The following is a 288,358-nucleotide window of genomic DNA, read 5'->3' as shown; positions in this document are numbered from 1 at the left end:
AGAGTTTATTGCATCTGAAATAGTCTAGCCAGGGCAATTAAATATACATTAATTATGTCTTAATTTTACAGCTTCCATGGCAGCTTACAACATTTATGTAATGATGTTGTTAATACAAATTAAGCCACTTGCATAATGATGCCATTATGCAAATGATGTAAATTATAAGATTTGTGTCCATTTCTATGCAATTTTATACAAATGACATAAATTGACACAAGTGATGTATTCTCAGATTTAACGGACATTCGGGAATAACAATACTTCCTATCTGTAATTAGTCCATTAAATTGATGTTTAACTGTATTGTAATATACTTATCAAGTAAATAAGTGGATGGGGAGCTACTCATTTGCATAGTATACTTTTATATATTTAAGGTAGTAATTCTTGTATTTGATATGCTGCAGAGTTTGACTAGGTTCACAAAATGTGCTAAATCATAGTTGTTTATCCATAATTTCTAGAATAAATCACAGCTAGCTTTGTTTGCACTACATACTATACAATAAACCTGATTTACAAACCACAAATTTCTGGGTTCACACAATATTGAATGGTATAATCAAACCAATGTTTTCACTGTAGTATGTAAACCACCTTAAATAAAGTGTTAAAAAGGAGTCTGTCAATTTCATGATATGAAGTCACTTAATATAACATGTTTTATTAAGAAACTAGACAACATTTCAATAAATTTCATGAAAATAATGCAGTTCCTAGAAACTGCATCAACCGAACAAATTCTCTTTTCATGAAGAAGGATGGTCTTCTTTTCAAAAAATAGCCTGGAACCTCTAGGTATTTGCTGCAACAATTTTCCAGCAAAGTAGTTCCAACAAATTAGGTTCGGAAAGACTGAGTTATGTTCTTATTAGCATTTATTATTTTATATCAAATGATCAGATGTTCTGAATTTGATGGCCAATAAATAAAGTTGTATTAACTATCTGTGTTCTGATTCTAACCTTAGCATCTCTCTCCCCACATGCTTATTTGGAGAATTCTGCTCTTCTCAGTAATTCAACGGGATTATTATGCAGAATATTCATAACATCTGGATGCAGTGAACAGACAGAACACCTTATTCAGTGACCTCAGGAATCTGTGAAATCCTACAAATGGAGACATTAAGAAAATCTTTCTTATGTTTCGATGTACACCCATTTCCCGGCAAAATGATTCAGCTTTCTGTCAGAAAAAGGAATGTGTGAAATTGCTGTAAAATTGGGCAAGGGACCACAAAGAGATTTGGAGAGGATTGCTAAGGCAGAAGTGGAAATGTTATAAATATTAAAAAGTCATCAACTGATGTAAATAGATGTTGAAGGAACTCTATTTTAGGTTGCTAGCAGTTTGGGGTACTTCGAGAAAGGATGCAATCAGGGAGCTTTTACAAGGTAAAGTCTTCTTTGAGTATTCCTCATCTTCTGGTGACTATGTGGGCATGTCCATACATGGTTTGCCATTTTTCCAGGATGTTTTCAACACAATTAACAATACTATCATGTGTCTTGTTGGTACATTTGTATATGAGAGGTTTCATGGTAAATTCTAGTGCTATCATAAATGCATGTCAGAACCAAATGTAGAAGCTAATCCAGGGCTTTTCCTCACTTGCTGAATTAAAGTGCTATCCACTCTTTCTTTGGTCAGTGGAAAACTATCCTAGGCATGAAATAATCTTGCCTCTGCTGCCTCTGTTCAGATTCACTGTCAAATAGTGCTGTTGTGATCATGCTTGTGTAGTATATGATAGGCAAAGTGATTGGTTCCTCTGGTTTTGCTGTCCTCCTCATTCTGCACATCACCAACCAGCAGAATAAATACAACTATTCATTCACTCATTAATTCATTCATTCTGTCAATTTTTTATGTCTGCCCACTCAAAAATGACTCAATATGCCAATCTCAGCACTGCAGCAGGAATGGCTGCAAGACTGCCTGCCGTTTCAAGGCTCCTTCCAATGCTCCTTCTTCTATATCTCATTCTGTCATAACCCGAGATGAATAAAATAAAACAAAATTGGAGTCACAAAGGGAGCTCAGTCACAAGCAACACTTTTCCTTAGGATTTCTGTCCCCCTCCTTTCTTTTCCTTACATAAGCAACAAATGCCAACCTCCAGATTCCTCCATACTGATGGGGGAGTTAGTGGAGAGAAGATAATTAGGTCCTCTCATTCCATTGTTACACTATTTCAGCTGGTTAGGCTATTTTATACCGTTTCATGCCCAGGTTAGTTGTTTGCTTAACGTGTCGCTGTATCCAGCCCTTAACAGTGATAATAACAATGTGGGGACACAACACTGACCAGGGACTGACTGGGAGAGGTGTGCCCACATCAGCCTGAAATGGTCAGTAAGCACATTTGTGATCCCACTTGCTGCTGGGCACCCGACTTCCTCTGATGTAACAAATGGTGAAGCATAACACATTTAACACAACTTGCAGCTGTTTATAGATGTTGTTAGCTTAAGTGGTACAATATCTACACTGGTGCAACTAAAGGATGACTTTAGCCTACCTCTCACATGTAATGAAGATAACATTACAGGACACAGGAGGAAAGAGATGCAACCAGGGAATACTTCTACCATTATTAGGTGCAAATGGGAGAAAGCCCCCAGAAAGGGGGATATAAAAATAACTGCTTGCCAATGGAATAAAATATTGACATTAATTAGAAATATAGTAAGAATATACACAAGGCTGTTACTGAGAAGTATGTCAGCCTTCTCCAATCTGATGTCTTCTGGTTGTTTGGGACCAAAATGTCTAAGCAGCATGACCAATAGCTAGTCTGGAACATAGTCCCAACATAATTGAAGGACTCCGCACTGGGAAAAGTGGTATACCTATACAGGGCCATGGCCGTTATTATTAGCATTATATCAAAGGAGTGGATGTGTGTCCATGTTGTGATAGTACAGTGCTATATTAACTACCTGGCATGGAGGAATCTGTAAGTTTTGGCATGCCCCATAGGGAGAGTGGAATATTATTGTAAGAAAAGCACAGAGATAATGTGTGCAGTGATGTTTTTAAAAAGAAAGAAAGAAAGAATTTGGCCACAACAGAGTCGTGAAGTCTTGTCCAGTAGTGTTTCAAGTAATTGCATCATTGCTTGCCCTGGGAGTGCGGTCATCTCATACAGACTCTGCTTTACATGAAAATATGACTATTCAGGAGCATGGTGCTATTGATGCAGCCTGTGGAATTGCATTAACAGCCTGCCACTGGGAGTGTGGGGTTGCTTTTTTGGATAGGAGCCATCATTGCAGGTCCTCCAACATTTTTTCATCAGCGTTCCAGCCTACCCTGTGCTTTTAACTTTAGCAAGACCTCAGGAACCAAATTATTTGTAGTGCAAATAACCTCACTCCAACAGGTATGAGAAGATAAAACTGGACCACCGGCTGACCGATCAATAATGAGTGTTTAATACCTGTGCTGAGATTTTTCTACAGAATGACAGCAGCTGTGGAGAACAAAGACCTCTTTTCTCTCACTCGCATTTTCTCTCCTTTTGTAGGAGTGATGCCAAACTTTGGAGCGATCAAAGTACAAGTGGTGTCCAGAGATGATCCCATACAATAAAAGGAGAAAAGAGAAAAAACAAAAATGGAAAGGTTATGTTACTCTTGTTAACTTACGGTTAGGCTGCCACATGCTATGCAAGCTGTAATATGCCCCCTAGTGGTAATAGCAGTAACCCATCCAGCTAGTAATTTTAAGAGAAGCAGAGATAGAGAAATTGGAATATATATGAATATATTTGGACTTCAAGAAGCTGGCAGTAATTCTACAGAGGGGAGATGACACACGGTCTCATCCTAATTACCTGAGTTTACTAATGGGCATTTTGCAGGGAACAGATGGATATATAACGATTCCTTCTTTCCAATGATCTGGTGTGAGTGCCAGTACTGACACAGCCAAAACAAGTGATTTTGTGAGCAAGTCAAAAGTACCCATATACAAGAAATAAGTATCTGCAGAATTGGGAAAAGCCCTATCTTTTCAAAAGTACAATTTTACTTAGAAACAAAAGCCTCAGCTGGGGAATATCCCCCAAACTAAGCAGTATGTGTGTAGGGGACACCAAATACGTTCAACCTCTTAGTTGAGGGTACCAAAAACTGGGTTGAAGGGGAAGTGGAATGGAATATTGTGGAAGAGAGCAATACTACCTGGTTGTAAGAAAGAACAGGAGTGCTACACACTATAGTGTTTTGTTGCAGATCTTGTTTCTCCTTCCTGTGTTTCATTTGTACAAAATTTAAGATGCAGGTATAATACCAGATTGAAAGAATAAAGCAAATTCCAATATTTTCATAAAGTTTCATTGAGTCCAAAAAGACTGTCCTGGAAAACATGGAAATGACACAGTCTTCTTGCAATGAACTAGAATATTTTTTCAGAAAAATGAGTAAATCTATGGGGTTCTGAGAAACACAATATTTCTAAGGATATCCATGCAAATCTGCAAGCATTTCCACATGACTAGCACTGGTCAAACCTCTCTTCAATGTGACCCTTTCGATCAATGAACTACTGGCAGATAAAGTCTTGTTGCAACAGGCTGGCATTGCTCTTCTTATCTATTCTTTTAAAAAAGTCACCCAAATTATTGCTCCTGTCCCAAAAAAGAAGTTATGCATGGCCTCCTAAGAAACGTCTGAAAGAAAACTTTGCTAATCTCAAACTGAAGATTAGCTCCAACCGATGCATGGAAACCATCCAGATGGAGAGTCTCCGTTATTTATTAGTTTGGTTACCAAACAGATCAGAAGTTTCAAACTATGGCACGCCCATGTAGTAAACTTTAGCCACTGATAAGTATTTGAGTTTCTGTCCTGTCTGACCCAATCCTTCTTTCTGCTACCCGATGGTATCCTGTGTTTTGTATAAGAATCTGCTTAACTTCTCAGTTGCTGCTTAGTAGAGATAGAAAGCAACGCAGTGCATTCTGCATTTCCAGAGTTGACTCTATCATCAGGCAGAATGAAACAACCAGATTTCAGTGAGCAATACAACAACCTTCCTGAGCTGACTGGCTGTTCCTCTGTGTCCAGTGGCAGAGCTGGAGATGCTGTACACCATGGTTTATAGTTCTGAACCCAGGGCACTACTTCAACAGGAGTCAGAGGACTATACTATTGCCAGTGCTGGAGTAAGATTTGGGTGCCAGGCCAATCAACTTCTCTATGTGACCTTTGCAAAGGATGCCACTTCAATTTTGCTTGAGGTAGCAAAATATCCTGAGTTGGCCATAACGTACCTCCATAATTTATGGATTGCCTTGAAAGACCCTACAATTCTCTTATTTGATTGATTGTCAAATTTATACCCTCACTCCTGATACACCAGCCCCTGGCAGTTTACAAACAGCACTGAAACAGCATTAGTAACAGCTACATCAGCCATAAAACATCAATATAACATAGAACATCGATAAAACATCAATCAATCAATAAAACATAAAACATCAGTCAAAATGTGAACATCATGTAAAATATATATAAAATATAAAATATGGTTATATAAAATATAACCATACAAAAACTTTGCAAACAACTACCATCAATAAAACATACAAATAAAGTACAGAATTTAAGAAAGGAAAGATTGCTTATAAAAGTAGGTTTTCAAGGTTATCCCAAAATCAGCAACTGAGGATGAAAACTCCTTGGGAGGAGAGAATTCTACAATGTTGGTGCCACCACAGAACAGGCACTGATCCTAGAAGCTTCAAGACAGACCTCTTTTCTTAGCAACACTTGCAATAAACCCTTGGAGGATGAATGGAGTTCTCAGTTGGTGGCATAAAGGGAAAGTCATTGTATTAGGTGCACAGAACCCAAACCATAAAGTGATCTATGTGTTAAAACAAGCCATCTAAATCTGGCTTGGAAAACAACAGGAAGCCAGTGCAACTGAGAGAGGATAGGTGTCACACATTCCTGAACAGAAGCTCAGCCACCCCATTCTGGAGCTACTGCAGTCTGTAGGTTTCCTTTAAAGGCATCTTCACATAAAGCACATTATAATATCTATTCAGAAGGTAACCAGGACATGGACCATAGAAGCCAGAAAGGGGCAAAGTTGGTAAACCACACACAGCTGAAGGAGAGCAGCCCTTGCCACTGGGCTCACCTGGGCACTTAGGGATAGCGCAGGGTCAGGAACAACCTCCAGGCTGTAAACCTGCTCTTTCAGAGGAATACAACCCCATCCAGAACAGGTAAATCCTCTCCAATCATACTTCTCAAGGTTTACATGTAAGATTTCTAGAAACAGAAAGTATACTTGTTGACTCCAGAAATCAACCTTTTGCTTTAGGCTGTGACCCAAAAACTGTTACACATTAGGAAGAAAGATCATCTAAAACTTCATTGGCAGACTCCTTCTTCCAATAAAAGATAGGTTGCCACCAGTCAGACTGAACCTTTTATTACTCCCTAGTTCGCTTAGCTGAGTTGGCCATTCTATCCAGGGCTTTTCTCTTAACTTAAGTTCTAGGGAATAGAAAATGCTTTGCATCTTTTTTGCTCAAAATCCAGAATTACAGAACTTAACAAACTTTGTGCCAGCTTAACACATTTTGTGCCGTAAGATATAACTCTAGAACTATGCAGTCTTGCATGTGTGAAAGGTTTTAATGAGAAATTCCATATTAAACCAATGCAGCCAAACAGAATATACTGGGAAAAAGGAAATAGAGGGGGAAAAAACAAGAGAAGGCAACAACTGTACAGATTTCTGAATAATATCCATATAATTAGCCTATATAAACTAATTCACTTTATTCACTTTATTGAATACAATCTCAGATTTCAGCACATGTTCACTATTCATTAGAGAGTATAAATGAAAAGGCATCATCTTGGTCCTCTTACTTGGATGTTGATAGATGCTCCTCCTCCTTTTATCTTCATTTATATAACAAGCTGGGGATAAACAAGAGCCAGGTTCTTTGGGAAGACTGACTGTCATTTTACAAGGAGAATGTTCCATCTATTATGTCCTTACACTAGCCAGCAAGTCAGAAGTTATGTAGTAGGCCTACACACTTCAAAAGCGATCCAGAAGATGTGCTTTTGATCTTCTGCACCAGCTGAAAAAATTGTGACTGCACAACAATGGAAAGATTTGGCACTACCCACAATGGAGGAATGGTTGGTAAAGATGATGGAAGTTGCTGAGATGGCTAAATGAACTTATCTGATCAGAGAAAAGACAATATCTACATTTATTGCTGACTAGAAACCCATTATAGACTTTTTGCGTAAAACAGAAAAAAATGAACTTATGGTTTATGGTTTTGATGATTAGACAGCATATAGAAAGAGAGTTATGTTGTAACCATAAAGTAAGAGGTAAATTTATAATTGTACTTATAACTGCTGTAAAGATTGAAAGCTACTTCTTTGTATCTTTTTTCTTTCTTTTCTATTTTTCTTTTACTTTTTTTCCTTTCTTGTACCTTTAGGTTTCTATCTGATTTCTTTCTTTTTCTTTTCTTTTCCTTACTTTATATTAGTTTGTATTCGTTTTTTATCTTCATTTTAAAAAAAAAAACCTTTAGTAAAAATTATATAAAAAATAAAGTTAATGTGACTCTTAAAGTAGCAGCTATTCTTCCAAATCCTTTTTTCTATAGTATGCACAGCCCTGTTTTCTTGTGACTAAACCTTCCTTCCTCATGACCCTTGGTGGAATTAGAAAGGCGCATTCTAGTTTTCACCAGTTATGCCATTGTATAAATGGGGTTGTATGGGAGAGGCGTTTGGAGGAAACAAAAGCTGAATTCCATCTATTTAGGCCTCCCAGCTTGGGGTCAATTTATCAGAAGCTTTAGGGGCATTGCTGTGCATTACCAAAAACTAAGGGTTTGCCACTATAAACAAGGGACTTTGTTCCTACTTTTATATATTCCCACTTTTTCATATTTTGGTATATACTTTTGTATATTCAAACATACCTTCATATATTCCTGACATTTCATATTGTCCTACTTTTGTATATTTCCACAGCAAGATGAAAAGCAAAACTTTCAGGAAAGGGAACAAAATGAAACACTTAAAAAAAAAGATGCTCAAATACCATGTTTATTTTTTCAGATCTTACCCAGAGTTGAAAATCCATTTCTGGATTTCGTCAATTAGGGTTTCCCCCCCCCCCCCCCAATCAAAACTTCAGTGACAGCAGGGGGCTTTCTAAGTTTGCTTGATTAGTAATCAAAAGGCAGGAAAAAAACACTTTGCTTCCCAGCCTTCATGTGTAGGTTTTAATGTGCTAAGAGTCTCCAGAAAGCATGTACATACCCAGTAGACTGATAATACAACCAGCTACCACCACCAGCCCAAATCCAGCCATCATGAAATAGTGAGAACGGATGCCATTTTCCAGTCTCTAAGCTCCATCTCTATGGGTATAACTGCAGGCTTAAATCAGGGCAAACAGGCAAGCCTTTTGTTTGCAGAACAATTTTCTGGCTGCCTTTGAAGACTTAGCCTTGTCTTGTTAAACTGCTGAAATGATAGCTAGTCATAGAGAGAAATCCTAGGTTGTGCTGTGCTTTAGCACTTTCATTTATCTTCTTGTCATCTCTGGATGATCTTTCTTCTCCCTTGTTCCCTAGAAAGAAAGGAAATTATTGTACAAGTTCCAGAGCTGCTGCTACACAGTTCTACCCCCAACTTGTCTGAAGTATGTTAGGGTAGCGGGAGGGCTTTGAATCCAGGAGATCTAAGTTCATAAATCCCAGTCCCCTTACAGTTATTGGAGCCCTGATGATGAAGGACAAATGGCACTATAGCTTTCCGCTGTCCATCAAGAAAGCTTTCTGTGGTGGGGTTCCTTTCACTTGAAGGAAAGAGTCCACAATATTCGTTGTCTCAGGAGGTTATAGGTCCCCTAAAATTATTCATTCCATCAAATGTTTGTTCCACTTCACATAAAAAAAGAAATTGCACAGGCCTTCCTTCCCAGTACAGTTTCCTGACAGGCTTGAGGAGAAAACTATCTTCTCCTTAACCCAGAAAGCCTCTTTGTGCCAAGAAAGAATTCACAAAGCCCTCAGAGCTGTTGATTAGGCTTGTAATACATCTGAAGAGAGACCAGAAAGAAAGGTGTATTATCCCTGTGTTCTGCTCCATATTTTGTTTGTAGAGGAAAAAGGGAAGAAGCTTCTTTTCAAGGCCTTGAATTATTCAAGCTTAGATTAGAAAATGGAGCAACAGAAATATCATTTCAGATGCTCCCCAAAATGAGACCACGTGTGGTAGAAACATTTTTTCTTCTAAGAACATGCACACACACACAGGCACACATATGTACAGTATACAAATATGAAGATAAACTCATGCCAAGTTCTTACCTCTCCTTAACTCATAGCTCACTTTACCTCATGCATCTTTGGCACATGTAATTTCTAATACAAGGCAGGAGTTATGGAAAAACAATAAAAAGGATCAGGTTTTGTTGCATCGCTCCCTTCTAGCACACTTTCTTTCAGTTTCCCTGTTTTAAATGCCCAGAATGGTGTGAATTTCTCTCTTCCTGGGCGTGCTGAGCATATTTCTGTAAGAAGAAAGGCTGCCAGAAAAACTGAAACAGCCAGCAGGATTTATTTGGGAATGAACTGTGAAATGCAACAGGCCATCTTTCAACCCCAAATCCATCTAAGCACTGGTCATCTGCAAAGGACTGATAGGCTGTGAATGTGTGTGTGTGTGTGTGTATGCATATGTATGCACACACACACACACACACACACAGAACTTTTGCTTCAAGAGCTCACAAACTATCCCCAATATGCTATTATTTAATAGCTTATTATGTAAACATCCAGAGGCAATCCACTCAACTTTCATGAGGCATCTCCTATCTGACCAGTGCTGCTCCATTTCTTTTTTTTAAGTCTCCTTCTTACCATTGAGACCCATTAGCACTTGCCTCCTTGTGCCAGCACATTTTTTGCTAAAGGAATGAGGTGGGTCAAAAATTCATAGGCTTAGTTTGGGTGGAGGGGGAACCAAGGTTAGGTTTAAAAGGTTCCCATGATCCCTCAATTCCTTGAATTGGATGGGAAGTTTAGTTCCCATGCCTACTTTTTGACTAACATCTGAAGCAATATTCCCAAGGCTGATTTAGAAGTCACAGTACTTCTATGAAGGCTATTGAAAAGTGATTCACTCTGGCAAGGTCATACTTGAACACACATCCGTGTCTAGGCCACCCAATTATGTGTTAAGTATGATAGGTATATCCTTGCATATGACTAGACCACTGAAAGCAATGAAAATCATTTGGTATTGTCATCATTTGTATGGGAAGCTCCTATGTGCTTTGGAGTAGCCAGAAGTAATGCCCTCCTTTTTCTTACTGCAACTTATATACAGAGAAGTATATATGGGAAGAGAGATAACTTTATACACAAGTTATTGCCTTTGTATGTAAGATATCTAAAAAGCCAAGAAAGTTACCTAGAGAGTTACTCTAGAAATATAAGAAGTTACTTTATACCTTGTCAGTCTAGTTCAACACTGTTTCCATTTATAACAGCACATCTCCAGGGCTTAGATGGCCTTTTCTTACCTGGAATTTCTAAAGATAGAAAACATTTGTATTTAATACCTATGCTCCAGCACTAAACCAAATAATATTACAAAAACGTAACAGAGCGGCCAGTTAGTGATTCCATATAGATGACAGCAGCAATCAAATGACATTATAAAATTATTACCTTTTTCTCTGCTTAACAGATTTCCTTTGGTAAGGAAAAAAAAATGTCAGGAAAATCCAGAAAGGTCACAGATGAAAGAGGATGGATAATGGTTAAAATTTTATAAAATTCATGAAATAAGGTAGGATAGTTTCATGCTAATATTCTCAGGCTACCCTAGGAATTTGTCTTACTGTCTTTACCAAAATGCATGACCTGTGCTTATTCTTTCCTCTTAATTTTGCTCACCTCTTTCCATGGCTGGCTACAACTGTCAATATCCAACAGTGGCCATACATCCTCTGTGGTGGATAGCAATGAAATGCTCGTTGATGCTGCTACATATTCCCCAAAGTTTTATTCCAACGCTGTCTCCAGGATAAGATGTGCACCAAGTCTTTGATCCAGAAACATAGTGAAATCTGCCGACGGGCTGGTAGACACTAATAATTAGGTACTATTTAAGGATGATCGGAAATGAAGAGGTGGAGGTGTTGGACAGATGTGGCACTACTAGATGGATTGTGATTAGATTAGCACAGTTCACTTTGATGATATGTGAGCAGCACTTTAATCATTCATTGAAAAAGCCCAATTCTCCTTTTACAGGCATGGACTGCGCATAAACACAAGCTGCTAGCTCATGCCGGAACAAAACTGCAGATTTTCATTTTCATGATCTCCTTGTCTTAAATAAAAAAGAGCTGTGTGTAATGTATTGTCTATCCATTCTTTGCTTGTATACTTTACAGTGTCTGGTTCATACCCATCTGTTTTATACTCGTTCATGAAGATGAACCAAATCTGCCAGAGCACACTTGCAAACCGTCACTAGCTGGACCACCTCTAGCTGATAATAATCACCTCTCAGTGACAGTCTGGGAGCATCCTGTAAACTGAAATATGTTGTTTCAGCTTTCTGTGGGCATATCTCACTGCCGTCTAAACTGTTCCTGTCCTGCACTGATGCTAACTTGACTCAAGCTATCAAGCCACCTTTCTCCTTGGAAAACCTGTTTATACAGCTACAACTCAGGAATCAGTCTAAAGCAAGAGTTTTCACAAACAAGAAAATGTCTCACAAGCTCCACAGAACTGCAGAATATCAAAACAAACTTGTTTCTGGGTGGTTTAATAAATTGGCTCAGTTGCTGAGCAGGGATAACACTGAGGAATCAATATGAAGCTGATCATGAAGCAGCACAAACACCATATGTGGAGGTTTCCATAGTCTGCTTTCAGACAAGTTTTTATTCTGCAAATATTATGGGGCACCCAGATGTCAACATCTTTGATTTGTAACACACACCATTTTTACCAGAAAACCACATTAAGAAAGGAAAGAAAGATAGCTGTACAATGTCCTGTGACTGGTAACACAGGGAGTTCTTTGTTTGAAAGTACAAGGCTGAATCAGAAGAGTTCCACAAGAGAGTGGAGGAAGCTTGTGAAGGAGCTTCTCACAGACATCTGACTGACCACTGTGAGAACTGGATATTGGACTAGTCTGTCCTGATCCATCAGGACTATTCTTACATTCTAATGAGATTTAAACATCAAGCCTCCATCTTCTGGAACTCTTCTGAAGCAGCAATGATTCAGGTAAAGTCCTTTGCAGAGCTTCTGGGAATCTACCCCATCCCCCAAGAGAATATATGGTTCTCCATGTGTTCTCTAAATTCATAATATTATATACAACATAATTTATTTTAACATTTATAAAGTGGATTTCTACTACTTGTACTCCACAGATTATACAATGCATTCTACACTTCAATAATATACAACAAAGGGACATTGAGCTGATTAGTTAAAATAAACAGAACAGCAAATAAAACTTCTGAAAGCTTCTGTAAATAAAAATCTATTCTACTGATGCCTAAAACTATACAAAACAGGGTGCGAGGCAACTGTCTCAGGAGTCTGATCCATTGTTCTGGCACTATAATTCAGACTGAATAACAGCTTCAGATAGTTATTGACAGCACAACTTTAGACTGAATAACAACTTCAGACAGCATAACACTTCAGTCTCAGAAAAAGAAGCTAGCTGTAGCAAGACCTACCTATAGAAATTAAAACACTTTGGTTTTGCTCAAGTCAGTTCTGCAAAACTGCACTGCAGCTTAAAATTCACTATAAAGATGGACTTCCTTCTCTCTGCTCCTACAATATAGTAAGCAACAAAGCAAGTATACTTTTCTGCAGATAACAAGTGAATGATCAAGGAATGTCCAGGTGAGAAATGCTGCTGCTATTTCAACTTGTAGTGTATTGAGAGATTTAAAGATAGGACCAAATTCTCCAGGCTACAACACAGTAATCATAAAGAAATTCAGAGGAAGGTTCCCACAAACAAATATACTATTGTTTGACAAGACCAACAGTGGTCATCATTTTTCTGAAATGATTCATGTTTCTAAACATTTTTATAATCTCCATTTTTGGCAATTTCTTTCGTCTTTCATATCTTTTCCTTGTATGGAAGATGCTGTAGCAGGGATGGGAACCCCCTGGCTGATAAGCTGAATATGGCCTGTAGAGTCTTCCCATCTGGCCCATGGCCTCTTCTTTGCATTTCATTTCTCTCCCACATCACAATTTAGTATTTTAAAAGCCTCAATTTGTACCTGCTAAGGTTTTTAAAAATCCCAATAACTATGCAGAGGGTAATTTTCATGAGTTGTTATTGTTGGGAAGGAAAGAGCTAATAATCCTTGCTTGCTATGACCTCCCCTGAAAAAAATGGCCCACGGGTGACAATTATACTTTTATAAAACCTATAATCTTCCCTTGACACATATATGCAACTCATTCAACAGACCCGACTAATTCATCTCTCTTCACATAGAGACACTAGTCATCCTACACAAGTAGGTTGACTACTATCTTCCAGATACTGAAAGAATAAAATTTGAAATTCAATTCTTCTTGTCAAAATTACATGGAACTTTTAGTTTGAACCATCTGTTAATATATCATAAGACTCTAAATCTAGCATCTACCCAAGACTCCTGAGTTTAGGGTTAAATGTAGATTTGCTTTTGAATGGCAGAACAGCAATCTAACATTTTCAGGAGGAAGCCATAGTGACATCAGATTTTTTGGAGGGCAACTATTATTTTCCAATGTGCTTCACTTTTCTGCTCTGTTATTTTAATGCCATTTCACTTCCCAGTACCTCATTTGGGAGATTTTCCTTTTAACCCTTCATATAATAGTTTGAGGTGGCTTCAGGAGGCATACTGAGAATCCAGCTCCCCAGAGAGCAAACTCGCTGAGTGAGCGAATAGGAAGAACAAACAGGAGATTGGCAAAGGAGGCCAAGATGGAGGCATGTTTATTTTTTTGCTGATCATTGTTCATCAGAAAAACATGGAGACAGAGATTTATCTTACGACCTGCAGGGCATTGCCATGTTAGTTTACCTTTCTGGAGAGAACAAGAACTACAGTATATGTGTTCAAGTACAATCTGGTTGCCCTCCTGGAAGAGAAAGTGATGTGGCTTAAGGCAGCTATACATCCTTCAGCTTATCAGGGAATATGAGGATGCATTTCCAAAATAAGTGACTCATAGCAAGAAATAAGCTGTTCATCACAAGAACCAGGAAGAAACCTTGAAAACCTGATCAGGACAGCTTTAAACTGAATCTGCTCAGAATATTGGGAATGAACAGGAAGAACTTGGAATCTTAATGAAGAAAGGTGAATATGATTAAGCAAGCATTACTGAAACCTAGTGAGAAAAAACTCAAGAGGAGTAGTAGAATGAAAGTATTAGAGGGCATAACTTATTCAAAAGGAATAGGCCAGACAAAAAGGGAGAAGGAATGGCACTGTACATGAAGGAAGTCCACATTTGTCAGAGTTCCAGAAATCTGAGCATGAGGGTCCAGTCTGAGAGAGCTTGGGTAAAAAGTATAAGGAAGGAAAGCAACAACCATATTTTTGTGCCAAACCACATTACAGAATGGGAGACAAGGGTTCCAAAAATTTCTCAGTGATCTTGCTACTTCATCTTCCAGAAGGTTAAAGCAGAGAAAAGGGGATTGGCTGTCCTAGACCTGCAAAATAAAGCAAGAAAGTGTAGACACAGTGTTTGTTTTAACCTCTTTTCTTTACCCTCATCTCACTCTCTCCTCCTTTCTGGTGTAAAGTCCATTCCATATCTTGACTGATCTTCCAGGATTCAAGTGCTGGCAGAGATCCATCCCCAATAGTTCTAAAGAGTCTAATTCTCCAGATACACTATTTTTGTGTTATTGTGTGGCAGTGTAAAAACCGGACAAGCCCCAACCCAGAAGTAGCTGCTGCTTGGTGTAAGCATAGAGATCTGTGCACATATATGAAGCCTGAAGCTTGTAAATCACATTGAGATGAAAGGGAGCCTTAAAGTAGCTATGATCATATAGTATAATATATTTTAAATTCGTGTGCTCCATACGTTTTACATAATGTGTCACAATCAAAACCATATTAGTTCACCATATGTGGAGCTTTCCCTTGACTTGTTTCTGATACAGATGGGTCCTTTGAGTAAGACTTTCTGATCCTTTCCTCCAATTAAGAAGTTAAGATGTCTGCTAATGTGTGTAAAAACCACACATCATGTAGGATTTGTCACACCAGTAGCAGAGACTATCAGAGGAAGTTTCAAAAGTCCTCATAAATGATTGATAGTAGAAGCTCTTTTGGATGTCTCCTGTTGTTCTCAGGTAAGCCTAAGCCCAGCATCAACACATAGCATCCTACTACCATTATCAGGGACCTCACCACTATAATATCTTTCTTGTTTTCCCTTTGATGAAATTGTTCAAATCTAATACAGGGCTACCATCTCTGCATTGTAAAAGCCCAGATGACCATTAGATGATGGCAAAGAGTTGTAATGGGAAGTTTAGATAGGTACTCCTAACCCAATTTTCAGTGTTACTGCCATGAAGCAGGAGGAGGTTCAGAAATGTAGGGGAAAGCCAACCACAAGACATTTTCCCATAGGCCATAAAGCTTGGATGCCTCCAAATAAATGAATAAACCAAGATCCTGAAGATACCAGCCCTCCCCTAACTTTTGTCCTTCAGATGGGCCAAATTATAATTGCCATAATTCCCAGCTAGCATGCCATAAATTGTGAACAAACACATTTGGAAGGGCTGATTTAAAACCATAAAATGAGTGTATGTTCTATCTTTCCAACCCTGTGGAGATCTATTTTCATATAAACTGTCTCTTCTATACTTTGTCTTAAGTGGGGGTTAAATGATTGCTGTTCTACTATCTTTTGTCCTTAATTCCACCTTCATTTGCTATCCTACATTCCACTGCACTGGGAATATGAACTGAAAGAGCAATTCCTAACCTAACTATATCTGCCAAAGCTGAGACAACAAGCCTACCTTATTTTTCTCTTTTAATGCTGATTCATCTGGATTTTTATACAAATTTTATACAAACACTTTGTATAGGCTGATCATACCATTATGTACAAGAAATGTAGACAAGATGGAATTTCAGTGAATGAATTTTCTAACACAATTACACCTTTTCAAGCGCTGTCTTCTATGCAATAATTAGACTTACAGAAATCCTCTTTTATTAGTATGGTAAAGTCATGATTAGAATGTTAGCCTTGGACTGGGAAAACCCATGTTAAAATCCAGCCATGATGTTTTTATTGGGTAATCTTGTCTGATTGGATTCACACCATGCTATGTGGAGTTGACCATTGTGATATGCTTAGCATTATGTGTATATCTAGCCATTATTGTTTATCTAACAAACCAGCATTAAAAGAAACTCAGTTTTGTGTGACATGTAAACTCAGTCTTTCAGCTTAACCTATTAATTAGGATTGGTTTGCTGATAAAATAAGGGGCAGATAGAATACTCATCACACTGATTTCATGGAAGAAAGAGTGACATGTATATTAATACATATGTTAACATACATAAATACATATGTTAATATCAATGTATCACTAAAGCTCTTCCAGAAAACTTCCTAGGCTTCTAGGAACTCATGACCAGAGCTCATAAATAGGGAGCAAATGGGAGTTGGACATGTGAATTTGACAAGGGGAGGATGCAGAGAAAATTCCAAGCAAGCAATATGGGTAGTTTGGTATTGATCTGCAAAATATGTACAATATCTGTCCTCTTTCCTGAAGAAAACCCAAATTACACCTGCTGGAAGTGTAAGCTTACATCCTTACTGGAGGAAAAGATAAAAGAACTGGAGGAGACAGATTCTGTTCTGCAAACACACGCTCATCAATGGGAGCACAGGAGTAGCTTTGCGGCACCACACAGCTACAAAGAATTCACTGGCACAGCACAGTTACAGATAAGTGCTGCCAACCCACTCAGCACACTAACACATGCACCCATACACCAGAAATAAAACTAAACGAAACCAAAAAAAGACTACAAAAAACTTCAAAGAACCAAAGAAACAAAATATGACAAGCCCCTCCACGCCTTCAAGAAAGGTTTGAATTCCTTAATCATGGACTGAACTACCTACATGAAGGACTCCTGGAAACAGGTCAGCTACATCTCATGAAGACTGGGAAGGATGTGTTCAGTGGGCACCTTGTCAATCTCATCAAGAAAACGCTAACCCAGAACAAAAGGGGAGGGGGCAAAAGCCCAGAACAGAATATGCTGTCATAGACTGGAGCCAAGAGTACAAGAGGTGAAGACAAGGTGGAGGGGTAACTTAGAGATTGGCAGAAAACTAAAACAGCAAAACCAATAGGGAGTACCACTCACAATCTCAGATATTTCTACATGAATGCACAGAGTATTGAAAACAAGAGAGAGATGTTAAAGTCCTAACACAGGAGAACAAGTATGATGTCATAGAAGTTACTGAAATGTGGTGGGATGACCCATATGATTGGAACATGCCCCTGGAAGGCAACAACTTATTCAAAAGAACAAAGTCAATAGAAAGGGGTGGAGGGGTGTTGCACTGTACAGAAAGAAAGAATATGGCTCCACAGAAATTCACAAATCAGCATGGAAATCCTGTTGGAAATGTTTGAGTAAGAATAAAAGGAGAGAGAAACACAAGCAATATCATTGTGGGAGAGTATTGTAGGCAACCAGAACAGGCAGAAGATATGGACAAGGCTTTTCTGTGTCAAATGACTAAAATTTCAAAGAGGCACAGGACAGTGACAATGGAAGATTTCCATTACCCTGGCATCTACTGGAAATCTAACTCCACCAAGAGTCAGAGATGCAACCAATTCCTGTCCTCTCTTACTGACAGCTTCATTTGTCAAAAGGTGGAAGAAGGAATAAGGGGTCTGTTATCCTACATCTAATCTGTATCAAGAGGGACGAACTGGATGAAAAAATGAAAGCGATAGGAAACTTGGGAGAAATGGCAGGATTTTCCATTCTTCCCAGACAGTTTCCTTCTTCAGGATTTCAAGCCATTGAATCTGACCTACATTCTATCTGAGTTCATTAAAATCTGGTCTTCTGAATCCACAATTCTGACTCTTCTCTATTGCTCCTCCACTTCAGCTATCTAAAGGGTTATAAGATAGAGGAGGAAGAGGATATTCTCTATTGCCCCAAATGATAGGACCAGAAGCAATGGATTGAAAATGTAGGCAAGTAGATTTGAGTGAGATATTAGGTGAATTTCCTGATGAAGCTCTCAATCTAAGGGAATAGGTTGCCTCATGAAGTGATATGTTCTCCTCCACTGGAGATTGTCAAACAGAGACTGGACAGCCATCTGTCTGAAATGTGTTAACAGAACTTGCACTGGGGAAGAAGTTGGGGTCAAACTCTATGATTTTATGCCCTCCTCGGTCTTAATACTGAACTGACAGTACCAATCCTACAGAAACAGGCTGGATCCTTGAGACACATTGTGGTTTGCATGGGGTTTGCCTTAACATGATGTGAATATCGAGCCCCTATAGCTTCATATGATGTGGCTCATTGAACAAGCCAAGCTGTTTTAACCATGACTTAGCAAGATGTGTAAACCTACTTGTAGAGATAAGATATCTGAATTTGTAGCAATTCAGAATAAGCTTTTAGCTAATTACTGTTATATGTAAAGATTTGCTACTATACGTGGGAAAGCACCTTCAAGTGAATTTTTGTTGAAAAGAATGATCTTTTAATCTTTGGTATTGCACTGTTAAATTTCACTGAGTAATTTTTTTATCAGAAAAAAATTATAAATCAAACAAAAACTATAACTGTTGCTATATGGCAATTTGTTCTCTTTCTAGCCATATCTTGTACAATAAAACACTGTGATGCTTTGCCACCTATAGAGAAGTTCAGGTGACAGATCTTGGCTCTTCTAACTCTCCTTTCCACTCCAGGAGCATCATTCTGTAATGTGCCCATTCACACCACTCTTATAAATGATCAGGTCAACTCTTTGCTGTGCACTGGGTGTGGGCCTGGCAGTGGGTGTTCTGGCTGCAAAAACCAGTGGGGCTGCCATTCACTCCTGTTTACAAAAATGAGAATTTGCATGATGAAAGTAATCTGGGATGGATTTTGATTTTACTGCTGTTGGCAGAAGGCTTGGAAAAAATCTGTGCATAGTCAATTACTGGAATTTTTAAACACAAATAATATTTTATGCGATCAGCAGGTTGGCTCAGGGCCTGGGCATCGCGCTCCAACAGCACTTTTGAAAGAAACAAGCCTTTTATTGTGCTGCTGCACCCAGAAGTCTGTGGGCAGGTGCTGCTTTTGTTGACCTTAGAGTGCAGTTTCCTTGGCTGATGGCTTAATCCATGAGGTCTGTGTATAGAGAAGGCTCAGACATGGTTTTCTGTGCACTCTGATGGTTGGGTCCCTCCCTCCCTTCATAACATAACTCCTTCCTGGGGAGCACTGCATTTCCCTTTTGTGAGTTACTGAGAGATGTTCATAGTTTGCCTTCCACACAGTCATTTTTAATCAGTATTGGCAGTGAAAGGGTTAGCTTCCTGGAGCAATGACTGATGAACAAGTCTCTACTGTCTGCTATCATGTGACCACATTTCCAGCAATGCTGAATCTGGAAAGCAGTTTTCCTGGAAAGTCATTCTAGTGGTAAAGAACCAGCAACTCAGCCCAGCTGACCTGTCTAGAGGTGTAGTATTAGGTAGAAAAGTGCATTTATTAGGTGCTGTGAAGAATCCCACAGAAATGGGTACATTATAGAAGTCAAGCAAGTAGTGACATCAATCTTTTCCCTAAAGCAGTGTTGTCCAAACTTGGCCACTTTAAGATGAGTGGACTTCAACTCCCAGAATTGCCCAGCCAGCCATGCTGGCTGGGGAATTCTGGGAGTTGAAGTCCACTCATCTTAAAGTGGCCAAGTTTGGACAACACTGCCCTAAAGGATCACACTAGTGAAAACATCACCAACTCTCTCAGTGGTGAGTGAAAGCTACACTGCACCCTTATTCTTTAGAGGTCCCTTGGGAAGGCCTGCAGATCTGGCCACGTTTAGGATTAGGGAAGGCTGTGAATCCTCATAATGGGCCACAGGCAAACAGGCAGAGAAACACCACTCATTATTCTTTATTATGCTGCTATGTGATCAGACAGGTTCCAGTTTGCAAAAATATAAAATAAAAATATAACAATATTGTTATCCCAATTCCAAGAAGTGATAGAATTGGGTACCTATGTGTATACCCAGAACAGTTTAATTTCAGAGTTGAAATACTTTGCATTCTGAAGAAATGCCTGTTTTTTCAAGGCAACTTTTACATTAGGATGTTTGTATTTTATCTGGGAGATCGTGAGTTCTAGTCCTGTCTAGGCATGAAGCCAGCTGGGTGACCTTGGGCCAGTCACTCTCTCTCAGCTCTAGGAAGGAGGCAACAGCAAACCACTTCCAAAAAGCTTGCCAAGAAAACTAAAGGAACTAGTCCAAGCCATTGCCAGGAGTCAAAAACTGACTCAGAAGTAGACACACACAGAAACTTTTTATACAGTCTTGCTGCATTTTACAAAATGCACCAAGGCTGTATAAAACAAAAATCCAAAAAACAAAAACAAAAATCCACTAGCTTGGTACAGAAAAGGTTAAAATAAAAACATTGCTGTTTTTCTGTGACCCAAGGAAAACAACAATGTTTCCCTTTTAAACAAACATTTAACACCCAGATAGCATTCTGCTTACTTCAGCTCCATATACTGTAGTCATGTTATTTCATTCATAAAAAAAAACACAATAGTGTTTAATCTAAAGTTTCAGTTACTTTAGAAGCACTATTCTGATCTTTGATATTACAAAGATTTGACTCATCTTCTTTGCTAGTAGTAATATATGAAAATTGTTGTCAATTGTTGAACAGCAACTTCACCATGAGCAGTTTTTACATAAAACACAGTGCTTAGTGTGGAGTTGCCATGTTGTCTTCATTGCACATGTCAGAAATTACCTAATATCTCTCATTCAATATTTCTCATGCATTTCATCTATCATTTTTCAAACCCCTAAAACATCTTGAGTTTTTTTCATAAGAATGGAAGGCTTACAAATGTGTTAAGCCTTACTTTCATTTTTAATAAAAATGATATATTTCCCATTATAATCTTTGCGGAGGGCCCAGTTATGCCATTCTGTTTAATTCATTTATTTCCAAAGGACTTAATGTGGCACTCATGATTCCCCCACCTTTATCTGTCTTTGTAGCAATTCTGAGAGATTGGTTAGGCTGAGAGTGACAGTGATCTAGCTCTCCCAACATACTAAGGCATTATATAGTGTCTGAACCCAAACTGTGGGTTAAATTGCAGCTAAGGCAGAGTCCCTGAATTATCATTTGTACCCATGGTCTGTTCTAGAGGAACATACCTGGACCATGGCTCAGTTACCCAACAGAAAGCCAGAGGAGCTGCAAAAGGCCACTCCATCTACAGAGCCCCCACATTTCTCTCATTTTTCATCTCTTGCAGGCTGATACAGAGTGAAATAAAGTAAGCTCATGAGGGATTTGGCCATTACAGATTTAACTTTTCTATCCTTTTTTTTTTCCCCTTTTTGGTAAAAACTTAAAAAAAAACACAAGTGTTTGCTGTTCCACAACTGCAGAAGGAACCAAACTGGAGGGCAGCTGGTGAACCATGGCTGTTAGTAGTCTGTCTTGTCATTTTGTGTAGCATCCTTGGGTAAGGTGTTTACCCATGTTAGTGACTGACTTGCTTTAATATGCTACGTGAATGTGTTTAATGATTGATCCAAGACTACTCAACCTGAGATTCCACATTACCTTAAGCTATACTTTGCTTAACTGTGGTTTGCCAAATAAGCTATAATTGGCAAGGTTCATACAACTTCGTATGTCATAAAATTTCAATGGCTGAGTTCACATATTGCATTACAATAAAATATATACCTTAGTATAAAGTATGATTCTGCTAGTGAGCTTCTATGTTGCACAGTCATTTGAAACCAAGTCTCCACTGACCAAGTCCAAAATATTATCCACAATATCACAATGGCTCTCATTTCACATTGTTTATATACAATTGTATATCTAGAATGGTGAAATATGAACTAAAACTGAATTAGAAGCCACCAGGCAGCACTACCTTCTGATCCCCATCCCCTTTTTATCCTTGTCCAGTTGTTGAAAAAGTCTTGACCAGCATCTGCTAAGCTAACTCTGTGCTGTCTAGTTGTTGGACATCTCTGTTTACAGCTGGCTGTTTGTTTCTGGCTCTTGAGAAAAAGGATTTTTCTAGTCCATCAGACAGGGTGGAGAATGTTCTGATGGCTTCTGTCCCGTAAGTCTCAATTGTTTGTTTTTGGCTTTTGCAGGTGAAACCTATTTGAAGTCAAGCACAGCATGCTATTGCTGTGATTTTGCAGGGGAGGATGGGGGGGAATACTCTCTGATGTGATTCAGCACTGACTCCACCCCAAAAGGGAGGCTTTCCAAAGCCAGTTTGCTACCCAAGATTTGTGCTCCAAGTGTGAAGGGATTCCAAATGCCAGAAGTGTCAACCAGAATGGCTAATGGCCCACAAGTTGCGTGTTGTTCTGAGCTTAATTTCAAGGGGGAGCACCCAAATAGTTGAGTCCTGTATGCCCACCACACTCGGGGTGCAAGCTGTCCTCAGTGAAGGGTAAATCACACTGTTGATCCAACATGGAATGCCCACCTCTTGCTGTGGGTTTACTGGGAATTTGGAAGGGTGCATGAGAGTAGCCAGCCTTCCAATGTGGTTTTCTTTCCAGTCAGAATATGAAGAGTGGGAGACAAGCATGTGAACGTGTGTTCCTTCTGCAGCAAGGAAGACAAACTTTTTTGCAGTTGTAGAATACCCTGGGTTGTTAAGCTCCCTGCAATGGGCTGTCACCTGGCTTCCTGCAGGGGCACAAGATCTCTTGGAGCACCTCACAGTTTTCCCTGCATGTGATAGCACTTTATAGCCGTGAAAGTCCTCTCCTAAATAAGCTTCCCAGGGATGAAGATCGACTAATGCAGCTCTGTTGAACGTCTTTCTGTGATGGCCAGAGAGTTGTGAAATACTCTCTGTGTATATGTGTGTATTTTTCCCTTCCATCAAATGGTAATCAATAAATATTAATAATAAATAGCAAAAAAAATGTAACCCAGCTTTCGGTATGTATGATCTGCAAAACTGCATAGTTAAATGCAGTTTGAAAATACACAAAAAAGCACATTTTCTTTCAGTTTCTTTTTACCAAGAAGAAAAACCAAGCCAAAAGAACTTTCATAAAACTTTCAAATGACTATATTTTTTAAATTAAGACAATTCAATTAGAGGTGAGTAAAAAGAACATGGGAGGCATACATTGACAGTATATAAGTATTTTTCATCCTAAAACCATTAGTTGTTCACAAATATTAAACCTATTGGCATAAGTACTGTGATTACTGCATGCTTGGGTATGTACTTGTGTGCCGTGCACATGGTCAGTTTCTCACATGGCTGCTGACAGGGTCCACAATCTACCTTGTGCAATGTCCTAGGGCCCACACAGAAGGCATCTGTGAATGAAATATCTCTTTCTGTGTGTGCGAATATGTATCTGCACACACATGAGAGACAGTAACAAATGTAGGCCTGCATATGTAAACACAGCATCAGTAAGAGCACTTGCAGTTCCAGTACTTGGCATTCTCAGTGCAGTTCACTTGCAAGGTTAAATAAATAGCTGACTGCAGCTCAAGGAAATGAGTGAAAGCGTTGAGAAAGAAGAAACCCAGATCTCTGGAGAGATGAACTCCATGCGCAGCCTCTTTTGGGGCTGCAGCCTTTCTCACAGGCCCTACTGCCGATCCTCTTCAACCTGATGCTTTTCAGACTGCTCTTGATTTCTTTGTGGCTAAGTTAATAATTCCTCTCAAGCCTCCCTCAGGTTTCCTGCACTCCCTCCAGCTTACTGGCAGCTTCAGGGTCCATCTTAAACCATGTCTTTCAGCCCCTTTCTATTGGAATTCATTAAAGCAGAGGGAACTTCTTACCTAAGAAATATTAGTGTCGGGGAAAGGAAACAGAGAAGTCATGACAAATATCTCACATTTTCTAACCGTCCAACAAAACGTGGATGAGCCACAAACTGAATGGCATCCAGGGAATGAGGTAGCGCATCCGTTTGAGAACTCAAGAGAGACAAGCAGAGTCAAAACCTAGCAAACGCTACCAGCCTAAAGGGAGGGGATTCATGGGTTGGTAACACACCAAACCTGCCATACCCTGTTTGAAAGAAGAGCTAAATGGGAAGTCCCACCACCATTAAACAAGCAGCTTTGCAATGTGGAGTTAATCTGACACTTTACTAGAGATTGGCTACAGCCAAAGATCTGGCTGCTTCATTTGAAATCTAGCCACTCCCAAACTGGCCTCCATGCTCAATTGATTTTCTGGCCCAGAGTTTGCCAACCTCTCCAGAGCACTTTTGCTTGTCAATTTCCTTCGTGCCAAACAGCATACGCACACACCCAAACTCTTTGCAAAGGTTTTTCCACTGCTCTCTTTTTCATCAACTTCTTCCGTTCCTGGTTTTAATCTGCCATTACCTCTCTTTAACTTAAGACTCTGACTCCTCTACTCCATCTTTTTGCTCCCCACTTCTCAGACTTTTTCCTGCTTTTTGGTAGGGTGGAGTCCTTTTGTCTCATTCGATATTTGGGCCTTCTTCTCATTCTGTTTCCCAAACTGATCGTCCCTGCTTGCCTTTCTCCAGCCTTCTCCTCTAGCCAAGAATAATATAATTGTTCCCATTCTTAGGCCTTTTCCTATATAAAGCATTTTTCCAACCAGCCAAACTGAAAACATTGCCACTAAATTGCAGGGGAAAGAACCCCTCAGAATTATGCAGAAGAGCTAGGATATAGTAGGATAAATCAATCCTATCTGAAACATTTTGAGATACCTGTAACCTGACACTGCTCCTTTAATACACTGTGTGTGGCTTCCCTTGAAAAGCATTTGAAAAATGAGGTGACTAAACTGTTAAGTGGGCTTGGTTGTTGTGAAGTCTTTAGCCTCCTTCATGCCATAATGTGATTTGCTTGGTTCGTCTTGGCATGCTGTGTTAATCCAGCTACTGTGCTATATAAACCATAGTTTATGGATCAGCACTACAGTACTGTACAAATCATACCAATTATGGTTTACATAATAAACAATGATTATACAAACCACAATTTAATACAGCGTGCTAAGCACAATATGTTCAGCTTTTGCACACAATGCTGTAATACTGTAAGCAGTAGTTTAGCATCTGCTCTTTAGAAAACAAATGGATGTGCTATTTCCCTAAAACATAAAGGGTAAGCTACTAGCTACAGTTACAATAAACCCATAAATCAGAGGTGAACAACCTGAGGTCCCAGGGCCAAAAAATTGGGTGTAGCACCCAGATCTGAGCTACAAACTGGAGGGCAGCAAAGATACACTGGAAATTCCAATTTTTTGCTGTCCTCTAGTGGTCATCCATGTTTTTGCAGTCCAGATCCTATCTCAGAGACCTACAAAAATTGTAATGTGATAAAAGAAAAAAAACATTAGGGAAAGTTCATAATAGTTTTTAATTTAATTATAAGTATGTTTGTGTAAGCTACCCAGAGCTTACAAAATTTAATTTATTTTTTTGCCAATACCACCTTTTTTATTATGATCCTCCCTACATTTTGGAATGTACCCTTTTGTACTCTATTCAACCCCTAAAAGTAGATCTTAAGCTGAGAAAAAGTTATGCATGAAGCTTATGAAGTCAGGTTTTTCCAATCCAAATTACACAATATCCACAGAATGCCTATTAAAAGAAAATGAGACCCCCCCTCCAGTTTTTTTATTCCCTTGAGATTTGAAATTGGCTTCTACACAGATCCATTTTTTATCCTTCTTTGTATCTTCTAATATTTGAATATGTATATTCAAAAATTAGCAAGAAGCATAACTAAAATCTATGTGTCACACTTTTCTATACAACAGGAAATCTTCTCTTAATTTCCAGAAATCTTCTCTTAATTTCATGCACACATACAAATGAGAAAAGGGAAGAAACACTTTTGACATAGTTGTACTAATAAAAGGTTAAATTCACATATCTACTAGGATAGTTTTTCTTAATTTATTCCTCTTTCATTCTTGCTGGCTAAAAGAATTATTTGCAAAGAATTAACTTTCTGGGAAGATGCTTTGCCTGTGATCTCACTGGTAAACAGTTCCTTCCAGGGTCCTAGCTTTCCAAACAAGAAGGAAGGAAGGAAGGAAGGAAGGAAGGAAGGAAGGAAGGAAGGAAGGAAGGAAGGAAGGAAGGAAGGAAGGAAGGAAGGAAGGAAGGAAGGAAGGAAGGAAGGATTCCTCTGAGCTGGCAAAGGTCTTTTTTTTTGTAAAAGCAAAGATTTGGTCTGACTGTAAACTTATTTATGTGAAAATAAAACTTTATTTTAGAGCAGCCATGCCTAATCTAGCACCATCCAGAAGTGTTGGACTGAAGCTCACGCCCTATTCAAGTGATGATGACAGCTGCAGTCCCAAACACTGAAAGGCATCAAGTTAAGGAGTCTGGTCTTAGAGCTCTTCCTTATGGCCAAGTGAAAATGTATCCGTCAATCTTCAGCAGAAGAGTATGTTGGCATAAATTGTACCACCCCCATTGCCAGTCCCTATTCTGCAACAGTAACAAGGCTGGCAAACAGTACTGACCTCACATACCAATTGCAGGCCACGTTAGGGATTGGTGGATTCCCCTGTCTTCATTCCTCCTCCCACCAAGCATGACCAGCCGCTGAAAAATCAACTGCCAATCACTCCCCCTAGCATGAGGCAAGGTAAGGTGGGATGGAATGACTGTAGACAGGTCCTTGGAATGTCAGGTTTAGTCACCTGTCAAACTCCACCAAGGAATATGTGGAGTAAACCCCAATACTTCTTGTAAGCTGTCCTCCTTGCCTGTGACCTATCAGTCAGGCTGCTATATGTCCAGGATTAATTTCACAGAATATATCCATGCCATCCCCATGGACACCTTATCATTTATGGTATAATGGGATAGACAGAGTTATGGACAGACTGTTGTAGATTAGTAGGCAGGATTACTGGAATGGGGTTCAGACCAATGTCCATCTGCAATGGGCCTACATTCTCTAGGTGGGTAGAATGGAAGCATACAGGTACACTGAATTGAAGCATATACCCTAGGTGCAATGCAGTAATGCTGATGTTGTGCTATATATTCAAACTTCCAATACTACATTCTTTGGTCCCCCTGAATCCAGCAACATCACAATTCACACTTAGCAACTTAGTTTTATCCCTAAGCAAGTTACCTTGGGTATGCTTTGGGTCTTGCCTATAGAACAGTCCTAGCCCTTTTTAGTGGCAACTGGTTCATGTTGCACCAGTTGTTCCAAGAATGTGCATACTCTTTTTCCTCGCCTAATGCTGACCTTGTAGAATCTCCCAGGCATAAATGCAATCCTATGGACCTAGCCAGTGCTCATGGCTGTGGGAGACTGTCATTGGTATAGCATGCTGTACCTAAGCACCAGTCCATCTCTAAGTTTGTGATTAAGATCAGATTCCTGGGATTTGTGATTTTGCCTGCGTTGTATGCTAGGTTGCATGCTTGATATGATTAAACTCATGAATGAAACACTTATTCTGGGTATTGCTCACTGGTCTGCTCTCCAAGCATAAAATTGGTTGTCCCACCCAACCCACACTATTGGCAGGTGGTAGTTACCACCTGAGTTGTTGTTCTACAACCAGAGAAGGCATAGCACACAACTCTGCCAGGTCCTTCAGCATTTGATCAAGAACATGCATTGAGTTCTTGGCAACCTAGCATATCTTGGAGATCTCCCAGCACACTTATAGGTGGTCCCAGAAATCATCTCTCAAACTCACATAAAACCTATCTGAATCCCTTGTAATACTCTTAACTATGTAGTCTATGAGGAGTACTCTTCCTTTCCTCATATATAGTAATGCCATCCATTCTGCATGCAAGAGACTAAGTGGTAAGCTCTGGAATAGCATGTGCACCTGCAAAGAAACAGTGGAAAATACAAGTCTAAGTGCATCCTGAACTGAAGTTGCCATAAAGGGGAGGTCAGGGTGGAATACTGGTTTTGAGGGAGATGCATTGCAGGCCAAGTACTCTGTGATGCACTCACAGGTGCATCCCTCTCCACAGTGGTAAAGTGGAGGTGGACTAGTGGGTTTACTGTATCAGTTCTATACTTTCTGATGCACTTGCCATATGCAGGATTGCAGAGATGGAGGACTGCCCTTCTACTATGGAAGCCAGAAGCAATCTTCTTCATGGTTGTGTGCATCTCCCTTTGTCATGCTATTACGTGTTTGCCAGTATATTTAGGGTTACATTTAGAGTGAGGCTATTTGTATATTCCCATACTTGGATATGTGTACGTATTACAGAACATATACTGGGGTTGGGCAGGGAGTACAGTATCCAGTAAGTACTAGGGAGATCCCAACTGATATAGATTTGTATCCTGGCTTCATCAGCAACCAAAATAAAGCCAGGATATAAATCTGATAAACAAACAATTAGATGATCAGCTAAGCATGCCAGATTGTATCCATGGCAAAAAAAAATTGTGTTAGGTCAGGAGAAGAGTGCTTTAAAACTAAAACAGCTTAGGATGACTTTAAACTGCCTCAGCTATGGATTGGGCAACATCAGGAGGGAATGTCCTGAGGACATGGTGGAAAAAATATTTATCAGGTCAGGTTTATTCCATGGGTAGAGGCAAGTTAGGAAAAGACTTCTAAGTACTTCCCCACTGAATGTTCCTCAAAATCACTACTTTCTTGAGTTTTCCCTGTTGTCCTGTAGTAGTTGGTTGTTGTTGTTCTAGTTACATCACTTGAAGTACTGCAAAGTTTTCAGGTGTGACTTGATAAAGCACTATTGGCTATATCAAATATCAAAGTATAGTTTAGTTCTCTGTGAGCAAGATTTGATTTTTGAGCTTTAATTCTGTTCCGGCATGGTCACAAAGAGATTGGAGGCTTGGGCACTTTGCCCTTCAGCTTATTTCTTAACGTGTCCTATTGTCAATTTAGATGTTTCAGAGTTCAGATTCTCTTCCTTATTTTGTTCAGGTCACTTTCTTGGTTTCCATAATCTCCTTTCCTACTATTTAAGTAGAGACGAATCTTTCTAACTAAACTGTGCCTTTTCTAACATGTGGTAGGCATTTTATCTAAGCCTTTATTCTAGTTAAATAACTTGAAAGGTTTTTTGTTTTTTCCAGACATAATTCTCACCTTCCTTTTAACATATTCCACTTGGCTGGAAAAAAGCTTCTGTGATGGCAATTTCTGGCAATGCCCTTTTGGCTATTGCCACCACATGTAGTCTGTATACATCTTATTTGTGACTATTGCTGCCATTCTTGTTATTCATTGATGGATAGCTCATCTTTCTATACACTGTTCAGTTGTAGTGCTTTGGAATATCATACTATAATCTTGGTGTCATCCACAATAAATTGCACCGTGGTTCAAGGTGTGAGTGTGATTAAAAAAATGTAGGCATTCAGTTCCAATTATGTTCTTCAGCAAATAATTTGTGAATAGTGGACTACTTGTGGCATCCCATGCAATGGTTTTTAAAAAACCTGAACTTTCTTTGCATGAATATATCCTGACAATTATATCATGTGATGCATTGAACTTTAAAAGAGCTATCCTCTTGAAAGAGGTGGAATGAGTGCATGAAGGGGAATTGCCAGGGTAGTGATGAGCTATGAGAAGTTAATGGAGTGAACTCATAGTTAGAGACAAGTAATAGGGTTATTATTACCTGTCAGGAAAGGTTCATACAACTATATCAATGGGCAGTCTCTATTTCAATGGGAAGAGACATTGTAGAACCATCACAAAAGTTTTAGCAGTGTTGGCCTAGACATGGAGGTGTCTGGGTTTTCTAGAAGATCATGAAAGAAGGAATTATTTTAATGATGATTCCAATACCATCAAATATTTGCTTACAATAAGTGATCTGGTAAGTAGCAATTCTGTAACGGTCACGGAGAATTATCATAGAAATTAACCAATAACCAATAAAAAGAGTTAGCAATGTCCTTTCAAAATTGCCATAAACCCACTGTGGAAAAAACTACCAGAGATTTGTATTTATACTTTAATATTCAAGGGACCTTAAAGAAGTGCATTTCCCTTGGCTGAAGATACTGAGGGAAATTCTATTTTATTACATACATTTCCACTGTGACAGTTCAAAAATCTGAAAAACAGCATGACATAGTATTGAACTGTTAGTCTGGGGAGATCCAACTTTAAGCCTTGACTCAACTCCAGAACTCATTAGGTAATTCTGGGCTGGTCACATTCTCTCAACCTTACAACATCAGATTTTAATAGTAGTAGCAGTAGTTATAGTAAATCTTAAGAAACATTGTTTCTCTGATCTTGTGTAACAAAGGACCGAATTTACACTGATGATTTGGTAAGAGATACCTGTGATTTGATTATATTTTTACAAAGGATGGTGGCCATGATAACAAATACATGGATTTATGCTCACAGAGTTGTCCAACAGTGTGTGATACCTGCCCAAATGTTGTTGTTGTTTCTTCTCTTGGGAACTGGTATTCTGCTAAAGCACCGGTCTCCAGCAACTTCTTTATGTACGAGAATTTGTCTGAGCTCCACGTGGGTTTCGAGGTATGTTTAGAAAATCTTTATTTTAGGCTTTGTGATTTTAGGCTACTTCTTTGTTTTAAATTGTGCCAGCTTCCCAGGACAAACAGTGCATATAGGCATTGGAGCCTCTGGGAGTGACAGGAAACACCCTTGAAGCTGGACAGGATAGTGTAGAGGAGGAAGCACTGTGCTGTGTGCATGAATGTGTGAGAAAAAAAGAATCTTTGCTTTCCAGTATGATATATATGCACGTTAGCTGGTTTATTTTGGTATGGGATGTGTTTTCCTTGGATATAGGTATTTTGCCAATTTTCTTGTTCTCTTGTTTGTTTTTGTTGTGGGTGTGGTTTGACAAATATTTGCCTACGTAGTGTGCTTTTCTCAGCAATACCAGTTTGGCTTCTGTGAAATGGGTATATCATTGTGCTTTGGATTCAGGGAAGATGTAATCTGGCTTTTGAAGCTCGCCGCCTGCCCGCCCTGCCTTCTCCATAGTTTCTTAGCCAAGTACCTTGTATTTGAACCTAACCAGTTTGCCTTCAGTAATGTGGTCTCCATTCAACCACATAGTTTACTTTGGGTCAGCCCCTATTTCTCTGGCCAACCAGAAGTAGAATTTGCATTAATCCAAGATCAGTGCCTCACTGCTATACTTCCTCAATGTTATTGGGTTTCTAGTTTTAATTTTAATTTAATTGTAATTGTAATCATAATGCTGCAAGAATGGAGCTGCACCATGAATGATTTTCCATTCGTGGGAATTCTGCACTCATCCTGTACTTTAGCTTTCTCCAAGCATTATAGTACATAACCACTATTTAGTTGTCTTTTTATTTTCAAAAGAATGAGCTATTTTTCCTTGCTGCAAAAGCAAATGGCACATGGCAGAGAAGGTACAATACAGGGGTGGGGACACTGGCTAGAAGCCATTTGTTTTATTCAGAGAATGTGCTAATTGGTATATGAGGAAATACCGAGCATTGTGAGAATGGCAACCATGAGGACACTAGAAGAGAATATGTGTAGCTCAGGGTTGAACTGTGGAGTCCTTTGGGTTCTCTGAGCTTGGTTGCTTTCTTGCAGACGTTTCATTACCCGGCTAGGTAACATCTTCGGTGCTAGAAGGGAGTGGGGTTTGCACTCTGTTTATATATAGTAGCTTGCCCTGTCAGTGTTGGTGGGGGAGTTGTTTTTTCTTGGTAGTTCCTAGAGTAGGCTGTTATTTACTGCTTGATTGTCTGTCTGGTGTTAATCCTGGTGTTAATCTCTGCTTATCTGGGTGTTGATTGCTGAAGTGTTCTGATCTTTTTGTTTCCTTTTTATTGTCTCTTTTGAATAGTGTGTAGATGTTGTTTATCTCTATGTCCCTGTTGATGGCTGACTTGTCTGAATACCAGGCTTCCAGGAATTCCTTTGCATTTTTGGATTTAGCTTGGTCTAAGATGCTGACAGTTTCCCAGTTGAAACTATGATTATGTCTGTCCATGTGTTGTGAGATTAAGGAGTTTTCATTGTGTCTTCTGGCTGCTAGTTGGTGTTCATGGATGGGCTCTGCAAGCCTTCTGCCTCTCTGTCCTACATAGTGAGGACACTCATAGGGTAGTGTGAAAATGCTTCTTAGGTTTTGGGGGGAGATGAAGCTGGTAGCTGTGCTGAAGCATTATTAGTCTACCTTATATACAAGATGAAAGGTGTGGTGTAAACCTAATAAATAATTTTTAACCACTGAAAAATTGGTGTTTTGTAATTGGCCACCTGGCAACCATTTGTGAAACTGCCCACAACATACATGCAATTAAAAATGATAAGACCTGTTTTAGCTGAACCATAAGAAGAGTGATAGTTTGAATTGTGTCTTTTAATAATGGATTTGGGGAGAAATACAGCTTATTTGAAAGAAAGAGAAAAGGCAATAAGAGTTACTGGAAGTCTATTGGGCTTCTAGATTTTTTTCCCTACAATGGCCCTTTTAATGCTTATGACAGAAACACAGATGATGCTTTTAGTGGTAAGTAACAATAATCACTACTATTCCTACTAGCATTACCACAATGTTAGGGAACTTGTTCACTTTTAAATATCAAAACAACCTTAAGCTCACCTCTGACTATAACCACGTAGCTTTTAATAGGAGCACTCCTGAAGCAGTGCGCTATTGCCATGATGTTTCTTTACTTTCCAGCCTATGGTATCATAAATCCATATCAAGGAAGAAGTCATTTCATCCTGTCTAATAACAGAGCTGCTTGTGTTTCTAGTGAACTCTAAATCTTTAAGACTGAACCCATTCTTTTTATTACCAGTGATACCTGTCTTTTTAGTACTATCCTATTCCTATTACAGTATGACTATTCAGTGATAAAGTGATCAGCTTTAAGCTATGAGATTCAGAATCTGTATAAATAAAAGTCAACATTACATTGACAGTAACAATCTTTATGCACAGTTTTACAGAACTACTAAGGTAGAAGGTTATTTATTTATCAAATTTCCAGGGCCTCCCAATTCCATAACACCTTTGCCTTTATTATACCATCAATATAATGCCTAATTTAATCAGGAATAAAGGTCTGATTGGTTTGACTAATTTTACTTGCATTACCATTCCAGCCACAACAGTCCAGCAGCTAAGGAGTTAAGGGCACCAGCCAGAAGCTCTCCCCCACACACTTCCCCAACAGACACACTCTTTGTTTTACAAAAAACACATAATCAGAAAACCTGCTCAGAATCCTCTCAGCCAGTGACACAGAAAATTCACACTGGAGGGAGCTGCCAGGGCAACAACAAATAGCAACAGTAAATACAGCTGCCTAAATTTCACTGGATGGTGTGCTGGCCTGCAGTCTGGGGATCAGAGAGGGCGTCATGCTTCAACAAAACTTGCAAATCACCTAGATTTCAAGAGGACCCTCTCCTTGCTCTTACACAGACATTCATACATGTCTCCCAACCCTGAGTCTGTTTTCTCCTTTAAGCAATGGTGAAGGCTTGGTACTTTTTCCCCTTTACTTTTCTGTTTTGGTTCTCTTTGAACTAGTTCTCACAAAGCAGATCCACATCTCTCACTGCTCTTCAACCTACCCCCATCCCGCCGCCTCTCTTTTCTTTCATTTTTATTTCAAAGATCAATAACATATAAACTCCCTTGTTTAGGCATTAGGATCCAGGAGCCCTCTGTTGACTCAATTATTCATGGCTATATTCTTCTAAACTCTTAAGCAGGTCAAGTAAAGGACTAAGAGATGGATTTGTATCACATGCTAAGCTCAGAATGTGTCAATGTCGGTTAATTTTATATCATAAAAACCCAGTTCAATTAGTTTATGGCTCAACATACAGTGTAAATTCAGAAAATGGTTTGGTGTGTTGTGTGAACACAGGCTATGTTTCATTGAGGTGCAACTGATTCACTTTAACCAACTATCAGCATGAGAAAGGAAGAAGTTTCCATTCTTTGCATTTGCCAGAGCTCCAATTGCTATTCACGATGTGAAGAAGACTCTCACTTACTGTCCTGTTCTGTCCTCTTGTCACAGAAATGGCTGAGCCTATTTTCAACCTCACCCAAGATGGTAGCAATAAGTTAAAGAAATCCCTAGTGACAATGCCATAGTTATGAGTTGGCTCTGGTTCTCCACTGCATTGGGTATTGAACAATTAGGCAAACTGGCACCTTCCAAATATCTTGGATTAAATTACCCAGAATCTCTGATCATAGACCGTGTCCTCTGGGATTTATAGGAGTTGCAGTTTAAAATATCAGATGGACAGCAGGTGGCCTTTTCTTGGATTTTGTTTTAAGAAAAGTCATCTGTGCATCAGCAAATTATGCAATAATTCACATCTGGTCTGGCCTTCATCCTATGGGAACTGAAATGCTTAATGAATGATGGAACATACAAGGTATTCACCAGCCAGGCAACTAGGCTGCCCATCAGAGGTGCCTGCAGGGAGGAAGTAAATGATGAAAGCAGCCTCGTGCCACAAGCTGCACCCTTTTACATGCTTCATGACATCACACATATGTGTAAAAGAAACAGAGTTTGTTTCACAATAGCACAACACTGCTTTCATCATTTTGATGAAAGCCTTCAATCTTATGAATGCCTATAGTACCAATCCTAAACTAATCACTACTTATCCAAATGAACCAACACAAGGAAATGGCAATCATCATAACAATCCAGCAATGGTACGCCCCCACCCCTCTGTATAATAGGCATTTCTATTATATTTCCTGTAGCAAAGAGATAAAGGAATACAAGGCTGGTTAAAATACATTATATCCCATTAAGTTCCATATATAGTTCTGACAACCAGTTTCTCACAAAGCTGTAGAATGCAATCCAATGCATTTTAATCAAAGACTTGATCTGCTACTGTGAAAACTGCAAACGTTTCTTTCTAACAACCAAGCATTTGCAAAGCAAAACATCAAAAAACAAGTTTCTACTCTTTAACCAGGAACTATTCAAATATTATCAGACTACCAGACTCCTGCCTTTTATCAATTATAATAATTTAATTCAGTTATTTAAACTATCACGCTAATATAATAGCTAATCCTATGCATTATATCCTATCCTGTTATTCATGAACAGAACCCATCTCCTTTCTCTAGCTGATTTTGTATTTTGACCTACGATAATACTGACTCATGTCTAAAATACCTGTTTACTCTCATTCTTATGTTCCTTTTTACATCTTTCTTTTATCAACCATCCCCTTACCATTCACTCCCAAATTAAAGGAACTTATATTATAGGGTAAGCAGTGAATTGATAGCATGCAGCTACTGTATATAGTTACTGCTCCTATATGTGCAGAACTTCAGTATTATCCCCAGCTTGTATAGGAAAAAGACTGGAGCTGAAAAGTCAGGACTTCATATGAGAAAGCATACAGTTATGCTCACCACAGCCCATAGCATAGATTTGCAACGTTCCTCAACCTTTGATACGTGGGGCTCAGACATGCAACCACGAACATACTTCTTAACATATTAATGTGTAATAGTAGTACAGTTAAGTGTAACCCATCATAAACTAGATTGGTCCTAACCAACTAGTTGAAAACCAATACTGTAGTAAAACTGAAGGTAGGAAATTTTAGGTTCAACTGCATTTCCTTCTCTCTTATTTTGGTGGGAAGGAGGAGCAGATTTAAAAGGAAGTTATGCTAGAGAGTTTTTTTAATTCAAAAATATAAATTTAGTACACTCACCCACCTCAATTATCTCTTCGCTAAAATGTAGAAAAGGGACCCAGCATGTCAAGTATATGGCTAAACCATTATGAATTCTCACAGTAACTTTCATCCAATGAGATATAGTGCATGAAATGTTCAAAAGTCATGAAATCCAGTGATCAACAGGTTATTCATTATTACTAAGCTCATATTAGGTACAATGATAATCATTCAACTATCAATCTATTTGGTTTTCTGCATAATTAGTGCTTTGAGGCTTACATGATGGTATTCATGGTTCTTTCTAAACATTTCAAATGTGCCCACCAGCCCAAAACATTTGGAGACTTCTGCAGCAACTATGAAATAATCCTGGTTCCCCCATAATTGCTATTCACTGAATAAAATAGCAAACAACTTGAATGATATCATAATGGTTAGACTAGTCATTAGATTCATATTTATTATGAGACTATAGGCACAGAATAGGGGTGAACAAGTCCCCAAGACCAAATACACTCAATTGATTTTTTTTTTTTTAAACCTCTCCACCCCATTATAGAAAAACTATCTGGAGTAAGAGTGGACCTATAACAAAGCACAACATAAATAGCAATATTTATTAAACATATAATTGTAACATCAAGCACACTTATCACAAAATAATACAGCATTTTTTAAAAACAAACCTTAGCAATAAAGATAATGAGGAGTTAATTCTAAATGCCAAGACCTCAAATTTTCTTTGTTAATTTAATCCAATCTTGTCCAAACTCTGGCCTTCCTGATATGTCGACCTACAACTTCTATCATCCTCAACCAATGGCGTAGACTGTGGAGAATGAGAAATACAATCCAGCATAACTGGGGGGCAACAAAATTGGGGGAAACTAAACTAGCTGCTAAGTCCCCAGCCAGTGTCTAAAAATGTTAATTCTTGTGTTTTGTATTGCTCTCTAAATGTATGACAAAGGCCTCTTTAATTTGTTTCATCAGATGAAATGGCTAGGCACCTAAAATATCCAGTAGCTAATTGGCACAAGGCCTATGGGATAAACACCTGGTCCCCAACTTACTCTTGCATGGCTACTATTGCTTGATTATGATGCATAAGTGCCAAGATCTCTAAGCACAATTTGACATTCATATAAAAATCTGAGTGACACCCCTGTGAATTCTGAAAAGTCAAGGACATATAAAATAAAAGTAGACCAAAACCCACAGCAAAGCAGGTATATGCTGTTAATCAAGATGCTGTCTCCCCCTTAAGGTAGATAAGGTGCAAATGCAGTGGGGAGAGAACAAGACAGAGAAAACTCTTTCTCCATCATATTTACTGAATGGTGCTGAGTTATGACTGGAGGCCAAGATCTGGCTTCAGGCAATTGCCTAAATCATTTAAGAGCTGACAAGATAGGGAGGGGGAAGAATGTTCTTGCAATTCTTCAGTCTGAGGTACATTAAGGAGCCATAAGCCATGTCGAGAGCTTGAATTACATTAGAGAGATTATCCTGTTACAGTTCATAATCCTGGATAATATACCACCCTCGAGCACACCTGCCAATGATAAATCTTGCCCCATAATGGGCAGTCATGACCCTGGCAGTCCTGAGGACCCTCCTGGCACAGTAACATTGGGCCAACAGAATTGGGAAGGAGAGCATGTAGGAATAACAGCCCAGCAACTCCTCTTTATACAGAAGCAAAATTCATGTCTATCTATCTCTTAAATATCTTCAACTTTAATCTTTGCTCTTGGGAACATCTTTAGTTCAAGGTAGTTGCAATGAAAGTTGTGTTGTCTACCCAATTGGGATGACAATTATCATCAACCCAAATTTAGGGAAATGCATAGGATATGATTTTCAGGGATTGCAGAGGGGGAACTAAGGTTGGAAATCATAGCTTTTCAGAAAGTTGAAAATAGTATGACTAGCTATATTTGAATGTGTGCCTGTAAGTCTCACCACTATTTCTAATTTTGCACATTCTGTACTATTTAGGAAACTGCAAAACACATTTGATCAGATGAAGTGATGGAATTAAAGCTCAGTCATACCATCCTCAATACTTTTACACATGATTGCCTATTGTTTTTAATAGAAAGCTTTGTTGGAGCTTTATAATAAGATTAACAAGCCTGCTTGTTTTTAAGAAAAAAAAATGGTCAGAAAGCTGATTCCTAAGCTAGCCATAAAAGAAGGGGCTTTCTACAGCAAGTAGCCTGCTCAGTTTCATAGGAAAGATAAGAGTGCTTTGTGCTTCTATTGCCCCCTCACTTATTTGCCATCTCTCATCGGCATGCAGTTGGCTAACCTGCTGAGCACTTTCCTATGTGAGGATGGAGGAGAAGGCTTTCAAATACTATCAGTTTGCTTCCACTGCCAGCTCACTTTTCACCTGCATGGAATTCCAGCTCTCACCTGTCTGCAGATCCTGGTCATCCCTGTTGATTGAATTAATGCTTGAATTATGCAAGTTTTGTTTTGATGACCAAACAAGCACTATCCAACAAGCTCTCCGTAACCATATGAACAGTTCACACTGAGTCAGCCCAACACCCTGAACACTGTATGTACTGAAAAGCCCCCCTCCTGATATTCATGCATACAGAACAAACATCTTCAAGGAGAGAGCTTTCTCAAGTATGTGTGTGAGAGAGAAAACATCAGCTATGATCTGAAAACCCAAAAGTGTAATGTATGGAAACCTGTATGCATAAGTCGCATATGCAAATCCTACCTTCTGTAAGAGTTTGGAAGGGTCAACGGGGGCAAATGATGAAATGAGCATCACAATACAGGTAGTCCTCATTTAGGGACTGATTCATTAGTGACCGTTCGCAGTTATGATGGTGGTAAAAAAGTAACTTTGCAACCAGTCCTCACATTTACAACCTTCGCAGGTCTATGAAGCAAGATCATAAGCACAGTCACAGTTTCACTTAGTGACCACTTCACTTAACCAAGTTGCTGGTCCCAATTGTGGTCACTAAACGAGGACTACCTGTACAAGCTGTGCTCATTTTATATATGTGTCACGATATCACTGGTATGTACATAAGGGTGGGGTTTGCATCACAATGCTTCAATGCTGATTTTATCATTCTGACAAAGCTGATGGACTCGGTAGATATCTCTGCTGATTCATGAACATATGTCAAGGGATGCTAGAAGGCACACATAACATTGGAAATACAATATAGCCTAGCATGCTGAATAAAGACAAGCTACCAAATCAGGAGCTAAAGCCAGTTTGAGACTGGTCTGCAAAACACAGAATGGGGAAACTGTGATTTGGTACTAGCACTTGGAGTATTACTCTATCTTTGGAGGCCATGTTCGAGTTAGTATGAGGCCCAAACTACATATTAGGTGAGGCCAACCTTTAAATATATAATTATTACATATTTAAATTATTGCATTTCTAAATTATGTGGTTTTTTTAACAATTTGCAGCCACATTTTTGGGAGGGAGGGATTTAGGTGGAATGATGTAGCATACAAGGTATTCACCAGCTACAAATCTGTCATTCCTCTTTGTTAAGAAACTCAACTATCCTATCCTCAACTAGATTATGATTATTACACAGGAGAAGATATGTAATCCTTTCTCTTTGTGCTCATTTCCCAATCAGAAATTGCTCTTCTCATCCATAATGGTATTATTTGTTTACTGCAGATAGCTTAATTCACAACACATTTTAAGGGGAGGCAGACAACTAGCAATAAATAACAGCCTTGGGAAAATTTCTGATTAAAAAATGCATGGGGAAAAAAGCAAAATCTTCTTCTCAAAATCACACTGGCTGGTGCAGACCATAGTCTGGCATTATATCAATTCAGAAATTTCCATAGCTAAGGGACCATGTCTTTGAAATGAAGGCTTTATAATAGTGCCTTCTCACAGAGTTAGTGAACAGAAATTTCAAACGTTCAAAGTGCTGAGTTTCATATGGTCCAAAATACACACTTCCTCCAAAAATAATATATTAAGAACTTCTACATATTTATTATTTCAAAAGCGGAGGCTATAAATTAATGTAGATCATGTAGAGGGGTGGGCAGGAAGGACAGTAATTTACAGGTGATCAAGGTAAAGAGATCATTCCTAGAAACAAGATTTTACTTTCTTCATTTCTAACAAGCTAGGTACTCTGAATTGTTCAGCATTCTGTACCCTGAATTGTTCAGCATTCTGTACCAGGAGATTATCTCTTCATTGGCCCCAGGCACAGAACAAAAATAGTTGTTGCACAGAAGAGCTTGCTGTTAAGATAAAAGACAAAATATGACCACAATTGGGTACAGATAGTGAACAAGGAGCTCAGGAAACAAAGAAGTAATAACCGTCTGGCATCACCCCTTACTATTCTGCTGCACATCTGCAGCTTACTAACAATGCCCATTGACTCTTGCCCTCCAGACTGTGCTATTGCTAAGTGGCTTATTGAATTAGAAGCTCACAGCCAAGATAAGAAAGCCAGGGATGGCTTGCCAGGGCCTGTCTGACCCTACAGTGGACTGTTCTGTTTCCACCAATTGCTCAATATAAAGGAAGTGTCTTATATTGTGTCAAGGATTTGTGGTTTCCCCTATGGCCATGGCTGGTACTTGACAGAGACTCCTCTCTGGGCTCTTGTGGGTTTTGTTTAAGTGCTTCTAGATAAAGCCCTTTTATCACTTTTAAGAGTCCTGTTGCCCTGGTTTCTTACCCTGGCCTGAAGGCTATTCTTTCCTTCTTTCTCATTTTCGACCTCAGGTTCAAGAGTGCCAGACCTCCCTGGTTTAAAGGAGGCTCTGGCAGCAGGAGTTCCTGTGAGTGTGGGAGAGGCCAAGGAGGATGAGATGTCCACAGTTTTTCAGAAGAGAATAGTAAATCATAAGGAGTAAAAGAGTAAAAGAGAATTGCTCATTAGTAATACATTTTTCTTCTTTTAATCTTATAACCATTCTGATAATCTATGATAGTGTATGTATGTGTATTTGTGTGTATTTATTGGAAAGTTAGATAGACAGATGTTATTCCAGTAAATCAAGAACATCAAAATACAGAAGTTCATTTTACATAGTATTAGGTGTTCCAATTGTAAAAAGGGAGGGAGGGAGGGAGGGAGGGAGGGAGGGAGGGAGGGAGGGAGGAAGGAAGGAAGGTAGGTCTTGTTCTCCTTCCAGATATGATTAATTTGGGAAGTATGAAATAATGATAAAAGAAAGGCAAAAAATGATAAACTGATGCTAAGCCATAAATTATTCCCATTTTAAAGAAAACATTGTCATTTGGATATTATTGGCAGGGGAGCAGGAAGATCCTCAAATTCACAGGATTCTATCACATTTTTAAGTAATATTAGAGGCAAGTATCAGCCACAAAATGTTCAAACTCTAATACGGAAAACAGAACAAATTGATTCAAGCTGATTTGAGAACTACGCTACCTAATCAGACTCAAAAGCAAATACAAGTGTGATTTGAAAACCTGAAATGTGATTATCAGAATAACCTCATGAATAGCTGTTGCAGTACTTTTTTACTTTTCCAGAGAACTGGATAAAATTGGTGATGGGATAAAGCCAACCACATTTCAAATAAATGGATGTAGAGATTTTAGTATACCTTTAAATGGTGATTTCATTTATATACTTTTTTTAAAAAAATTGATAATAGCGTAGGCAAAGTTGCCCCTTCTGTGGCATGAAAACCTGCTAAGAGACAGATAGATAAATGTATAGAATATTGTGCAACAGAAATGTTTAGAATTCTAGAGTAGTTGACAGTAATTCACCTTATTGTTTCTTGAGCTATCTGTATACAACAGCGGGCAATTTAGAGTTCTCCCTGGGTATGAAACCATTCAAATTAGAGAAGGATAGGTTTGGAAGTCCATATCACACTACGTTTGCATGACACAATAAGCTATAAACAGATATTGTTTCTAAATAGTTTCATTTAGGATTAGGAACAACTGCAAGCATATGATGCAGATGTGTTCACAAGTCCCTAGCAAGCCTGGTTTGGCATGTTATAGGAATGTAGGCTATGTGTACATGTAAAATAAAATGAAAACACAACACTCATAACAAAATAAGTGATCTACAAATCGTGAAGAAAATACAGTAAGACAGAACACTGAAGTATATTAAAATTAAAACAATGCATGCATAAAGGTACCAATGAATGAACACAAAATCCAATTAAAAATGCAAACTAATTTTCTAATTAAGGCAAAAATATAAGGATGGTAAGAAGGAAGGAAGGTGACACTGCAAATGCAACTGAGTTCTAATAAGACACAGGACAAACTAATGAACAATGTGAATAAATAAAACTTTACATATGGAGGAAAGATCAGAGTATGGATTAAAAAAATAACATTAAGAAACAAACTGGGAACCTGCGAGATCAGGAAGATGCACAATCTAATTTATTTCATGCCGACTCTGTCAAGGCTTTTTAAACATTGCTACTCAAATGAAAAGAGTGCCCTCTGGGTACTCTTAAGTGTCTTTTGAATAGAAAGATAGGATATAATGTTAATAATAATTGAACACAAAGAAGTATATAACAAAAAATTATATATAATTCAACATTCCTCTTCTAAAGAACTGTATGGGAAGCCATTGTATAAACCAGTCATTCAAATCTTTTCCCTCTTCTTTACCTTGGCATTGTTTTTAAATGGAAAAATAAAGGTGAAGCAATGTTTAAAACTGAATTTAGCTAGCAAGTAAGTAGGTAAACTAGAAAGGGCTGAAATTCTGTGGAAGTGCTGAATCCAGGTTTGGTACTGATCACTTCAAAAGAAGTGTTCCCCACTGTGGGATTTGCTTTTTAACAATGAGATGCAGGTAGCTGTTTTAAAACATAGACAAATAAAATGCAGTTCATGATCCCTGGGATTGGAGCAGCATATAAAGCAGAGCAAGTATGTATGTAATTATTTAATTAAATGGAAAAAAAATAAAAATTATATCCCACCCTGCCTTGGAGAACTAAGGTCACTGTGAAATAACCTGATTTGACTCAGCATTTGGAATTCCTCTAAATCCAATTCACATCCCAATATCATCTGAAAGCCATCCTCTGCCTTAAGCCTCATTTTATCAAGAGTCTAAAATTACCCAACAGCACCAGTGAGCAGAAGGGGAATCTGCATGATGTTTTGGCTCCCTCATTCCAGTCCCGAAATTCTACCTCTTCTTGTTGTTCCTCCAGACCTGATCTCTCTCTGACCATTTACCTTTCCCGCTCATTCATTCTTTCTCATCCTAGTTTTACCTTCCCTCTCCTCCTTTCTCTCTCTCTCTTTTCCCCCCCTTGTGGCTTGCCAACTGCCAGCGGATGACATCTCCTTTCATGTTTGGGGCTGAGGAGAGGCTCTGAATGTTCGTTTGATTCCGTTAAGATAATAGCTGGTTCACTGTCAGATGCAGACTGATCAGTTAAAACCTTAATCACTGCCTGTCTACTACATGGCACTTATTTTTTAAGAGATTAATCCCCTAAGCACCACACCAGCATACATTCAGGATAGAGAAGAAAAAGGCTGAGTTTTATATTATTATTTGATGTTGTTTCTTTCCCTCTTTTCTTTCATATTTTTAAATGATTCTTTGTCTCTCTTAAAATTCTTTTCTATTTAATCTGTTTGTTGAGAGATATTTGACCTTTCCACCTTAGAACGTCTCTTCCATATGATAGAAAAGTCCACGTACATAGTGAAAGGATGGGACGAGATACCACATGTTTCTCTTGTAATTGGCTACTATGGAAAACACCAGTGAAAGATTTTAGGAGAGAAGTTGAAGAATATCACAATAGCTTTTTCCTCATGGTCTTACCATATATCAAGCCTGTTTCCCCCTCATCTGCTATCGCCATCTCTCAGTTTTGGAACTCTCAGCTCACTTTGAGATCTGAAGGGCTACACAGGAGGGGTTTAAGGATTTCAAGGCTAAATTGCACATTATCTAATGGAGGCGTAACGGTCTCTCAACAGTTTTACCAGTGCAAAAAGATCTGCAGGAGGCTGTCAGTCTGGGCAGAGAAATGGTGAGGGGATGGGCTGCTTCTCTCTTGGCAGTTTTCCCTCTCAAAATCAAATCTTTTCTCCCACAGATGGAAATGCTGTTTTTAGAGGGAGGTCGCTGGGATGAGGGAATTTTGAAGAGGAATATGATAGGAAGAGAAAATGCTAAGGAGCCTTCCCCTCTCCGTTGGTCCTCTATTCAACTAGCAAATGTCCACATCACTGCATTTCATTTTTTAAAAATCAGTTGAGACTCAGGCAGTTACACATGTCTGTCAGGTACAGTTTTCTATGCTCCCCAATGGCCCTGTTCACATGAAACAGGTGAGTAGTGATGTCCTTCCCCATTATCACCATTACATGCTGGTAGCATATTTTCTAAGCAGAGTTTGTTATGTGATTGCCATGTTTCCTCACTTCCTCTTCTTCTTCTTTTAATCTCTGGAGGAAAAAAATAAATAAAAGTCCATGGTGATGCAGGATTGGGACTGACTATTCATGGAGTACTTACGCCCTCACTCATGGCTGAGCTGAGCTTTTTTTCATACTACATGGAACCACAGGGGTGAAAACCAAAATGGCCACAGAGATGTAGTTCAGGGGCCTCCCTAAGATTTCATCTCAATCGTAGATTTCAGAAGGGGCAGTTAATCCTCTGCCAGTTTGGGAGAAGTTATCTGACCAGGGAAAATTAGTTTAGCCCTAAAAAGACTGGGTCTGTTTGAACTAAAACTAATTCCTTCAGTACTAATTGGCCGTGTCAATCAATTCTGTTTTGGAGCTTGCCTGACATACTTACTTCCCCTGCCCAATGACCGGGTGAAGTACAGTCATGTGAAAAAGAAAGTACACTCCCTTTGAGTTCTATGGTTTTACATATCAGGACATAATAAAAATCATCTGGACCTTGGCAGTTCTCAAAAGTAGGTAAATACAACCTCAGATGAACAACAACACATGACATATTACACCATGTCAGCATTTATTTTACAAAAAGAAAGCCAAAATGGAGAAGCCATGTGTGAAAAACTAAGTACACCTTATGATTCAATAGCTTGTAGAACCACTTTTAGCAGCAATAACTTGAAGTAATCATTTTCTGTATGACTTTATCAGTCTCTCACATCGTTGTGGAGGAATTTTGGCCCACTCTTCTTTACAACATTGCTTCAGTTCATTGAGGTTTGCGGGCATTTGTTTAGGCACAGCTCTCTTGAGGTCCTGTCACAACATATCAATCGGGTTGAGGTCTGGACTTTGACTGGGCCATTGCAACATTTTGATTCTTTTCTTTTTCAGCCATTCTGTTGTAGATCTGCTGGTGTGCTTGGGATCATGGTTCTGTTGCATGACCCAATGTTGGCCAAGCTTTAGCTGTCAGACTGATGGCCTCACATTTGACTCTAGAATACTTTGGTGTACAGAGGAGTTCATGGTCAACTCAGTGACTGCAAGGTGCCCAGGTCCTGCGGCTGCAAAACAAGCCCAAATCATCACCCCTCCACCACCGTGCTTAATGGTTGGTATGAGATGTTTGTACTGATATGCTGTGTTTGGTTTTCGCCAAACATGGCGCTGTGCATTATGGCCAAACATCTCCACTTTGGTCTCATCTGTCCAAAGGACAATGTTCCAGAAGTCTTGTGAATTGTTCAGATGCAACTTTGCAAACCTAAGCTGTGCTGCCATGTTCTTTTTAGAGAGAAGAGACTTTCTCCTGGCAACCCTTCCAAACAAACCAAACTTGTTCAGTCTTTTTCTAATTGTACTGTCATGAACTTTAACATTTAACATGCTAACTGAGGCCTGTAGAGTCTGAGATGAAACTCTTGGATTTCTTGCAATTTCTCTGAGCATTGCACGGTCTGACCTTGGGGTGAATTTGCTGGGACGTCCACTTCTGGGAAGATTGGCAACTGTCTTGAATGTTTTCCACTTGTGAATAACCTTCCTCACTGTAGAATGATGGAATTGTTTAGAAATGGCCTTATAACCCTTCCCAGATTGATGGGCAGCAACAATTGCTTCTCTAAGATCATTGCTGATGTCTTTACTCTTTGGCATTGTGTTAACACAATCCTCAACACTCAAGACCAGCAAACTCCTAAAACTTCAGCTTTTATAGAGGTAGTCACACTTGCTGATGATCAATTGATCAAGGGCATTGGATTAGCAGCACCTGGCTGCTACTTAGCCTCTTCATACCTATGGAAGCAGTAAGGGTGTACTTAGTTTTTCACACATGGCTTCTCCATTTTGGCTTTCTTTTTGTAAAGTAAATGATGACATGGTGTAATATGTCATGTGTTGTTGTTCATCTGAGGTTGTATTTACAGTTCTTTTGAGAACTGCTAAGGACCAGATGATTTTTATTATGTCCTAATACGTAAAACCATAGAACTCAAAGAGGCTGTACTTTCTTTTTCACACGACTGTATGTCATGAAACAGGCTCAATAAATGAACAAAAAGTAAAACTGGCAAGCAATATCACTACTGGATGATATGCTGTAATGCCTGTCTGAATCCACCCAGTGAGTGAAAACCTGAACTTCAAACTAGCTATCTTTTAATTAAAAAATAGTAATTAAAATTCTAGTGGTAGAGAAGTCAAAACTAATGGCATCATGAATGGGTGGAAGATTACTAGGATCTCTGCATTTGGGAAGGCTCTCTCTGCAGCAAAATCTTGCTGTGCTCACACATAGAAACACAAGCTTGGAATTAATTGTACTACAGAAAATCTCTAATGTTGTAATCCAGACATAACATAAGCATACATCTTCAGTTGGCTGAAGTTTGCCTCCCTTCTTCCTGAGGCTTTAAGAAATGGTTGGGAATTATACCACAAATCTTCTGAGCCAAATTCAACCTATGTTATATTTTATACTGGGATGGGGTATACTCCTATGGCTTCTGTACAGCCTCCAGTTCCCTCCTTTGGTGCCCACCAATTTTTCATCAATATAATTAACAGTTATAAGATCATACATCATGAGAGAGTGTGGATGTGGCAGGTATAAAATTAACAGTTTGAATGTGGATAATTTTTTTAAGTGTAGCTTTTATACTAGGCATGACCATTTACTGCACCCCTTTGTCCCTTCATCCCAACTACATGCAGCCCAACACATTCCACACTACCTACATATAACATATATGTAATCCCAAAATGACTGTGCACCTATGGCTTTGAAGTCAATACAGAATGGAGAAAATAGCCACTGAGAATGCATACTATCTAACATTTGTTCTCTGAACCAATTTCCCACCCAGATAATCCATGAATAAGGAGGAACAACGTAAAGGAGAAAAACTAGTTTGAGAGAATACATTTCTTTCAATTAAAATTTGTTTGTTTGTTTGTTTATTGGATTTAGAGACCACCTAAATCCAGATGATTCTGAGTGGCTTACATGATAAGATAAAAGTCAATAAGAACAAAAGAAAATCATGAAAATTCCCAAACATCCAGAAGGAATAAACAAAACACCTAAAAAAAAAAAAAACAACCTCAAAGACAAACCATCAGGAGCTCAACAGCCACCCTACCCCCAGATCTGGGAGTAAAGCCAATTTTTCAATGACTTTCAGAATACCATCAGAGTGGGAGCAGTATGGAGCTCTGAGGGAATGCTGCTACAGAGGGTAGGCACTGCAGCAGGAAAGTCAATGACGAAGATATCAAACATATCACAAAACAGTCTGATAAAAACAAGGGCTGTGTATGAGAAGTTAATAAAATTAGAATCCACATGGGCAAAAATAAAACAGCCAGAGGTATTTCCAATGTTAAACCCAGCGCCTTCTCATAGCAATTGTATCATAGAACGAAATGTGATGACCCTCATGGATATTTCTATAGACTTGACTGGTAACAAAATAGAGTGTTCTCCTCATCAGACCAGCCCAAGAGGGAGGTTAATAGAGACATAAATAATTCAGTGTGCCATGGTTGATAAAAAGGACAGTGAAGAAGTACATGCAAAACTGTCTTGATCATCCCATCTAGTCAAGGGCACAAGCAGTCTAATGGCAGTGCATTATTAAACTGTCCTCTAAGACCATGGCAACATGTTGAATCTGGCTAATGAAAACCCTCTTCATTTTTCATTATAAAAATGAAGAATATTATAAAAATAATTAGGGAAAGAGAAAGGTTCTACCACAGAGGCCACTACTGAAGCAATAAAGGGCTTTGCTCCTAACTCTGCAGGTCCAGATCCAGAAGTCATTTTTTTAGCCTCTAGAAAGACCCTCTTGGGCATTGTTTTTATCAAAGAATGGGACAAAAGGCAAAAATAACTTGAGTCCAACCCTATGCTTTTCTTTCAAGAGGAAATAAACATATCAGCTAGTATTAACTGAGTTAAAGAACAATCCAAAGAGGTTAATTTTAGCCAATACTTTAATCATCAGGATCTCATATAATCCCCTATGGACACCAAACCTACTTCCAATTGAAGAAGATCATTACAAACACATTGAGGAACACACAGCATACTGTATGTCATAAGAACTTAGATTATGTTGCTTCCAGTGCTCTCTTGTCTTACATTCAGAACTGAGCTCAATAAAGCAGAAGATTCAGCACCTTAGTTCTGATTAACTGTGCCAAGCCAAAGTTGCTGCCATTGCAGCTAAAAAATCAAATTATGTCATTGAAAGCCATAAGGGTGTGTTTCTCCCTTCAAGTGTATGCTTGGATGAAACTCCTAGATATTTAAAGTCCTTGACTAGTGTGGACAATATGTATTTTCCAGTTGTGAAGGCAATGAGTATGTTTCTTGGTAAATAGGACCATTTTTGTTTTAGAATAATTTTAAAATAATTTAGAATAATAATTTAGACATCACTTGCAAATGGTGCTAGGACTTGGCAGCTTAGCTGAAAGGTGACTTGTGTCATGGATAGAATGACTACATAATCAGTATAAAAGAGAAAAAAATAAAAGTAAAAGTAAAACTCAGTTTTAGATAGAACATTAACAATGGAGCTGAAATTAAAAAATAAAGGGAGCAATTATGTACTCTCATTTAATGCCTTTTGACATGGGAATAGAAGCAGAAATACTTCTAAAGATAACACATCTGACTTGGATATAGTTGTTTTTATTCAGTATCTCAGTCAGTGAAAGTGAATGCCAAAATATAGTTGTAGTTGTCTATTTACCCCATAGTCTTTTTCTAGATACTGAATCAAAAGCCATCTTCAAACCAAGGAAGGTAGGAAAGAGCAGTGCGTGGATAGTTAGAATATTTTCCCACCAAATAATACAGAACTATATATTGATTGAAGGTTGTCCATTCATACCTAAAGCCAGCTTGTTTCTCAGCCAGCAACTTGTCTTGAATTTCCAATCAGCAAATTTCCCATATAGGTGACTGACATATAATTGCAGATAATATACACAAGGCCAAAAATTGGATAGATTGATTTTATAACCCTTCTTAAATATTGGAATTGTTAAGGAGAGCCACCATTTCTTAGGCATCTGAAAAGAATAGTCAGTGTGTGTACTGTATATAGGGAAGCCAGCATTGGTGCCAACCAATCAGAAGATTTTGAGGACGATTGGACCACAGGCCACCAAATATGGTAGAAATTTTCTCATTAAGCTGGTTCCACATTAAGCTTTTTCCCAGTTGGCCATCCGCACCTCCTCTTTTGTTTCTCTTCAATGACCCTGTAAGGTTTTTTTCAGTTCAACTTTCTGCAAGAGGGTCTCAGCATTATTTTTAAAAGTTCTATATGTGTCAACATAACTTTCATCCCCACTTTAGGCCTTACTCCATTCAATGTCGCAAAACTACATAGACATGTTAAGATTAAGAAATGATTGAGATGCGTTTAAAGTTGGCCCAAGACATTTCACCACCTGAGGTGAAGGGAAAGGCTCCTCTCACTTCACAAAATATAGAATTGAGACCAGACTACTGCAGCCTACATATAAACATGAGCCAATAGAGAACATTAATTTCATTGTTGGCAAGGAAGAGAGCAGTTCTCAACTACAGCAGAAGATAGCAGACTCACTTATGAAGTATAATGGGAATAGCATGAAAGTAATTGCTGGTGGTTCCATACCCTTTTTGAGTCTTTGCTGAATGCTACAAACACAAGCCTGAGAGACTAACTAGGGAAGAGGCTGACAGCTAATACCTTGACATGGATTAATTGTAAATAAGGAGGAAGGCAGGAGAGGTTGGCTGGGCAGATATAGTTGATGGGACAATTCCCCTCTTGTCCTAATAAATCAGCCTCCACTGGTCTCAAAGTTGCTTTCTAAGATGGCTATGTATTCTCACATGCTTTTGACAAATTTGAGCACAAAGAGGCAAAAGAGAGAAATTCTTTGGTTTCCAAAGCTGTTCCAGGGGCTGGACAGGCTGATCTAGAGCCCTTTGGGCCAATATCAGATATAAAACATTAACACTGTGTTACCCATTATTGAGCAGAGAAGATAATAGTGTCAACTCTCTCTGCTGCCAAGGCCAAAAGTTCATGGCTAGGGAACCTGCTTGAGACTGCAATACATCATGGCTAAAGCCAACATGCAAGGGGGATTGTTGAGGTGGAAGGTAAAAGGAAGAAATCTTTTTGCCTTCTTCTTAGTGAAAGGTTGGGAGGGTTGGCATTGCTTCTGTTTGTTGGTTGAGGCTGCCTTTTAATATTACCCTACATAATGTAAGTTTAACAAAATAAAAGGCCCTATTAATGGAATACTAGTTTATCAATACAGATCAAGCCTCTAGTTGGCTCACATATATCTCACTATAGTCTGCGTCTTCAATTTAGTACTCTGGACTGACAGTGGGCCTGACAGGATGTTCCTTGGTGCACTCCAAACTCCCTGACCTATCTAATGCTATTTTTTAGATTCTTCTAATTAAATAATTGGAAAACCGCTTGCTGCAGAACAAATGCCTAGCCTCAAGATAACCTGTATTTCCATAAGAGTGTCTGAATACCACATAGATCCCAAAGGCATTCTTAGAAAATCTATTTAGTTATTTGATATATACCAGCAGAGTACTTGTTCTACTCTGGCAAGTAGTCAAGGTGGCTAATAAAATTTAAAAGCTATACAGAGAGAGAGAGGGAGGGAGAGAAAGAGAAGCTAAAATTAAAGTGGATACTAAAATTATTTAACAATTAAAAACCTGATGGAACTGACACCAAGAGAATGGGAGCCAAACGCAACTCCAAAGAAAGTAAGTTTCATAACCTGGGAACAATGCAGGAAGAGGTCCTTTCCCGTGTGCCCCAGACAGAGGGGCATTTTCCAAAAAATCTCTCCTGCAGTTCTTAACAGCTGGAGAGATTCATTACTGTATAGGAGAGGCAGTCCATTAGATACCAAGGAGTAAGCCATATAGGGCTTTAAAGATCAACACCAAAACATTAAATCGTGCCAAATAAGCAACCAGCTAATCTTTCAGTATAGGCATCATAAGATCTTCTTGCAGCAGTTAGCAATCTATATGCCATGCATTGCACAACATGCAACTTGTGGACTCTTTTGTGAGGACATGTAGGATGTACTGTAGTAGTTAAGTGAGTGAGAGGTAGCAATACAGTGTTTTCTATTACATGGCAAACATTTGATGAAAATACTCTTAACATCTCTCAAATTCCACATGTGCCCAGTGGTCCAAAAAAGTCAAGTAACCCCTACTCAACAAAGTGAGTAAGGCAGGCTTCTTGAAGGAAGAAGAGGAAAATGGATACTAGCAAGCAAAGCATTAAACTGATCACCTTATCCTGTCTTTTATTAAAAATTTACTTTTTAAAAACAAATTTGCATTCACAAACTATTGTTGAGACATTCCTATAGATATCAGCATACAATGTATAATTTTCTTTACATCCTAAGATTAGAACCATTTATCAGTATTTTTCAAAATCTACCATCCTTCTGGAAATAAGTGATATCATAAAGACTAAGTTCTTCTATTCATTTAAAATGTTCTTACTAAATGAACAGCATGCTTATCATGTTGGAACATCTCAAGGGAATCTAACGTACATTTTTAAATGTTTTTTTAATCATCCCAGTTACAAGGATTTATAATCAAAACAAAAACAGCTGAAACAAATGGCTAACATGCTGCTTCACACCACTTTTCCAAAAGAACCTTGCTCACCTGGAAACAGATGCAAAATCATCTTCTATGCTGCCACAAAAAACAGGGAAATTTGTATTCAGATAGGCTAAATTGGTATGTGTCTGAAGAAGGAAATGTTACTAATTTATTTGCAGAAAGATGTATGCCCTATCCTTAAACATAAAAATCATTAGAGGGGTTGGTAATTTTTAGAAGTCCACAGAATGAAAAATTATTACATACTGAAGATCTAAATGCAGTGCAACAATAAAAGCAATTTCAGAAGGAAAAAAAACCTGAGCAAATAAAATGCTGTAGCCTGGTGTTGAAAAGACAAGGTGTGTCCACCTTAGTGCAATCACCCTGTCTTATTCACATAATTTTAGGCGGAGGGAAGAGGGTGCTGACAACATCACCTTCTACTTGTAACTTTACTATGTTTTCTCACTCCTTCTATTAAAGAGAAGAAGAAAAAAGCATCCACATGGTATTTTTTGACTGGGTACCCAGCAAGTCTTCTCATGAAATGGAGTTCCGCACATGAAAAGGCTACCTTCCTGGTTGCCATTCAATTAACACTGAATGGCAGCAGCACCACCCCAAAAAGCATAATGAGAATCAAAGCACAGGTCAGGTACATACCAGAAAAGGTAGTCTTGAAGTTTGCAGGACCCAAGTACTGAAGGGCCTCCAAACTGCTCAGCTCTGGCAACCAATGAAGATGTTTCAAGATTTGCAAGATGTGTCCTGTAAAATTAGTTCAGCAGATTCTCTGCCAGGAAGTCTTTCTAATCTGGATCATACTGGAAACAGACATTTAGTTAGACCTTTTGTTTTGTTTCTGTTTTGAGTCAGTGTTGACTCCTGGCGACTGCCTGGACAAGCCCCTGCAGTTTTCTTGGCAGGATTTCAGAAGTGGTTTGCCCTTGCCTTCTTCTTCCTAGGGCTGAGACAGAAGGACTGGCCTAAGGTCACCCAGTTGGTTTTGTGCCTAAGGCGGGACTAGAACTCACGGTCTCCTGCTTTCTAGCTTGATGCCTTAACCACTACACCAAACTGGCTGTCTTCTACATCTTCCATAATATCAGAGCTGGACATAGGTTTTTAAATTTTAAAAATTTATGGATGCAATTATTACAGCCATACATAACTTCAGAACACTTGCAGTGATAACCAGGCAGCTTAAAATAAAAATGGTGTGCTTGCCTTGAAATCTAAACTGCATATTAGCAGTGGTTAATTTTAGGTGGTGGCAAGAATTTAAACAAGATATGCAAAAAAAAGAGGGGGGGATAAAGTAAAGAAAACTGTTAATGTTATTTAGTTATGTTGCTTTTAAATAAAAACAAATAAGATTCTGAAACTTTCTTTTGAGATTTAGAATTAATAAATTAGTCAAAATAACCCTTTCTAGAATTATTTGGAAATTTTATAACCAGGTAATGTATAGCAGATTTCCTCTCAAACTTTAATGTCAAGCAATGTAATCCCATTATCAGGATTAGACAGTCAGATTGGTCGGCATCACCATAGGAGTAGCACGGTCTGTTCCTATCTCATGATCTGTCACTATTTAACATCTCATAACATGCTAACAAGTGATGTTAATATTTCTTCTCAAAACACCTTAAGAAGCAGAGAAGACTAATAATCACAATGCACTGAAAAGGAACATTAAGCAATTAATGCAACTGAAAAGCAAGCCAGCCTAATGTATCCTATTCTATTCTAGCTGAAGTATGTGTTAATTCAAAATTTAAGACATACATTTTATTTTGGTATTCAAATTTGAATCCGACCTTCTACTTACATAATCTCAATAAAACTGATTATAAAACACAATAAAATCAGTACCATTAAAATTAAAATCAGTATCATTATAATCATTCAACAATCAAAGACTTAACAAAAGAGATGCATTTTTGCCATTTTCCTAAATACTGCAAAAGTGGGAGCCTTGGAGAGTATGCTATAACATGGGAGCTACAGTACTCAGGAGAAAAACTTTATCCTACATATCAGAAAGCTGGGCTTCTTGTAGCAGGGACATTTTCTAAAAGGCTCCTCCTCTGTTCTAAGTAACTGGTAAGATTCATATAGGAAAAGTGGTCCTCAAATAGTCACAGGAACCATGTGATGGCTGTACTTTGCACCAATTTGTAGCCTGGCCACTGCATTTTGCACCAATAGCAAGTTCTAGACACTTTTCAAGAGAAGCCCCACATACAGCACGTTGCAATAGTCAAAACACTTTGTAAACAAGACATGGATAACTGTTGCCAAGTCTGAGCAGCTCAAGAATTATTGCATTTATACACGAGCCATAATTGTGCAAACATACTGGCTACAGCCACTATTTATTAATCCATTAATAGCTAGGAGTTAAGGTACTCCTAAACCATGAGTCTGTTCTTTCAGGGGAATTGCAAGCATCCTCAAATAAGCTATACCTCAGTCCCTGAGTCTAATTTTCTACTTTCCAACAGCACCACCATGTTGTCTGGATTTAATTTCAGCTTTTCCCTGATCTAACTCATGATCAAGATTAGGCAATGTTCAAGGGTATGGGTTGCTTCCTTGAAGTTAGATGATAGAAAACAGTAGACCTGGACGGCATCAGCACAGTAATGACATCCTATTCCAAATAATTTTGAATAATAAGCTCTGAATAACTTTCCCCCATGGTTTCATGTAAATGTTACAGCATAGGGGACACCATAGGTCAAAAGTCCAGGAATTAAACAGTTGACCCAACATGCGTTTCTGGAAATGTCCCAATAGAAAGAACCAGAACTACTACAAAACTACTCCTAAGGCCCAACCCCACAAGAGAGCTCAGAAGGATACCATGGTCAATGATACTGAAAGTTTCCATGAGATCTAGTTAAAATTAATCTAATCAAATCACATTTAGTTTTTGTTCTGGCTTCATCCACTTGTTAGGGTGTAATCCCTAATGTGTTATTCAAATGTGACCTTCAGTGCAAAACTGATTACCCCAGTTGCAGGAAATTGTACGAACAACAACTCCCTTGAAGGATGCACATCAATGCATACATTAAAAGATGCCTGTAGCTAGTTCAATGGGGCCTCAACAGGAACACAGGAAGTTGCTTTATATCTGATCAGACTATTTGTCCATCTATTTCAGTACAGTCTACTTGTAGACCCTCCAAGTTCTCAGGCAGAGGTTTTCCAATTACCTATTTCCTCTTTCTTTTGAACTTCATTCCTTTTAAATGCTAAGCATGTCCTCTTTATAGGCCCTCCCTTGAAGGAATATTGGATAACCTAGTTACTGAGGAAGGTAGAGTTTAAGCAGTGACAGAGCTGTGTATAAAAAAAAAAAAAACCCTAATGCAACACTTGACAAAGTTCACATAAAAAAGGATTTAACATGTATTAAGCAATTGATTTTATTCAATCACCATTATCAAACACATTATGGAAACTGTAGAACACACTTCAGTTATATGAAGCTGGTTATTATCACAAATGTCCTCAATATTCAGTTAAAGCAGACTGCCTTATAAGATGACAGTTTACAATTACAACCTGCTTAGTAAATTATTATTCTGCAGAGGTCATATAGTTCCATGTTTCATGATAATAGTAGAAGTCTTGAAACAAATAAATGAAATGTGCAAACTTTGTTAAATTGGATTTAAGTTTGTTGCATCCCTTAAAATTCAATGAGTGGCCTGCAAGCAGCTAAATAATTCATGATCCTGACAGCTTGTGCATTGTAGAGGTGCAACTGCATCTTGAACAGAAAGAACTGTTGTCTTTTCTTTTCCTCCTCTAAAGCAGGACAAATATGAGTAGGATGTTTGTGGGGAAGGAAGAAACTTGTAATTCTACTTGCCTCTGCCTCAATTTTAAGGGTACATCTTTTTCTATCATTTAGGACAGATGGTCAAAGAAGCAAGATTCAGACTATTACAGAGAAGATTATTGGAAATAGACAATTCCATTTACACCATCAATTGTTACAGATGCAATTATCTAGTTCTCCATTCTTTCTCCTAGTTGCAGTTTCTGAAATTGTTGATGAGTCTTAAGCATCATATGAGCAATTTCAACAGCATTTTCCAGAATTCAGATTATATAAAATGATAACTAATTTCTTTTCAAAACAATCTTACAAAGTAGATTAAACTGAGGAGACATTTCCAAACAAATTAAATGAATGGCCACTGACGTGTATCTATTCCTTCCAAATAGCCACAAAAATACTTTGCATTTACATGATGACAAGTAGCAATGAAATACAAAATAAAATACCACACTACAATAGCAATAATAAAATCTTGTGTGGAAAATACACTATTTCTATTTTTCCTTGTAGGGAGAACTCAACTGGGGATATAATTTTCAATAGAAAAATAGACACATGGAATAAGAGATATTTTTCTCTGCCATTCTTCCACTTGAACCTGGATTCACCTGTTCCAGCTAGGAATTAAGGGAGCTGAGTTGAAGTCCAACACATCTGGATGTAGCTGTTGTAAGATATACTGGCCTCAAAAGTCAGTATGTACAATTACTGTAATCAAAACAGCCTAAAGCCACCCAGAGTCACTGTGTGTGAGTTCGGCAGCCACATAAATTTGCTTAATAAATAAAATAAATAAATAAATGAACTGCACAAAGAAATACTGAATATCATTGACAACATTTGGACCGTAACCCTATATTTCTTCTATCCCAATGTTACCCGGAGGTTCTTCACTCAACTGGACTCATAAAAAGGAAGATTTTTTTCCCACCAAGTCTTGTCAGTGCTTTACTAAAAAATACAATGAAAACAGTTGGTTTCCCAAAGGGAAATATATGGCATCTTGCTCTGTGCTTGTAGCAAAGGGATAAATTCTAAGACCCTTTCCCTCTAAGGGGATAAATCCTTCAGGACAAATCACCCAAGAACACCAGGGAACAACCACAAACCTATTGACCCCTTCCCCAGCCCACTGAAATCCTGTAGTGAACAAGTGGTCAGCCTAAGGTCAAAGGCCAGTATGGGGCCAAGGAGTGCCACTTCCCTCCAGACCCATCTGCTTGTGCATAGACAGCAGTCGCCCTAAAAATGCACTATTGATCAAGCTACAGGCTTTGAATGTGTCTTCCCCAGACAGTAGCAATTATCATAATCAAGCAGTTGACTCCAATTATGCCTTCCTCTCATTAAAGCTGAGGAGATGGCCATAGCCACAGCAGCAAAGCAAAAGTTCACAGCCATGTCGCTTTTGCATATCTTAATCTAAAATGACAGAGTGTGACGCAGGGGGCAGGTGACCCTGCCAGCCTTCAGCTGTTCGTGTGGCAACAATTTCAAACACCAAATTGCTCCCAGGCAGCCCTTGATTGGAGGTTCAAGACAGCTAGAGGGAAGGTGGGGGGAAGAGAAGCTATTTAGGAGACTCAAACATTCTTCACAACCTTATTTACATATAGTAAATTTGCATTCACGACCCCTATTCCTTGTACTTCTTAAATGCATTGTACCTTAGTGTATGTTCCATTTCAGATGTTTCTTTTAGGGAGAGATGCACCTACTTTTTTTTCCAGCAAAATGAAAATAACAGAGTAAGAACATTGACTCTCTTAATATCTACAGGAATATTCTTGTATTCACCATTCCACCCAGACTTCTTCAACATTAATATAAATACTAGGTATTTATTGGCTTCTGCACCTTTCCAAATTCAGATTTAAAAATAAACCTTGTCCTGCCTATCTAGGACCTAGTGGTGGAAGCCACAATGAAGTCACATGCATTGTAACATAAAATTATAACTTATTTCATCTGTGCAATGACATCATATGTCATTTGTAACACACACACAAACTTGCCCCATTGCCTCTCTCTGGATTACCATGTCCAGGATTCAGTACATACAAGACTGCAGAAAACTTCAAAATCTCATATCCAAATTAACTGGGAAAACAATTTATCCCATCCTATACAAGGAATCTGGCAATTTCTACAAACCACATCATAGGCTAGCTTTTCCCTGTCTGATACCTTCCAGGTATGTTGGAATTGCATCTACCAGAATTGCCACAATGGGACTGATGAAAATTGCAATAGGGTCTGTCCACAGAAGTCTCTCAACATTTTTTTTTTTAATTTATACAATAAAGACTAATCATTCAACTTTTGAAAATGGAGCAATGGGGGTGGGGTGAGGGATTTATCCTATAATTGCTAAATTTGGCTCTTCTCTCTGCCATTTCAGGTCTTTCAGGAATAGCCACAGATTTATGGAATTCCTTGCTCATTCCCACCCTGTCTGCTTTTTAAGCAAGTTTTAAAGAGCTCTTTATTTGACTTCACTTTTTACTGAACTGATAATGAACTAAATTTTAATGTCTTTTTTCTGTTTATGGTTTGTATGGATCTAGTTTAAATTGCTTGAGCAGCTACTTGGTCTTAACATTTAGAGGTTGTTTTGAAATGTTTTATCATTTTATCTATAGGCCACCTTGAAAGACATTTTGTTCTGAAAGGCAAATATGGCATGTGCACTCTATTTGTTTGACTGATTAATAATAATAATTCAGAATGGATGGTGGAGTACTTCCCTGTACTCAGTAGCAGGGAAGAATGCTAGAGTTTATTGTAGCAAATGGGAATGCTTCTCCATTTAAAAAAAGTTATATTTCTTAAGAAATCTGGCCTGGGGGAAGCAGGAGACATATAGAATCAGGATGGCTATTGGGAGAGAGGCTGACCAGTTAGGTAGATCATTTCTTCAGATTCCCAAAAGAGATCTGGGGAAAGCTATAGGGCAAGCTGAACCCCCCACGTTCTTCAGCTATAATTCAGAACAGATTTTTGCCATATCATCTATGGCCCATCTTGTCTCAGTTCAAGGTAAAGGCACTATAGGTGCTGAGACTGAATTGTGTGTAGATGGTTTGTTTAAACTGATACAAAAAGTGCCTACCATTCACTCTACTCTAGAGGCATGAATCAGTGGGAGTTTTTTAGGTTGGTTTTTTTTTCTGGTTAATAATGAAACTGGGTTTACTAGTAGACATTAATGACACTCCCAGGTAATTCAGAGGATCTGAAGGTAAACAATGTATTGCCCTCAGAAAATGTGTTAGTGTTCTACTTTATTCCCTCCAGTCACAGAGATTCCCAAATTCTGGTTTTGCTCAAAACAGAACATCATCGTCAACGACAGAACAGTACTGAAGAATGTGGAGGAGCTGAGAGCAGGTACAGCCATCTGTACAAGGGCTCTACCTTTGAGCAGTAGGGGGAGGGGGGCATGAAGGATCAGTTTACATAAGTGCTTTACCATATGAACAAATAATTTAGAGGTATTAATAGAGGTTAAAGTTTCCCAAGAATCCAAAATAGGCCCCTCAGTCACAGGTGGGTTCTTTCACTCACAGAGAGGGAACAGTAATCTGACACCAGCGAAAGAAGATGACAGGAGGCAGAAACCCAGCCAGAATTTACACTATGCAAAGAGGGTGTGGTGGGTCTGCTTGCATCCCAGCTGATTTATTAGGAGGCTTTCAAACAAAGGCTTTAATAGGGAATATATATGTGCTTTCTCCTCTGCTTCCATCATCACTTGAATAAGAGACACAGAGTGGCTGTGGAGGCAAGATTCTGGTTGGGTTTTGAGAAAACGGAGTGAAACCAGAAAGGAACAAAAAGATAAATTAAGTGTGGGCCAATGCTTGCAAAACATAACATATGCATATTTATTTTGCATTCACTGTGCAGATTTTCACATTTTAAATATGCCTCCAAAAGTTAGCTACTAGACATGTTAGTTATGCAAACTAATACATAGTGACTGGGTTCACTCCACTCAATATGCTTAACGTGGTTTCTTAATTAACTGATTTGGGGGGGGGGGTAACATAATACATTGAACCAAAGTGGCTGGGTCTGCAACATATACTTATCCACAAAAAATAAACCAATATTAAAACTAATCAAGCATTGTATGCTGTGCAAATGCAGCTGTTAGCCTTTCACTGACCTGGTTAAACATGTTGCATGAACCCAGCCACAGAATATGTCAGGGAAGCCAGCTGCTGCCTCTGAGCACCAATAGCCTTGATGTTTGCTCGGACCCTTGCTTTTTTAAAAAACATTTTATTGTTGTTATTGTTATTGTTGTTGTTATTATTTAAATGAATGCTGCAATATGCCAGCTTCCAGGATCCTCTTTATCTGCAAGAATTTACAAGGCCTCATCATTCCCTCATTTTAGGAAATAAAAATTATGTCTGGCTGCACCTACTGCTTTGTCGGGAAATATGACCACCTGTCCAGCTTACTTTCAGTTTGCCGACTTTAGCAGCCTTTTGTGAGAGCACTCATCACATTTTTTCAAAAATCCAGTTGTCTACCAGCCCATAAAGTATGCCTAAAATTTTATAAACAGACCATGACAGAGTATAGTTATGTACTTTAAATAAGCCTGAAAAGAGAAAGTATGCAGAAAACACTACATCACATATTTAAAAGTAGGGTTGGACCTGCCATTAAACAGAGTGAGACAGCCATTTAGCATATTTTTTGGTATCATGAAATTGCAATAAATTGTTTGCCTATTTATTGTCTCTTTGTTGGATTCTTACCCACCTTGCTTTCAAATAATGGAGCTTATTATTATTTAATTGGATCCAGATGTGGCCATTCTTGAATAGACTCTTGATTACAGTGGATCTGCTCTAAGCATAGGTGACTAGCTTAAGTCCTGCTGATCCTATCCATTATATTTTTACAGAGAAGAGCTTGTAAAATGTTCTGCTTTAGATGCCAGAATAACTTGCTGTTCCCTTAGCAGCAAAATATCTTAGACTGCACTAATAAACAGAAAATATCACATGTAAGATAAAGATATAAGTAAGATTGTGTGCACTTGAAGGATTCATATTCAGATCTCTTCCTGCTGAATCAATGCCACTCAAAACATCTACTGTACTTAGCAACAATTGGCATATTATACATGTGGTTCTGGAACTGCCATGTTTTATCCATTTTCATGGGGCATCTACATGATGTGGTCATCTCACTGTTGTGCTGTATTTTCCCTGAAGTACTAAAGAGTAATGCAATCTCAACAGGTGTAGATGTTTTTAGCACTATCCTGCCATATTTTTTTAAAACAATAGTATCTTGATATAAGCATTTGTATATACATTTACCACTTTTTAAAGTATTATACAGGCATTTCCTAAAGTGGCTTAACTGCAGAATTATTATTTATTTTAATTGCAAATAAAAGACCTCTTAGAAGACCTCCATTGCTTCAAACAGCCTAACATCAAGGCAGCACATAAATAGCAATAGTGCTTAATACCTTATTGATACTAAAGCAATGTAAAATAGTATTGAAGCTGTGCCTTTACTAATGTGCCATCCTTCACTGTAACAGACCAACTATAGAAATAAAATATGTTGAGAATAAAACAAGAGAAAAATATTATCTGTCTTTAAAACCAGGGCAAATCCCTGTCCAAAGTAATGCTGGATTGGAATTCTGAGAGCTGCAGCTTCAACACATCCAGAAAACCCCAGGCAGGAGATAATGGTTCTATTACCACCACTCACTTCACCTCAAATGATGGAAACTGAGGTGGGTTTCTAATAAAGATCTGCTTTACTATAATGGTCGAATACATTTCTTTCAGTAACTATCCCTTAGTAAGTCACATTACTGGGTCAGACAGGTCATCTGTCCTATGCCAGCAGTTGCATGTGCAAGAGGTCAGATTTAGATCAGAGATCTTCATAGCAGCTATAAATCTCACAAAGCAGGAATGCAAGAGCTCAGGAAAAACAAACAAGTTTACTTCAGAAACCAAGGTCCAGTGCAGACAAATCCAATATCAGGAGTCAAGGCTGAGTGTAGTATTTTACCCATCCAAAGTTCAGTCAGAGAATCAGAAGCAACACATGTTCAGGAAGTCAGGTCTGTGGTTAGAATATTGTTTGCCAACAGAAATCTGACATGCCTATTTTTCTGAGTCATGTCTCTTTCTTTTCTTCAATGAGCCTCATTGAACCTCTTTGTTCTACTCACTTGATCTCTGTGTGGACGGTAAGGATCTTTTCCAGGTCAGGTGACTCAGTTTGTTGTTCTTCTGCAACAGGTAGCTGATTACCTGACTGATCCAGACCTATAGGCTCTTCCTTGAACAGATCCTGCTCTTCGTAAGCCTCATCTGGAGATATCTGAGCACCCACTGGCTCCTGAGATGGACAAACCTGTCCAGCCCTGCTCCTCCAATCCAGAGTCTGATTCATTAGAGAGGCTCATAACATGATCCATCCAGTTCATACTGACTGACAGTTGCTCTCTAGATTTCATACAAGGAAATTTGCCTCAGGGATTGAATCTGGGACTTTTGCAAGCAAATTTTAAGCTATGATCCTACCCTTAGGAAATTAGGGTCCTATAAAAACATACCAGTACAGGTAATCCTCACTTACCAACTATTTATTCACCGACCATTTGAAGTTACAACAGCGCTGAAAAAGATGACTTACAAGCAGTCCTCAAAGTTGTGGCCGTCACAGTACCCCTGCAGTCATGTAATCATGATTCAGGCACTTTGCAACTGGCATGCATTTACAATGGCTGCAGCATCCATAGTCACGTGATCGCCATTTGCAAATTTCATTGCTGGCTTCTAACAATCAAAGTCAATGGGGAAGCCGGCAGGAAGTCATGGTCATGTGACATCTTCCTTAACAACCAGAACTCCCATCATAAGTTGGTGTGGTCACATAACATTTCTGTTTACAACTGCATTGCATAATGGTGGAATTGCCAGTCCCAATTGCGGTTGGTAAGTGAGGACTACCAGTATGTTACTTGTGCTGTTGAATCCTGCTTCCAACTGTCTCCTTCTAAAGTACTGTGACTGGCTACAAAAAAATATTGTATTTAATGAGACGGCTTTCTGATATCTACCTATTTATCAGTGCATAACACACACAGGCATATAACACGCACCTTAATTTTAAGAAGGAAGTTTGAGTAAAAAAACCTAAATTTAAAATAAATGACTTGGAAACAAAATAAAGTAGATTAGGGGGGTACAGTAATTTATTATTAGGGTATGCCTCCTCTGTTCACAGTCTTTAGTAACATCACCCGCGCAGTCCGGCACTCAATGTGTCAGAGCAAAGTTTTGTCCAGACAGACAGACTTTGCGCTAAAGATTTCACAGGCACAGCTCTGACATCAGAACCCTGAATGAGGACCCAGCGAGATCGGAGCGCTCGGTCCTCCTCAGACACTCCATGGCAGGCCTCAAAGGGGCAACCTGGGCTGCTTGAGCTCTGCCCCTGGAAGAGTGGCTGCTCAGAAGGCTTCAGGCCCCCTCGGGAGGTCTCATCGAGTAGAAGACCTTTAAGCCCACTCCTGCAGCTGGTCTGCAGAGCCGCCACCTCCCACGGCCGGCAGGGGTCTGGGTGGTCGGGCTCATGGGCCAACTGCATCCATCCACCAACCTGCCTTCCCTCCATCCCAAATCCAGCCGCTTGCCGGCCGGTCACCCAGAAAGACCAGCTCCAGGCGAGAGCCAAGGCCCATGGATCACAGCTATGTGGCAGGGGGGCTGCCGGGCTCCTCCTGGCTCTGCCCAGGGGCCGCGGGGCACCCTTCCTGCCGGGCCCCAGGTCCAGGGGCTGCACGACAGCTTCCGCAGCCACGTCCATGGCCATGAGGCCCCCCTTGCCAAGCAGGGACACGTCTGGTTCTACAGGCCCACCCCAGTGCAGCAGCAGCTTGCAAAGGGCTCACTCGCTTCCAAGGGACACGCCGCCCAGGACAGGCTGGGGCCTGCTCTGCTGAGGCCCTTCGGGGAGGCGCTTTACTCTGACACACTGAGTGCCAGACTGTGCAGGTGATGTTACTAAAGACTGCAAGCAGAGGTGGCATGGTTGAAGTGTCATCAATTGGAGGAGGAGGTGGGAAGCGCACAGTTGTAGCCCCAGTTACAGCCCTGGCCCAAATGAAGGCTCTCCCAGCCCTGCCACTTGAGGTGAGAAGCCACAGGGCTTATACAGGGGCTTATACATCGGTGTATAGCATGCATATCGGCGTATAACACACAGCTAGGATTTCAGCCCCAAATTTTAGGGGGAATTTGGTAATATTCCGATAAATATGGTATTCCCTGAAATATTAATTAGACTACCTATATTATATTTTCAGTAATTCTAATGTCTCTTCAGGTATTTCCAGAAGTAATACATGAAGAACAGATAAAAACAGATGCTCTAGCCTCCATCCCCCAACTCCCTTGTATAGGAGATTATCTGCTGTATTGCTGTAGCCAAGTTTGACTGGATGTAGTTATAGGCCATTTTCCCACTAGTGATTTATAACATCTTCTGCAATAATGAAGACAGGCTTTATATCACTTCAGTAATGGTTAGATGACATTAGAAGACACTGTAAGGGACCAGTGGGGAAATGGAAATAACCTCCATGAGACTAGGAATTCTATGCTAGGAATGAGGGCTCCTAATGACATAGCATTGCTGTGGTCACCTTGATGAAAATAAAAAATAAGCTGAAATTTCATAGATTTCAGCAGTCTTGCAAGCTCTTGTACAAAAATACTGAAAACTTACAATTTTAAAAACATGTTTTAAATCTGATTTTGTCCAATTTTTTTTTTTAAGTAATTATTATTTAAGTTTGGAATTTATTTTCATAATGTAGAGAATGTATATGGCTGCCCATCTTAAATGAATAACCTTGGGTGACTAACAACAATTCAAAACATATACACACACACATCTCAAAACACAAATACAAACTAAATTAAGAGTCTATGGATGCCAGCTAAGGTTTTCACAGATCATCCAGCATCCCCAAGTTCTGTATTGCCAATCCTGGTGTACATTCAGATGAACACATAGAGAGGTTGAAAATGTAAGGGATGGGGAACTATATACATTTTAATCTCCTCTCCACAGCTTACCTTTTTTTAAAAAAACCCAACTGTTAGTTGTTGATTAGTACAACTTATACCTCATAAATGGCATTTTATTTTGAGGTGCTTTAATTTTAATGGACAGTTTTATTATAAGCTGCCTTAAAAGGCCAGTATTTGTGCAAATGTGAGGTATAAATGTTTCAAATAAATCAAAGTTAGTGCTGCCTCCCAAATTATCACCTTTCATCAATCCAAATATCATGGCAAACAAATTTCCCAAGCAGCGACAATCTGCTTTTATTTATTGTAAAGAGTGATGAAGCTTGTACTGCAAAATCAAGAGTGAGTCCAAGATCTAGCTGTTGACTGATTAATAGTATCCAAAACAAAAGACTAAATTCTTTTTCCTAAAATAAGCAACACCCATTATATTCTAGGGAAGGAATATATGTTCACATCTAATCAGGCTGTGATGTTCTAGATATGAAGCACTGCTTGTTGAAATAAGTATTATCTGATCATCCTTTCTGTAACTGAAGCTTCACTGGTGCAGAAATAAAGCCCAAAAAATGCAGCTCAAAGCAAAGATTCACCATGGAAAGAATGCGGCAATCTTATTTTTCTTTACGCAAATTATTCTCTGTTGTAGGATTGTACCTCCTTGATAGAATTAAAGATATTTCTCATTCTCTCTCTGGTACATTTGAACATCAGTTTGTCTGGGCGATGAATTCCACACACTAGAGTTTCTCCAAAATACATCACACTTTCTTTACCTTTTCCCCTCAGTTTTCCTCATGTGCTTTTTTTTTCTTCCTCTGCCACTGCCTGGACTTCCTCACACTCACCACCCACCCCCTTCCCAAACAAAATCCTCTCAGAAGCACTGGTGTGTTTCCGAGCCCAGGTACAAAACCACGGCTTGTGATGTTACAGATAACATACGGAGAATGTAATTCCTCTCAGCAAGTGCAGCAGCCATAAAAGGCTAAAATGGATTCCTGTGGATTAGAAATAAAACACAAAAAGGGCCCTGTTCTCTCACTTTCCCCACCCTATTACTTCCCCCCACTTAAAAAAAAAAAAACAACTTGGAAATGCAAAGAGCTTTACAAAAAAAATCACAGACTTAAAAGAAAAATAAAATACGTTCCAGGAAAAGGACTGCTGCTAAGAAAACCAAAACCAGAAAATGTTTAAAGATGTTTTAATGACTTAAACACAGAGCCCGAATTGTATCTAAAAGTTTCCACGTTTGGGGGGAAAAAAGCAAATTCAATATTAAATATCCCCTTGCCACCAGTATTACTGCTGTATTTTCCCCTTCTAACCATCTTATTTAAGCTTTGTATTATGAACTTACATGGTCTTAGTGAAGTTTGACGTTTATATTCCCATTCTAAAAAGATACCCAACTGCAGATCTTTCTGCAACTGACCAAAGGGTGCAAAGAACTGTTAACATGCAGCGGACAGGTTTTTACACTCAGAATTAGCCCACATTTAGGAAGGGATAGCTGGAATCTCCCCTCTAACTGCAGGACAAACCTGACTCACACAATCAGCTTTGCTTCCTTTGGATAACTGCACAGAAAAGCAACCATCACCGTCTTGCTGAAGGAGCCTGGTTTTTGCCCAGGTTTTAGGCCTTTGGGTGAGTTAAACTGCATCAATCCTCGGCTCTCCAGACTTCCCATGTAATATTCTGTTGACACCTTATACTGTGGCGTCATTCTGTTACTAAACATGGCTCAAAGCCCAAACTGTACCTTTTCATGGTGGCTTAATGAAAGAACAGAGTGAGAAAAGAGATGGCAACGGTTTGCACTAGATACTGCCTTCTGTGCATTGTTAGAGGGGAGAGATAGTTTAGTAAAACAGTTTTGTTCCATGCCTGAAAGACTGCTACTTCAGACTCAGAAAGTTTACATACAAACGTGTATGAGAAAAAAATAAAATGCAGACCTGTATGGTTAAATCTGCAGTGTCTAAGAGTGACCTCAAAATTATAAACCATTATTTTGAACAGATGCTAGATCAGAAAACAAATCAGAGTCTGATTTCATGTTATCTCTTCTCTCCCACCCTAATTTATCCCATATGGCAATCCTCTACCACAAAGGGACATAGGATGAGGCCCTAGAACCAAACATAGCTTCTAAAAATCGTGAGTATGGCTCCCAAAGACTTGCCAAACAGTGTATTTTTTAATCTGACAGATGTGAAAAATTTAATCCGACAGATGGGGAAAATTATTCCATAACTGGGGAAGATTCATATTAAATGAATCTTAATTTAATACTGAATGAAATGAAATCAAATTTAGATTTTGTTTTGGCTCTTCCCATGGCTTTTTGGAGTACAGCCTTCTTATGCCGCTCTGGCCAAGTAGAACCTCAACTTGGAAAAAAGTTGTACCTCCCTATCATACAACCTTACCTTGGAGTAAGTGTCACTGAAATTTATGATATGAAGAGGATGATACTGTCTAACAGAAGACAGTTCAGCAATGGCTTCCAGACAGGTAATTCCTAAATAAAAGGAGAAAACCTAATGAACATCAGCAGAAAGATACCATTTGATGTTTGTCTTTCACACATCATGATAATATTCATCCATACTTATCAACAGCTTACCAATGGATAGGCTTCTGGATAACTGAACTAGCACTTCAAGGAACATAAGTATGCATTTCAAAAAAGTGTAACAACGCTTGTTTAAGGAGTTTTCCCCTATATAGAACTAACAGATCACATAAATAAATTTGCAATATGATTGATTTTTAAAAAACAGTTTCAAATTTGGAATATAGTATTCTTCATTTTTCCAGTATGAAATGCTAAAAGTGTGAAGCCATTGTTCCTACTTCTCTTCAGCAGGAATTGTTTTGTTTTCTTGGGCTTAGTTTTGTCAGTGAGCCTAAGAATTCAGTTTGACAGTAAAAATGCAACAGGAACCGCAAAACCATAATTATCCTTACTTTTATCTGCTTTTTCTAATGGGGAGAAAAACACCATTGTTCCAAAGATCAGCCTTATTCCTTTTGTTCTCCTCGCCCCCTTCACCTGAAATGAAATAATTGTTCCAAAAAATGGAGCTCCTCCAACCCCTCTATATTGGTCTGACTCTGCATGCCTTTTTTCCCTCTTACTTTTGAGTAGCCCTAAACCGAATTCAGTATTTCTGAATAGACATGTATAGGATTGTGCTATCAAAAATGACTATCTATTCATCCCTCCTTATTCATCATTTCGTCCTTATATCAGTGGCTTAACTCCTCTTAATCAGTATTTCCTAAAACACAATTGTATTTTAAGGTTTTGCACATAGACTGTATTCAGAGAATATTTACAAAGAAATGTGGATGGGGAAGAGATGTGAAACAAAGTTTCATAATCAGGGATGAATCACGTATTGAATGTTGAAAGTTTAATTCTATAAATTCTGCAAAAGAACTGATAGGAAGTGAAATGGAAAAAAATGCTAGTAATGTTATGCTTCTGTATACTGCTCTGCAAGAACTAAAAGTCAGGATTCTGTTTTAAGTATCTTTTAATTTTTTACTCAAATTAAAGAGTACTTAAGCTTTTCATCCCAGTTTTAGAAGGCAAAATGAACACTGTTTCACTATCAATAGCAGGGAATAAAAACAATTTACATCCATGAAATATTCACAAACTTTATTATGGTAGAAGGATCCCTTTTCAAAACTTTGAAAAATATAAAATGAGTTTTATCTTTTTCCTCCTTGCCTCTTAAATCAGACATGCTATATCCAATCTGCTTTTGGAAAGATAAGAATGCCTGTCGCTGAATCTCAGAGCTTCTGCCTCCATCTATGTAGAAGAGGAAGATTAAGATACCAGGGTTTCTCTAATAGCATCTTTCTACCAGGGGAACAGAAACTGCAAAAGGGTTTAATGCTGCCCACTCTTAGCAATATTCCATGCAATCCCTGAACCATGTTTCAGAGGCCTGAGAACCTGGAGGAAAAGGTTTCATGAGAGGAAGGCTGGCAAGGGAAGACTGAGATAAGATAGTCTTATCAGATTGCTGTAAATGAGTAAGGCATGAGAAATACTATGCAAATACCATTTTTATTGCCATTAGTGCTAGCAATCGTAGTAGTAGTATGGAGGGGTGTGTGAATTTTTTTTAAAAATATAAAGAGTAATTAATGCGTTCCATCAGTTGGGAGTAATGATACACAACTTTCATAGAACAAATTAAAATAATATTAAAAATAGAAAATAAAAGCAGGGGATTCCTGAATAGGCCGGATGTCCTCATCCACATGCTTCACTGTGATTGACAAATGTCAGTGGTATTCCTAGAGAAGCTAGAGGTGTGTCTAGCTGTGTTCCTTTCTTTTATTATCTGTCTGAAGTTATATTATTTTCTTTGCTGGGAGTATATAGGATCTCAACAAGGATTTGCTGACACAATATAAATGTTACAGGATCCACAGCAAGATAGCCGTGTGCATTTCTTGTGTAAAAAATAGATGGATGTATATTCATGAACGGGCTGCTGTTTCTGGACACTGTTTCAGTTACCTGGATTTTTGTCCAAAAGGTGTGACTAACTTCTTCAAACAACGATATAGCCATTCTCTGGTTGTAGGAGGTTTATTTATTTATTTATTTATTTCCACTCTCCTCAGAATAACTTTTGAAATGTGAATCTGTGATGAAGACAAGAAGGTTGTTCAGCAAATGTACCTGTGTGGGTGTGGGTGTGGGTGTAAATATATTTATATATAAATGTACTCTCTCTCTCTCACACACACACACACAAAACACACACACATATATAAAATGACAGCGAGAGGTTTGTATAGATTAATATACCAATCCATTGACTAACTGGGTATGTGCACAGAGGAGGATTGGTGAGGGTCTTTAATCCCAAGCTTTTAATAAATAAAAGGCTCTCTAGTCATAATAAAATGTGTTTTACACTCCAAGAAGGAAGGGGGAGGGGGGCCACTGGCTGGGTATCACTGGCTTCTGAGCCCAAACAATGAGGTTAAGAAACATAACTGTAACGCATTAGTAAATTGACAATGAAATTGCAGTTACTTCACTGGCTCTTTATTAAATAAACACAGCCTGAAATGGACCTGTCTGCCCTGGAGGTATTTGTATAGGGTTCATATTACTAACTCAACACTGCTGCTAACACACACTCTTCTGCATTGCATATCCTGGCAAGCAAACACATTCCAGAAGAGTCCCTGCAAGATGGAGTAGACCTCGCTTTTCCCCTTGTCACTTTTTCCTTTGCATTTTGACCTCAGATTTTACAGCCTTTGGCTGCTACTTCAGCATCGTCTCCCCAGATTTTCATTCCTTCGGAGAGCTAAAGAGAAAAGTTGATACAGAGTCACATATGCCAACAGCACCTTCCAAGACCACCACACAAATGAATCAACACATACACACACATCCTTCCTTGCTTATAACCAAAGAAAAATATCTTCATCACAGCCTCTTTACACAGTCTTTGCACAACCACAGCCAACACATGACATTGCCAGATTTAATTTCCCACACAAGAATCATTTACATATGCAAGCAGATGTCGTGGCCAAACATGCACCCTTCATATCTGACACAGAAAAGGCACAACCTACAAATAGATTAAGGGCCAAAATAGATATGATGATGAAAATTACTTCCTTTTAAAAAAAAATAAAGCAATTTAAAAATCAGCGAGTGTCTGATTTACTTTAATCAGAGTACCAATAATATTATTAAGAGCGGCAATCCCTCCCACCCAATTATAAGCATTTTAGTTTGCTTTTTTTTTTTAAAAAAAAAAGGCACAATGTAGGTTTTGCTCATTTTTTTTTCTTCAGACAGGCTCTGTAGTGGAAATTACAATTATGAATACAATGGGGTATGCAGGAAAGATCAGTCTAAATGATCAAGGGGCAATGTTTGGGGACTTTTGACTTACAGTAGAAATGGATAAAAAATTACACAGTATAGAGAAACAGGATAGAATTCTTTTCTTCCCTCTTAATACTAGAACCTGTGGCTATCCACTGAAACAGTATGGTGGAAGATTTGAGACAGATTTTTAAAAAGTACTTCTTCCCATAGTACATAAACAAATTACAGCATTTGCTTCCACAAGAGGTAGTGATGGCTTCCAACTTGGACAGTATTAAAAGAGTATCAAACCAATATGCAGGGGTACAGAAGATAAGACTATCAGTGGCTATTAGTTGCAAGAGCTATGTATTATTGCTAATATCAGAAGCAATATGTTTTTCAATACCATTTAGTGGGGCATGCAACCAGGAGGGTGCTCATGTCTCGTCCATTGACTTTTCATGGGCATCTGGTTTCCTACCTCAGGAGGCAGAATGTTGTTTAGATCCACTGGAGCGATTTGCAGTCTTAACCAGTAGGGTCTTTTTACTTCCTTATGTTAAACACTTGCCTCACCAGCTACATTTTTCCAATCAAATTCAGAGGAGGATCCCACTTTACAGCTGCTTTAAAAGCAGGCACAGCTTTCCTATATCATTTTGTTTTTGCTTTATTTCCACAGTAAAATCGGAATCCCAGCTCCATCACTTAATCTGGCATATATACTATAACCAGCAGTCCTTATAAAACAGTCAGCTACCTCCATATATGCACACATATCCGCAACCCAAGATCATCTGATCCCCTGCATGCACACAAACTAAACCAGCTCTCAAATGTAGCTGCCCAAAACACAGCAACGCCACCATTACAAGTCAGCTTTCCTATACTGATATGAATCAGCAAATTGAAAGTCTGGGTCTGGAGGGCCTTTCGCAATTGTATAGATGAAACAATATTTTTAATGCTGGAATGTTTCTGTAACTCTTGAGATCATTTTTGCTGATCATCATTAGCTTTCTTTTTAAGCTCAGACATACATGTAGTCCTCACTTAGCAACCACAATTGGGACCAGCAATTTGGTCGTTAAGCAAAGCAGTTGTTAAGTGAAACCACAACTGTGATTCTGATCTTACTTCAGCTTTCCTTTGCTTGACAGGCCTGCAAAGGTCGTAAATGCGAGGATTGGTCACAAAGTTACTTTTTCAACACCGTTGTAACTGCAGACAGTCACTAAATAAGGCAATTGCTAAACAAGGACTACCTGAAGTAGTGGAGGTATGCGTATGATGTTGTAACACATGAAGAAAAGGGACATGGCTTGCATTTCATTCTGATGACCACCCATTAGACCTCTGCAATGTGTTATACATGAGGCTGCCCTTAAAAATAGTTTAGAATTATACAATAAATAACTGGCATAACTGCATTTGGGTTTGATTATATACTACTGTGCTTTGTCAGCTATGCTGATTCCCAGTCCATTGCCAGACCGTGTTGATCTGAAATATTGCCTTCTTTCATATCTGTCTATGCATACTGTACAATCAGGGTGTGTTCTGAGGGTTTTCCTCAAAAAAGGACCGGGCCTTTTTGGCAATGACATATTGGCCTTCTCTGAGAAGTTTGCTTGGCACCAACTTTGTGGCCTTTTTGGGACCAAGGAAAAACTTTTTCTTCATGCAGGGCTTTTCATTTTAAAACAAAATTGAGGAATTTTGGGACTGCTGTTTTTTGTGCCTTCTTGTAGTTAGGCTTTCTTTGATTGTATAACACAAGAGAGCAGATTCAATACAATAAACTTTATTACAGTTTTAGACCAGATTTAATTAATGGCTTTCTGAATAGCTTTAGAACTGGGTGTATTTGGAAATCGGTATGAGGGGACATTTGCTACATGATGTTTGATAGCATTCTCTATTTTATTTATTATATATTGTAGAATATTATAGCATATCTAACTCCTACCAATGAACCTCACTTTTCCAAAACCATTTCACTGATGATGTTAACTAGTATGATAATGACCTGTTTGCAACTCAAAAACCAAGTTCAGATACAATGCAATATTATAACAATCTCTGTGATATAAATATTATATGTGCATCAAAAATAATTAACAAATGATTAACAAATAATTCTGTTTGCTTCCTAATTTATTAAAAATTATATCTGAACCTTCAGTATTTCTAGTTCTGTGGCAGCTAATAATTAATCATAAGTAACTAAAATGCAGTCAACACATTAAAACAATGTGGCATAAAGCAAAGCAATGTTTTGCTGCAAGTATTGCCACTGCAAATTCTGGTCTTTTGGGTAAGTTGTTCCTAAGGCAAAGAATGGGCAGTGAGACCCAGCACCCCAAAGAGTAGTAGACTCACGTTCAGGGGATGTATTCAAACAGAGGTGGGACTGCCATCTTCCAGTTATGCTTTCATCTGGAGCCCTGCGCTGAACATGGGGTTCTAAATGGCCCTTTTCCACCTCTAGGACACTGTGATTCTATGAAAGCATAATACAAACAAGAATACTATCAAAGCATTGCAGTTGCAAGGTATTTAGAAAGAGAGGTCTGTTGATCTAACTCTGTAGAACTCCTCTATCCAGGAGAATGAATGGTCTATTAAGGTAGCTTTTACCGATTTGTCATATTCCAGAAGTGATGGATAACGATGCTTATAATACCCAGCCTACAAATTAGCTGAGAATTAATATATTTAACATCAATTCCCATCATGTTATCAGGGGATGAATATGTCTGACAGCAGCTCCCATAATCCCCAGCTAGAGTATTTGCTGGAAAGTGATGTTTACAAGCAACTCCCATAATTCCCAATTGGCTGAGAATGAATGGGAGTTGATGTCCAGTAGAGATGGAAGGCACCAGCTGGGCAAAGGCTGCTTTAACTCAGTAAAAGCACAAGGAGATTTTATGATGACAAAGAGGTTTTATTTTGTTTTTTAATAGAGCAATTATGACTACATACATTTGCTGGATTCTCTGCTTTCTGTTTTTCTGACATCACCTATTTCTCTGGAATTTGCTCGACATCTGATAGAAAAAGCTCTGAGCAATTTTGGAATTAAACTCCACCCTTTAACTCATTTTGATGTTTGCCCAAAGGCCTTACCAACAAAAAAGCAAGGAATACGCTGGATGTGCAGCCTACAATAACCAACAGTGCAATATGTTAATTCATTTGGCATTTGTTTGTTTATTATTAAATAACACATTTCCTTTCCAACCCTAAGCAATGTTAGCCTTTGCAGAAGCCAATAAAACAAACATTTTTTGTATGTAAGGGAAGAGAGAAAGATTGCATGTCTTTATCCAAAATAGATTTACATATTGCATTTTAGGAATCATTAAAGTAATGGCCAACTGCCTGAGTCCATATAATTTTCTCTCTGGAGCTGAGTTATAATCCATATTCAAATGAGTATGTGTTTCTTCTCCACCACCTGCTTTTAAGTAAAATGACACAGGGCTGTCCCTATTCAAACTCTTCTGTTTGATTTTACTGAAAAATAAGATCCAAGAACCAAAAAATTGTTTGTGCAGTATTGTTGCCAACTGCAATAATTGATGATTGATTATGTGCCGTCAAGTCGACATTGACTACATAGATAGACCTTCTTCAGGATGATCTGTCCCCAATCTGGCCCTTCAGATCTTCCAATAAAGCACCCTTCGCCACTGTAACTGAGTCCATCCACCTTGCTGCTGGTCATCCTCTTCTTCTCTTTCCTTCCATCTTTCTCAGTGTTACAGATTTTTCAAGAGAGCTCATGTGTCCAAAATATGGTAATTTGACCCTGATCATTTATGCCTCAAGAGAGAACTCTGGATTCATTTGTTCAATAATTGCTTTGTTTTGTTTTCCTTGCATATCTATGGTATTTTCAGGAGTCTTCATTAACACCAAAGTTTCTACCTTGCTTCCTCAAAGCCAAACTTTTTGCTTCTACAGATGTCACAGGGAAAACCATTTCCATCACAATTCTGATCTTTGTAGGCATAGACATGTCGAAACATCTGGATATCTTTTTCAGGGCCTTCATTGCTACCTTACCAAGTCTAGTCTATAGCATATTTATTGACTGCTGGTTCCTTTACTGCTGATAGTCAAACCTTAGAAGTAGAACTATCCACCACTTCAGTGTCTTCATTGTTAATTTTATAGTTGGTTGCTGTAACTGTTGTCATTACTTTAGTCTTCTGTATATTTAATCTTAGTTCCATTTTTCCACTGTGCCCCTTGACCTTCATGACTAGAGCTTGCAGTTCATTTGTATTTTCAGACATAAGAATAGTATGATCAGTATAGTGCTACATACAGGTAGTCCTCATTTAGCAAACATTCCTAGTTATGATGGTGATGAAGAAGTAACTTTACAACCAATCCTCATATTTATGACCTTCTCAGGTCTGTAAAGCAAAGGGAAGCTGAAGTAAGATCATTAGCACAGTTGTGGTTTCACTTAGCAACCACTTTGCTTAACAATCAAGGTTATTTATTTTATTTAAAACATTTATATAGCTACCCATCTTGTACCAAACTCCAGGTGTCTCATAACCAAAAGATGAAACAACGTCTATGTACAATAAAAAATATTAAAACCAGAAGTTTTAAAACCAAAACTAAAACTAAAATAAAACAAAACTTAGCACCATAGCTAAACTTTCACACACAGCCCACGACAAGTTCATCTCATCAATCTCACCCTACCCCAGTGCTTAGGGGAAAAGCCAGGTCTTAAGTACTTTTTGGAAGGTTAAAAGGGTGGGGGCCTGCTAAACTTCAGGAGTTGCCAGTCCCAATTGTGGTCGCTAAACAAGTACTGATGTTTCTTCCTCCAGTTTTAAAAACTTGCTCATCTTCTTCCAATCTAGCCTCCCTCAATATATGTTCCGCATATAGTTTGAATAAACAAGGGAACTACAGTAATATAGCCAATTTATTTATTTACATGTGGAAGCTTTTAGGATAGTTGTTACAGAACCAGGAGTAAGGCTATTTCTCTCTCTCTCTCTTCATGCACACATACACACAGAATGCCTCTTCTCACATGTTGTTGTAGATTACATGACATATGGGCAATCCATGGACTGTATGGAACCTTTGGAAACTTTTAGTATAGATTCCTTAATTTCCAAGAAGCTTTTCTCATAAAATTTACCCACTCAGTTGCCTTCCTTCTTACAATGTGCTTCTGCTAGTCCATCAAACAGTGGTTTGAAAAACTAACCAAGGCATAATTTAGATGATTCTCTCCATGCCCACTCCTTCCTATCTCAATCACATTCCTGTTAGTCTGCCAATCAAAAAGACAATGGAATACTAGCCTTACACATTGCCAGTACTAAAACCAGTGCCAACCACACCCACCATCCATAGGCATAGGTCCACCTCCCTCTTACAGCAACTGGGTCTTGTGGGCAGAAAACTGGCCATCCAGCCTTCAGTTAATAAACAGCTTCTGTGCTTGCTGTACCAAGAGTCCTGATTTTACACCAGACTTGTAAAATGATTGAGAGGGCTTTGTCCCTATGTCCATAATAACATGGATGTAGTAATAACAGTATGGATATAATAATGTCCCTAATATGGTTTTAATTTAAACACTCTGAAGCCATTAAGAATCTAATTTCACTAATTTATCCTTTCGACTGGAATAAAACATGATATGTATAACCAACAGGTAGAGCCATATAGGTTTGCCATTTTTATTTATCTTGAGCAAATTTTAACAGAAACTGACACATGGCCCAGAAGTAATAAGAAGCTAAGTATCAGACTCAGTAGATGCCTACACAATTGTTCATCTTTGCATGTATTGCCTGATGAGTCAGAGTACAGAGCATCAATTTCAAAATGTATAGGAAAAAATATATTACCGGACATCACTGCAATAAATATTTCCTTGAGAAGAATGATTTTCAGTGAAGTTTTATTAGGCATTCAGCTTTTGATCATTGCAACTGTTTAGGTGTTATGCTTACATAGAAAGTATAGGCAGACCCCATTCTAACCAGAGTTCAGTCATTACCAACCGTAACAGAATTCTTGGTGTTCAGTGTAAGGACTTTAGCCTTGCAACTGATACACTTCTGTGGATAAGCATTCTAAAAAATCAATGTAGGTTATTGATTTTATACATATACTGTATATGTACGTGTTTTGTACATGCACTGTATGCACATATAAACCTGCAAAGAGCTCAGGTGTGAACAGTCACATGAGCAGTGTATAAACAATCCATTCTGTATCCCCTTGAAACATACCCATTGTGCATGATAGTGGAGCTGGACATTTCTACATCTGGTACTAGTCTGAAGGGACCCTAGACATATGCATATAATATAACTATTTCTCCACACAAGCAGGAATCTTGAATGTATAGACTCATTAATGCTTGGATTATGTATAAAGGATACATTAGTGTCTGGATTACAGGAGGAGGTATTTGAACATCCCTATACTGTACATGAATGTGCATGTTATGCCAACCATTTTTTGTCATTCTCGTTGTTTCAAAAATATTACAATCTTGTACCTACATGTTTGAACTAAACCTTGTTATAAAATAGAAATAATTGTGAGTTTGCAATGAGATGTCCTGATATAAATTCCTCTGCGGTAGAATTTATCTCACAATATCCTACTATCCAATATTATTACTACTCAACTAAAATACTTAAATAGGATCTTCCAAAAAAAAAGAAAGAAAGAAATCAAGCTTTAAAAAACCATCTTATTTAATATAAAATACATTTCACAGAGAGGTGTACCTGAAAATGATCTTAAAAATTTCTAATGAGGCTAAATCCTTTCTCTTAAAAAAAAATACACATTAACAACATCAGCGTTTTAAGAGATTGTGTGCATTATAAGCTGCTCCTCTGTAGAGTAACAACACACAAATACCCATAATAAATCTAATTTCCATGAATGGCCACTTCAAAGAAGTTTGCCAGTAAGGTCCTTTTCAGCCTCCCTGTATTCAGAGGGACACACACCTCCAACTTGAAAACCAAAGAGCTCTGCAACTTGTTTTCTTTTAACTCAGCTAATATCATTTTTCTTTTCTTGTTTCTGTTACAATAACAGGTTCCTGGGGACAATGAAGCAAACCTGTTAGCTGCTTTTTTCCCCCATTGTTATTGTCTTTTTTTTTCAAGCTGCCTCAAGGCAGGCATTGCTACTTATCCCTCATGCCTGACCTCACTGTTGTGCTATCTTTGCTCGGCCCATGTGAGGTGATGGAAAACATTTTCATCAGCATCAGGTGCTGCCGCCGCCGAGGCTGGCCATGCTCGCCTTTCCCTGTCAGCCAATATTGTAAACACACAGGCACATTCCAAACATTTATTCCACAGGAAATATCCCATCTGCTATTGCAAGAAATGGGGGTAGGGGTTAAGGGAGAGAAAAAGAGTGAGCATTTGGGGAGGCACAGGATAACTGAATTAAAAGATAAACTAACTAGAATCTAAAAAGAATAAAAATCTGTCAGGACAAAAGTTTGAACTATACTTTCACTTTGGAGAACAGCTGTCATGACCAACTTTCTTTTTGGAGCTTCGCACTCTCTTCTCTCCTGTTAATCGTAATGACATTAGTTTCTTTTCTCTGGCTGCATTTCCACCAATCTTAAAAATATTAGATGTAAGAGTTGGATTTTAAGACAGAAAGAGTGACAAGAATGAAGGTCTCTCTTTCTTATGTAAAGAGCCTTAGCCAGTTAAAACAAATGAATGCCACATAAGGAGGAGGATGCCTTAAACTCAATTCTCAGCCAGATCTGCCTCTAAAGTGGACTCCTACAGTGCCACTGAAGTCAGTTACTTTAGCACAGAGTAGGTTTGACTGCAGATCTGACTAGGGACATGAAAACAAACTTTCAAAATAGGTGGGGTCCGACATTATTTTTAGCTCTGAGTTAATGCCAGAGCAGAAAGATTCTGAGATTTCCCCCCTTTGTATTCAAATATCAAGCCATGTGCAACCTGAAAGTTAGAGCTGAAGTAAACTTTTTCATGTTTAATATTCTAAGGATCTGATTCAAGTTGGCTACAACTATAAAAGACTCAAGTTGGCTACAGCTATCCAAGGTTATAGCTGGAATCTGTCAAAACTAAGTTTGCTCCTTTTAATCATGGAGAGAGGCTGTTTCCTCAGCGCTCGCTCTCTCTCTCTCTCTCTTGCTCTCTCTTTCCTTTCTTCAATAGATGGTGTAAACACCTGCAAATGTCTCTGACTTCAAGGAATAGCTCCAGGTGTCCCTCAGCTCCATGCTGCTGCCAGAGAAACCAAGCAAGCTGTCAGTATCAATGCATCTCTTAACTGTCATCAGATGAGTAACCATCCAAAAGAAAGTCAAACTTGATTCTTAATTTGGTGAAAACCATCTTGGGTCACAATTACAATTGACATAGACCAAAGAATATTTTAACAAAAACAGACTACAGCTGTAGCATTTATAGGTTTAACAAATGACCCCCTTCTCCCCCCAAAAGCATCCAACTGCTTTAAGAGTGCTTTAATATGCAGAGACTGGGAGGTGAAGATTTTTGCAGCATGAAAATAAACATTCACTTATTAATGTCTGCAGATCAAGCTAGTGTTAAGGACATAGATATAGTGGCTGATTCAGAAGTTGGCAAGATAGGCTGGTGATTACTTTCAGGGTCACCATTGGAATGAAATCGGGTTTGATCTCCTGTCATCCATAGGAGCCTCAATTCCCTAGTTCGGAGAACAAATTCTGTAGAAAAATATTCTATTTTGATTTTCAATATTATCAGTTGTGAATGCTGTGGGGGGGGGGAGGGCAGGGAACAAGGTATTGAAATAGTGAATTAATAATTTATAATGTTAAAAATTATCACAAAGAGATAAGGATGCCTCTGAGACAAACATTAAAAAATTACAAATCTGACATATAAAAAGATGTTTTAAGTCATACCTTAACTCTCTCAGCTTGGTTTTCTACAAAATTTCACTTCATCTTTACAAACCTTGCTCAGGCAAAATAGTAATTACATCAAGTAGCTTAGTTACACTTCCATGAGCCATGTAAGGTAAGGACTTTTCAAATCATGTACTGAATCATTTCACCCATGTCTGGAATATAGCCAGCTCTGGCAGTTGTTCAGCAGTATTCATTATACATAAATAGAAGTGAAGTTTACTGTGCAGAATTGAAATTTCATGGTGAGGCTGGAATAGAGGTAAAATTGCCTAATCTGAAATGAAGTGGAATCACTTGGATAGCTAACACTTGATACTCCAAATGTGTCAATAAATCATGAGATTTGACTCTATGGATCAAATCTTATTTTGTTTTCAACCTACGAACAGTAATTCAGATTCATTCCAGAAAAGTTGAGAACAAATCCTGGCACAAGTGCTGCAGTTAGGTAATTTGAGACTCTAGATTTAATAATAGTCCTGGGGAATGGGGAGGAGAATCAGTAGTAATGTGTTTCATTTCACTAGCTTTGTCTTGTGGTAAGATGGCTACCTTGCTGTGTTTGGCAATCTCCCCCCCCCCCACACACACACACACAATTATTCTGCACTGGGGTCTGGAAGTTTGCCTCAGAGTCCTATCTTGATGGCACCACTGTACTTTAGTGCAGGGTTCCTCAACCTTGGCGACATGAAGATGTGTGGACTTCAACTCCCAGAATTCCCCAGCCAGGCTGACTGGGGAATTCTGGGAGTTGAAGTCTACACATCTTCAAGTCGCCAAAGTTGAGGAACTCTGCTTTAGTGGACTGCTAACAATACAGATGGTGAGAAATGGTTCCCTGCATTATCAATCAAACAACATTGTTCTACTATTCAGCCTTCTGCTAAATAGGTGCTACATGGGAAGAAAAAATATGGGGGTCAAAAAAGTCAAGATGGTGGTTGTGACTGCATGATTGAAGCCCCACCTCTTTTCTCTGTGCATCATGGGACACATAAAAAAGGATGTGGCTTTCCTTGTGCATTTGCATCTGTCTTGATTCTTTTGACCAAAGATGATAGACTCTTTATGAAACTCTATGACTGAAACAAGACAATAACTTGATAAAAGCCCTGCCTTGGAAGCAGTTAAAATAATAAAACTAGAAAGACAAGACTCAGGTCCAAATTATCACTGCAATAATATCAGTATATATGAGGAATAATTAGAGTTCACTTAAATAAAATAGCGCTACTATGAAAAAATTATTAAGCCAGGAAATGAGGATGAAGAATATGAGTCAAGCCTGGGAAATAAGAAGGGGTAGGAAGAAGATTTGGATTTTAGGTCAAGGAAGGATTAAGATACTACTACTTAACAGAAATACTCCTATTCTACTGCTAAAAATAAGGAGCACCACCATACCTGTAACATTGATTTTTCAAGCAAAATAACTCAGAATATCTTTTGAACTGATTACAAATATTTTTGAAGCCTTGAGACCTCAAGTGGGCCTTCTATGAACCTGAATATCACTTGCCAAAAATGCAGAATCCATCCTTCCAGTCACCCTGATATAATAAATATATATTCTACACATTGGGTGTACCTTCATTACTTTTTTCCTTGATGATAAGTTTTTAATATAAGCAGCATGTCTGTTTAGCCCTTTCTCCTCCCATCATTTCTCCACTCAAATGCACTTCTTTTAGTTGCTGTTCTACCCATAAGGGGAAAAAAATACCAGCCCTATCTTTCTCTGAAATAAATGGATACATTGATATATAGTTGAAGGAGAAAAAGAATTGGTATGAGCCCCAGTAGGTTAGCCAGGTCCTGGTGGTGGTAGGTTCCAAAGTTGTCGTCAGCTGGGTGAGTTGGATGCACCGTTTCATTTCTCACAATGCCCTGAACAAATTGGGATAGGCATCAACACAAATGTGGGCTCGGGTGGGGCAATGAAGTCCTGTAATAAGAGTATGACACTTACATGGGCTGACTGACACTGTTGGACTGTTTAGAACATGTCACAGCTGATCTCCCAAGGCAGCTACCACTGTGGACATGATCCATCAGAAACCAGTAATCAAAAGAGAAAATGTTAAGGTTCTTCTCTGTTACTGTCTCTGCCTCCCTGGGATGTTTGCTGCTTCACCAGCAGACCTTTGTCTTTTTCTAGGCAGGTGAGCTAACTCTTCAGCAAAACACAGGGCCACCCACTGAGAATGCCTACATGAACTATCTGGGAATCAGAGACATTCCTGCAAATAAATTTGATAATGAAGGCTGGCACTTTGTTTTGAAGTATGATGACAGTTTTCAATTTATTTATTTTTAATTCAAATACATAATCTAAAAGTAACATTAAAATTAGGTAAGTCAGGTAGCTAAGTGGGTGCCAATGGGGGTGTCTCCTGTCCTACAGATTGCCTAAGGATGCCAAATGAGGATTGGATAAGTAGCAGATCTGAATCTCCCTCAGATTCTCTGCCTGATCCACAGCTACCTGTAGTGTCTCTCTCTTTCTCTCTCTCTCTCTTTAAAAAACTAAGAAATCATAGGACTGTGTTTTGATAGTAAAAATTGTGCTACAAAATTGGAATTATGAGGGGATATGCTGAGAAAACACGGAGAAGGTAAGTATATTCCTCTCTTTGTCTTCTACCACCATTGCCACCCAGGAATGGATCAAATTTCAGAACTTATTTTAGCAAATATCTTTCTTAATTCATTTCATGAAGATTGCTGCAAGTGCAAAATACGTTTGCATGACTCTAAAAAGGAGTGGATTATATGTATATTACACTAAGAGCTCCTAAATTACAGTACAATTAAACACAAATATATTTAAAGGTTTGATTTTATATCTAAACTTATGTCATTTGTATTAATGTATACACCCTAATAATGTGACAAAATTATGCACACATGCATCAGTGCTGTTTCTTGGACTACTGACTGCAGTATAATCAAAATAGCTGTGGTCTGAACCTCACTTATTTGGCCAAAATATTAGTTCACCATCTTTATTATACAAACATTTCCCAGCACCCTCATATCAGCACACATACGAAAACAGAATTCCTCCAAGACAATAAAACAGTCAAACTTGTTTTACATTGTACTTCACACCTCAGGCATTTCATTGATAAAAGTCAAGATTCTGCACCTCCATGTCTACATAGAATGAAAGGCAAAAACTGTACATTTCATAGACACAATTCCTACAAAAAGTTTAATGGCAAATTAAGTAATTTCTATTCACCATTCCTCAAAAATGCATGGGGGATTTCAATGGAATACCAGAAACAGTGAACATAAAGACATACAGAGCCTGAATTTGAGTCTGCTAAGGATCCATATTTATGTGTTTTGGGGGCAGACATACAACTTTCCCCAGATAAACAGTATGTAGCTACTGGAACTTCTGTTCTAAGAGAAGCCACGATGAAGAGTGCTGACTATTTGGCCTTTGTGACAGTCAAATCTATGATTCAAGGTTTATTTTTTGGCTGCCCTGTTGAATAAATATTTAACAGGTACAACATATAAAACCAGAAAATCATTTCTTTAAAATAATCAACTATGTAATATGAAAGAAGAAAGAAGAAAGAAAGGAAATGCTTAACAGAAGCACTTCATGAGACAAACCTAATAAAAATTATTCTAATCCTTTTCAGATGGTGGGATCTAACTTCAACTCCAACCTGTAACATGGGAACCATTTTTCTCAGGGTGACCTAATGCAAGGAAGGAGGTTCTTCTGAATGTTAATAGCTGATAGCAAAGGCTGATTTGGTTGCTCAGGTAAGGAAACAAAAATCGCACGTACAACTTTGCTATCTAACTATTAAAAGTAAAAAATGTCCTCTCAGTTACTCTCAGTTACTAACTGAGTTACTAACTGATTACTCTCAGTTTCTCTCCTCATCCCATTTCTTTCCTTTTCCTTTAAATAATCTAAACAAACACACACAATGAAAATGTTTATAGGGGCCATTTGAAATCAGCATAAAATCTAATCCACCAGTTAAAACAATAACAGGACTGGGTTTGATTGACAGGCACAGGACAAGGGTCCTGTAGCCCGAAGGACCCCCCAAGTTAAGCATCATGTATACTTTTTTTAAAAAAACACCAGATCTTTTTTCTGCTCATCTTCAACCCCTTGCTCTCTTCTATAGAGACCACACGACAAAATGAAGATGTTAGGTATGACTGCTGATTTTCCCTCTAACCAAACTCTCTTAAAAGCTAATGAAAGACAGAGAACAGAAGTCCCAGTGATACTGCCTGGTAAGTGAGGAAGAGTACCAGGAGGGAGGGACAAATTTGGTGAGAGGGGATTGGAGCACCCTGAAGTTTGTACCCAGCAGAGTATTTTGCACTGGGCCCCTTCAACCCAAGTATTGTTTCTGAGCTGAAGACTAAAGGATGAAATCATTTTGACTTTAAGCAAGATTTTATGTCTATGATCCTCAGACTAAATCTAGAATAATTCCTTCTTTGCATACATACTTATATCCTTCTGCTCAAGCTTGAAAGGATTTCCATCAGAGCAGCTAACAATTAAAAACATCTGCTAACCAATCTTTCAGTTATGCAACTTCTGCCAGAAATATAGATCAGCAAATTGCTCCCTTCTCGGCTCTCTGGATCTTGTGCTGCTTTGAATTCTGACCTATAGTGGAGATCATGAAATGTTATGTATGACTGATAAAGCATCAGTGGCAAGCATGCATGTTTGTGAGACGTTGGGAAGGGAAATAGAAAGTAAGGAACATGGGTGCTATTCTTATCTCACCCAAAGACAACAGAGCAGATAGATCCTCAGGGCTCTAGAACGGACAGTGCAGAGACCCTGTAGGGATATGATCAACCCACAATATAATGAAAACTGACAATTTATTCTTATGCAATTGGAAATTTTCCCCTCCCTCCCTCCCACCCACCCACCCACCCAAAACAAGGCCACACCATGCTTTTGAATGATAGGATCAACTGGATTCAGATGGACATCTTCTATAATGCTCTTTAGGATCCTTCTTAAGGTGCCTGGGTTCTTAAGACAACAGAGACTATGCACAAGATGTACATCAGACAAAGTAATAAAACTATTCATGTTCAGGATGAACAAAGTTCAGTGCTCCAATCTCATATTCATTGGACTAAGTCAGCCATTATTTTCAGTAATCTGAATATTATTAGTATTATTATTTCTTTTTGTATGATGCCTTTCATGTGTCATCCTCACAAAGCACACCTTTAATCTGTAATTTGTATTTATTTTAATTGTGTGTATTTTCCTTTTTTTCTGTCACCTAAGTTAATTTGGCTTTGTTTTAATAATGTTGTATTTTGGCTAAAGCTGAAACAGAGGAGGGAAGATAAGCACCATATGGCAGAGCAGCTTTTTAGGAGACCTCAGGAAGCAAAACATTTTGCCATGGTTTTATCACACACACACACACAAAAGAAAAACCCACACAACTTGTGCTCTGAAAAGTTACCTTTCTTTAATTACATGGATAGCATTTCAGGCATTCTGGATTTGGGGGGGGGGGGATATTGAAAATACCCACTTAAAACATTTTTAAATAACCACAATAGAACATTTATTTAGTATAAAGTAAATCTTATAAAAATTCAATTGCAAAGTAGTTAAGGTATTTGAATTTTAAAAAAAAAATAGGGAAGAATCCCAAGAAAGAAAGTATTTGATGGCTAATAATCTCATTTCAATATAATAGGACCTTTCTTTTGCAAAGAGCAAGACAGGTTAAAAGATATAATTATGACTCTGCAAACTCTCCCAAGTGCTGGAAGATCATCTGACAGTTCTGATCCCGGGCTCAGCTCTCAAAGGGGAAAAAGTCTTTGTCTAGTTACAGAGTTAAAGAGACAGGATCCCTATTCCGTTCTCTGCCTACATTGCAATTTAACTGTCAAAAAAATCCAAGCGGCAAAATTGTCTTATTCCAATACTGCATAAAAAATGATGGGGGGGGGGTTGGAGGGTTTGAAACTGACCTGTCAAAAGCTCCCTGTTTAAAAATGTATAATATATTTTAATTTTTTTTTCAGGAGATACTGAAAGGTTAAAGATGTGCCAAAGAAGTAGGACAATTTCTTTCCCTCTCGCGGAAGCGTTTTAAAACAATTAAAAAGAAGAGAACGGATTTAGAATTAAGGAGAACCCATGTACAATTCCCTTAAAGATCAAAAAAGAGACCCGGCAGAATCACATTAATTCCGCTTTTCTAAATAGGAGGAAAAAAAACTTTTCAATGGAAGAAGACATTTAAAGACACGGGAATAATGTTTTCATTGTCAGAATATGCAATAAGGGAGAGCAGGGGAAGGGGAAGAGAGGCTCCCGCCAAACGCCGAGTGCGAACGCGGAACGGAGAGCGGGAGGAATGGAGGCAAAGCCCTCGCCAGCTGCCAGCTCCGGCAGGTGGGGCCGTTCCGAAATGTTTTCTCCCCCCCCCCCCAACACCGTCGCAGACCCCCCAAATAATCCCTGTAGGTCTGTGTCTTTTTTGTGGAAAACGTTTCAAATAGCAAAAGGGTACGCGGGAACGATCTGTTATCTGCTAAAGCGGTGCAGAAAGAGACGGGCACTGTTCGGGCTTTTTCGAATACTCTTCTCTTCTCTTTTCTCTTTCCTTTTCTTCTTTCAGCCAAGGAAGAAAAACAAATCATCTCAGGAATCTGAGAGACAACGAAGGACAAACCACTCCGCTGGCCCTGAAGGGCAGGAGAGAGGAGCGCGGGCGCGAAAGCGGATCGGAGGGAATCCGAGCGCTAAAGTGCGGAAGCCACGGCCATTGTCTGCGTCCCGAGCGGTGGGGACAGCCTGGAAAGCTCCCCTTGGCACCCGCCCCTTCTGGAATTTGGAGGCCTGGGAGATTTTTCCACATCTAAGTCAGGATTGGGACGAGATTTATCTGACTTTGTTTTAGTTTGATTAGGTGACTCCTTGAACTTGTGCCGGGATGGAGGGAAAGAATAGAAAATCCCGTGAACACAAATGAAGAGTTAAATAATCAGCCAGGGCTTTCCCGAGGAGTAGTTGGGCTTCCTTCTTATAGCCGACACAAACGTTTCTCCTTCCACCTTCCAATAATCTGCATGTGCTAAACGGCCGGCAGGAGCAAAACTTTTAACAGCCTAATTTGATTTTCTATGTCACTTCCGGACATGTAAAGGGGCGATTTGGGTCCGTCGTGACCAGCTCATCCGCCCTGACTGCTTCACCAAAAAACACACATACTCCTTTGGGGCACTAGGGCACACTGTGACAATTTATCCAGTTAGCCCCATTTTACTGGGGGTGTGAATCAGGGTATAAAACTCAGAACCACACCAGGTGAAAACACAATGTCTGTAAGTGCAGACTGAACAGACCTGCATGCTTTCCCTTGATAAGTAATGCTTATTTTAGTTATATTTCAAGGTAGAAGTTCACAACTAATGCTACAGTTTTTCCCCTCATTACAAGATTTGGCCCCTTCGTTAACATGAACGCACGTTTGCATATTTTTCTACACGGCCGTGCACCTGTGCAACATAGAACTATAGTACTGTAGACATTATTGTTGTGTGTGTTTAATGCAAAAGTTATGTCTAGAATCCTTCTGCACAGATCTGCAGGTGAATTTGGTAAAGAAATCTTTATACGTTGTATGAACAGTACTGATTCATGACGCACAAAATTAGATTGGTCTGGGCTTCATGCATCCAATTGCAAAATCTGCTCTCCTCTCTACTCAGTAGTGTGCTGATTGTCAAACATGATGTTATGGCTTTCCCCAAAGTCTGCCTTGCCAGAGAGAGATGCTGAATCACTGACGTTCCTCTGTCAATCCTTTAATCCACTCTCTTCCCCAACTCCTGCTGCAGAGTTGGATTGTGCCCAACAGCAGGCAGGGAAGAAGGGCAAGGAGAAGAGCGGCGAAGGGCTCGACAAGCAGCCTCTCTTACTATGACATGGAGGACTACATATCTGGAGGCTCTGTGGCCACATGCAGTCCTTCAGAGTCTTTGGTGTGAACCCCACCCATCTTCTTTCTCTATCATGGTCCTGAGCGTTTTGAGGAGGAGCATCCCTGCTACACCACTCAAAAGCTTAGCATGGCCATCAGCCTTGGAGAAGGTGGCCAACTCCTCAGCTAATGCGTAGACCAGACCTGGTGCCCTCCATGTGTTCTGATAGTATAACTCCCAGAATTGTCAGCCAGCATGGTCATTGCTAAGGATCTTGGTGTGCAGAAGCTTTGACAAGCACAATACTTGAAGGCAACTCCACAGAAGAGGGTGTTGGAAAGATAATCAGTCCAAGAACCTGGACAAACACTGCCAGTTAAAGGAGATATAACAACAATAATTTAAAAAAATTAAATGTGCATAATTTCAGAGAGCTCCTAGCTCTGCTATCAAATTATTGCTGTTTATTGGACATTATTTAGATATTTTGTATTTCTTCCTTAGAATATTTCTGAGACATTCCTTAGAACAAAACTGAAAGCACTGATGGAAATCCATGAGAGTGTTGAAATGGAAGTTGACTTCTAGTCTCCCCCCGCTAGGCACTTAAGTTATTCAGTTGCTTGAGTACGTGGAGCAACAGATGTGAACTTCCCTTCCTATACCTTTTTGAGCACGTAGTAAAAGAAGGCGTGTCCTCTGACACCATCACCTTCAGTTTCTTTGCTGCACTTCAATGAATGCTGTTTTTAGTGGGAGACAGAGAAAGTCTTGAGTGCCACATCTCATGTAGGATATGTTACCAAGGAAAAACAGGTGATTAGAGAGTGTTTTTCCACCAGTAGATGACACTGGTGAAAGTGAGGGAAACAAAGTTGGGGGAAATCCATCAATCACTCTCCTTAACATATATGAACTGTAAATAAGAGCAGTGCCAGCATGCCAGGATAGTGATCTCCAGTGGGAACAGCAAATGCTACGCTAGTATACAGTAACTTCCTGCTGGATCAAGGACTGATGGATAGCACTTTAACTCAGGCTTATCAAGTGTTTTCAGATGTGCAAATGCCTTTTATTGGAATTACCCTGAGAGTCACAACTGTCTGTGTTACTGCAGAGGTGGAGGGGAAAGACAGAGTGGTCCTTTTGTTTTACTACCCAACCATTTTCTGCATTCACATCTTAAAAAAACATAGTGAAAAGATTCCTAGGAGCATCCAAAGATCATCTATCCTGCACACAGATGTTTTCAAATGTTGCCAGAGAAAATGAAGTCAGCATATGGTGGAAATGTTGGGATCCATCTTTAAAATAAATGCAGGTAATAGCCTCAAATTCAACACCCACAGCATACTGGAGTATTTGTAGCCATTCTCAAACACCAGGCTTCTGGCTTAACAGCATTAACCCTAAAATATGAATTAGCACACATTAATAGGTTTGTCACTGGTTGGTGGAAAAAATCAGGTTTTCTGGATGACTGTTTACCCCTCTATTCATGTCCCAAAAGGAACCCATCCTGTTCCATTTGCTGCTTGCCCTTTGGGATTAAAAAGACTGTTGTGGCCACATGTGTATCCCACCTGACCATCATTTTCATCTTGTACGCCACACATGGAATCACTGGCCAAGTGTAGTCATGATGCCCACATACATAACATCATATACCACCTGGCCCATTATTTTAAATTTCGGCTCTTTATGGCCTGTTGGGATATCAGAATACAAGAGCCAGACAAGCACCTGGGAAAGATTATTTCAGTTTCCTACTTACAAAGGGACAAGGTTGCACTACACTCACTTGGGTTGCTCCTGGGTCCCATTCTTTTCGATCCGTGCTGCTGGATGGGATAACAAATGGTGAAAATAGAATCTGGATGTGATAATTAGCAGCAAATTCAAGGGTTTGAGATATGGCACAAGAGTGCTGGAGGGAAGCACATTCTGGCCTCATACATCAGTCAGGAACCAAAGGACACTGAGAAACAGCACCTCCCACCTCAGGAAGAACAGGAAGGCAAAGAGGAGACCATTTCTGTCCCTTATATTGACCAGAATATAACAGTTCTGTCCTTCCTGAGAAATAAATGGTCACCTCCTGCCAAGAGTTGAGCATGCTTTCAACTCAGCCATTGGCCGAGAGATCAAGAGCCCCCAATTTCAGCAAGAGATCAGGCCTACCAGAAGTAGAGATAAATGTCAGGCTTATTCTTTACAGCTTCCTTCTGGCATTGAAGAACTGATCTCCTGCCTCTTCCAAGTTTTACAAACTTGTTTGTCTTTTTTTAATTGACCCGAGCCATTTGGATGAGAATTATGGTCTACAAGGTAGGATTAAAAATCCTCCAAATAAATGAATAAGGCTGTGCACAGACAGTACAGAGATTCACATTAGGAAGCAAGCAACAAGATTTGCGTCTTCCTAACCAATCAATATGCATGCTAATGGTGTGTCTGTGATGGGGGCAGGAGGGGGGCAGTGTTACCTTTCTTAGTGATTCATGTCCAAGAAGGAAAATCCAAACTCTGCTAAGTGTGGATGAATATAATCTGACTAAGCAAGTTTACTGGAGAATGTGCAAGTAGTAAGTGCATTTGGGTGCATATTTGCCCTGGCATGTGTCAGAAAAAGGACAGGAGAGCCTAGACAGGGTCAGGGGCTAAGGTGCACGCAGAGGCCAGGCAACTTGGCTGTTCCAAAGCAAAGGAGATCAGATTTCAAGCAAGGCATGAAGCCAGGGGCTGCAGCGGGACAGGAGGTGGGCGCTTCTGGACTGTTTGCATTTCCCTGGCAGGCAGCAGAAGTCAGGTTTAAAAGAATAATCTTCCATTTAGGCATTTGTTTATTGTTCTTAACTAAGCAGCTCAGACAGGCAGCTCAGCAGACCTTCATCCACATGGACTTCCCACGGAGTGGATCAGAAGAGAGGTAGATTTCCGAGATGGGGGCACAAAGCGAGGTCTATATGACTGTCCCCGAGGTGGGGGCAAAGCCTCCATTAAGAAGCCTTCCAGAAGAGGAAGATGAGAGAACGCACTGCACCTCTCTGGTGTGACAGCAGACCTAATGTATGGATGTTATGGGGAGCTTAATCTTTTGATTAGATCTTTCTTAACATGGGATGGCAACGCGTTCCACTGGTTAACTGAAGAGAATCTGCAGTGTTCAGCCTACGACATCTAGTTTTGTTTATTATTTTTACTCTTAAGTTACTGTATATGAAATTAGGAGAAAAAATAAATCATTGTGAGTCTATTTCTTTCATGCATCATGCACATCCCAATAAATCCCCTTTCAGTTGTACTGTTTGTCCTTGCAAGTGTACACAGGTGAATGTACCCCATTTGCCTACCCCACTAAATACCCAGAATTTAGTCATCTTGAGCTGCAGTCCTAAGCATACTCACAAAGAAGTTACACGTCTACCCAGAAGTACAGGTCTGGGGTTGAGTCCCACTGAAATCCATGGGATTTATTTCTGAATAAACTTGTTTAAGACTGCACATTATCTCAGCGATCTTTGTAATAACCCTATGCACGGAAGGCTGAGACTGAGAAATTAGAACAAACCTACGGTCTCCTAGCGAGGTCATATCTAATTGAGGGGTTGCTAACTTAAAGTTCAGTCTCTAATTCATTGGTGACAAATATTGTAGCACCCCTGAAATGCCTGTATTCTTGCCATCATAAAATGTTATGCTTTAGTTTTTCTTGGCTTTACTTAAAATCTCCCAAAGCAGTCACCATTTCAGACCGGTCTCAATATTTGTTTGTCTTTCTTTTATCCAGAAACAGGATCTAAAGGAAAAGGTACAGCAATTTGTCACAGCTTTCTCAAATGTTTATTAGATTTTCAGGTTTAATTGACAACCCTGAAGCATTTTGGTGGTCTCTCTTCCAAGTACTAACTAGGGCTGGATTTCTTGTTTGTTTGTTTGATCAGCCGAGGTTAGTTAGGTGCTGCTATGGAACAAGTCAAGCAAGATAGGTGTACTAAGAAAACCGCTGATGTGCCTTCCAGGTGCCAAATGAAATCTCTCCAGTATAAGAAAAAGGTAAACCATCGTGTCTGTGTGTTGTTTAATTGTTTTGGTTTATTTTGTAGAGGCAGCCAGAAAGGGCACAATTGCTGGATCAGACAATGAATGTTTGAAGGCCTCAATTCATAAATGTGGGCATGAGAGAATTCACACACTCGCTAGTGGATAGTCTAAGAGTGAGACATGGAGAAAAGGAAAGCTTTTAATGAGATGGAAAGAATGCTGTGATGGCAAAGAAAATAAGGAAGAGCAATACAAATGGGAGAGGGAAAAGAAAAAGAGGGGATGGGACAAAATGAGCAGGGGAAGGGAAGGGAAGGGAAGGGAAGGACCCAGATTGCTGCAGCCAAAACAGGAGACAGGAAACACTAGCTTTATAGATTATTTATCCTCAACTTTAACCTATGGGCCACATGCTGGCTCCTAACGCGGGAAGCCTGCTCTGCACCCTTCAGACGCGCTCTGCAAGAGCCAGCCTCCTCCTCCCTTCTCTGGAGCACAACGATTCTCACTTCTGTTAGCAATTTGTTGCCAATAACAAACATCCTGCAGCAGCATGGGCCTCAGTTCCTGCAGGCCCGGCCCTCTCACCTGGTGACCTCCTTAATAACACAACGGCAGAGCAGGCAGCTCTCCCCTTGGTACCACAGCCTCTGCCTCCCAGCCTCTCTTTCCCTCATTCCCTGATCCTTTCACTGGTTCCCTATTTATATCCGTTTCCCACCCGCCCGCTCATCCTGCCTCTCTATATTCCTTCTCTGCCATTCATTATCAGACAGGCTTTTTGTCTTTCTGCTCCCCTCTACCTCCACATCAAGTTTCCTGGTCATAATTTCACACAAATCATGCTATTCCTGTGACATTTTAAAGGCTGTGATCCTGGCACGCATCTTTGGAAGCAAGGCACGGAGAAATCAGCGAGACGCAGATCTGTTCCATCTAAGACATAAAAGATGACTTTGGGTGTCTCTCGAGGGATTTCCATGCCATGGGTGATGTTGTTCATGTGGGCTAGAATCTTGAAAATAAATAATGAATCTTGATTCCATCTTGATGTTATATTCACGCTACAGATCATTCTGAAGGAAATGCTGATTTAAGCCTCGGGCTGCAAATCCACCTTTACTCCCTAATAAATGTGAACATAAATTCACTGAATATGTAATCCTTCTCTTGGGCTGCAATGGGAATTGGTCTCAGCATATGCCTTTTTGACTTGGATCCAATTGATACGGAGTTTCTAGGGCTCTTCAGAGCAAACATCTCCCCTGTTTGGATAGAAACTCTTTTTCTCCTGCTTCCTAATATTTTCCATATGAAGAAGGCTTCTTGAAGCTACACACTGCCCCGTCAGTAAGTCTTAGGCGGGTTAGAAACGGCCCTGGGAGCCTTTAATCCTCTCTTTCTCTTTCATCCTCAGCCACAGCTGGACGCCCCATTGATGTGGAACAGACCAAACACCAGGCCCCTGACTAAGCTGCTGCCGGCTGCTGTGGGGCCTCTCTTGCTTTACAATACAGCCAGGCCCACTGTTCTCATATCTCTGCAGGCTGACACTTCCCTGTGTACCCATAACTCCACCGTTCACTTGGCCAGGGAGGCAGCCTCTTCCACCCACAACCCCCAAGGACACCCAAGTCCTTCTCACCCCTCCGTTCAGAAGGATCCTTGCTAAATGATTTCCCCCCAGGGGGAAAATCACCCTTGATTCACAGCCATCCTGGGACCATCCACCCCCTCTTCCCCCTGAACATGCTATCTCAACAGTGTCCCCAACGGCCTTGCAATTCCTCAAAAAAGTTATATTCCCCTGCAAAAGAGGCTTCTGTTTTTCTGCCTTCTTCACAGGGGACTTGAGATGTTTTGAATTTCTCTTGGTGGTGTTTTTCAGCTCCCTTCACTGTTGGAGAGGGCAGAAAGCGCTACCCTTAGTTCTGTTTTCTTTCCACAGTGCTGAAGCCCACCTGGGTGCTCCCATTTCCAAACAAAAACAGTTGGGGGGGGGAGAAGTTCTCTGCTGATGCCCTTCTGCTAGAGAGAGGAGTATACCATTGAAGATGACACATTTTTGGCCCCCCTTATAACTCAGTAAGACCAAGAATATCACACTTGACACACAGGCATTTTACCAACATTCTTTTCTCTTTTAAAACACAAACAACTTTTCTTTCATCGAATTGAAAGAGAACTCATAGGAAAAAATACAGGATAATTTTTCTCCACAATGGCAATTTGGTTTTGGTTCATGGCGATGTGTGAAGTCAGCCTGAGAAAGAAACGTGGCTTAGAAATTATATAGTTAGTGTCCCACCCTGCGCTAAGCTAACACACACACACATTTATTAATGCATGAACCAAGTCAGGGTGGCTACCGAATCTCCACCCAAGTCCTTTGATCTCCAAATCAGTTCCTGATCCAAAGATCTTGATGTAGCTGTATACTGGACATTTGAGCTCTTCCTGTCTGGATGAAGAAAGATCCATGAGGACAAATTTCAAGGTACTTGATATACTTTTTAAAATGGCCTGCCAGGTGTGATGGTCAATCGTCTCAGTCTCACTTTTACTTCTGACCAAGCTAGAATGGAATTTTGGAAAGGCCTCCTATTTTAAGCTTTTGAGGGCTTCTTTTTTAAGAGCTTTGTCCAAGACCAAATCCCTGGATATGATGTCATTTAGGTGCAAAGGAACTTGCCGTATTCCAAGGGCCAATGATGTCAAAATGGCAGGTGCAGCCAAGTGATTGGTGCCCTGCCCCTTGTTAATATGCATCACATGCTTCTCACAAATGTAAAAAAGGGGCGGGATTTCAATTACCTAGTCACACCTGCCATTTTTATTCTGGTTGATAAGATATTTTTCAATGTTGTTTTTTTTTAAGGAGCTGTAAAAAACAGTTGTATAATTCCTTAGCACAGAGAACTTTTGTAGCCAGCTTTCCTTAATATTTATAGTTACCAGTCCCTGGTGTCCTTATTTGTTGTGCAAATGTTCCCAATGCAGGCTTTGAAAACCTGCATTTCTCTAGTGGGAGAAGTTTTCAATACCACCAATCATTTTCAATGCCACCTTCTTGACTGACTTAAGAAGTAGGAGTGGGGGGACACAGTGCTCTGGTGCTTTTCGTCCTTCCTCCAAGGCTAGTTCCAGTCAGTGTTGGTGGGGGAGAGGTCAAGCCCTAGGACCCTATCCTCTTCCAGCTCCTATTTAACTTCTACCTGAAACTGCTGGGTGATCAGTATGCTGATAATACTCAGTCATACATCTTCAGCTCTGGTTGACCAAGTGATGCCACCAAGGTTCTTTCTCAATGACTAGAGGCTGTGGCTTTAAATAAGGAGGAACCCTAGTAAGGCCAAGTGTGTGTATACCTTTGAGTCAGTATCAACTCCTGGCAACTGCCTGGACTAGTCCCTGCAATTTTCTTGGCAAGGTTTTTCAGAAGTGATTTCCCATTGCCTCCATCCCAGGGCTGAGAGAGAGTGACTGGCCCAAGGCCACCCAGCTGGCTTCATGCCTAAGTCAGGACTAGAACTCATGGTCTCCCAATTTCTAGCCTGATACCTTAACCTCTATACCAAAGCTGTGGGTTTTAGGGACCTGTGGTACCAGGGATCTTCCATCTTTAGTCCTGAATGGGACAGAACATCCCCAGGCAGAACTAATGTGTCTTACCTGCTTTTTCAGTCACAATGACTGATCTATTGAATTCAGACTGTCCCAACCTGGTTAGCCTTTCAAAAAGCACTGAAGACCTGGCTACTCCCACAGGCACTGAGCCCAGGTGTCAAGTCGGACTCTGAGATATGTTTTTAAGAGGTGTTCCATGGGCTGAGTGGTGGTCCTCAGTTACTAGCTGTTTGTTTTTGAGGTCTGATGTTTTTATTTTATTGTAAGTATGTAGTAGGCTGCCCAGGGTTGTTTTGAATTGGGTAGTCATATGAATTGAAGGATATAATAAAATCAAGTACTTCTTTTTGTAAGCAAAGTTCAGAAACACACATTCTCCTTCAGACGTATCTTTCAGAAATAAATGAGGAATTTTACATGGAGCTTTACTGGAGAAAAGGAGAGTCTGTTTTAGCAGAGCTCACAAATCCTTTCCTATAGAAATCCAGGATGGATTTGCCTGAAGTGGGATTTCCATGCACAAACGAGGAATTTTCCACTGAACTTGGGACATTTCCTGTCACCCACCCAGTTAGGTGAATGCCCTATTATGCTTCCCGGAAATTTTGTTTAGCACTTTGCCCCCTTACAATCAATGTTAATTATGATAATCCATGGAAATTACACAAGCTCTCCCAGTTGTCACAGATCCCACTACCTTTATGTAGCTTAAATGCATTAATTAAACATGTTTTAGTTTGTTCTTTTAGTTATGTGTCCAAAGAATATTCTTCCTTCATGCCTCTTATTTGGAAAGTTTCTGTGTAAACATATCAATACTTTCCTATAGAGCTGTTTGTTGTCTTGAAGTGGAAGCAATCACTGGTAAATCATTGTGAAACTATCTGTGTTCAAAGTCCATTCATTCACAGAACACCACAAGACAATGGGGTGGAATATGGGGTGGGTGGGAACCAAGTGATGAGACATGTATTTTTCTCTTTTCTTTCGTTTTCTTTTCGCCGCTGCTGCTGCTACCGCTGCTGCTTTCAATTTAAGTAGTCAGAGCTTGCTAATAGTATGGGCACATGCTGCCATCTAATGACCATTGATGGCATTGTAGGGCTCTCACAACAACTCTGTAGCATTCATCTCTCTCAATTACATAATACGGTTCACAAAATTTAGCTTTTTAATCTAATCTGTAGCACTAAATAAATATTGGTAATGGACATAAAAGAATGTACTTAAAAATTAAAGCTAGCAAGGCAACTTATGTTTAATCTGCCTTCATATTATTTGCCATCATTTGCAGCCTTAACTCAATTCTTGCTCACTGCCAGCTGTTATTGATTTCCAATCTTTGTCTGCCCTCTAGAGTCTGTCACTCTGTTCTTACACTGACTGTAGGAAGACAAGAGTCCATTCACTCTAACAGACTTTTCCTACTGTTTTATCTGACAGTTCTATAACGTTGCAAAGTCTATTATCACCCCCCTTTTAATTTTCAAACCACTACTATACTAGTACTGTTTTCACACTTAATTGTTGCTTTGTGGTCACACATTAATCAATACAATGCCAGTGTTCATTGCATTTATAATACAATTCTGTGCAACCAACCCTCTCCCCCCGCCACACCAAAAAAAAAATTAAAATCATAGTTGTTGTAGTTTGTTGTCGGGAAAAGCAGGCAGTGTTTGGAAAGTCACATGTGTCTTATCATTTCTGAATCATGGAAACACACTCCATAAGCCACAAATGCGGTGCTGCAGTACAAGGAGAAATTTGCTGATTTTTCACTTACTTATTTATAACTTGGCTTTTTGTTTAAAATGGAAGATGATGCTTCATGTTCCTTTAAAAAAAATATCTGATGAAAGCATAGGCAGTTGCATAGGCAGTTGCATGGCTGTGCAGCTTTTTAAAATAAGTATAAGTGTGCATTAAAAATTAACCTGTGGAGAGGCTAATTGCTGACCAGTCGCTTGTTCATCAAAACAAAAAAATATGACTATAAAATATTCTACCTGGAAGTACTTTCCTCCTGCCCCTAGTCAAGCAGAAAGGTGAAAGGAAAACGTTGCAAAACTTCAAAGATGTTCTTATCACTGAGTTGCAATACTGCTAGAGAACCATGTACAAAACCTGGAAGCACACAATGAACCTATTCCCTCCAAAACTCATAAAAGAAGCCTCCAAAAAGAATATTGAGGGAGAAATCTTCTCACCCACCAATTTTCAAATAGAAAAACAAGCATCTGAAAACTGCTGGCAGAAGTCAATGGACCTTCATTTCTCAAACTTTCTGGACTCACAGGGCATTTCTGCTCAGGAATCACTTTCACCCCTCCAATCCTCACTGGCAGTTTCATGCTGCTGTGCTGGTGTCCCCACAGCTGTGCTCCATCCTCCCATGGACTCCCAGGATTCTGTCCCCCTGGCCGTCGGGAGGATGCAACACAGCAGCAGTTGGTGCTCAGCCTCATTCTCATCCTTCTGTCATTACATTTGCCTTTGGGGCAAAACATGGGAGAGTAGCAAAGCTATCTCTTGGAACAATTGGGAAGTATAGGGTGATGGTGATAGGGACGGAGGAAATCCCAGGAGCCAGGAGGTGTGATGAGATAGGAGATCCCACCAAAAGTTGTCCATCACCTGTCCTGGAGCTACAAAGAAATACTGCTAAACTGCCTTTGCAGCATTTCCTGTGGAGCAAGAATTGAGCAGATAATTTATCAGCTCAGCTTCCCAAGATTCCCCCAGGACTCATGGCATGTGAAAGGGGCCATACATTCTAGGACAACCAAATGGATGGCATATCAGAAAATCCCAACTGGGAAGCAAGTACTGTAGCTGAGATGTACCTATGCAAAGAGAATGTTAAGGTGTAAAAAAGATCTAAAAACCCTTCGGTCTGTAGCTGCCTTTCTACATGGGTAATATCATAGTATAGTGTAGAGGATATTCTTGCATATGCAAATACTGGGACGTAGGCTTCAGCACATGGCAACACCTAATTTTGGCTGATCTTGAAGAGATAAGGTAGGTCAAGTCTGATTAGTATACAGATGGGGGACTGCCAGAAAATCTCAGAGTTGTAGGCTAGACTGGAAAGTTGAAAACACATCCTTGAAAAGGCAGGAACAAACTATTTCTACTGTTGCCAAGAAAACTACATGGACATACCCATTATGTCTTGAACCAGTTTGAACCTGTTGGGCCTGAAAAAGTGGACAGGGTCATTATGACTGTGAGCTCGGCCACCTGCTCTTTAGATCCATGCCCCTCCTGGCTAACTAAAGGTTCCGGGGGTGTCATGTGGGTGGGTTCTAGCAGTGGTGAACTCTTCCTTGAGTGAGGGGGTTGTTCCCCCACCCACCACTGGTCCACCTCCTCCTCAAGAAACCATCGCTCAATCCCATCATACTGGACAACTTTCATCCAGTATCTAACCTCCCCTTTTTTGGGGGAAAGTGATTGTGAAGGTGGTTGCGCAGCAGCTTCAGAGGATTCTGGATGAAGCAGATTACCTGAACCCCTTTCAGTCAGGAGTCAGGCCTGGGCATGGGCATGGGACAGAAACAGCATTGGTCATGCTCTTGAATGAGATCTAGTGGGAGCAGGATGGAGGTTGGGTATCCATCCTTGCTCTGCTTGATCTCTCAGCGGCCTTCCATACCATCAACCATGGTATCCTTCTGCATTGGCTCTGGGGATTGGTGGGGGGGGCACTGTATTGTGCTGGTTCTCCTCCTTTCTCTGGGGTCGATTTCAGTCAGTGGTGATTGGAGGAGAGAGATCCCACCCTTGGCCCCTACTTTGTGGGGTTCTGCAGGGTTCAGTGCTCTTATGCAGTGCCCCTCCTTTTCAATATCATCAGTACACTGATGATACCCAGCTATACCTCTCTACCACTGACAAATTAAGCAATGCTGTTGATGTCTTATCCTGGTGCCTGGAGGCTGTGGGGTTCTGGATGGGGCATAACAAGCTTCAGCTGAACCCTGGCAAGACTGAATGGCTCTGGGTTTTGGGTCCTTCTGGCTTAGGGACTATGCCATCTTTGGTACTGGATGGGGCTGCATTGCCCCAAACAGACCCAGTGCACAACCTAAGGGGCCTCCTAGACTCAAAACTCCTGCTCAAAGAGAGGTGGCAGTCATGGCTAGAAGAGCTTTGCACAGCTTTGTGTTGTGCACCAGTTGCACCCATTCCTGGACTGCGAGGCTCTGCTCACAGTCACTCATGCCCTGGTCACTCCCGGGTGGGCTATTGTAATACGCTGTACATGGGGTTACCCTTGAAGAATATCCAGAAGCTTCAGCTGGTGCAAAATGCAGCAGTGCGGGCAGTTACGTGTATCCCTAGAATGGCACACATTACACCTCTGCTCTGAGAGCTGCATTGGTTGCCAGTTTGCTTCCGGTCCAATTCAAGGTGCTGGTTTTGACCTTTAAAGCCCTTCATGACATGGGGCTGGGTTATTTGAGGGACTGCCTTCACCTGATTACATCTGGTCTGGCAGAAGAGGTATGTTGTGGGTCTCATCTGTGAAAGAGTGTCATCTGGCGAGACCCAGGAGATGGGTCTTTTCTGCCCTGTGGAACATTATCCTCCCCAAGGTGATATTGGCCCCATTCTTGCTATCCTTCCAGAAGTCCCTCAAAACATGGCTGTGTCAGCAGGCTTAGAGATCTCAAGCAAATGGCGATCTAATGAGATGGCTGCACTGTTTTTAACATCAATTTTTCTCTACAATCTTGTTAATAATTGTTTTTAATATGTTTTTAATATTTTGATTTTACAATTGTTTTTGTTGTGTGCCATCTAGAGTCACTTTTTTGTAAGATGGGTGGCTATATAAATATAACATAACAAAATAAAATAAATAAAATAAAATAAAATAAAAAGTCAGCAGGACTTGAGCTTAACTTGACAAGACTTCACCTTTTTTAAATTTAGGCTCAAACCTGAGGCTCCAAAATTACTTCCCTTAACACTGATTGGCAGAAAGTGAGATCTAACACCATTTTTCCTTCCACTGTTAGTCTTAATTCTGTGAGAAATGTTTTCTGATCTGCTAATATTAATGAGGCTGCCTTATATTTCAGAGCTGGTTAAATTTCAGTTCAATATTTTGTGCCACCACAGTTGGTTTGATTGGTCTCCTGGAGAGATTCCCCCCCCTCCCCAGTCATCTCAGAATGCTGTTGCAGTGAAAAAAGACAGTTGTATTGATATAAATTATTTGGATGGGATTGGAAAATTACACAAATAAGAAAGAGGGTTGGATCCAGAATTATACATACCAAGCTCTCTCTTGAGGCACCAGAAAAGGAGACTGTCAATTTCCAATTTCCAAGCAGCCTCTTTGTCCTCAGCAAATTACACAGAGGGTTGGGGAACACTCCAGATGTGTGTTGGAAGCATGGAAGATGATGTTGGAGGCTGCAAGGAGGAAAGGGAATTGGGGAAAGTCACTTCCCCCAGCCATTTCCACCTGAGGGGTTATCCAGTTAACGGATCAGAAATAAACCTTTTTTAGCTCCAACTCAATATATCCAAATTAAGGGCACCTTTTCATTTATGGGACAGTTTAGTCACTGAACGTGTGCTAAGGACAACAGCCCTTAAATAATATTGCAAAACTGAAAGAGAGAAAAATAAGGGAAAGCTGTGAACCACTTACATGCTAATCAATTTCCACGTCCAATGGTTCTTTTTCTCTGACGGAGAAACATAAAAGCTTGTTATCACTGAATAACTTAAAAGGACATAAAAAGGCAGATTGGGAAGAATCTTCACAATCAGAACTTATAAAATTAGATCCTCCCCTCTCACACAGTGAAATATGTACAGCTAGACTAGAGATCTGTCTAAGCCAAGCACTGGCAATACATACATATATATGGGGATCTTAATGGTTCATGCAGTATTGATGCCCCAAATCCAGGAAGATAGACACAGCTAAAGATAATCATATATGCATTATCCTCCTCAAGGGAAAATAGGTAATAAAAAAGAGGGCAAAAGAAAATATAGACTTACGTAATATTGTATTAATTTATACAGAGATAGGAATTTGGAAAGTATCATTGTAGTTTGAACCAAAATACAATCATCACACTGTATCAGAAAGATTGTGTCCTAGACGCTGAGCCTGTTGGGTTTGCATGCAAGCTGTGTATGACCAGTTTCAGCCCCATTCTCCTTTGCTTCTTTATCTTTAAATTGAAGTTGTACAGAACAATTTTCCATAATAGTGGATGTCCTCAATTCTATGTACTTTGAAGAACTGGCAAACACAGAACTTTCTCCTGAAACATAGGACACATGGCTACCCTAAGCTACAAGATATGGCAAGTGGAAAACCGGAAAAGCAAAAAATAAGGCGTATAGGAAGAAAAAAAACCCTTGCAATTAGAAGCAGAGAGGAGGAATTACTAAACAAGCAAATAGAAGGCAAGGATTTGAGGGCAAGAGAAGAGGAACTAAGACTACAGCCCGCTCACCAAGAAAGCAGACCAGAATATACATACAGGAAGTGACTGTTGCCAGGATCACAGGTATGATGGATGATTTGGGATATTATCCACCATGTGATTTGTTTTGCCTTAAAGAAACCAACCAATGCAATGAATCTAGCCTAGGTTTGGAACTCCGTCAAGGTTCTGAAGCAACTGGACTCGTTTATAGTAAGCCACTTCCCAGGCTTAACCACCATAGCAAAATTGAAGAAGGCACCCAAGTGTCTATTTAGTAAACTAATTTGCAAAACAGTAGTTGTGCTGTAGTCTGTGGCACAAGTGTTTGTGAACAGGTGTCCATTTCATCAGATGAATGAAGTGCCATCCCCAGTTTACATATACATACACACAAGGAGGAGGAATTAGAAGCCATGAGGTCAGAGGAAAATGCAGTATAAAAAGAGCAGACAGTGACCATTCCATTCATATTTGATTTACGCAGATCAGATTATTTTTAAGATTTTGGTTGCAACAGTGGTAGCCTTGTATAGGACCACTAGATATAGCCTATACTACAGAATCACTTATCTGAAACCATGAGAACAAAGCAAGCATTTGTTTAGTAAACATTTGTTTAAGATGAGCAATCACCTTCAGTTGTGTTTGCAAAAACTGATTTCCAGTCAAAGTGTACAAAACACCAACTTAACATGAGAACTCAGCATAATATATGGCGTTGCTAATGTTACAGTATATCCAGGGCCAGCTTTAGGTTAAGGCTGAGTGGGCTCTGGGGATCCTTGTGTTCTTCAGTACTTCCAGCCCTTCACTGGCTCCTAGATCCGAAATATAATTAAACCAATTCCAGAGCTGACCTGAAGAAGTTCCCATTCATTGCACACAGTAGGAAGATTTTTGATTGATTGATTGATTGATTGATTGATTGATTGATTGATTGATTTTATGAAAAAAGACAAGGAAATACAAATATCTTTTTTGGCTTCATATAGACAGTGCCAGCCAATAGCCAGCAAGGCACTGGAGAGGTTTTAGTGACCTGATATCACAAGGTTTATATTTCAAATATAAGATTGTGTTCTAAATCTCTGGATTACAGCATATGCGTGTGTCACATTTGGCTACTAGTTAGTATTCCTAGTGGCAGGCTGTATGCTTATACAAGTTTAGAGATTAATCAGGGAACCTCCAGGGTTGGGCATGAACATCTGCAGCCGGCAGTCAACACTGAAGACACCCTGACTCCCCAGCCATCATGTTTTCTTTGCCTGATAGAGCAGTCCCTCACCACTGCTAATGGTCACATTTTCTGCAAATGCTAGACTTTTTTTGGTGCCGCATTGCTTAATCCACAACAGGGAGCAACGTAACTTCCTCTTCTACTTCTTTGGATCTAATAAAGCAAAATAGTTGTCTTATACAAGTTGGTCTTTTCTGTTGTAATTGAGCACCCTCTTGATTTGCCAGGGAGACATGAAGAAACTTATGTATTTCATTTTCCCAGTCTTCTTGTCAGGTAGGAAATTGCCTTTCTGTATTGGTTGGAGATGTGGTTAACTGGCTATACGTTATTGTCCAGTGTATAGTATGAACTGGAGTGGCTGTCTGCTCATGACACTTTTTAGACTGTTTTTTAAAAAAATCATACTATGTCTCAACTCAGTAAGAGCAATGCTAAGTGACCAACAAGTCTCCTCCAGCTGGACAGACTTAAAATTAAGATTTTTATAATTTTGAGTACAAACTGTTATGCTGTGGAAAAATGGTTCAGATGTGAATTATGTAAGGGCAGAGTAGAAGAAATTACTTTCAATGCTTTTTTCTACATATTAATATTAAACTGATGCTGCAAAATGGACCTGTGCTCAGTTGGGCACAGAGCTAATATCCCTATGTGATCATGATAGATTCTTTGGAGCTCAACTCAGGCCATGTTTATCCTTTATTGTCTATGGCATCAAGTGATTATTTGAATGTATGGATATGCCAATTAATCATTGCAATAATACCTTTGCTATCAGCTAATATCAAGCCAAACAGAACTCTATTATACCAGAGGACCAAGGAAAACATTCTAGATGCAGAGACCTGGGTAAAAGTCAGGGTATTATCAGATTCATATATCTCACCCTACTTCCCCCCATAGACTCACACACACACACACACACAAGGGTTTTTACCCTGGCTATTTTCTTCTACTGGGCTTCCATGACCACAGTAAACACCTGCCAGGTGGAAGATAGTTGGGAAGAATGTCAAGGGGGAAAAAAATGGGTCTAGGGAAAATTGAATTCCTTCTCTCCTGCTCTCCCCAAATCCCATTACTTACTTTACATTAATTCAATACAATTGATCCTGAGATTAAATCTGCTGTGCCTTTATTTATGAACCAACCTGTACAGTCTCCTTTGAAGGCTCCTTACCATTTGTTAGAAGTTAATGGTATTCTTTCATCTTCCTCCAATAGAAGATAGTGTCTTTCAATCCTTTTCATTTCAACTTTGGTCAAAGCTTGTTCTCCTTCATGGAACGGATATTCTAGAAGGATAGCCATTTTAGTCTGTTGCAACATAATCAAAAAGTTTTTTTCTGCAACATTAGAGACTTAAAATTTATTTTGCCATCAGATTTCATGGACCACATCTGACTTTGTCAGATGCATAGAGTATTGTTGGGAGAAAGAAGTATATCCAAAAGGAGGGAAGAAAGGAGGGCTAGTAAAAGGGGAGATCAGAAAGAAGTTCAATGTAGCAAGTGTTGACAGTGAAAAACAAAAAACTAGAACACATGACTGTTCTAAATGTATGGCTCTATATGAGCCTGTGGATGGTGTGGTTCCAGCCTTGCAGCCCAATTGCCCCTCCATGCAAAAATAGAAGATTGGAACCAACCATTCTCTCTTTCTTTTCAAGAAGTGTCTACAGCTGAGAAAGTTACAGTGGTTTATGGTGTTGAAGGGGAGCCCATTTCCATCAATTGCTCCTACAGTCCTCAGAAGAACAAGTGGAGAGAGAAAAGTTGGTGTAAGCACATCAGTGAGGCAGACTGCCAGCATATTGTCAGTGCCCGACGTTTCTGGTTGCCCTTCCTCAAGCGAAAGAATGGCACCACTGCCATTGCTGACAATATCCAGGAAGGGGTCCTCACAGTAACCATCAACCCACTCCAGAAACAGGATGCTGGTTGGTATCAGTGTAAGACAAACTTCTTGGGGATCATGAACACCCTGCAGAAGGTCAAGGTGAATGTTCTGACAAGTAAGTCTTTAGTCTTAAACCTGTTCTGTGCCACCTTCAAAATAATCAGATTTGCAGATACAATACTCTGATTCCATTTAAGATCTTAACCTTAAGATTGCAGATACAATACTCTGATTCCATTTAAGATCTTAACCTTAAGATTAAAATACAAAGATATGAATGAAAAGAGGAAGAAAAAACTAGAGTGTCTGGTAAGCAGGAAAGAAAAGAATGGAGTGTGAGTTTGTGAGTGTGTACATGTATGTGTTTATGTTTCTGGATGGAGGAGATGTGAGAGGTGAAGGGGAGGCCAAGTGCGAGGTGAGGAGAGTGGGGCCTGGGGGATTTCTTCTCCCCTTTCAGTTGAGCTGTACCCACTATTTAGAACAATTAATCTTGCTCGATGATCTATTTATTATTACATTATTATTACTGACTTAATTATGTTGAACAACTAAATTGCTGCATTTTTTCCACCAGACATAGAGGACCCTAACATACAAGAGACACCCAGAGTACTTCACAGCATCTCCAGGTAAAGCTGGAGTTTACTTTTTTTTATTCTGCACCAGAGTGCACAATTCCACATTAATAGGCTTGGATTAAAGGAAGGAGGGATTTAACTGAATGTCAGAAAGAACCTCACAGTGGTCTGATTTGCATTACAGTGGGTCAGAGTAGCACAGAAAGTGGGGCTCTTGCTTTGTCATAGGTTCTGAAGCAGAGGCTAGATGATGCCTTTTCTTCAGTCTCTTCTCTGAAGCTATTTTTCTCCCAGTGGGAATTAGTTCCTGCCGTGAAGCCCTATCTGGAAGAAAGAGAGCTTCTAAAAATATTGTGGTGTGTGTATGGATTGCATGGGGCAATTTGTTTTTTTGCCCCCACTGCTCCACATTGTTGGAAATTGTCAGCAGGGGTATCGGCAATGGAGGTCAAAAAAGTCAGGATGGTGGCCATGATTACACACTCAAAACCGGGTCCCCTTTTTACTTAAGTTGTGCATACAACCCACATTAAAAGGAGCATGGCTTTGACTGCACAGTCAGGCTGCCATCCTGATTTTTTCCTCTTTCTGAGGCCACATTTGATTGACAGAAGTCCAATGATGACTTCCTGGTCTGATGTCATCCTGTCTCATCTGGCCCTCAGAGCTGGATGTTTCCAAGCCCTACAGTAAGATTTTCAGCAATTTGTTTGCCCTGATGGTGGAATCCAAATTCTTGACAGGGAAGGGACTTTTTTATTCCAGCCAGAAGTAATGTTAAAGAAAACTTGATAGGACAGATTTTTGGTACACAACCGTCAAGGAAGGAGAAAGCACCTCATTACTCTAGAGCAGTGTTTATCAACCTTGGCAACTTTAAGATGTGTGGACTCCCAGAATTCCCCACTCAGCATGGGGACAAATGTAAAACAAACGCAGAGATGCATGTCTCCAAAATATAGATGATACCACATTCTGTAGCTTTGAGTATTCTTAGCACTAACTGTATGTAAATTCTGAAATATATTAGGATGGGGCCAGGAGCATCTGCAAAAGGGTCAAAAAAGTCAGGTAGCAGTTCTGACTGCATGATCAGAGCCCCACCCCTTTTTTACGTGCAATAAGGAGTGAGGCTTCAATTGTATGGTGATAGCCACCATCTTGACTTTTGGACACCCCACCCCACAGATGCCCTGCAGAGAATGAGAATTAATCATTGAAGGAATTTACAAGTAATCTCCCCTTTGATAGAGCAGAAATCTCCACTCAACCAGGTAGGAGGTCAGCTAGCGAGCCTCATAACTCTGAATGGAAGCCAGTAGTGTTTGGTCAAATGAGACAAACATTATTCTTCACAACTTAGCTTTGTGGAGCTATCTTAGCACATGGGAGGTGCAATAGCTAAATTTAAAACCAGGCTGTCCTGCACATTCTGAACTCAACCCAACCCAACCCACATTGCCACTTTCTACATTTCTGATTAATGTGGAATTAGAAATTCCAGATGGAGAAAAGAAAATGTTGCAGAACTATTGTTATTATTAATATTAATATTTTAAATATATATGCCGCCCAATTCCAAACTACTCGGGGCAAATACAAATAAAAATGTTAAAAATAAGAAAAAAATACAATATAGACAAAAATGAAGAGTGAAGATGGCAAAGATGACAAAAAGACAGACAGGAATGCAAGGTAACAAGCCCTCATAGTCCACTCACTCTTGCCAACTACTACTCCCAGATTCCCTAGAAAGCATTGCTTAAAGATTTTGAAAGATGCTGTGAATTGTAGTTTGGTAACATCTGGTGCTACAAGTTTCTTTTCTGATCAGGAAGGGTTCACCAGGACTTCCGTTTCTGAGGTCTATCTGGATAACCTAGAAACTGAACCTAGGCTTTCTTCTTGGGAAGCAAGTGCTCTGTGACTGAGCTACAGCCTTCACCAAACAATTTCCAAAGTCCCCTCTTTAAAATAAATGTTGTCATACTACATTGCCTAATTCACATATATTGTATTTATGTTTTCTCAAAGCTCCCCTTCAAATGCTGGAGTCAACCTCACCTTCCTGGTGGCTGGCTTTCTTGGGTTCAAACTACTGGTTGCTATTATCATCTTAATTGTTGCCAGAAGCAAGAAGAACAGAACTACTGGGAATGAGAGCAGAGGAGAAAATGAGCATTTTCAGCTCCCAATCATTGCTGGTGACAGCATAAGGACATAAAAAGCTCTGCAGAATCAAACCAAACCTTATCTAGTCTAATAGCCAACCAGAGGCTTTTAGAAATCCCACAGGTTATTACATGAAACCAATAACATTCTCTTAATGTTATCTATTTCTGATCTAGAGGCAATATATAGCATTCATAACTCATTATATCCTTGTCTTCTGCTAAATTTGCCTAATACCAGTTAAAGCCACCTTGTGGTATGAGTTCCATCACCTACATCCGTGCAATGCGAAGTAGTACTCTGAATATGAGAAATTGAAAGCCAGCTATAGCAGAGAGGTTTGTTCTTCAAGATACCTTATGTAGAAAAGTAACAGAGCATGGATAGCTTTATACGCTTCCTATGTCTTGCACATCACAATATATTCATTTTGTATGCAAAGCTGAAAATTATGTGAGAAGAAGAGCTTGGACACGCATGTTGACTCCTGCAGAGCAAGGGTTTCTTGAGTTCCACTGCCAAGAAGTGCTACCTAGTCATCCTGTAGAGCTAAACAATTTCCACATTTCCAGTAACATCTCAGAATTCTAGAGCCCATTTTCAGTTACTCTGGAAAACTGATCACCCTGAAAAGAATGAAAGATCTCAGGCTTATGCACTGCTTTGCAAATGACTGCCTGCATTGTGCCTCCTCGAGTGAGCACTTATTTTGCTTGTGTTTAGAGCCAACTCCAACTCAAGTGCACTGTTTCTCCTAGGAATCTCAGAAAGTTTTCAGAAATTGAGAACTTATTGATTCCTATTGCCATCTTAATTATTGTCAGAAGCAAGAAGAATCGAACAGATGCTGAGAACTTGTTTCAGAAGCTCTTGTCGTTCTAGACAAAACTTCTGTGCCATTTTTAATGCAGACCCTGAAGCAATGAGTCAGGACTTTAAAATCATGCAACCAACTGCAGATCACGAGTTCTTCAAATGACTCATTGGCGGGTGTTACTTTTGGAAACTGAACTTTTCCTTTTTCAGTCTTGTTTCTAAAACTCAATGGTAAAAACTACTGTTTTAAAGGCAGTTTCAGTATACTAAAATATTTTGCTGCTTTTAAAATAACTCATATAACAGTTATGGCCATTGGCTTTACGTGTCCCTCTGCCTCATTTCATTTTATTACTTTTCCACCTGTTCCTGCTTCCAGCATAACAGGAAACAACTGGCATGAATGAATTTGATAGAAGGAGAAGAACAAGTAAGAATTCATAGATCAGTCCCTGTGAGTGAAGTCAGAAGACAGGATGAGAAAGAGTCCAATACAGGGACTTTTGGAGTTAGTTCCCCTTGCAAAGCCAAATTTGGCCATCAAGGCAAACTGCCTCACCACTGAGAAACTGAAATGAATGGTCCTTGTATTCTGTTAACCATACCATATCTTGGTGAGCAAACTACACAGTGTAAGAATAAATATAGCCTTTCTCTTTCTCTCCACTCTTTCTATCATAACAGAGGCATGGCATAGAAAAATAAGAGGTTGTAACAAAATGTACTGTATATATCAGCAAGAATTCAGTAGAAAAGAATAAATATGAAATTTCCATTCTGATCTCTGAATCATCCTTTTCTGGGTATACAGCATAAGGTTATCTCCTATTCAGAAGCAGTCTGTGATCCACAAAAATGTAAGTGATAATTAATTTAAGAATATGTTTCTTTTAAGGTGCCACAGGAATTATTTTTGCTTCAGTAACAAAATGTCATTGCTTGAGCAGGTAGAGAATCCAAATAGCACTATTTTTCTATGTTTAAAAAATTGCCCCAAAAGTAAATTCCCTTTTTTGAGAGAGATTGAGAGAGAGAGAGAGAGAGAGAGAGAATGGAGGAGGACATCCTATCACTTTGCTGACATAGATGTTCATTGCTTGCCAGGCCCCTCTTTCATATAATTTTGTAGGAAGGCACAAAGATGTGGATGTCAGGACAGAAAATGCTCCTTTTGGGCGGAATGTGCATGTGAGTCCCTGTCCTTTGGCCTTTGTTTTGGGATTCAGTAGTCTGACATCCCAGCATACCCCCTGCCTCTCTGTGAGCTTCTGAACGTGGGCTGCAAACTGCACCTGGTGAGATCAGTGTGGAGAAAATGTCTCATTTATATTGTTTACAAAAAAATTAAAAGATAAAAAAGAAGAATTTACACAAGTGTTTTTCACTCACAGACAATATAAATAATTACACACTGTATACTATACAATTATTTAATTTAAATTTAAGTAAACTAACTTAAAACAAACAGAAACATTAAAATGTAAGATTAAATATATAAAGTAATATATAAGCAGATCTAATGTCTAATGGAACATTCTGCAAAGACCCAGCTCTCTGGAGAAGGCTGTAATGCTGGGAAAGGTGGAAGGAAAGAGAAGAAGAGGATGACCAGCAGCAAGTTAGATGGACTCAGTTACAGTGGCAATGGGGGCACCATTGGAAGACCTGAAAGAACAAGTTAAGGATAAATCATCTTGGAGAAAATCTATCTATGTGGTTGTTAGGAGATGAAAATGACCCCCTGACAGAGTCATCACCACACTATCAGTGAGATAGATTGCATGGCAAGACTTGTGCTGGAGGAAGGGGAAAACATTATTATAAAATTGGTACAGCTAAAGATTTTAAGCTGCTTCCACATGGATTGGGGATGAGACAAAGGCAACAACATGTGGACATGATCTTTGAAGATGGTTGGCAGGGAATCTTCATGCTGCAGTTAGCAAGACATGAGGATAAGCCCTGTCTTGTGCATTGAATTGTCTTTCTCTTCCTATCACATTACTCTTACACCTTAATTATTAGCTCCTGTAACTGGAGCTATTAAAGTCTTAGGAATTTCATCACAAATAAATAAAGGTGACAGCTCTAGAAAAGAACATCAGGCAACTATTAGAAAACCATTAGAAAATCTATCTATCATCAGAGATTAGGGTGACTCCAATCCTGTTGGCCTTTTGTAAGGCCGTGAAGACCTGGTTATGTGCCCAGGCCTGGGGCCCTGAGTGTATTAAGGGCCCTGTTTCTTGGCTATATTAACATATATGGCAATAGTTTTACTCAGTGACCATATATATATATACAACCTTCCTTCCTTCCTTGATCTGAGAGCAAGCCTCCAGGTGTGCTATCTGGGGGAGATAGGCGGCATATACATTTAATAAATAAATAAATAAAAATATATTTATTTGTATTATTTTAATTGTTTTAGGTTTTTATGATTGTACAACGCCCAGAGTCACTTGTTGAGATGGACAGCTATAGAAATGAAATAAATAAATCTATCATATCATACTTTTAATTTATGCTTTTAATTTAATTTAATTTAAATATAATTTAATGCTTTTAATTCATGGATTGTGTCAGACACATGCAATATAAGTGAAGCAATGGTGTATACTCATAGTTAAATTACATGGGGCCCAAGGGGCACACATATATGCAAAGGCTGTGTGTGATTAATCCATATCATAGTTGAATAAGGTCTCAGAACTAGGGTTGTCAGCTCTTAGCAATAGAATAGGCAGTCTGGGTTCCTCTCTGTCTTCTTGCTCGTGCTGTCTGCATCCTTCCTTTCTTCCTTGATCTGAGAGCAAGCCTCCGGGTGTGCCACAGCAGGTCCACAAAGGAGGAAGAGACACTTCTTCCTTTTATTCCAACCAGTCTAGCTTAAAGCAGAAATTCTGAGATCTCACTAAAAGATTATGCATTTCAAATTATCCATTTCAGTAACTGTAGTTTGAAAGATGATTGCTGACAGCTTCTGGTTCATGTATTAGCTATGTGTATTCACCCCCATTTACCTTGCAATCCTAATCCTCCTTATTCACAAGTAAGTGCCATTATGTTCAGTGAGGCTTACTCCTAGGAAAATGTGGGCGGCATTCACTATTGTCTTTAAAAGTTTACATCCTAAAGCTAACTTATTGGACTGCAACTTCCATCATGCTGGCCCCCAATAATCAGCAGCTAGAAATGGCTGTTCCAGGAAACCTGTAGAGGGTGATGATCTCTGTAGAAGACTCACTCTATCAGCCCATATTTTAATAAGGAGTCCTCCAAAAGCCAACTTTGGGTGGTGATTTATTAGGGGCCAATAACTCACCCTAGAACAAAATGTCCCTGGTAGGTAGGGGAGGTTATTGTGACTGTGTGGTATGAACCCTTCCACTGAACTGGCTGCTAAGGAACTGTTGAGGGGGATATAATTAACTGAAGCTTCTGGGAGTCCAATCTCATTTCCAGTGTCCAAGGCCAGTTTCCTGGTTGCACAATAGGCTTGCTATAAAAATAAGACGTCCAACTTTCTTCCCTTGGTTGTGGTTTATGCTTCCCCTGCTGTCTGAAGTATCATTGCTAATTTATGACTCATATCCATTGGCAGCACAGGAACAAAACCAACTTCATTTCCTCTGATAAGGTTAAAAATTGACTACTGAGTCTTTTTTTCTCCTGATACAGCAAAATAACAGAAGGAAAATCATCTGGATAATGTGTGTTAAAGATTGTTATAAATGCCAAGGCTGGATTCTGATCTGGCCTTATAATAGCCAAAAAAGTGTTTTTGTTGCCTGTCTAATGGTCACTTCACCCACATCATATATGTGCACATACATCCACAATCACTGACATTAATTTTTGGATATCAAAAATATCCACTATTTATTCTTAATGAGCTGACTTCATAATGTAGTGAAGTGATAGGAGAAAGCACTTCCAACAAACAGCACACTCTCAAACATTGCAAACCTTTACGGTGGCCTCCCTGTAATATTTTTGAGTGCAGAAGTCTGAGCAACGTGGAATGAGTATTAGGATAAAGTACATCTTGAACCTGATGCCTAAGAAGGCAAATAGCAAGAACATCTTTCTCTAACACAGAGATGTAGAATCAGAGATCCTAGAAAAGCATTCAAAGGCCTCCAAAGGCCCTGGATGCACCCACAGAGACATCTGAAGTTGGTTACCAAACTGTAATTCTGAATGGAACAGAAGCGGGAAATTATAATACACAGCTGTAGAGGAATTATATTAACTCTATTTAATTAAACATAAAAACTAACCCTAACCCTAATATTTTCTGGAGCATAGCCCCAACATGGTATGGGGCCAGGTTACTTGCAGGACCATCTCTCCCCAGTTGTATCTACCCATCCTGTGAGATCCAGCAGGGAGGCATGCTCCAGGTCCTGTCTATTAGGGAGTGCCATCTGGCAGGTCCTGGAGATTTTTCTGTTGTGGCACCTGCCCCCTGGCACATCATTCCCCCAAAGATTAGACTTCCCTGACCCTACTGGCTTTCTGTAAGACCTTAGAAACCTGGCTTTGTTGCCAAGCCTGGAGTCCAGGTTGTGTGGTTGAGCCTATGTCTTGGTTATGTTGATGGTGTTGGTTGGTTTCATCTCAGCTCCTCTATTTGCTATTTATTGTTTTTTATGAAGTTTTTATTCTTTTTAGCCCAGAGTCATATCAGCCATATAAAATGAATGAATGAATGAATGAATGAATGAATGAATGAATGAATGAATGAATGAGCTACTCAAAGGCCAGGGGCAATCCCTGAAAAATGGTGCTCAATCCTCTAATATAATGCATCCCAAGGAACTTAGGGCACTTCACCATTATTTGCATACAACATCCTTTGTTAAAAGAGTATCTCAAAATGATGAACTCTTTCACCACTACTCCACTATTCAAAATCACACATGAATGCATACATATGCACCCTTACATGACCTCTGCATACTCAGAGCATGCCAGAACTTGCTTCTAGCGGAACTCGTTATCAATTGTTATTCATCTTGGTGTCTTGTCTGTTAAGATGCACCTGGGTGCAATCCGAGTCAGATAACTTACCCACATTAAAATTATTGACATTTTTTAGAGCATCTGCCCACAGCTCCAAACCAACAGTAAGTGACAGACAATGACAAAGGGAATTTGTTTCCTTCCTGCAAGGGCACACTCTTCTCTGCTCTGTTCAGCTACAAGATGGAAGGTTTCCCAGGACTCCTGTTACTGCTACTGATCACAGGTACGACACTGAATACTGCCATTTCTTGGTCAATATAGAACTCACTTGTATAATATTGAGTTAAATGATATTGTGAGGCTCCGCTTATCCATTTTCTAATAATTGATGCAAACGAGCATTACATTTTGTTCCTATTTTTTTTCCAGAAAGGATGGGAAAATACATTTTACCATTTACAGAACAATTCTACATATTTCTACTCAGGCTTCAGTAATATTTAACATGTAGAGATTTCATTCTTATACTTCACTAATAAGATTAGGGATTGTTATTGAGATTCTTTACAAATTGGTGGTTTTGTGCATGTAAAAGCATAGCTGTTGAAGATAGCCTCTCCTACCTGTGCACTCTAGAAGTGTTGGACTACAATTGCCAAAGTTTTACACCAGCAACTTAACTGAGGGACACCCAGTTGGGGGAGAATGTGATAAATTGGGTGAGCAATGTCTGCTGGCTTTAGGGCTACCCCTGAGTCCATGCAGCATATGAAGGACTAGGGATGATCTGGGGAGGGGAATTTCAGAAGTTTTAAGTGATGAGATTGGTGCCTTAAGCGTCTATAGGCTTAAGGCACCCACTTCACCTTTTATATCCACTCAAAAGTACAAAGTGGGGGCACTTTTTGGCTCCATCAACTCCAGGGGTCTTGAGGTCACAAAAGGGATGCCACACTTTTTGCACCACTATTCTAACAGGTCAAAATCTATTTAGCCAGATCTACTTTCAGACCAGGGGAAAGATTTATTGGTATCAGCAAATGCTCTTTTCTGAAGAACAGACACCCTTTCATTAAGAAGATTAGCTGAATGCTATTAATAGATGGCCAACAATGACTAGGCAATAGTCAAAAATCAGGAAGAGTCTGGTAGCACCTTTTCAGACTGACAGATTCTATTAAAAGGCGACAGTTCATCAGATGCATGGAGTGGCTAAACTGATGTGGGATTTAAATTGGAATGAGGTGCAGGGAGGGAGGGAAAGGCAGGTTGGTTGTGTACACGCAGAATATAAGTGAGGCAGATTACAAATATCTTCTGAATTAACACTTGTAATACATTAAAAACCCATTGTGTTTGTCGAGGCTTTTTTGAGATAGTCTGAAACCTTTTGATGTTCAGCAATCTGTCACTCATCTGTGGTGTTAAAGTAATCAGGAAACTTTAACACCACAATTGAGCAAGTGATTGCTGAACTCACATACAGCAAAAGGTTTCAGGCCATCTCAAAAGATGTGACAGGTAAGTATCATCACCTGCAAAAAATACACAAAAGACATACAGATTGGATGTATATTTTTCCTCCTTCAAGGCCTCATTCTGGGAGTGACCAGCCTGTCCCAGGGAATTCTAAATATACATTCATTCAATCCTGTTGAGGCTGGAGAAAGTTTTGTGCCTCCCATGGTGAGCACCTATTGCCCAAAGTTGATTGATCTCAGTCCCAAGATAGATTATTTGATCTGCCAGTTACTGTATATCCATACTGTTCTTGTTCCAGGTCTTTTTGCATCCTGTAAATCTTACTTATTCTCAAGTTCTTCTACTGCAAGTTTGCAAAATGAAGGAAAGAGTCCAGAAGAGGTGATCCTAACTCAAGGAACATCCCTCAGGATAAGAACTTTTTGTGCCTATCAGTATTTGCAAGGAAAGGTCGTTTGGTGCAAAGAAAAACAATACAAAAAATGCCAATTCAAAAATCCTATAAGCCTCACAGAACCAGGATGGCAATATCTGACTACTGAACCAAACCAAAAGGTCATACTAGAAGGTATAGTAAATGGTTGCATTGCTTTAATCATGAAGAATCTCCAAACTGAAGATTCAGGAAGATATTGGTTTGGACTTCTCACCAGTATGAAGATGGTTTCTGTGAACACAATCAAAGTGGTGGTTCATAATGGTGAGCAATGGTGGATAATTGGGGGCAATCATTTTTCAGATAAAAGGACTTTCAAAATATAGGGATCTGGCATTGATGCCAGTGCCATATTTTCCCTGGTGTGCAGAAGCTGAGAAGCCATGAATGGAGTCTGTTATGTATGGGAATTTGTGGTGGACAGTCTTATAGTTTATACATACCTTGGTGCACCTTGAGCCTCAGGTATATTGGCATATTTTTAGACTTAAAATAGATCCATAGATCAGGAAGATAGTCTCTCTCCCTGTCCCTCCCTCCACCACTACATGTTCGTTTTGCCCCAGAAGGAACATGTGTTGTTGTTGTTGTTGTTGTATCCCATTTTCCATTTTTGTCTCAATCAGAATGTCTTTTTTTTTGGTTACAATGCACAAACCTAACCTGCATTACTCCATATCATTTTCATCACCAGTTTAATATCCTGGACAAGAGCATCCACAAGAGAAAGGGGGTTGAAAATAAATCAAGATAATGGCCATGACTGCACAATTGAAGCCCCACCCTTTTTTACATGTGTCATGTGTGCAGCACACATAAAAAAAGGGGGCACAGTCATCATCTTGACTTTTTTGACCAATTGAATGCCCCTGAAGCTATAGATTGAAAAAGCCAATACAGATACCCGTTTAGGGTTTAGAAATAATCACTTACCATCTTTCTCTTTTCCCCTGACTGTGAAGCATCAAATATGTCATTGGTTTCCTCTCAGAATCCTGGGAATCATAATTTTCAGAGGGTGGGAAGTTGTGTGAGTACTCTCTCCCCATCCGTTCTGGGGAAAGAAATGACAATTCAATCAGCTATGTTGGTGATCGTGATAGGCCCATCAAGAATAACTAATTAAAGCAGTGGGCCATGAAAGAGATCACCAATAGAAATCAAGAAGCAGGAGAATGGAGGAACTGGCCAAATGCTGGTGGATCCAGATTTTAAGTTTTAAAAATCACCAACATAGTATCTAAGACCCCTATGTTCCCACAAGGGCCACCCTTGATGTCTGCTGGATTCCCTGCCCCAATGCAAAACATAAATATTTAATTTTTTAAAAAAAGGGAAATTGGCAAGTTTGAAGGCAAAGTGCCAGTTTCCTTAAAAAATAAAACAAGATGGGAAGTTCTAACCCTATTAGAAAGTATGCCTACCTACCCAGAGAAAGGGAGAAAGGAAATCAGGCATTTTGCTGGAAATGATCTAGAAGAGTCGGCAAAAAGGCACATCTCTTCAAGATGTTTGCAGATAATCCTTGAGAAAAGCTTTCTATCTTCTAGTTTTAACATATGTTCATTATTAATAAGTACAAAAGGCTAGCCTATGTTGAAAGTCTCCTTGAATTGCCTGAGATAGCCACTCCATTTTCTATCTCCCTTTAATCATGTTCCAGCTTTGCACATACACAAGACAGTCTAACAGGAAGACTGCCATTTCTTTATCATTCTCACTTCTGGAGGAACTCTTGATAGTAACCATCTCTACCGATCCATTTGGCCAAGATTTACTGCTGCTCAGTGGCCAGAAAAGGGAAAGGTATCAATCAGACTCATTCTATTTGAGTAGGGTCAAACCTAGCCAAATGCCCTTGTTCATAGCATGTTACTAGTTTTTCTGAAGTCCCTGGCTGACTTACTGACCCAGCTAAGATCAATTAATGAGATGCTATTGAACTGAGAATCCTAAGTAATCTTGGTTTCTTCACATCAAAAACAGCTATACCTGCGCACACACGTGGAGACAGCGTTCAAAGAGCCATGTGAGCTTCACAAAAGTCACAGTTGTTTTAATGATTCAGATGCTTCACTCTCATTACTGTGTTGGAATGCTTTGCACACTCACCACATGACATAAAAAGATAGCTTTATCTGAAAGATCAAACTTTTTAAATTGCTCTTTTCCTAGGTCTTTTTTTGCCTAGTAAAACTTCCTCACCTCCAACATCTAGGATACCGTTTACTTCTACCAAAACAGGAATGAAGACACAACAGGTGATCAAGATACAAGGAGAATCTCTCAGTGCAGAGGCTTTCTGTTCCCAGCAATATGCACAAGCAGAGAAAGTCTGGTGCAAAGGGGAACTGCTGGAAGAATGCACTCTTGAAAAGCCTATAAACTTCTCCAGAACAGGGTGGAAGTATCTTACTACAAAACCAAATCAACGTGTCATTCTGAATGATTCAGGAAATGGATGTACCTATGTCTTCATGTCAGCTCTTCAGTTAGAAGATACCGGGATATATTGGTTTGGGATTCTTGATGGCCCCAATATAACCCCTTTAAGAAAAATCAGGGTGATTGTTCAAAAAGGTGAGCACTAACAGATAATTGGGGCAGGGGGTGCCTTCACATACAAGGAAGCTTCTGAGGCAACTCAGGATGAAGCAACACATACCTTTAAAATGTACATTGTCTACTTTACAGATGTTTGTGCTCATGTTAAGACTTTGCTGGGCAAAAAGGATGTATTTTAGAAAAAGTGATTGATGTTGGAGGGATGTAAATTTTTTTTTTTTTAAAACAAACCTGTTTTTAATTGCCTGTGGAAGCATTCAGGCATGTGAATCTCCCACCTACAATCTGCATTGGTATGTCCCATGGCAGCTCCACTGATTTCTCTGCAGTGGAACATACCACCACCACTACCACGATAAAAACAACTAGACAACCCACGAACTGTTGGGTCATAATTTCAGAGATATTTCCTTACCTAAACAGAGAAACAGAATGACCAAGGGCAAAAAAGCAGTGGGAGTGGGAGTGATTTACAACTTGCTGCTGGCTTCCCCGTTGACTTTGCTTGTGGGAAGCTGACAGGGAGCATCAGAAATCTTCCTTCCTCCCTCCCTCCCTCCCTCCCTCCCTTTCCACATATAATATAGGCTTGTGCCATTTGCCCTCCCCTCACAACTCTCAGGACAGCCCCAGTGAAGCCTCCACCTCCTTGGCTGATCCACAGAACTGCCTGCCACTTTCCTGGGAGGAGGTGGAACAAAGGGAGTCATGGACTGTGAGGAAAACTGCACCCTTTCCTCATTCTGGCATGTTCCCAGGGGACCCCTCCCTCAAGGAGGGAAGAGGGCTCACCCGTCAACTACCAGCACCCCCCAGCCAGCCCTACTTCATCAGCAGGCATCCAAGCTGCTCCCTCATCCTTCCCTCAATGCCCACCACCATTAAGAGATTTCAAATTTTGGCCTTGGTTCCAAAGCCACCAATTGTCGTTCACCCATCAGGCCTTGCTGCCAGCTGACTGGGGGCAGGGGATAGAGGGAGGCGGGAAAGAGGTCATGTATATGCCCATGATGATCACATGACCTGGGCTGACTGTGGCAGCACGGCAGTGCTGAAGCGACCAGAAATTTCCCAAAATTCAATCCCATGGGAGTAATGGGGCCTGGATTTTGGATGCATTCTGTAAGTTAGCCCATTTGAGGTACCTTGGTTCAAAAACTGCTGCCCTATGATGCACTGTTTTGCCCAGTTGAAGGTTACAGACATGAGAGTTTTAGTAATATATATATATACAAAATATCAGTTGCATTACTGAAATAACAGTGTCCTTTTCACTAAGAGAGTAGGCTTGTGCTCGCATGTAGTTAGAAGAAATGCTTTGGATTTGGTGTTTGCATAATCACAGATTCTCTCTGCTGTTCATTAAAACGGCTGTCTTTTTCAGCCTTCCATGCATACCTTAAAAAACTGCTTTAAGAACTTTGTTATATGTTCACTTCTTAAAGCAGCAGCTTCTTTTCTTCAGGCTTACCTGGAAGTTTGAACAACAACAACAAAAAACCCAGGTTGCTTTAATGAGTAGAAGAGAGGTGCTGTTTTTACATAAAGTCCAAAGCACTTCATTTTCAAAGTGTGCACAACCCTAATACAGATCATTTCAAATACCTCAATAGAGGGTCATGTTTTTTCATTGTTTTCAAATTTTAAACATACTGTGTCACTTAATAATTTTGAGGAGATATTAGTACATAGTGAAAAGAACTAGATCCAAACATATCTATAAAGAGCAGCAATGATAAAGCCAAACATCTCAGTTTCTTTTTTTGGTATAATTTTATTTTCAGAACAGCAAAAAAAAGATATTGCAACAGCAACCAGTGAAGATGAAAAAAGGTAACAACCATTTAAGTTACAATTTGGAAATATTAAGAAATTGTGCTTGCTGCAGGATCTATTTATTTCTGCACTCTTTGAGACACCACAGTTAGTTTCAACCAATTATTCAAGCAAAGATACATTTGTAGATCTTGCCTCTTCCACTAACAGATTATTAAGTATCTTAGGGCATTCCCAGTCTTCTTTTAATAGCTTGGAAGTGTTCTGATTTGTGGTATGGTATCTGACATAGTTTTCTGTAGGGGGTCTTCATCTTTCTTTCACTACCAAGTTCAAGCCATTTTCATTCTTCTGTTTCCCCCTGAAAGCCAAGTAATATATGATTATGTACTTCAGGTACAAAGGTAGTCTGCCAAATTGTCCATTAACTCGATTTAATTAATGCAACTGTGATTATTTCAGAATTTATCAAGTTGTCTGGGTTCTGGTTTCCATTGCTGTTGGTGTAACAATTTTTGCTGCCTTCACATTAGTTGTCATGGTGCTCATCAAGAGAAAGAGGAGAGGTATGTTTGGAGCTTCTTTTGTCTTCATACAGCTCAGATTTTCTTGCATATTTTATAGGAACCCATCAGAATAGTAATGAATATGAATGTAGCTTAATATGACATTAAGAAACTATCAGAATTGCATTCCAAGATGAAATTATTTGGATAGCCTTTGAGGTTTCATATTCATTTTACACTGTTTAAACAGTATTGTTATTTGTAAATATAGAAAAAACCTTTGAGGCTGAAATAGTAAGAACTGGGATTTCTGTCCAAGAGATGCCATTGTGCATCAACTGACTTCTACATTATTCCATCTATTAAAAAGAGGGAGTAAATGTGCAAAGTAGATCGACTAAGAGGTGAGACAATAGAAATCATGGCCTTCTGCACCTTTCTGTAACCTTTCTATGTCCCATTGACCTATCACCTAGAACTATTTTATTTTATTGACATGAAAATATAGATCATCTGGAAGACTTCCAAATAAATAAATCCCAGACTATTTTGAAAATAATGATAATACTAGAGTCTGGCATTTTTCTTTGCACTATGCTAGTTTCTAATGTATTATACATTTTAGGTAAAAGAATCCTTACAGAATAGTCAGAGATGGGGAATTTTTTTTAGTACCAAGAGAGTATCCATGGATACATTAGTGCCCATAGACATTGTCTTATATTAGTAGAACAGAGGGATACAGAATTGGCTGCCAAGATCCTATGACCTGCAGTGTATGTACAAGGTATATTTCTCACAACATAAAGAGGTGAGAAGAAAATATCTAAAGTTATGTTCCTTGGGTTTCATAGTTTTGGATTCACCTAACATAAACATAAATTTCTTCAACAGTGAAAAGATGGAAAGGATTTGACCTTGCAAGAATGTTATGCATCTCTCAGCACTTCCTATCCTGCTTTCCAGTAGGAATCTTGCCACAGCACTTTTCTTTGTGCTGCATGTTTCTTGGCTTCAGCAGTTGAGATGGAGTGCAGAAAAAACTGTAACAGCTTTTCAGCTTAGGCCAGGTGCATACCCGTCAGCAAAGAAGATGAACTTGTAGCCTCTTCCAGATGTTGCTGAACTACAACAGCCACATCTCACACCATTAACTATGCTAGGTATTGATCTGCTAGGTATTGTAGGTCAGCAACATCAGGATGACCATAAGTTCCATATTCCTAATGGAAAGGAAAAAGAGATAACATTTTTCCAATACTACAGAAAGTACTACAATACAGATCCAGGAAGGGAGAACCCATACTTCCATAGGCTAATTTTCTTCCTGGATTAGGATCTTTATATATAGACCAGATGTGGATATGCATCCAGAATTTCATATGGATGTGAAACATATGACACCATCATCATCAGTATGACTTGGTGCAGAGGCAGATGCTTGCTTTCAATTATTTTGCAAAACATAAATATAGTCTATTAACATCCTCTTTATTAATGCTGAATATCAATTTACTGTGAGCATCAAGGTCAGTAGCTTTTATATTCTTCACTGTTACAGAGATGATGTTCAAACTTGAAATACACAGTGCAGAAAAAAAACAAGATACAGAGTTTGGATCAAACATTTGAGTGTCTCACTTTCAGCAAACCACAAAAACAAGCAGGACCAAGTTTGCCGATTAATGTATATTCAATCAGAAGTTACAAACCATTATGGATATCTGACAAATGTATCCATAAAATAGATGTGCTTTCCATTTTATTTTTAGTTGTATACATGATGTTTAGAAGCGCAGCTAAAACCTTAACATGTGAATTGGCCCAAAGGCAGGAACATTTATATACTAAAATGAGACTCTCTTCTTAATAGCAGCAGATGACCTGAATTTTGGTGATAATCCAAACTGTAGAGTAATATCATTACAGGTAAGATACCCCTTTCACAAGTCAGGAGAAATTTTGATCATAAACAGTTTCTTGCCTATAGAAAATTCATTGTACAAGTACTATAAATTTTTACAGGGACAGATAGGTTTTCTTTGCCACCATCCTACTCAGCTCAGACTTTTGTAAACAGATGTGCAGAGGTTCTGGGATTTGTATTTGGCTAGAGCTGTAACTTCTTTCAAGAAAACAAAAACAAATCTATTAATTATGTCTGCGTCATAATTACTGAAATCTGAACAATTTTCATTGCCTAGCATTAAGCTACAAACTAGGCATTAAACTTTAGTGTGCCTTTAAGTTCGAAATTCCTGAAAAACAGTATCATACAAGCCTATGTCTGATTACTCGGAATTTAATGTGGACTTCAGGAAATATTTAATTCATTGCTGTTAGAATGCCTGTAAATTGTCTTACTCAATAACATACACATTTTCACTCAACCTGTTTTCACAGAGAATAGTGAAAATAGCATCTCTGTGAAAACAGCATCTCTGTGTTTTGTTTACTTGGATTTACAGAAGCACACTGAATTCCTTCAGGTTTAGAACAAAAAAAAATTTGCTCTCATTCTTAATTAAGAAATGTAATTTTATAGAATGGGAAGGGGGAGGCAAAAAGTTGCTCCCACTTTGATTTCTGTCATGGCCCAGCAAGACTCAGGATTTGACAGCATTTCAACTAACCCATTTTTAAAAACATGTCAGTTTGGCTACACCAGAGCATATGCACGTTAAGTTACAAATCCATAACATAAATACAAATGTATATACATATCTCCTTGTACAGTGTTTAAAATGGAATATGGTCAAATAAGAGATTAATTTTAAAAGGTGTGTTTCTTTTCTTATCAATGTTCAGATTCATGAAAACAACACTGCCAACAGTTTGCACAAGGAAATGAATACAATATATTCCATACTGAAGAAGCCCACATCAAGCATAGACGTCAACAGAACATTTCCATTAAGATCAAATATCTACAAACATTCCAAGGAGTCAATTGGTGTGCTTTCTTCTTCAGGATCTGTGGAGTATGCAAGCATCTTTTAATCACATTTCACCTTTTGGGGTCCAAAAATAAAATGAACGTAGTTACTCCTCACTTCTATAAACTCTGGACTCCTGGATTCCAACAGTGAGAATTTCATTAATTTTAGCATTAAGGTCTCTCCTAGATATTTCCTTCATTTCTCAGTGTTGGACTATTATAATTTTAAGAGCTGATAGGCTAAAGTCCTGAAACGCCACTATCTGAAAGATGTGTACGAGTTCACAATCAGATGCTGCTCTGTGAGAATACACAATCTTGCAACCACTTAGATGCAGACAATTGAGTCCCAATTCTTCATATGGGTCATGAATCTCTTCTTTGTGCTTATACTACTGAGGAGAATTAGTGGTTTGTTTTACAACTATTTTGAGGTAAGAGAAACAAAAACTAGCTTAAGCCTTAACATAGTATAAAAAGCAAAAGAAACACCAACCAAACAAGAATAAACATCTGGAATGAACTAGACTGCATACAGATAAACACTGACTACACTGTGAATGAATCACATAGGCTGAGGTTCTTTTGCTCCTTTTTTTAAGGCTCCAAGTTTCATCTATTCTATGGATGCTTTAATCTCTTCATAAATGTAAACTGTAGCACATAATATGTATTTAAATTACTGATAAAAACAGAATTCATGTTTATGCAAGTGTTCTTCCTTGTATGAGCAAAATTTATGCTTGGGAAGGGACAAGGGCTATTATATGTAACACATTACTGTACAATTAAACCTGTACATGTTTCAAGCAAAGTTTTTTTTCCCTCCCCCTTGAAATGGTGTCCCTTTAATTACAGCAGTGTCTCTTTATAAGTGTGAGCTAAGGCCAAATAGCAGGGATCAGATGAGGTATATAAGTGAGAAGTGAAAATCTTCTTTATTTATGTACTTGTCTCCTTAGCTGAGCTTTGATACCAGGAATGTATTTGGGTATGTGAAAACTACTTGAAAAAGGATGCAGGGATAAGGCAGCTGGCAGAAAAAGGGAAGACTCTTCATCCTTCATCCCAGGCAAGCAGTGCGTGGGTGCCGCAGGGGGGATGCTGCGGGTAGGTGGGTGGGTCGGTGCTGTCACGGGTAGGCACTACAGAATGTGGACGAGTGCACAAGTGCCATGGGGAGGCACTATGGAGCATGGGCAGGTGCGTGGGTGCTGTGAAGGAGCGCCGCAGGCAGGCGCTACAGAAAGCGGGTGGGTGCTGCAGGCAGGCACCATAGAGTGTGGGTGGGCAAAAAAGTGGCAGGAGCATGAGCGACTTCCAACTTCCTGATGACTTCTCCATTGACTTTGCTTGTGGGAAGCCAGCAGGGAAGGTTGGAAATTGCGATCATGTGACCACGTCTCACTGCAACGTCGGAATTGAGAGCCAGACACTGAGCACCCAGATCATGACCATGGGGACACTGCAACAGCCAGAACTCCGAGGACCAGTCATAAGTCCCCTTCGTTCAGCGCCATGGTAACTTTGAATGGTCACTGAACAAGTGGTTATAAGCTGAGGACCAGCTGTACTTGTCTAAGTAGTTAGATACTGATCACTTATACTCCCCTCACCAAAGAAGGAAGATTATAACAATCCTCAGTATAAACATCAGCAAGAGAATAGGTGCGAATATTTTTACTTTCTTCATTTGAAATATGATAATAAACTTGACCTTATCACCTTTGGCACCTTACTCTTATCATGAGTGACGATCACCAGCTGTTTAAACTAGGACCCAAAATCTGAGGGACCTGTTCAGAGATTCTAAGGCCAAGAAACTACTTCTTTTCTGTAGGTAACAATGATATATATAAATCACAATCTCTTCTAACATGAACTAATCCTCACATTATAATCAGAGCAAGTAGCAGAAATACCCATGTTGGATTGGAAATACAAAACAGGCTTAAAGCTGCTCCTGCAGACTACATCAAGTTATTATTTAGAAGGCCCTTCTATGAAAAGCCTAAATCATAATATGTATTAGTCTTTTAATCATGTTTCTACCATATGCACATGGAACTTAACATGATCCAGATAATTCTAGTAGTGCAGATTTTATACTTACTGCTGTTCATAGAAAGCTAGTTTGTCCTTAAGTAACAGTTGGAAATATGAATCTATTTATATATTCATTATAACATAGAAGTTATAAATTGTAGGCATAGTCTGAATTAGTAATACATCTGAGTAAACATGTAAAGGATTAATTTGTTACAGGGCATGTTTTCTTCAAATTAAGTCCCATTCTGTTCAATAGGACTAGCTCTTTAGCAAGGTTATTTTACTGCAATAGTTACACTCACATGTTCAAATACTCTCTAAACATCTTCATCCTTTTCAAGTGATGTACATAAATCCCAATTTATGTTTTTTTCACTTTTTTTTGGTGCCTTGTTGTTAAGTTGAAGATTAGTTGCTAAATATAAGGTTGGTATATAATGGAAGTGAAACATTCATGGGAATAAAGGGAATATTTAGTGAACAAAAAGCACTCAGTTGCAGACAGTTTAAAACTCTTGTGTTCCTCAGCTTTCCCTTCTTTTATGCACCAGACACTGTCCAGTCCTTTCTTGCTCTTTCAACACTATTTGCTTCTCCTGGAGGCAAATGTGACACCTAAGAGACACTCATGAGGCAGATAGATCATTAGCTACAGCAATGGAACGACAAAGAAGCTGAGTATTCACTGGCCATATGTTCTCATTTTAAAAAATAAAAACATGTATATATGAAATTGCAAATTATACTAATCCAAGACAATGTGCATATCTAGTTTGAACCTTGAACATACTCAGACTTTAACTTACTGAGTTACATTAAATGAATTGGTCAAAAGAAATAAGCAGAGTCGTTCCAAAAGTCTGAAACCATACTTGATTCCATAGCCTCTTCAGGAGAAAAAAAAAAGCCTCCTTACATTTTTCATTTGGAAGTCACTCTCTTCAATGTGGCCTGAAGAGATTTCTTTAAGATGGTTTTGTTAAGGTCCAGAGCACATGATAAATGGTGCTGGTGGCCCAAAGAAATCTAGAGAGGGGAAACAAAATATAAGCTAATTCATGCTAGTGCAGACCACAAATCCTTCATTACCTTCATTACCTTTGTTCAAGTTAACTCTGTCATTTTCCTGCATTCCAGTTCCTGAACAGCAGGAGTAGCAAAGCTTTTTTCTGCCAAAAATGACATTCCCAGAGGAGTTGCAGTTCTGCACTACTGATGGTTATTAGGACCTCTTTCTCAAGAGAGATCAAAACTAATGTTATATAGTAAATGAAACAAGCACCCTTGTATATCCTAAGTTACTAAAACAGATTCATTACACCAATAGAATGGATGACCAGAAGTATGCAACAGTTGAAGTAGTCACATTCCATCCCGCTTTCATGTTTTGGGAGTAAGTACTCACATCATTTTGATATTTGGTCAACAGAGTCAGGACCAGTTTTGCATAATGTACTGAAGTTTCAAATGTTTGAGCCATCTGACAAAGATTAAGGACCAACACATTGAAGAGCTCACTAGACAATTCTACCTGAAAAGAGAAGATGATAGAAGTTGAGGGGGAAAAAAAACAAGTATTAACTGCCCTAAAGTATGTTCCAGTTGCTTGGAGAATATTAGAGCAACAAATTTCCACCAGCCAATAAAATTCTGACCCGGGAAGGTTCCTTGGATGCTAAATTAGCCCAGACCTTAGTTGGCTTTACATTACTGTGTATATTTACATGCTGGACTTGAGATATTTGATATTTGTCAGAGAACTACAGCATACTAGATCTGAGAGGATAATCTTTAGCTATTCTACAGATACAACGTATTCGGTTACTTAAATTTAAGAAGACTTAAATGCATACAATCACCTGTCTTTCCAGCAAAGAATGCACAACTGTGAGAAGGTCTTCTGTCCATGGCACTTTTATAATATGACTGCAAAGTAAAACAGAGATGGGGAAATCAAAAGAATGAAAGACATAATTAAAGACAGATGTTCTGCCAGTCATCAAGACATATGACTATGTTAATTATCAAAAGTGGCTTATAACAACATTAGCTGGATTGTTATAAGATGCTGTAATACACTTGAGTATCACGTAGGTGCTTCCCAATTTACACAAATAAGGAAACTAATCTGGAAGTCACATTTAACCATGGTTTCTTGTTAACACATACTGAATATGTTCATATGTGAAATTGGCTACAGAAGATGCACTAGAACTGAAGGTTTAAATTATTAAAAACCTTTTACATGAATTCAAAATACATTTTTAACTTTGACTACAGATGGGAAGTATCATCCATGGGATATTTGCATAATCTAAAAGTATACAATTTTCTTAAATACTAGTTTAATCATGTGCAAATTGATGTTTATTTAAAATGCATTTGGGAAATCAACTACTTTTTTTAACTTAAGATAACATGATAATAAGTTAATAAGTAGATAATAAATACTGTAATAAGTAGAAATAAGAAAGACGGGGAAGATGTTTTTGTAAAAGATTGACAACATTTAATAGTATTTTTGGAATAAGCAAATACTGAGTATTTGAATACTGAGGCAGCATTGATTATTCTTGTGGATGACTTCTGGTACAACCAGGATGGGGTGATGCAGCTCTCCTGATCCTTCTTGATCTCTTAGTGGCTTTCAATTATTTCCATCATGGTATCCTGCAGTGATTCTTCTCCTATCTCCATGGTCATTGTTGATAGAAGGGAAGGGATCAAACCCAAGACCCTCACTTTGCAATACTGCAAAGGGTTCAATGTTTTGCTCACTCTTATTTAATATCCATATGAGGCTGCACGATAAGGTCAGACCAGCCAATGGCATAAGGTCAGGTGGATGATACCCAGTTGTATATCTTGACCCCTAGTCAACCAAGTGATGCTGTTGTGACCCTGCCTCAGTGCCTGGAGGCTGTTAAGATCTGGATGGGCAAGAACAGGCTTAGGTTCAGCCCTAGCAAGACTGTGTGGCTATAGATTCAAGGATTCTCTGTTCTCAGTGATTTTCCAGCTTTAGTTCTGAATAGAGTTGCACTTCCCAGACTGTACAGATACATAATTTGGGAGCCCTTGTAGACTCGTGGCTCTTGCTCAAAAAGCAAGTGATAACTGTGGCTAGAAAGGCCTTTGCACATATCTATCTTATGTGGTGTTTCCTGGATTAAGAGACTCTTTTCATGGTCACTCACACCTTTGTTACCTCTCATTGCAAAGCACAGTTCATGGGGCTATCCAGACCATTCAGAAGCTAAAACTGGTTCAGAATGCAGCAGCACAAGTATTTATGGGCACATCTTGGTTCACCCATGTGACACTTCTACTCTGTAAACTGCACTGGTTACTAGTTGGCTTCCAGGTGCCATTCAAGGTGTTGGTTTTCAGTTATAAAGCCTTAGGGCCTGGATATTTACAGGTTTGCCTCTCTCCAATTCTTTCTGCCCATTCTATAAGATCTGGCAGGGTGCGTGTGTTCCAGTCCATCAACAAAACAGTGCTATCTTATAGGCCTTCAGAGGGATGCCTTCTCCGTTGCCACTCCTGCTGTCTGGAACAGCATTGCCCGCAAGGTCCACTTAGCCCTGACCCTGCTGTCTTTTAGGAAAGCTTTTAAAACAGAGCTTTTCCAGTAGACCCTAGGCCAGAGTGATTTCTGATATTTCAGCTGTTTTGTATTTCCCGAACGTGATACAGGTAGTCCTCATTTAGCAACTGCCTCATTTAGTGACTGTTCACAGTTATGACAGTGATTAAAAAGTAACTTTACAACCAATCCTCACATTTACAACCTTCTCAGGTTTATAAAGCAAAGGAAAGCTACAGTAAAATCATAAGCACAGTCCTGGTTTCACTTAGCAACTGCTTTGCTTAATGACCAAGTTGCCAGTCCCAATTGTGGTCACTAAATGAGGACTCCCTGTAACTTATTTTTTTCATTTGTATTACTAGTTCTTTTCTGACTGTTCTTTAATAATGTGTTTTAAAATGTTGTATGTCACCTTGAGTTGTTTTGCAATTAGCTGGCTTATAAATTGTACTGACCCATACATAATTGAGAACAATGAAAAGTTTAATAAAAGACCATACATCAGATTAATATTTTATAAAGGCAAAACTACCATATTTTCTCTGAAGTTCCACTGAAATTAATTTAGTTTACTTCCATCCAAATGTACATGGAAATAAACTCTATTAATTACCTAGGATTAAGCTGCACAGAAATCAGTAGGATTTGTAGATATGTAAAGGATTGCAATTTGTATTCATATAAAACCATAACAAACTTTTCACTGCAATCTCATATGTCAGATGGTAGCAACTGAATATTCTGGATCATCAGACAATAGCCAGAGTGTACTCTGAGATTGAAAACAGCATAGTCTTTGATTACAATTTCAATATTATATTTGCTTTTCCATTTACCTGAACACCAGCCTCACACATTCTGGTTCCAAACACTCCTCAATTAGCTTGCATACCAACCTCAATTGTTCAAGGCCTGCAAAAAACAAAACAGAACATTTCAGAAGTCCACTTTATATCATTCAAGAATCACAAGAATGTATAGATGCCTTTGAATCAAGCTTGATTCCTAATGACTGCAGCTATAGTTTTTTGGCTAACATTATGGAAGTGGTTTCCCACCACATTCTTCTGGGATTTTTTTTCAATTTCCCAGTCTTGTCAATAACCCTGGAATTCCCAGTTGATCTTCCATCTAAGTACTAGCCAGGGTCAATTATGCTTAGTTTCCAAAATCAGGCAAGATTGGCTAGGTCCTACTGGTTGCCATTTCCCCACTAACATCTTAATCCAACCATTACGGATGTGATGTAAAGCCTGAATTCATTACTCTTGTATTGGTACAATAATGGGTGGATGACTTTACAAGATGATATAAGTATCTGATTTTGAAATTGCTTAAGAGTATTCCAAAGGATATGACAGGGAGTACAATAAATATTTTGCCATTTTAATTTCCCCAGGGCTTCAAACAATAGCAGAAGTTTCCAGATCAAACTTATGGACGAAGTATTTTTAAATAAGATTTGATTTATTCAACAAAATATTGCAGTGCATCTCTATCCCAGCTGGTCTGTTTGTGCAAGGCTTGAAAAGTCCCTACATTAAGCACACAACCAAGGAGCCGCAACAGTGAAGCCACAACAGAGAACAAAATCATAGGCTCTATGTAAATAAATGGTGTTAGTTTTTGCTGCCAGGGTGTTATCAATGAGAAAACCTAGTCCTTGGAACAGACAAGATAAGAACTGTAGCTAAAGAATTCATAATATAGTTTTGTTTTGAGAAAAGTACTGATGCAAAGCAAGTTGATGACACCTTGGAAATTACAAACCCTACTAAAGGGTATTTTAACTGTTTTCTGGGAAGTCTGTACGGGGGATGGAAAATCTCAACCTCCTTTCCAAAACAATATACAGGTTGGATATCAACTTTATCCATAGGAAGAACTTGTTTATGGAAAATAAAAATTTCTTTCACACACTATGCAGCTATCTCATATGAAACAAATTATCTTACACCTGGTATATCTTTGGCTTTTTTTGATTACTGCTTATTTTCAACATTAGCAAGTCTTGCTAAACTATCAAGTGTTTTCCCTGCCTCTTTCTTCATTTTCTCCTTTTTTCTGATGAATTAGGAAGATACTCAAGTTGATTCCCCCACCCAGGCTAAATTATTTCCTCTTATATTAAATGTCACTACAGTTAATCTACTACAAAGCTTTGGAATTAGATGTAAAAAGAGGAATTGTGAGAGCCTAAAACATTTAAATTGCTTTGTTAATTATCCCATTTTATTCCTTTGTTTTCATCATTCCTATTTTGAACTTTGCACTATTGATTTTTTTTTATTTTTCACACAATATCGCTCTATTTATTATGAATTTACCTTTGTTTCTATTCATTCTATTAGTTTTCTATGATGTTTCTATAATAAGCATTTCAGTGGTTGTCATCACTTTTCTCCTTTCTGCCCATTTTGTTGCAAAAGTACAAAATCAGACCCCAGATTATAAAAATATCCTACCAGAGATATACCTGACTTGAACTTTCAGGCAGCCTCAAGTCCTTCAGGAAAATTTCAATTTAGATAGTCTCAAGGAAGACATTTTCCATCTCCTCGCTTACTACATACTTGCTTTGCATTGTTCTTTTACAACTTACACTAAGTACAACTGCAGGAGGTCCACTGGGCAAGCTCCATCCTCACTGGACTGGTATCCTCCTCTTCATAATCTCACATTTTATATTTCTGAATGTTGCAAAACTCATCCAAGTATCTGAGTCTCTATTCTGACTCCAGTCCTTCAGCACGCAAACACTGAATTTGTTATTGGAAAGAATACTTTATTTCTCATTATAAACTGAGCCTCAGGCAAAACCAACCAGTACTTATTTAAAGAAGAGTTATAAGCTCACCTTGCCCTGGAACTTGCACAATAGAATAAATTAAGGTGCAACAGACTGGGCGAGCATATTTGGAGCAGAACATCATAAGGGCAGTTGTGAGAGGCCAGGAAGCTGGCTCAGTCAGCAAAAGAACCTACAGATCAGGAAGACAGAGAAAAAATAAATACTGACTAGATAATAAACACTGACTAGGTTTACACACTCTACTAAGCTACTATTTAGTTAGTGTTGATGAATCCACTATTTTGTTTGTGGTTTAGTCCTATATGATTATGATTTAGCGTTATATGCTAACAAAGCCACCATGGCTTATTTCATAAACCATGCCTTAGCACAAGGTATCAACCCAAGAAATAACAGAAGCTGAAAGGAAGAACAAATACTTCAGACTGTTGTGCTTGGTGGTGGAAGTCAATGTGGGAATGACTTTACCAGAGGCAATCCCTAAAGAGGCATTCCCTTGCAGTGGGAAAGTAAAAAGGAGATATTGGCATGCACATAAATGTCTTCATACATATAGCTGCCTGTTAAGACTGTTGCATGCTCAGGACAAAAAAGGTATCTTGTGAATGTATTTGGAACTGATGCTAATTAAATTATGTATATGTTCTTGAATTGATAGTTTAGTGTTATCACTTATGGACAAAAAACATAGCCCTATAGCAACATACAAGGAGAATGCCTCCATCCACCAGACTAACTGGCCTCATTCAGTTTCTTTTTTCCTTTCTTTTCCCTCTGACTTTTTGTTACCCAAATTATTTCCACAAGTTCTGTAGTTTGGTCCAAATTTTGTGCATTTTCCAGTATTCTCTTCCCGATCTCTCTCTCTCTTTTTCCCATTCCCTACTTATTAATCTATGCAAGCATGTGTTAATTTATGTCTCCAAAATAATATTTAAAATTTAAATGAATATGCATACTTGTAATGAGAAGTAGGTATGCAGAGAGCACATGACTGTCTAAGGGATGTATCACCAGGCTAGACATTACACAAGAAAGGCACATAATATTCAACTGATATTTTTGCTTTGTTTCCTAATTGAGAAGCAGCTAAATAGATGGAGTCAGCTGTAAAGGAAGGGAACACTGGAAGGAGTGTTCCATACTTTTCTTCTTGAAAAATTTCTCCACTCAAAATTAAGATTTATTCCTTTAAAAAGTTACTGATACATATATCTTTTCCCAAGTACACAAAGAAGCAGGTGGAAATAATTTTGGAGAGAAAACTATCTGGATTAAAAATACTGTATCTTTCCCTCTCTGCTCTATACTCTCCCTAATTCTCCACCACCAGATTTCTCTATTCCCTATTTCCACATATCTGTTTTAAGTGGAAGACTATTACTTATCCCATGTAATGTCTGTTTTGGCTTTCATTCAGAATTTTCAAATAATTTTTATCAGTATTACTTAGGATGAGATTCATATATATGAACACTAACATGACAAAATATATAATCACTGTTTAAGCCAGAAGGTCAAAGTAACTGAGCATTCAAGGAGTTACTGCTTTTCTTAAAGCTTTCTTAATATAGGAGTTCTGGATATTTTCACCATGAAAATGTCAGAGAGAAATGTAAAATCCATTAATTACTGATGTTTTAGCCAAAGGAAAGGGCTTTTCTTCTTTACCTGTTCCAGATTTTCAATACATACCCGAGGTAAGAAAAGCTTTCTAGCAAGTATTGCTGCCTTCTTGTAGCCAAGTTCAGGTGACAGTGCCACTATCCAGCAGCAGAACTGCAGAAGCTCATTCTCTGGGCATTCTGAGAGTTTGAGCAGTGAACATAAGTCTTCCAGCTAAAGGAAAGGAAAGGAGACACAAGTATTGCTCAAGAAATCCATTGTCACAGTATCACCTGCATTTGGATCAGTTACAAATGGGATTAAGAATTAGCTGCTTGGTTTCAGTGAAGTCCTGAAGTCTGACCAAATGCTCTTACTTGGAAACCCCTTTATGAACCTTCAAGTAAAGTACAATTTTTCACCCTACTAACCTGATTTGGAGTACATTCATTTAGAATCTGTAGTTCAGGAGGGGCAGTCCCATCAGAATACTGAAAGGAAAAAAAATACTATAGAGATTGCAAACAATAGAGAGTATCTGTCCCAAGTGAAAATGCAGTAACAAATACTTACCTCAAACTGCATCTCTAGCAATTCTTTAAGTTTTAATACATGGTTCTAAAATACAGAAGAAAAATATCAAATAAATCACTCTTGATACCAGGGTTACATCCTCAGAGTACTCTAAAATAAAGTATTTATTAATGTAAGTTTAAAGGTTTAAAATGTAATGCTGATTTAATATATTCTACTGAAGTTCTAGGATAAAAAATAAGCAGTTAAAAAAGAGATAAGAACTCATGGTTCAAACTGTACACCTGTATAAATATATCAGATTCCTGCAAACATCACAGAACCTATTTCACATTTGGATGCCTACCACCAATGTGCAAATGTGATAGGGATGAAGGAATAATTGGTGTCAAGACCTAAGTGAAACGCTGGTAAAAGTTTTATTTCAGACCCAAGAAAGAAAGCAAAACAATTTCCTTCATATTTGTTTTTTTCCTCCCATGTTTTCACTTTCCTATCCTGTATCCAAATGACATATCAAAATGTCCACATTCTGTTTTGTTGGGGCACTTCCTATTAATGAAGCAAAGCCTACAGCTTTTCCTCAAAGAACACACCTATTTGAGATGGAATACCTGAAAACTTAGACATCTGAGAAATTCCAAGTGTATATAATAGTATGCAGCACATTCTGTTCATTTTGCTGCATCTGTTTTCAACTTTTTAAGCTTGTATATGATGTCAGTTGCCAAGATCCACAAGAGATGCATTTAGTAATTATAAACATGAAAAAGCAGAATAAGCTGTTGTTGAAAAACTACTAAATAATTACTGAAGAATTAAGTAAAATGTTATAATAACAAATCTCTATATATTATAAATAATATATCCTAAGGCTATAAACAACTATAGTCTCTTTTTTCCTTTGCCTACTTTGACTAGTTAGTCTAAATTTCTGTTTGCTTGTATGTGATTGAATTTTGCCAGTTCAAACCAAAGGTATTTCTCTAACTTTTTTTTTCATATTTCTAATAAGGATTCTAACTTCCTTGAACTACTTTTGTATATCACATACAGCTCCTCACAATCCTTCTACTGTCTGTCAACATAAACTTAAGACACATTATTTACTGTATTATGTCCTGCTATGTCATGGTATTTTACACCTTTCCAGCTTTTAATACTTTTTGACATTTTTATTTTAAAATGTATTCCTACTTTTTGACTCTAGACAACTTATAAACATACATACAGAATAAAACAAGCCATTTAAAAACCAATAGTCTAAAAAACCTTGAAAGGCCTGTGTAAGTCCACTGCTAAGTCAGCCGCCTCTAGTAAATGTGTCTAAGCCCTCCATGGAAAAAGCAGAGTTAGTTATGATTTTAATTTTGTTGATTTTAATGTTTCTGTAGCAAGATCTACAAAAGATATTTTTGTTCAAGATCTAAGAATATAGGGTAGATTGCACAGGAAAAGGTGGTCCTGTAAGTAATTTGGGCCAAGCCATAGATGTTCATATTTATCATAATTAGAAATATATAAAGTGTTTGCTCACCTAAAAATACAAAATATGTTTCAATCCTGCTGTCTATTTCCATAAACTAAAGCAAAAAGGACGTTTGCTTCCTATCACTTCCTTAAAAATATATGCCTTGCTCTAGGTTGTCATTAACAGAAAAGATGGATGCAAAGCCTCACTGGAAATGAAGCCTCAGTTCTATATGTTTGTACTCTTAATTCATCAATAAAGCAAAGGAGTACAAGAATCTAGAACAGTTTACATACTTTGATATGATCAGGAACTTCTGTTACAGTGTCATGCTTGGAACTCTGGCTGACAATTCTCTTTTCTGCTTCATCTTCTTTGGAAGAAAACTGATTGAAGCTGCTTAGGCAGTGAACATCTTCATTTCCAAAAATGTCCAGCATGAGTTCTTTCTCAGTGCTTGCTGTTTCAACATCCTGCAGTTCAGACCGTGGTTGAGAAAGTTCTGCATCCAATTTAATTTCCAGTTGGGATCTTTTCCTCTGGTTCTCCTCGTCAAAATTCAGAGATTCTTCAGATGCTTTCCTTTTTTTCCTAATCTGGGATGCAGAGTGAGAAGTGTTTCCAGGTGGCAGTAAGCAAGAATCTTCCAGTTTAACAAACCAGTTTAGTTTTCTTTCTAACTTAGGATTGCTGCTACCATGGGCCGTAATCTTCTGGCACAGAACTTTCAGCTGTTGTTGACATGCATTGGATAGCAAGACAGGTGTCAAACAGCTCGTCTCTTTCATCCCCACTTGTAGTAAATCCCTTAATCTCTGCACCCATAAATCTGGATTGGGATCTTTCCTAGAGGCCTGAAGTAGACAGCTGAGGCAGTCCTTTGGCACTGTAGATTGTACTATAAGCAACAGGGAAAAGAGATTTCTTTGGCACAACACTGGAAGCAGCACCAATACTGGTTTCCTACAATGATTATATAGAAGATGGAAAGCAAAAATAAATTTCTTCAATTATTATAAGACTAAAATGTTCATTATATAACATAGACCGTGCAACTCACTGTACAGCACACTACAGGCAATATTTTATTTTATTTATTATTGTACAGAAAGCTCTTATTTCCTCTAAAAGCTCAAGACAATGCACATCAAGGTATCCTCTCATTTCATCCTCATAGCATCTATCCTGTGAGGTACAGGTTGGGGATGATAGATTATGTTTGGGCTAGTAAGATGCCTAATAAGTTTCAAGATGGAGTGAAGATTTGAATCTGGGTGTACCAGATTCCAAACCAAGACTTTAACCACTACACCAGCTATAATGGAATTATCTCTGAATGTAGGAACGGGAGTGGAGTTTTGCAAAATATTGCAGGTCATAAATGTAAGTGTTTACCTTCTTTATCATCAAGCAAACATGGAGTAACATCCCCTTTGCACCATGAAACAGTTAGAAAGAGGATCAGAAGATCAGAATCAAAGAGGCTCTGCCTTAACATAGTTACTGTTAAATAATGAACTAAAATACACATATCTAGTCTCCAAGATTCTGTAACCTGACCCCTTTTCCTTTCAATATATCTGTCTAATGAGGCTTTGTTGAGAATCTAGGCTTTAAACAATTATTGGGGTTTTTCATGAACCTTGTAAACACAGGACTACTGCCATAACACCTGTGTTGAACAGTCATTTTCCACCATGTTATGCTGTTGACAGGTGTAGACACCCTATTGCACCCCAGAAGTTGCTCTTAAACTACAACTCCTGACATCCTTCATCATTGGCCATGTTGGCTGGGAGTACTGAAAGTTATAATTCAACAATATCTGGAATTCCATAAGTTATCTATTGCTGAACTATTTAAATGCCTTGTAGATGCATAAAGAACTGACAATCATGCAGACCAAGCCTACGTGTGATTTTGACAGATCATAGATACAAAACTGAACTGGCTGCAGCTGACACACAAAAATTAACTTAAACCAGAATACTAAATTCTAATTCAATATTATAGATGTTATTAGGGGGAAAACCCTATTTTATAGCACAGAACATAAATTAGTACAAATATTAAAATATCTGTGCATTTTCAATCATGCAAAGATATTATCAAGAGGACTTGCTTTACCATTTCTACAATCTAAATTGCCTATTAAAATAAATAGGAAAATATATTTTGAAATAATTGTATATGCTCCAGAACAATCCTCATAGCTTACTATATTGTCAGTAAAAATAGCTCCACACAATCAAGTTCTTAAAATAACTCTGGCATAGAAAATGAAAATAATCACCAAATGCATTCTAAAACCTAAAAAACACATGAGGAAGAGGGAAAAAAAGAGCAAGTACTATGCCTCATTTCCTCATGTTCAGATAATCCTTTGAAACATGGGATCTCTTCTATCCATGAAGGCTTTTAACATACAGTAATATAGGAGCCTGATTCTTCTAGGATTCCATATTATAAAACAACTTCTTTCCTTTAGAAAGGGAGGAAGACAAGAATGGGAAGGGATATAGAATTGCCATACTAATCTTCATCACTTCTTCTTAAGGGGAAGAATTACATTTCAGAATACCTAAATAGGGCCCTTCACTCACTTTTCTAATGAGAAACCTGGCTAACTCACACAGTAAGAGTCTTGTTGGGCTCTTCAAGCACTGGCTCTTGAGAACAGAGTTTCTCAGTGAAGATCTGCCAATTGAAATGTTGTCTTCCTTCTTCCACAGACTGTGAACGTTGAAGAGTTCGGAAGGCAGCCATAGCTCCCCAGTGTCCAGACATCAGTGTGCAGAGAAGAAGTCGAGAAGAATGATCAAATCGTTGCAGCAAAGAAACCACAGGGTTATCCATATCCATAGACCTGTTGATCAAATTCAAATATTTATATATATACATACATACACATAAACACAGAGACATACATAAATATATGTGTATGTAATTATAACATATACATATAATTACACACACATGCACACACACATATATATAACACCATATTTATATTTAACATTTAAAAACTCTTTTGACAGCAGTGCTAGAGGATAGTGAAGCAATATAATTTTACACATTTATTTTGTTCTAAAATGTATAGCTCAGAACTTGGATATTTGCAGGACCACCTTTTTTATTTATTTAATAAAACAGAACAGAGAGCAAAAATAGAAAAGAAAAAAATGTAACAAAAAAAGGAAAACTGCAATAACTATAAATTATATATATAAGGGCTTCTTATGCATATATACATGTGTGTGTGTATGTGTGTGTGTGTGTGTGTATATATATGAAATTTTACATAACAGTTTCAATAAAAGATGACCATATTTCATTGTAATCATCCAAATAACTTCTTATAGGCAACTAATTCATAAGTCACAAGTAATTGAGGCCATATTACTTGGATGCCTCCAAGGCCAAAAATACGCTGATCCAAACTGAGACATCAATAAATGTTGTAGACAGACAGATCAGTCATTGACCGATAAAAATACATTCTATAAAACTAAGCAAAATTATCCCCTAACATCAATAACTGTTGGCAACCATTTGTGGATGAAGCTTACACATAGTGTACCAAATTTTTGCTACTTTTAGAGAAATACATTAATCTTGGTTATTTAACAGAAAATGCAAATAAAAATTATCAGAGCGCCCTGGAAATTTAAATAAAAGGGGGGTAATCAACTGATGGCAAATGTCCCTGTAGAACTGATAATACAAAAGAACATGGGCTGTGGTTTCTACAGCACCTGTGTCACAGGGGCAATATTGGGTTTCGTATGGGGTTTTTCTATATTTCCCTTCCAAAACAGCAATGTGTTCACCTGAGAGAAATAAAATCTATCAGAAGAGTTTCACAATCCACCTTCCCTTAAGCTTTCAAAGAGAGAGAGAGAGAGAGAGATTACGTTAGGCCGTATCCCCACGTACAAGATTTTACGCGACTTCCACCTCCCCTCTTGTGGGGGGCAGTGGGATTTCTCTATTTTTACACAGGGTAAACTCTTAAATGTTTCCGGGGAGGGGGGAATCACAGTAGGAAGCCAGCTGTAAACATTTTAAGACGACGTTGTTCTGTCAACCGTAATTTCCTGTTCTTTTCTCTACATTAATTAAAAAGCATTGAAAAATGAATTTTAAAAACAAGAAAATGTCACCACGGGCCATATGTCAAAGGATGGATATTATTATGGTTGGTCGCAATCAGCCAGATGTTTAGACTGCATTATTATTATCAGCAGCAGCAGCGTTTATCCAGCGATCCGCCTCACTCCCCTCAACCACACCGTTACCTTGCTCCCAGCTCCACAAGCCTTTGCCTTCTTCCTTCCCGCGCCCCAGTCCCGCAAGCGAGACTCTCCAATGAGATTGACGGGAGGCGGAGGAGCAACGTCCTCAGAGATAGGAAAAGTTAGAATGCACATCCCCCACTTATACAGAAATGAGACTTGCGAGTTCCTAATGTGTCGCTTCTTCCCTCCTCTGAGAGAGAAGCAATAAAGACTGCCCCCCTCTCCATTTTCTGTTACCGTTGCTGAAAGGGAGGATTTCTTCCACTGAATTGTATCTCGTTAACATAAAGTAGTTTCTTTCATTTCTTCTTTGAAAAGCTTACGGGTGAATCTCCGTTCCCCCCACTGTACACCCCCCGGATCAGTCAGTATCTGAGGTATAGGACTGTCTTCCAAAGGCCTGTGGCGTGTGTTCTGTATGTTCATAGTTTATTCATTTGTCAAATTTATACTGTATAGCCGCCCATCTCACACGGAGTCCTATTATCTTATTAGTTAGGCGGATCCAAGTTATTATTGCTTTCATTTAGTCCTAGTTCTGCTTGGTTCCGATTCCAACCTTAGTTTTCTCCGAGATGGAAGTGGAAAGTGCTGAGATCACTCAATGACAGAAATCTTCAGAGAGAAACAGAAGAGTGGCCGCTCTTACTTTTTGCAGCTCATGTCTGAATTTTACCTGGGAAGTTTTACATTAAAAAGTACGGCGTGGCTATCGACTAGGAAGGACGTCTGAGCCTCCCTCTTAGAGTTGATCATCATAAGCACCTGAGAAGCCTCTAAGGCGAGGGTCGGGGAGGCGCCAAGCTTCGGCGTGGAGCTGAGCCCTGAAACGGGAGGGGCGGCCTCCCTCCCTACAAGCGACCTCCAGGGCCCAGCGTTGGAACGCGCTCTTTTAAGCCTTCCGCGAGAGGAAGCCGTTGGCAATCTAGAGACCAGGTTTTTAAAAAGGAATTCCTGGGTGGGGAATTCTGGGAGTTGAAATCCACACCGCTTCAAGTTGCTAAGGTTGAGAAACACTGCTAGTTTAGATCAAATAAAAAAAATTCTTCATAGCCAAGTGGAAAACCAATCATAAAGTATGTGCCCCCCCAAACCATCCCCAAAGTTTGTTATGTTAAAACAGTATTTTTCAAACGTGGCAACTTTAAGTTGTGTGGACATGCTGGCTGGGGAATTCTGGAAGTTGAAGTCCGCACATCTTAAAAGTTGCCAGGTTTGAAAAACACTGTTAGAAAATATATGCATGCCTGTAATTCTTCAGTATTCAGTATTTCGTATTTGTAATAGCTTTTGGCTAGAAATGGGCAAATGGGTATGACTTATACATGCAGAGATTTCATTTTAAAACATTTCTCAGGTAGGTTTTTAAAAATTACACTGTAAAATATTTTAAAATATTGTTCCAGCTTGTGTGTGGATGCTTGTGTGTGGATGTGTAGCTGCAATGTGTGTATAAACAGATGCATACACATGGCTTACCATACGTTCTGGTTTCACTGGGATTATTCCAGTTTTGCATTCCAGTCCCCCTTGTTTGCACATGCTCACTAATCATAGCCTTTGTTCCATTTCACTGTTTGAAAGCATGGTCAACAGAACTACTGGATACTGTAGTATATCATTTGTGCATTAGGTTGTCTTATTAATGGGCTATTTTTATTCCTAAACTAATAAAATTAAGATAGCCTGTTTTAAAAGGCCTTCTGTTTTATATATTTTATCCAGGCTTTTGCATTATCTCTGGAATTTGAATCAATGTTACTTGGAGTTGAAGCATTCAACTATAACATCCTGCAAATAAGGATCTATTTCTATTGCTAATTTTGCCACCCTTACATTGCAAAGACATGAGAATGGGAGGCAGACAGAAAAGAAAGGAAGAAATGAAGTGAGGTATAAAAGCAACCTTCCCCCTCTACTTGTGCAGAAATCATTTATATAAACCATTTGGATGTTAAGATTTGTCTTATATTATTTGCATAACAGATTAAAACAGAGATAGGTTTAAGCAATGAACAGTATGGTTGACAATTTAGAATGGCTGGGTTTGCATAGCCATAGTGGTCTATTGCACAAATAATTTAACCAGTTCATATTATAGCATATTTTGTGAAGTATCAATCAATATAAAGCAACTGTAGTTAATTTGCAAGGCCAGCATTTGTTATACTCAAACAAGCTATATAGTAGCTTCATAATTTCATTCTATGCGCTTTGCATCCTTCTTCAACATGTGTAGTGCAATGCAGAAATGAGTACTGTATTACGTTTGATTGCATGATTGCCCTCCAGTTAGTGTGATCCCCAGGTAAATGTGTTCTTGGCCTAAGGGGCTGAAAACATCACCTGCACCAGCGTGCTCTGAAACTGCCTTTTTGCCTTCAAAACTGAAGTACTGAACAGCTCTAATATGAACACTCCAAACTTTACAAGAATTTTTCTCTTTACTTTTAAAAATAGAGAACATTTGGATGTGTGCTGTTAAGTAGCCCTTGACCATTTCGGCATGTGCCTTTGGAGCAAGCAAGGTACTCTCTCCTGTTACTATCCTCTTTTAGATAGTCACTTAATTACAAGAAAAAGAGAAGAGATTGATTAAGCCAGAAGTATAGCTGGTCCCAAAAGAACATAGCTTCCTCTGCTGAAGAAACTATTTGTCAGCAGCAAGGAGGAAATTTTTGTTCCATCATCAGCATCCCTTGAGTGCAATCTATCAAGCACTATAGGTCAGTAGTGAGCAAATTTAATAACACTGTTGGGAATTGTGGAAAATGAAAATCTAGGCTGAGGGCTGGAAATCTCATTTTAGAAGAATATAATTTAAAGCCATATTGGTCCAAGGAAAGACAAAGAGCAGCAGTACCTATTAAGCATATCTAATGGAATATACTAACCCCAATTTAAGAAATTAAATTACAGAACATTCTTTGAAGCTGTCCAAAAAATCTAAGGGGGAAAGATGAGTTATAAGAGTATTTTATTAGTGAAGATTTTTCTATTACTATAATTTGTAAGAATGTTAGGATTCCTCTTAATCAGAAGTCTGCATATTTAGGAATATTACTTCAGCATCTTCACACTCAAATCTTTTTTTCTTTGGCAGGCATATAAAATTGTACTAGCTTTCTTTGCTTCAAAATCATTTGGAAGAACTGCTTCGGACCTAATACAAGCACAGGAACTGCTCTACTTATCATTATGAGCCTGAAAAATGGCACTGCTGCTTTAAGAATTCTTAACTTTAATGAATCAGATCCTTAAAGGAAATACATTTTTTCAGGTTCCTGAGGAAGCCAGAACAAAACTCAGGCTACTTTAATGAATAGCAGAGTGGTGCACTTCTTCCAAATCATTTGCAGAGCTTGCCTAAGCTCTATTCTTAATATTATCTTTTTGTCAATCTCTTCAACACAGTGTATTTCAGTATTAAAAGAGGAAGACGACAAAATACAACAAAACATGGTGGGGACATACTAAAAGACAGAACATTTTGTTTGTATTTCTTGAATACAGGTGTTTGATGTAGACCACGTTTGATGTGATAAAAAAAAAAATCACTAAGAACAACAACATTTGCATGGTTATCTTTTTATTTCATGTTCTCCAGGTATTTCTGGAATTAAAAAATATGTATGGGGGCTTACTGATCCCTTATCATAAGGATTTAAACTACAATGTTCTAAGCCTCCGCTGCTAATTGATCACTGCACCAATACTAAAAATTCAAGACTTATACTTCCCCCCATACCCCTCCCCAAATTAGGCCTACTATAGACACCCAGCAGCACTGCTATACAATAGCGAGTTGCAGGTGCTGCCTACTGTAAATAGCACTGCTCAGCAAACCAGCTTTCCTGAGGAAACAAATAAGCAGCAGCATGAACACAGGTGATCACTCAACCTCTTCAGAATACACGCAAAATCGGAAGATCCCAGCATCCTCCCAAAAAACACTGTTGAGAGGTTATTATAGATGCCATATTGGGAAATCCAATATGTGATCAGCTGTAAGGGTGGGAGGGAATGCAGAAAATGCAACAATTAAGGCAAGGAAGGGACAGGGCAACAGCAGTGCAATTGGTGAGATGTACATCATGTGCTGACAGTGGTGATAGCAAAATCTTGCCTGGTGGATTAGAGGGGCTTCCCCAATACAGAACAAGTCCTTGCATTATGTTCTCCCAGCTTATGAGTTCCAGTCAAAATACTGTAATACATCTGACGTAAAACTAAAAACCATTAAGCTTATTACAATAAAGACATCTTTCATCCCACACCCATCCTCCAAGGCAACACTTTACATTTCATTAACACTGTTCCTGGAGCCAGCTACACATGGCCTCTGAAGAAGATATCATCATCTAGTCAGAAGAATCACTTGAATCCCAGAGAAAGTCTGAAAAGTCAAAGTCTGTATCTCTGTGCAACAGCGCAAAGGTAAGAGCCCATTGGACAAGGCACATATCGTCGTCATCCTCTTCAGAGCTCTCAGATGGAGATGGATTATAGACCTGTGATATGGGAAACATGCCAAAAACACACACACACACACACACACATATTGACATAAAACCACTCCACCAGTCTGCCAGAAAATGGATTTGGACTGAAAATACTGGTAGATTTTAGCAGACAAGTTAAGGCAATGAAGTTTATCAAGTAAGTAGCACCGATTACATCTGCAATTTTTAGGAAGACAAACTGTTATAAATAGGATGACAAAGGCTGGCCTAAAGCTGGTTGCAACATTGTGGAGCTCAAAAAATGTATTTCCATGCTGCAACCTTGTCCAACTTGATGCCTTTGAAATTTCCAGAATTATGATAGAGTACCAAACTGAGGGGGGCTGCATAGCAGAACTGTCTGGAGTCAGTTCTGAAATGGTTATCTTGCTGCTCACAAACAGCTGAAATTGTTCACTTTATCTCAAGCATAAGAAAGTGGTTTTACTTACAAAGGGTCGCCGCTTCCGCCTTTCAGGTCTCTGTCGCAGCCTTCCAGAGGGAAGCTGTGCACCAGGAAGTTCATGTAGATAGATACATTCTGATTTAAAGGGGCAGTGACCATTGCTTCGGACAAAGAATTTGCATCGTATTTTGCTAAGAGAAACAAAGTAATTATTAGAAAAATAGCAGGCATATCCTTCCATTAATAAAGTTTTTTTTTCAATTTGTAGACAGGTGTACAAAAATGGTATACCACAACTTAATGTCAGCTAAATATTGAGTTACACTCTTAACGTAATTACAAAATAATCCTTTTATCAGCAACTTCTTCCCAATTATTCAAACAAGAGGTTGAAAGCCAAAGAGATCGGAAATCTGAATTAAATTTGCAACTGAACTTCCCTCAACCTGTAGCCTACAAATGTGTGCTACCTGGGAATACTGAAAATGTAGGCATGATGCATCTATTCATATCCTGCTTTTCCTTCAGAAGCTTAGGATGCTCCACATAGCACGTCCTCCTACAATTTTATACACATACCAACCCTGTGGGGTACAGTGGCCTAAGTGATAGTGATTGACCCAAAATTACCTAATGAGGTTCCAGAGCTGAGCCTGGATTTGATCCTGGGTCTCCACAATTCTAGTCCAGCAACTTAACAATTGCATCACAGAATTTGAAAACTGAACAACTTAGTCCTAGGGTTTTAAATAAATTTTGTGTGGGAAAGTAGGTTGTTTGTTGGTTTATTTTCACCTTTGAGCCAGACCTGATTCCTGGCAAATACATGGAAAAGTCCCTGCAGTTTTCTAAGCATTTTCAGAAGTGGTTAGCCATTGCCTTCTCCTTGGGCTGAGAGGGCCCAAGGTCATCCAACTGGCCTGTGTGACTGGGGCAAGAATAAAACTCAGGTTTCCCTGCTCTTAGTCCAGCACCTTAATCACTAGAACTAACTGGTTCTCAGGAAAATACATAGGCAGAATTGGGGTCACCACCATAAGGTATCCTTTAAGAGTGACAGGAACATTACATGCATGCACATATATGAAGCCTCCTATACAGTAGTTATCATTTTAGGGAAACTGGAGGAACTCCACCCCAGTCCTTATCTAAGGTAAGTCACAATTCCTTGGGCTTCTTAAATTACTTTTTACACACTTCTTAAATTACTTCTTTCAGCTTTTCTTTGTTGGTTGTCTTCCCACAGTTCTTGCTTGGCATTCAGCTGGAGGACTGCAATCCATTTATTTATTTATATGTATGTATGTATGTATGTACAGTACTGTGCAAGTTTATCTTATCTAAGTTTATCCTTATCTACAAGTTTATCCTTATCTAAGGTAAGTCACAATTCCTTGGGCTTCTTAAATTACTTATTACACACTTCTTAAATTACTTCTTTCAGCTTTTCTTTGTTGGTTGTCTTCCCACAGTTCTTGCTTGGCATTCAGCTGGAGGACTACAATCCATTTATTTATTTATATGTATGTATGTATGTACAGTACTGTGCAAGTTTTAGGCAGGTGTGAAAAAATGCTGTAAAGTAAGAATGCTTTCAAAAATATATATTGTAATTGTTTATGTTTATCAATTTACAAAATACAAAGTGAGTAAACAGAAGAAAAATCTAAATCAAATCAATATTTGGTGTGACTACCCTTTGGCTTCAAACCAGCATCAATTCTTACACTTGCACACTTTGTACACTTGCACAAAGTCAGGGATCTTGTAGGATTAGAGTCAGGTGTATGATTAACCAATTATACCAACCAGGTGCTAATGATCATCAATTTCATATGTAGGTTGAAACAGTCATTAACTGAAACAGAAACAGCTGTGTAGGAGGCTTAAAACTGGGCAAGGAACAGCCAAACTCTGCTACTAAGGTGAGGTTGTGGAAGACAGTTTTATGTCACAGGTCATACACCATGGCAAGACTGAGCACAGCAACAAGACACAAGTAGTTATACAGTGGTACCTCGAGTTACGAACGCCCCTCCTTACGAATTTTTCGAGATACGACCAGCTCTGGCCCCAAAAATTTACCTCGACATGCGAACTCCGCCTTGAGCTACGAACCGGATCCGCGGCCATTTGCCCTGCTGCTACGCGGTCGCGGCTTCCTGTGGGCGAGATCGCGGTAGCAAGGAGACGTTCGGTGAGGCTTGTGGTTTGTTTTGTGGTATTTGGAAGGTTTTTGGTGTGCTTGTCAGCATGGCTCCAAAGAAAATGCAGAGCAGGCTTGGCAAGAATAAGGCTTTGAAGAAAAAAGTAACGATCGAACTGAAGAAGGACATTATAGAAAAGCACGATTGTGGTATTCGTGTGACTGATCTGGCCTCGGAGTACAAGGTGGCGAAGTCGACCATCTTGACTATTTTGAAGAATAAAGATGCCATCAGAGGAGCTGATGTGGCAAAAGGAGTAATGATCTTAACGAGGAAGAGGACACAAGTGCTGGAAGAGGTGCATATGTTTCAGAACTGTTTAACCGTATGTATTTACATTGAACCTTATGGGGGAAATTTGCCTCGTGGTGCGACCAAATTCGGAGGGCGGAATAGATTAACCGTATTTACATTGAACCTTATGGGAAAATTTACCTCGAGTTGCGACCAACTCGAGTTGCAACCAGAGTCACGGAATTAAGTTCGTAACTAGAGGTACCACTGTACTACATCAGCAAGGTCTCTCCTGGGCAAAAATTTCAAAGAAGACTGGGGTTTCAAGATGTGCTGTTCAAGCTCTTTTTGAAGAAGCACAAAGAAATGGGCAATGTTGAGGACCGTAGATGCAGCAGTCGGCCAAGGAAACTTAATGCAGCAGATGGAAGACACATCATGCTTACTTCCCTTTGACATTGGAAGATATCCAGCAGTGCCATCAGCACAGAACTAGTGGAAACCAGTGGGACCCAGGTACACCCATCTACTGTCCAGAGGAGTTTGGCCAGAAGTGGTCTTCATGGAAGAATTGCGGCCAAAAAGCCATACCTCCAACATGGAAACAAGGCTAAGCGACTCAACTATGCACGGAAACATAGGAACTGGGGTGCAGAAAAATGGCAGCAAGTGCTCTGAACTGATGAGTCAAAATTTGAAAGATTTGGCTGTAGCAGGAGGCAGTTTGTTTGCCAAAGGGCTGGAGAGCGGTACAATAATGAGTGTCTGCAGGCAACAGTGATGCATGGTGGAGGTTCCTTGCAAGTTTGGGGCTGCATTTCTGCAAATGGAGTTGGAGATTTGGTCACGATCAATGGTGTCCTCAATGCTGAGAAATACAGGTAGATACTTATCCATCATGCCATACCATCAGGGAGGCGTGTGATTGGCCCCAAATTTATTCTGTAGCAGGACAATGACCCCAAACATACAGCCAATGTCATTAAGAACTATCTTCAGCGTAAAGAACAACAAGGAGTCCTAGAAGTGATGGTTTGGCCCCCACAGAGCCCTAATCGCAACGTCATCGAGTGTCTGGGATTACATGAAGAGACAGAGGATTTGAGGCAGCCTACATGCACAGGAGATCTGTGGTTAGTTCTCCAAGATGTTTGGAACAACCTACCTGCCGAGTTCCTTCAAAAACTGTGTGCAAGTGTACCTAGAAGAATTGATGCTGTTTTGAAGGCAAAGGGTGGTCACACCAAATACTGATTTGATTTGGATTTCTCTTCTGTTTGCTGACTTTGCATTTTGTAAATTGATAAACATAAACAATTACAATATATATTTTTGAAAGCATTCTTACTTTACAGCATTTTTTCACACCTGCCTAAAACTTTTGCAGAGTACTGTATATGGCCACCCATCTCACCAGTTATTCTAGGTGCCTAACAATAAAATTAACATGACATCAAAGCAGCATAAGAAAGGCTATAAGGACAGCTGAAATAAAAAGCCAAACAACAATAACTCACAACCACACAGGCTCCAACTAACTACCTGACTCTCAAGCATCAACTTCATGTAACTTTCACCAGAGAAAACAGTTACATACCTAGTCCGTGCCTTGAAAGTCTCAATCAGTTTTTCCTTCTCTTCTGTATCAAAAACCCAGTATTTGTTGGGAATAAAGTAAGTTGAAGTGACTCTGCACTCTGGGCAACCTCTGGAAGTTGAATACAGCGTATAAGACACAGTAGACAATTCATCTGTCAATGTGATCCAACCTTAAGTACTAAAAGCCTCAGAGATTTTAAACAAGATCAAGTGATTTCAGAATTTTGATTTGTATTAATATCCTTAACAGTAAAGCAGAAGCAAATTGCAACAGAAGTTGGTTAACAATATAAGAATTTCAAGAATACATGAAAAGTCCTGATCTCCCATATAGATTTACAAATTAAGGTTTGTCATATCTATTGCAATTATGATTCCTGCTGAGAGCATAATGGACAGGATTATTTTTAGGTATTGCCCTCATGTTGGATGATTTCTTGTCATGTCACTAGATTTCAGTCTTCCTGGCATGTATTATATATTATTTCTATGCATTCAGAATAAAGATTTGTGTGACCAACATTATGCATGTTTATTACACTTGTTTATGACCTAGAACATTTGTTTATGATTTGTATTCTGTCTTTCTACCCATAAGGCTCTCAATGAAATTCAAATCATTCAGGCAGGGTGGTGTATGCCCCCATTATTTTCCCCAATGGAGTGACTTTTTCCCTATTCCTTCCTACTGACCTGAAAAAGCATGTCATGAGCATTATAGTTGTACATCTAACATCATCATTCTTTTAGAGGGTTTGCTCCTCTTCCTGAAGATGGGATACTGCATCCCAAAAAACTTAAGGAAAGTCTTGCAGAATCAAGCTTGTCCTTTTCTCTCTAGCCCTTGGTTCTGGTTTGTTGCTTTGTTTTGCCACTGTAGAGGGCAATGATACACTGAACTTGAAAACTGGCTTTTTAAAATTCCTGTGTATCTCTCTTTTCCTCCAAGTAGCTCAGTGCAGTAGGAAAAGGAATGTATGGTAATTAAAAGCTTTTCATGCAAGCATGATAGACAATGGAAGTGCAAGCTTAGAGGGTACAAAGTTTCTCTACACAAATACTGGCCAGGCAAGAGGTTAGATATTAACCAGCATAAAGATTAGTTTATATAAGCAGGAGGTTTATATAAGCAGGAGACCCGCAATTGCCATGGAAAGCTTACTTTATCACCGTACTGTGAAAGTCTCGGCTTTTCCGCCACTTCCGGATGCAGCCCACACAATAGGCATGGGTACAGTTGGGAAGAATGCCAAACAGACGTTCCTCGGGCAAGGGTTTCTGAGAGATTTTGTCCATGCAGATGCCACATACCACATCCTTGCTCTGTGCCACTGCAGCTTCTGTTGCTGCTTGCAAACTACCAGTTGCCTAAAAAAGATCATCACAATGTTTAATAGTAATATAAAACAAAACAGATCTTGGCTGTTTATTCTATAGATCCTTTCTGGGTATTGCTCTTTCAAAAGTTTAAATTTAGAAGTTTGTTCCTATATAACCTGTTTATTGGAGCTTTAGATAAAAGGAAAATTGTGAGTGGCAGGAAGATGACTGAGGCAAGACTCATGTAGTCATACCCATCCTTGTCTCACTGGCAGTTCTTGGTATGCTTTTCCTGTCCCACAGAAGAGAAAGTCTGCTACTCTAAACAAATTAAGCAGAGTTTATATAAATGCTTAGGTGTTAAAACTTAAATGCCTGGGGATTTAGTAACAAGCACAAGAGAACAGTAGCCTTCAATAGGGTGAACTTATTTCCCCAAACTATTGCCCCTTGATGTAGTCAGTTGCAATTCTTAGAAATTCCAGCCAAAAGCTATAAGGATAGGAAAGTCTGCTATAATTAGGCTTTGTTTTCTTTGTTTAGCACAAAGAAATTTGAAATAAAATAGAAAAAAAACCCCAAAATCAAAATGCTTTGCACTGTATTCAGTTTGTATTCCTTTGTATCACTATCATTTGCCTCCCAAGGAATTTGCTTTTCATTTACCTATTTCCTTTGTTTCCTATTTCATCACTTTCTCCTCTGTCCTTTTTCTCTCCCTCACTTTGATCCATTCCTTACCCATTCCATTTTTCTCTCTTCAAAGATTGCTTAACCCAACTTGTTCACAGCCTGTAGAACCTGTTTTTAGGCAAAAGCAATTGGAAGGAGAGAAACAAGGATGTGCATAGGGTAAAGTTGGGCCCTGCTGATGTTGAACTACAATTGCTAGCAAATCCAACCATTGGCCATGCTGGCTAAGAAGGTTCAGTTCAGTGATTTCTGGAGACATCATCCCATCAACAGAGTGTACCTTAGCCTGAATTCTCAAAGAAAGATGTTTTAAAATCTCAGTACATGGAAACAATATTTACCCCCCAAATGTAACAGCCTGCATATACCATATGCAATTTTCATACAATGAAATTATTGTCCTAGGATACTCAAGTGGAGCACGCTTTTAGATGGTAGCATCTATTGTTCTCTCTGTCCTTCAGTTCTCTCACCTACCTTTGACTCTTCTGAGAGAAGAGAAGCAGAAGCAGTCTCCTTGGTAGATTCACTTTCTGACTTCAGGGATGTGGTATCAATTTTCTGTTCCTGGGAACTAGAATCTAAGCAGAAGGAACACAGCTAGCCAGGAAAACTTCTTCCCATCACCCCACTCTATATAATATTATGTGTGTGTGAAAATCACAAAAATCACACACCCAGCAGCCTTACCAACTTAAAAAAAAAGTAACAGTATGTATCTCAAGAAGGACAAATCAGAAGGAACAGCAACAGAACTTTTTTCAGTTGCCCACAGTGATGGTGGTAGAAAGACTAAATGGCCATTCAGCTGGGTGGGTTATAAAGGATCTTGGCCTCTAATCCCTTTATTTTAATGCAAAATACAGAGCTTTTCACTTAAGCCAAGAAACCTGCACATTAAGTAATTGTTTGTTAAAAAGTGACTGAACTATGTGGTCACTTAAATGGACTCTTGCAACACGAGAGCCACTGAGAAAGGTAGCTCCCATACAGGTTGGTTGTTTTTTGAAGGATGGATAAGATGTGCCTTCATGGTTCAAATGGAACACTAACAATGAAAATCTGGCATGAAAAGATACTTTGACATAGAAAAGTATATATTAACTTTCAAATAAGAAAGGTCTGGAAAATGGAGAAAGTATCAAAAGACGATCTGAAATGATGAGCCCAATATGCAATATCTTATGAATACTATGCTTCTACTCATGCTAAGCTTCAGGTGGTACTGGAGTTTCATGTGCTCTGTGAATGCTCCAATGAAATATATAACATACACAATCTCATTCCATTAGTTCTGTTGGGAGCCTACCTGCAGTGGTCTCCCTAGGGACAAATTCTTTGCTGAGAGCCCAGTTTGGTGGATGCCAAGGAGTGAAGGCTTTTTCCTTGTCTTCATCTTCCTCGTCAAATGACATGCTCATGCTTTCAAAGTTTGTTTGCAGCTGCCCCATGCTCAAGACCGCTGGCTCAGACTCACGCCGAGACCCTCCCCAGCTCCTGACTGAAGCCTCTGGCAAGATGGCTGGCTCTGACCCCCGGCGGTTCAGCGACAATCCACTTCCTTCCAGCCCGTGGTGGGCAGACTCTATACGACACCTGCTCAAGGCTGGGGCTTCTGAAATATGCTGGTAGCTAATGAAATATTGAATAGTGAGTGAGATGGAGTGATAGCAGTATCTCACTGAGAGCATAACAAACATACCTGTTCTTGCACTTTAGTTTTTAAAGTGTCATAACCTCACACTCAGGGAAATGCAATTGCACTTTCATAACCAACAAGAGAGGAATCATTATAGCTCTATAAAATAGTTATCAAATGGTGCTTACTATAATCCCGCTAGAGAAGGGGATCAGAAAACATTCCCTCCTAATCCCCTTTCCCAAGCAACTTCAGTGCTTCCTCCCCTGAGTGCTAGGACAGCTAAAGCAGCAAGGGAGATGACAGAGGGGGAAGGGATACAAACCTGAAAGGGGTTTGTCTGCTCTTTCTCTTTCCATCTCTACTGGATCCTAATGCCTTCTGTGAATTCATGCTGTTCCGATGCACAGATTGGACAACCTGGATCTAACTCTGTGCCTTCTGATAATCATGATACTCAGCACGAGGGACAAATGATGTGTAAGACTATAGCTCCCTTAAAAGAGGCTGTTTGTTTGTTTGCCTAATTCACAAGGTGATCAGAACAGGAATTTTCTGTGTACCGTTTCATTTGGATACCGTAGCATATACTTTTAACTTGCATTTTGAAAGAGAAGTACAAAAGCCTCAGTTCACACTTTATTTTAAGCCTGATATGGTTTGTGCTGAACATGAAGTTTGTGTCCACCATTGCTTATGGCTTAATATTATTTGCAAACTAAGCCATATAGCTTGCTCAATAAACCATGGCTTAGCATATGTGAAACCAGCCAAATAACTCCTAACACAAGTAGCTGGAAGAAAACCTGGTTGCTATCCCATAGTGTGTTGACTAAGTGGGAGAGTTGGACATTTCTATTTTTGCTTTCATGCCTTTATACTCTCAACCTCATGTGAGGAAAGTACGTTTTCGGATGAATGGGATTGTTTAAATCAAATTGAAACATAAGGAATTCGCAGTATCCTTGGAGCTGGCTTATCTAATTCACACCAGTCTGTTGTAAATCTTATCAGAGCATTCCCATGGCAACCCATGAATCTGTCCTCAAGATGCCAATAAAGGATGTCTTCTTTCTGGCATTTGGCACCCTAAATTGCCCCCTCCTTTTGACCTGTTTCTTCTCACTAAGACGATTGTTTTCTTTGAAGATAGCAGACAGCAGAAGGGCAGGAAGTAACCTGAGATATATTACTTATGAATATGTGTGCATGCATCATTTTTCCTTTTTCTGAAGTGTATAAATATCAGCGCATCTCTTTTGTTTGGAGGAGTGGCTCTCACTATTCTTTTGGTGGGATGCCCTCCAGTATGTACTGTTTATATAATAAACACTGCAGCAAGCCTTGATTATTTGCTTTAGATCCTGTGTACGTAATATGAAACCTTCCTCTGCCCCAAAATTTCCTAAAGGGAAGTATTTAAAACCTTTCTTAAACAGCAATTTCCTGCTTTGCAACATTTAAAAAATGCTCAGTATGTCATGGATTAAGCAACAGAGGAATATTCAAGCCAGTACTGTACAGAGTGCTGCAAAATCCTGGAAAATAAACCTAAACTGAAATCGCTCACTAAGAGCAAAACTGAAAAAGAGGTGCTGCACCAGAGCTTGCATCGCAGTTCTAACAGGGCATCGTTCTCTCCCTCTAGGTGCAGACCAGCACCAAGACGCCTTTCCAGTGTCTTCATGACATTTACTTTTTCTGTCCCTTATGCGTCAGGCATTAATTTCCTAGTTAGCAAGGACACATTTGGGGATTTACTGAGTGCTAGATTAGGGAATATTACTATAAAATAGCTGCTTGGAAACTCCTGGTGGGAGCAGTAGTCCCACCAGAAGGCACCAGGTTGTAGAAGGCTGTTCTAGAAGAAGCTTTCAGCTGATGTGGAATACAGGCCAAGCCTTTTGAGTTTTCTTGTTGCTTGAAATGAATGGCAAGAGTATTCTGGAACATGGATGAAGGTGAGGTGCTGGGAAGTTGAAGGGGTAAACGTGGGGTGGAGAGAGATGACATCTGTAGAGGCTGAGGGGGGGGAAGGCACTGGGAAGATCAGGGGGGCTAGGAGATATGCTATGGTAGGAGCTAGTATGGGGGAAAAAGAAGGGGGTAACATATCAGCCTTGCCCTGTCTGTGTTTTGTTTTGTTCACAATCAGGAATAACCAAAGAATCAGATTTCAGTCCTTGGTGAAAAATTTGGCAAAATTTCCAGAACCTGGTGGTTTGTTCTAGGTTTGAAGCAAACTTCTTTTTCCATCCTCTGCACAACTGTACTTCTAATCCTCCATATCTAGTAGATATGAGGAATGTAAGGATGATATATTTTTAAGAATACTTACCTGCAACGGTCTCCATAGCCACAGAATCCATTCTGGAAATACCTGCAGATCTGGGTAGATTTCCTATCATGGGAGAATCGGCAGTTCTGACCCCATCTGCAGGCTCCACGGGCAAAGTTCCTAGAAGCAAAATAATAACGAAATGTGTAGTAGGGACCAGAATTCTATGCTTAATAGAGCCATCTAGATGATAGTATCTCAACAAAAATAGTACAACCAGTATTAAACTTACATGCGTTTCCATCCTAGGTTAAGTTTGAACTTACCAGGTCCCCCAGGGATGGAGAATTTGTTTATATAAGAAGCGGCCTTTAGTAACGTCAATATAATGGAAAATTATCCCTATTCCATTGCCACCCCTTTAGACCAGAGCTCTGGCAGGTATCAACTCTTGCTCTACCTAAGTCAGGCATGAACACGTGTCCTTCACATATGGCCCATTCACTAATAAGTAGAGAAGACAGCCACCAAGTTTCCAGTTTGCTGCAGGTTACATCTCAGTCTTGTTTTCCTCTATTTTCTATTATCTTGAAATCTAGGAAGGGCAGAGGGAAGAGGGAGGCCTATTATTCCATTTTGGGTCATCTGTAATTCTTACCACAAACACCCTTTCTCATCATTGTTAATGGTTTGTTGAATGAAAACAGAGAATGCAAAACAGAAAAAAATTGGATAAGAGACAATAAATAAAATTCCTGGTTAAACCAAACTGGAAAGTTTAATAGGCACCTCCATTACACAGATGTAGACCTATGAAGCATCTTTCAATGTTATATTTTGAATTTTAAAAAGGAAATGGGAACATGCCATTTTTAAGTTCATGGTTCCAGGAAAGGGGTATATATTATAAGAGCAAAGGCCAGCAATATCAATCTTATGCAGGAAGAACTGTTATCTTTTGATTGCTAAGAGATGATTTCACAAAGGTATTAATTCAAAGGAGATTGCTCTATTTATACTTGATAAACTTGACATATACAACAAAGCAGCTCACTCGAGGTCTTAAGAGTATGCTGAAAGAAAATTAGTTAACTGTGATGAAAGGGAGGTAATATTTAAAAAAATGGTACATGGATTGGCCAGTTCAAAACCAGAATTTCTGCACCAAAAATACATTTTAATGCTCAGATAAATTAAGAGCTCACCACAACCAAGGAAACAACAGGCTAAAGAAGCAATGTTCCAACAAGTACTTGGCTTCAGATTATGTAATTGGCACTTTTGTTGTACTAGGTTTTTATTGTTAATTTTTATTATGTATATATGTTTGAATGCATTTGAGGATTTTGCTGTACTGCATGCAAAGGCTTAATTATAAATAAAGAGCAACACTCTTCAAGTACCTAAAGGGGTGTCAGACACAAGAAATCCACAAGTTATTTTCTGTCATCTGAATGGTGTTAAATTACAGGAAGCCAGATTCTGTTTGAATGCTAGGAAAAGCTTCCTAACAATAGGAGCAATTCAACAATGAAACTGATTACCAAGTGAGATGCGAGATTCCCTTCGCTGGGATGTCTTCAAAGTTTGGGTAAATATTTGCCAGGAATGTTTTTGTTTCCTGCACTGAGCAGAGGGCTGGATTAGATGAACCAAATGACAGAATCAGGTTCCTTCCAATTCTATGATTCCAAGCACTGACATTCTCGTAGAGGATCAAAGTTAGGAAGAAAATGTACCACTTCTTAACATTATCTGAATGGAGAAAAGGCTGGAAAAGTGGGTGACTAAAGGAGAAGTCTAGGAAGCCTGAGGATTTCATCTGCACAGATTTGGGCCCTAATCCCACTGTCAGTACTGTTTTAATCTAGAGATGGTGGTCATGCAGTTAAGTGAATTTCAAACTCCCATTCCACCAGTCCTGAGTCACCTCTGAAACTATCTGAAATACGTTTTTTTTCCTTGCTAGACAAAAATCTTCCTAATTGCTCTCAATGAATACTATTTAGTTATTAAATTTATATTCCACCTTTTTGTCTATACAACACTCAAAGAGATTTACAAATCTCCTTTTCCACACCCTTTTATTGGCTGAATAATAGCAATAGACAGAGCCCTTTTGGGTTCACGGCAGGGATTTGGGGAAGGGGTGGGTCTCAGCAGGCAGCATCTGGAACAAACTATTCCTGCTCTTTAACCTATTACATGACCATCACCTTAATTGTTCCCCACCTCTTCTCTACCTTCCAATGAAATAACAAGAGCAGAGGGAAACTATGTTTCCACTTGATCTGTGAAGCTGAAAAGGCTGTCCCAAACTTGGCTACTGTACTGTCACAGAAAAAAAGTGCAGGAGGGGAGCAATGAAAGAAACACAGTGAGGTAGACAATAAACGAACAGGTGGAGGGAGACAAAATCTTATTATTTACACAAAGATATCAAAAGCACCATGATGATGGTGCTCATTACGCAAAGATGGTGATCATTACACTAACAGAAGATTTTACATATATAGAATTTAGATGCTAAATATATTCTTATATTTAGTATTGAAACACTTAAGACTTTTATTCATGATCTTTGAACCCGGTTTCATTCTTTTCAAGTTTGTAAGCTTGGAGGCCTTTTTCACTAGCCTTGATAAATAAGAAACTGTACCCATAGAAACAAGATAAGGTGTACATTCCAAGGATTGCTTCTTCCTAGAAAAAGGTGTTTGGCTAACAGTCAAGAGGCCCTAAAAAGGCAGGCAGGCAGGCTGCCTGGCCAGCCAGCCCGCCCTTATATGGAATGATGTTAAGGTAAGGTATGGGTAACTGAGTAAGGGGTGGTGTTTTATAGGAGAGGCTGAATGGAATGTATATAAAGTGCTGTAGGGGAGGGTCCTGTGCGGCCTAACAGCTTCCTGTCATTGTTTTTGGTGAAGAATAAAGAAGTTAATTTCATGCAACTGTCTGTTGTCTCTTTGATCCTGGCTCAGAAACAAATTTGGTAAGAAATAAAATTTTAACAACACAAAGATATCAAAAGCTTAATTGCAGACCTTCCATTTGTAACTTATTTCACTAACCATACCTGACATGAGTAACAGTAGTGGTTTCCCCACTCCCCTGGCTAGGAATTATGGGAGCTGAAGTCCACCACATTTAGAGATAGCCCAGACTGGGGAAAGCTATTCTGTAGACAAAGGTTATTATTTTGTTTGTAGTTAATGCTAAAAACAGAATATGTTAAGCTACGGTAAGGGGATTTTTGTAAGAGCAACTTTCATAAGTCAGCAGAGAGGCACATACTTTCCCCTTTTAAGAAGTTACTTATTCCTAGAAACTAAATTTACCAACCAGCACAGATAATGTTGATCCAAGGTAGTGTAAGGAGGAGCAGTGGGCGTTGTTTGGCAGTTGAGTGCAATTCCAACCCTTTGTTCCTGCTATTCCACGGGGGCAGGGTGAGTAAAAGCTGGCAAGCCTATCTGGTATTTCTCGAACTACCAAGACTAAGAGACCGCTAGCACTGGAAAGTTACTAACACAGCAACCACAAATATATGGTCCCATAAACATGAGATAAAAACTGCGGCTTCAACAGTATGCTCTCCCTTTCAAGTACAAGAGGGACAGGAAGAGGCCCTCCATTTTTGTGCGTGGGTGCTTCCTAGAATGAAAGGCGCGTCCTTACTGTTCGGGACCCAATGCCGCACCCTGAAAATGACTCCCACTCAGAGTTCGTAAGAAAACAGGAAAACATTCACTTTCCCACTACGACTCTGCAGCAGACGCGGCAGGCCATTGAAGCAACCCGCTCGAACGGCAGACTGCGCGCGCATCCCCCAGGAGCGACGCTCGGCGGGAAATGATGCAAGCAGAAACAAAAGCAAGAAAGTTTGCTTACAACTGGGAAGGAAGCACTCAGCTGCCAGGCCCATCACCATAATACTGCTGCTGAATCACTTTCAGTACTCCAGCCAGTTGCAGCACCTAAACTCAACCTGTCCGGCGTCAGCCAGTTTGCCCAGCAAGCCAGGCGACAGCAACTAAGAAATGGCAGGCACTACTATCAGAGCGCACGTCGCACGAGACACCCCTCCTAGGCGATCTAACCGAGAGGAAAGACGGCGCTCAAGGTCTCTCTCCCCAAACGCCATACCTGCATGGGATCCTACTAGATCCAGGTCTCTTGCTGGCCTGGCGAGCGCCTCCTCCTACAGCCCACCTAGACTCCATCGAGCTTCCAGCCAGACACAGAAACTCCCACATCTACTTGGCCTGTCCCTCTTCCCAGAGGCACTTTATGACAGAGGAGGGGTTTAATAAGAAGAGCCCATTGGAGCAGGGAGGATGGACACACCCCGCTTTTTATTAAGCGGTCGAATGGAGTGGCTCGTCTCTATTTTGAAAAGGGTTCTTCCGCGGCGTCTCAGCGAGCGAGAGGTATTCAAGCTGGGGAGGTAGTTCTCTGACCTCGCTGAGAGAGAAAGTGGAGTTCTTCAGCAGCTACTCCAGGCTTTTTGCATAGGGGGCATATGGGGACGCACTGCATTTAAAAATGGGGCTCATCCATCCTGAACTAATATTCTCAAATCCTACTGACTTGAATGAAATTTAATAGAGTATTAGTTTGTCCTATATACGGCACGCTTTTACCAACCCAAATCCAAATTACAATAAAATAGGTAGCAATGGAGGCGAATATGTGTAGCTCAGGGTTGAACTGTGGAGTCCTTGGGCTCAGAGAACCCCAAGGACTCAACAATAAAATAGGTCCCAAACAAGTTCGTTTCCAAACAAAAATGTCATGTAACTATTTTATGTACAGATTAGGCAAAACAAGATACACTGGTAATAGAATTCTTTCAAAAATAGTTACTTCTAAGGCAATACTAGTATAATCAGGATTATCCCAGGGATCAGCGAGAGGAAGCAGAGCATACAGACAAGACAGTCTCTGGCCAGACAAGGAAGCCAAGACATACTGTTGTTTATCCAAAGAATGGTTAATCAAGCTGCTTGATCAATCTATCATATATAAACTCAGTGAGATGGCAGAGAATGGAGGCAAAACACATTTGTAAATGTCTGTAAAAATTGAATCTGCCAACTGTTTTGCTGTTAACCACCACTTCAAAGTCAAAGACTTTGGAGGGTCTCTTCTAATGCCAATATGTTGTGCAGGTGTTCGTCACACATACTAGTCCTCATATAGATTTCAGTTCAACACAGACACGCAAATGTCTGTCTATAGCCTGTTTGATGAGCTGCATTGGTTGCCAGTGTGCTTCCGAGTGTAATCAAGGTGCTGGTAGTTGCCTTTAAAGCCCTTCATGACTAAGTTATTTGTGGGACCATCTCTCTATGGTCGTATCTACCTGTTCTGCTAGATCCAGCAGGAGAGGCATGCTCCAGATCCTGTCCGTCAGGGAATGTCATCTGGCGGAATCCTGGAAGAGAGACTTTTCTGTCATGGCACCCACTCTCTGGAACATATTCCTCTGGAGATCAAACTCACCCCAACCCTGCTGGCCTTTTGTAAGGCCCTGAAAATCTGGTTTTGTCATCAAGCCCCAGGATGTGTGTCTTGAGCCCATATCATGGTTGTGTTGTTTGGTTGGTGTTTCTGGGCTGCTATACATACTTTTTATAATTTTATATGGTTTTTATCGTTTTTAAGTATTGTTAGCTGTCCAGAGTCATGCATTTGAGATGGGCAGCCATTCAAATTGAATGAACGAATGAATGATTGAGATATGGTGATAACCACAGCACACACTGTAGGAGAGCAGTGTTAGTAGTTTATGGTGGCAAAAAGTCAGGAGGATTCTGGTAGCATCTTTTCTGACTGTTATTAAAAAGTAAGCTTTTGTGAGCAGCAGTTCATCAGATGCATGGAATGGCAAGACTGATTTAAATTAGGGGAGGTGCGGGGGGAGGTAGGGGAAGACAGGTTGGTTATGCAGATACAGGTTACAAGTGAGATGGATTACAAGTACCTTCTCAATTAACAATTGTAATGTGTTAAAACCTCATTGTTTGTTGAGACCTTTTGAAATTGCCTGAAACTTTTTGATGTATTTAAGCTCAGCAACTTCTCACTCAGTGATGCTGTTAAAGTCTCATTTTTCCAAAATGGTCACTTTAAGGTCTGAAACAGAGTGGAGGTAGAAATGCTATAATATTACTTTGTATTTGTTTTGAGTCCTGATGTCAAATTTGTGTTCATTAATTTTACACAAAGTTTGCACCATTTATCTTACATAAAATATAGAGGGGCACTGCTGGCAGATGGTGGCATATGTCAATTAGAGGGAGACAATGAGAAAGCACTTTTACTCTTGTGCATATATTTATTACATCTAATGTGATATATGCCATCATCTGCAGGCAAAGTAGAAGGAAACAATATATAAGGTGAATGAGGCAGTTTGTCTATGTAATCACTAGGAGTTGAGCCCAGTTTGAAAGCCTCTAATTAACTGTTTTAAGTATTAGATTAAATCTATCACTAAGAAAATATAGCTAATCTTCAATTTTGAAAACATGAGGTTGGTGGAAAGAAAAGCACGGTTGAGCAGGTCTGTGGAGTCTGGCAAAGCAGGAAGGTTGGCAAAGGAAGATAAATGAACTAAGAAAACCCAGTATACTGTTTTGAACATATAAAAAAGAATGAGACTAAATACAAAATAAGTCTTCAATATTTGAAATGTTTCCTTTGATACTTAAAAAGAATTATGGCATAAACCTTAATAGGTTGAGACCTATTTTAATCAACTATGAAGCTTTCATTTTACAACTGAAATATATCTTGCAAAGAAAAGTACAAATAAATTATGGCGATCTTTAATTTTAACTCACAATGGTCACAGTTGATAGTAAAATTGAATAGAAAATGGAAATGAACACAAGTATTTTGTATAATTTGAGGATTGACTCAAAACCTTTTGCAATTTATGACTTTATTGCCTAAGTCTCTATGGCATATATATCCTTCCAACGCAGGATAATGCCTTCATACCATACCACTGGCAGAACACCTTCCATTAAAGGCTGGAATAAATGAGTCTTTAAGATGTTCCAAAATATCTCTTTTGTTTTATTAAAATATACAAGAGCTTTTAGATAGATGACTCTTAGCACTATATCTCAAGAGATATTATGCAGGATTGCCATCTTTTCCTCTACAACTGTGGGGTGGGAATGGAAAAGAGGAAAATGGAGAACAGAATGGGGAAACACAGGAAGGTTATAGGTGTAAGATAATATGGTTTGTACTTCCAATAGATTTCTATTGGGTGCTTGCAAAATAAAGACCTTTATCTGGAAGCATCTTAAAACAGTTTATTCACAGTCAGTCTCTCTTTCTTTCTCTCAGTACCATTTGTTTTCAAATAATTTTTAGAAGCCACTGGAAGCCCTCTGCAAAGCTTTTGAATGAACCATGAACTACTTAAAGATTCTACCTAAATTCCAATGTAGATATAAATACTATTTTTCTGATGTTATTTCAATCCATCTTCAGATGCTAGTGTAATTGCTGAGTCTTCTGGAGTAAAAGGAACAGGTGACTCTTGAAAGGTTGGGCACATTTTTCATGCCATTTAAGTTGATTCCAATTAAGAGATTGCCTTACTGTAGATGTGAATTTTTTCCCATTTATGTAATTCTGCAGTAACAACATTTTGTATTTTCAATGTTTCAAAACCATCCAAAGTATTTTAAAGGTACTGGATATGAAATAATGAAGAATTGCCTGAGGTTTTCCCAAAGTTATCTTGTTTGGCATGAATAAGACTGTTTCTCTGGTTTTGCCTGATTTGATTGGCAGGAAGTGAATGTTTTTTTGAGAGAGGCAGTTTGAATGAATACTTGAAACTAGATGTAGATAATTCCCTATAGGTATATTCTGCATAGGTATATGCTATTTTAAGAATCTCTTCCCATTATGCATCTGCTTGCACGTTTATAAATAATCAAACATTACAAGGATTTAGTGCTTTCTCACCAGAAATAAGTGAACTTAGGATGTTAAACTGCTAAAAAGATGGTAGGAGAAAGCAATCATATACTTAAAATAATCAAATCACTAGGATTCAAAAATATGAAATCTCATCTATAATTATCTTTGTGATGTAAATTTATCAGCACACTTGTGGTACAGCTAAGAACATGTATTAGAAACCTCTAGTTCAAAGTTTAGTAACGCTTACCATTCTTAAGGCACTTTTTTGTACTCAAAATGCTTCATACATTCTCTTGCTATACACATGTCTGGAAACTCTGGAACATAAACATGTTAATTTCTGAGTAGAGAAGCATGCATACATAACTGGGAGAGTGTCAGATTCAAATCTCTAACTGGTCACAAACTGCATCCTTCCAACCTCTATCTGTGCTATGGGAATAATAATACTGACCATATTCAGCTGTTGTTAAGAATGCTGAAACAAGATCTATTAAATGCTTTCAATATCAGAATCTGTACAAATACAAGGTCATTGTCTAGGTAAGAACGTATAGAAATGCCATTTTCTGCAACTAGTCAGTAGTGTTTATTTGTTTCTGTAATTACTATTTATATCTTCAATGGTTCATAATTAAAAGAACAATAATCTTCAAAAGAACACATCCTGGATAATTAGGACACTTCCACATGGTAGTGTTTCCACTCCCAAATTATTTCAAAGCATTTGCAAACCAGTCATGCAGATGGCTCTCACTTCTGCTGACTCTGGTGAGAACAAACAGGGAACAGCATCAACCAGTCAGTTCTTTCTTGAGCCAACCAACAGAAGAGTGCAAAAACTGTCAGTCAGATTGAGCAATCCCACTGAAAGACAATCAGCTTGCTCCTTAGACTGAGCAAAAAAGAAGTAAACAACACATACTACTTGTTCTTCCTCAGCCTACTGAAAAATAATGAAAGGCATTCACACCAGTGGGTTAAAACACATGGAAATTGATGGAAACATTTGGTCATGTCATTACTTCCTCTTACTACCATTATTTTTCAGAGACTTTATAGGGACTATTTTCAATAATTCATAATGAGATGAGAGTGGGAATGTGGGAAAGTAACCATGCAGTTTCTTACCAATACATTTCTCATCTAGATACAAATTATATCCCCTATTGAGGCAGTATGTGTTTGGGTTATATGCATGAAAATTTATTTTAACAGGGTTACTGGTTGCTGTACTCACCAATAGGCTAAAATATTGCCTCTCTCCACTTGCTTTTTTCTCCCCATGCTTCTCAAAATATGTTTCGTGTTTCTTTCAGAATTTGTGAACAGCTTCCATGCAACCAATGCATAGTTCCAGTTCATACAAATAGATCAACATTATATATTTCAATGTCCAATTATACAATGTGGGAAGATGCAGTAGCAACAGTGGAGTCTTAGGGTTCTCTGAGCTTGGTTCTTTTCTTGCAAACATTTCATTACCCGGCTAGATAACATCTTCAGGGCTAAAATGGGATGGGGTTTGCTCTCTATTTATATACTGTGGCCTGCCTTGCCAGTGCTGGTGGGGTTGGGGGTTTTGTTTTGCTCCTCTGGTAGTTCCTTGATTAGCATGTGTTTACTGCTTGATGGTGTGCTTGGTGGTAACCTTCAATATATAAATAGAGAGCAAACCCCATCCCATTTTAGCACTGAAGATGTTACCTAGCCGAGTAATGAAATGTTTGCAAGAAAAGATCCAAGCTCAGAGAACCCCAAGGACTCAGTTCAACCCTGAGCTACATATATTCGCCTCTATTGGCAGTAGCAACATTAAGATTTGCCTTTCTGATATTATGTAAAACAGCCACAAGGACTGTAGGCTTGAATTTTGAATAAATACCAAGATTCATTCTCTCTTTACAAAATGAACATAGTTAAACAACATAGGAGTCCTGGAACTTCTTAAAAGTTCATTTAACTTATGTGACAAAAGTTTTCAAGCACTGGCAGCAATGAATCTCATGAGGCAATCTCTAACAACTGCTTACTGTCAGGCCCCATTTATCCAATGAGGTAAAGAACAGCTGCCAAGTTAGACTTACTAAAATGAAAACAGCAGAAGTATTTTACATGCATGAAACACTATTTTTTAAAGGCCTTCAGCATGGAACAACCTGCAGAGATATGTAGAAATCATGCAGTGAAAAAATCCTATGTATCTTTTCTCAGATGTATAACCTACTTTGCTTAATGAATCATAATTGGAATTTTGTGTCAGCATCCTACCTATCAGATAGCAATTCTGAGTTCAGGTTGCAGTCAGTTTGGCCTGAAGCTGTGTGTATTGAACTGGTCAAAGTCCACACAAGTAGGGTAATTAAATGTTGTTGTTTGGATGAAGAACATGTCACACTGACAGCCTCTTGCAGATCACTGAAGGCTGCTTTATACATACAAATTGATCTATGTGTATAAACAACAAGATTCTGAAACTAACAGAATTTTATGATATCTGCATATAGGAAAATATAAAAGTATGTGATCAGTTTTATACCTAAAGTCTAAATTAGTGCTAGAGACAAAATTGGTTAATCACTTGTGACTTCCAAAAGAATATCTTAAATTTGCTTTTGTGTTTTAGTATGCTTCTAGATAACTTGAGAACTTTTGCCTAATGTGATGGTCGGCTTTAATACAGTAATTTTTAAAAAGATTCTCCATTATCACATCCAGAGTAAAACAAACTGCAGAACCCAGAAATATCTTTTGCCCTAAAAAGATTCTAGTTAAAAAATCACCATTACTCAAAAAAATTGCATGATACATTGTGGCTGAGAGGTATTGTTCAGTGTTTCTGTGAAATCTGTAATAGAAAAATAAAGCTAGATCCTCAGGGAATCTAAAGTAGATGAAAGAAGAGCTACGTTGCAATACTTTCTTAAATATTTATTTCTTTTTTTTTTACGTTGTCAGTCACTATTTATTAAAAATACCTGAAATTTGAATTTCTAGCAAAAATATACATTTCAATTTGAGAATTGCTACATTATTCTGCCATCACACCCTCAGCCAAAAAAAACCCAAAGAATGCAGACTCTTCTAGTGCTGCAAATATTTGTTCAGCATCTCCTGAGGAACAGCAAGATGCTGGGCAAAGAGGTCTTCAATCATAGTGGCTAAAAATGAAGGTCTAAGGCAGATGCTGAAATATAAAAATCACAAGCCATTATTTTCAGTGATTTGCCCACCCGTGGCTCCTGCAACACAAATTCTCATAATAAAACACATTCCATTAACTTCACACCAATCCTGCAAGGTAGAGGTAGAATTTCCCACTTATTTCATTCTGGAAAGAGGCACAGCAAAATCAAGTACTGCATATACGTGCAGAGTTGGAAGAAGGAACAAGCACCCCGCTTCCCCTAAGTTAGCAACAAAAACAACATTCCAGCTAGTTACACATGGTAGCTATTATGTCAGAATTGCTAATGGAACTATCCTATGCATGAAGATCACAAAAGATTCCTTAACCATTATGGGCCTAACTGTAGAAAAACAAAGCACAGGATTTGCAGCTATAGTATTGGCAGTCTGAGATTGGAACTAATGGAAAAATACAACCTTTTAATGCAGAAGAGTTATATAACAGACCAATACTATAGCTGCAAAACTATCCCCAAAGAATGTATTTCTGCATAGACATGTACACAGTCTCTTAAACATCATAAAGCATTACCAACAGCAAAATATTTTTTACATGTCTGCTACAGGTCTAGTTGTCTGGATTTTTATGGGGGTTGCAGAGGAAGGATCAATATTTAAAAAATGGATTTCTATCAAAGAGCATACTTCCTGCAACCACAGACATCAAGAAATGGAGAAAATTATTGATAATTTTTCACTAGTTTCAACAACCTATTTGGAAATCCTGACTAGATGTATCTACTAGGCAAGTTGTTAAACGTGAGTCTGTTATTTAAAACTTGTGCTTTAACTGCAAGAGTATCTATAGCTTGCCAAGTTCATTCTGATTCTCTTTTTAAAAGTTGGTAGTAAATTAGCCAGATTATAATAAAACTTGAGCAACACGGCTGCCCAATTCAAATTTCCATTCATTTTGTTTTAAATAAGCATTTGCTTATTTTAAAAGATATCCAGGCTCTGGGTCTACCAAATTATATATCATGAGTCATAATAATAGAATATTAATTGGCTAGGACAGCTATGTAATAAAACTAATGTAGGAAGATTATCTCAGAACTGTTTACAGTGATTGCTGGCAGCAGGATTCCAGGATTTCAGATGTATCCCTTTCCCAGTCCTACCTGGAAACAGAATCTGGGATTTCTTCATTTAAAGTTATGCTTATTCCCAAGTTAGGCCCCATCCCCAAATGGTAGCCTTACGCATGGACAGTTTGCAGCCTGTTCTAGCCTTAAAAACGGTATTCTGCTAAAGCAAGAGCACATGTTGCCTAAGTTGCATCTTTTCTTTCTGCTATTTATGCTTCAGAAAGAAGGACCAACAGTTCAGCATTTTCCTTCTCAGATAGCTCAGGGCATAAAGAAGAGCACAGAAAGCTAATTTGCACAAGACAAAACTAGTTTTTGACAAATGTACCATACTTACTCTAAATGGCAGTGGCTTAGGTGGAAACTTTCATATATATCACTTGCCACATGATTCTTCTAATTGGTACTGTGAATCAGAGGCCTCTTCCATATAAAGCTATTGCTAAACACTGCTTCATTTCCAAAAATTTGAGTGGTACTTTAAAAGGACCCAATTTGAAAATATTCTTGAAAATATAGTATGTCATTAATTAAGACTGAAAGCTCTTTGACAATTTCTATACCCAAATCTAGAAATGAAAAATTAAAGTATTCATTTAATTCTACATGATTTGAAATGTCAGGACAACCAGCAAGTTTAAGCAATGTTTGCATCATCTGAAATTCTGTTGCCCTATACATGGGTAGATATATTATTTTTGGTAGTTGGGGTTCTTTTTATAGTAGTTTTTCTTCTTCTTCCCTGAAAGCAAGCAATCCACTTGACAATGTAGCAAAAAAACATTACCAGAATTACATGACAATGCTCTTAAGGCCACATTCAACCATTGTGCTGATCTATTCTGTGGTCAGAATACAGTGGAAGTTACCAAGGAAAGAAGCCTGACAAACTTCACATTACATCAACCTGGTGTAGGCATAATGACTCCACATTACTGGCACATCAATATGACAATGAAGTCCTCACATGCAGATTCTTCTATATTAAAGATGATCTATGCTGATAATTTATATTAGCAAAAGCTGCCTGGCACACCTATGGAATGAAGCAGGACCGATCATGAAAGAAAAAGGAGCCAAAAATATATTGTAACCTAGTCCAAATCCTTGGGAAATATTAAATAAATTGTTTTAACAACTCTTTGACTCTCTGTTGAGAAAGAGTTGTTAAAATGTTTTCTGAACACAGAAAACTTTTTAACATGAAACAATTCTTCCCAATAGCTGATTATGAAAGCACATAATGCATTTATGCTTGTGGAAAAGATACCGGTGCAATTCACATATTAGGAATCCTCCTCTTGGAAAGGACAGGGGTAAGAAGCTGCATTAAAAACAATGAAATACATTATTACTGCCTTCATTTACATCCTTAAATCACGCTGATTTCACAGGGATCTATCTGCTGCCTTTTAACATCCACCTTATACTGTATTCTCCCCTCCCCAAAAGAGAATCACTCAGGTGCTTAGGATGATTCTTTTTTGTCAGACTTCAGAGAACATTAAAGCCACCTTAGCTGAAATGAAGGATGCAAATGTACTTTTCGCAGCTATCATCTAAGAGAAAATCCCATCTCCACCCTTTTTCAGATCCAGCTCATTACTGGGTGAGCACCTGAACACAGTAGGAGAGGAAAGCCCACTTTTCTACAGTAAACAAGCAAGCTCTATACACATTCATGAAGAGCTTCGACAACCTGCAGTGTAGAAAGAGTAGAGGTATGTAGAAACCCATGTGGAGGACAGGACTTTCAGCCAGAAGACATGTCCATTTTTGTGCACTGAGGGTGAAGAGCAAACCTCTTTCCAATGAAAGAATCTCCAGAAGGAGTGGTCATACTCCTCATGAAACACTTGGATGTTTCTTTGGGAAATGTATATACCCACATAGTTTCTTTATAATATTCTACAGCTAGGGCCATCCATAATTTCAGAGTGCAATATAAAAATAATATATAACAGGATTATGATGTAAGTGCTATTTCTGTACTTGTCAGTCAAGGTACTGCTTGCTTTAATAATCTGGGCACAATTCATGTTATCCAATAGAACAATTCAAGCACATTTGCAGGGTGTGTGTAAATACATCAACTGCTCTGGAATACTGCTAAGAGCTGAACTGTAGCAACAAATTAAGTTTCATTTAGTGTATGTTAACGGAAGCCCTCTGGTCTATACCATATGGTAAATTCCATATTTTCTACTGTAAGCCCCTATGTACAGCATACAGCAATCATCTAGCAAAGCATTTCCAGTAGAAGTAATGGAAGACACAGGGATTTCTTTGCTAATGTACAAGCATTTGCTGGATTCCATGGCTTTCACCTATCTGATAAATATAAGCTCCTCAGTACATGTCCTTGTAGATTTCCTGTAAGAGAGGGTGCAGAGAAGTCTCTGTCTCTGTCTTTTTGATCTTCTGCACCAGCTGTGCATGCTCAGTCACTAACTGTCTCAAGTCAGCCATTTTTTGCAGCAACTTAGGAAAGAGGTATTGAGTATCTGGATGATTAGCTTGTAGATGGAATTCAAGAGCTTGAAGAATATTGTCTTGTATCTCCTCAACCTGCTTAACATTTATTAGGCCAGGGCGGTCTACAAGAAAAGAAATACACCAAATTATTTATAAGACATTTGACTTTGTGAATATTTACTTATAAACATTTTTCATTATTTCTACATATTTTCTTAGGACTACTTCTTAAAATATAATTGTCAGGCTAGCCTGCTCCTCAGTACCATGCTTTTACATCTGGAGAATTTCTTTCATAGAGGAACATTAACTGATATAAAATACTCTCTCCTAGACTTTTATATATCTGTAATCTCAGGGGCACAATCATGCTGCTGGTTGTAAAAGGTGGCTGAGTAATTGAGAAAACCAGCAGGATTTGAGAACAAAACCAATTTAAAACACAACAACAGAACAGAAAAGCATGTTTATGCACTCCACCCATTATTTCTTTATGGAGGAATACGTATTTTCAATTTTTAAAAAATCATTTTAGGCTTGCCTTCTTATATGGAAATTTTTCTTTTAAGACTATTTTTATCAATATTACAAACAAGTTCTCCTACAGTACAATTCCTTTTCTTCTTCCATAAATAAGGGCATCCAAGGCTATCATTTTCTTTAAAGATCCTTTAAAAATAGGCAATATGCCACCCTACAGATTTTTAGACTTCAGTTCTCATCGTTGCTTACCACTGGTTTAGCTGACTGAAGATGATGGGAACAAAGTTTTCCCCCTCTAAAAGATTGTTTCCCCCTATAGTTATAGCTATAATCATTCTTACAATTAACAAACTTCTCCAAATTATGTCAATTCATTATAGACAAGAACACCAGTAAAATTATGTTTTTTCTTCTTATTTGGTCAATTCACTACGGCTGGTAGAAGTATAGAGAAAATATTGATGGGAGAAGGTTAAGAGCTGTTATCTTAGCTCAGTTATTATGGTCTGGTTATAGCCCAATTAAGATTCTGCAATAGAACAAGTGCCAATATTTACAAGAATTAAATGACTGGACTAGACTACATTAATTTCATATCAATGGCAATACATGCCTGCTTGCTTTTCAGCTGAGTCTTAACTTTTACTGTTGATCTTTAAAATGTGGTAACATACTGTCAATGTGGTGTGGTGACTAAAGTACTGATTTCCTAAGTGGGAAGGCCAAGATTCACTTCACCCTCAGCGATGAAAATTCAGTTGGCTATTTGGGGCCAGTTCAGCCAATTTTGCAGGGATGTTATTGTGGGGAAAAACTTGAAGAGGAAGTGCTATGTATGATGCCTTGAAGTTCTGGAGGAAGTGCAGGATATAAATCTAAACAAATAAATACATTTAGTACTGAATGAAACTGACATTATTTTTTGCTCACCCTATTATGCTGTTAATTTTAATATCACTGATATTAAACTAATTTTATATCCACACATAGATTACTCTCATTTTATTAATATATTAATAGCAGGGAAGTTTTAAAAGGTGACTAATAGATTTCTTACATAATTAAAATTATACACTATGAAACTGTTACGAAACATTGTGACATAAACTGACAGGGTTGACTTGATTTATCAAGTTTTTTTAATTTAATCCATGCACTGTTTGTGATGGGTGATAGAACTGGTTTTAAATGCTGTTCTCACACACCATTATTAATTCCCCATAGTCTAGCAGTACATTCTGTATTACTATTTTTTTCTCATCAACAAACTTTCAGAATGTGATCTCTTGCTAAAAATGATTTACCTCTCCCTTCTGCTCAATGTTTTTCTAATCTCTCACCTCCACACAGGATGATGGCAGCTACAAACAGAGACAAGTCACTGTCATCTAGCTCCAGGGCATTGAACTTCACAGCAAACTCAAATTTGGGCTCCATGATTTCACTGAAGGGCTTGCGCAAGCTGCGCAAGAACTCACGTGTCACAAAACCATTCCCATTGGCCACCAGGAGTCCATCCTTATTCATGATGGAGGCAAGCATGGCAAAGATGGCCTCATGTACCCCATATTTCAAGAGAGTTACTTGATCATTAAGGTAAAGGCTGATGAAACTAGGAATGCTCTTGGCAAATTCAGTGAGCTCACGCACGGTCTCCACTGATGTACACTGGCAGCGGTAAAAAACATGAACACCAATCTCCTTGTATGGTGGCATCCCATTTATCAGTTGTTTCCACACCAGACCCTTTTCAGCTTGCCACAGCGTATCCATGTCATGAATCACAAAAGGCTATGAAGAACAACATACAAAGTTAGGATTTGGTAATGAGAAACCTAGACATAGAGGTACAGAGTGACAATGCTTATTATTTATGCTGCTGATCATTTAAAGCCTTCCTCTTTTGGGCTAATCAACACAATGCAAAGCACAACAACATTTCACCTACAATATTGTGAATTCAAGATATGCTACTGCCATTTTATGTTTTCTCTTTGCCATCTGTTCCTGAAATAATTATCTATCAATGTTCCTTAATCATCCATACAATAACTATTGTAAAGCTCAAATGTAAGGTTTAGTTACTATTTGTAAAAAGGGATGCTTTCCTAGTGGTGATTTAGGATGTCAGATATACTGATATAGCATATCATTTCATACTGGCCACATGGACACTTTTATTAAGCCACATCAATTTCTGCCTCACTAAGTAGATCACCAAATATAAATGACCAATGTTAGCCCTAGCCCCTAGCCCCTGCCCCTGCCCCATGATATTCAATGGCTAAGATTATATGACTTAATAAACAGTGCTTAGTATTTACCATGGTCTGCGCTGTGGTAAAACAGTAAACTGCTCCTGGCAAAGGTTAATTGTCCCTCTCCTTCACAGCCCAAGTCTCAGCTAATTTTTCAGTAACTGACTAAGCAATACTTTTTTTTTTTTAATTTGAGAACAACAAAAACTTCAGATGAATGTTGGTCTGATTAGGATCACAGTCACATGATGGGGAAAGGTTACTTCTATTCCTATTATTTTAAAATTTTTATATCACAGGGGTGGTGGGGAAAGGCTTGGAATAAAACAGATACTGTTGCAGGAACAACTCTGTTTGCAACCACTTGTCTCTTTTGTGTGGAAGAGTGATTACTGCTTATCATAAGCCACCAATTAGTCTAGATTCAAATGACATATTAGAACACCGTTAAGGTAAGCCGCTAAAAGTAAACCATAGTTACAGACTGTGGTAAAGACATTCTACCTTAGCCACAATCTGATCCATAGTCTGAGTTCCAGATGACATGTTAAGTTAAACTGCAATATCGCTTAACATTTCTTGTAAATCAGGCTACTAAATCTTATTCTTCAATTCTATGTTAATATTACAGTCACTCTGAGAAGCTAGAATTGGATTCTGTCATAATGAAATTCACAACTGAAGAGAAAGATTGTTGGTTGAGTTGATACTCTTGGAAATACCATTCAAGTTATGCTTAATGTGTATCACAAACTAACAAAAGAACTAAAATGACAATATTGACAATGAGGCTGGTGCTACAGTACCTCCAGTCATCAGAAATAGAAGCAGACTATGCCATGCAGAATTCAGAAAAATAGCAGCTAAATGTTATTAAACAGTCTTTGTTTTATTTAAATCTGGAGACACTGCTAAAGCCTGGGGGTGGGGGTGGGGTGGAGAATGGTAGCCCTATCTTCCTACTATTGCCACAAGAACTGAAACTGAAATACTTATAAACAAAAAGGCCACTTAAAATCTTGAAGGGGAACTTTATTTTAAGTGAACCTTGAAGTGTTCACTTGAGGTTGCTCTACAATGGTAAACAATACCTAGTGAACCCCACTGAAGCAGCCATTTCACTGGCCTTTGCTGGTCTTCTGTGCATATGCAGAAGACAGTTCGGCCAGCATTTCTGTTACGCCAGAGTGCCTCACTTTTTAAGCTAAGGCTCCACTTTGGTCTAGTAAGCAAATACTTCTTACCGTTTTTTGAATAAGGAGATAAATATTTTTAAAAGAAATTTTTGCAACAATACCTCTATATTTACACTGTTTATATATCTGTTGGATTAAAAAAGCAAGAGCAATTATGTGAGCAATGCCAATATTTCTACTACATTTACATTACTTATCAAACAGCATTCTTGGGATTTTTATAAATCATTTGAAAGTAATCATCCAAATATTTTAAAATATAGAAACAGTATTACTGACAAACTAAAATGCAAAAGTATTGGAAGCCTGCTTAAATTATGTAAATCTTCAATTTGCTGAAGATGATGAAGCTCATAAGAAAATTCAGAGCAGTTATGGATCTTAACAGAAGTCCCATTAGAGAAATAAATGTGAATTATGCAATCATTTACACAAATATATAACCATCTGAGATGGAACAAAATATAAGCTTAATTAAAAAGAACAGATGAAAGGGAGCTATTTCTAGTTATTATAATATTGCAGGTAAAATAAATCAACTTCTCAGTCATATTATAACACATAATTATTCAATAATTATGATTATAATTTATTAGTAACAGCATAGCCATATTTATTTTCTGAGTTTTCTGTGAAACTAATAGGGAACTTTCTAGAACTTAAAATTTTGACAAGAAACCCACCAATTGTGTGTAACCCCTCCCAGAACGTACACTTTCCACCTCAGTTCTTCAGCAAAGCTGCAGCTGCCCAAGAAACACATGCCCAGAGACGGGCATTTCCATATAGGAAATGGAAGGCAGGAAACAGGCAAATGCCTAAGGAATTATTAACTGAAAGAACCTCTGACCAAAGGAGGTATATGCTCTGGGGTACACCTCTAGCCCTTAGGGCCCCTAATTTGATGTCTAGAGGCAATGATGTGCCCACCAGAATCCCTGTGCCATCTGATTTTTTAAAACATTTTTTTAATGAAAAAAGTTGACATACTGCAAAATAAAGTTCCAACATAATCTTTATTACCAAGAATCCTTTTGAACCCTTTAACTTTCTTAGAAAATAAAAATCATGACATACAGTACTATAGTGCAGTGCTTTGTTTGACAGTATGTCCATCTTTCCAGAAACAGGACAAGCATTTTAGTAATTTAAGGCTATTATATCTGGGCTACAAAAATCCAAATGACTAATAGATGGCACCAAAGGACATCAAAATTTTAACTCTTTGCTTCATCTAGTGGTCATCCAGACTTTTGTAGTCCAGTTAAATTAATTGTAAATTAACTACAATTTCCAGGCTAGCTTCAGGTATCTTCTAAAGGACACCAGAACATAAAAAATGATCTCTGTCTTGAGCAAACTGCAGCTAGCATATTGCAGTAATCTGATAAAAGGGACACCATCCACTGAATTCACTAGGGACGATAATAATAAAGCAGAATTAAAGGACAAACTCAAACTGAGAGCCAGATTCTTCAGGTAAGTGTAACCCTAGTCAAACCAGGTTCAAATATATAATTACTCTTCATTTTTTCACGTTGTTCTCTCCTATGTGAAGATATGGAATTATATATGCATAATGATACTAAGATTTAATTTATGTCTTTTAAAGCTTAAGAAAGTCTGGCTTTCAGTTATCCTCAAGACTGTCTTCTTTATGTAGAACCAGTGTATCCTGTATAGTCATCCTGGGTGGAAATGCTTAGGATTCCCCAGAGGCAAAAGAGTAAGAGGAGTGGGGCCCCAGTGCTTTTCTGTGGTGCTCTGCCTTGTGGAATAGCCTCCCACCAGAGGTCTGATTAGCATGTATCTTGGAATTTTTCATAAGGCTGTGTAGTTTCTTTGTGGAGCTTTTGAGACCTTCTGTTAAATTGGGGTTGGTATCATGGTTGTATTTTGGTTGTTATTTTTGTTGTTTGTTTTTACTGATGAAAGTTTTAACTGCAGTTTTAATATATATCTTTTTTTACTGGAATGTAAATTGCTGGCAGTTCATTTAATTACTGCCGTCTATAAATACTGTATAGTAAACAAATCTCGCCTAAACCTTTTAAATGATGATGGTTTTAATCCCTTTTTTAAACTATGGGTGTAGTTCATTAATTTATTTTGAGAAGATCTTTCCATGGGGAACATTTATTCACTGGAAATAAAGGATTACCTTTTTCCTGTATGCAGAAATTAATCCCATGCAAATGCTGATGGAAAATCTATAAAGTAATCCAAGTATAATGGAAAATATTTGGCTATGCAACTTTGAAAAGCTTCAGTGATGAAATTCAGTTGCTACCTGACCATATCAGCTTCTGTTTATGAGCAAGACTAAATTCCTGATTCAAGACCTTCAGTGCAAGTAAGTCTGTTTGGCAGTTCAGCACTGAATCCCTTGAACTACAATGAAAGGCTTGCTTAGTACACTATGTAAACCTCTGAATCTGAGGTACTCACTGGGGTGCTACTGGCTTTTCCAGTTAAGATGCCTCGTGCTTTCTTTTTGGTCATGTTGAAATTTTTCAGGTAGGCATTGTAGATGTGCTTGGAAAAGACTTTCAGATCAGCCACCTGCTGGTTCTGGCAGCTGATTTCAGTAGCTGTCAGTCCTGCCACTAACTTCCTTTTTTCAGCTTCTGGCATGCGGCCAAAACGAATGGCTGAAGAAGCAAAACAAAGCAGGAGGGTTTAAAAGCCTTGAACTAAAGACTTGAGCTAACAAGGTTCAGAATAGTTTTTTTAATTAATATTTCAGCATATTTTTAAAACTATTTTTTTGTTTGTAACATAACATTATAGAAAAAAAATATACATCTGTTTTTAATCATTTTATATTCTACCCTTTCTTCAAAGAGTTCAGGAAAATATACACAATGTTCCTCCCTCATTTTATCATGGTAACAGCTGTGAGAGGTAAGTTAGGCTGGGAGACAGTGACTAGCTCAAGGTCACAAATGAACATTAGGAGCTGAGTGGGATTTGAATTTAGGTCATCTGGTTCTAATCTATTGTTCATGTTACTACACCCACACCGGCTCCCAAACCAAGCTTCATTTTAAATGAATTCATTCTAATCCAAAAATACAGTAATATCTTCCTAAGGGCATTCTACAAAGAAGTAAACACATGCAGGGTGCCACAGTTCATGATAATTACCTCCCCAAGTACAGTGCTGATGAGGAATGCAAGGTAGCATGTCCTATGTCAGCAGGCTTCTCCAGGCAAGCAAAGGCATGTCTTTTTGGTGGAAAGAAACTTTCCATTCTTTTGACTGGGTGCTTTTGTGCTGACTGCGAGGCTGAGTTACTAGGCATTTTCAAGTTTATGGCACAGCAGTACAGACATATTGCTACACACAGGCAAGCTTGGGCAGAAAACTACCACCTACTGCTCTAAAGCAAATGCAATCACTTTTCCTTCTGTCAGCCTATATGCCAGTTGGGGTCAGGTGATCAAATGTTGGTTCATCTGTCTTCAATTCAGTATCAACAGTTTGGACGTCTTGTAGGTGACTGTAGATTGTTAATCATTTCATAGTCAAAAGCAGAGCTTTTACTGCAGTGCCACCTAAGGTTTCAATTTAAGGAGCAGAAAAGTTCCATTCTAGCTTTTCTTGTCCTTTAAATCTTTTTGGATGTTAGCAAGCATTTGATGACTGTCACTTGGAGTGCTTTTATCAATATGCTATTACTGTTGATTTGTTTTAGTTTTAGGTTTTTTAAAATTAGAATTTAGAATTTTTCCTTCTTGTTCAAGGAAAATGTCATATTTCCCCTGAACAAGAGCCAGCATACACTGAATCCCATACAGTTGTCCAGCTGGACACTGACCATACAAATTTTGCTTGGTTGCAGCAAGGCTGCATTAAAATCACCATGTGCCTTCATTGAACTCCCTAGGACCCTTTTATTTAGTTGTTATTTCTTTATGCAACACAGGCATCGAAACATGGAGACACACTGAATACTCTTAAAATGTTTTGAGAAAAAAACCAAGAGATACAATTAAATTATTTAGAATAATTTTATATATATTTCATACAGAAACCAATTTTATTTTTGTTCTGGAAATGCAAACTGACTTTAGTCCTTCAGAGATTAATATTTTGGGAAGCACAGGCTATATTTTTATTTTTTGCTCTAATAATATTTGGTGCAGCTTTTACTACTCATATTACTTGATATTGATTTATTAGCTACTGTAAATTTTTAAGCATTTTAAAACAGTATGCAGGGTACAAATGCTTTAAATCCATCTCTTTTTCAAAGTAGAAGATGTACCAAGTGAGGCATTCCTCAAATTTCTAGCCCTTGCTAAATATATATCTTATAGTAAATGTGTAATTCCACTAATCCCATTATAACTATATACTTCACCCCTACACAGAGCAAGAGGAGGGGGATCTCACCATTGTGCGACATGCCTAATGAAAGGCATTTCTGAAAGCGGCAGTACTGGCACTTGTTTCGGTTCTTCTTCTGAATTTTACAGTTCCGCTCACATTTCTCATATTCCAGCTTCATACGGATTGTCCGACGAAAGAAGCCCTGTTGGTAAGTGATAAGTCAAATGATGGAAACTAACAAGATGTTTCATTCTGATAATAATAGCCCTTTCAGAAGTGGCAGACTTACTATCACCAAAGATCTTAGGACAATGTTTTCAGCAATAAGTAGATGCCTCAAACACAGATCGCAAAGAAAGCTTCTAACATGAATATATGCATACAGAAGATAATGATCTGGGGTGGAGGGGAGGGAACCTTAATATATTTCTTTAATGTATAAAACAAAGAAGCAGGCATGCAGTTTCACAGGTGACCACCAGGTGGACTTTAATCTACAAATCCCAACTTCTCAACATCCTTGCTGTCTTTTTTTTTTTTGGTCATCACTTAGATACTATTAGCATTTGCCCTGGGCACAATGAAGAGCAAAATCTGTTCATAGGGTGCCCTGCAGCATTTCAGCCAGGTCTAGCTTCTAAAATAAATATCTACATTCTGAGAGAGAAGGAGAGGCCCGCTGAAAACAGGAGCAAAAGGGGACTTCCACTGCTTCTAGTTCCATCTTCCCCTCCTTAGCAGAGAAAAATGATCAAAGATGGAAAAAGATGGAGGCTTACAAACTGAGGATAAGATTGACTGGATCTCTTAACATTTCCATAAATAAGAGAGGGCAACTGTGCAATAAAAATCAAAACTGGAAGTATATGAAAGGAACAAAAGATGCAATGGAGAATGTATTTGCTATGCAAAATTACTGTGTATCTCAATGGCAAATTCCATAGAAGTTGTAACTTTAGCTTGTATTATCTTGGGTAATCTACCACTTGCATATTCAAAGACGATATCATTACCATGTCTCATCTGGTTTGCAGAGCAAAGCTTTGTTCTGCTCTACCAGAATAAGTCTTATTTTAAACCTCTGTTCTGATGGTCGCAGAGATACATTTGAATCTCAAGTATGAGAAAGGATTCTGTTCTCTTTCTACTATTTCTTTGCTGAATAGTCTACCTCTCATAACTTTAAGGCTGTACCTAATCTTTGTGTTGTCCTTACCTTACAGCCTTCACATGCATGTACTCCATAATGAAACCCAGATGCCTTGTCACCACAGACTCTGCACTCCACATTTAGACTTCCAGAATTTGCCTCATCACAGCCCATCTGGAGGTGGTCCAACAGAGAAGGAGAAGAACTCTGGGAAAGATCTGTCAGGAAACAAAATAGAAAATGTATTACATTCCAATCAGGCACAAAGCACATGCCTTTCTGCATTGCTTACTTATCTTGCATTTTTAATTACCAGATTCTGAGAAAGTACAGTCCTCCAGTTATGTCCATTCGTTCAGTGATAGTTCAAAGTTACAATGGCGCTGAACGAGCGGGACTTACGACGGTCCTCAAAGTTGCAGCCATCATAGCATTCCTGCAGTCATGTGTTGGCAATTTGGATGCTTGGTAACTGGCTCGCACTTACGACAGTTGCAACATCCCGTGGTCACGTGATCACCATTTACGACCTTCCCTGCCAGCTTCCCACAAGCAAAGTCAATGGAGAAGCTGGCAGAAGATTGCAAATTGCTCCGGACGTTTTTTTTCCCGAGGGGCCCCCAGGAAGCAGGGGGTTCTCGTACTCGCTTGCGGCCTCCTGTGGCACCCACTTGCCCATACTCGTGTCTGCCTGTAACACCCACCCACCTGCATTCACACCTGCCTGTAGCACTGATCTTGTATCATTGGTATATGGTAACTGATACAAACCGAGTTACCTAATCCATTGTTTAAAGTATTATTTAGAACCTGCCATTTCTTAGGGTTTTTTTAAAGTTTAGAATAGGAAAGGCATGAAGACTAATTCCATCTTGCCTGGAGGCTGTAAGGATCTGGATGGAGAGAACCCAGCTTCGACTCAACCCTGGCAAGATGGAGTGGCTTTGGGGATTTGGCCCCCTAGGTCTAGGTGATATGTCATATTTGACTCTGGACAGAGTGGCACTCCCCTGGCCTGAGCTGGTGTGCAATTTGGGGGTGGTCCTAGACTCATGGCTCCTGCTCAAGGTGCAGGTTGCAGCCGTGGCTAGGGGAAATTTTGCACACATTCATCTTGTGTGCCAAGATTTTTCACACATTCATCTTGTGCCCTTTCCTGGACCAGAAGGAGATGTGTGTATTCCTACAAAGATCAGAATTGTAAAGATGATGGTCTTCCTCTTGATACTCTATGGAGGAGTGCCCTTTCCTGGACCAGAAGGGCCTTGCTCATGGTCACTAATGCCTTGGTCATTTCCCATTTGGATTACTGTAATGCGTTCTGCATGGGGCTGCCCTTGAAGACCCCCCAGAAGTTACAACAGAATGCAGTGGTACATGCAGTGATGGGTACCCCTAGGTTTGCCCACATTACACCCTGTTGCATGAGCTGCACTGGCTCCCAGTTTCCTTCCGGGTGCAATTCAAGTTGCTGGTTTTACCTTTAAAGCCCTATATGGCACAGGACCAAGGTTATTTGCAGGACCACCTCTCCCTAAGGACATCTGCCAGCCCTACCAGATTGGATAGGGTGGGCACGCTCCTAGTCCCTTCCCTTAAATTTTGCCATCTTATGGGACCTAGGAAGCATGCCTCTTCTGTGGCAGCCCCTGCCCTATGGAACACCCTTCCCCCTGAAGTGTGTCAGGCCTCCCCCCTTTTAACCTTCCAAAAAGCACTCAAGACCTGGCTTTTCTCCCAAGTGCTGGGATAGGGTGAAACTGGTGAAATGAACTTGTTGTGGGCCGCATAGGGAAATTTAGCTATGGTGCCAGGTCTTTTGGCTTTAATATTTTTTATTGTAGATAGATGTTGTTTTATTTTTTGGTTGTGAGCTTCCCAGAGTTTGGTTCAAGATGAGCGACTATATGAATGTTTCAAATAAATAAATAAGTAAGTAAGTAAGTAAGTAAGTAAGTAAATCCATCCATCCATCCATCCAGTTCAGAAAATTCAGTAGTGTTATTGCATTATAGCTTCCAAACTGCACAGAAAAGTTTGTTAAATCTACTACTTATTAACATACGATTATGTAAATACACAGTTCCTATTCAGATGCAAGTTCTTTCCATGGCAACTAAGCCAAATGTCTCCTCTCTGATTGGGCATTAGAAATGCTCATTATCTTCCTCTTGGCCAGGCCAAATCAATTTTTTTTCTGTAGCAGAACTATTAAATATTTTATCCTCTCGGTTCTTATTGAATTAGACCTCCCAAAAAAAGTCAATTTAATTTGAATGCAAATTTCTCTACAATCTCTACTATCTGGCAAAAATTGTGATGCAAAACCTGAAGGCAACTATTTCATAGGCAAAAATTCCCATTATTGGGTCCAGCAATTTCAACACGGGTCTGCAAAACAGCTTGGTAGAAATTGGCCTAAAATATTTACTTTTTTCTGAATCACATTTACTCTATCATATTCTTTTCAACTTTTGTTGAAAGCTTGGTGTTAAGACAGGTCTTTGGCCCATATATGTTCATATCCTTATGTGGACTGGTATGTGCTAATAATAGCATAACAGTAAACTCAGCAAAAAAAAATTTTTTTAAGTACATGCAAACAATTTTATAACTTTGTCCAATATTCTTTCAATTGGTTAAGAACTGCTTTTTGACTATGAATGGTAAATGGCAAGGTATGTATGCCACTAATCTGTACTGATTTATTTAGCAGACTTGATCTATCTATCTATCTATCTATCTATCTATCTATCTATCTATCTATCTATCTATCAATCAATCATCTGTCTGCCTGCCTGCCTGCCTGCCTGCCTGCCTGCCTGTCTATCTGTCTATCTTTTAAGATAGCTTGTGTGTTATGATCATGCTGGAGGGATTTCAGTTAGTGTTGCAAGAAAGAATGAGGGTTTGTTTTCTTCATTATCCTTGGATCTGTTTTCTTGACTATCCATGGTATTCTCAGGAGTCTTCTCCAACAACAAAGTTAAAAAGCATCAATACACTCTATATCCTGCTTCTTCTAAGTCCAACTTTCTCCTCCATAGAGTATCAAGGGGAAGACCATCATCTTTACAATTCTGATCTTTGTAGGAATACACACATCTCAGCGTATGATATCTTTTCCAAGAACTTCATTACTACTCTACTAAATGCTGGTCTATGGTATATTTCTTTATGGCTGGTCTCTTTACTGTTGAAAGTCAATCCTAAAAGGCAGAAGCAATTTACCACTTCAATATCTTCACTGCCAGTTCTAAAGCTGGTTGCAGTACCTGCTGCCATTATTTTGATCTTCTTTATATTTAATCTTAGCCCTGCTTCCTTTCACAATGCTCCTTGATTTTCATTACTAGAGCTTACAGATCATTTACATTTTCAGCTGTCAGAGTAGTGTCATCAGCATAGTGCAAGTTATTGATGTTTCTTCCTCCAGTTTTAAAACCACACTCATTCCAATCTAACTTCCTTCAATATGTCTTCTACATATAGGTTGAATAAATAAGGGGTGCACATATAGTGTTGTCTCACTCTTTTGCTGACTCACAGCTAGTCTGTTTCACCATGTTATGGCTGGACTGTGGCTTCCTGTTCTGTGTATAGGTTTTGCATGAGGACAACAAAATATTCTGGGATTCCCATTTTCCTAAGCACGTTCTACAACTTAACGCAGTCAACACAATCAAAGGCCTTTCTATATTTAATGAAGCACATATTAATATCTTTTTGGTATTCATTAGCTTTCTCAATTATCCAGTGTGCATCACCAATAATGTATCTTACTCCTCAGTTTTTTCTAAAGCCATCTTGAACATCCGGCATCTCTCGCTGTCCATGTAGGGCTCTAAACTGCATTAGATGATTCAATCCAAGCATTATTTTGCTAGTATATAAAATGAAGGATATTGTACAATAGTTTTCATGCTCTGTTAAGTCTCCTTTCTTTTGCATTGGTATGTAGACTGACCCCTGACACTATATTGTTCTCCAGATTTGCTGGCTTATTTCTGATTAGAAGTTTTACAGATTATTCTTCTGTTGCTTGCCATATTTCTATAGAAGTTCCATCAATTCTTGTAGCCTTCTGACTTGGTAATAACCACAGTGCTGATCTAATTTCATCTTCTAGTATTAGAGGTTCTTGTAAATAGGGAATATCTTCAAAGGTATCTTGGATGTTGACCTCTCTAAAGTATAGAATTTCAGTACATTCCTTCCATCTTTCTTTGATCTTTTTAAATCAGTTACTATCTGTCCATTGGTGCACACCAATTTGAGGTTGGCACCTCTTTCTGAATTCAGATATTTTTGGAAAATTGTTTTTGTGTGTCTGTTTCCAACTTGTCTTTACAGATGTAGAATAATACTGCTTCTAGACTTTTCTAACAGCTCTCTGAAATTCCTTGTTAAGCTCCTTCCCAAGATCTTTGTCTTTCTTGGCTTTAGCCTCTTCTCTCTTTTAGCAATTTCCACTATTTGTTGTGACATCCAGTTTGCTGTCTTCAATTTCTTGACCACTGAAAGTCTTTTTTTCACATTCATTTTTAGTAGCTTCTTTCATTTTGTTCCACAGTTCCTCTGGTTCCCTATCAATCAGGTTCAAAACTTCAAAGCAATTCTTGATGTTCTCCTTGAAAATCATGGGTATATATTTGAAATCATATTGTGGAAACTGGTTGGCTTTCCTTTTCCACTTTAGCTTGACTTGGTACTTGCACATGAACAGTTCATGACCTGTTGCACATTCAGCTCCTGGCCATGTCTTTGATATTATAACTGAGCTTTTCCACCTTCTTATACCAATAATATAGTCAATATGATTTCTAGTACTCCATTTGGTGATGTCCATACATATAGAGATTATTGTGGTTGTTGGAAGACTGTGTTAGCAATGAAAAAATCATTGGACTGGCAAAACTGATTACTTTTCCTGCCTTATTGCTGTTTTCTAGGCCATACAGTTCCATTACATTTTTCTCCTTAATATTTCCAGCATTGGCATTCCAATCTCCAATCATAAGTAGTACATTTTGTTTGGATTTTCTGACAATTTCAGACTGACCTTGACCATAATACTCATCAACCTATTCTTCTGCATCAGTGTTGGAGCATACATTTGGATAACTGTCATATTAAAGAGTTGTCTGTGAAGTCTAACTGATATTATTCGGTCTTTGACTGCATTGTACCCACGTGCTGTACTTTTATATCCTGATTATTCCTGATTATGAAAGCAACACCACTCCTTGTTTTTCATATCTTGATTAGTAAAAAGTATGATCTTCTGACTGAAAGTGTCCAACTCCAGTCTATTTCAATTCAATTCACTGATGCCTAAGATGTCAATGTATAGTCAATGCATTTTATGCTTCACTGTCTCAGCAGCTTCAGATTTTCTTTTCCTGCATTGCAACATCAGCAACTAGATGTCCCAAAGGCTTTAATCTAACCACATCATAAATGCCACTGTCTTCTCCCTCACAGTATGAAATTATGCTCTTGTTGTCGTCACTGTTGATGCCTCCAGTATCTACTTGTATTGCTACTGCCCAATACAGGTGCCTGTTTGCTTTAACTGGGCAGTTGGGATGCCTTGAGTTACCCTGCTGGGAATATATTTATATATTTATTTCTCAAATTTGTATGCTACATGACTCCCAAGTACTCTAGGTGGCTCACAACAACTAAAATGAGGAAAATACAATAACCAGTGTAGTAGTAGTAGTACTAGTAACAACAACAATAGATGGCAAGAATAACAGATCAGATAAGGATGACAGTCTTAATTCTCCTTCACCAAGGGCCTGGGTGAAGAGCCGAGTCTTCAAGGCCCTTCTACATAACGGCAGGGTTGGGGGCATCCAGATCTCAGGGGGAACCTCATTCCAGGGAGCAAGTGCTGCTACAGAGAAGGTGTGCTTCCAGGGTCGTTAATCGAAGGAACTCAAAGTACGCCAACCCTGCAGGATCAAATTGGCCAGGCAGATACTATAGAAGACAGGCAGTCCCTCAAGTAACCAGACCCTATGCCATATAAGACTTTATAGGTAACAACCAGTACTTTGAATGGCATCTGGAAGCAAACTGGCAATCAGTGCAGCTCATGAAGCAGAGGTGTTATGTGGGCATACTGAGGTATGCCCATCACTGGCTGCACCACTGTATTCTGGACCAGCTGAAGTTCCAAGGATTGATTGGACTGGTTCAGTAAGTTGAGGATTTTAAGATCACACTCCCTGCATGATCTAGGAAGAGGAGAAGATGATTTGCCCTCCTCCCCAGAGAGAGAGTACAGGGAGGGACAGTTAGGGAGATGTAGGGGTATAAATGAGACCTCTACTCCCCAGGAAAGGCAGAGGGAGTATGTGAAGTCAGGGGCAGAAAATAAGTGGGAGGGGGAGTTGAATTGTGTGACTCTGGTGGAATAAAGTTAAGGTTTTGACCATGCGTGTATATGGAATCAGGTCTGCTGTTCTTTGGCGTCAAAGCGATTAGGGTCAGGAGACAATGGTACAGAGTTGGTTCTCTTTTTTCAACATTACTGTAATTACCACTATATCTACTCTTATTATCACCATAATCATCATTTTTGTTATGCCCAGTTTATGGGCAAATTGCTCAGCTGTAAGAATGTCTTCCTCTCACATTCCAGGATTACAGAGGATGAGCCTAGTCAAAGCATTTTCTTCCTGCAGAAAGATGGGTGGTAGTAGTGAAAAGGTACTACATATCCCATAACCAGAAGCTACCCCATGTGCCTGGGCAGAAGGAAAGAAAAGCCAAAAGGAATAAGGGCTGAGCCTCCTCCCGACTCCTACTTTCAGCCATCCTCTGCAGGTAGATTTAACAAATATTAATTAATTACTAGAATAATAGCAACAAACAAAAAGCAAGAAGCTGATGTAAGAGAATGAAAAAGAAATGATTACAGAGTGCAACCATTATGAGGAATGGAGTACTTTCATGTGGACATAGTACTTTTACAGGGGAATAGATGGTTTAATGGAAAGACTGCAAATTGTGTGTTCACAAGTGTTTACTTACAAGCAGTAGTAAGACATCTAAGAAAAATACCAAATGAAGTAGAACCAGTAGTGCTAGTGAAAGGTATTTTTGATAACGGTAACCCAGTCAAGAAATAGCTTGCATCATATTTTTGGCACGTTAAAAATCTTTTTATAAACCTAGATTTTAAAAATAAAATTAGTCTGGACTTCTTGTTATAAGTATTTTAATTTGATGGTTTATATTATTTTATGCTGATTTTTAATGGTATATACTGACCCATCCCATCAGGTCCAGCAGGAGAGGCATGTTGCAGGTCTCGTTGGCTAGGAAATGTCATCGGGCGGGACCTGGGAAGAAAGTTTCTTCTGCCGTAGCCCCCGCTCTGTGGAACATCACTGCCCCCAGGTGAGGTTGGCCCCAACCAACCCTGTTGGCCTTCAGGAAGGCCCTTAAAACATGGCTTTGTCAACTAGCTTGGAGATCTCATGGTAGAGTGGAGCCTGTTAGGTGGTTACATGACAGTTAATGGAATGCACCCTCTATATGTTTTCCTGCCATTTTTTTGTTGTTTTTATCTTGTTTTTATTTTAATTTAAATTGGTTGTTTTAAGAGTTTTACATGTTTTTGATTGTTACTATGTACACTGCCCAGAATCACTATGTGAGATGGGCGGCTATACAAATGTGATTAAATAAATAAACAAACAAACAAACAAATAAATAAATATCTGTTTTGTGAGCCACCCAAAGAACGTTTGTTATCAGGAACTATGTAAATAAAGAAAAATAGGAGACTAATTTTGAATCTGCGGAAGGAAGAAGAGAGGGACAGGAAAGAAGACTGATATAAAAGCCAAAACTCAGTAAGACAGAATTAAAACCTAATGGAAGCATTAAGGACAAAAATAAAGGAAGGTCTCTTGACATATTTGAGAGCTGGGAATCAATATATAAAGGCAGGACCAGTGGGTAATAAATTTGTCACAATCATAAGGAAAATGTCATCCCACCCAGAACAAATTACTAGCAAAAGTATTCAATATATAAGTCAATTGCTCCTTTAAGTGTCTCTAAGGCATTAATATCTCTCTCCAACCTACCTGTATACCTGACAGAAGGTGCTGAATTACCTAGACCTTCATTTGGCTCTGAGGTTCCACTTACTGCCATCACTGTCTCTTCCTTTTCCTCCTCTTCTTCCCTGACTTCAGGTACTTCCTCCTTTGACTGTTCCATAACTGATCACCTCCCTTCAGTGCCAAGACTGCAGCCCCTGTCATAGTTCTGGCATCATCCACGTCTGTCTGGAAATGGGCCCCTATCAGGCTGTTCCTGCTAGCCTTCAGGAAAGAGAAGAAAAACACAGAAGGGCATTAGAAATAAAAAACAAAAAGAATTGTGCTATGATGCTTTCCTAGCACTTCATGGTCAATTACCCTAGGTATATAGGAATTTGCATAATTTGTGCATGAAAAAGTACAAACTCTCTCCTCGATGCAAATTAGGCAAACATATTCTAACTATATCAGAAGTAGAAAATCTTGTGCCCATAGATGCTAATCTCCCCATGGATTCTTCCATCAGACTTTATTTTTACAAAATTTATTTAAATTTTTAAAAAATGAGGTAGAAATTCACTAAGATTATTCTAGCAGTCTCTAGGATTTTACAGGTTCCATAGATTCTTTAAAAATAAATATGGTAGCTATCTGTGGCACAGTGTTTGTTTGGAAGTATGTACATGGGCCCAGAAAACAAAGATAAGCTGGAGTGAGAGACAGCTTTCTAGGGATCTAGAGATACATGTTTTTATCTATTTTTATTACTATGCCCATCAGGAGAAAAACAAAATCATAATTCAAATTCAAATTCAAAATTCAAAATTCAAAATTTGCTTTTTTCTAAATAAGCAAATTCCTCAATTATACTCATTTTGTGAAAGTCCCTGCAAATATACTCTCAAAATTCCAAATATGCTAACTGGCCCATTTTCAACTATTTGAAATACTAAGACAAAGAAAAGACAAACTTAGAGAAGAGAAAGGACTGTGGACCATGCTGATTTAATAAAAAAAGAAAAACAGAAAGCTATGGAAGGTGCTTTTAAACTCTGTCAATGTAGTGCTGCACTCATTCACAAAAACATGCCCCATAAAGAGAAATGAAGACTTTCAATAAAGGGTGGGAGGCTAGCATCTGCCACTAATCTTAACTTTCTATAGATGGTAGGGAGAACATGTGAATAAATTTCCTTAAGAACAGACTATAAATAACATGTAGAAGAGAGAATCACACATGTGGCTAGCAAATATTCTAATTGTCATAGTAGTATTATTTCCAATCAGAACAACTACTTGCTGTTGTGGAGTCCTTGGTGCTCTCTGAGCTTGGTTGTATGTTTGCAGACATTTCATTACCCACCTAGGAAACATCATTAGTGCTAGTGAGTATGGAGTTTTCTCCGTTTATACACAGTAGCTTGCCCTGCCAGTGTTGATGGGGTGTGCTTTTCTCCTTGGTAGTTCCTTGATTAGGGTATTGTTTTCTGCTTGATTGTTTGCCTGGTGTTTATCCCTGCTTATCTGGGTGGTGGCTGCAGAAGAGGATGTGTTTTGGTCTTTTTTGTTTCCTTCTTTTTTTATTGTCTCTTTTGAACAGTGTGTAAATATGGTTTATTTCTATATATCTGTTGATGGCTGATTTGTCTGAATGCCAAGCTTCCAGGAATTCCCTTGAGTTTTCAGATTTAACTTGATCTAGGATGCTCACAGTTTCCCAGTTGAAACTATGGTTGAGTCTGACCATGTGTTGTGAGATTAAAGAGTTTTTATCATGTCTTCTGACTGCTAGTTGATGTTCATGGATGCGCTCTGCTAGTCTTCTGCCTGTCTGTCCCACATAGTGGCTGCTACAGTCCTTTTTTTCGATAGACTGTTTGTCTATTGAATTATCTATCAATAGATTGCTTGTCTATCAAAAAACAGCCCACGCTAACCAAGTGCACCATTGCCAAAGTAACAACCCAACCTCCCACAAGAGGAGCTGTGTAAGAACATTATTGAGACGAGTATAAGTTCACTGCAGCAACCCAGAACACCAGAAAAAGGAAACAGACCACCTATACATCTTCCAAAAAAATGGATACCCACACAATTTTATCAAAAAGTGCCTGACCACTGAACCCACTGCAGCACAACCAACACAAGCTATGACAAAGATAACTCTACCATACATCAAAAAATCTCAGAAACAACCAACAGACTATTACAACCACACGGCATCACTGTAGCACACAAACCAACTAAAGCCCTCCAAAACACCTTAAATAAACCAAAAGACCCAGTAGCCCAAGAAGAAAAAATAGGACATCTACAACATACAGTGTAAGGACTGTAATAGCCACTCTATAGGACAGACAGGCAGAAGACAAGCTCAGAGAGCACCAAGAACTCCACAGTTCAACCCTGAGCTACATATATTCTCTTTTACTGATACTTGCTATTAGTTAATATCCCTGTGTTCAGAGCTCATATATTACATTTGTTAGAATTATACAATTCTATGGAAGTGTCCACTTAGGTCACTGAGTGTGTCCTCCCGCTCAATGCTGGAATCCAAATTAAAGTAACCGTTTTATCTACCCTTCACTTGAACACATCCAGTGAAGAACAACTCAACACCTTTCCGAGTAACTGGATCTACTATCAAACTGTCCTTATTGTCAGGAAATTTTCTAACATCTAGCTGCAATCTTCCTTCCAATAACTTCCTGTATTATAAGTTAATATGAAACAGGTCTTGGCCAACTGTGGGGAAATATTACTTGCTATAAAACATGCTATAATCTGATCCTTAGAGACATTTATCTTTCACTATGCTACAAGATTTTATCTGAGACAGCCACTGGGATGAATTGTGGCTTCTTAATCTTTTCATCTCATTTCATTTTTATCTGGAAAGTTAGCTTAGTCTCTTACCAAGCTCCTGGGAAGCAACATCTAATTAGTAGTTAGCCTAGCCCTCTCTGTGATGGCCTTCTGGAGGCTTTTCAAGATCAAACTCTTCCAAAGAACTTATAGGGAATGTGTGCCATCTTTATTTGGATGCTATTTATTTATTATTAGCTTTTATATTATTGGTTTATTCTTGTGGAATCTTGTATTGTATTATTCTTATTTATTGTGTAAACGTTTATTGCATTTTATATTTTTGGAACCTGCTGTGAATTTTGAAAATACAGTGATATTCAGGTTTGATAAACAAATAAATTCCAGCATAAAAATACCCCAAGTAGAGAAATTAAAACGGTCCTTTCCCCAACCTCAAGGTAGCAATAATCTACTTCAAAGTACTGTATTTTATAACTGCAAAAAAATCACCATGGGTTTTTTTGTCTCATTAATCTTAACATCTCATATTTTAAATCTGGGCAATATTATTTTTAAAAGATATTTCCTTGGGTTTTAGACTTAAAACCACCAGTATACCTCACATCCATTCAAAGTGCTACTAATCATGCAGCACTGAATTTCTATCCATTCCAAATAATATGTACAGTAGGTTAAATCTCTACTCTTTATTAAACAGCTACTGCAGAGAGAGATATTCTATACATGTTATAGCATTAATTAAATCCATATCATATTTCTGCTATGTATGGGCTTTAAAAAAAAGCAAGCAAATTAAACATTTGCACGCATACAGTAAGAAATTACTGCAAAGAGATAGGAATAGCCCACTGCTTTCAATAATTTTATTACTGAAACAGAATTTTTTGAACATACAAAAGATAAAACCATTAAGAAAAATACTTATAACCATGGCCTTACAGTGAATTATTATAAATGTTACTTGTTTTATATCATGTATCAACTCATTGGTAACACTGCTCCTAATATGCATCACTTTTGTGATATCTGCTCATGCAAGAATACTCAATGCCTTTTTTGCTTTAAATTATTTACATTTAAAAGACAAAAGTAAGATAAACATGTTCCCTATTTTTCTCTAAAAAATAGAGTTCTATAGAAATTGGATGAAGATCTGGAAGGAGAAATGCATAATATGACACTGACTTTCTGGAAGTAAAAGTTTCCACTCCACATGCAAGCGCTCCAGTAGGGAAAGGTGCTAATTGGATGAAATGAGATGATTCCAATATAAGCATTCAGGGTGTGCAAGAAAAAAAACTATGTGATACTGGACTGATTTTCTCTGGTGCTTAACCTTAAGCCAAAGCCTTGTTATTTCCATGAAGCTAGTTTAGTGTTTTCTACAGATGTTCCACTGAGAGAAAGTAAGTTTTTAACTTTATCAGGCTAGTAAAGAGTGAGTAAAAAATGCAACCACCAAGAACTCACTGATTTAATTCTTTTATGGACTATTAATACTACGTAAAATGCAATTAATGGAAAATTTTAGATTGTGGGAGAATAGACAAACTGAATTTTGGTAGCAAGAAAAACTATCATATGGTAAAGAAAAGCTACAAATGCATTCCAAAAGAGCACACTCCTGGTAGATTTTGTTCATAACGCTGAACCATGATGTGGGTTTTGTTTGGTTTTGTTTTAATGTGATAAGTGATCTCATCCCCAAAACTCCTGGCTTGTTTAATAATAGCTTGTTATACATGAATCCAGAATTCTTGTATTCCACCAATTTCTTCTGGTTCCAGCAGAAGAAATAAAAACAAACTAAATATCTGGAAATTTTAAAAAATAGTTTAATACAAATATTAGTTTATCACTGTGAGAACATAATCCCTCGGTCCAAACAAGTCTGGGACCTTACAGAAAACTCTTAAATTAAAGAATCTAACTCTATAGGTCTATATATGAATGCTTTTATCTGAACAAATGATATGTAAATACACTTTATCTGAATAAATTTTATGTAAATACAAGCTTACTGTTTTTCTTACTGCAGCTTTATGAATTATCTATTTTAGAGATCAAAAAAGGTACTACTGCAGATTTTGGCTCGGACAATTATCTTAATTTTCTTTTATAATGGAAAGAGAGAGAGAGAAAAAATGCAGAGCCCTCTTTAGTGCCTCATAATGGATACTAAGGCCCCATTCACATACAGTGTTATCTTTGGCTTTCTCCCACACACTTGCACTGCAGGAAACATCACATATAAAAGAGAAACTATTCATCATGGTTTAGAAACAATTGCTTGATTTAAAAAACTACATTAAATGAATGCAAGACCTTCAGGAAGAGCATTTGGTGCAATTTTGGGTGGGCCGAGATGAAGCTAGGCATTGAAAAACACAAACTAAAATACCAATATTGTACAATAATTACTCAATCTCCTGTTAGACTGTTTTCATCTTTAAATTCCATCAAAGCACTAAAGCTTGTATTTCAGAAAGAATTTGCATACTGTATGTCCACAGCTTAATATGATTCTGGGACATTCCCTAAAAAGCTTCTACAATAAGTAATCTATTCTTTTGAGCAAGCACAAAATAAAATTAAAGCTTGCTAACTACAAGCTATTCTAGCAGCACACAATCAATCCCATTCTGAAGCTCTAACACAGTCTATACAATAAACTAATCAACTTCTTTAGAATCACTCACTCCAACTTTAGAAAACATGACAAGTGTCCAAGTGACAACTAGTGAACCTTTACTAAGAAAGGGGGCATCAGTGCCACCGTAGGATTGATCATAGGATTTTTAATTCAACTCAACAGCGGCCACATTAAGTTTAGGAAATCTATTCATCTAAACAGCACAATGCTACATATATGACACTGCCTAAAATGTGATCCCATTTTAAAGGTAAAGTTGTAAAATATGCCAGATTTATATTTAAATCTAAGAATGGTCCTACTGAAATTATCAGGCCACATCAACAATATCTGTTTCACATTTTCTAAATTAATTACCTCTAACCAGAATGTTTTGGAACAGGATACAGTACCCATAGAACTATTGTCACAAAGGAACACAGAATTCCATGGTCATATAACTTTTTGGGGCAGTGCAGGTAACACTTATCACTTCCCAAGATGGCAGAAGGGTTTGTCCCTGTGAAATTAACACTCATTTAAAAGCTTTATCTATTTCAGCAGATAAATGCAAGACCAGCTATCATTCTAAGTATAGCTAACCCAGCACATAAGAAAGCAGCTGTTAACAATTGTAAGTAATAAAAAAAGCAACTGAAGCAGAGAACGGCATAGACACAAAGGAACATTGTGCTGTAAGAATTTTGCTGATTGGCCTCAAACATACAACATGAAATAAAAAATAATAATCGACTTAAAAAATCAGCATGCTAGGAAAGATTTCTGCTACTGTCAGCTAACAATACTGGGATGACAATAGTTAAAATGCTCCAGGGAGATTCATTCAAGCTTTTGAAAACTTTGTCTATAGCAGCAACATTATGATTAGAGAACAAAATGTAATTTAAGAGCAATAAAGCTGAGAACCTTCTCCTTCAACTATTTGGGTTTTTAGTTTCCCATCTCTCCCCCATTAACCATATCTGACAAATATAAAAACTAAAGCAGAAAAGAACACATAATATTAAACAGGATGGTTATCTCATGTGCCAATAGCAAAAAAAAAAAAAAAAAAAAAACCTGCAGGTGTACTTATCCTAAACAATTCCCCCCATGTGTTTGGTCTACCTTCAATAGCTGTACCAGCCAGGATAAGCAACTTCTGAATACTGTATGCTGAAGTGCTGAATTTTTTAAGAATCCCTTGGCTTCCAGTAGTATTATACATATCCAGCTGTCCTATCTATAGTGCATAGTGTCTTTTTCTTTAATAACTAAAAAAAACAAAAAGATGAAGCAACTGTGAACACATCACAAAAATATTTGGATTTTTATTTGTTTGTTTTTGTGTCTTTGAATCAGTGTGATTCCTGGTAACTTCCAGGACTAGTCCCTGTAGTTTTCTTGGCAAGATTTTCAGAAATGGCTTGCCAAGGCAGGACTAGAACTCACAGTCTCCCAGTTTCTAGCCTGGTACATTTATCTTATTTTTATTTATTTAGAAAATTTATATATTTATATATGATAAACATAGAACAATAAAAAATGAAAAATATTTATGAAGAAGTTCACCACTCTAATTTTTTAGAATCCGGCTATTAAAAAGAATAAACAATAAGCTATATATCTTTAAAAAACATCTGAATATGTACAATAAATGCCTAACTTTGTTCAGCAGCCACTGGTCAAGAGGAAGGTATTGTGCATCTTTCTTGCCTTAGCAAGAAGTGTGTTTTTTTTTTAATTCAGTATAGCATTGTTAAACAATTTGAATTTACCAGGGAGAACAAGAGATGGAGTTCAGCATCATCAGGACTACAGATTGCTCATCTCTCCTGTATACAGTCATAGACATCATTATGACACACTAGCTATTACTGTTCTTCAGCTGACTAGTAGTTCTTCCTAGCATTTATAGCAGCATTTATAGTAACTGTAGTCTATTAAAGCCCAACAGAGCAGATAGTCCAGCACAGTGGATTTCCATAATTATTATGACTGAAACCTGGTTCACTAAAGCATATAAATGATGATATAAGGAACAATATGAACACTGAAATTCATAAAACTGACTGTAGTGAACTCGTCTCAAGAGTAGTTATCAACGATGCTAAAGTGAACTGTGACCTTGCACAAAGAACCCAGAAAAAAAACATAAATAGGAAACATGATAATATCCAAAAATAGGATTTCATGGGACTGGAAGTCCATTTGCCTCTAGCCACTCTAATCCTGAACAGAAACTTTCTCATTAAGAAAATATTATAACGTGAAATATTTTGATGCAGTTCTTATTCATTACAATTAATTTGGTTGTGGTACCAAGCCACAGGTGTTCATATCAGCAATACTACTAGGTAGGTATAGCACATAGAAAATTAACCATATAAACTTGCATTAACCATACAATGCTTTTTTGAGTGTATTGCTTTCAATCATCATTCTCAGAATAATATTTTAGAGTATCTCTTGTTTCTTAATTTCAGCTATTGTTCAACCACAGAAAGTTGACCATTAGTACACATGCACAAAAGTGGAATTCCATTTTTTCTCCATCCTCCCACCCCTCAAATAACTCTTTATCTAGATAAATAGCATTATTATACTTGATCAGCATACATTATAGCTATTTCATAATATTGTAAATACAACTGAATCCATTGTGAGATTATACCACATGAGAACTAATCTTAGAGGTACAGTTTCACTGTGATGAAAATGGCACTGCTAAATTCCTTCCTACCAAGCCTGTAGTCCTTCAGCCTTACTGCTCAGCATTTTGGTGGAATAACGGCAGCACAACTGTGTTGGGGAAAGCAGTATGTATCAAACACTCTGTTCTTACTGTACTGTCCAACACAACTGCATCCTTGCAAGTCTTATGAATTTGTCTGGTGGTATGGTGGGAAGACAATTTATATAGTGTACATTGTTTATATTTTATGTTATGGGTTCAATCATCTGTTGCATTATTCAGAGTTTTAATTATTTGGCATCTGCGTGACTTTATAGGACTGTGCTTTTCTCAATGTATAAATTAATACTCAGACATACACTTATATAATACCATTTCAGACTTCTGTACACATGTTCCTTAAAGTATGTACTGATCTTTGTAGCTGCCTATTTAATCTTTAATCTGTGATCAGGTATCAATGTGCTTAATGTTACATTTTATAATGTAATTTGTTAATTAAGTATTTCTGTTTAGGGACCTGCACTATCCTGGATCTCATTATTTTTCTTCTCCTTTTCCAAAATAATATATTTTTGTTACTGAATTTGATCCAGTGTATAGAACATTTTAAATTGCACCTATTTTTTAAAATTTATACAGTATGCATCAAGCAATAATTTCATATACGGGATTTCTTCCAGCTCTGTACAATAGGCCAACATTATTACTTCTGTACTGCAGAAAAAAATCAGCAATTGGTATGCAAAGTTGTTAGGAAAAAAGACAAAACATTGTGGCTTTCTCCTTCCTCCTAGCAACCCTCTTTAGATTAGTGGGAAGCAGAGAGTCTAGGTTTCCTTTCCATTAAGCAATCCAGCTCAAAATCCTTGATTTAATGAAGAAAACCAGAGACAATGTGTGTGTGTATGTATGAAGAGAGAAGTCTTATGGCTTTCCCCTTCCTTCTAATAACCTTTGTCAAGATTTCTAAGAGGAAGGGGACATGTGCATGTGCATGTGATGAGCATGTGCAATGTGTTGTGCTAAAAAGATGCATGCACTTATTTTATCTCCAACTCAGCAATCTATGCAGTATTCAGGACCAAAACAATTCTCTGCCTTTATGAAGATGGAAGGCTACAGAATGATAGAATAAAGGAATTCCTACATTTCATATTAGATTACATCCAAGGACATACTGTCTCACAGTTCTAGCTTAACTACTAGATGCATTGCAATTGCAATGCAATATGATGCATTGTTCCCAAAACTTCTATGTATGAGTTCACGTATGTTCAGGTTGCCTAGTCAGCTGCAAAAGACAGCAAAACAAGTCAAAGAAGACATAATGTGGTAGGCAAAGCTGAATGTAAGCCTGGCAAGTAGAACCACCATGCAGCGAGTGTCAAAGCTGTTTTTGCTCCCTACCCCCTCAAAAATAGTTTGAAATCAACTCTGAAATGTTGAGAATGGACAGACAAAACCATGAACTAATTAGTGCTCTCTCCAGGTGACTTAAGAATGCAGAGAGAGAGGGAGAGAGAGAGAGATTCAGTCAATGCCCTACTTCTCAGCTACATAGCTTCTGAAATAACAGAAATCTTCATCCTCACCACACACACTAAAAATTATTAGAAACTCTTTCCCACATATACATTTTAGTACATGTTGCGTGCATATGCCTGGCCCTCTTTTTTCCAGGAAAAAAATCTGGATTGATACAAGGGGATCTACCTAGCTGCCAAGGCGCTATTCCTTCTATTTCTGTGGAAATGTTACTGTGAGTTGGGAAACCGAAAGGACAGCATATCAACAATTTTTCAGCAGCAACTAATAGTGTTTCTGCAATGGCAGGAATGGGAGAATGCAGCCAGGATTGATCCATTGTTTGTAAATTCTTTGCAGATCCTTGCAACTCCTCCTGCAACTAGTCCTTGCAACTAGTAAGAACTTGACAAGTATACTATCTGCTCCCCAGAATGGGGTCAGTGGGGCTGCAAAGCATCCACAAATACCTAATAATGAAACTTCCTTGTAAGTTCAACTAAAGCTCTATAGAACTAGTGGAAGAAAAACGTAGTAACAATTGTTTTGACTTCAAGTGATAGCATGAGGGAGGCGTTCATGTTTCAAAGCTCTTCAGAATAAAACATTTATACAGCATGAATCAAGCAGCCAAAACAATAGCAAATTTTAATAATTTGTTTATTTTTAATGCAGTTTTATACATATTATCTCTCAACCAGAAATAAATAGATTTTGCTCTTAACACCGTCAGTGTTGTGAGATCACAGGGGTCTGACTTTCAAACAAGGGCAAAATCCTCATATGGAGTGACCTCAGTCAGGTTTCTAAAGCTCCAGAGAACAAGCACAATTCTAGGACATGTATTCCTATTTTCACTCACCCAAATAGAAATAAAATAGTACACTGTATCTACTGTGTTTACATAAGCATCAATCAGCGGCCTATTCCCAGAACTCACTTTAAAAGAAGTTATCAACAGGTGTCTGTTTTGCATACTTGGATTTCTAAAAGGAAAAATAACTTTTTTCCACAAAGTACATTATTTTCCTATTTATAAATGATAGTAGTTCCCATTATGGTCTTAGTGCTGTCTTAGATCATATACAGTGACAGAGTATATCTAACTGGCAGACAACCCATATATTGGCTGAACAGACTTGCAAAACAGGAAATGCTGCTATGTACACATTACTGTTAGAGATAGCCAGAATCTCTGGAAAATTTCCCAAGGACATCAGATCACAAAACAACATCTTAATGGAAGAAGCATGTTATTGATAAATGGTACCAATTACATTCACAAAACATTGGCCACTATTATGGAATTTCAACTTACATTCTAAGAACAAAGCTTCTTCATCACATGCAATTCTGCACTATGTGAAAGAATTAAAGCCCCTAGAGTAAATAGTTATTTACTGGATAAATTACTCCTAGCACTGTGCACATAAAGTAAGATAACACAGAAGCCATTTATCTGAAAATGATTTTTTTTCTTCAGAAGAAAAAACTGGTCAATTTTGCTTCTTTAGGACTTCTTTATATAATGATCCAACCTGGATTTATATTGTTAAAATCATCATATGATAGATATTCAGAGAAGGCCCAGAGTGTGTCCAGAAGATCACTAATTACCATTTCAACAGTGAGATATTAAAATACACACACATATTGTCAGCACAATTATCTGAAAAATTCAGCTGTACCCTTACTAGCCACTCTGTCATAGCTTTAGACATACACCCATAGAGTGTTTTTATTTTAAGCAAAAGTTTGTAAACCTGTTTTTTCATCTTAAGTTTCTAAAACACCTAATATTTTAAAAACACCACGTTTGAATGCATTTATTGCAAAAATCATTAGAATCAAACTTCATCACAGCATCATGAACAAGGAGGACAGTTAGGGCAATCAAGTAACTGTCCAGGTCAGCCAATCATCTTTATCTGGGCGTAAAGCCAGTAAGAATTAATATCAGTACTGCAGTGATTTTCCCTTAGGTTTGCCTACCCCCCTCAAAACATTAGACAAAAGCTTTAAAAGAACACAAAAAGATGGTGAAGTTGTGAACCTCCAAGAAAGTTGAGGGGTTCATTACCTCTCTTATTGTGCCTGCTCATGAATCAAAAGGAGAAAAATACTGATAAATTTTAATCATCAGAGTCAAAATATTGATCACTTGTGAGTGTTCAATAGAGTATCCCTGCATTCCCTTGAATTAAAACAGAGTAGACACTGTGGGACAAAAAAAGCATTTTTATTAAAGGCAGTAATAGATAAAATCACAGCCAAAATATCTCTGAAGAAAGGAAGATGTTAAAAGTGAATGAGCTGCAGTGAGCTAAAAACTGTCAGGCAATGTCCACGGAGAGATAACATATACACATAAGAAGGATCTTCGATGGTAGTTTTAAGTCAATTTTTTCAGACTGCGTTAGGGCATCATCTGAAGTAGAAAGAAATGGAATACAGGGTTTTGGTGTTTTAGGGAGCAGAATCCTTTCTCTACCAAAGAAGGATATCAAGGTTTTCCATGACAAACAAAAGAGTGGAGATGCCCAAGCTATTTTCAGAAAAGAGGGGCACTAATTATTGGAGTGTTAGCAATAAAACAGTCACAGAAATATATATGATTTTATCAATTAAAAAGCAGTAAATAGCAATCCTGACTACATTGGGATGCAAGGGATTTTTGATTTTGTGCATCCAAGGGATTCAGGCACTCTAGGTTAAAATACTCACTTTTCCTTACCAACAAAAGCTAGCACACAACCCTTGCAAACAAATATTCTTGTCTCTAACTGGTAGACATTTAGCAATTGAACATTAAGCGAGTATAAACAAACTGAAGTTAAGAACATAAGCATGGTAATCAAATGGACATGATGCAACAATGTCTCCCTTTTCATAGGAGATGGACTTCGCGAGTATTTCCATCACACCTTTCCTCTGGTAGAAAATATCTGATTCTGTAAATAATGCAGTTTACTTGCTTGCCGTTTCATCCACCCAACCAATACCAACAAGCAAATCACCAGTGCTACTTGAAAGATTAAGATCATCACAATAGGGTGTAGAGCAATATTTAGTACTCCATTTGAACTTGGTGACCATCCCAGAAGCACCTCCCACCAGGCATGGTCTCCAGCTGATGTAACTTTTGCTACAATCTGGGCTATTTCCTGATTGTTGTGGTGAATCTCCAAGGCAGCATTTTCACCCATATCTCTGAGTTTCAGTAATTCTTGCTTGAGAGAGGGGTGAGAAAGCAGATTTTTAAGAGTAGAAAGGCCAAGACCAAGTGAAATAGGAGATATTTCTTTATATAAAGAGGGATAAGCTTTCATATGTTGCACAGTCCAAACAGGTACACGAAATTGGAAATCACATCCTACAATCATGCTAATATTGCAAAAGCAACGATTAATATAAGGCAGCATAGGTTGGATGACTAGACTATTAATGATTATAAACTCACATGGAGTTCTAATGCAAATACATCCCTTGCCAGTGTACACAACAGTAGACATTTCTTCTTGAACTACATCAAAAGAACAATGAGAGTTATTTACAAGCTGAGGAGAAAAGCATTCATGATGTTCTTCTAAGCTGTTATCATCACATACAAAGCCTAAATTCTCTCTTTTTACACAGCCCTGCACATTAACCGTTTGCCACTCACCATCCCTCAAGTGTGCCCATTTATTAGTGTCTCTGGAATACATGACCAAGTCTCTGTCAATCTGGAATCCCAGGGGCACTATTGGATAGATAGGAATAATTTGAGTGGCTTCTACAGTTATTAAGAATAACCGCAGTATGTTTTCAGTAGAATCATAGGATGCATTTAGCAGTCTCCACCAAGCTTCTAAAGCGATTTCACCTGGTGTGAGTTCTGGTCGAATTAAATTGCTTACCTCCATAGGAATTCTTCCTGCCTTAGCTTCTCGAATCATACCCATGATTACATTTTGTGTGATTACCTGGGCCTGTTCACATGCTAAAGCCAATGAAACATTATTTTGGAGAGACTGAATCCCAGAGACTATCAGAATGCTATCATTTTCTAAAATTGCTTCCCAGACTGGAAGCACTTTACTAATAGCTTGTGGTTGTTTTGTGAGTTGTAAGAGAGATTTGGTTAATGGGGCAGCAAGTTTCCCTATTTGTTTTGTGGAATATGAAAGTTTATTAGCTAATACTTCTATGTTGGCTGCATCTATGAAAGAAACTCCTGCCCCCAGGGGGCCAAGCCAATCTAACAATTCCCTTTTTATTCTTTCTCCATGATGTATTCTTTCCCACATTTTAACCCATTCCATCCAACCTCTGTGGCTAATATCAAGAAAGGGAGAACACTGGGGCACTTTCTGTGATACATTCAAACCTTCGAAATGAATCTGCACCTCCTTCAGAGAGGTCTGTGGGTTCCTAACAATTTGCTCAGGCTGATCTAATTTCAGTACATGAGATCCAATAATGGGATTTCTCATACGGCGGAGTGAGAGAAGGTCTGTGATCAGTGGATTAAACTGAAGAATTGTTTTGTTTTGAAAGCCCAGTTCTACCTGATACAAACCTTGTTCACTAATTTTTTGTGTTATGGAAATATGTCCATAGAATTTAAACTTAATAGAGGATGTTCTTTGATCACAGTGTGTTCCTTTAATTGGAACCACCCAATCTGGGGGTCCCTGTCTAATTAAGTCTGTTCCCTTTAATTCCCACTCATGTGATTCCCAATTAACAATCAGTTGGGTGATTTTTTTCCCAGAAGGTGAAGTTAAGGATAGCTGCAAATGATTTTTAAGAAATTTAGTATGTTGGGACCCAATAACAGTTCTCAGATGCAATGGTGCACCAAATTTCCATAAAGCAGCAGAAATTAGGGCAATGTCACATGAATTGTCCTGGGTTACACTATTTCCAGTTGTGTGAGAGTCCAAAAGTGTTGGCAAAGGTCGGCATGAAACAGGAATATGAAAACCTGGACTGTCCACTTGCATGTCATAACAAAAATGTCCAATTTCTCCACTGGCCTTGACAGTACAATTAGCCAAGTCTCTCCAATGGCAGCTGACTGAGTCTGAGGCAGCATAGAATATGTACAAGCTCTGGAACACTCCAGGGTTGGAACTGTTGGCATATAATCCATGCATGCGGCATATCAACTTTATTTCAGATACTCCTCCTTTTGGAAAACAAGCCCACAGTTTCACAGGGATGGTAGACTCATTCTGGGTAGCAGAAACAAGCATCCATCCATTCCACAGGAACAGCAGCAAAGTCAACATCTTCGAATGCATCTGAGAGAGAAAAACACAAAAAGAATATCCAAAGCCCCTATTGCCTGGATGTGGAGTACTTACTTGAGGAAGTGTTTTTTAGGTGCTCCTGTTGCCTTTAAATCAGAGGATTAATTTCTCACTAGTACTTTCATTTTCCTGCAGATGACAGGAATTTGATACTACAGGACAACAATGACTGGAGACTCTTCAGAGGTTCATAACTTCAGCCCAGTACTCAGCCTCCCAGTACTACAACGGAAATGAGAGCACTCCAGTTCTGATCAGGATGAGCGATCTGGACATTTGTCCATCCAAGTTCTATTTCTCATGACACTCAGAATATGGTACCCCCTTTTTCATTTTAGGTGATAGCCAAGCATTCTTCTCTTTTTTTTTTGCTAGAACTTGCCAGCTCAGCAACTACAAACAGGCAAGATGGAAGTTAAGAAACAAAATGGAAGCGTAAGGACAAAATCAAGTTTGTTTCCTGAAAGGTTTGTTTTACATTTTGTAGTCAATTATATTACGTGAGACTCTTATTTGGGGGTAAGATCTCAAACAAAAAGAAGTACAGTGGTACCTCAGTTCCCGAACTTAATTCGTTCCGTGACTCTGGTCGCGAACTGAATTGGTCATGAACCGAATCAAATTTTCCCATATGGTTCAATGTAAATACGGTTAATCTGTTCTGACCCCTCCGAATTTGGTCGCCAACCGATTTTTGATCGCGTCCCGAATCAAATTTCCCCATAAGGTTCAATGTAATTACGGTTAATCCGTTCTGAACCATTTTTTTTTTTTTTTAAACCGCAAAAATATGACACAAAGTACAGCACGAAGAGAGAGAAAGCTAACCTTGCTTGACGCAACTTCTGGCGTGGAGGACAGGAAGGCAGGTGGGGAGGCGGATATTGCTTGGAGGGAGAGTCCCCCTCCCTACAGGAAGTCGCGACCACGTGTCACGGGAGGGAAAATGGCCGCGGATCCTGTTCGTAACCCGATCCGGCGTTCGCGAACGGAGGCAAATTTTTGCAACCGGAGCTGTTCGTGAACCGAAAAGTTCGTGAACAGAAGCATTCGTGACTCAAGGCACCACTGTACAAGCTTTTTTCAGTCAAATATATTATTATTCATATCTATTTAGAAGATCTTGAGTCAAGAAATCCTAATGATGAGACAATCTTGCGCTAGGAAGAGGCCAATCAATTCCAAGTTCTAATACAACTGCAGTTAGTGTTTTCCAGAATCAGCAAGTAAACTGCCAAATTAAGTGGATATCAAGTGTTGCTAACAGTGAATTCTAGATCCTTTTGGATTTTAGTGACAATAACTTTCATTAGAATTATAGTATAGGACACAAGTTGGTATATGTGGCAGCAGAATCAGGGCAATTCACTGGGAGACAAAAATCTTGATCTGATTCATCTTTTTTTCAGTGCTAGTCTAATAACAACTTGAAAATATACTACTGGACATACAGTACTATTTCTGATACAATGGTAGTATAAATAAAAAGCCTGCATTTTGGCAACAACTTAGTTTACATAAGCATTGTATTGACTTACAGAAATGTGAACATGAATATTATTTAGTAACTGTCCCTATAATTTTTTAATAAAAACTATTTTTTAAAAAATGATAAATCTACAAGATTGTAACACTAACACAATCAGCAAGTACATTTCTTTTTTATTACTGCATGTAATATTGATTTGTTTATTAATGCATGAAATGTTTACTTGCCCACACAAGGAGTCAGTTCTATGTTCAGATTTCTACTTTGATATAAATTCATTTTAAGTACTTATAGCCTGAAGACTGCGCAATTCCCATCATACTTTGGCTTCTTGATTAATCTACAGCTCACAGAAGAAAATTACTAGCTATATTAACAATTCAGGTTTCCACAGTAGCAATTTTGTCTGCATTCATCCAAAATTGCTAGCATATTAAAAAAGCTTTACAGATAGTCCTTAAGTTACGACCATTCATTCAGTGATCATTCAAAGTTATGGTGGCACTGGATGAATGGTAGTTATGCCCGGTCCCTGAAGTTACAGCTGTTTTAGCACCCCATAGTCACATGATCAAAATTTGGGGGCTTGGCAAGCTACCCATACTTACAACCACAGGTGCGCTTCAACTCTCCCCACCTGCCTGTCTCTCCCCCATCTCTGCCCTTTTGGTCACCCTGCATAGCGGCAGTGGCATTGAGGCTGAAGTCTCAGCTGGCCACCACTGCTCCCAGGCCTTAACTTCAGCCCCAGTGCCACCGCCTCCAAGTACAGCCCCAAGCACCGCACCACAGCCAGCCACCCCAATGCCACAGTGCAAAGCCCCAGTCAATCCCACCACCTTCCACTCCACAGGCCCTGCCACACCCTTCTCCAAATGCCAGGCCTTCTTCCCGAGGCCGCTTGTACCATTCTCCAAATAACACACGCCATTCTCCAAATAGCACGTGCCATTCTCGCAATGCTTCTGAAGACTTCTGAGGCCTTCTAAAACCTCACAAGAAGGCCACACCGACTGTTCTCCAAATTGTGCATGCTGTTCTTGCAATGCTTTGGAAGGCCTCAGAAGCTTTCTGAAAGCTTTCTGAAGCAATGTGAGAATGGCATGCACAATTTGGAGAACAGCAGGCGCGACTTGGAGAACGGCGTGAGTGGCCTCAGGAAGAAAGCCTGGCATGGCCAGCAGCTGCCTTGTATAGGGCCAGGCCGGGTGTGCCTTGTCAGCAGCTGGAGGAAGATGGTGAAGGTCAGCTGGGGGCAGCAGGACCAGCAGCCTGGCAAGGCAAGCGGAGCGCAGAGAGGCAAGGCCAGCAGATCAGCAGGTCCAGTGGAGCGCAGGGATGGCAGGGTGGCAGGGCCAGTGGAGTGCAGGGCAGCAAGGCCAGCAGAGGTGGTGGAGTGCAAGGTGGCCAAAAGGGCAGAGATAGGCAGGTGGGGGAGTTGAAGAGAAGGCAGTCCCTTACCTTACTGAGGCTTGGGATTGGGAGTGACCAAGCTGGGAGTGGCTTGGATCAGGGTGGCTCCTCACCTAATGACTGGTGAGATTTGGTTAACAACAGCAACAGGGAGTGCTGGGATTGCTGTCGCTAAGCGATGCAGTCACGTGATGACACATTTTATGATCGCATTGCTTAGTGATGGAAATTCCGGTCCCAATTACCATCGTAATTGAGGACTATCTATATATATTTTAGTTTTATCTGCCTAAAGGAGAAGGAGCCAACTTAACTATACTTGTTAAAAAATTCCAAAACACTTTTATTAGCCAGAAAAAGCAAAGGTCAAACATAGATGCATTAGGTCTCACCATTTCAAAGATCTTATCTCTATTCAGGCTATGCCACTCAAAAAGTATCTATTATAATTGGACAATCAGAGGCCAACATTACATCTATTGAACCTGAAGCACAACACTTAAATTGCCAGACATATGAGTGATACTTCCTGTAAAGTGCTGTGCAAATCAATCACAATGGGCTCTCAAGGGATCTACACTTTCTTCTTATAGAACCAAAAGTCTTACATGCAAGACTTCTGACCACCTCAAAAAACTCCAATGGATGCTTTCCTTCTTTATCATGTAGATAATAAAAGTTTTCTTTCAGATGAGACTTTATGGACACATCTATGTAATAATACACAAGTGATTTTCTATTGTTGTCTTCCAAGTTGCTTTATTCTCCCATCCACGCCCTAACCAGCCGTAACCTTCTTTAGCTTCCAAGACCAGATAAGGTACTTATCCACATCTTTATGGATTTGTTTTTCTCCTATCCCTGAGACAAGTAGGTATTTCACTTTCCATATCTCTGCCTCAACAGTGGTACTTTTACCACAATTCTGCAGCAAAGCTAATAAAATTGCTGCCCGCATAGAAAAAAACATGTTATTTTCTATACAGTAATTGGTTCATCTGGACTAGGAAGAAACAGTGTTTGCAGCAGGAGAGGATGTTGCATGCTGCTTTTTCCCAGCCAGAAGAACCAATCTTGAATTTTGCTTTCTTATCTCTACATCTTCTGGATGTAGAAAGGGATCCACTGGAAGTGGGAAATCTTGCTTCCAAAGCCTTTCTGCCCCTAACGTGAGATGCTCCTGGGCATCCTTCTCCCTCCCTGCAGCCCAGCAAGCACTTACTCTCTTGGTACCATGTTATGTGCTCCACTGCAGCACCTGGTGCCTCCCCAGAAAGGGAAAAGCATGACAGCCCAAATCAATGCTATTGCAGAAGAGTGGGCACTGGCCACATCAGCTGATGCCCATGTCATGCTATTGCAACTGCAATTCTCCAAAGTGGTGTTTGTCCATTCTTCTCCCTGTCTATCCCAAAGCCAAACCTGCTGCCACTGCTGTTCTTGCCATTATTTTCACTCGCATGTTTTCTCCACCTCCCCAGTATTGAGAAAGGCCAGGGCCAACCTGGGGCCAGCCTTTGAGTGAAGGCAGAGCACCAAAGGAATTTGGAAGGCATATGAGTGGCACACATTCTTCTCAATATCCACAGTGGAAAATGTGGAATGCGAATGTGTAGAGGGCACCCTGCAGATTGCTGATATTTGTCAGGTTCTCTCTATGTGACATAGAATGTTTTATTGCTTTTTCTAGTGGAAAACACAATTTTCCTTGATCTGGCTTCAGCCTGCCTCAGCAGCAAGCTGGTAATGAAATGGAGACTCCACTGTGAGGAAGGCTCCTGAATACCCAGTAAGTGAACCATCTCCAAGCCAGAATAAGGAAATTGTGGGGATGAGCCCAGCGTCAGCCAGTTCCTACCACCTGCTGAGACAGAATTGTCATAAGTCTTTAAACAGGATCTAGTCCATGTTCAAAAAGTTTCAGTCCATGGTTTCCCACCATTTCTGTTGTCCATTAATTTCATTACTATCAGATTCCCAGTTGGAGAGATCATTCAGAAGCAGTTTTATCAATTTTCCAGGCTTTTTTCAATAGCATAAGGTTAACTTGGAAGGATGAAAAAAAGGACACCTGATTCAGGAGATAAAAGACCTGGTAGACTAATGCAATTTTTTCCCCTTGTCCCCCAAAGTCTTGCCTGAGGTTGTACGGATAGCCTAAGAAATATTTACTTTCCCCAGTTCTTCCAACTAAATATTCATGATAAAAGGCTTATTAGTACACATATCCAGTATAAAGTCACAGGTGGCTGTATCTTAACACTCAGGATATTTGAATTGGGAGAGAGCAACCTAACTCTGAACCAGCCCAATTTTGTCCATCCCTGTAATAATCTAACCTACTTTATCCACTGTACCTCAATCTGCCCTGTACTGTTACAGTAATGTAGCTATTCCTTGCTTTGTTCCATCTTCTTTTGTAAAACACATCTCTTCCACCAGTAAATCTTTAGCAAGCCTTTTGCCCTTCTACAAATTATCAAGAATTACTGAATGATCAGATCAATTATTTCTTACCTCCTTCACCAATCATATCAGCACCATCCAATCTAGCAACCAAAATAACATTTTCAGTGTATGAAACAAGCAAAGATGAGTCAACAAAATAGTGAATAATTTACATACTGTTGTAATACTGCAACCATGAAAAACTATGCTTAAAACTCCATGGAAGGGGCAATATAGTGTACAGTACTGGAAAGGATACTGAACTTAGATTGTGAAGACCCAGGTTTAAGTCCACCTCTGACAGAAATATACTATATGACTTTTGGCTAGTCACTATCTCTTAGCTCAACCTACCTCTTTTTTGTTTGGGAAAGACTAGAAGAGGGTATGCAATGCATGTTGAGCTTCTGAAGAAAAGATAAGATCAAAATCTGTCAAATATAAATATCTGGTAATTCATAAATGTATAACAAATGTAAATAGACATTTTTAATCTGTGTCTGTTACATCACTTAATTGTACACAAAAACCGCCAATCCATCCATCCTGCTTTCTTCAGTATGCATCATTAAAGGACTCAAAGGAAGACTACAAATAAAAGGGAGACTGTGATAGGTCCTTTCCCAGACATAGTTTAAAATATATGTAGTTAGCAGATAGCAGCACCTACCAACCTTAAGTGATTTCAGAAGCGAAGCACACAGAGTCCTAGTTACCACTTGGATGGTGGACTCCTTGGGAAGTCCACGATTATAGGCAAAGAAAATTATATGGCATATTCATGAAATTACCAGAAAGCAAGCATAACTTGAAAGAGAGTTTACCTTTAACATAATTACATCTATCTATATATATATACATACATACACACACACACAAAGCAGTTAACACTACTGAATTAGAACGCAATGTCCAAGTTGGGTGATAGAGGAGAAGTGAAGTCACCAAAAGATGTGTGCATTAGTCCTTTGCCATAGAATTGTCTATAAATACAATGTTAAAATAGATTTGTTTACTAAATAAATATTTTATTCCATTTTCCAACCAACTAAAAAAGATTGCAAGACAGTATTTCTATACACACATAATACTAGTTGTTCATCTGAAAATTAAAATGATTATTGCTTACTAATTTATCCCAGTATGCTTTCTTGCCAGTACAAAGGACTTACTGTTTACTGAAGCTGATACAGTCAGGTCCAGAAATATTGGGACATCGACACGATTCTAACATCTTTGGCTCTATACACCACCACAATGGATTTGGAATGAAACAAACACAATGTGCTTTAACTGCAGACTGTCAGCTTTAATTTGAGGGTATATACATCCAACTCAGGTGAACGGTGTAGGAATTACAACAGTTTGCATATGTGCCTCCCACTTATTAAGGGACCAAAAGTAATGGGACAGAATAATAATCATACATCAAACTTTCCCTTTTTAATACTTGGTTGCAAATCCGTTGCAGTCAATCACAGCCTGAAGCCTGGAATGCATAGACATCACCAGACACTGGGTTTCATCCCTGGTGATGCTCTGCCAGGCCTCTACTGCAACTGTCTTCAGTTCCTGCTTGTTCTTGGGGCATTTTCGCTTCAGTTTTGTCTTCAGCAAGTGAAATGCATGCTCAATGGGATTCAAGTCAGGTGATTGACTTGGCCATTGCATAACATTCCATTTCTGCCCCTTCAAAAACTCTTTGGTTGCTTTTGCAGTATGCTTTGGGTCATTGTCCTTCTGTACTGTGAAGCGCCGTCCAATGAGTTCTGCAGCATTTGGCTGAATGTGAGCAGATAATATTGCCCGAAACACTGCAGGATTCATCCTGCTGCTTTTGTCAGCAGTCACATCATCAATAAATACAAGAGAACCAGTTCCATTGGCAGCCATACATGCCCACGCCATGACACTACCACCACGCTTCACTGATGAGGTGGTATGCTTAGGATCATGAGCAGTTCCTTTCCTTCTCCATACTCTTCTCTTCCCATCACTCTGGTACAAGTTGATCTTGGTCTCATCTGTCCATAGGATGTTGTTCCAGAACTGTGAAGGCTTTTTTAGATGTCGTTTGGCAAACTCTAATCTGGCCTTCCTGTTTTTGAGGCTCACCAATGGTTTACATCTTGTGGTGAACCCTCTGTATTCACTCTGGTGAAGTCTTCTTTTGATTGTTGACTTTGACACACATACACCTACCTCCTGGAGAGTGTTCTTGATCTGGCCAACTGTTGTGAAGGGTGTTTTCTTCACCAGGGAAAGGATTCTTCGGTCATCCACCACAGTTGTTTTGCGTTGTCTCCCGGGTCTTTTGGTGTTGCTGAGCTCACCGGTGCATTCCTTCTTTTTGAGAATGTTCCAAACAGTTGTTTTGGCCACGCCTAATGTTCTTGCTATCTCTCTGATGGGTTTGTTTTGTTTCTTCAGCCTAATGATGGCTTGCTTCACTGATAGTGACAGCTTTGGAACTCATCTTGAGAGTTGACAGCAACAGATTCCAAATGCAAATAGCACACTTAAAATGAACTCTGGGCCTTTTATCTGCACATTGTAATTGGGGTACTGAGGGAATATCACACACCTGGCCATGGAACAGCTGAGAAGCCAATTGGCCCATTACTTTTGGTCCCTTAACAAGTGGGAGGCACATATGCAAACTGTTGTAATTCCTACACCGTTCACCTGAGTTGGATGTACATACCCTCAAATTAAAGCTGACAGTCTGCAGTTAAGGCACATTGTGTTTGTTTCATTCCAAATCCATTGTGGTGGTGTATAGAGCCAAAGATGTTAGAATTGTGTCGATGTCCCAATATTTCTGGACCTGACTGTATATCAGTAAGCACAAACAAGATGATGGTTATATGCTAAATATAAAATTGTAATTAATGTTGGAGTTTATTGTGCATAGTTATATTGGTATATTATAGTAAGAGTGAATGTAACATTTGTAATATTTTTATCCTGTCCTTTCTGCCCAAAATGCAAATCAGTATATTGGACGTTTTGGTAATGTTCTGCAACTTCTCCTGAATGCATCTTGCAAACTTCCATAGAAGACATGCAGAATTTCAAAGAAAAAAATTGTAGCATAATAAAGACTAATACATGTACTATAGGAAGAAAAGAGAAAATTGAATCTGAAAACTATCTTCAAGAAAAGATCTCACCCAGAAGAAGACCAAGACTTGTTCTTTAGGATCCAGTGAGCAGGACATGGGATAACAGTTTTACATTACAGGAAAGTATATTCCTGTTGAGCATTAGGAAAAATGTCATTTAAGTAAGAGCTGTTTGACAGTGGCACCAAATAAGCAGAGAGGAAGTGGGTTTCTCATCACTGGATGCATTCAAACAAAGGCTGCACAGCCATCTGTCACAATTGCTTTGATCTGGATTCCTGCATTGAACAGGGGGTTGGATTCAATGCCTAAATGCTGCTTTCCAGCTCGATGAGTCTATAATTGGTAACTTTTCTTACAAGAAAAAATGCTATTTACCATGCAGATTTTTTTGTTAGGAGTTTGAAAAATATTTCAGAGACAAAAGTAAAGATCAGAGTTAGAATTAGGATAGCAAACAAACTGAATGATGTCTTCCTTCCTTCCCTCTAAATAAAACAGTTGACATCAGTTGGGAAGAGGTGTCACATTTCTTAAGCTCTGAAAAATGTTGCTTTCAACATACACAAATCCTACATAAATAGACCCTCCTTTAGAAAATAGTTGTAGATACAATTACCAGAAAAATTGCAGACTTAATTTGTTGCATCAGAAGGAAAAAAAAAAAAGAATCTTATAGTCCTAAATCTAATACACTGATTGTAACATATGTTTGGGGGAATATGCTATAGATGTATGATATGTTACCCTTGATACAGGAATTTAAATACACATCCAGTTTGGTTCTTTTTTTCTCTTTTTTGTGACAACAGTGAGATTAGTAGTAAAATAAAATGTTGCAAGGACGGTGTTAACTTCTACACTGACAGTGGCCATTCACAAAATAATTGTTAGATGTGATACATACATTCTGTATATTTCTTTATTCAATGATTTTCATCAAGTATCTTAGAGAAATAGATATGGGTAATAATTGTCTTAAAACAAAATTATAGATGCCATCTCAAGTAGTTTGAGCAAGTTTTGCCTTTGCACTGTAGGAAAAGTGTTCCTGCAGAGTTTGGAATGATATATTGGTTTTCAGTATTCCATTAATCTGAAGTCTATAAGAGGAACCAGATAGTACATTACTTGTATCAACTTTCATGTTTCTTACCATATTATATATCACTACTGATAATATTACATTGACATTAGAAAAATGCCAGAAATTTACTTTAAGAATCACCATTATCAAGTACTTAAATATTATTTGCTAAAAATGTATTATAGAACTCTGAATGCTTCTTAATTTCCAAAGTATTAATAGGACTAGGACACCACTACAAGTTTGATTTCTTCTGGTTAACACACAGAGAGAACTGACTTATTTTTCTAGAAATGTAAACGCAAAACCTGGTGGAACCAAATCTTTAAAACACTACAAGTATGAATTGTGCAACAGGGCAAATGTACTACCAGTTTTAGCAGACTCTAGCTCTATAAATAGCATATTTTAACTCTAAAACCTTAGACATTGCTTTAATACGATTTGAGTATTTTTTAAAGGTAACATGTTTCTGTATGCACAGAGACAGGAGAGGATTTCAGCAGTCTCTCAAATTTCACAATATCTTATTGAAGCATCTTATATATAATTATTTAGTACACATAGAAGAAAAGATTAGATTAGTACATTTCATGTTGGAAGGCAATATGATCCAATCCTGACACCATTCAAACAAAAGTAATATATTAATTTAATCTCCTGTTCAAGTACAGAGCAAAATTGACTTATGTTTCCAATTAAGTGGCGGTGATTTAGTTGCAAACAATCATAGATTTCCCTTATAACTAGCAAAGAGAACAAATAGCTGTAAACAGATGTCCAGGATAGTTTGCTTTTTAAAATTGTAGCCTCAAAGAGATTTCCTATATAAAAGTAGTAATTCAAATCATGACAAAAGGACGGGGTATAATTGAATCTGTGTCAACAAGCTACATATCATGTAGTTGATCACCAGAAATCCATATATAAAAACAGACACATTAATGCAGCTAAGTAGGATATCTATTTGTTTTCATATACACTGATTCAAGCTAACAAATCCTCATATGCCACAGAATTATACTGACCAGCATTAATGCTCTCAGCAGGCCAGAAAACCTGTAAGACCTACTAAGACAACACTGGACAAAATTCTAGGGGACACAGTACCTGCGTCTTTTACCCAGATTCTAATTTTTACAATTTCACTTTAAAGTTGTTGAAATAAGCAGTGTAGGAGTGTGATACACTGATCCTATTATATTAACTGACCAATTCTCCTAACAACATAGGTAAAGCATTACAATATTCCACTCTATTCTTTTTAAAAAGGTTACACAACAGGAGTGAAGTAGTATACCTTAACACATTTCATAAAGATAGGGAGATATACATTTTCATTTTTCTGTGAAGAAATCATAACCTCAGCCAATCTAATAGTGCAGATTCTGTGTATCAGTCATTTATTTATTTTATTTATATTTCAAATTTAGATACCACCCATCTCACAAAAAAAAGGACTTAAGTCTTCCAAGAACAACCTATAACAATACTTGCAAATTACACTTCAAAGTTTGCTTGCAGCATAGTATTTACCACCCAATATTTATAAGATTGTAGCCTGGAATAATTTCATGGGCGAATTTAGTCTTCTATGAAATACTATCAAGCTCATGACCCATAGTCTTAACAAACCTCATCTGACTCCTAATCATTCCTATTTTAAACAAAAAGTCCTACAGAAATAAGATACAAGCAACAGAGATGAAGTACCAAAAGTCAGAAGTGATTTTAGCATACTACCAAGAACTACACTCCTACTCCAGATATTCACTGCTTTGAGACTGAAAAGAAAAATACACATCCACCAACCCATCAAAATTTTAAATACATATCCAGTGCTAGTATCTCAGGCTTTTACAAGATCAATCCCTGCATGTACTGCTTTGGATATTCAAAATAACCATCTAGTCTGCAAAATGCTAACACACATAAGTTCCAAACTGAGATTTAAAAACTGCTATAAATTATATTCTTTAATAAGGGATTATTACCTCTGTTCACCTGTGATGGGAGCCACTCTGAAGTTACCATATCAGCATAAGGAATATCCCAAGTGGAACGAAACTGCAAAAGAGCAAAACAGATTTCCACTCTATGCATAACAGTCACCAGGAAAATCTTAAATATACTTACTAGGACATAAATGCTACTGCATTCAGTGAGGTTTACTTCTCAGTATACATTTGTAGGGTAACGATTTTTATTCTATTGCATTGCAGCATATTCCACTGTAGCAAATGGAATCATATTCATGCTGCATAACTGCATATTTATTGTGGGACAAGAATGCTGGGATGCTTCATAAAGCCTACATGCAGTGCTTAAAGGTTTTCCATACAGGTTTCAGATTCTTAGCTGAAACGGTATTAAAAGGAACCTTATGTATCATCTTAATTTGTTGAACTAGATTTAATCAGCCAGAGCTTATGCCAATTTTTAAGGTACCACAAGAATTGCTGCAACAAACATCTCTCTGAAAAGTATTAAAAGAATCCTTATTACATCTCTAGTTTTGAGTGATGTTGACTCCTATTTGAAAGGTTGGCAGAAAATGTAAAAACCATCATGGCAACCTTGATAGTTCTATTAACTAAGACCATATGAGGTTTTCTTACTCCTCAGTCATCAATCCTGTTACTTGGTTTACTCTAATTTATTCTCAGGTAACTGTTCACATGATTACAGCACCAGTCTATGCAATAAAACATCAATTTATAAAAACCAGCTTTTAAAATACTTAGTAACTGATTTGTGCACAATAATTTATAAATTGCACCAAACAAGCCTTTCACATGTACAAGAAGCCTTGGGCTATTCCATTTGGTAACTTCAATATCTGTATAATACACAAAGTTACAATATTGTGGTGCCTAGGTTTGTATGTTCTCTAAATATATCATGTGAAACAGCCCTGAGATGGAGGAAACTTAAGTAAAAAAATTCACATCCTACGCAATGAAGGGACTTGTCATACTTCCTTAGAACAAGTTACAAATATTTGTAAGGTTTACTGTTAGAACAGTTAGAAAATCAACTTACTTCCAAAATTAGGGTTGGTGGAAACAATGTTTCAAAATTAATTTCTTTTTCTTACTATACTGAAAATTAAGATACTTACCTGTTAATTTAAGGGTTTCCTATTAATGATACACAATTAAAGATGATAGTACTCAGTATGTCTCTTATACCTGGTACCTCATAAATTCTGCTGAACCCCTCTTTTTTGCTTTCAAAGAAATGTTGTCTCCACCCACTGGAATTCTGCACTGAAGTATATTCTAAATAGTTTGTTGGGGGAAAACAACAAATGTGTACACGTTTATTTTACATTTCTCTCCTACCTATCTAGAAAAAAATATCCAATTTGCTAACAAAAAAAAAGTACAAAATGGAAACGTTATTTAAAATTTAATTAAAACCACAACTACATTAAAAACAATTACAAAAATCCAAGAGCCAGTATGGTGCAGCGATCAAACTGTTGAACTGGCAATGGGGAGACCCAGGTTCTAGTCTACCTTCAGCCACAGAAGGAAGGAGGAAATGATTTGTACATTGCCCTGAGCTCCTGAAGGAAAGACAGAATATAAGTCTAATAAATAACAGTTAAATAAAATAAAAATAGTTCCACAATCACAGATAAAATTTATAAATCAAACTCCAATTGGAAAACATTCTTCTCCATATGTGAAATGCCTATAATCTGATGGCAGTTTTCAAAAGGACAAGGAAGAATAAGCTATTCAGATTTAATTATACAAAACTGAGGTCCTGTGGGTAAAGAAATCAGTTCCTGTATATGAAGGCTCACAACTAATCTTAGAGTCTCCCTGAAGGACCAAATATGCAGCTTGGCAGTTGTCCTGGATTCTGCATTAATGGGAAGCTCAGGTAGCAGCCAGTAATACTGCTTACCAATTTAGACTAGTTTGCCAGCTGTAATCCTATCCAAAGACAGATCTTGTTTTAGCTATCTATGTACCAACAACGCTTAAATGGATTATTATAATGCAATGTACTTGAAATTATCCTAGAAAATGATTTAGAAATTTCAAATGGTAGGGACTATACTTGTTCATATACTGTTGAGGGCATAGTAGTGGTATCATGAAAATCTTATATTACATCAGCTGTATTTGGTTGCCAACACATTTCTCTATTTCATGTGCTCGTTTTAGACTTTAAAGCTTGAAATAGTTTGAAAACATAATACCTGAAGAAGCATTTTTATTCATATCATCCTGCCCATATCCTAGAATCACAGCACATAAAAGGGACAGGGTTCTGTCAGTGCCAAATACACATCTTTGGAATGTATTACTTTGGGCAATGCAATAGACCTTTTCCTTGCAATCAGGTAGAAGAGCAGTAAAACATATTTGTGTAACTCTGTCAAAAACTGATTTATTGGGCTGCTGAATGAAATAAATATTTGCTATAAATTTAATTGGATTTTAATGTTTGTATTAGGCTGGAAACTTTAGTTCTGTCCATTGGTTATTGAGGTTTTTTTAATACTTAAAAGCAAGATATATTTGCTTACTTAAATTAGAGAGAAAAATATTAGAGTTATTATTTCCCTGTAAGTGTAGATGTCGGCTTTGTATTCTTACAGATGTAACTTATTCAGAAGAAACTATCCTTTTAAGAGAGAGGTTCCTATACCATTACTAAGCATGTGGAAAAAGCAAATATAATTGGTGTAGCAATTTTTATACCTGCAGAAAAGCCTTTTTATATTCCTCTTGCATACAATTATTAAGGGTATTAGATCCCTGCCTTCTTTGCGTCGGCTATCTTATTTCCAGATCTGTAAAAAGATGGATTTTAATGTATTTTAATAAAGAATCAAATGTACAGAGCAATCTTACAGAACATATATAATTTATACTGAACAAAGTAGAATTTACTCCAAGGTGAGATTATGCAGAATTGCAGCTCTGATTGTGATATCCTATACATGTTTATTCAAGAATTATTTTTCATTTAAATGGGCTTCCTTCCAGGAAAATGCAGCCTGATTGATTCAGTCACCCAGCCCAATCCAATGTCTTCTGTTTGGATAACAGTACTGTAGCCAGTACTATAGTAACAATGTTACAAACTACATTTTTAAGTAAGCCATAATGGTTTAACACATATTAAGCCATAAGCCAAGATTTATAACCATAGTTAATAAACAACACTATCTGGGTTCCTAATTTATAGGGTAAACAAATTATCTTATAAATTACCTCAATATGTGAACCCAGTGTGACTTACTTGTGGCACATCAACAGTTACTAATTTATTACAAGTTCCCTAGCTAATTCTCTGGTAAAAATTATTTGCTACAAGAAAGTAGTTATTAGGTCATCTTGAATAATATTTTTTTTCATTCTGTAACAGTAGTAGAATAATTAAATAATTGTTTATAGGAGATCAATAGGGGTGTTTTTTATTCTGCCCACCCACCCCGGTCCCAAAACTGGGGTTAAAACATAGAGACAACATATTACTGTGAAGCTTTCAACTTCTCTCAAGATTACATAGTTTCAACCTCCCACATTTACCCCACCTCTGAATAAAGTACCTTCAGTTACAAATATATAGCAATTTTTAATTTAAGGTAAATTATACATTGGCCAAGTAAACTCAGTCAAGCAAATCTGCTATTTCCTGGGTTATCAGAGAGAAAATTAGCTAATAGTCTATTCTGAAAAATCTGTCACTATATCCCAGGGCTACAAATGTGTGATTAGTCAAACTGTCATGGTTTCTTTTCTATTGTGCTGAACATCAGGGCTGCACGAAGATCTGAATTTGATGGACAAAATCTATTCAGGGTATATGTAGTACTATCAGAACATCTTAAAACCAAATGTGTATTTTCCCAGGATTGTGCATTAGCAGTGGAGGGCAGCCAGCTAAACCCAGAGAAAGATACAGCTTCTTTAAGGTGTTCACAACAAATGTTACGTCAGGCCCATGCACACTGGAAACCACATTTTGCCTTCTGAATGTAGACTGTTGCACAGCTCTACAGAATTCAATATTCAGCACTTTGTCACATGGATCTTTCATGTTAACCCTGCTTAAAAACAACAACATACTGGCTCCTAGCCAATAAATGGGAGGACTACAATACATTACTCATCTTTACAAACATTTACACACATCTGTCCACACTCTGCGCTTTAGAATGGGGTGGGGGAGACAAGTTTAAAGAGGCGCACAGTTTGAGCTTCCAATATAACTTGAAACCTGCCAAAATCATGATACAATAGGACTGAAAAGTGGCGATATTGGTAAATTATTGGCATCTATAACAAAAGTTCTCTATGTATATTTATACTAGAAAAAATACCAATAAATACCAATAAGAAATACATGGGGGGGGGGTGTTGTATTACTCCCATTCATACAGATATAAGACAACTGCCCAGATAAGGCCACCAAGCATTCCTATTCATCGGGGGGGGGGGACCTTAACCCAAAAGCTATAGTACAAAAATATCTTTATTAAGGTTAAGAAAAATGTCAGAATATTTAAGTAAGTATTTTGTTTTTCTAGGCATTTTTTCAGTCTTAAAATTAAGCAAATTGGGAGATTGTGTTGGGGAATAAGACAAAGGAGCTATGAGGGAAGAAAAGTAAAAGGCTAGTAGCTGGTAACACTATTAAAATGGAATATAAGAGAGAAATTTAAGTAGACCATACTAGTTGAAAACAATTACCAGGCTGCACTACGATATACAGGGGGAAGTTTAAAAATGGCCATTCCCTCATTACTGATTTTTTTTTAAACTCCTCACAGTCCACCAAGACTACATCCTTTACTACTAAGTATTGAAACTATGTACAAATTTAAACAACTTTTGCTCACAGACCCTGATATTAAAACAAGAGGGGCTTAAGCTGTTCTAATCCCAGGTTATACAGAGTTTTTCAGATCAAACTAGCCTTTTCAAATGTAACCAGAAACAAACCAGGGGCAAAAAAAAAAAAATCATTCTACATTAACAAGTATAATCAACATTTGGTCTAGTCTCCTAAAATGTGAGATCTGTACAGTGCTTTCAGAGGAGTGTAAAATCTCCCTGATGGCAAACTCTGGAGATGTTCTTGGGAGAGTAGTTCAGTGATTCCTAAACATTCTTAACTAAATTTTGTCAACAATCCATTAAGGCAGGGACGGGTAACTTTAATATTTGGAGGGGGATGAAGCTGCAAAGAGATGAGACACATTGCACATATGGGTAGGGGAAAACATTTGGAATTTATGTTTTTTAAAACTGTGATACTTCTTTGGATTTTTTAAAATTTGGTATGCACTTACATCTTAAGTGCAGTGTAAGACCTATTTTACCCCCACAACAACAGTCTTGTGAGGTACATTGGGCTGAAATAAAAATATTGACCCAAAGTCACCCAGTGAGCTTCCATGATCACTTCCTACATTCTATAACTGCATAAACCTCTTCATTCTTGTGCAACTGCTTTCATTTGAACTAAGTAATCTAGAAATTAGTAGGCAATGCTACCTCTTAAGATGCTGACAAAATTCAAGAGAGGGAAAAACCTTTATCTTCAGATGCTTGTCATTTACTAGACTGGAAAAAATGATGTGGGTTAAATTTCAGGCTTGGAACCCATGAGAAACAAGTTTTATTTTATTTTAGGCAATTGACAGGACAAATGTTTCCCATCTCACCCAAAACTTATTTATACTTTTATATCAGCATCTCTTGCATTTAAGATGAGCTACACTTTAAATAGGAATCCCAATTTCAGGGTCTACTTTATTTTGTACATTATCACACACAAGATGAGACATTCACCTTTGCACACAAACTGCATGTTTATTCCTGTTGGTCAATATCTGAATACATAAATAAAATGAAGCACTGGGTTTTTAGTCAGAAGAAAGTTCCTGAAATTATCTGTTGCAGTTGTTATTGGGAAAGAAGTTAGGACTCTTTACCTCTCTCCATTAACTCACTCTTGCTCAACTGATTCCTGCATCCTTTCTATCATGAAAACAGATTACCTTTATTTTTGGAAATTCAGATATTCTGGATAGTTTTGAGAGAATAGTTCAATTTATTTTTATTTATTTATTAAATTTATATGCTGCCCATCTCCCCCAGAGGATGACTCTGGGAGGCTCACAATTAAAATCAAACTTTAAAAAGAGTAAAAATATAAATATCCATATTAAATTAGCTAAAAAATACTAAATTAATAGCCTTTGATAGCTAGGATGCTACTTCAAGAACTGGAATGCACATTGAGAAAACGGAAAATAAAGATGTCCTCAAGTTAAGCTCCAATTCTGATGACCACATGGGCCACAAAGATGCAATTTTCTTAGCAACTCTACAGAAGTAGTTTGTCACTGCTTTCTTCCATTTTGTTTGTTTGTTTTACTTTACAATCTGGTTTATAGCCCTGTTATTCCTTGATAATCTTTCATCCAAGTACTAACCAGCCCAACTCTGTTTAGTTTCAAGTCCAGATTCCTACCCATTATTCTTTAGGTTGGCACTTCACTATTTGTATTATATCCCTTTCCCCTACTGGGACCCAAAGGAAACATTTATATATAAACAAAGAAAAAGGAGTAGGAAGCACTACCACAATGTCTAAGTGTTTGCTTAATATATTCCTTCCTTTGCAAATTTTGCTCCAATACCAGTTTTCTAGTGCCCTCCAGATATCCTGATATAAATATGAACATATCCTGATATAAATATGATCAATGAACATTGACAGTTTCAGTAAACCAGCAAATCATATCTGGCATCTCTATGTTTCCAGCCCCACCCACACCCATCTTTTCCAGAGTTCTCTCATTATTCTTATGTTAGCAACTTTTATACAGAGAAAACTAACTAGTTTTCAGATCTAATTTCCAATTCTTCCAGATGTCACTTGCAATACTATGCAGCACTGGCAGCTGGGAACATGTCTGAGATAATTGCTTTATCTGCCTATCTTCACAGAGGTAAGCATTGGGACTTGCTCTCATATAAATGTTTATGGAACTGCAGTTTTACCTACTTTAACTACATTCAGAAATACACAAGCAAAAACAACAGCTATAAATGCACCTTCTTGTCTACAAAGTGGAACATTTGATGAAAACTCAATCAAACAATTAATTATGAGTGGACCAGAAACTGACATACAGAAGTCAGCAAGAAATGAAAAAGTCTTCAATAACAGCCATATGAACCTGCTCTGTCTTTTCTAAAAGCATACAGTAGCTACTCTTTGTATACAAAACACATACGTGTTTATTATATTGAGGAAAACAAAACAAACCATAATACATCTTTAAAATATTCCATTAAAAATGCTGAGTTTGATGAGGATGACAAGATGCATTTCATATGGGTGAAAATACATATCCATCACTAGAGCTACTGTAGTGATTCCCTCCATCCATGCCCAGATAATTCAAACAATCCTAGAAGTTCATCAACATTTACAAATACCTGATGTCAAGACATGACCAAATGATCTACCTGCACTGACAAAAGAACTTCGGAAAGCAGCTATTAACAATCTTAATCACTTTAAATAACTGTATGTTCTTGACATTAAAAGAAAATATATTTTCAATAAAATAAAAAAAGAATTATTTAGAACTGATACTAATGATCAGAAATGTATTACATTTATTAGACTTATGCATTGATATTCAGAACATGGGCAAGAATAACAAAGATCCCTCAAATTTCAATTCTATAGCATCACTGAGATATGTGGCTTTAATTAAACCAATAAAATACTGCATCAGGATTAAAACAAAAAACAATTATCCACAATTGTGCATTTTTATATTTTGAAAGCTGCCGTGCTTTGGGTTTTCTCTAGAGCAGCTAGCTGAATGTTTGTCAGCAAAGGGTTCCTTCCAATTTGATGTAGGACAACTTTAAAAGAAATATTTTGACTATATGAAGACTATGGCATCCATTTTTAAAATTGAATATGTGTTCTCTCTTTTGGAGTCAGAGTGGGAAAGCAGAAAGGTAAATCTATGCTCTACCTTTTCATTGCCTACTCTTTCCCCAGCCGCAATCACTTACAAATTTGAGGGTTCACTATCAAAAACATGCCTTATCTCACTGAAGTGCTAAAACCGTATGGGCAGAAGTGGCATATCATTCACACTCTTTGCTCTGGACAACATAATGGGAAAGACTGGGCTCAATGATGCTGGAGAAGAGTAAGCGTGATGCTTATTTCTGCTCGCTCGTCCTCTTCTCTCTCTCAGTAGGGAAGGCTGGGATCATCAGCTGCCTAAGAAAGTCAATTATGGATGCTTTGAAAAGATAGCAATTTGTTATTTATTTATTATGAGTACTGCACTTTGTATTATCAATGAGAGAGGAAGATGTTTATGGCAGTTCCTGCCTCAGGTGCCGAAATAATTCACTGACCTTGGGACAGTCTACCTCTCTGAGGCAGCAAAATACCTTGTTCTTGTCTTGCTTACACTCCCGCCCTTATCCCTCCCATGCCTAATGGCAGAACCCTTTGGAAGGGCAGCACGGCTGGGTCAACCGGTGCTCTTTGCAGGCAACACTGCAGGCCCGAGTCCCGCCCGCTTTACCACCAGGCCCAGAGAGGCGAAAGACAGCAAAGCAAAGGAAGCCCTCTATCCCCGCAAAAAGGAACGCCTGCCTTCTCCGGCCCACACGCCCAGGGCATCCTTGCCGGCCCTCCTCTCCACCGCGCCGCCCTGAGCAGCAGGAGCAGTCGCTGCCTTCGCTCGCCCCCTTCAGCGTCCCGGATCCTGCGCTTACCGTGGCACCGCCCGGAGCGAAGGACAGGCAGCGGGAGACAGCGGCCGCTCATTTACCCCTTTCCGCGGGCCAGCGAGCATCAGGCCAGCGACCTCTCAAAACTAGAAGGAGGGATGGCCGGTGCCACAGCGCGGACCCGAAGCCAAGCGACCGGACTGAAACCTGACCTCCCAGAGGCTGCTCCGCTCAGCAAGGGCTGGACGCAGCCGGCGCCCACGGGCTTCTACGCGGTTCTGGGGCCTTCTAAGCGCCCTCCAACCCCACTCGGCTATACCCCAGCCTCCCACCACGCCGAATCCGAGAGCGCCTCCTCCGCAGCTCTCTTCGTGCCGAGTCTGCCCGGCTGAGCCCGCACCTCACCTGCCGGCGGCGAGGCGCCCAAGCTCCTGGGTCACACGCTCCGCAGAACTTTTGTCATTTACACCCTCCCCCGCCCCACTGGCCGACAACAGCGGCGGCGGCGGCGGCTCACTCCTCCTACGTCACGCCTGCTGAGCCTGACGCTATCGCGCACTTCCGCCCCATTGGCTCACCAGAGGCCTGAGGGCGGTATTAGCATATCGCCACGACGACAGCCCAAGCCTATTCCCGCCCTCTACGAGGAAGAGTTGTTTCTCTTGCTCGCCGTCAGTCAGCCCTGGGCCCCCCCCTGGTGGTCCTCCGGGACTGAGGGTTCTTCTTTCACCGGAGCCGCGTTGTTGAGCCTGTGCGTGCGTGTCACAGGGCTGTCTGTGGGCGGAGAGGTTGCTTAACCGGGGTTAAGAGACGCTCGGCTCTTTACTGAAGCATAATTCGTTCTCCGCAATCGCGCTGACAGATGAAGCAGGCAGTAGACAACGACCCAGCTGTTTTAAAAGTACTCTAGTGCAAAAGCAGTCTCAGAATTTAAGCCGGCATTTCAAGATCTGCACCTGCTCACGGGGCACAGAGCGTAATTTGTAACAGGCACCCCGAAACTGGAGTCCTCTAGATGTAGCTGACTACAACTCCCGTCAGCAGGTATTTGGGAAGATAAAGCCAAACACAGATTTAGAATTTCAGAGGGGAAAAAAAAAAACACTTGTTAGATTTAAGAGATGAGCTAATAGTATCTTGTACCAGCGACAATTTCAATTCTTCCTGAGAATTTTTTGCCTTGTGCTGTGTGAATGTGTTTTCAATTATTTTGAAACCATGGTTTAATTTAGATTCCATCACCCTGGTCCCCTATAGATGGTTTGACAGCTCCCATGCATTAGCTAGAACTAATAGTAGCCCTATTTATTTATTTATTTTGAGCCTTTGAGTCATTGTTGACTCCTGGTGATTACCTGGACAAGTCCCTGCAGTTTTCTTGGCATGGTTTTTTGGAAATGGTTTGCCATTGCCTTCTTCCTAGGGCTGAGAGAGAATGACTGGCTCAAGGTCATCCAGCTGGCTTCCTATCTAAGATGGGACTAGAGCTCACAGTCTCCCCCGTTTCTAGCCCAGTGCCTTAAACCACTACGCCAGACTGGCTGTCTTAGTCCAATACTAACTGGTAAACTAATAGTAACCAAAGGGGGAGGATGATTCAAACTGTTAAAAACGAGGGTAGTCTAGTTAATCCAATAGAACAGAATATATGGAGCTCAGGGTTGAACTGTGGAATCCTTGGTGCTCTCTGAGCTTGGTTGCAGACATTTCATTACCCAGCTAGTTAACATCATCAGTGCTAGTGAGTGTGGTGTTTTCTCCCTGTCTATATACAGTAGCTTGCCCTTGAGTGCCTGACCACTCAACCCACTACAGGACAACCAGCACAAACTATGAAAAGGATAACACTACCATATATCAAAAACATATCAGAAACAACTAACAGACTATTACAAGCACATGGCATCACCATAGCACACAAACCAACTGAAATCCTCCAAAACATCTTAAATAAACCAAAAGACCCAGTAGCCCAAGAAGAAAAAACAGGAGTCATCTACAACATACAGCGTAAGGACTGTAACAGCTACTATGTAGGACAGACAGGCAGAAGACTAACAGAGTGCATCCATAGATACCAAATAGCAGTCAGAAGAACAATGAAAACTCCTTAATCTCACAACACATGGACAGAGTTAACCACAATTTCAACTGTGAGAATCCTAGACCAGGCTAAATCCAGAACACTAGGGAATTCCTGGAAGCTTGGCATTCAGACAAATTAGCCATCAATAGACACATAGAAATAAATCATATTTACACACCATTCAAGAGAGACAATAAAAAAGCTAAGGAAACAAAAAGAACACATCCCCTCCAGCAGCCAAGACCCAGATAAGCATGGATTAACACCAGACAATCAAGCAGAAAACAATACCCTAATCAAGAACTACCAAGGAGAAAAGCATACCCCCACCAAAGCTGGCAGAACAAGGTACTGTATATAAACAGGGAGAAAACCCCACACTCACTTGCACTGATGTTGTTACCTAATTGGGTAATGAAACGTCTGCAAGCAAACAACCAAGCTCAGAGAGCACCAAGGACTCCAGAGTCTTATTAATCTTGGCTGATTAATTTTGAACTGTTTTTCTGTAACACCCCATAGAGATATTTAGCTTTGTAATTGTACAGTGGAGTCAATCAAGATTTAATATTGTTACATTGAAACCAGTTATCCAAGTGGTGAGAAGTGTCAGCAGCACAGTGCTTACCTTTCTTCTTTTTTGAAAAGATACACATAGCTGCTTCTTGGGGTGTTATAATTTTTTTATATAAATAAATAGGTGGAGGCACAGGTTAAATTTCAGAAAATTCCAATGCATTTGAATGCAAGCATCCAGAAATGCTTAAAAAGCTTGAATTCAAAACTCCATGTCTTTTCCTCAAACTAGTCTCTCTTCATAAAATACCTGGACTGCCTCATGTTTAAGGGAAAGAAGCAGTCAGTGCCCTTCAGATATTTTGGACAAGAACTGTCATACATTTAGATCATGAGTTATGCCTAGCATTTTATTGGAGTTGTAGCCCAAAATACCTGAAGACCATTATGTTGTTTACCCCGAATGCATTCTCATGGTATTGGTTCAAGTGATTATTGACATATTTTATCAGATATAAGATTCTGGCCAGGTATTGCCTGAAGGCATCCTATAGTGAAAACCCAACTCAAAGAGTGGATCCAGACAATTTATAAACCCTAAGGCCAAGTTGTTAAACTACAATTGTTGTATTTACATAGCATGCTGGGCCAAAGCAAATAATTGTTATGGCCTAACATAATGGTCTGGTTCACGCTACACACTAAAACAGTGGTTGAGGTCCCACAATAGTCTGAACTACAAAATATTCAGCTCTGTTTTAACCTAGTCTAGCATATTGCCGAACTCAGCCAAAGAAATTCAGTAGTATATTTTGGAGTTCTAGGGTTGAGTGCCATTGAAATCTTCCTGATTAAAGTTGACTATATCCGAGTAAAAAGAAAGTTGGCATTAAATTTCCTTATCCTAATGTATATGTACACATTTTTGTGTGCAAAACAAAATTTACATGATTTATTTACACATTTTTGTTTTAAACTTTAGAAAAATAGTTTTAGATGATGGGAGGCACGTTCAACTCTATCATGTGAAAAATAGTGAAATAGCACTAGCAATTCACATATGTTTACCCAAATACTGAATAAAAATATGTACACAAGTTGAACTCTGAAGTACACAGGAGCGTATTACCAGACTGGTTCCCATCAGTACATTTTCTAATGGGAGACTAGAAATTATTATTGGGTTGTCTTTAATTCAGATTGATATGTGTGAACAATGCAGAAAGAATGCTTATTAGTATAAATATTTGGAGAATTGCTCACATGAGATGTTTGTTCTACCTGGAGGACACAACGCCAAGCAGAAAATATTTAATAAATTTTACCTGTTGTATTTTTTTATATATTTAGACACTGGAGATGAAAACAACGTATTAGCAAAACACCAGAGCTAATGGAAGCAGCTTCGTATAAGTAAAAAATAATTTATTTTCCTTTGCAAATGTGTATGTATATTTACAGATACTTCTTTAATTTCAAATATTGGTCTCAGAGCTTAGCCCAAGTAATCATAAACCTAGTACCTAATTACTTGAATGTTTGGTTGATACTGAATGGAAAGCAATACTACCAAGTAATAGAATGGACCTGGTGCTAGTTTGGCTGAAAATTTTACTTGGGAAATAATCAAGGACTTAACAGAGGGTCTGAGTGTTCTTAAATTATTCTAGACTCTAGAATGTAGCTTGGGAACTGGGGTAGTGACTGACGGAGTTTACAGTCCTGGAGGGAGATACGGGAGTTGTCAGCCCGAGCTGGCTTTAATGAAGCTTCCTTGGGGTGCAGTTCTATTGTACCTGAATAATGTGAAACAGGATTAGCAACTGGGTTCTTTTTACTAGCCTGCTTGCTTCTGCTCTACTACAAAACCACTTTATGTCTCTCATATACTGCCCAGTCGAATAGAAAAAAAAATCTGAGTTATTCCTCTAAAGACCTTGGAAAATAAAACAACTCAAACCAATTTAACCATATACATAAGAACTAAAATCCTGTAAACCTTCACAAGTCAGTCATCTTGGCATCATATTTTTACACCCCCCATCTTCTGAAGCTAGGCAAGAGGTAACTAGTGAGAATGCTTTCTTTATGGAACATTGTTTCTGTGGGAGATTCACCTGGTCCTCAGTCTTTTTCTTTTCTGGCTCCAGGCAGAAAAGGTTTCTAAAAAAATGAGTTGAGCCTCAATTTACTTAATGGGAGAATTTTTGCTCTTTGTTGTGTTGTTTTAACTGCCCTACTGGCCACCTTGAAAACTATACTGATATCAGAGGATACAGCATTTTCATTATTAAATGGCTTACCAGAGGCTGGGATTTAAAGGAAACACCGGATAGGTGTAGGAGGTACACTTAGCTACTACCCAGGTTTTACTGACCATAGCAGGCAACAGCAGCCTGCAATAATGCAACAGCATATGGCCCCAAACTCTTTTGTGGACCCCAGAATCTTTTACAGCATGTTGTAGTAGCTGTCATGTGCACAAGACAGAATTATTCAACTACCAAACATCAGTTACAGAGTTTCCAGTTTTTAAATATAAAACATATCTTTATATTTTCTAAGTCCTAAAATAGATTTAATATTAAAAGAAACCCCCTTTTTACTTCATACAAGCTCCCTTTTGTCTTACTGAAAATCAGTAAATGGAATTCCTAGGATTAAATTGAGTCCCTTGAGATTCATAGCTTACTTCATTTGTTACCTCACTGGCAAGAGAAGGCTGTGGAGGCAATAGCAGTACCATCTGCTTTGACCAGTTTGTAAAACAGAAGTTGAGCTCTCAGTCCTCCATTCTGATTTGGTCCCCAAAGAGGCCTTCTTAGAAATTTAATTCTTAAATAAATTTAAAAAAAAACTCACTGCCAATATGGTACTGGGCACATATGATCAGAAATAACTCTCTAAAACCCTGGAAAGCTGCTGCTACACTAGTCAGAGTAGAACATACAAGCCTACAAAGATATTACCCTGACATCAGACATGACAGCCTATGATCATATATGAAGTCCTGTAACTCTTTCACTTACTGGATGATGGTTTACAATCTTGGTAGGAGACTGATTATAAGACATCACTATTTCCTCTCCTGAACTGTTAAAATGTATTATTACAGCCACCTGAATAGGTACACACATCTTCAGTAAGTAGCAGCTCATATTCAGTGCAACTACTTATTTAGTTATGCTACTAAATGTGTGGAATTGTAGATCAAGCTAGGTGTGACATATGTGACAATTTATTGTTGTATTTATGACAATTCAGGGAAAGTATATCCTTTCCCACTGCAGGTAGGAAGTAGCATGCATGCCTGAGTATGTCCTATAATGGCAAAATCCTTGCACTTACAAAGTTAATATGCCCAGGGGAAGATTAGGTCAGAAATCTTTTTTCCTATAATGCAGTTACTACATGAAAGATTTTCTCCCTAATACATGGAAAGCATTCAACCATGTCTTGCAGTTATTTTTGGACAATTTAGAAAGTATTTAGCATTTCATCTGCTGTAGGTGCTACACCTACTGTTATCAGGTACTCCCCTTTTCTTCATTTTTGTCTTGTGGGGGTGTTTCTTCAACTTCCCAGTCTCATCTACAACTCTTCAACTTCTTGGTGAACTCCTATCAAAGTCCTAACCAGGTCAGACTCTGCTCAGCCTCTGTAAAATCAGCCAAAGACAGCTAGCTGCTGCCACCTGTGACTAGAATTACTTATGCAGGAACCGGAAATTGTTTTTCACAGCTGAAAGTTGTACATCAAGTCATCACTACTCACAGGATATACACAGTATCCGTTCTGATTCAAAACATTTTGCAATATTTTCATCGTGCTTCAAAATCTTGCTTGATAATGCAATCAGGGAACAACAGAAAGGAGTGTACATTGCTATGGGCAACAATAGCCTCTCACCTCTTTCAGTTTTTTTTAAAAGATACTTTCTGAATCTGTCTCTTAAGCACATCATTAACAATGGAACAAGATTGTGTTTATTCTCTATTTCAGTTTCCAGATTGTTGTGACTTAATTAAATAGGAAGGACTTGAAATTTAAAAAACACGCTTAGGGCTAGAATTTTACCTTCATAGATTAACATGGAATTATTTTCTCCTTTACTTATTATCTCTTCCTTTCTTGAGGTGTTCCTTCTCCTGACAATTCTCATCTCCATTCTGATGTCCGCTTAGAGATTCTATTTCTCTCTCTTTTTTTTTAATAAGACATTTTCCTAAGGAGGCTATCCATTCCCCTGTTACCTAGTCATAGCAACAATGCTCACAGTCCTTGATATAATAAGGGCTGGCTCTTCCATTGCCTGCTCTTGTTCAAAATACTTCTTAGTTGGCTCTTAAAATTCATTTTTCTCATAATTATCTAAGGAAACTTAAATGGGCTGAAGCCAATTATCAAGGAAAATGGTGGCCTCCCCTTCACAGACTGGACAGCCACCTGTTGAGGATGTTTTAATTTGGAATTTCAACCCAAATATTCAGCTTAAAAGTTTGCATTACATAGTGCATACACCAGCAGCGTAATGAAACCAAACATCAAATTTCTATCTTTGTAATCTTTTCTATTAGATGCTGATTTGTCTCAAAACATTAGGTACATAACATTTTCAGAAATCATTACATAAACTCTGGTTATTTCCTTTCAACTGATGACTAATACAAGGTTAGTTAAATGACACAGTTAACTAATGATACTGTTTGCCAAAAGGAAAAGGACTAGATTTTTAAAACACATTTCAATTGTTCAGACGATATATTTTACAATTAATTTTTTTTAGAGAGAATGACAGAATTCTTGGCATATTACAGCAGTGGTTACAATGACCACCAACTGTTAGAAATTTTAATTCCATAGTATGATACAACGTGACCAGAACTCTTCTTCAATTGCTGAGACCAAATAGAGTGTGCCATGGGGGAACCATAATCCCATACTTAAATCATACTTCTGAAGTTTTGAGCAGGAAGCAATATTTATATGTATATGTATAAAACTTCAGGGGCAACTCTAGCGCATAAATCAAACTGTCAGGATACTGTGTGGCTTAACAGAAGAGATCATCACAATTCTTGTCTATACAATTTTTACATATGTTCAGTATTTATAGACTATAATAATCATTAAGCTGCCATGACGCTTATTTTCTGGTCACTAAATTTCAATTAAGTGGGTTTGTTTTTCTTCTGAGGCTAATCAGAGGGTTTCTGAGCTGGGATTATCCTTTTCTGGCATCGGCATCTGCTTCTCTGTCACTCCATTTACATTTTCCTTGCTCTCATTCTTCACAGCATCAGATTTTTTTTTTTCCAGACTTTGCTTCAATTTGACAGATGACTCTCTCTTGGACAGGATTGCAGGATTAAAGCCAGAGAATCCTCCGCTCGCCACAGTACGCTTTTCTAGAAACCAGAAAAGAAAAGCACATGGCCAAATTTATTTTTATTTGAAAAAGTTAAAGGACAAAGCATTACTAGGCATATGCCCATCACCGTTACCACACTAAAATAACTGTAACTGATGTGTATGTACAAGTACACAGAATGCATGTGTTTTACAAATTATAAACTGCCTCTCTTGAAGCAGACCCTAGCAATGGTAGGAAATAATAGCAAAGCAGATTCACAAACAAATGGAATATTCCAGACTGCTGAACTTCAACCTGGACATCTGTACTTGTAAAAGAGAACAAATAATCTTTAAAACAATTGTGGTCATAAATGTTTGAGGAAGATCAAACAGAAACACAATGTCTATTCAAAAAGTACAAGATTATTCCTTGGCAGCCAGATAATTATACATTTGTGTGGGCTTAACTTGCAAGTCTGAAACAAGGTAACTGGCTACAGAAGCTGAATACTTCTGCAGTAATACCTCCTGGAGCAATGGGGTGCATCAGTCGATTCATCTGAATATTCCAGTGCTTTACATTGGTGCTGGCTTGCTGGAGCTTCTGCTGAGCTATCTGCAACGGAAGAGGCAAAAAAAAAAAAAGATTTGGGTGATATCTCTGCTTAATACCTGTGCAATGTTTCTAGGTATTCAAAGTGGTAAACACCTGGTGAATTATAAATCCTGAATCAACTGAATGCAGTCATCACACCTACTGAACAAAGACTTGATATTATATTCAGTAGCAAAAATGCAAGCAGCAAAAAATACAATCAAGCAGAAAACAACACCCTAATCAAGGAACTACCCAGGAGAAAAGCACACCCCACTAACACTGGTAGGGCAAGCTACTATATATAAACAGGGAGGAAACCCCACACTCACTCGCACTGATGTTATTACCTAGTTGGGTAATAAAACATCTGCAAGCAAACAACCAAGCTCAGAGAGCACCAGAGACTCCACAGTTCAACCCTGAGCTACATATATTCTCTTCTATTGAAAAATGCTAGTGGAAAGCCATGTGCATCATCACCTGTTTAAGAATGTTAACAATGTTTGGATTTGGTTTAGCATAATCTGTTAACCTATCAACTGTAATTTGCAAACCACGGTTTATGGATTATTGTAATGTGTGAACAAGGTCATAGTGCTTTATACAAGAAGCCATATTTAAAATAATGGCTTAGAATGTTAAATGAAACAAGACATAGTTAATCAACTGAGACCACTTTCTTTAATCAGTTCCAATTAGCAGGAAAAGGACTGATACAACTGAAACTGTAGCAGTTTCTTGGGACAACAGTGTTATAAATGCCAGCATTAAATCAAAGAAGACTGTCTCCTTGGAAGATCATCACAGACTCTGTGAAACAATTCTCAGACTGTTTTCAGGCAAGGTTTTATAAAGAATTATACAACGGAATTTCATGGGATGCAAACAGTTGTCAGCTAGTTGTAATCTCCTTTGTTCTCCTACTGTTTTTTCCCTTGTTTTTTTAATACAGAATATCTATTAAGAAGGGAAAAAGAAGAAGACCAAAACTCTGTTTTGCAGTCTGTAGATAGAAAATACACCATTAAGGCACAGGGAAAACTGTCCTGAGGGAAGTTGCATATTCATGCGGTCATGGCAACTTCTCTAAAGAGCTCTGTTTATTCTTTCATGCATGCCTGTTTTTGCCTTTGAAATATTTTCTTAACAAAAATATTTAAGTAGAGATGTACAAAACATTCCATACACAGAACAGCTAATTTTGGATGGTCCATGACTAGACATGCTTTGTGCAGGCACAATCCTGAAACATGCATATTTTGGGGAGAAACATTTCAGAAGCATGCTGGCTGGGGAATTCTGGGACTTGAAGTCCATACATCTTCAAGCTTCCAAGGTTGAGAAACAATGTTCTACATGCACAATTTGGTCAGGCAAATTCTATTTAGAGCAAGCAGTTTTTAAGATAGCTAGACCCCAAGCCATACAGGATTGTAAAGCTGATCATCAGCGCCTTGAGTTGTAATAAAATCAAAATCAGGGAAATTAAATTGTGTTGTGCTCTGAGTTGGAGATAGGGGAGGGGAGATGGAAGCTATTTAGATATAAATTTCAAAACCTATTTATTTATATTTTTTATATTTCAAATTTGTCACCGCCCATCTCACTGCAGAGTTAATAAAAGGCAATCAAGCTGGTGAGTTTTTCTATTCACACAGTGAAACCAAGTAGATCAGATGAGATGATGTAAGTAACTAGCTGTAGAGAGCCAGGGAGACAGCCTTGAAGAAACCATTATGTAAACAAAGAGGATGGAAGCATTCCTTAAGTCCTGGGAAAAGTGATATTATTCCAGCTGTCAAGGAATGGTTGTCAGAAATGTGTGATCTATCTGTTATGGAAAAGGCAATATTTTCTACCAATCAAAGGATGCAGCAATATGTGTTATTATGGCAGATTCTGTGATATCTTCCAATAATATATTGTATTGTTTATATTATAGTGAATTTATTGGTAAACCAGTGACTATTGATAAGTATAAAATTTTTATACTATACTTTTATAGATTTTTTTCTTTTCCTTCTTAGTTTGTATTTTTATTTTTTTTTAGTTTATTTTCTTTTTCTTAGATTAAGATTGCTTTGTTACTAAATAAATAAGTAAATAATAAGTAAGTTCTTCAACAGCAACAACAAAAAACCTAGATGTAGAGAGCCAGGGAGACAGCCTTGAAGCAAATATTCAGAAACCATTGTGTAAACAAAGAGGATGGAAGCATTCCTTAAGTCCTGGGAAGGTTGATAGTATTAAGAGACTCAAGAAGACTCCTCCCTGATTCACTGGGGTATAAGAGGGAGGGGTACAAAAGCACAACAGACTTGCAAGATTCTGTTATTATAGCCTGTCTCAATAAAAGTATAATTCTGATCATCCTGTGGAGTGTGTTTCCTGATCTGGTCTATCTCGAAGGGCTGACACAAGATCAGGTTACCCATCCTTAGGAAAAATCTGAACTTGTGCCTCAATTTGCAACCACGTTTATCTATAAGTATGCTTAGCTACAATTCTTTAACTCTATGCAGCAGACACTATTAAAAATGCAAAGACATCTGAAACTATTCTTGGGTGGAATAATGCAATCTGTTCAAGTGGTGGCCACAATTATCCAGTTTCATGCATTGTAAGCCCTAAAATATGAACATTAGAATTAAACATGAATTTTAAATAAGTATTTTTAATTTTAAAAATTAAATGGGTAAAAGAAGATGGAAAACATTTTAGATTTCTGATTTCCTGAGATCTTGGCAATTTATTATTATTTTTAATTTTTAAAACAGAATTAGAGGTTAGTTCGTGCCATCTAGTGGCAACACATTGCCAACTCACACAGTTATGTTAAAGTAAAATCACCTTCAATTTGAGCTCAGCTCCTGATGACCTACATGGGCACATCCATGCAGTTTTCTTGGCATGATAGAAGGTAGTTTGACAGTAACTTTTTCTGGAACATTTGTTTTTGACTTCCCAGTTTAGCCCAATACTCCCCCCCACACACAAAAAGCTATATTTGAACATATTTAGTTAAGCAAACAAATGAAAAAATCTGTAGACTTAACACAGAGATGAAAGTACCAAGAAAGCAGTGGATTCCCTGAAGTATGGCTGGCCAATTGCCATTTCACTTGTACTTTACAGCAGAAAAACAACAACATTTAGTAGGTTTGTAAAAAATGGTTCCAATGGATCCATTTTCTAAATCAATTTAATGAATCATATCAATCTTACTTAAATCAATTTAAACCTCCACAACAATACTATTCAAATTGCAGATCTTTCAATATATGAATCAAATTGCATCATGCAGTCTGATAAACTGAGTCAATGTGACAACTATTTACAAAGTTTAGTTCTTAAAATCCTTCCATCTGGATATTCAACTACAGTGGAGGCATGCATCTGAGATCATCTTTTCTATAGTGTATTTGCTCCCTGCTAGTGGGACTCTTTAGCCTGGTTTGCATAAATTAATCTGACAGTAAATGAATGCCTAAAAATAAAATAATAATAAAATTAAATATTTTAAATATTTTAAAATAAAATATTTAAATATTTTAAAAATAAAATAAATAAAAATGTATTTGTATAGGAAGAGGAAGTAATCTTGCTTTAAGTAGGCCTTTTGGCCCTTTTAATACCATAATAGAACCAGCAAGAGCACTTAGACTAATACATCAATCCTAGGTAAGAGCAACATTTTGTTCTAGGGTAAATCTGAGTGTTTTGATATCAGTAACCTCATTCTTTCATTATTGAGCAAAGTCATGACCTTAAAGAGAATGCCAGTTTCTAAAATGGAAATACTAGCTGCAGCAATACAGAATGTGACATGGAAGGCCTACCTGTATGGGGATAAAAACCCTTGATATGAGTAAATATCAATAAATAAATATAAATAAATACAAATATTTATATATTATAATTATATATATAAAGAGAGAGAGAGAGACAGACAGACAGACACAGCTCCATTACTTACCATGACATCTTGGTCCATCCTCTCCCTATTAAATCTGACCTCTTCCAACTGCAGTTTGGTTTCTTCCAGAAACTTGCTCTTGCTTTCCATCTCTTGCTTGAGAGCCAGCTTTTCATGCTGGGCCTTGATGATATAATCTTCTTGTTCTTCCTTCAATTTCATCAGCTGCTTCAGTTTTTCCTCCTCCTCTGCCAGCAATCTAACAAAATTATACAGGATTGAACTCCTCCTTGCTCTATGAGTGATTTATTGTCTAAAGCTTGAGTTAGTCCCATCATTCACAAGCAATCCATAACACTGTGAAGGAAATGAGTAACTCTGCTCTGCAAAAGGAGTGGATTGCCTCCTCTCTGGGAACTGTCACTTATGGCATCATAGAGTGATGGAGAAGGAATTTGTTGGGAATTCTCATCTTAACTACAGCTTCTTCTCTTCTCTGGTCTTTCACTGTATCATCTTGCTCCCTTCATTTCTAACCTGCTGCTTCTATTGTCACTTGTAGGTTGTCATACTGTGGTTACTTCAAATCAGCAGCTTCTCTGCGGTGGTACCCATGTTTACCCCCTGGCATTTGGGAGATGCCTACTGTACTATGAAGTATTTTAGCACTCCTGAAGACCCACCTCTTTACTCAGGCCTTTCCTGTGAAAGTAGTTTATTCTTTTCCCACTTTTTTGTTACATATATTTTATACGTAAAGTTTTTATTTATTATAATTTTATTTGCTTATATTTTAATGTTTTTCCTCCACTTTAATTGTGCTTAGCATATACTGCCTTTGAGATATTTCAAAGTAGGAATGTCGTAAAAATAGATCCAATACATAAATATTCAGAATTATGTAAGCAAACTCATTTGTCTTTCTTATTGCCCTAACCATCCAATACCATCCTCAACCTTAAGCCTCCATATTGCCATAATTAACCCTGTTCCTCCCAGAAGTTGCAATATATCGGTGCTTCTAGAACTATTCAATAAAGCAAATCTAGGCATTCAACAATCCTACCTGGCCTGTTCATATCTCAGAGCCTCTTCGTCTTGACGAGCTTTAATCTCCTGCTGCAGGGCATCTTGGAGTCGTTGCTGCATGTCTTCCAGCTCTGCGATGCGCTTGCGCTGACGTTCTGCCTCTGCCTCCTTCAGAACCATCTCTGCTTGCATGGAAGCACGAGCCTGCAGGTGGGTAAAGTAAATGCAGTGAGCAGCTAGAATGTGTCCCTGCTAACAGCAGGGGGCAGTTACTTAAAAGCAGCCTAGTCCTCAGCAGTAGCTGGTAAAGTTGGTAAATGGCAAAGTCTCTGGTTTTATCTACATGCCAACAATTTTATTACTTTTCATATATAGCCCACACACACCCATTAACCTGCCACATTTCAGGCTATTACATTACAATGGTCTTGGTGGGTGGAGATGATGAGTCTGTCATGTCCAGGGAAGGCAGATATGAGTGACTAATCAGGATATGTGCAAAAAATTAAACAGTACATGACTCCAAAGATATCATTTGAGGCAAAACTTCTTGGAATGTTATTTATTATTTATATGCAACATTTTGATTTTTTAAAAATTATTATGTGCCATCAAGTCCATGTTGACTCTTAGTGACTACATAGTTAGACCTTCTCCAGGAACTGTTTTAGAACAATTATAAGACAATAAACCCATACAAAACCAGTAGAAGTGTTAAAACTAACCTTTAAAAACAACAATGGGTAAGTAGGTAAGTAGGTTTCCACAGTGGGGCCCAACCTAAGCTCTGCTGGAAATTTATTCAAGAAGGTGGGAACCACTAAAGAGAACGGCAACCTACATGCTAGATCTGACTGAATATTAGCATTCAGGAGAACAATTGGCAGGACTTGTTCTCACAATGAAAAGGCCTAAGAAACCTACATGGAAGTTGGTGGTTTCTTAACATAATCTTTTCATGATCTGTTTAGGCCTAAATGAACAGTAATAAATCCTTGAAAATGGCTCAGTAGCTAATCAGGTGCTAATGCATAATCTTCAGCACAGGTGTTTTTTGTGCCCAGTAAGAGACACCACTGAGTAACTACATAGTCACGGAATTCGGTAATAGGTGCAGCCTCTTTACAGCCACAAGGGGAACTCATACATTGCACTTTGCAGTAACTGAATCTGGACTTCTTGTGGCAGAATTATCTCTATCCACACCTTTCCTCTAGGAGCTCAGCAGAGCTTATATTGCATTCTTTCCTCCATTTTTTCCCCTTCCCTGTGAGGTAGGTTGAATGAGAGCGAGTGACCTTCTATCCCACATTTTGACCACTAGGCTATGCTGGCGTTTACCTTTATAGCCTGAAAGTCTCCTATCTCTTAATATACAGAGACCTTTGCATTAATCTTCTCGACTGATAGAAGTCACTGTTATCCTAAATTGGATGGCATGATGGTTTAGAATCCTCCATACATTTTAACATTCTTTTCTGCTACTGTTCGTTTCACACAGAGAGAGAGTAATATTGGATGTATCACAGCTCCTTTTAGAGCTTTCTCTGCATTAGAAGTATCAACAGTATGCCACAGACAAGAGGAAGTAGAAAGCTCATGGCAGGTCCATATTTATAGTGAACTTATCCACAAAGGCAAGCAGCTTACCAGTTTACCTTGTCATTAGGATGCATGAATATAAAAGGAAAATTACAACCTGTATAGTATAAACCATAAATATTTAGTCTGCTTCCTTAGGCCTACATAAGAAACTGACTGAAGATAGGTATCCTCCTTCACCACATTCTGGGTGTTCATATAAAGTATGTGTCCTTTACTTCCCCTCTCTGTTTCCTCTTGATCTATTTTTCTGTCTTAAGCTGTCTGGGGATATCATAAGAAAGCCATGCTTAAAGTTATTTGATAATGAAATTATAATGTTCAACTTCAATAAGTTGAACAATAAGTAAGGCAGACTTTGGTTACTTTTTGCATTTCAAAGAGATGCATTCTAACTCAACCAGAAAGTTTACTCTAAATGTCCCCAAGAACTTGTTTTACACAAGAAGAGGCTAAGGCACTGAGCAAGCCACTCAAAAATGGCATGAGATTCAAATAATTTCTGTTGCATTGATTGATGTAATATCTTTAGCAAGCTATGGATCTCTCAGGATCCGCTTTCAGTATGCCCACCTGTTCTGCTTCCTGAAGCTGAATTTCCAACATCTTCTGCATCTCCTCATGTTGCTGCTGGCGCCGCTGCTCTTCTTCATGAAGCAAAAGCTCTGCTTGCTTCTGAGCCTCTTTGAGCAGCTCCAGTTCCTGCAGCTTGCGCTCCTTTTCTTCCTGCAGCTCCTTCAGGCGTTGCATTTCCTCCTCCTTGGCAGCCTTCTTTCGTTCTCGCTGTTCCCGCTGCTCCCTCCTCTTCTGCTTTAAGTCCTTGTGCAGAGACTTTTTACCTTCTGCCTGGAGACGGATTGCCATCTGGATGGCTGCCAGGGGAACAGAAGTATCAGTAAAGCTCAATCCTTTTGCTCTCTTGATCACAGACCTTAAGGAGCATCTTTTCCCTCAGGATATGAAATAAATCAATCACAGATTTCTTTTGGCTCAATATGCTGCAATCTGCCAAAAGAGATTCCAGAGCTGCAAAAATGGCATCTATGAATAAACAAGTTTGCACAACTCACTGTGTTTTGAGAAACATAAAAATATTATCTGTGTTCACGATTAGCTACTCTAAAATAAAGCTACTCACACCTATCAAAATTTATTAGGTATGTTTTCCAAGCAGAAGTGTAAAATAGGATACTTGTGTATATGAAAGTTATATGGTGCACTGGGAAAAGATACATTCACAATGTAGTACAGCTGAAAAAATTTCAGATTTGGATGAATAGCCTTACTCTAGCCACACCAATCTACCCAGCCGTTTAGAATCTGCTGAGATCCTTTTCCATGTGACATCTTTTTCAAAGCTGAGATGAGTGGCAATGAGAAGGTTTTTTTCAGACTTCTGGGGAAGAAATGGCAAACTAAAGACAACTGTGGCGGAATGGAGAGCCAGCGAGTAGACCAGCCCTTCATAATTCCTCTCCAAACAAGAAGAGGACTTGAGATTACCCACAAGTGCTCCAGATATAGTAGTTGCTTCTCATTAGGAGACTGCAAGGCAGCGGTCTCCAGTCGGTTTAGAGCTGTGGGAGACAAGGGAAGAGCCATCTTGCTCAAACTGCGTCAGCAACTTTGAAAGGACACTAAGTTTGCATACTTTTTTTTCTAATCATTTTTGGAAATTGCTTAACTGCTATTAGGAACCTTTGGATTGACAGGTTTTACAGCACCAGGTGACTTTCCTTCAATCCTTAGTGAAAGAAGTTTTAAATACAAGTTTAAGGACTTTAAAAACATTTTTTTTTTTGGAATAAACAACAAAAGGATGATTAAAACTTTGATTTTAGAAAGTTACAAAGGGACTAAGGGTCCAGATAAATTTGAAATAAAATTTTAGAGTTAATTATAAAGTATCCTTCCCATGGGAAAATGCTTTTGTTTTGAATTCTTAAAAAAAATAAGACTTTAAAAATTGGATGCTAGAAGGAACTAAAGATTACAATTAAAGAACACTTAAATTCAATTTACAAATACAGAATGAAGCAACATATTTCAGCATTGGACATACTGAAGGATATTTTTTAACAATGGACCCAGAAGTTAATTTTAAGAGTGTCTGCCTATGTAGATGTGTTTAAAAGATGTTATGGAAGAGGAACAAGTATTATCTGATAAGACTGAAACCGATTTGAAAGTGGATTTAAAAATGACAGGCTAAAAATGTGATATGGAAAAAGATGTTACACTGGACATACAAAATAAACCGACTGATGTGTTAATAATTAAAAGGGACATACAAATAACAAATGAAGAGAGTGACCTGGATAATTTTCCTATATTGGATTTACAAAAGAGGCTTGTTAAAGCTTTGAAGAATTTTGTGAGAATAGACAAAGAAAAAATGAAAAGAAATCAAGTTCTAGGACATTATTTGAAGGGATTAAAGATCAAGATTGTTAGAAGTAAAAGGAAGGAATATAAAGTTGGTTTATTTGATCAAGGTTAAAATAGATATATCTGGTAACTCTTAATGGACTTTTGCTGACATCAGGACTAAAATGATGAGGCTTTAAAGATTTGTTTATAAATAAGAGATGGGATATGGGAAGAAGAGATCATTTGTTGTATTTTAAGAGCAGGTGATAAGTTACTAAAATTGTTTATACTTGTGATGAAGGGGTGAATCATTACTCTATATATTTCTTTTTCTTTACTATATTCTTATTTTTTTACTTTTCTATTTTTCTTTCTTTTTTTCTTTTCTGCACCTTCTATTTTTTCTTTTTTTTCTTTTTTTTTAGTTTGTATTAGTTTTTATTGTTTAAATGTAATTTTTTAAATAAAATTACTATAAAAATATTTTTTAAAAAGAAGTTTTTTTTTCAGTTTGGGAATTCTACAGTTCAGACACAGTGGGTGTGCTCCAGGTCTTCTCAATTAAACACTGCCATCTAGCAGGACCAAGGAAGTATGCCTTCTGTGTCGCATCCCCTCCCCTCTGGAAAAGCATCACCCTGCAGATATGTATGGTTTTTACTCTCCAGGTGTTCCAGAAGTTCCTTAAGTTCTGCCTCTATTCCCTGGCCTGAGGTTAGGGTGTTTGTAGGGCCCCTGTCAAATATTTTCTGAATGTTGATTGATGTTGTTTTGTCCATGTGGTCATGTTTTTTAACTTGTGCATTTTAAATATTGTAAGCTGCCCAAAGTCTTTTTGGAGTCAGGCAGACTCAAAAAATCTAACAAACAAACAAACAAACAAACATTCCTTGACATCTAACCAGTAACAGGAACTCCACTAGGAACATTGTTAAAAGAATCTGCATTCCAATCCCAAACTAGTTGCAACACTGACATGGAATCTTGAAGAACAGATGCTTTTAACTTTTGGTAAAAATGCTAGCAATCTGATTTAGTTCAGTCATACTCTACAAGAAGATGGCCAGTCCATGAAGGAACTCTACCTAAAAAAGCTTGCTACTAAGCAGCTCAACTTCTTCATTTCAGATCATCCCAGGAGAGAAACTTGATGCAACAGTGCAAAGCACCCCGAGAATGCTCACCCAGTGTCCACTCCTGTCTTTGCCTGGTATCTGAGGCACTCATTTCATAGGTCCGTGAAGGTGTTTTCACACAGAACATGCATCGTTTCCCATCTTTGTCGGGCAAAATCTTTGAATCAGAAAAGAAGATAAATTTAAATCTAAGCTATAATCTCACTTGCAACAGTGGAGACTTCATTATTAATAAGCACAAAATCTGTTCCTTCCAACCTAGTTGAAGATGCCCCCTTTCCCATGGCATCTCCCAAGTTGGGAACAACCACATTCCTATGAGGATTTTGCAGACTGGGCATATAGAAAGCTCCTTTCACCTCACTAGGGCAACTATAAGCACATTTACATTACCATATTAATCTCCCAATGACTGAAGTGATACTGTTGTTTATCACAGGAATAGAATAATTGGGAAAACCTCATAAAATGATGCTTCTCAACTCAAATTCCTCTTTGAATCCTCATTTATCTTTCTAATGGCAGATTTGCCCCTCACTTCTCCACCTTTACATAAATAAACCTGAGTCCATTTTCAAATCCTAGTTCTTCTCAATCTATTAATTCTAGCCAGAATATGTGAAAGACACATGACCAAGACAACAATATGCTGTTAAGCAAATTCATACTACTTTCTTTAGAACTGAGAATTATGCAGAAATGCAAATAATGTTAACAATTTGCAGAGGGATAGCCAAATTGGTCTGTTATTGTACAGAGTTAGGAAGGTGACCTAGACAGAAATATGCAAGAACCGTTACTAGGCAAAAGCAGCTGAAACATTTTAACTCCAGAGCAAAGAGGTAACACTTGGAAGTGGCTCAGGCAGAAGCCTCCCTAATTTCCTGGAATTTATGAAGGGGGAGGAAGTACAACACAATCAGACTTGCAAGATTCTTTATTATAGCCAATCTCAATAAAAGTAGTTTTAGCCTTCATGTGGAGTTGATTTCCTGGTCTGGTCTACCAGATGGGGCTGACAGTTATAGCAAAACAGTTAAGATCCTTGTAGCACTTCAAGATTAATAAACTTATTATGGCATCTGTTATTCAGTTTGATGACCTGAATTCCAATCTACAAATTGTATTACAAGTTTCCAGTAATTTTTTAAACTACTTTTTGAAATTATTTTGAGATATTTCTGTCAACTTTGAACAGAACTGCACATTTTTTGGAAGCGTTCTTTTCCTTCCTTTGTTTTTAAAATAAAACACCTTTTTTTTTATGTATGGAAACAACTTCTAGGGAAACCGTTATCCATATCTTAGTCACATCTCAAAGTTGTAAGTGGTACAAAATGCAATAACAAGGCAAGATTGAGGCTCATATAATACTCAAAGAGAAATATTTATTATTTATATATCTCAATTTATATACTGCCCAGTCATAGACCCTGGGCAGTTCACAACAATCAGAAATATATTGTCAATTACTCTCTGAGCACAATATGGACTGTGTAGACATTAACGTTTGTCAACTGTTTAGAAATTTAGATGCCCATCTATCCAGCATATGAGTTTCCAGGATACAGAATGCATCTCCTTGGAAGTTCTGTTTAGACTCCTCTTTCTACATTTAGGAAATCTGTAAAGAAATGTTTCTATAGCCAGGATTTTAAAAGGCAATTATTTTATTATGTATTTTGATTTGTTTGATTAGAATCATCTATGCCCTGAGCATCTTCAGCTTGTGCAGTATTTTGAATATGTTAGTATCACTAGGAATATTAATATTCCTTCCAGTCATGGTGCAACCACAGAAATAATCGCCTGTGCTCTAAAATTGTAATGGGCTGTAGGAATAACCTTGAAGAGGAGGAAGATCCACAACCAAGACAACAGTCACATAAAAGAAATTTGAGTGAGGCAAAAATGTAATTTGAAAATGTGTCTCAGGCTTGGCCCTCTCAAGTTCTCTTGAAGATAAGGGGAGAGAGGGAGGAAGCACATTCAGACTTGCAAGATTCTGTTACCTTATAATAAAAGTAGCATTTGCATTCATAACTTTGATTTCCTAGTCAGGTTTACCTCGAAGGCTGACAATAACTTTGGAATCAGGAGAAGTGCCCCAGTTGCCCGTTGTCCATGTAATCTTGTACTACTTTATTTTAGGAGAGAGGAGATAGCAGAAACCTGTCTCTTGATTTTGTGAATTTTAGAGCATACTTCCCACTCCAGGTGCAACAAAACTTCTACAGTCACCTGCACTCTGGGAGATAGTGGAATGGACCTTTTCCTTGGTTCTTGCCTCCTCTGCCTTATCTATTAGAGGTGTATTTGTGTTGGTAAGCCAGGAACATTAGTACAGTGGTACCTCGGGTTACGAACACCTCTGCTAACAAACTTTTCGGGTTACGACCAGCTCCAGCCGCAAAAATTTACCTTGATTTGTGAACTCCGCCTCGGGGTACGAACAGGATACGCGGCCATTTTCCCTCCCGTGACACGGTCCGCGGCCATTTTTCTGCCCCTGACACGTGGTCCGCAGCCATTTTCCACCCCTGACACGTGGTCCGCGGCCATTTTTCCGCCCCGACATGTGGTCCGCGGCCATTTTTCCGCCCCGACACGTGGTCCGCGGCCATTTTCCGCCCCTGACACGTGGTCCGCGGCCATTTTTCCGCCCCTGACACGTGGTCCGCGGCCATTTTTCCGCCCCTGACACGTGGTCTGCGGCCATTTTTCCGCCCCTGACACGTGGTCCGCGGCCATTTTCCACCCCTGACACGTGGTCGTAGGGAGGGGGACTCTCCCTCCAAGCAACAGCCGCCTCCCTGTCCTCCATGCCGGAACGGATTAACGGTAATTACATTGAACCTTATGGGGAAATTTCCTTTGGGTTGCAACCAATTCGGGGTGCAACCAGAGTCACAGAACGAATTAAATTCATAACCCGAGGTTCCACTGTGGTTGTTTTCCTGTCTATTTCCCACCTGAAAAAAAGTTGGGGTGTGGTCTGTGGAATGAAAGGATAAAGATGATCTTCTTCTGTCTGAAATCTCCATGTTCATTGTGAACCAAGTGAAGGCTATGGAGGCCTATCTCTCTTCTGGTTCCTGGGCCACCACACCAGGCTTTGCTGGATCTGCTCATATCATTCCTGTTCTGTCAGGTCTCACCCCACATTTCCTGTTGGCTTCATCGCACAGATCTTCTATCCCTTCTTTGGAGGAAACAAGCAAATTGCCTCTTTTCTGCTGTTTTTTTGCTAATGGTGGAGCAAGCTCATTATAGGTTGAATCAATATTCTCAATGCAATAATATAGTTTTTTTTAAAAGCTGGTATACATTTACATATTCTGTAAGTGTTGATGTAACTGATAATACAGATCACCTTAAAGAAATTCTGAAGAGCTAAATCAAAGTGAAGAAAAAGAAATCCCACCAACTTGCACAAAATTTTGGGCTACAGTCATTATTGCTACCTCTCCTGTTGGGAAAAGGGAGTCACTGCTTAAATAAAGGCAATTGCTGTTTGGAGTGGGGTGAAAGGAAGCTGTTGTGGGGAGAAAGTTTGTGTTGCTTAAAATGTTTTCTATTTTTTTTTTTTATTAAAAAGCTCTTGAAAATACAAGTCTTATACTTGCCAGAAATGTAGGACTAGTGGAAAATCACATTTTGGCTTTTACATACAGTATTATCTTCAAAGGTCTGAGAATACCGGAGAGCATGGCATTCTGGAACCTGCCTTAGGGTTGGAAAAGAAAGCTCCACCTCTCAGAAAACAATTATTTACTGGCATCAGGCTAACATATATTATAATCTCTTAATAAAGCAACATACTATATTTGTGACCATTTTATAAAAGGCTAACCAAGGCCAACATGTTCTTTTGTAATAAAGAATGTCCAATTACCTCCACACATGAATTTCTGTCCAAATAAATGCTCCCTTTCTTTTCTTTACGTTCTTCACTCATATAATAAGAGAGATCACTGGGCTTCAGGGTAAACCATCGCTCAGACCAGTTCCTTCTTAGGTGGCCTTTCTTCCAGAGATAGCCCTGTAGTGGGAATGAGGAGGAAAAGCAGGCACACTATAAACAAAGATTTGCATAAAAGCTCTTTGCAAGAGACCACTTAACAAAAATTTATGTCACAAAAGAGGCCAAATCACATTCAGGGCACATCCACAGTATGGGCTGGCTGGGAACTATGCAGTGTGACACACAACCAAGCAACTGTGTGAATACTATGCATAACATGGCAATGCAAGGCTTCTTAAGTAGTGCTTGCCCTATTCCACTGAGAAGCGGAGTCCTTCGGAAGCAAATTGGATTGCAGAGAATTGAGCTGGTGCCACTCTGTTAAAAATTCTACCTATGTAGAAAATCAGCACAGCTGGTTGAAAGGTAGAACCAACCCCTCCTATTCCCCCAAAATTAGTTTCCTAGATGTTTTTCTCAGTTTTACATAGGGGACCATTCAGAAAGGGGATCCACCAGCTGTAGTCCAAATTGTTTCAGTCCATTCCACCACTTTATTTTTCTGTACATGTAAGATCAGTCTATTTTACTACTTAAGATATTTCAGCACATGTTGAAATAGAACAGCAACACTATTATAGGTTTCTCATATTCTCAACATGACAATATACAGTTGTGTTAACTGGTTTACATGTATATTCTATAAATATTGATGTGACAGATAATCTAGATCCCCACCGTCTAGGCAATCAATACCTTAAAATAGTTCTGAAATGCTAAATCAAAGTGGAGAAAAAAGAAGTACCACCAACTTGCATGAGATTTTGGGCTGCAGTCTTTGTTGCTTCCGCATGTACCACATACTGATTCTCCTCTACCCTGGTTTACCCCTACTCACATGATCTGTGGCTATTAGGAATGCTGACTCGTTTTCCTTCCTCTTTGTATAAAGTGTTCTATTTCCTTATCGATGTATTCTACATTACATTATATTGTAAGCTCATGGTGATTCCAGGAAGGAAAAGTGAGGATGTTGATTTAGCATACCTGACAACCTTGTTTACACAACATAAATGATCCAGTTAGACACCAACCAGTCAAGTTTTCTTATTGGTCATTCTGGCAGTGTGTAACCATGTTAACCATTTTGGGATTTCCAAATTCATAACACTGTCTATACCATAGGTAATTTGGAGTATCCAAGAACTCCTTGCACCAGAACAATAGAGGGAGGCATCATAATACCACCAGTTTCTTTACCATAGGCAAGCAGCTGTAGGTGTGAAAAGGAAAAAGAGAGAAAAAAGAGGCATCACTGGAAGTATGAGGAATGAATCTGGTGAGGCTAGAGAGAAGCATTATGTCATTACTAGTCAGATGCCTCATAAGGCCATCGAGGGAATGGCCAAGTAACCATTGGAAAGGCAAGAGAAGAAGCTTAGAATTGGAGTCCTGGGGCACTGTCCTACATGAGGACTTTGGTTTCCATGTATTGCAGTGGACAACTTTTCTGTGTATATGGCTTCATTCTTGTTTGTAATACAGAGGCTAATCATATTGAGTCGTGTCTGTAAGCCTTCTGCCATGTAAGTCAAGTCCAGAATAAGAGATTGTCTAAGCAGCTGATATTTACATTTGTGCCAGGTGTGAAGCCTGACTAGAAGCACTGATCCACATCAAAATGTATTAACCTCCACTTACACTGGCTGCCTGTCCCTTTTTTTGGCCACCTTTTCAGCTCTCTACACATCTTCTGCTTTGCCTATGCCTGCCAACATCACCCCTTCTTTTCCCGAGATGGTATAGAAAGAAGTAGACTGTTAGAGACAGCACTGAGAAACTTCCCTCCTCTTCTCCCACCATCCACTGTCAGGTCAGTTCTCCCCCATCCAAAATGACCCATGAGAAGAAAAATCACTCCTTTTTTACCAAGCGTTCAACAAAGGAGAAGAGCAACAGTACGTGAGACAACTATCCCCAATCACAAATTCTGCAGGAGCAAGAAAAAGGAGGGTGAGAAGAATACATGCAAGTAACTCAGAGCACAACTAGAATACCCAACTAGAAAGTAGCAAGCCTTAGAACCCAGGGGGTACAGTCTTGGTCAATGTGTCATCTATATGGCAGAATCCTTCAAGACTCTGACCTATGGGCTTAGTAGCAAATCAAGGACAAATGAGGAGTATCTAATACAAAGGAGAGGAAGAATGGGTGAGTGGCTATGACAACCTATGACCTGGATGAAGTGCTGGGTCTCTTACAAATGTGCCACCATTTGAGTGAAAAGATGGCCTTTTCAGCATGCCCCATCTCCCGAAGGAGATATCTCCCATGGGATAAGTCAAATATCTTGTTAGAGACAGGACATGCAGTTTCCATTTGGCCCCCTCCCAGGAGGTTCAATTCAAGGGGCCAAGGTTCAGCTTTGCATCTCCTTACTCTTCTGATGCTGGAAGCAAGGTTGTAGATAGGTGATCTCAATCATCCCCAAATTAAAATCCTCAGATTAAAACTCAAAACCCACACTCTTTCATTTCAAGATGTCTCACGCCACTGAGGGTGGTCTTAGGGTTCAGTTACATGCACAAGGTAAGCATTTTTGAAGACAGGAGCAGGAACAAATCCAAAGCAGAACCCAGCTGTGAACAAACTTTATTTCCTGATTGTGAGCCAAACAGAAACAGATAAGGGTAGCGTACCATGCCATTTAACTGCTGGCAAAATGGGGGAAATATACTAATGGCTAATTGAACTGGCAGATCACTTTCTGGTGCAATAATGGTCACAAAGAGATGCTGAGGAGCTCTCTTGCAGGCCAGCCCCACCACGAGCTCTTGCCTTCTCTTCCTTGTGATTTTTTTCTGCTGGTGAGATGTAGAGGACTGCAGATATCAAAGCAGATTCACTGATGGCTGGTGTGGGTCTTCCGGCCTGCGTGGCCGTGTTCTGGAAGTTTTGTTTCCTAACGTTTCGCCAGCATCTGTAACTGGCATCTTCAGAGGGCAGGAGCACAGACAGGAGCAGTTCCTTCTGTGCCCAGGATGATGTGACCCTGTTGTGGGTATTTATGGAGATCAGCAAGGGTGCCTGAAGGGGGTGTGTGTGGGGGTGGGGGGGTGGGGGGGGTTAACGATTGGCTGCTTGTTTTGGTGTCAGAATATCTGTGTATCTTCCTGGGGGTTAGGCAGGGTTTCGACAATAGATTCACTGATCTCTAACCAACTGGGTGTTTCAATTTTCTCTTATTTGCCAATATTCTTCTTCTCTCATTACTAGTATCATAAATTAGATAATATTTTCCATCCAATTAATCCCACTGATATTGTTGTTCAATGGATAACTAGAATGCCCAGGAGATGTTCTCCTTGACATGACAATAAGAATTTTCCTAAAGAGAAAGAGGCCACCACCAGATCCTTTTTCATAATCCCAGCCAGATGCTTAACAAAAGCACATGGGACATGAAAGTGACAGCTCTCTGTCTTGTTATAAATCTCCTGATATGGGAGGTAAAGTAATCACCATTGATTTAGTACCGTCAGTGGCCTTATTCTTAACTTGGCAGTGTCATTCTTGATCTACCAATCTGAACCATTTTTTTTCCCCAGTACTTCTAATTAAGAGAGAATTCTTTACCTGTTTGAGCACATCCCCGATGATCTCCTGGTAAACTTCTTCAATGGCCATGCTAATGGCTTCACGCTCAATTCCACGTAGTAATCGGCCTGAATTTACCAAATCAAGAAATTGCCAAACTGTCAAACTGTTCTGTTGCGGGGTCTCTTGGGAAAGATAGTCATCTAATTCCCCATTATTAAGTTCAATGCTCATAGCTGTACAGATCTTCTTCAAGAGGTATTCCACCTGAAAAAATGGGTGATATCAGCAGGGTAAAACAACAACCAAACATCCCACCTCTGGAACAGTATAGTCCTTTTACATTCATGTAGATTTTCTTCTCACTCAAGGGTATGAGATGTGGGCAGGCCAATGTGGTATAGTAGTTAAGTTGCTGGAGTGGCAAGAGGGAAACCAGGTTCAACTTCACTCTCAACAACTGAAGTTGACTGGGTGTCAACTATCAAGCCCAAAGTAACAGTAATAGCAGCACATGGCCAAGAAAGCAAGATTCGCAAAGAATCTCATTAATAGGCATAGAAAATGGGTTAGGTTACAGAATTCTGAAAATTAGATAAGTATACTCCAGCCGCATTTATTAGTGAGGACAGGTAGTCCTCACTTAATGATCATTCATTCAGTGACCATTCAAAGTTACAACAGCACTGAATGAATAGTACTTACAACCAGTCCTCAAAGTTACAGCTGTTGCAGCACCTGTAGTTGCATGATCAAACTTTGGGTGCTTGGCATTTATGACCCCAGGGTGTGCTTGAACTCTCCCCACTTGCCTATTTCCCCCCATCTCTGCCCTTTTGGCTGCCCTGCACTCCGTTGCCCCCACCACCCTGCACTCTACCCTGTACTCTGTACGCGGCCTCAGGAAGCCAGCAGCTGCCTTGTGAAGGAAGTACCAGGCTGGACATACCTCATCAGCAGTGGGAGGAAGACAGTGAAGGTCAGCTGGGGGTGGCAGGGGTGGCAGAGTGCAGGGGTGTGGAGTGCAAAGGCGGCGGAGTGCAGGGCAGCCAAAAGGGCAGAGATGGGGGGGAGATAGGCAGGTGGGGGCAGTTGAAGCAGAAGTGAGCACAGAAGGGCAGGAGAAGTGTGAGGTCCTGGTATGACAACGGCATGGTCCTGCCTAATGACTGCAACTGGGACTACAGAAACTGCTTTCGCTAAGAGGTGCGGTCATGTGATGTTTCGCCTAATGACTGCATCACTTAGCAGAAGAAACAGAAATTTCGATTCCAATTAAGGTCATTAAGTGAGAACCACCTGCACATTAAGGCAGGGTATCTATGAGCTGTCTGGCCCTCTTTCTCACAGATTCGCTAATAGATGGACTGATGCTTCAGTTAAGAGATAAGGCTAAAATGTCCATCTGGTCTTAATCTGCCATGTTTTGAAAACCACCTTTTTCTCTCCTAGACTCTAAAAATTCCCTTATAAACCAATCTACCTCACAGGGTTTTTGTTGTGTGGAAAAATGGGAGAAAGGAGCACTAATATGCTGCCTTAAGTTCCTGAACGAAAGGTGGGATATAAATCTAATAAATAAAAACATCATTCCAAAGTTTCTTCTCAGTCTAAGCTTATTTCTAACAAATTATATTACTTCAGAGAAACAATCTATTTCCCTGCCCATAATAGTTTCCTTTGGGGTAATATTTATTTCCACTGTAAGCCTCCTATTCTACATCTGGCTATGTTTGCTTAAGTGTTCTATATTCAGTGGGAGGCAGCTTATTCCAAAACTAGTTCTTCAGAATTTAGCTCCTAGACAACTAAGACTGGGAGCTTTGATCATATCACAAGTATACTATGCCACTGGCAATGGATCCATTTCTGGGCTCAATATCAAATGCTGACTATTACTTTAAAGCTGTTCACAGCTTAGATCTAAGATAGCCAAAATGCATGTCTATGTATCGATCCATCCATTCAGACTTTAAGTGCTGGGTCTCTTACAAATGAGCCACAGTTTGAGTGTGGGGTGGGGTGGGGGACAGCCTTTTCATTGGCTGCACCCTATTTATGAAATACTTTTTCCAGAGTATTGGATGCAGAACTCAAATGAGTGTAATCACACCATAATGCAAGTTTTGAAGGAACAAACATGGTTATTATATAACAAATAATATGTATACATGATGTTTTTGTGTAACTCATTTTTAAGAAGTATCTGTCTTTCGTACATTATTGTTCAAACCTTGGACACTTCCACAGTGGGTCTTTATATGCTCCCAAACAGTTCTGCAGCTCATACTTCCAGGGGAGGCATGGCAAACTGAAAACAGCTCTGCGAAAACGGAGTCAATGACCACGGCAAAGACCAAAGAACCAGTGAGTAGACCAGTTCTTCAGAACCTCTCCAGATGAGGAGAGGATGGGAGATCGCCCACATCTGCTCTAGACAGCTGCTCCTCACGAGGGGACTGCAGGATTTCCATGGGTTTGAGCACTGGGAGACAATGGAATTAGCCACCTCATTCACAACTGTGGCGGAGGCTTTTAAAGGACACTAAGTTCACAAGCCTCATTTTCCAAACAATTCAGCAGCTGTCTGTTGTCACCTATCCATTTGCAACAACAAAGTTTGGCAGAGCTTGTGGATGCTTGCTATTCAATTAGCTAGAACTCTTATACTGTATTTCCGACTCTCCACTGAACTTTTTCCTAAAGGGGAAGGTGGCTTGAAGTTTCACAAATCCCACTCTTGGCAACTGTGAAGTGTGTGTCTGTGTGTTTGGTGTCCCCACCCCCCCATGCAACCCAATAAGTGCATATCATACAGCAACTGCTCAGGTTGAGTTTGATTTTGGCAAATGGGCAAAAAAATGTATACATGTTATAGAAATGTGTGGGTGGGGTGGGGAAGCTACCAATCTAAAGTAGGTATTGTTACTTCAAGTATCTTGGAGTACAGTATCTTGGAGAAGGGCACAGACTGAATGACACATTTTGGTTACTGGAGAGAGAGCTCTGATAAGCTCAGTCAACTTCAGAATATTCTGGAGGGACTGGGGAGTAGAAATAGTGATGTGTGAAAGTGCCCTGGAGTTCAGGCTTTTTGGCCGCCTGGTATTAATCCTACCCACTGACCTAGAAATGTCACATGCAGGCTGGAAGCCAGTCCTAACAGCTAAAAAGCTAGAAAAATCCAAATCCTGCTCTTGTGGCCTTAGACCTTATGCAAGCACTAAGGAAGTCATGTGATTATTTCTCTTTTCCTCTTTTGAAGTGGCAGGTGCAACCTACAGCAGCAGACCATACAAACGGCACAAAGCTCCCTTTACTTTTGCCTGGGCTTCTTTTCCAGGCCGGGCTATGATTGGGAGAATGATTCCACGCACACCATACAAAAACACCATAGATCTACATTCTTTACAATTTGCTCCCTTTCCAAGCACTACTTGGGCTGTAACTTCTTGCCTGGTCAAATAGATCAGTGTTTGTTAATCTCAACAACTGTAAGATGTGTGGACTTCAAGTCCCAGAATTCCCTAGCCAGCATGCTGGCTGAGGAATTCTGGGAGTTGAAGTCCACATATCTTAAAGTTGCTGAGATTGAGAAATACTGAAATAGATCAGTTCTCCACATGTATACAGTATAAAAAAGCACTGAAAGAGACCAAAGAGGCCATCTAGCGCAACCCTTGCTCAATGCAGGATCCACCCTAGAGCATCTCTGACAGATGGAGATCCAGGCTCTGTTGAAAGATCTCTGTTGAAGCAGAACTCACCACTTCATGAGACAGCCTGTTCCACTGGCTAACAGCTCATACAGTCAGGAAGTTCTTCTAATGTCTGACATGTAGTTTTAACCATTGGTTCTGGTCCCACCCTCCAGGCAACAAAGTATAAATCCATTCCCTCTTCTGTGTGACAATACTTTAGATATTTTAAGAATGCTATAATATCTCCCTGTAGTTGTCTTTTTTGTAGGTTACCTGTACCCAGTTCCTTTAACTGTTCTTCATAGGACTTGGTTTCCAGACCCTTCACAATCTTGATAGCCCTCCTCTGAATTTGTCACTGTCCTTTCTGAAGTGTGGTGCCCAGAACTGAACACAGTGGGCACTTTCTTTCCCCTTCCTTTTCTCTTAAAGAAAGACTTTTGGCCCCTCCAGTCTTGACATACTAAACTAATCTCTGCACATTTTTCTTTTGTATATAATTTTTATTAAGAATTTTGATTATAATAATAAAATCTAATACAAACTAAATTTAAAGAAAGAAAATAAAATAAAGAAGAGTAAAAAGTGCAAGGAAAAAAGAAAGAAAAAAGAAAAAGGGAAAAGAATATAATAAAGAAAAAGAAGTATATAAAGAAGTGACTTCCAACCTTCATCACAACAAGTATAAACAAATTTAGTAATTCTTCACCCTCTCTAAAGTTACAAACATTTACCTCTTCATCCTATATCCTATCTCTTATCTATAAACAAATCCATAAAACTTCATTTTTTTCAGTCCTGGTATCAGCAGAAAGTCCAAAAAGGATAGCCAGAAGTAACAATATATCTTATTTTAACCTTGATCAATAAACCAACTTTATATTCTTTCTTTTCACTTCTAACAGTCTTAATCTTTAGTTTATTCAAATATTGTCGTGGGAATTGATTTCTCTTCATTTCTTCTTTGTCCCATTGCATAAAGTTCTTCAAGGCTTTTTCCAGTAGGAAAAAATTATCCAGGTCACTCTCTTGGGTTTGTCATTTGTATTTCTCTTTTAAATTTTAAAATCTCAATCAGTTTCTTTTGCAGATCCAGTAAAACATCCTTTTCTAAACCATTATCTTGGCCTGTCAGTTGTAAATCCATCTTCAATACCATCTCTATCTTATCAGATAAAATTTGTTCTACATCTGACATCTCCATAGAAGCAGACATCATTACTGACATTGTTGATATTGTGGCTACTATTTTCTGATTCCATTCTTCAAAAGTCTCCTTCAGTATTTTTACTGTCATAACCATCTTGCAGGCCGGTATATCTTTCCTCTACCTAAAATCTTTAGCCCCTTCGAGTGTCCAGTTTTTGAAATCATGAAATTATTTATCTGCCTTGTGTCTTGTAAAAACCAAAACAAGATCTATTTCCCATGAGAAGATGTTTGTACTTTATAATTAATTCCAAAATCTTATTGTAAAAGTTTCAATATTCCAATTTTATCTGGACCCTTAGTTTGTTTATAACTTTCTAAGATCAAAATCTTATTTAGCTTTTTGTTGTTTATTTCAGATTCTTTAAATTCTTAAGCATATAATTAAAGTTTTTTTGCGTTCAGGATTAAAGAAAGATTCACCCTGCATTTTCAAACTTGTCATTCCAAAGGTCTCTAATAGCTTAGAAATAGTAGTTAATGAGCAATTTCTGAAAGCAATTAGAAAGTGAGGTTTACAAACTCAGTGTCCTTTAAAAGGCTCTGCTGCAGTTGCGGGCAAGATGGCTAATCCCATCATCTCCTGGCACTCAAATCCACAGAAAACCACTGTTCCGCAATCTCCTCACAGGGGGCAACTGTCCAGAGCACATGTGGGCAATCTCAAATCTTATTATCTGGAGAGGTTCCAAGGAACCGGTCTACTCACACTCCTCACTTCTTTGCTGCAGTCATTGGCTCTGCATCTTCAGTTCACCATACCTCCCCAGAAGTCTAGTCTCTGCACACTTGATAACACAGGCAACTCTGGTCATATGTCTGACACAGTGAATGCTGATATATCTGATGTGTGTGGATGCCTAGCCTCCTTCTTCCTGGAAAACTGCTAAACCACAACATAATATGCAGAGCTGTCCTGTATCCACTAAGCTGAGTTAACCTCTGCTAAATTCAACAGGAGTTAACAGTTCATATTTATTTCAAATATTGATACCCTGTCATTTAGTACTACACATCCAGAAGATTACTTTCAACAAGAGCTTAAAAACTCAAAAGTTCTCCACTATGTGTCATCATCACACCATTCTACCAAACAGGCTTCACGTTAGTAAATGAAATGGTTGAGCAAATGCTAAGAACTGAACAAGGCCTGTGCAATTTTTTTCTGATACTGAAGGTCTGGCTGACTGCTTTATTTACAGGAAGCTGTTATTTGTATTCTTCCTTCATAGTATTGTTCTTGAGCAATACTATGTTGAAGCCACATTGTGGGAAGATTCAAATAACTTCTTCACACAGAGAGCACCATCCTGATGCATCTCTCAGTGGCTCAGGAACTGGATCTCGTGTGCATCTCACAGCATTCCAACCATCTACTGCTTGCTCAGGAAGTCTATCACAGCCCAGCTGAGCCCACAAAGGGAAAGAAAGAGCATTTAAGTTCTTTGGGAACTTAACAGGGCCCACAACTGCAGCAATAGCAAAAGGGCTGCTCTAAGGTGTTGGTTTTCCTCTCAAAAACAAAATGTTAACTGATAACGCAACTTCAAACATCTGTAGTTCATGAAGAATTCTCTCTCTCTCTCTTTTTACAATTTAAAGAAACAGGAAATACTTTGGTAGAAACAGGAAGCTTAGCTGGTGACTTCACAATCATGCAATGCTTTTTTTTGCTGACGAGCAGGCAGCAGGGAGTGGGATAGGGCACTTCAGAAGACAGCAGTGTGTGAAGGAAAAGAAAGTTGACTACATCTACCTGCAGATGTTAGACAACATGAGGGAAAGTACAAGAGCCATCAAGATGATATACTCCTTTCTGGCTAGTCTTCTATTGGCTTTCAGGCCAACACAAGTAAGGTGTCATGCATTAGATTTTCAAACCATCTGACTGAGATTTTGCCTTTGCGCTAAGACAGATAAAAAACTTCCCTCTTGTCAGCAAGCACTGAGGAATTTAGAAATTATTATTGTCATTAGTGCTTCTACTTCACTGGATAGCATTTCTTGACTACAGTTAACCTTTTGAAGGGTTAATTATAGAGAGTAATTAATTAATTATAGAGCCAAATTAATGTAGTGGTTAAGAGGCTGAACTAGGGCTGGGAAGCTCCAGAGTCAGGCTGCTATTCAGCCACAGAAGGTACTAGATGATTTGGAACCAGCTTCTTTCTCTCAGGCAAACCTACCTTACAGGGTAGTTGGGGAGCTTCTTTCATTTGATCTCTACACATATTCTGCCTCAAGCTCCAGAGAAAAGGAAAGATATGCATGCAATAATACTTTCTTTTTGGATAGATACATCAGTGAGCCTAGAATGGCTGCTGCAACCCACAGCAGCTATTCTGGGCATAAGAGAAAAAGATGCAAGAAACATCCCACATCCTGTCACTGTGTGCACTAGGTGACTTTCTATCTCTGTCCCCAAACACACACACACATGCTGTTACAGAGACGGACATCTGTATGCATGACTAGCCTTAATGGAAGCCTCAAGCTACACATTTCCTGGCCACTGTTCTCCAAGCTGAATGGCTAGTTTGATGGTTTAGGCATTGTATTCATGCACCCACTGATGAAGAGAAAGTGTATCTAAATATATATCTTTAAATAAAGATTTTTGTGGGGATTTCTTCCTTAAAAATGTATAACCTACTCTTAAAATGCAATATAGTGGATTTACAAATGAAAACTACAGTTACTGGAAATACACTAACTCATCCATCTTTATTCCAAACTGCTGTTTCTGACAAACTATATAAAACATATCAGCTGCACCCAAATGTACTTTGCAAAATCAGCATTTATAAAACAAAAAGAGGCTAAAGGTATAGGTCCACAAGAGACATAAGTGGAGGGCAGCCCCTTCAGGGAGAGACCATAGCAATATGAAGAGTATGCACCTTGCTCAATTCAAGCCCTAGCATCTACAGAAACAGCTGACAAAGACCTTTACCCAAAACATACCTACAGATGAGCAAAAGCAATGCTTATGAAGCATTCAAAGAAGAACCATGTACTGAGGAGGCAGCATAACTGCTATACATAAATGAAAAAAGTACACCTAACTTGTATGTAGGGATGTGCAAAATTTGTTGAGTTAGGAATAGAACACTGCAGAGGAATCCAGAATGTTCTGGACCACACCAAACTGGAAGTAGCTTGAGCTGGTCCATCTCCCACCTCCACACAAAACAAGTCTGTTTCATTCATAACATCATGTTTGGAATACTACAAACCACTTTTAGTTTGAAGGATTTACTTCTGAGAACCATCAAACCATCCCCAGAATTGCACAGTCCAGGAGAAGATTCACTCTCATCCAAAGGGAAACAAAGTTTTTAAAAACCCCTTCCATTCCTGGATCAATGAATTTTTCACATAGTTCCTTGTACTGAATCATTCAGTGAATTGTCAGTGAAATAACAGATTTATTAGATACTAATAAACATGGGGAATACTGCTGCTAAATTGCATGACTGCTTGCATGATTTAAGTTTAGAAAAGGAGGGGTTTTTCAAAAGACTTCTCATCTGGCAGCACAAAATGCAACTTAGAGTAGTGTTATCAGATTATATGAAATGCTGCATAGTACAGAACTGCAAATCTATGTAATAAAAATCTGGGGCAAGTTAGCTGCAGATACTTACCATGCCACAACAGTGAGTTTCAAACAATTATTATAATATTTTTATTTATTTATGTATCAAATTTGTCACTGCCCATCTCGTTAAAAAAAAAAAAACAGCTCTGGGCGGTTTACAGAGATGCTAAAATCAGTTAAACATACAATATAAAATAGACCTGAATAAATAAGAAATAAATGTAACTAAAGCAAGAACAAATGTTTTTAAAGATTGTAATGCAATCATACCTCATCTGGGACCATAACGAGAGGGTATTTGTCTTCAGAGAGGAAGTTAAAGAGGCACCAGAGCCTGAAAGCATCTTCATGGGAAACAACACTGTTCCCATTCTTATCTGGCTTATAATTCTTCTTTGCTGTCAATGTCCAGCAAAGTTCATCAAAACTCTCCTTGACAAAAGCCCCTTCTGCTACCTGCAAAAAGCAAAGCAGAAGTGATTCGTTTTTATAGAGAAAAAAATAACCATTACTCATTTTCCAGATTGGGGTGAGAAACCCACAGCCCACTGATAGTTCCCAGTCCCTAATTGCTACTGAAATTTGGCAGCAAAATCAGCCAAATTTGCTTGTCAAATTTTGGGGACTTTCCGGGAGTGATTTGCTTCCCAATGGTCTTGTGTGCCAATCCCCATCCTTAACACACCTTCCAAAGCCAGAAAAAACATCCCTTCCATTGGCCCTCCAGAAGTCATGAAGGCTGATCCCCACCCATTCAAAGGTTGCTCTGTTTAAGAGATGAAAAACAAAACTTACTGATTAGGTGCAACAGAGGACAATAATCTTGTATCACTGATATAGGAGAAGAAATTTTAACACTCCTCCAAAGCCAGAAACGTGCTTCTAGATTGTAGTTTTTAACATGGCAGAAGAGGAAACTATTAAATATGTGGACATAAGTCAATGCTGTAAGTATTCTTTTTGTCATCAATGTATTGTCCCTCATATTATGGAGATGTGGGGGAGGTACTATATTATAGCTGATGGTTGCTTGCCAAAACACACCTAGCAAACTTCTGCTAGAGGTAAGATGCAGACTGGAGCTTTCCTGATGGACAATTCAATCTCTTAACCAAATGCTATACCAGCTTTCTGCTTTGTTCGTTTCCTCTATGCAAAAATACTTGGATTCAAGTAAAGTAGTATTCAATCATTGTCTGGCTCTTTCAGTGAGGTTCAGATTTGTTTGCTTAATTATTCTTTCATTCTTTGGACTGCTTCATGCCTGTTCTCTAGCTGTTTTTCATCATTTAATCAGGGTCAGCAAAGCAGCATCTCCAGGCCACACTACCCCTTGCTAGCATCTGCCAGGGCCCTTGTATCTTCTTGTCAGACTACTACTTTACTATAGGCAGGAAACTATTCAGGTACTAAACATGGCACTACTAGATAAGCATCTTTACTGCAACCAGAATAAAGCCGCCTTGGTAAGCTCTCTATCAATGTAAGAGCCCAGACCCTTCTTATACCTGCTGTAATCTTAATTCTAAGTTTCTTCTTGACACCTTTCCCACAACTTAACCTCCTTTGGCCTTGTATTTCTTAGGCTTGGTGCTAAGCAGCAGTTGCATCTCTGGATTATTAACGTAATTAACATTCCTGCCCCGAGAAGCTCTAACTCTCTATGTAACTCCAACTCTTGCTCCTCCTCCAGCGATTGGCGCAGTCTACTGAATGGTCAGATTAATGGGACTGATACGCTCTTTTTCTTTCTAGGGAAGCAGTTCAGTGTTCACTTGCAATAATAACAAAAATGGAGCTACTTTAATGTGCTTCCATGGAAAGAAAGGAGCAGGCTCCTGGCTCTCTTTCTCTTTCCAGTGAAGAACCCTGTGTGTGGAGGGGTGAGGGGTATGTGGAAGGAAGATTGCATAGTTTTATGTCTGTGTGGGTGAATAGGAGCATTGGGGGAGGTTTTTCTTAAGGTTTTTATCTATTCAGAAGCTAGATTGTATGTGGGTGAAACCACATCTCTGGTGATGTTTTTTCTCCCTCCCTTCTCCTCCCCTCCCCTAAAAGTCCTGTCCTGCATCTATTGCATCCAATGCCCAAATGATTACCTACCTCTGAAGGTAGCTCTGTCCCACCACTTCAGACATGCACCCATTCCACAAGTGGTTGCCAGTGATCATAAAGACCATCAAATAGTCACCGTCCTTGTGATTTGTACCTGAGCACTAGTCATACAAGCTAGTTATCTGCATATATTCAGCCACTGATTGAAGTGGAAATGTCTGGCACCTAGCAGGGCATTCAACAAATGTCCTGTGGCCCAAGTCTGTCCTTTGTCCAGGGTATGAAAGAATCTAAAGCTCTCTTAACATGGACGACAATGGCCACCCCTCCTCCCCTCCCTTGGGCTGGTGCTGAACCCAAAACTTGGATTGGCACATTTCTGAGAAGGGACACCCCCCGCCCCCAGGCCCAACTAAATCTCAGTAAAAACATGACACCCTCCTCCAAAATGAAGTCATGGATGAGGGCAGCTTTGTTACTGACCTGGCATTCAAAACCAACAGCCAAAATTCAGGACCACTGAGGATCAGGTGCCAGGCAGCAGGACAGACAGCAGGGGTGCTTTCAACCAGCTGACTTGGTGTCCCCAAGGGTGGCCCACTCTCAGATTCCTGCTATATCTCCCTCTGCTCATTACCACTGAATTGACCCTACCTGCCCCCTCAGTTCCTACTTCCCATCTTCCTCCCTTATCCTTCCTTCCCAGGCCCAGGTACACATATCCAATCTCCCCCCCACACACACACACAACACAATTCCCCTATAACCCACCCTGATGAAGCATCAGCAGTAGAAACATAAAATAGCCTTACTATAATGACAACTTAGAACATCTGTTCTCCCTGAGCTTTTGAGCACTTAGAAGATACAAAAACACAGAAATAATCTTATACTGAAGGAGACTATTGATAGCACCTCTCTTGGCAATATGACCTATCTTTAGCCAAAAAAATTGCAGCTGGGGATCTACTTCATAATCTTTTAAAATTAACTGTATAATTATAGTGTTGCTGCTGTGGTTAACCTACATCATCTGAAGATGCCAAAAATTAACCCATCTTGGGTTCACCTCCATCAACTGAAGTTGCCAGCAGCAACAACTCTCCATAGTATCACAGGACTATACATGGACATACTGTACACTAGGAGCTGTATCTGAGATATTCTACATAAAAGGCATCTGTTCCACCACAGAACAGTGGTCTTTCCATAAAAGAGATCTTTATTGTTGAGGTTTCCCTCAAAAATGAAAATTGGAAATGCATTCCTCTTGAAAGAAAAGTACAAAGTGTTTCAAAAGTAGGATTTTCATGGTACTGCATGCAAAAGACCCTGCACACCTCTATTATCTTTTCTTTCTTGGCCTTCTAGACATATTTCTGAACTCTTATACTGCAGCAGAAGCACCTTTCCAAAGAGAAATTTCCTTTGTGCTCAACTTAACACAGTATGTCTTCGTATAAGAGCTGGATATAAATAGGTTAGTGACAAGACAGTTCCAGAATAATTTGTTTTAAAATACTTCCTATGCATTTCCTTGACTATTTCATACTTCAGCTGGTTGGTTCGCTGTGTATACAATTACTGATAGCTCTTGAATCATGTAAAAGTTTTTTTCCAGCTGGCTGAAGACAAAGAAAGAAAAGCACTATCATACCATAATCCTAATTTAAGGCAAACTAATTCCAGATATCACAGCCTAAGCTATAGTATAAATAAGATAATGGGAGAAAGTAGGGAACATTTAATGACTTTAAAACCTTTGTTTTACTGTGTTTTACTGTTTTACACATTATTTGACCATTTTTCTGTCAAATCATGCTTTCCTCATTAGCTTTCTAAAAACTGTAACAGGGTTATTTTAAAAATACTTATAGAGAAGAAAATCTCACAGAGCTCTATAGGTCTTGTTCCCAAAGAAAGATGTTTCAAGCTGTAACATACGAATGCCACTAAATAGAAACAGGATGAATTTCCTTAATGCAAGCACTACTGGCTTAGCTTGGGATGGACAATCTTTTTTTTCTCCTGAGGATCACTCTCTCTCAAAGATAAACTGTTAGAAACGATGTGATCAGCAGAGCTGATGAAAGACAGACAGACAGTCATCAACCTGCCTATAATTTATTTTTAACCTAGCCAAATTTATTTTTCTGAGTTTCACACTATTAACAAGTTTGAACTTTAGACCATGAAGAATACGTGGAGTTCTGCAAAAACTGCTGTAATTATGCATACCTGCATGCAGTTAGCATGACTGCCATTATCAAAAAAAGAAGTTTTGATGATCACGGGACTTTTGTGACTTTTTAAAAAGCAGTATCTTAAAGATATGGAATTATAGTACAAATTCTGACTGTTTCTGTGTTTTTTCTGCAATAAGCAGGAAAGGAAGGAGATCTGAAACATCTACAGACGGAAGTCTGAACAGCTTCAATTCTACCACCATCATGTTCATGAAACTGTGGTTTGATGAGCATGGTATTCTTAATACATTATAAAATAAATCTACTAATTCTTAGGAAAATTGTACTTTCTCCAATCTTCTCTGATCGTGTTGTAAATCAATTTTCTCCAATTGCTTGCACTCAAATATATTATACTACATCCTGCATAATTCCCAGTCAGCATGACTTTCAGACATTGTAGTTCATACTCCAACACATCATGAGCACATTAAGGTTGGGAATACTACTAAAGATCAGGTTTCACACCTGTACTGAACTTTTTTGAACACATTTTTGAATAGAGGCTTTTCTAACAATGTGCTAATTAAAAGTTGATCCCGGCAAAATTCCTGTGATACCGAATAATAATCTGATTCGATTTGAGACAAAAGCACATTCAGTTAATAACACTTTTTCTTCTAGGTAAACCACATAACACGTAGCCACACTACCCTTTGGGAATAGAGATCTGAGGGCTTCTCTTTTTATGGAATAGAGATCATGTTCCCTCTTGTATATGCAAGGTAATTGTAGGAACAAAGAATTGTATGGTCAGAAAGTCCTCCTGAAAACTTTAACCTCCCAGCAAAAACTGGAACTGCCAGTTTATCCAAAGTATCAAAGAGGCTGAATTTCAGGCTGTCAAAGTAAAAAAAAGGCTTACCTTGTCCAAGATGTATTTGTTGAGATACGGCATATATCCCTGACTTGATACTGGACCATCATCATCATCTTTGAAATGCTCCTCCAAAGCTACAGGATCATGGGGGATACAAAGCACAGTGTAGAGGTTGTGAGAAAGCACCTAGGACAATAAGGGAAAAACAAGCATTCAGGGATGTATTAGGTATAATATGGGAAGCCATGCTTGTTTATTGTTTACATTATTGCCTCATTCACATACTAAACAGGATGAACTTAGTGCCTGTCATTCTCACATCCTTATTGAAACTATAATTGGCCCTATTTCTGAACAGACATATGAATAACTAGCATATCTGCCAACAAGTCCATCCCCCAATATTATCTGCTAAGGATAGGCTAGATTAGATAACAAATCCCTGCAGTCGCTTCCCCCTTAAAGTATTCAAGACTCTCAGAACCTATCAGGATATTAACTAACATCTTGTAACAACAGAATGAGAGCCAGTTTGGTCTTGTAGTTAAGACATCAGGCTAGGAACCAGAAGACTGTGAGATCTAGTTCTGCCTTAGGTATGAAAGCCGGCTGGATGACTTTGGGCCAGTCACTCTCTCTCAGCCCAGAAAGTCAGGCTCTGGTGACAAGCTGGCCGGTCAATCCTGTCGCAACCAATGGATCAACACTGGTTGATCCAAAAAAAGCGGACCCTGTACCTGCAGGAAAAATGCTAGGAAGAAAAGAAAAAAATCTTGTAACGGCAGAATACAAGGCCTTGAGTCTTAAATAGTGGGTACCCTATATTTTAAGCCTTTCCTTCTGTACATTTCCTTCCCTCAAGTAAAATGGCTCTATATCCTTACTTATAGAAGACATTTTATAATGTCTGCCTGAAGACACTCCTGGCTCTGCTCATAAAATGCACTGAACCACAAGCTAGCCAACTGTATTTTAGCCTAGTGTGTTGGACAAGCCCAACAAAGGTGATAATGTGAACCTAGAAAAATGAATTGAGTAAATCAGAGCTAAGTTCACTATGGATAAGTGTGTAAACAAGACTTCTATTTGAAGGGCTGGTTTAAAGTAAAGAACCATAATCAAAGTCCATCAGATGACCCATCATGGTTCCACAGGACAAGAAAATGAACAAGCACAGAGATTACATATAAGTCTTCCTCTCTATGGTGAGATGAGCTGCACTTCTACTCTATTAAAATCATACTAATCATTTCTAAATGTATACATGTTAATTTGCACATGCCACTTTAATGCAAATCTACATATTTTATGACATATTTCTCTTTTGGATGATAGATAAATGGACATTCTGTTTCCAAGTTGTGAGATACAGAGAGGAAGACACACAAGTATATGGTACCTCTCCTTCCTCCCCGAATCAGATGTAATAGCAGCTGGAGCAGAAAGAAATGGGCAGAAGTACCATCCTCCACCATTACAGCCTCAATTCAATTTGGAAACCCTGAGACTGCATTAAAAAAAGATACAGAGGATTCCAATCATCAATCTGCCATGTCACCACTACCTTGGGCTGACAAGAAGGCATTGGGCTCTTCCTCGTGGCCATTTTAACATGTGATCCTCCAATTGGTTAATAGAAAAGTATGCTCAAGTCAGTAGAAAAGTATGCTGGCATAATTTATGCTACCCTGACTGTCCAGGCCTTTTCTACCTCAGAAATAAGTCTGGGGAGTGGTGCTGTCCTTCTAATTTTAATGATGTTAAGTAAAGGAACATGACTGGTAGATTCCCTGGCTCCACTGCACTCTGATCAAGTACCACCTGTCACTGGGAAAAATAACCACCAATCACTCTCTTTAATGTGTGATGTGGTGGGATTGGCAAGGAAATGTGCTGGGAGGGAGGGTGTAGTTATTTTTCAAGCTGCCCAAGTGACAGCTCTTTTGAAAGAATGCCAAACCTGTGTCCAAAAATAGCCTCCTGACAGGTGATAAGCATGGAGAAGTGGCTCAAAATGGACCAGGGGTGTTCCTTCTCCCTTCACCCTGTGTACCTGTACCTCCCCCATGATCTGCCACTCCAAGTAGTACTCTCTTGCTTTCTCTTTCACTTGTTCTCTTGCATCACTCAAGAGAAAGCTAGTCCTAGTTTTTTAAACCCAGGTCTAGCACTCTTTCAAAAAAATGCCTAAACCCAAGCGTATAAGAAAGTGTTGATCAGGCATCATACAGGCAAATGCATATGATATGTATCATACAGGCAAATACATAACAAAACTGCATGAGGAAAAGTGAGAAAACACTACATTAAGGGAACAACTAAAGACAACTTGATGGGGGCTAGGGATGAGACAAAGGCAATGCCATGAGGACTTGTCATTTAAAAATGGTTAGCGGATAGGCGCATGCTGCAGTTACAGAAATGTGAGGATGAGCCAATTATGTGTTTTGATGGAGAAATAATAAAGTTAATAGGCAATTAACAAACAAGCTTATCATAAAGTTCATCACCATAATGAACTGTGCATATTAAAATGTTTTTCATAAAACAGGGATAAGGGGATCAGGTCTCATAAGTAGGCCACAGTTCACTGCTTACATATACAGTAAGCATAAGAAGTATTTATTATATCTAGCAGAAAAAGAATGGCATAATTAATACAATCATAGGATAACTATATGGAGGAAGGCAAGTTTACAGAGAGTAGAAGAAATACAAATAGGAAGAGTTTGGGGGAAAAAAGTATGGGAGCCTAAGGATAAGGCACTGACCAGGTTCTGTTTCTTGGTGTTCACTACCCTCCTGTTGTTTTCAACAGGACAAGTTCTACCATTATTTTCTGCAAAATCCTCTACTGATATATACAAAGGAATAGTTTGCATTTAAAATTCAACACAAAACTTCCAGAGTTCATAAGGGCCCAACTCTTCTGTATTTAAGGTAAGTGGGCCCTACTGTATACTTATTGAATTGGCCATTTAGAGCACTGAGAAGTAAAAGGAACACTACACAACATACTATTACTACCCAAATCTACAAGCCATACTTCATCAATGAATTCATTTAATTATTTATTTAATATAAAGATACAAAGGTTCACAAAGTGGAGTACAGCATTTAAAATTCCCCACTCAATGCTAATTCATTAATATTCCCTCTATCAAACATCTTTTGATCTACTGCCCAACAGAACACATTCACAGTGAAACCCTCTATACTGTATATCCACTCAGAAATTTGCTTAATGGATTTGGGTTGGACTAACTCTCCAAGAAAGTGACTGCAATCTGACAGATTTAAGGGTCTCTCAGGCAGAAATGCTGACATTAGGCATTCTCTGTGATGACAGCCCTATTCCAAATTCCAACCACTATAAATTTATGATTAGACAGAAAAAAAAATATCAAGTGGTTTCTCAGCAACCAAACAATGGAATAGTTCACATGGATGAATACACTCCTCTAGAGAGGCTGAACTTTATTTGGGATTTGTAGGGCCTATGTTTATGTTAACTTTTCAAAGAAAGTATTTATGTTTTACACAGAAGGCATGTAAGGGGTTTCTTCATTAAAAGGGCTTGCCAAAATGGGGCCTTCAAAAACTGATATACTCATTTTACCAGGAAATGGTAAAGTATGAAACCATTTTACAGAAACTGTAATAAAATAAGATTAAAAATATCTGAAATGGCTAAACCTTGCACAAGATCATGAAGGATTTCAGGTAAGAATGTTGAACCTTCATAAGATTTGAGGTGATTCTATGTGGTTTTGGAGTTCTTGTGAGAGACTGCACACAATTTCAGGTCTAAAATAATTAAAATCTCACAAAACTGTAGCCATTACACACACACACCAGAATGCAGTTACATTTGATACCTGAAAAAGCTGCGAATTTCTGCATTAAAGAATCTCTTCTCAGATAAGGAAAAGATTTATGTGATAAGATTTCATTAGTCACAACATGGCAAGGATCAAACAAACAAATATTTGCATCTCTAAAACTACAATTTTAGGTATATTTTCCTGACACAGTGGGACTTAGTCCTGAGTAAACATAGATAGGATTGTGCTGTAGGCTTCTTATCTTAACCTTTAGATAACAAAAGCTGAAAACAATTCAGGTGATTGGACCCAAATGAGGCCATGTGATATAATCTGGTTGTCACTATTATACAGACTTTGACCTAGAGCCATCAGTCAAGCTAGTTATATTGTTATTGTCACAACTGTCATAAAACTACCCCAACTTTTCAGGCTTTCTTCACCTTGTCCTGTATACATTTTCATTGTTCTTCATCAAGCTCCTTGACTTGGTGAGCTCTGCAAAAACTCCCAAAGCACATTTTAGATAATTCTTTGTTTTTGGGAGAACTCCTGGATGTTATGGGAAATAGATTCAAGGAAGTTTAAGCCAAACTGCATGTAGTAAGCTAGCTCAGAGAATCCACATGAAAAAATGATCAGACCCAACGTCTGTCTCAGGGTAGGCAACTTTTTTTGGCCAGAAACACATTTAGTGTTCAGAACATGTTCTGCACACTTTCCCAAAAGGATACCACAAAGGCATTATCTATTCACAAAAAAGTTATGATAGTCGATGTGGCTACTCACAAAGTGTCAAGTAGCATAAGATTGCTCAGCTTGTCCTCTTCCCTGGTATTTTCTACCATCTTAGCTTATTTTGTGTGTGCCTGTGTCTCTCTCTCTCTGTGTTTGTGTTTTCTGGGCATATTTTCTCAGCATATTTCCAACAGTGCTACAGAAAGCCATCAATTCTATCTTCTAAGAATGCTATTGGGCCTATGCATTCAAAGATACTTATAAATAAATACAAGGCACCAAGGATTCCACAAGGTACTTTGTTCTGCAGCCTGCCAAGTTCTCACTTCAGAAATTTTAATGTAGTTGTTTGTGTAGTTTTTAAATGTATGTAATGTATGATAAACTGCCCAGAGGCTTTGGGAGTGGGTGGCATATACATCTGTAAAATACAAAAATAAATGGAAGCATTCACAGACATTTTGTTGTCTGTGAGCCCCAAGCTTCTAAACCCAGCCTTTGTAGTCTGGCATTTGGCCTCCCAGAGTCCAACCAGTTTCCAGCTCTTTTTCTGTATGTGTGCCTTTGAGTCAGTGTTGACTCCTGGTGATTGCCTGGACAAGTTTCTACAGTTTTCTTGGCAAGATTTCAGAAGTAGTTTTCCATTGCCTGCTTCCTAGGGTTGAGAAAGAATGAGTGGACCAAGGTCACCCAGCTGGCTTCATGCCTAAGGTCGAACTAAAAATCACAGTCTCCTGGTTTCCAGCCTGACTCCTTAACCATTACACCAAACTGGCTCTTGGAAACCCACAAACAAAAGTTATGTGAATGGCAATAGTCATGGCCCTACTATTCCCCAATTAAGAACTTTTTCTTCAATGTTTTTATTGAATACCTTAAATTGTTGGCTATCACTACAACTTGGGATGACAAATTAAGTCATCCCTTAAGTATATGCCCACTCTTCCAGCTTCTAGATTCATGACAGAGGGAACATAAAAAGCCATTATCTACTTTGTCCATAATAAGTAAAATTTGATAAATCTACTGTGATATTCCCATTTCCCTGTCTCTCTCTTTTTCCCCCCTAAGCTAAAAACCCCACTAAACATTTAAACTCATCTTCACATGCAACTTATTACTGCCTGATCATTTGGGTTGCTTTTTTCTGCATTTTTCCAGCTCTAAAATAGCTTTCTTTGGATGTGCCAACAATGTGCACAGTATTCCAAATGTGATCACACACTTAATATAAATCAGTAATAACACTGGCAATTCTGTTATCCTTTTTTTTCCTAAGAATCATCAGCATGGGTCTAAAATTTTTAACTACAGCCACATATCTAGTTGACATTTGCATGGTTTCCTGGAATTTCCAAAAATCACCACTCAGGATCAAAACTCCAGACAAACATTTTTGATTGCTGGATGCTTCTCTCAATGGTTTATGTAAATTTCTTCCCATAGAACATACAAATTATAGGGTAAAAATGAAATACTTGAAAATGTGAATCAGTTATACCTTTACATCTATGTTTAAAGACTGGACTGGCCAATTTTTAAATAAAGGAATAAGACCTGGAATATTTTTGTACCTTTATCTTAGTATAGTTTTTATTAATATAAACACTCCTTTAACCATCAACAATCCTAAGTTGCTCTAGATATACAGCAGTGAACAGCAATATTCTTTTCAAAACAGTGGTGCTAGCTGAATTTTCACAATTTTTCTTTGTTCCACCAAACCAGTTCCTCTTTTTTTCTAAGTCTGTTTATTGCCTTATGCTTATAAAAATATTTCATAAAGCTGATCTATTTTTATAGCTGTTGGATAAATGTTTTCTTTATGATGAATTTATTTAACTTACTTTTATGGCCTCTATTCCTGAAGAATTCTGCTTACGGTTTCCATAAAATATTTCCTTAAAACATTAAATATAAAGGAGTCTTGGCACTCTGAAGAATAACAAGCTGTTGTGAGCAAAGCTCACTTGATTACACACATTGGACCAAATGGGTTCTATAGTGGATTCAACAGTGGATGTCAAAATGGCCACAAAATTCTTATTTTTGCCATAACAGCCTGGAAGGAAACAAAGCCATAATATTTACCAATCTACTTTTTTCAAAACATAAAAGGTAAACTGCAAACAAATATATGAAAAATAAACGTTAACATTTTATTGATTTATTTTATTTTTATAATTTATATAACCACCCATCTCACTCAAATGACTCTGGGTGGCTTACAAGGATTATAACACAGAAAAACCCAAAACATATAATCCCCAGCACTCAACTCCCACCCACAAGAAAAAAAAAGGCACATTGACAACAACAGAGCTCATCTACCCACCAGGCCCAAATGCCTGGGGAAACAGCCAGGTCTTCACAACCTTGCAAAAAGCTAACAAGAGTCACTTTGTGTGAGAAGGGTGGCTATATAAATATGATAAATAAACAAACAAACAAGGTTGGAACCATCCAAGGGGATGCTGTTCCACAGGACTCACACTGCGACTGAGAAGGCATGACTCTGGTGTCCAAGAAGATGGCACTATTTAATAGAAGGTACTGGAGCATGGCCTCTCTACTAGATTTGGTGGGGCAAACAGAAACAATGGGAGAAAGGTGGTCCTACAATTAGCCTGACCTCATGCCATCTAGGGCTTTATAGGTGATATATAGGTGATGTATAGCACCTTCAGCTGCATCCAAAAGCCTACTGGGAGCCAATGTAGCTCATGGAGCAACTGTGTTATATGGGCATTATGAGAAATGCCAAAAACTGCCTGCACCACTGCATTCTGGACCAGCTGCAGCTTCCAAATGCTCTTCAAGGGCAGCCCCATGTAGAGCATGTTACAGTAATCCAAGCAAGAGGTGACTAAGGCATAAATGACCTTAAGCAGGTCTTCCCAGTCCAGGAATGATGCAGAAGATGAACCTGTGCAACCACCCTCACCAGCCACAGCTGCCACCTGCCGTTTGAGCAGGAGCCAAGAGTCCAGGAGAACCCCCAAATTGTGTACTGACTGACTAGGGAAGTGTACCCCCTTGCAGAGTTAAAGATGGAAAATCCCCAGAGACAAGGGGCTCTAAAACCCAGTCACTCAGTCTTGCCAGGATTTGATGACTCGGCTATTTGCTGCTAAAAGTATTCATATGCACTTACATTATGTGCTATGTAAGACAGCAACCAAGTGAGACAAGTGCAAAGTTTTTTCATGGTGATGAAAGAGGCATTCAGGGAACATGTGAAGGAGGTGCAAAGCAACTGCAACTGTGAGCCTCATCCTCAAAGGATCAAGAAAATTACTTAATAGTCAGAGCAGGTCTATGACCCTCCACATTTTTCTCTCTATGTAGTCCATTTAAATACACTATACACCTTAGCTGTGTTCAAGGAGTTATCTAGAGGAGCAAAGCCTTCTTCAGAAGTTGATCTGAAGAGGGAAAGGCTTGCAAACGGGTCGAACATAGGGTTACATGCTCAGCGCCACCTCCCCATCTCTCTGGTTGCTCTATACCTTGCACAGGAGGAGGGTAGGCTTCTAGATCCATGGTGTTTGTATCTGTTTATATTTATTTATTTTTACATGTTTATGTATTGGGGGCTTTCTGGGGCATTTTTCATAGGTTTAGCCACCTAGAATTTCTGGGAATGGGCAGCATTCAAGCAAAATCTAAATACTATACATCCAGCTGGGAGACCATAAAAGGAATTGTACTTGTGTTTGCTGGAATGTAAGCATGTCTCCACAAACAACCCGGGACCATAAAGCAGGATCCTGAACTGCACTGAGAGCTGTATTCATATTCAAGTGAGTACAGCTATCCTTCAAATCAGATGAAGGTTGGAGGGAGTAGGAGGCAGGGGCTGCCCACTTTCCCACTCTGGCATATTCAGGCAAATTTTTGAAGTGAGCTGGTGAAGTGATGGCTCCAGAAAGTCAGTCCTTCTCTTTACTTGCCTTTCCTGTTCAGCAAGGTAGGAAAGGGTGGAGACACAGGAAATTTCCCTAAACCTTAAGGCAATGAGGAATGATAGGGCTTAAAACGAGGAGCTCTTGAGGCCTCTGCACACTAGATGGAGAGACCAAGCACTTGGCATGAACATACAAAGGAGCTAACTTTCATGCAGTATGTCATGACTCCACCAACCCTGAGCAGCAACTGAGACTCTGAGAAAGAGAGGAAAGGGCTGCTAAAGAGTAGCAGGACATTTTTCTACCAGTGCTTTATAGCATTTTGTAATATCTTCCAGTCATCACTGATGTGATATAAAGCTTGCCTCAGTACTGCTACACTGGCATAACAACAGACAACAGTCAGATGATGCTAGAAGACACTATCGATCTTTAGTGAGGAAACTGCCACAGAGGTGCTACACCCAGATAAAGGATCTTTCAACAAGTTTGAGCTGAAGCCTATCAGTCAGGAGGGTTCTTCATTCAGGGACCCCTAATATAGCACCTCCTGAGTCAGTTTATCTTAAAAAAAAAATTACAGGCAAGGGGTCAAGTTGGGAGCTAAGTGAAAGGCAATGGTATGGTAGATTCTGAGTCAGGGAACTGTCCCTTTAAAAGCTCTCCATTTCTCATGAAGGCAGCAGAACCTGGTCTGGTCAAGAAGGATATTCGAGTTTTCATTGAACAAGTTGTGTGCTCGGAGCTATCCAAGGTCCTGCAATCTTACAGTGACCCTATACTCCACTTTCATGGCCAAACTGCCCTTGAGTGATGGTGATACTCTGCAGGCAACTGAAAAATCCAAACCATTCTTAAATGCACACAGCCCTCCCCAACCTATTTGGGGCTAATAGGCATATTTGGAATGTTGAGAACATATGCTCTTGCAAAATGGGCTACAGGGAAAAGAGACACATTCACCAAATGGCTGCCAGATGGGACATGGCCAGTTATAAACTACTGATCAGAATAATACCCACCATCTTTTCCACCACCATCTCATTTCACAGGGTGCTCCCTATTTTATTTGCCTTTTTTTTGTTTTCTGAGTAAGTGACCATACTTCCAAATAAAACCTTAGGGGACACTTTGGGACCAAAAGGAATTCTTGAAAGAAAGATGATGTTGGATGCTGGCATGCCAGCTTCCTATTTGTTATTTGTTATTTGTTATTTGTGTGTGTGTGTGTGTGTGTGTGTGTGTGAGAGAGAGAGAGAGAGAGAGAGAGAGAGAGAGAGAGAGAGAGAGAGAATGAATCACATTGGGCCAATGGTGGGATCAAAGGAAGAATATATGGTCACACTGGGGCCCCAGATATTACATTGGGACTTCCTGCAGAATCAATTCCTCTATGCAGTCAGAGCTTACTCATCCAAATTCCTAATTAAACTGAGGAGCTTTAGCTAGGAATTTATGGCATCTAATGAAACCTAAGGCAATAGCATCATGGCACCATGCCACTTCTTTCTAAAATTAATTAATTAATTAATTAATTAATTCATTCATTCATTCATTCACTCACTCCTTTCTAGTAGAACTGAAATCAAGAATGTGTTCAATAAAGTACAGTCCAGTAACTAAAATTACAAGGTATAATTACAAGTAAGGTTGTATGTATGCCCATTTTTCCCTCCACTGTTTAACTTTAAAAACTAAATTAGAGATTGATTTTCTTAAAACAAATATTAAGAATTTAAAGCAGAGATCTAAAATATCCTTAAGAATGTTCCAATCACATTGCCAAAGATGCAGATTTATCCCATGGCTTCAGCCACATTGCCTTTGCGCAGTGCTTTTGAATAATATCAGTTGATTTCATTTCTTTTGCTGAGATTTTGTGCTATATGAGCAGGGATGCTCAGCATCATTAGATTATTTTGGTTCTACAACTACCAATACATTCCTCTCCATTGTATGCCCCTCCTTCTACTTGTTTATATTTCAAGGCAAGTCAATGTTCAGTGAATGTCCAAACTTACTTGGCTAAACCATGTATCATCAAATATGGGCTGATTCCAAAATTAAGCTATATGCTTCTTGCTAAACCTTTGCTGGCATTCCCACTCCCAGACAGGGTTTTGTAGCCTGAATTGTAACAACATCTCCTCTTTATGAACTCACTGGAAGGGCTGGAATGAACAGTGTTCTTTGCTCTAATTCATAATTGCAGCTGTGCTACTCCCAGTGCCTCCTGGGTAGGAGACTTGTTGATTATGGGTCCAGCTTAATAATTAGTTACTTTCAAATATTCATTTCCCTGTGCTCATTCAGCCCAGCCTTCCTCCTGCAAAGCCTTGTGAAGGGCCAGCAGCTTCCAACGTGAGCTGTAGAGCGCACGCTGGAAGTGCTCCTGGAGAATCAGTCTGTGGGCTTCAACGTGTTGGAAGCTGCTGGCCTTTCACGAGGCTTTATAGGAAGAAGGCTGGACCGAGAGCAAGCAGAGGGCCTGTGGGTAGGCTCTGTCAGCACTGGGCTTGCTTCCATCCTCACTGAAGCCTGCAGGCCAGATTTCCAGGAGTGCTTCCAATGTAAACTGCGGAGTGCGTGCTGCGCCTCTGTGAAGCTCTCATCCCTCTACTTCCTCCAGTTCCACCCCTCCCAAACAGTACCTCCCACATAGCTGCCACCTTTACCTGGGGAGCCACTGCCACCTTTTCTGCCTCGCCTGGCAATGGAACACACCACACCTCACCTTCCTGTCCTGCTCCACTCTCCATGTTCTGTGAGCTACCGCTCCTCACACTGGTATTGGAAGTTAGGGCTCACAGTGCTGCCCCTCCCTGGCCAGGCCCGGCAAGCTCCCTTTGGCAGACAAGGCTCTGCCACCCTGCTGTGCTCGCTGCACATGTCCCGGGGCTGCACCTTCACCCAGTGCCTGGATCCTGGATCAGAAGTGGGAGGAAGAAGACAGCAAAGGTCAGCTGGGCTGCAGGGCCAGGGGGGTGGGCAGGGGTACGTGGTGGAGAGCAGGATGGCCAAAAGGGCAGAGATGTGGGGGGAAATAGTTGGGCGGGGGAATTGAAACACCCCTTGCAGTTGTAAATGGGGGCGGGCTGCCAAGCACCCAATTTCTGAGCACATGACCGTGTGGGTGCTGCAACGGCTGGAACTTTGAGGACAGGTCATAACTACCATTTGTTCAATGCTGTTGTAACTTCAAACAGTTGCTGAACAAGTGATCGTAACCCAAAGACTACCTATATAAATTTCTCTCTTCCTCCTTCTTATACCAAAGAGAGTCAAGGCGAGGCAATCTTGAGGGTTTTTTTCTCATCACTTCTGTCTTTCTGGGTTAAGCTAATGTTTTTGTAACGGCTGTTGCATGCCTTCTTCAAGGCTATCTCTGTATTCCTCTGCTTCAAATTCCTGTACTTCATTGATAGGGAACCAAAGGAACTATGGAATAAAATCAAAGTAGCTGTTAAGATTGAATATGAAAAGAAGATTGCCAAAGCCCAAAAAACAGAACAAACTGGGTATCAGAACAAACAATAGAAACTGCCAAGAAGAAAAGAGTAGCCAAAGCCAAGAAAGACAAATATCTCAGGAAGGAACTTAACAAAGAATATCAGAGAGCTGTTAGAAAAGAAGCAATATTACGTATGTAAAGGTACTAAAGATGGAAGCAGACACAAAAAAACGAGTCTTCCAAAAGATCTCCCAACTCAGGAGGTTCCAACCTCAAACTGGTATGCTAAAGGACACCAATGGACAGATAGTAACTTATTCAAAGAAGGTCAAACAATGATGGAAAGAGTATACTGAAATTCTACAGAGTACAGATATCAACATACAAGATACCTTCAGAGATATTCCCTATTTACAGGAACCTCTAGTATTAGAAGATGAAGTTAGATCAGTACACAGTTCTTTACCAAGTCAGAAGGCTACAGGAATTCATGAAAAATCTACTTAAATATGGCAAGCATCAGAAGAAAAAACAGCAAACATTCTAGCTAAACTATGCCAGCAAATCTGGAGGATGACAGTGGCTAATAGATCAGAAAAGATCAGTCTACATACCAATACAAAGAAGGGACATTTAACAGAGTGTACAAACTATTGTACAATATTCTTAATTTCACATGCTGACAAAAGAATGCATAGGATCATCCAATGCAGATTAGAACTCTACATGAAAAAGGAGACCCCAGATGCTATTAAGATGCATGCTGGATAATTGAGAAAGCCAGAGAAACCAAAAGGAAGTCATTATGTGCTTCAATGATTATAGAAAGGACTAATGTTGAGTATGTCAAACTATGGAATGTCCTTAGGAAATGAGAGTCCCAGAACATCTCACCACTCTCATGTGAAAGCTATACACAGGACAGGAAGCCACAGTCCAGAGAGAACATGGCAAAACAGATTGGATCTTGACTGGCAAAGAGTTAGACAAGGCTGTATACTCTCCCCTTATTTATTCAACCTATATGCGGAAGACATATTGAAGGAAGCTGGACTGGAAGATGAGTGTGGCTTTAAAACTGTAGGAAGAAACATCAACAACCTATGCTATGTTGATGACACTACTCTGATAGCTGAAAATATAATGGTCACAATCTCTAATAATGAAAGTCAAGGAGAACAGTGAAAAAATGGGACTAAGTTTAAATATAAAGAAGACCAAGGTAATGACAACAGGTACAGCAACCAGCTTTAGAACTGATAAGGAAGATACTTATCAATGTAGACAGTCAATCAAGTGGTAGACAGCTTCTGCCTTTTAGGATTAACCATCAACAGTAAAGGAACAAGCAGTCAAATACACCTCTGACTAGCACCTGGTAGAGCAAGCCATGAAGGCCTTGGAAAAGATATTCAGATGCCATTATGTGTCCATATCTACAAAGGTCAGAACTGTGCAGGCAATGGTTTTCTTTATGGCATTCCATGGAAGCAAAAGTTGGACACTGAAGAAGTGGGGTAGGAAGAGTACTGACGCTTTTGAACACTGTTGTTAAAGACTCCTGAGAATATCATGAATAGCCAAGAAAACAAACAAATGGATCATTGAAGAAACCAATCCAGAGTTCTGACTCAAGGCACAAATTAACCAGTTCAAATTATTGTATTCTGGACATGTTATGTGAACATCTAACTTTCTAGAGAAGTCTACAATGTTGGGAAAGGTGGAAGGATATAGAAAAAGTTGCAAAAGGAGACTCAGGACTCTGGGCAAATATAGTTGAAAAGAAAGCAGAGAAAAGCAGGCAAGAAGAGCTTTATTTAGGTGAATTCAATATGGTGGTCTACAGCAAGGATCTATTTGTGCACATTTAACAAAATCTCTAAGCAAACAGAAATTCTACTTTTTCAAAGTCCCAAACCAGGCAAAAAGTTCTAACCATATTAAACAAATATCAGTCAGTTGTACAGGCCTCCTTTATTGTTATATGAAACTTTGAAATATAGGTTGTGGGTCCATAAGCATTTGGGGGTAAAGCTAGTGCACAGCTTCTCACTCAGGTTCCTTTACCCTGCTTTTCCACTACTAGCCTAACAACAGAGACAAACTAAGACTGTACCATCTACTAGGCATCAGGGACAAAATACAACATTAATCAAGAGGTTTGCCTTTCACTGTAGTTTTCTTTTATAAATCAGTGACAAGGGAAGAGGGAAGGGTGAAAGAATTAAAAAGCAATAAAAAAATTATTTTAAAAAATTGAAAAGCAATAAAAAATATTTTAAAAATAGGTGAAAGTGTATAAGCTTTTTCTTTCCATGCCAGTGACAAGCAAAGGACAGAGTAGGTACGAACTGATATTGGACCTTTAGCAAGGAACAAAAGGTTATAAAGAACCCTACTCCACACACATACAAAGGCCTCAGTTCAGCATGTATCCTCCCATGTATTTATAAATGACAACAACAATAAAAATTGTAGTACTCACTCCAGGAACTTCCCAGCTGGAACCCTCCAAATTTGGCTGGAATGAGACTTACTACCTCTGAAGTTTCTTTGTTGAACAGAATTTAGATGGTTTGTTTGTTCAAAGTAGAAATAGTAGGATGTTAGGGCAGTGAACCTTAAACAAAACTTGGCGGTCTAGCAAATGCCCAGTCTTAACATTCCTGGAGTGTGCTTCAGTCAAAATGATTGTCTCGATGACCAGGAATGAAACCCGAAATCTTTATACAAACTCACTGATAGACACTGTAAATTTGTGGATCTGTATTGATTTGTACCTAATATTCAGTGTGAATGAGGAGTTTGAAAAAAAATGCTAATTGTGAGTCTCAGCAAAAGTCCCTCCACTTATTTGATTGTGGATTCCCATGTCCTTCAAGCTGACTGAGGGCATGGTGGAAGAATCTAATTCTACTGCTTCAGGCAGGTGGTAGATAAACATTCTGGCCACTTCCCTTATCTTTAGCATACTGGACTTGTTCTCTAAGCTGAATGAAGAATTATATTTGGCTTTTGTGTGGCACAGAACCAGGCTCTAAAACTGGCGCCAGCATGAGTCAGGGGCAGAATGTTTAATGCAAGAGGAGAATGACAGCTTCTTTTCTTCTCACTGACTGGGGATGCTTTCAGACACTGCTGAGTTTGGAATGATCCTTCTGGCTTCAGCCCAGAAGCTTGCCTCGAATGCTAAAAGGTGAAAAGATGCTGTTTTTTTGAAGAATAAAGGGTGGGTTTCCAAAATTCTGTAAGTCAAAGGGAAGAAATGCCACTTTATTGTCAGGATAGAAGGCAGTCTTCAACAGATTTGGTCCATGCTTGGTTAAACTGACTTTATTGCCCCTCCTCAAAAATTTCAGTGCCACTTGTGTAATGGTTTCAAAGCCCTGGATTCAGGATTGTCCACAGAGGGGTCAAAATAGTCAAGATGACATCTGCAATAGTGTGATCAAGGCTCTGTCATTTTATATGTGTTGCATGTTCAATGCACATAAAAAAGGACTGGGGTTCAATCACATGGTGATGGTCCCCATCTTGACTTTTTTGACCCCCCCCCAGGATATCCCTGCTTGGATTCTAAGTAGGATATGAGGAATCCATACTGTAATAAAAATGTCACAGCTGTCATCTCAGATAATGGAATACCAGTGTGCCTCTGTTCTGGACCCAAAGCACCTGGGCATGAGCCATTTCTACCACAGGCAAATTGTGAAGTTTAGCCATCTATCCTTTCTCAAACAGACTTCCCTATTTGTGAAACATAATCAACAATAACCAGCATTATAGATTTATCACATAGTTGAAAAGAAGGAAATTATGAGAAGAATTTTAGCCCATGTGATTGTTGTAAGGAAAAAGAGGATCATACCACATGCAGAACAAAGAACTCCTTGAAGGAAGATTAGGGTATAAATATGCTTGAAAGCAGAATAATTGTTGAGGGGCAACAGCATGCAGGGTTCAAGCCATAGCATTTCCATTTAATGGGAACAGCTAGTAACAGGGGATGGGGAAGTTTTTTACTCGAGGACCCTGAACAGCCACTTCCTCTCTGAACAGATCAGCTGTTCCCAAGTTTTTTTCTTTTTGCAAACCACTGTGTCATCATCAAAAGCTTTGGAAGACCATCACATTAGCCTGCACTAATGTGACAGTTACATATGCCATGAGTAAGTATGTACTCATGGCATATGCAACTGCCCCAAATGGCATTCATAGGGCCCCAATGCTACATGTAAGCATATAAAAAGATTAAAATGGCTGAAATTTGGTAAGATCACCAAGTCTCACAAGGTTTTAGTGCTCCTGCCTGAAATCTTGAAAGTGAGAAAGCCTAAATCTTGAAAGTTTTAGTAATCTTCAGATCATGGGTGTTTAAATAAATAAATAATATAAAGCTGACACACAATGGATCACTTGCAGTTTCTTCATGGACTACATGTGGCTTCCTCAGGACTGGGAGGTAGACAACAGTGGACGAGATAAACAGGGTCTCAGCAGAAGCTGACAATTACCTGCCCACTGGGTGATTTCACTAGCACATTCTTAAGAGGTATAGCATATTGTCATAAATTATAGAGTTGAAGGGTATTTTGTAAGCCATCTAATCCAATCTCCATTCCATAGGAAATCCAGAGTTAGTCTATCTCTCTTCTGCTTGAAGATCTCCAGTAGAGTAGCCACCACACATTAATAGATTGTGGGAACATTTCAGCATTGGAACTACCAACATGTTTGGCCCAATGCTTCAGCACAATCTAATTTTTTGTAATTTAAGACAGATTTTTTTTAGAGATCAGAGATAACAGTAAGATTTTACCCTTTTCTATGTGGTATCTCTTCAATTATTTCAAAAATTTCACAGGAGTTCTCCAGATGAACTTTAACTATTGCAATGTAAAGCAGAATTTTTTTATCCATATTCACATTTTGGGATTATGGTTGCAATCAAATGTAGGCCAGCACATTTATAATTTTATAAATAAATAAAGTTTTTCCAGTCTACAACTATATGATTAGCTCTACAAATTAACCTTTTCCGCCCATTTGTTGCTGTTATTTTAAATGAAGGGATAATATAACACCACTTATTTGTGTGCCAGAAGAGCACTTTCAATACTGAGCCACAGCTGAACCTGCAGGTGTTACATCTATAGGGGAATCTCTTTTCTGTAAAGGACCACTGATACACAGGAACAAAAATGATACAAAGGTGTTGTCAGAATTAAGCCTATTCTTTTTCATAACAGAGAGTTGGTGAGGTAGCTTCCTCCATGCTAACCCATGCAACAGGTAATGCGCCAGAACCAGCATGCTTTGAAAAACTGTCCTATCTTCTAAATTCTCAGGGACACAAAAAAGATTTAGGGGAGGAACTACAAGCAGTGGCAGTCACAAACAAAGTTCAGCTACTGAGCCAAGCTAAAATCTGTGAATATCCTCCTAACAAAGAATAGTATTAATGAGATTCTCAAAGGATGGCTCATCCAGAACAATGCTGCTTCTATCTCCATATTGTCCTCCCTACTTTGTGATTAGTTATTGCTCAAAAATAGGGGGCAGGGGGAGTGAAGAACATAAAAGCATATGATCAACAATTGGGAGCATAGACAGATTAAATAGTAAAGCTGAAATGTTTAGGCAAAACAGATTTCCTTCTGCTATCATCAATTCTGCAGTTTAAGCAGATTATTCATTTCAGTTTACTTCACCTTCTGCTTAGAAGCTATATTAACTGATTAAAAGCAAAATTTAAATGTGGAGTTAATTACACAGGTTACAAGTATGATATATTTTGACTTTTATTTGGTAATCTTACATCCATCAGCTTAACAGATTCTCTACATTCAGCACAATAAGCACTGTAGCTCTGTGCTATATGGCCATGGCTCAGAGGATCAGACAGGAAGGACCAACATTCATTCATTCATTCATTCATTCATTCATTCATTCATTCATTCATTCATTCATTCCTTAATCATCTTCAACAGTGTGTCCTCCTTTATATCAGCACCCAGATACAAACTAGGTTTAGTACAAGTCACAGCATACAGTAGTATTTTATTTTACTAAGACCATACTGCATTAATGGTATTCTACAGCCTTGATGAAATCCTTATTATCTTCACTTAATTTTTGTCCCATAGTTCCTCCAATATATTCAGGGTAGCATACATGGTTCTCCTCTCCTACTTTATCCTTCAAACATGCTTATTCTTGCAACATGCTTCTGTAATAGTCCAAGCAATGAAAGATGGATTAGCCCATGGTTTCTTAAAAAAGTGAGAATATGTAATGGTATGTGGGAATGAACTTGGGAGACAGGGCAGTGAGACACAACCAAGGGAACAGTTAGATAAAAGGTAGCTTAGCCTGCAGCAGAAATGTGAGTTGAGCAAGTGGCTCAGAAGAGACCCTCCCTAGTTTCTTGGGCTGTAAAGGAGGCAGGGGAAGAAAAATACTTTCAGATTTGCAAGATTCTGTTAATGTAACCTTACAATAAAGTAGAATTAGCTGATCTGGTCACATTTCCTGTCTGGTCTACCTTGTAAAGCTGACAGAACTGTACTTTTAGTGCTTTATTGTTGTGAAATATGGAAACATTAGTGTAGCCACCACTGTGCTGCAACACTCCACAAATAGTTCCTACACTACATAATTCTAACCTTCTTTACACCCAGAATTTAATTAAATTAGTAATAATTCAATAAGTATGAAACAATTATTCAAATAAATAAATAAAATTAAGGAGTTAGCTATCTACTAATAGTAAGAATATTTTGTCTAATAGTCAGCTGAATCAAGCAGGGCACTTAATTCTTGCACATCCTTATTAAAACAACAGGTGGCAGGCACCATCTTGTTCTACCCTCTGAAATAGTGAAGAAAGGACAATGCTTCTTCTAAAATGATACCTCTACAGAAAATGGGCACCCAAGTTAGTGAAGAAAGCACACCCCTATTTGTTAAGATTGGAGGATACGTTTGGATGAAACAATAAATTAGACTTGTCATGAGTAAGAACTCCATTGTTTCTTTAGCATTTAATCCAAACAAGAATTCCCAATGCATTACTTTCCTAGCAAGTGAAAATCTGAAACCAAGGTTTAGATGGGCGTTGTTTTACTTAGCTGAGCATAGTTCCAAGTGGAAGCAATTAGGCAACATGTACCAGCTGACTTATTCAAAATTAAGCTGCAATTCTGAAGAACTATTTCTTGTAAACTGGACTCTTGTGCTCTCCTCAAATACTATTTTTAAAAACATCAGCACAATTACAGCTGACATAATGAGCTATATTTTTAGGTTAGGTGTTAACTCTAGTTCAGTCAATTAAAGCATGTGAAAGCAGCACAAGTTAATTTAAAGCCATATTTAGTTTTTCCATCATAATTTTGCTGCAAGGTAAAATATTTTACCTGGCACTAATAGATCAGAAATGTCAAACATACAGACTGTAAAAAAAAAAGTGAATTTAGAAGAGAGAGAAAGAACAGATCACGTAAGACCTGTCTTGTTGCAACATGCAAAACATACAGACAACAAAACCATTCTGTACTTGCAAACCCCAATTATCTATTAAAAATTATAGCCATGAATGCAGTTGTACTTTCTATGTTAAATATTTTCTATAATTTCAGCTTGAAAAGCTTTTAGTTTCTTGGTCAACCTATTATGAAGAAGGTTCTAGAGATATGCAGTGTAGGAGAGGAACAAGTTTAAATAAACGATAGTCTGTAAAAATTAATGAATGTTGAGTTGGAGCCTGTGTGAAAACACTTCAAGCCACATTCACTAATTGTACACAAAGAAAAGCTCTCATTCTTCCATCCTGAGTGGGCAAATATCTGACATTATTTTCATGTTAGATGTGCTGACAAATCAGGAGATAATGTCTTCAAGTTATATAGATGGTGGGAACAGCTAATAATTCCGGATGGTTCAAGAAATAGCAAAAACCTCTGAAAACCAGGGAAGATGGTTACTTTTACAAATGTGGGTCAATGCAAGTGACACAACTTGCAGAAAATATAATTCATTTCACATTTACCACGAACAGGCAAATTTGTGGGGACAGTGAATACATTTGAAACTATGAAAGTATATCATGGATGTTTCACAAAATGGATGTCATGTAGATAGCTTGCCAGTTCACAAAAAGGCATCGACAGTCACAAAATATCTTTTTACCAATAGACAAACTGGTAAAGTTGGTTGCTGCTACTTAGCCCAAGATGCCACCTACTACCTCAGTTTTTCCTGTGAAAAAGGAAAATTCCATATTCAGGATTTCGAGGAAAGGAATAAAAAAGAAAACTGGCAATGTTATATATAACTCTGTAGTATGCCCACCTGTGGAATACTATCTCCATTTCTAATTATAAAAGGAATCCTAAAGAAATACAAACCATTTTTTTTTCAATGCTGTAAAAAGGAATCGGATAGAGATTGGGTGAGAGTGATTCCATTATGGCCATCAAGCAACTCCATACTTACTCCATCACAGTTTTCATCCCTGGCTTTCCAAACTCATCAATCTATGGAGACAGGCTTCAAAACATCAACTCCTGCAGATATGCAACCCTAAAAGCAAGCACTAACTACTAGAAAACAAGAGCCTTCTATAACTTAAACAGGAAGAAAAATCTTACTGAAAGATTAAAAACACCAATGTGTGTATCCCCACAGGAAGCATATCTCAGAGACACTCAGTACAGTTTTTCAATGTAGAGAGAAGAAACACACCACAAAGATCCTAGATATGCGATCTCATGCTGTTAGGATTTTTTTTTTTTATTTAGCACAGTTCTTTTGTTTAACAACTGCATGTCATTTGTGGCAGCTTTGGTAACACAGCACTGACAATCTCTAGTAACAGAGTCTACTAAACTGAGTTGACCTGGCTTCTGAAAAATGTGAACACCCTGTCTCATTCTTTTTTTTAATAAATAAGCCTACTGTCCATCTCTGAGTAGACCTCGTGTCTAAATGACTGTCTTCCAAATACAAGTAAAATCCTGCACTCTTTCCATGGTCTGTTCACCTGTTCCAGTCCTTGCCAGCATGGTTTTTACTATGGAGTTAACACTCCCTTTGCACTTTTACCAAGCCTAGATAGCGACACTGGGCCATACTGCAGAATATCATACGTTAACTCCCCTTCTGCTACCAGAATCAGTACAACACCGGGCCAATTAACTGGCTAGAGAAACATATCCTTTCCCACCAGTAAAACATGAGTGTACCAGTGCCCCGTTTGTTTCCTGCCCCCAAATTCAGGAAGGGCACACCTCATGACTAGCAGCCATTGCCAGCCTTATTCACAGTAAATAACCCCATTTTAGCACCTTCTAAATTGCTGTGCAGGCCTCATAAAGACAGTAGTATATAAGCAAGCAACAGAAAGATACCCTGTGGCATGTTCCATATATTGCAAATCTCTTCTATTTTTTAAAGAAATATTATTTGATGACAGAACTGAACATCTGTTTCTTCTTTTGATTTTAAAAAGAAAAAGAGAAGCATTGAGGGCTGTTAAGATATTAACTGCAACTTGCCTAAAGAACTCTGTATTTAAATGCAGGTACTTCCTACAGACCATCACCTGAAAAAGTTAATTACAACTTGGATTTTAGATTTAACCAATGCACTATGCGTTTCATTTATTCAGTTTTAATTTTATGAAACAATACATTTTCAAATGATTTTTCCCTAGTGGATAAAAGAACAGTAGATAAAAAAATATTCCTGTTCATATCATTTAAATGGGCCTATATATTGCAAACACTTCCTGAAAGTAAAAATCCCATTGTTTATAAACACACGATTGTTTGATATCTTATTGATAACTCTAGCAATGTTATTACAGTTTATATAAAATAAACCACAATGAACATTCAAGCCATGTTTCTGAAGACACCTGGCACAGGTCACTTTATTTCAACTGATGATTTAGACCTCAGCATCTGGAGAGCAGATAATTTGGGAATGCATACCACTAGGAGACCCATGATACAAGAAAGGCAGATGTATGCTAAAATATATCAAATAACATAATGTAGTGTTTTAAGGGAAGGAAAATTGTGCTTGCACCTCAGACTCAAAAATATCAAATAAGTCTTCCAAGTACAACATCTGAAATGGTCATGCCTACTTTACTGCACTCAGATTAAGGAATGGAAATTGCTAGCTTGCTAACACAAGCATATAAAATCATTCCTGTCAGCACTATTCCATGAAGTAACCATGATGTAATGGGAGCAATGGTTCAGACCTGATGGTTTTGCCCTCACCCTTTCATGCCTTGCATTATCTCTGCAAGACTAGTAAGCACAAACTGAAGCAGGCCTTCAATGGGGTTTCTTTTCATGCTAGCTGCTTAAAAGCACAATATGTAAACTCACACATATATACTAGAAACAGATTACAGATTCTGCTCTTGGATCTGCCCGAATGCCAGAATCCTAGTCAAATCTAACTAGAGAAAGATGCAATACAAATCTTTGGAGAGAAGCACAATCCAACCTCAAACTCCAATGCAAGACAAAATTTCTGCAGAAGTTTTAAAGCAGCATACTTGCATCGGAAAAGCACATCTGACATGTCATGTCCCTCGGGTGCAAAAGCTTGCAAGAACGTCTTGTAACTCCAAAGAGCAGCAGTGTGGGAGTTCTTTGGAGTGCTGAGGACTGCGGCAGCTGCACAGGGCTTGCATTCTTTTGGCACTGTGGATAATGGTCCAGAATGACCAAACCAATTTTCCACTGGTTCAGCTGATACATTATGTAAGAGAATAATAAGGAAAGAGCCTCGTTTACATCATTTAGATGCATCTGCTTAGCGCTGATTTCACAAGGTGTCACCGCCATTTGCATCAAACTAGATCTCTATTTGTCCTACTTTTCTTGCATGTATTTACATCTCATCTTCTTTCCCACACCTGACAAGACCCCCGCCCTAAATTTTACATCCAAGTATCACCTTTGCTACTATTAAAAAGTTATAATGCAGGAGGAAAAGGTTCTTTTTTTCCCCTCTAAACAAAATAGAGAATCTTGTTACTTCCATGTAAGATCTTTCACACTCACCCAGGCGGTTACCGCGGGAGGAAGGAGCAAATATCAACACTGTAAAGGAAAGAAAAAACGACCAATCTTTGCAGAATAGTTGCTCTGCATAGGAGGAACCTCTTAGATTGACCAACACTAGTTTCCACAGAGTCATCACGATATTTGAGTTTTTCAACCAATTTTTTTTTCAACAACACCTTACCGTGGATTTAAGAGAGCAAAGGACGCAAAACAGGATGGAAGATAATACTTATTTCTTCGGCTGACATTTCCCGCCCCGAATGAAGAGAAACAACGGGTACAAGATTACAGGATTTCAGAGTGTTTCCACGAAAACAAAATAAATAAAACCTTAACGTCCCTGTCTTTGAATGGAAGAGGGTTTTTTTTTTCTTTTTAATGTGATTTTGCCCTCAGATCGCCTCCAAACCCGCAAACCACGCGCCCACTGAACTCCTGGAGCGAAGCTAGAAGGACCGAAGCTGGGCGCGGGCTCTTCTGACAAGCACGCCGCCTTCCTCGCGTCTGCAGGACTCGCGCCCTTCCCGCCCGCGTCTCAGCGGCTCTTTTGGATTGCTCGTTTGCTTTTACTTACTTTCAGCTGAGATTTGGAGACTTTGCCGCTTTTCTCCGCGTCCAAGGCCGTGAAGGCGTACCAAATAGATTTTAAGAGCTCCGTCCGCAGCTCCATGATGCCTCCAGGGCAGGGCACCAGGCGCAGAATCTGCTTGCTCAGCGGGGAGGAACCTCCCTCCAGCGGTCGCGAAACTCTCAGCGCGGCGTTCAACCGCTCGCGGCAGCTGGAGGGGCGCGCTCTGGAGCTGCAGCGCCTCCTCCTGGTCGTTTGGTCCGCCTCGCTGGCCTCCTCCTCCCGACACGTTTGGTTTGTTTCTCAGTCGGCTGGAAAGGTAATACGTGAATGCAAAGAGGAAGAAGAAAACTTCTCATCTCGTTAAACCCCAAGGACGTGTCCAATGTAGGTCAAGCGAGCAAGAGTCCAGCATCCCTCAGTCTTCCATGCCCGGGTTGCTTGCGCGCTTACTCCGGAGTAAGCTGACTGATTTTAATATAACTTGTTCACTTGTTCAATTAGTGGAAGCTTGGAAATAAATTGCGCTGAATTTAGCGGGAAGATGACATCGGAAGAAGAGTTTTGCCTGCCATTGCTTATATGGGCAAAACGGCACCCTCCAAATAAAACTGGGGAATAGGCAATCGCAAAAAGATACTAAAAATGGGACAAGGTACTGTACAAAAAAAATTAGGGGAAAAAGGTTGGGGAAGGACTGGGGGGCAGCCCTATGTGGACGGAACATACTCAGCGGCCGGTCAGTGTTGAGCAAAGGAGGGACGGAGGATGGAAAGGGATGGAAATATGTTTCTGGAGATAGGAATGGAGCGTTAGTGGCTGTAATCACTTTGGGGGGAAATGTGTTTCCTTTTACTCAGTCGTTATCTTAGTTTAGCAGTTTAGCAGCTGAGTAGTTTAGCAGTTAATTGCAGTTTCTGTGAAAAACTATGTAGGCAATGAAAATACAATTTTAAAGAAATATTTTAATCCTGTTTGTCACCAGTATTGTTATTAAAATCACACTAAGATGCTGCTTTTCATTTGTTTATAGCCCAACTCTTGCTTGGAAATTGCAAATGCAATCCTATGATTATTCTAAAATAAGGCTCATGGGCCTGTAAGGTAAAACTTTGCATTATCTACTTAATCATTGGGAGTAAATCCTGTTAAACCTACTGCTAGGATTTATTTGGATTAAACATCCATGTGCTATTAATGTGATCAACTATTTAAATACCAGAGCTTACAAATCCTTTTAAAGAGCCCCCCCCCCCCCCCGCACAAAGCATTTACAGTATTTTTGAATTATTTGAATCAGTAAAGTGGCCTTGTCTTGTTCCATGTCCATGCTATTGTCAAAGGATTTACCTTCCCCTACTGAACATCCCAAGGTGGTCTGGAACCATGGGGCACTGCAACAAAACATGATTTGTCAGGCTGGAAGAAAACTTCTGAATAGTGTCTCAATCACAATATTAAATTAAGTCCATTTTTCTAAAAATGGGAAGTAAATTCTGAATGTTTATTAGCAATGGCCTATTTTTTTTCTTAATATATCACTTATGCTTGTAAAGATATTTTCATATTTAATAGTGTCATTAATTATGGAAGAAAATAACACTTCTAATATTTTAATCACACTGCAATCAGAATAGCAAGAAAAACAAGTCCAGTCTGTTCTAGTCACCTCAGAATTAGATTTGTGAATACATTAAATCATTGACTTCAACTGAATGGGGAAAGTTCTCTTTTCTTAAAGATTCAGCCCAAAGTATAGTGTGATCCAGGACTTTGGAAAGCAGGTAAACTCCACTGAGTTCCTTGACACTTTCTTTTCAGAGAAGAGTGATTAGGATTGTACTCTGTGATTCAACTTGAAATATCTGATACCACGTTGGATAAAACACAGCTTTTCTGTCCACGCTGTAAATTCTACTTCCACCCAAAAAATCAGACATTGGGAAGGAGAGAGAGCTAATTCTTCTATAGGCCTTTCAAAAATTTCAATTTGGTTTGCAGTTCCACAGATGATGTGTAGAAATTTCATTCCATAGTTAAAACGTTGCATCCCATTTCCATGCATGCTTAACAAATACTATTGTGTGCCTGCAACACAAGAAAGCTACAGAAATTTTAAGAATGTCCTAGAATTAAGTACTAGCTTAGCCTGCAAGGTACTTTTATTTTCAGACCCAGAAATATGTGTACAAAAGCTCATTCTCTTTGAGATTAAAACATTACTTGGGGCAACCATATTATTTTTCCTAAAACATGAGTTTTTCATCTACCAAATAATCCACAACTGAGATTTCTAACCATTTTAAAAATCAGTGCTATGTCTTTGTTTTTAATAGGCATCTAACAGTTAAGCATATAGCGCTCATCTTTATTTTCACTTTAGACAAAAACCCAACTAATTGTTTTTCAGTCAGCTGTCCTTTGCTGAGCATTTATCAACTCCCTGCTGCTCACAGACCTGTCCTCTGCCTCACTTGTTGCTTTGCATCCTCTTTCATCTAGGATAGGTCCCTATTCTTAACCCTGCAGTGCCCAAGTGCCAGTTTCCAAATTTACTAGCTGCATTGCAGGATGCTTATCTGGGAATTTCTAAAAGTCAGGCTGGTCTTGGAAAACCTAGCAGTAATGCCTATCTACTTTCCTTCCTTTAAGGGAAAAGAAACATATTGTGAGAAGTAGAGGAGACAAAGAAAAATGTGCGTATTTCAGACCTATCATTCTTTCTCTGAAAAATGAAGACA

The 288,358-nt window shown here is 38.8% G+C and overlaps 6 protein-coding genes and 1 long non-coding RNA gene across 20 annotated transcripts; 2 read left to right on the top strand and 5 right to left on the bottom strand.

Moving 5' to 3' along the window:
- Window positions 1-8,235: 8,235 nt before the first annotated feature.
- On the bottom strand, window positions 8,236-80,126 carry LOC148214215 (uncharacterized). Its single transcript, XR_015798585.1, has 4 exons — window positions 80,006-80,126; window positions 67,595-67,686; window positions 10,534-10,614; window positions 8,236-8,643 (listed from the first exon to the last, which is right to left on the bottom strand). It is a non-coding gene; the product is annotated as an uncharacterized LOC148214215 (long non-coding RNA).
- Window positions 80,127-103,523: 23,397 nt separating this feature from the next.
- Window positions 103,524-109,581, top strand: LOC103065415 (triggering receptor expressed on myeloid cells 2-like). 2 transcript variants are annotated; one of them, XM_025171411.2, is made up of 4 exons: window positions 103,524-103,636; window positions 105,033-105,377; window positions 105,840-105,894; window positions 107,878-109,581. In XM_025171411.2, the coding sequence occupies exons 1-4, from the start codon at window positions 103,594-103,596 to the stop codon at window positions 108,065-108,067; spliced, it is 633 nt and encodes a 210-aa protein (XP_025027179.1). In that variant the 5' UTR covers window positions 103,524-103,593; the 3' UTR covers window positions 108,068-109,581. The 2 variants fall into 2 exon arrangements, with proteins under 2 accessions (XP_025027179.1, XP_007435664.1); XM_007435602.4 differs by having other exon boundaries at window positions 103,525-103,636; window positions 105,036-105,377.
- Window positions 109,582-114,023: 4,442 nt separating this feature from the next.
- Window positions 114,024-123,610, top strand: LOC103066068 (uncharacterized). The gene is made up of 7 exons (XM_007435605.3): window positions 114,024-114,085; window positions 115,583-115,984; window positions 117,896-118,300; window positions 120,070-120,118; window positions 120,524-120,627; window positions 122,441-122,496; window positions 123,376-123,610. The coding sequence occupies exons 1-7, from the start codon at window positions 114,043-114,045 to the stop codon at window positions 123,565-123,567; spliced, it is 1,251 nt and encodes a 416-aa protein (XP_007435667.3). The 5' UTR covers window positions 114,024-114,042; the 3' UTR covers window positions 123,568-123,610.
- Window positions 120,054-138,424, bottom strand: FANCE (FA complementation group E). Of its 2 annotated transcripts, none has more exons than XM_088153877.1 (10): window positions 138,201-138,416; window positions 135,865-136,531; window positions 134,137-134,181; window positions 133,995-134,054; window positions 133,654-133,797; window positions 132,004-132,127; window positions 129,983-130,058; window positions 127,414-127,480; window positions 126,960-127,085; window positions 120,054-120,422 (listed from the first exon to the last, which is right to left on the bottom strand). In XM_088153877.1, the coding sequence occupies exons 1-10, from the start codon at window positions 138,353-138,355 to the stop codon at window positions 120,405-120,407; spliced, it is 1,482 nt and encodes a 493-aa protein (XP_088010003.1). In that variant the 5' UTR covers window positions 138,356-138,416; the 3' UTR covers window positions 120,054-120,404. The 2 variants fall into 2 exon arrangements, with proteins under 2 accessions (XP_088010003.1, XP_025027178.1); XM_025171410.2 differs by lacking the exon at window positions 120,054-120,422 and adding an exon at window positions 123,424-126,580 and having other exon boundaries at window positions 138,201-138,424.
- Window positions 138,425-143,385: 4,961 nt separating this feature from the next.
- LOC103058445 (putative E3 ubiquitin-protein ligase makorin-1) lies at window positions 143,386-159,025 on the bottom strand. Its single transcript, XM_007423656.3, has 8 exons — window positions 158,891-159,025; window positions 154,805-154,924; window positions 152,137-152,459; window positions 151,305-151,408; window positions 149,977-150,182; window positions 148,813-148,923; window positions 144,821-144,965; window positions 143,386-144,377 (listed from the first exon to the last, which is right to left on the bottom strand). Exons 1-8 carry the CDS (start codon window positions 158,998-159,000, stop codon window positions 144,228-144,230), a joined length of 1,269 nt encoding a protein of 422 aa, XP_007423718.2. The 5' UTR covers window positions 159,001-159,025; the 3' UTR covers window positions 143,386-144,227.
- A 2,425-nt stretch (window positions 159,026-161,450) lies between these two features.
- PPARD (peroxisome proliferator activated receptor delta) lies at window positions 161,451-222,787 on the bottom strand. 10 transcript variants are annotated; one of them, XM_007423655.4, is made up of 9 exons: window positions 222,640-222,763; window positions 216,205-216,296; window positions 213,478-213,550; window positions 186,981-187,220; window positions 178,939-179,090; window positions 177,786-177,924; window positions 175,835-176,037; window positions 171,273-171,723; window positions 161,451-169,571 (listed from the first exon to the last, which is right to left on the bottom strand). In XM_007423655.4, the coding sequence occupies exons 4-9, from the start codon at window positions 187,114-187,116 to the stop codon at window positions 169,324-169,326; spliced, it is 1,329 nt and encodes a 442-aa protein (XP_007423717.1). In that variant the 5' UTR covers window positions 187,117-187,220; window positions 213,478-213,550; window positions 216,205-216,296; window positions 222,640-222,763; the 3' UTR covers window positions 161,451-169,323. The 10 variants fall into 10 exon arrangements, with proteins under 10 accessions (XP_007423717.1, XP_025019457.1, XP_087984628.1 ...); XM_025163689.2 differs by having other exon boundaries at window positions 187,045-187,220; XM_088128503.1 differs by having other exon boundaries at window positions 169,445-169,571; window positions 171,237-171,723; window positions 222,640-222,766.
- Window positions 222,788-226,241: 3,454 nt separating this feature from the next.
- DEF6 (DEF6 guanine nucleotide exchange factor) lies at window positions 226,242-285,784 on the bottom strand. Of its 3 annotated transcripts, none has more exons than XM_007423651.4 (11): window positions 285,624-285,783; window positions 262,081-262,221; window positions 257,185-257,370; window positions 248,443-248,670; window positions 244,738-244,884; window positions 240,891-240,999; window positions 237,910-238,208; window positions 235,772-235,938; window positions 234,766-234,964; window positions 230,717-230,807; window positions 226,242-230,244 (listed from the first exon to the last, which is right to left on the bottom strand). In XM_007423651.4, exons 1-11 carry the CDS (start codon window positions 285,717-285,719, stop codon window positions 230,039-230,041), a joined length of 1,869 nt encoding a protein of 622 aa, XP_007423713.1. In that variant the 5' UTR covers window positions 285,720-285,783; the 3' UTR covers window positions 226,242-230,038. The 3 variants fall into 3 exon arrangements, with proteins under 3 accessions (XP_007423713.1, XP_025019452.1, XP_025019450.1); XM_025163684.2 differs by lacking the exon at window positions 285,624-285,783 and adding an exon at window positions 268,445-268,604; XM_025163682.2 differs by lacking the exon at window positions 257,185-257,370 and having other exon boundaries at window positions 285,624-285,784.
- Between the last annotated feature and the right edge of the window lie 2,574 nt (window positions 285,785-288,358).

The sequence above is a fragment of the Python bivittatus genome, unplaced genomic scaffold, assembly GCF_059951505.1.
Source record: "Python bivittatus isolate LINGU-HERP-01145 unplaced genomic scaffold, Pbiv_v1 ctg000700_np1212, whole genome shotgun sequence".
NCBI classification, from domain to species: domain Eukaryota; kingdom Metazoa; phylum Chordata; class Lepidosauria; order Squamata; family Pythonidae; genus Python; species Python bivittatus.
Note: the sequence above shows the minus strand (reverse complement) of the source record. Positions and strands in the feature narration are given on the sequence as shown.

What these genes read in the sequence shown, in the direction of transcription:
- LOC103065415 (XM_025171411.2), top strand. Translation starts at nt 103,594, where the DNA reads ATGAAGAAACTTATGTATTTCATTTTCCCAGTCTTCTTGTCAG. An exon ending in TTTCCCAGTCTTCTTGTCAG is followed by an intron (nt 103,637 to 105,032) that starts GTAGGAAATTGC and finishes TTTCTTTTCAAG; the next exon opens with AAGTGTCTACAGCTGAGAAA. An exon ending in CAAGGTGAATGTTCTGACAA is followed by an intron (nt 105,378 to 105,839) that starts GTAAGTCTTTAG and finishes TTTTTCCACCAG; the next exon opens with ACATAGAGGACCCTAACATA.
- LOC103066068 (XM_007435605.3), top strand. Translation starts at nt 114,043, where the DNA reads ATGGAAGGTTTCCCAGGACTCCTGTTACTGCTACTGATCACAG. An exon ending in GTTACTGCTACTGATCACAG is followed by an intron (nt 114,086 to 115,582) that starts GTACGACACTGA and finishes TTCTTGTTCCAG; the next exon opens with GTCTTTTTGCATCCTGTAAA. An exon ending in GTAGAGTAATATCATTACAG is followed by an intron (nt 122,497 to 123,375) that starts GTAAGATACCCC and finishes ATCAATGTTCAG; the next exon opens with ATTCATGAAAACAACACTGC.
- FANCE (XM_025171410.2), bottom strand. Translation starts at nt 138,424, where the DNA reads ATGGATAACCCTGTGGTTTCTTTGCTGCAACGATTTGATCATTCTTCT. An exon ending in GAAAGCTTTTCTTACCTCGG is followed by an intron (nt 132,128 to 133,653) that starts GTATGTATTGAA and finishes CCTGATCTGTAG; the next exon opens with GTTCTTTTGCTGACTGAGCC. An exon ending in ATTCTTTGCTGGAAAGACAG is followed by an intron (nt 127,086 to 127,413) that starts GTGATTGTATGC and finishes TTCTCTTTTCAG; the next exon opens with GTAGAATTGTCTAGTGAGCT.
- LOC103058445 (XM_007423656.3), bottom strand. Translation starts at nt 159,000, where the DNA reads ATGTGGGAGTTTCTGTGTCTGGCTGGAAGCTCGATGGAGTCTAGGTGG. An exon ending in GGCTATGGAGACCGTTGCAG is followed by an intron (nt 152,460 to 154,804) that starts GTAAGTATTCTT and finishes ATATTTCATTAG; the next exon opens with CTACCAGCATATTTCAGAAG. An exon ending in ACTTTCAAGGCACGGACTAG is followed by an intron (nt 144,966 to 148,812) that starts GTATGTAACTGT and finishes TGTTTCTCTTAG; the next exon opens with CAAAATACGATGCAAATTCT.
- PPARD (XM_088128498.1), bottom strand. Translation starts at nt 201,912, where the DNA reads ATGCATTCGAAGATGTTGACTTTGCTGCTGTTCCTGTGGAATGGATGG.
- DEF6 (XM_007423651.4), bottom strand. Translation starts at nt 285,719, where the DNA reads ATGGAGCTGCGGACGGAGCTCTTAAAATCTATTTGGTACGCCTTCACG. An exon ending in TCGTTATGGTCCCAGATGAG is followed by an intron (nt 248,671 to 257,184) that starts GTATGATTGCAT and finishes CCATTTTTTCAG; the next exon opens with GTGGAATACCTCTTGAAGAA. An exon ending in TCGGGGATGTGCTCAAACAG is followed by an intron (nt 244,885 to 248,442) that starts GTAAAGAATTCT and finishes TTCCCACTACAG; the next exon opens with GGCTATCTCTGGAAGAAAGG.